The 288,358-nt window shown below is 40.9% G+C and overlaps 2 protein-coding genes, 4 long non-coding RNA genes and 1 other non-coding gene across 23 annotated transcripts; 2 read left to right on the top strand and 5 right to left on the bottom strand.

The window, feature by feature from the left end:
• Nucleotides 1-46,399: 46,399 nt before the first annotated feature.
• LOC129646663 (uncharacterized) lies at nucleotides 46,400-50,696 on the bottom strand. The gene is made up of 3 exons (XR_008712090.1): nucleotides 49,863-50,696; nucleotides 48,419-48,492; nucleotides 46,400-48,271 (listed from the first exon to the last, which is right to left on the bottom strand). It is a non-coding gene; the product is annotated as an uncharacterized LOC129646663 (long non-coding RNA).
• On the top strand, nucleotides 49,112-163,614 carry ICOS (inducible T cell costimulator). 9 transcript variants are annotated; one of them, XM_055573187.1, is made up of 8 exons: nucleotides 49,115-49,534; nucleotides 56,925-56,987; nucleotides 58,253-58,392; nucleotides 65,971-66,109; nucleotides 86,395-86,733; nucleotides 87,318-87,424; nucleotides 88,761-88,845; nucleotides 89,275-91,337. In XM_055573187.1, exons 4-8 carry the CDS (start codon nucleotides 66,052-66,054, stop codon nucleotides 89,313-89,315), a joined length of 630 nt encoding a protein of 209 aa, XP_055429162.1. In that variant the 5' UTR covers nucleotides 49,115-49,534; nucleotides 56,925-56,987; nucleotides 58,253-58,392; nucleotides 65,971-66,051; the 3' UTR covers nucleotides 89,316-91,337. The 9 variants fall into 9 exon arrangements, 6 of the variants coding, with proteins under 6 accessions (XP_055429163.1, XP_055429162.1, XP_055429166.1 ...); XM_055573188.1 differs by lacking the exon at nucleotides 56,925-56,987 and having other exon boundaries at nucleotides 49,112-49,443; XM_055573186.1 differs by lacking the exon at nucleotides 56,925-56,987 and having other exon boundaries at nucleotides 49,123-49,534.
• A 57,658-nt stretch (nucleotides 163,615-221,272) lies between these two features.
• Nucleotides 221,273-241,479, bottom strand: LOC129646664 (translation machinery-associated protein 7-like). Of its 4 annotated transcripts, XM_055573196.1 has the most exons (5): nucleotides 239,449-240,939; nucleotides 238,491-238,530; nucleotides 234,109-234,347; nucleotides 223,392-223,465; nucleotides 221,273-221,662 (listed from the first exon to the last, which is right to left on the bottom strand). In XM_055573196.1, exon 5 carries the CDS (start codon nucleotides 221,605-221,607, stop codon nucleotides 221,413-221,415), a length of 195 nt encoding a protein of 64 aa, XP_055429171.1. In that variant the 5' UTR covers nucleotides 221,608-221,662; nucleotides 223,392-223,465; nucleotides 234,109-234,347; nucleotides 238,491-238,530; nucleotides 239,449-240,939; the 3' UTR covers nucleotides 221,273-221,412. The 4 variants fall into 4 exon arrangements, with proteins under 4 accessions (XP_055429171.1, XP_055429169.1, XP_055429168.1 ...); XM_055573194.1 differs by lacking the exons at nucleotides 223,392-223,465; nucleotides 239,449-240,939 and adding an exon at nucleotides 241,353-241,371; XM_055573193.1 differs by lacking the exon at nucleotides 223,392-223,465 and having other exon boundaries at nucleotides 239,449-240,863.
• Nucleotides 241,480-247,400: 5,921 nt separating this feature from the next.
• On the bottom strand, nucleotides 247,401-249,181 carry LOC129646667 (uncharacterized). The gene is made up of 2 exons (XR_008712097.1): nucleotides 248,840-249,181; nucleotides 247,401-248,196 (listed from the first exon to the last, which is right to left on the bottom strand). It is a non-coding gene; the product is annotated as an uncharacterized LOC129646667 (long non-coding RNA).
• Nucleotides 249,182-249,446: 265 nt separating this feature from the next.
• Nucleotides 249,447-264,793, top strand: LOC129646665 (uncharacterized). 6 transcript variants are annotated; one of them, XR_008712094.1, is made up of 4 exons: nucleotides 249,447-250,048; nucleotides 250,445-251,062; nucleotides 253,874-255,974; nucleotides 264,625-264,793. It is a non-coding gene; the product is annotated as an uncharacterized LOC129646665 (long non-coding RNA). The 6 variants fall into 6 exon arrangements; XR_008712096.1 differs by lacking the exon at nucleotides 253,874-255,974; XR_008712092.1 differs by lacking the exons at nucleotides 253,874-255,974; nucleotides 264,625-264,793 and adding an exon at nucleotides 252,706-253,482.
• Nucleotides 255,975-259,635, bottom strand: LOC129646668 (uncharacterized). Its single transcript, XR_008712098.1, has 2 exons — nucleotides 258,587-259,635; nucleotides 255,975-257,036 (listed from the first exon to the last, which is right to left on the bottom strand). It is a non-coding gene; the product is annotated as an uncharacterized LOC129646668 (long non-coding RNA).
• Nucleotides 264,794-276,864: 12,071 nt separating the features above from the next.
• Nucleotides 276,865-276,937, bottom strand: TRNAS-GGA (transfer RNA serine (anticodon GGA)). The gene has a single exon. It is a non-coding gene; the product is annotated as a tRNA-Ser (tRNA).
• Nucleotides 276,938-288,358: the final 11,421 nt, after the last annotated feature.

A 288,358-nucleotide genomic window follows, 5' to 3' on the forward strand; every position in this document is an offset into this window, starting at 1 on the left:
CTATGACAGAACAAATGGGCAAGAAAAGGATCAAGGTCCTGGGGAAGCCCAAAGACTCCACTCATCTCATTGAGACTCGGTCCACCATGGAGGGAGAGCCTGGGCACTGTGCCCCTCCTCCTGGAACCACTAGTCTCAGGTAGGAATCTGGAGATGAGGGGAACAGGATACAGCTACCAGGTGTTGCCTGGGTCAACCCCAACTCTTACCAGTTTCTAGCACATACCTCTGCTCATCTCCCTTCTTCCAACATGGTACTCTCATTTCTGCCATTTCCCATTTCCCTATTGCTAAGTCGCTTCAGTTGTGTCTGACTCTGTGCGACCCCAGAGACAGCAGCCTACCACGCTCCTCCGTCCCTGGGATTCTCCAGGCAAGAACACTGGAGTGGGTTGCCATTTCCTTCTCCAATTGCTCACCCCTAAATATCTCTATCCCTCATTTTTGCATCTATAAAGATTCATCTCAGATTCTGCTCCCTCCATCAGCTGTGCTGACACTTGAAGCATACGTGAATTTTTCCCCTTCTGTTTTGTAGCTACACTCAGTTTCATCTCTAATCATTTCAAATGTGAATGTCTTTCCTGGGTGGGAACTTCTCCAAAATAGGCATCATCACAGCCTCAGGCACACAGTAGTTGCTCAAATAAATGTACTGGAGAGTTGAGGACATCTGGGATGATGAGAGGGACATGTCTTCTATGTGGAACCTGGCTGTGTTTCTGAAGGTGGCTTCAGCATAATCTGTTTCCTCTTTGACCAACAGAATTATGTGTAGGTCAATCTAATAATATTTCTCAGTTTAAACCTTTAAGGCTTGCAACGTGAGCCCCTGTTGGCTTCTCTGCCCCACATATTCTACTTTTATCTCAATCTAATCGTCCAATGTTTTTTGGTGTGTGTGGGGGGATGGGGAAGATGAATTCTCAATTTTAGTCTCTATTTTTTGAACTGTGGGTTCAAAATTGCTGCTAAAATTGACTGTATTTTTACACAGAGTCTGAACCCTCTTCTATATCCATAGTTAATACACATTTAATTTACTTGGGATCCAAACTTAGCAAACTTGCAGAGTACATCATGTAAAATTCTGGGCTGGATGAAGCACAAGCTGGAATCAAGATTTCTGGGAGAAATATCAATAGCCTCCGATATGCAGATGATACCACGCTAACATCAGAAATTGAAGAGAAACTAAAAGCTTCCTGATGAGGGTAAAAGGGGAGAGTGGAAAAGCTGTTTAAACTCAGCATTCAAAATAAGAAAATCATGGCATCTGGTCCCATCACTTTGTGGTAAACAGAAGAGGAAAAAGTGGAAGCAGTGACAGATTTTATTTTCTTGGGCTCCAAAATCACTGCAGGCAGTAACTGGAGCCATGAAATTAAAAGATACTTGCTCCTTGGAAGGAAAGCTATGACCAGCCTAGGAGGCATATTAAAATCCAGGGACATCACTTTGCTGACAAAGGTCCATATAGTCAAAGCTGTGGTTTTTCCAGCAGTCATGTATGGATGTGAGAGTTGGATCATAAAGGCTGAACACTGAAGAATCGATGCTTTTGAATTGTGGTGCTGAATAAGACTCTTGAGAGTCCCTTGGACTGCAAGGAGATCAAACCAGTCAATTCTAAAGGAAATGAATCCTAAATATTCATTGGAAGGACTGATGCTGAAACTGAAGCTCCAATGCTTTCACCACTTGATGCGAAGAGCTGACTCTTTGGAAAAGACCCTGATTCTGGGAATGATTGATGGCAAAAGGAGAACGGAGTGACAGACAATGAGATGGTTAGATAGTATCACCGACTCAATGAACATGCATGTGAGCAGAATCCGGGAGATAGTGGAGGACAGAGGAGCCTGCCGAAAAGTAGGACACAACTTAGTGATTGAACAACTAACTTGCAAATCGTTGATGTCACTGTGCTGTTAATTGGAGAAAAGCCAATTAGGAAGGTGGAGAATTTATACATTTAAGTTATTGCCTGGGGGAGGTCTCAAAGGTAAGGAGAACTTGGTTTTCTCAGGAAAGCTACTCTGTTGTTTGACTTCTCTTTTGCACCTGGTTAGAGCGATGTCTCAGGTGCTGTAGAGGCCTTGTTTTATTGTACACATTTGTTTTCCTCAGCACAGGTCAGTTTTCTCTGTTCAGACTAGAAGGATGACATGACCTAATAATGGTGGAGAGGGAGGAAACATTCTTTCCTTCCTCTCTTGCGTGTCCTTGTCGACAGCCTGGGGTAGGAGTTTGTAAGTAGGTTTGCCAGATTCAGCCAAAAGAAAAAAAAAAAACAAACAAAAAAAACCCTCAAAACCCAAAAACAGGATGCCCTGTGTTTGATCTGACAACCCTATCAGCAGGAAAGTTTGTACCTTAATGTGGTGTGAATAAAAAGTGTTTTGCTGACCCCTCCCCAGGAGTTTGTGGGCAGGAAGACCCTGAGACCATGACTGCTGTTTCAGAACTAACACGATCTCCTGTTCTCACTCCCGGGCACATGTTGGATGATGCTCAGTTTCGCTGGAGGCTAATGGGTCCTGCAAACGGGGCAGTTCTTTATCTTCTAAAGTTTTTTTTTTTAGAGGTCACCTCCATTTGTTCTGTATGGTGCGGAGTCTGACGTTCAGACCCTTCTTGGAAATCTTTGCTTTTGTGGTGGACTTGTTACAGCTGTTCTTACATTGATTGTGCACAATAATTAACTGAAATGTTTGGGAAAAATGTAGATCAAGGTGCCATAGACTCAGAGCTTCTCATTTATAAGGTCTGAGGCAGGGTTTGGGTTTTTTTCATTCTTCAGTGGGTCTTTGCGATCTTACTTTCAGATGCCCTGGTCTAGGTCAGCATCCTACCATCACAGATGGTTAGGACTTAGAGAAGGGACCTTGGAAATTATTTTCACATTTTAGAAGAAAATTAGGGCTTCCCAAGTGGCTTAGTGGTAAAGAATCCACCTGCCAATGCAGGCGACGAAAGAGATGCAGGAGACATAGGTTCAATCCCTGACTCAGGAATATTCCCTGGAGGAGGAAATGGCAACCTGCTCCAGTATTCCTGCCTGGAAAAACCCATAGACAGAGGAGCCTGCTGGGCTTCAGTCCACAGAACTGCAAAGAATCAGACATGACTGAGCAACTGAGCATGCATTGGAAGAAAGTTAGACTCAGAGACATTAGGAAATTTGGCCAAGGTCACAGTCTGAGAAGACAGGTCTATAGATTTTCACATCAGGGCTCTGCTGTGGGTGACACTTTGAACCTTTCTGCCCAGGAACTGTCCTTTTTAGGCTGCTTTAGTAATGTCACTGCCACAACCCCAGACTTTTTCCAGAAAGCCTGTTTTTCCTCTCACCTCTACCCCAGCTGCTCTTCTGAGCCTCAGTGTGACCGTTATCACTCTTTCCTGCCTGATGTTGGCTCCATTTTTCTTTCTCTCCCTTAACCGTCCAGGGCCCTAGCCAGAGGGTCTTGGGTGATCCTCAGCAATCCAGCAGACGGATGCAGCAGAAGAGAAGGCCAAACAACCGTTGCCAACAGTGTTCCAGAAAGGTCTCCAGGGCTCTGAGAAAGCTTCTTAATTCTGCTGGAAGTCATAGAACAACCCAGTGAAATGAAATGCCTTTTTTTTTTTTTAAACCCATGCCATCAGGTTACCATGGCAACCAACTGTGATTTAAAAACATGATATTAGTCACCCAAGGTGATATTGTCTTTTTGAACAAAAAGAGGAGGATCTCTCTGGGAAAAACTGTAAGGAATATATTTCAGGAGGCAACTTCAAATTTTAGAAAGCAGCACAAACTATACTTTTATGAGGATATTGCCTTTTCTCTTCTGGCTTCATCTTGACATCGTTTTAGTTCTTGTGGCAGGCATCCCATTATTACCTTATTGGGTTGTCCAAAGAGAGTTTTCTGTAACATCGTATGAAAAAAGCAGAGCAAACTTTTTGGCCATCCCAATATTTTATTCAATGAGTTGAAAATGAGCCTTGCTTTCCTTCCTTATAGTTAACTTGCAACTCTGTAACAGTCTTTGGTCTCCTGTGAGCATCTGTTTGGTCCTGGAACATCAGAGTTATCATTAACTATGACTTTAAGGACAGAAAGATTGGATCTGTGAATGAAGACTAATGTTCTCTGGTTGCTTTCCTGTTGAGGAAGCCGCCATACTGGATGCAGTTCATGAGTTCCTTATTTGGAATGAAGAGAGGAAAGAAACCAATCTGTGAAGCAGTCAACACTGCAGAGGTATAAATTAGCTAAAGTCATTCTCACAAGATCCCTGCAGAAGAGATACTGACATCAGCCATATTTTACAGATGAGGAAACTGAGGTTTCAGGGGGATTTATTTCTTGCCCAATGCCATGCAGCTCGTAAGAGGCAGAGTCAGGATTAGAACCAATGTTGAATTCCAAAGTCCACTCTCTTTTCAAATGATCATATCTGAATTCTGAGGGTCTACCTGAAAAAGGAAAAGGGAAAATGGAAAGTAAGTGGAGATCGAAGTGCTAGAGAAGCAAAGTGTGTTTCTGAGAGTTACACATGGGTTGTGGAATAAGCAAATATTCTTACTTTGAATAACTGTTTCAAAACAAATGTTTTAAGAGGCTTTTGGAAGATGTGATGAGACTAGCTCCAACAGCTGAGAATTGTCCCTAGAGAGCAAAGAAAACAGGAAGTTGAAGACATTTAAACATAGACTACGTGTTTTATACACAATTTAAGCAGTATCTACTTTCCTAGTCACTGGAGCTGAAGTGCATGCATTGCTGGCTGGCCTGGGGTATTAGAACTTGTCACTCAGAGATGGGCAAATGGAAACCATTAATACAGCCCAGTGGGAAGATATGATTTTCACATAACCATAGCATGCTCCCTTTATACATGGGGTCAAATCCCATTCAAAACAGGCTGGAGGTAAAAGAAAGTAATGACTGTTGGAAGTCAGTGTGAGTGACCTTGCAAGTATACCTGTGACCCCTGGAATGGGGCTAGTTTCTAAAAGGATAATAATCAGCTTGGAATAGAAGGTGGGCTTGGGAGATGGGGGTAAAGAGAAGGGAGAACCTCTAAGCTGGGGTTCAGGGGTGCTGGAAAACAGCAATGAGTCTCTTTGGAAAAAAAAAAAAGAATGAAGCAAAAGACTGAAGCCTGAAGTTCCCCCGACCCCAAATGGCAAATGAAGTAGACCAGCACTCCGTGGGAAAAAAAATTGTCAAGTAAGACCCAATGCCACAGGCCACATAGAAGACTGAGAGAAGTCCAGGTGAGAAGTGGGGGACCATCCTTTTGAGACTGTGATGGAGATAGCCATAAAGAAGTAAGTCTACCAGAAGTCAAAGTGTGGGACCTACTGGGGCTAAAGTAGAAAAAACCAACCTACTCTGCCAGAATGTACATGAAAGGTAATGGCTCCATTCTGGACGGATAGTGTTGGAGGAGGTGTGTGTGTGGTGCGGGGGAAGGCACCATGCAGGGCTGAGAGCTGATGATGGGGGAGCGTCATGAAAGAACTGCTGAATGGAGAACCTTAAGCCTGTGTGAAGCTGAGCAGCGTGCACCGTGCTTGTGCCCATCTGAGTGTTCGTGGTGTTTGTCATTTGTGCTTGAGTAGATCATTCAAGGATGAGATAGTTGGAAGGCATCACTGACTCAGTGGATATGAGTTTGAGTAAACTCCGGGAGTTGGTGATGGTCAGGGAGGTCTGGCGTGCTGCAGTCCATGGGGTTGCAAAGAGTTGGACATGACTGAGAAACTGAACTGAACTGAACTGAGATCATTCAAGAAGGACATGAAAACTGTGTTCATGATATGGAGAGCTGCCAGATGAAAGAGGAACTTGATATGCTCTGGGGGCTTCCTGGAGCACCAGCCTGAGTGTTCCAGGGAGCACATGATAGGAAGGAGGGTTGGCACGGTTTTCCTTCCTACGTGTAGATGTGGATTTGGAGCCAGGGAGAATGCATCACTGTGGGTCACACTGCATATTGGTTTGGGGCAGGCCTGCTGGATCCTCATCAGCATCAGCTGGTGGGGAAGGAAAAGAAGCAAGGGATTGGGTGGGATAGAGGCTGGGAAAGGGACCTGATTGAAGGACTGGCTCCTTCTGGGTGGGCAGCACTCCTGTGGGCTGCATTGGAGACTTGTGATGGGTTCAGGCTCCATTCAGGTGGGCAGCACTGTCTAATGCGGCAGGTGGGCAGCATAGCAGGAAATGAAATGGTAAGAAATACCCCAAAATAGATGGCCATTGGTGTTCTGGTGGGTCAGCTGGTAGGACTCTCACAGATATTTGAGGATACAGAGAATAGTATGTCCCACTTACAGGGAGGCTAGGAAGGGTATCCGTGAGGACTGGCCTGCTGGACAAGGAACTGAGGCCACAGTCCAGTTCACTCCCTAAACTGGGGAAGAATACATTCTCCTGGAGAGCTTGCCTGGAGATATTGCCATACACTGGGTCTGAGATTGACCACAAGGCCACTGAAAATCCTGGACACAACCTTAGAACCTTTTCCAACACAGGTCTCTATGAATCAAAGATAGTTACCACAGATAGTATTCAAGATGTCATTGATAACCCCAGGAAAGTAGTCACTTTCTTTCTTTTCCAAGCCCCAGCTCAAATGTCCCTCCTCTGTAAACCTTCCTAAACCCTCACATGTGGTTACTCCACTGCCCTGGGTCCTTCTTTACCCCTCTGCTGTGTCAAAGTTTGTTGATAGCTTAATACCTTCTCTAGAGAGAACTCACTGCAGGGAAATGGGGAGTCCTTCTTGAATTTGTCACTCCAGCCACTACATGGGAAGATATTATTCTACTTTTGTTAAATAACTTGCATACAGTCTCATCATGGGACCATCTACACATAGATAGATTTGGGTTCAAGCTGGCCTGATATCAAACTCTGTGTTCTTCTTTTGAACTCTGCACTCAATGATGAGCCCCTCAGCTGTTGGCCTGGGTTCAGTGAAAAGGAGGATAAGGCTGAACTTGTCAGCATTGACAGATGTGTGAGGAATTTTATGGCTGCTCATGGAATCCTTGGCTCCACCCTCAGAAACTTTCCTTTCCTGTGGTGCTTTATACACACTGGGATCAAGATTCACTGGGTGAATCTGACTTTTAACCACTGTGCTAACATTTTTTGCCTTCATCAGTCACAGCTGAACTGTTGCTGTCTAACTTGGCTGCCTAATCTACAATTTTTTTTTTTTTTTCAAATCAGATGTCACTATGCCTAGTGAAACGGAGAGAATTATTTTATAATCATACTCTCCGGAAACCAAATCGTTGATGGAAATTTTTGATAAAGAATGTGGTAGAAACACAAATTTAAGTCACGAATTGAAAACGTGGCAAAATCTTTATCCACTAGACTCTACAATATTCTGCGACCATCTGTGGAAATTTATAGGTATTAAATTAGATACAGGCTGGTTTTTCTGTTTGCAGAACATAACAGAAACCTAATTGGAAAATCACACAGCAATAACATAAAACCAAATGTGATGTCTAGTCCCTTCAAGGTCAAAATACATGTGCAAATGAAAAGAAAATTGCATGCTTTGTCCTTGAACAAAAGACCTTAGTTAGTATTCTTATTAAATACTTCATGTGTCTAAGAGATGGTTAAGAAAGCAAATGGAAAAAAAAAAAAAAGAAAGCAAATGGAGCATCTTCTTTGAGCCTAAATTATATTTAAAACTGGCAATAATAGAGACTAATGTGTGATGGACAAGGTTAGTCTTACTTTGCTTATATTCCATTGTTTAAATGTTTTCCTGTGCATATATTTATAAGCCTGTGTTCAGTTCTTTAAAAATACTGGTCATTGGCTTTCCCACAGAATCAAGAAAATGAATGCAGAAGAATTGCTCCATTTGACAAAAAAGCGTATCAGTATTTTCTGGCCTGAGGGCAGGAGGCTGGCCAAGGCAAGATCCTAAGTTCCTGTGGAGGGAAATACTAGATTTATCCTTTGAAACCCTGTCTCCAAGGAAACGTCTATGGAGCCCTGAAAGCGAATTTTCAAGGACAAAGGGATGGGGAATCCCTGTTTGGAGCCTGGCAACCTGGCTCTGCTCTTGGCTCTGCCTCAGCAAGTTTGCAGTCTCCTGAAGCCATTTCTGGGTTGCCCACCTTTTAAGAGCCACCCTGGTCTGTTTGTTTACGGCTCCAGCCCCACCGAACTCTCATTCCTGAACTCCTCCTTACACTGTCTTGTACTGATATAATTTGTTATTGTTTAATGCTCATAACTAAGTACCCATGCATTAATATTGTGTGCTAAGTTGCTTCAGTCGTGTCTGACTCTGTGAGACCCTATGGACTCTAGCCTGCCAGGCTCCTTTGTCCATAGAATTCTCCAGCAAGAATACTGGAGTGGGTTGCTGTACCCTCCTCCAGGGAATCTTCTAACCTAGGGATCAAACCTGTTTCTCTTGCATCTCCTGCATTGGCAGGTGGGTTCTTTACCACTAGTGCCACCTGGGAAGCCCATTAATATTTCCGGGATCCCAAATACATAATGAATTCCCCAAGGGACTTTCCCTTTGTGGAGGCAAAGGGGAGTAATAGCTACAGCATGACCTCTGCTGCAGGGAGCTGGGACTAATTCTACTCCATACTCTATGCTTCTGTTTCCTCCTCTGATGGGTGAGGTTGCAAATTGAATGAATTGGTGTTTCTAAGTGCTCAGCATGGGCCTGGCAGGGGCTGAACACTATGTCATGTAGTAATTCACACAGTAACCATATTACTAAAATATAGTTTAGTAGTTACTAAATAGTTACTAAATATAGTAACTATATTACTAAAATACTTGTGTTATTTCTTCATGACTCTTTATAGCATTTGGCCCAGGGCCTGGCACAGGTCAGGTCTACATTTTTCCTGTTTGCCTTCCTTTCTTTCACTTTTCCTTCATTTCCTCTTCAGCAAATATTTGCTAGGCAAATAGGGCCTTTGAAATAAGACTGTGTGTGTGCATGCTAAGTTGTTTCAGTTGTGTCTGACTCTTTGGGACCCTATGGACTGTAGTTCTCCAGGCTTCTCTGTCTGTGGGAGTCTCCAGGCAAGAATACTGGAGTGGGTTGCCATACCTCCAGGGGATCTTCCCATCCCAGGGATCAAACCTGTGTCTCCTATGTCTCCTGAATTGGCAGGTGGGTTCTTAATTACTAGCCACCTGGGAAGCCCTGAAATAAGACTGATGCTGGTTAAAATGGAGATGTGCATTAAAGCTGGATGATTGAATTCACTGTAAGAAAGAAAGAAAGAAAGGAAGAGAGTAAGAAAGTGAAGTTGCTCAGTTGTGTCTGTCTCTTTGCGACCCCATGGACTGTAGCCTACCAGGCTTCTCCGTCCATGGGATTTTCCAGGCAAGAGTACCAGAGTGGATTGCCATTTCCTTCTCCAGGGGATCTTCCCGACACATGGATCGATACCCAGGTCTCCTGATTGCAGGCAGATGCTTTACCCTCTGAGCTACCAGGGAAGCCCACTGTAGTTATTCTCCTCCCAGTCTGCTCTCCTGGCTCTGCTGCTCTGCTCTCTGTGGGAAAAGCTGGCCTGAATGAACCACACATCTGCCTTCCTTGGTCTCTGGCAATCATGGTGGATGGAAAACACCAGACTGACATGGGTGTGGGGAGTCAGTGATCAGGGTATTTTCTCCAATCATCACTGCTTTGACAGAGCATCCAGGATGGTAGTTGTGTTCTTCCCTGAGTATAGCCCTGGTTGAGGGCTTTTTCTCATTTCCAGCCCCACTGAGCTCTGCTCACTGTATCTTTGCACTTCTCCTTAAACTCTAGGGAAAGCAAAGAATTTCTGCGAAGAATTTCTGTTGCTGGGGATCTCATCACTCACTGTTTACTCTTAATCCTGTCCACACTTCTGTAAAAAGTCCCTTTATTCAAGTTTCTTCAGTTGAACCATCTGAGATGAACTCTGTTTTGTGCTGAATGTAAATCATACATTCTTGAAAATGTGCTCTATGCCCCCGGATCCCCACTGCCTTCTCTATAGCAGAAGAGGAGTGATCAGACTCGCTACATCCAAGATTTCTTCTAGGTCTGAAAGCCTACAGAGCTTTCATTAGAGTTCAGAGCAACCTTGAGAAGCTGTAGAGATTTTCAAATATTATCAAGATGAATTTCCATTAAGAACAATTGTAGAGGGCTGTGCTTGGGGAAGAAAAACAAAACTATAGAAATTTCATGTGATAAATGCCTAGCTGTGTGCAAGTATATTAGCAAAAAAAAAAAAAAAAGTCAGGGATGAGTAAGCTGTGCTGATCCTGCTCAAATTGAGTAAATCTGGGGGATAGACACAGAGTGTGATTTGCAGGAAGTATTACTACAAAGCCATCTCTCCCCTGGAGTTGCTTGTCACTGCATATACTAGTCCAGGGTGTTAGGATTTGATTTGGCTGAGTAACTTAGAAGTGGGGAACTTAAGAGAAAAGAAACACATTAGATTGAAAATGGAAAATGAGTTCTACTAAGATAAATTTCTTCTTTCCTTCCTCCCTTCCTCTCCTTGTTAAGAGCTTGGAGCTAGAATCAAGGAGCAGTCCTCATTTGTAGGAAGGGACATCTCATATCCCTGTGTCTTGGAAATGAACAGGGACTTGACATGTTGAATAAGTTGAATCTTGGCCAGTTATGAGTGTGATCCTGGACATAAAATACAGTGGATAGGTATTGATATGTTGTCATTGATGGTGTCAGGGTCTGGAAAATGTATTCTTTTCCCTCTTCCCATTTTTTCCACTTTAATGGCTTGGACACTGAGCAGTGATTGGTACAGAGTAGGTTTTCAGTAAACATGTTGAGTAGAATGAATGCCTGATTGAATATGAAAAAGGGGCTATGGTCACTGTTGAATGAAATTAAGAACAACATAAGGAGAAACCTCGAAGGCTTGTAGGGCCTTTACTTACCGGATGTAGACCTGCAACCTACTCCCCAGGAAATGATACAAGATAAGTTGTAATCTAGAATTCTGCACATTTTCAGAACAAATCTCAAGCATAAGACTTCATTAATGGAGTTCCTTTAGTGGCTGGAAGCAGACCTAGCTTGTGGTCAATGCCAGAGAAGAACTTGGTAGCAGGTATAAATTCATATGCCTCTTTGGTGGATGATTTGAGAAAGAGTGTGTCACCCAGAGAAGGACCACCTAGGACTGTATCCATAAGTTTCCCAAACATTAGTTTCAAAGCAGAATATTGAGTCATTTTAGTTAAAAGAGGACCTTTCAAATAGATCTGTTCCACATTTTGATGTTAAACTCTTTTCATTCCTTCTGGGTGGTAAAGGCCTCAGTGTAGTGCTTATTTCTAAAGCATGTCTTTTCAAATTGTTATTTTGGTCTCCAAGTTGGTTCGCAAGGAGAAATTGGAAAGAGGACAGAGTCTCCTGAGGAAATACTGCTAGATTGTAAATAAAGACAACTAGCTCTGTGTCTCAGACCCATAGCTAATTAACTCCCAGTTTCACACAGCACACAACTTTTCTGGGCTTGAATTTTCTCAATACTTTTCATTTGAGGAACATATTTCTGTTTTAAAAGCACTTTCATGTACATTGCTGAAATGTAAGTAGTCAAAGGAAATGGTAGTTCCTTTGATCATCCCCACTCCTCTAAGAAGTAGGCAGTGCCAAGCTGGTCATGGCTTGTAAACGAGAAGGTCAAGGTTTAGGGTTGTTAATTAACTTGATTCAGAAACAAGGTCATATTACCCAAGATCTTATAGGATGTATTTACTTGATCTATCATTTTCAGCTTTATTTTATTGTGGTACTGACTCTATGATGTATGTGATAAGGAACATAAAGTTAATATAGTTATTGTCCTATAAGTTTTAAAATGAGCAGATAAAATTTATTCAACATGGACTGTGTTCCTAGTTTCTTCTTGCTAGAACACATTTATTGTTGAATGAAAAGAAAGTCATGTGATTTTTTTAATAGATATCCTTCTCTCCTCCCTCCCCACCCTCCCCTAAACCTCAGATCTTTGCTTTCTGGAAATAACTCAGTACATAAGCCCCACAACAAATTAGACTTGAGACCACACACTTGAAACAGTCAGAATGGGTTTGGTAATCAAGAGAGGAAAGGAGCACAATTCATTTCTGAATTGGTTATCAAATTCTTCTTGTAAGTGACACGATTGAAACTGCCAATTGGCTTTGTAAACTGCTGAGTCCATATTTCTACATTTGTGAAAGCTCAGCAAATGAGCCCTTCTAAGCAAAGCAAGAGGGTTTTGCCAGCAAGAAATGTGATGAGGTGTTGCACCCTGTGGCCAACCATTTCTCAAGAGACCTCTTTCTATTTCACCTATTGAATTCCTTTATGATTGACAGACGGCGTCACTCTTTACTCAGATTTTCCTTCAGGTTATCTCCTTGGCCAATCTCATTATCTCAATACTTTACAAAGCAGTCACATTATTATTATGGAATCATTCAACCCTAGAGCTTGGAGGGACTCAAGAAGTCATAAAGGCTCTTCTCCCAAGAGCAAGCTTTCAGTTTTTGCATGTTTAATCCTTATCAAGTGGATACCATAGTCTTTCTTTTCATTTTTGGTGACATATTCCATCAGGAAGTCCTTTTCATACTGCCATTCAAAATCTTAGGCTCCCTGCACCACAAAATGGTGCCTTGAGTAATTTATTTTACTAAAAATTATGATACTAAAGATTCATTTTATTTGAGCTAGATGGGTTTTTTGGGCCATTTTTGGAATCATACAATAAGCAGAAGCACTTTCATGAGGGCCAAGGCATCCTGACAAGGCCTATTAATGTTTGAACAATAGGGAATAGAAGCTAATCTACTTAGATTCAATGTCAGGATAGTCTACTACCTTTTAGGTAACTACATCTTTCAGAAAGATGTTCCGAGGAGTAGGATGTGCTTAATATTTAGGTAGGGGGAAAAGAACATTAAGAAAAAAAATGATATGCTTGATTGCTTTCTTCTAGGTGTTTTTCTTCCTTCCAGACATTATAAGTCTGTTTCAAAGACACACTTATAATAACAGAACAGCTATAGCTAAATGAATAAACACATTGTCCATCTGAGAGAACACCATTCAGACCACTGGAAACAGAGCCAAGTTAAACAATAGGTGCACAGAATCAGGAGAGTGGTGTTTTGCCACTTAATGAATTACAAGAAACAGATGTGAGTTTTTAAAAAAGAACACATAACCTGAACTTGGCCAACTTTATCAAGAATTAGCAAATGACTTTAGATTCACGGTTTAGAGAAAAGCCATTAATTCATTTGTGTATACACATGCCTTTGATGATTTCATCACGTGATTTGATGGCTTTTCTCATTCAAAGACTCACTTATTATTGGAGATATTTAAGGCTTTTGCTGGGCTGGGGTTGAGAAAACGGGGAATTTATTTAGCATCCATTTACTGTCATTGTATTATGCCATAACATTATTTTCTACACATGGAATTTACTAACCATTTTCTTAGAGTCTAGCAGAGAGGGAGATGTTGTTCATTAGAAGAGGTTAATAATTATCTGCTTCCTGAGGTAAAGTCTGTGCCTTAAATTTCTGCTGCATCTCCTATGCAATGTTACTAGAGCAAGAATGAATCATGCTTAATAAGAACACATTGCACAAACATATTCTTGGTAGCATCTCTCACTTAAGAATCTTGCACAGAATATGATCATTTATTTCCACATAGCTAGTAAGTTAAGACAGGTTTGGGACTGGGAAGGATAGAGGCCTGAGATTTTGTGAGATGGAAGAAAGAATGAAGATGTGGGCTGGTGGGTGAGGACTATTGAGGGGAGTGAGCAGGAAGAGATCATTTGGTAATTGTGGCTATTTAAGAAGTCAAAATTAAGTAAGTGTTTTCAGCCCTATAGTAGTGTATCTAGTCCAAGTCCAGAGCTATAAGGTGAACTGCTATCATTTCCGGATCAGGAAAGGCTGAGGGATAGGTTACACAAAAAGAATACTATTGAACATTTGTTGGAAATGAATTGGGCTGCCCATTGGTTGGAACCCTTGGAAGCCTATGAAAAGCTGGATTGGGAACCTATGGGGGGGGGGGGAGGGGAGGGTCCTATCAATGTCTTGGCCACCATTTTTGAGTAGGGACAAGCTTGCTTTTGTAGCCACTCTGGAGCTGTGATATCCGCCTCAATTTTACAGATTTTCTATTTGTCCTAACAACTACTTTTGGCTGGGAATTATAGCCTCCTTGCTATAGAAATGTACTCATAAGCCTTGGTAGTCTGTTTGGTCTAGGGAAAAGGGCAAAGAGGAAGGACAGGAGATTAGCTGGTCAGTGTTGTTGAGATTTAGCCATGCTCTAAGATTCCGTGGGGTGGCTTCTCTAACAGAGCCACACTTGAAAAATCTTGTTCAGCCACTGTCTCCTTGATTATGCACATAGTTGAAGAACCTCGAGCTGTCTTTGTCCAGCTGCAGGCTCAACATTCTCTCCCATTGTTGGTAGGTTGGCAGAAAGTACTTTCTCAGACAGAGAATGGAGGGATGGCTTCTGGGTCAATCAATGGGGCTAAGTTTAGATTTAACTGAGATGCCTCTGAGTGTCATATTGATTGTGTGATAAGGAAACTCTAAGTGAGGTGGGTGATCATAAAGGATGCCCTGTCCAAGGAATTTCAGGTAAAATGATTGTGGACTCAGCACTCTAAGGGAAGACCCTAACAAAGAATATGTAATTAACCTGCAGGTTTTAGAATAATCATGACATATCCATTGAAAATAGTATTTCTGTAACATTGATAAGTGATAACTTTGTGTATTTACATACACAAACCTGTGTATGCACATACCCTGAGGGGTAATAATCACAAATATTTGGTGCTGGCCATGTACTCTGTTTTAAACCCTTAAAATTGAATTATTTAGTTTTTCTTCCTGAGATGAGTTAGGAACTATTATTATTATTACATTCATCTGTATGATTAGAATTGGGGAGCAGACATCACACAGACAGTGAAGACATGTGTGACTGTATGGTGTTCAGGGAAAGAGGAGTATTTCAAGGGACCTAACTAAACTTGTGGAAGAGTATCTAGGGTAGTGTCTCGCTGATCGCTGAACACAATGTAGGCAAGGCACAAGCAGGGAAGGTGGAAGAAAATGTGAGGAGCCGTAGCAACTGCAGACATACTTTATTCCCAGTAGCTGATACAGCAGCAAGGCAAAAATGCTTTATTTTCTCATGGCTGATGCAGTCGTAAGGGCTATTTCAGGTGGTGCTTATACAGGTATACAGAACAAAGGTGCCATGTGGATAAGCATGTGCATTGCTATAAATTATCTCCGCTGTTACATAACCATGCTAAGTCATCGTTGCAGAATGTGGGGTGAGAGAGCTTGACCACTGCCATCTTGGCTAATTGCTATACCTCTACAGCTAGATAGGCTGAGAATGTTTCTATCCTTGTCTATAACCTAACTTCAGATTTCTAACTTTTTAGAATATCTTGGGTCCGTGGCTTTTCCTTTTATAGCTGCTATCTTGAAAACTTAGAGACAAGAGATTCTTGTCAGTTTTGTAGTGTCTGCAGAGAGTCCTTGGCATTCTTCTAGGTGTGGATAGTAAAAGATTAATCTTACCTGTTTATCCTTTTTGCTTTGGGTTGAATGTCTAGAATACCCAGTAAAATCACTTGGACAGTGAACTAAACATAGCTATGACTGAAAATGTCAGTAAAGAAAGCATTCTTAGCAGGCATAGGTTTGACAATGAAATAAGACCCAGGATCACAACATTTGTGATGGGGTTTTAAAAATCATACCTCTTCCCTGTTTCCTTGCTTAAATACTTAAATACTAAGCCCCACTTAAAAAAAAAAAAATCTTTTTAAGGAAAAGAAAGCAACAAAACAGGATTCGTGGGTGGTAAGTTAGTACTTTTGAACAGTGACTGTTAAAGTGAAATGTGAAATCCTGTCACTTTCAGATGAGAAGAGATGCAGAAACTGTTGTTTGAAGTGTGTCTTAGCCTCTGCAGCAACGGACAGAATCCAACATGGCCGCCCCTCAGAGGGATCTTGATGCCTTCACTGGCGTTTATTCTGAACTTCCAGTAGGGAGGGGTTATTATCCATCTATTTCTTAATATAATACCTCCCCTTCCAAATTATCCATAGGGAGAGATTTAGGAATATTTTTAGCAACATGAACTATGATGTTAAAAATAATGAGGACCTAGGACTGTTGAAAGGCTATTTTCAATTTCAGCTAACACCTGGCTATGTCTGGTTACAGCACAGCTGCCAAAGGTGAATGTCACACTTCAGAACATAGCATCCCAAATTTCACAATGCTCCTGGAGCTTCAATACTGTTAATGCCTTTACAGTTCTTGTAAAAACACTTAGAGCAGCTGTCTGCCTTCCAGGGTCAGCTCCCTGGTGAAAAGGATGGAATTCTTGCAGGCTAAAGCTTTGGAATAATCTGAGGAAATGGATCTGGTAAAAGCTATTATTAAGGGCCCAGTCTCTGCTGACATTTTACCAGTTCAAATAGCTTTCTGTCTGTATCAAACTGGCATGCTAAGATAAAGGAAGGGAGTCATTTCAGTGTTTCATTAAATATGCGGGTTGCTCAGACAACCAGTCAGCCAGCAAACAGTATTCACGGAGACGGCTATATATGTGTGTGGCATCACTGACTCAATGGACGTGAGTCTGAGTGAACTCCGGGAATTGGTGATGGACAGGGAGGCCTGGCATGCTGCGATTCATGGGGTCGCAGAGTCGGACACGACTGAGCGACTGATCTGATCTGATCTGATCTGATCCAGGTACTTCAAGGATGCTTAGCTAGCAAGGAATACTTAATGAATAGTATCTTGGATTCCCTAGTATTCTGAAGTGTTGATTCCTACCAGAGTTGATCACACAAGGCAATGCAATACAGCATCCTATGGATGGAGAGCAGTTATGAATTTTAGAAAGGGATAATGTATATTTCAGTTCATTGTCTTCATTTTAGTAACTCAGTTTCAGATTTTGATTTCTGACTGCAAGCTTCATTCCGCTAGGCTAGTGGAAAGATATCTTAACCTCAGTCCTTCCTGGGGTTTCCCCATTTCTCCCCAGGATTGTGTCATACTTCTGGATCTTGTGCAATTTTAAGATATTGGGGTAGTCTGATATCAGGTCTTCTCACACCTGTCCAGTTTCCTTTTTTTTCTTTTTGTCTTTTTCATCCTTCAGGTACAGAAGGTTTCAGCCACATCCATGCTCTGTTTGGGTAGGGGCTTCTTGAGAGACATTATCTCTGGTCTCATTGGCCTATATGTACCCTACAGCCATTCCCTTCTTTCTCTGTGGTCTTGATGTCTTGACACCAGGTGGTGTCACCAGGGAGACAGGCATAGGTATCCTCTGCTTCCTGACCTCTCTCTCTGCCCCCAGGAACTTTGGTGGAGTCTCTTTAGGGGCTGAGAGAAATCCTCAGTTCAGCTTCTTTGAGAGCCTCCCTTACCTTGGGGACTTTTGTTAAAGAAAAGGCAGAAAGACCAACAGGAGTAGCTCTTTTTCTTTAGCACATTCTTTCCTTGAGGCCAAGAAGAGCAGAGGTAAATTCTGAGAACATGGGGGTGGGGCATGGAGAGAGTAGAGAGAAGTAAAAGGGAATAAATGATTATTATTTCAAAATACTATTCTTTAGCAACTCTATGCATGTAAATTTACAATCATCAAATTGCAGGGGATTAAAAGGAGAGACAAAGGGGGCTAGGAAAAAATAATTCAACTCACAGGGGACTGAGGGGAGGTATCTGTGTGTTAAGACATAGCTGCACACACTCAATGGTGCCTTTTTTTAATTTTTAAAAATCTATTCATTTCTTTAATTGAAGAACAGTTGCTTTACAGAATTTTGCTGTTTCCTATCAAACATCAACAAGAATCTATACGTATAGATCATCAACAATGAGCTATAGGTATACATTTGCCCCCTCCCTCTTGAACCTCCCTCTATTTCCCTCCCCATCCCATCCCCTCTAGGGTGATACAGCACCCCTGTTTGAGTTCCCTGAGTCATACAGCAAATTCCCATTGGCTATCTATTTTACATATGGTAATGTAGGTTTCCATGTTACTCTCTCCATATACGCCTTTTAAAACTGGATGATACACAATGGTATGGATGACATACAACGGGTAGTCCTTAATAATGATTGTTTAATATGGGATAACTCTATGGTATAGCGGACAATGATCAAATGGCCTGTGTGGCAATTGAAGTGTAGGATAACTTTGGGAAAGGGGAATGACTAAGTAGAAAGAAGAGAGAGAAAATTTCTCTAAAATCTTTTCTTGTACTACTTCATGAAGATAGAACCACTGTCTCAGAAAATATTAAGGCTAAGAAAGATTGTTGGAGAGCTTATGTAAAACCATTTAATTTTCTAAAGAATGAAATGCTAATCACATTTGCTCCAAGTCCATGGCAAGAATAATCCTACATCTTTGGGTCCTTGTTCTTTGTGCTTTCCAGGACCTTCTTACATAGCGCTAAGGTATGTAACTATTAAGTTATTTTAAAGATAAGAACACACTGAAAAAGAACATGCCAATATGACATTACTTGAATGGATTTCAAGACAAAACCCTTTGTCAACTTAACTGTTTCTGGTAGTTTATTTCCAGGAACGGAAGATGTCATCTGAGGACTTAGACTGCACACAGTGAATCACCATTGTGTTCTGGGATTCAGAAGCCCAGGCCAGCTGCATGGCCAGATGGCTCTCTGGCCCCAGTGGGCCTATCCTGCTGGTCTAAGAACTAGAAGCAGAGTTGGAGAGTCGGGGAGGGGGGAGAAATTATAGCCAATGGCTGCTGTAACTCCAGCTATTGATCCGGTTCCAGACATGAGCACTATGTTAATTTGGCTGCCAAAAGAATAAGACATATTCTAGCCAGAGAAAGAACTGCCAAGGATCGGGATGAAGTGCTTCAATAAATGTGTCTTGTCTCATGAGCATCCAGTAGAGGAGTGAAGCTCAGTTTTCTTCAGTATTATTTGAAGGGATGTCTGTCGTGATTTTGTAATGACTTTGCTACTCAAAGTATGTATGGTTCCCAGCAGAGTTGGTGCCCACAAAGAGCAGATTAGAAACACAAAATCCTAGTCCCCACCCTGAACCCAGTGACTCAGATTCTGCATTTTTAACAAGATCCTCAAGTGATTCGCAGGCACCTTGGGAATGAGAAGCCCTTTAAGTGACAAATAAGGGCAGGTCATAATACGGGGCCAATAGGGTTGGGTTGCAAATTAGACTGTAGGCAGATTTAGGGATGTGAAGAAGACTAGATTGAGATATGAGACCTTGTTCTAGACACGATTCTTCCATTTTCCTTTGGTGTGATTCTGGGGTAATCACACTCTCTCTTTAGGTATTGGTTTTCTCTTCTTTAAAATGGGAGAATAACATCTGACCTTTTTACCCTAGGACTGTGGTGAGGATGGAGTGAGATACTGCGTCAAGACAGTGATCTGTAGAGTAGAATGCACTTTTCAAATGTGAGAGCACGAAGACTGTTGTAATTGTTCAGATCTACCTAAAATGGAATTTGGGCTTTTTTGACTTTTGAAATGAGTCATAGCATGTCTAAGTCAATTATGAAGAAAATGTACGTGACAGGCAAGAGCAACTCATGAATCAAGGAAATATCTCCTCTGAGCCACTTGCCTCTGAGAGGAACATAGAATTCTGACCTGTAGAAAATGGATATAGTCAGACACTCTTTATGAAGTTAGCAGTGGTTCTCAGCTTGAGCTGTTCATTGTAATCATCATCTCAGGGGATCTTTTAAAAATGGCTGTTGAGGAGTTCTGGTGCCCAGAGCTCAGCTAGGCAAACAGAACAGCCTCTGTCTGGAACATTGCTTGATCTAGTGGCAGAAGAAAAATGGAGAATGCAGCAAACCATGTGCTGACTCTGGACATTTCTGCCTGAGAATGACACACATCACTTTCACCAATATTTCACCAGCCAAAGAAATTCCATCAAAAACAGGTGTTATTTCATCAGGAGTTGTCACAGTGACTATAATTGTGTATGAGCATATCAGAGAATCATCCTCTTTTCATGTTTTCTCAGCAAAATAGAGTGGTTGAGAGGTCTAGCCCTATAGTCAGACTTTGTGGATTCAAAGCTCATTTTCTTGACATAAAGGAAAAGCATTCCTGCCATTCAGGTCACAGGGACATGAGCCTCAACCTCGTCTCTGCACTGGTCTGTGGATTTCAGCTTGTTTGGGATCAAGCCCTGAGCCTTTGGGGTGGGAGCACTGACTCCAAGACCCTAGACTACCAGAGAAATAGCCCTGCTGCTGCTGCTGCTAAGTCGCTTCAGTCATGTCTCTGTGTGACCCCATAGACAGCAGCCCACCCTAGAGGGTATCAAATAGTGAGAACTCACACAAAGAAAACCACTTGAATACAAGACCTGGCATCACTCAACCACCAGTAGCACCCTGTGTAGGATGCCTCATCTAAACAACAAACAAAACAAAAATACAAACCCAATCATCAGCAGACAGGATTACCTCCTCACTCAACCTTGCCCATCAGAGGAAAAACAAACAGACAAACAAAAACTCAGCACAAATCTCACCCTATAAGAAGATTACATCAGCTTCTGCCCTTAGGAGGGCAGAAGCCAAAAAGAAGAAGGAATTCAACCCTGAAGTCTGGGAAAAAGAGACCTCAAACACAATAAGTTAAAAACAATAGTGAAAAGGCAGAGAAATACTATACAAATGAAGGAACAAACTAGAAACACAGAAGTCCAATAAATGAAGAGGAAAGAGGTAAACTACCTGAAAAAGAATACAGAATAATGATAGTAAAGATGATCAAAAACCTCAAAAACAAAATGGAGAAAATGTGAGAATAACAAAGGCCTAGAAAAATTAAAGAATAAATACACAGAGACAAACAACACAATTACTGAAATTAAAAATACTCTACAAAGAATCAAAAACTACTGTTGCCTGGGTTCCAACTCAGACCATCTGAATCAGAACCACAAGGGCTGGGACACTGGCATTTGTTTATTAAAAACTCCCCCCAGGTGATTTTAATGTGTAGCCAGGGTTGCAAACCACAGGAAGATCAATCAGAACAAGTCACTGTATACAACTGAATATTACTTATCATGGCCAATTATGGACTAGAGCTGCTGCTGCTGCTAAGTCACTTCAGTTGTGTCCAACTCTGTGCAACCCCATAGATGGCAGCCCACCAGGCTCCCCCATCCCTGGGATTCTCCAGGCAAGAACACTGGAGTGGGTTGCCATTTCCTTCTCCAATGCATGAAAGTGAAGTCGCTCAGTCGCATCCGACTCGTAGTGACCCCATGGACTGCAGCCTACCAGGCTCCTCCATCCATGGGATTTGCCAGGCAAGAGTACTGGAGTGGGGTGTCATCGCCTTCTCTGATGGACTAGAGCTAGGGCAGGGAAATACTTCTCTGCTTTTCCCTCCTATTTCCAGAATTTCTCTTAAAGGAATTCATTTTCAAATGTGAACTTGGATGTCTGAGGAAGACAATAATCTCATTTCATGGCACCAGAAACTCTGAACATAAAGAATTCTTCCAGAGGTCTGTTGTGATGTGATGGGATCAAGTGGGAGCACCACTGTTCTGGTTTAATGTGGGTGGATGGGTGAAGTCGCTCAGTCATGTCTGACTCTTTGTGACTGTGTGGACTGTAACCCACCAGGCTCCTATGTCCATGGGATTCTCCAGGCAAGAATACTGGAGTGGGTTGCCATTTCCTTCTCCAGGGGATCTTCCCAACCCAGGGATCGAACTTGGGTCTCCTGCATTGTAGACAGATGCTTTATCCTCTGAGCCACCAGGGAAGCCTAAGTTCTGGTTTAATAGGCTTTATAAATAGGAGTCATCCTGAAATGGATGCTAAGAATGAAGGAATGAACACTTAGAAGTCAGAGGAAATCCAGGCAGAGAAAGCAAGCATATTGGTCAGGGAAATGGTGATGATTATGAATCAGGAAGACTCAGGAGCTTGAAGATTACTTAGCAAAAACTGGGATGGGCATGGTGAGTCACTTTGGAGCCAAGTGAGCCTTTGAGCCCCTGTGTCTTTACTCTGAGTCACTGAGGATGGGGACTCTCATATTGCATTCTGGTCTCTTCTCTCCAGAGGACACCTCTTTTCTGCTCAGGACTCCAGCTTAGCTGAGGATGTGATCCACCCTTCTCGCAACCATTTCTGAGGAATGTGGTCAGAAAGCCTCCATCTTTCTGGTATAAGCAAGTTCCCTAAAATGAGAGTGATCTGCCAAGAGGAGGAGCCCAAGAGCAATGGTTATACTCTCCCTACTGCCCAGAATGCTTTGTGTTCTGAACCATGAGACATGAGGATGTTGACTGTGGGAAGTGCGCATCTCCGTTTCATGTGGACGCAGGGACTTAACCACCTTCGATTTCCTTTTCCTGAACAATCTTTGCCCATATCCCTTCAAATACCCTATGACTCGAGATCCTCTTGGCCACCCTTGTTGATTACCATTAGTTTGCCTTTCTGAGAGAAAACCCCATACAGTCACCCGTCATCTGAACTTCGCTGCTCAAGAATCAGACACTTCCTCTTGTCCCTTTCAGAACTGGCGTGGACTCAGGAACCGAACATCCTAGACGTAGACAGTCCAAAGCAGGGGCAGTACATAACGCCCTTCCTGCAAAGGGCTACGGACTCAGCCTCCTCTATGAATCTTTCCTCGTCAGACCGTCTCTCCCAGGCTACCGTGAAAACCCGGGGATTTGGGACCAACACTTTTTTAGCAAAACAAAGAGGACTATGACTTTATTTTCTCTGTACTTTTTATCTTGGGGGAAAAAAAAAACTTGATAGATCAGCAGCTATTTTAAGGGTTTAAAAAAATGTAGGATAGCATTAGCACAAGATTGCTTACAAATGTGCACATTATCTGTTATTATTTACAAAACGTCTGGCACTTTCTTAGTGTCTAGGAGATTTAAAAAACTGTAGGAATAAAAGAAAAGAAACAAGTGTCTCCTTAAGTGTCCTATATTCTTTTCTCCCTCTCCTGTCCCCTGTCTCAATTCTGAAGACATGGTAACTGGAAGGGATGAATCCTCTGGAGTCAGAAGGCCAGCCTTACCTCCCAATCAGGTCTCAAACTTACTGCTTCATAGTTTGATTCATTTCTTTGTGTCTCACTTTTTTTGTGTCTGAGCTTTCCATGTAGTAATGTCTTTGGCCTTGTTCATAGTTTAAAGTATTTTAAGCAGTCTGAACACAACAGAAGTTTTTTTCTTTCCTCACAATTTATACAATTATGTCTCCAAACACCACAGCATTTAATTCTTGTTGAAAAAAAGAAAGGGAAAAAAAACCCTCCTTATTCCTTGAGGTTAAATATATAGTATGTCTATTTTAACGGAACAATCTGGATTAAAAACCATCAGCCATGATTTCTTCTGTGCTGCCTCCCACCATTCTCTTCTCTTTACTTAGGGCCTGTGGCCCACTCCTGTGGGTTCAGGAGGCATGTGCCAGTCAAGGTGTTGGCAAGATTGCTCCGGAGGAGGGAATCTTTAGAAGCTAACTCTGCTCAGCTGATGATAACTCCGTTCCTGGACAGTGAGCAGACACTGGACATTTTTACTTCTGTCTCTTTCATTTAATGTATTGTTGTTGTTCCATCACTATGTTGTGCTGGGCTCTTTGCTGCCCCATGGACTGCAGCATGTCAGGGGAGCCTGCCCTTCACTGTGTCCTAGAGTTTGCTCAGACTCATGTTCATTGAGTCGGTGATGCCATCCAACCATCTCATCCTCTGTCGCCTTCCTTCTCTTGCCCTCAGTCTTTCCCAGCATCAGGGTCTTTTCCAATGACTCAGCTTTTCACATCAGGTGGCCAAAGTATTGGAGTTTCAACGTCAGTCCTTCTAATGAATATTCAGGATCATTTAATTTCTAGCTCTGTTCCAGATATGCTGCTTCCAATCTTTGACCCTTTGCCATGGTTCTGAAGGAGGTCAGGGAAAAAAGAGGCCATTTCTAGGGCCTTGAAAATCAGATACCCTTAGAAGATGAAGAGATGAATTCTCAGGTGGGATAGGGTCACAAGCACATTTTGGGGAAGTTTCCAGGTGCATTTATTTCGGTAGGAAGAAGATTGTCAGTCTAGAAGGGTGTAACCAGATTTGATCTCCAAAGTATGGTAATTAACCAACCTCTCTTTAATTTTTTAAAAACAGGATATTGCTGTCAGCTGTGTGGCACTTGTGGTCTGACCGGGTGTTCTCCCGAACACCAGTTGTGGCACAAGCCATAGAATTACATCCTTCAACAATGGCCAAGTCTCCTTCCTGCCTCTGGACTCTCTATGCTGTGTAATCTATTTGATGGCCTGAAAATCCACCAAATATGCAGCCCAAGCAATGAAATTGCAAATGTACTTTACCTAAAAATAATTCCTTTTCATCACTCAAAAGGTTCAGAGGAAATTTTACTGAAGGCCATGAATAGAATCTTCATTTTCATGGGGCCTCTCTTGATTTCTTTAAATAGTTAAGTTCTTCATCTGTCTTTCACTTCCCATTAGAAACTGCTGACACTGCTTCCAATTTTTTGTAAACTTATTACTCTACGTGGCTTCTATAGAGCTCCTTCTTATTTTTTCTTCCTGTTATTTTGATTTTTGAACATTTACAGGGTGTTAGGTGTCAATGCTAATTAACCCCAATCAGAAGCTTTTAATCTTTTCTTAATGGGGCCCCAAGATCTTTATATTAACAACTACAGAGAGCTCTGTAGTTGACCAAAATTCCAATCAGTAAGGGAGAGCCCCTTCCTCTACTCTGTTTTCTATTATGGCTTTTTTCCCTCCCTGCAACACTGCACTCATGAGCACAAGACTGAAAAAATGATAAATGGATCTTCTTATCAAAACTGGGGTACCCCTGGCTTTCTAGAAAAACCACAGAGACAAAACTATTCTTATAAAACTCTCTGCCTTTCCAAAATCCCCTCTATTTGAGTAAATTTCTCTAAGATACTCATACCTTTTATTCTTTTTTCCATTTTATTCTTAAATGTCAGGATTGACATTTCAAATTCTAGTGTACATAGGGTTATTTTAGCTGTAGTTTATCCACTCTTTGCTGCAAATCCAAAAGAATGGGCTCAGACAGGAGGCCTTGGTACCTCTTCTTCTCCTGGCACCACAGTTCTCCACAGCTTCAAAGCCAGGGACTTGTCAAAGATAGATGTGTTGGGGGCTGTATGTTCAACTCTGCCTCCCTTTTACCCAGACCCAGAAATCCAGTGCTTACAGATTGTGATGGTTAGTTTTGTGTCAATTTGACTGGGCCTTGCTGTGCTTAGTTATTTGGTCAAACATTATTCTGGGTGTATGTGAGGGTGTTTCTGGGAGTAACTAACTTTTAAATTAGTAGGCTCAGGACTTCGCTGGTGGTCCAGTGGTTAAGACTCTGCACTTCCAAAGTAGGAAGCAGGGGTTCAATCCCTGGTTTAGGAACTAAGATCTCACATGCCATGTGATTTGGTTGAAAAAAAAAAAAAAAAGAAAAAAGAAGAGAAAGAGGAAAAAAAAAAAGAAATTGGTAATCTGAGTAAAGCATATTTCCCTCTCTAATGTGGGTGGGCCTCATTCAATCAATTGAAGACTTGAATAAAAGGCTGACCCTCCTATGAAGAAGTAACTACTTCTGCTTAATTGCCTTTGAAGTCAATTGTTGGCTTTTTTCCCACCTTCAGACTCGAAATGAAATACTGGTTCTTCCTGGGTCTCGAGCCTGCCCATATTTGGGCTGGAATCACACACTGACTCTTATGCATCTACAGCTTGCTGATGGCAGACCTCGGGACTTGTCAGCCTCCGTGCTGTTGTTGTTGTTCAGTTGCTCAGTCGTGTCTGACCCTTTGTGACTCCATGGATTCCAGCATGCCAGGCTTCCCTGTCCTTCATCATCTCCCAGAGCTGGCTCAAACTCATGTCCATCGAGTTGGTGATGCCATCCAACCATCTCATCCTCTGTCATCCCCTTCTCCTCCTGCCTTCAGTCTTTCCCAGCATCAGGGTCTTTTCTAATGAATTGGCTATACATCAGGTGGCCAAAGGATTGGAGCTTCAGCCTCAGAATCTTTCTCTCTCAGCCTATTGCTTATATTTATCTGAAGAACACTGACTAATATACAGATATAATGATTATATGCCTGGATATAACAAAATTTCTTTATGTTCAAAGGGAAATCTTGATTTCTAGGTTTTCATGATATGCACCGTTGGGAGACCCTGTATCCTGGTGTGTAGACTTTGGGTTACTTGTTTCAGTACGTAGACCTGGATTTGAGACCCATATCTAATTCCATCCCTACCGCCAAGTAGCTGTGTAATTAGGGACAAATTCCTTCTCTCTGAGCTCCATGTTCTCATCCACTGAATGAAGGAGTTATGGTAGATTATCCCTAATGTCTCTTTTTTCTCTAAAATCCTAGGGTTTTTAAAACTAAAATAGTTTTTAATACTCATTCAGACATCTTTATTTTTGAAATCAGAGAGGGAGTTGAAGAGGATCAAGAGAAGGACAGGGTATTCAGGGAACTGAGAAAACATCTTCTGCTATCTTATATTCCCAACTATTCTTTTCCCTCCTATCATCTGCTCTGAACGCATTACCATCTGGATCAATTAGAATTTGGACTTTGGGTTATAGTAGCTGAAAATACTGATTCAGATGAGCTCAGTGGTGATGGAAGTCATTATCATGCATAGCAATAAGTCCAGAGGCAGGATGGGCTTTAGGCAGGGTGCAATTAAGGGTCTGGTTTCACTTCCCTGTGACCCTTCTGGCTCTGCTCCCTCTTTGTGTTGATCCACATGGCAAGATGGCTGCAGTAGTTTCTGGGGGGGCAGAGAGATGGGGAGGCATCTCTCCAGAGTCTTCAACAGATTTTCCCATATATCTCATTGGCTAGAATTGGGTCACACGTCCTCTTCTAAAGCAGTGACTGGCAAGGGGAATGAAGCTATTATGACAGGCTAGACAGGAGCTGGCAAACTATAGTCTATGAGTCAAATCCAGCCTGCAGCCTATGTTTGAATGACGCATGACCTAAAAAAAGGTTTTTACATTTGTAAAGAGTTTTAAAAAACAAAACCAAAAACCAAAGACTATGTGACAGACATTTATGTAGCTGAATCCCTAAAATATTTACTACCTAGCTCTTATAATAAAAGTTTGCTCAATTCTCTGAAGAGAATTTAGGTTCCAATCTAGGTTCTTGAAGTGAAATTAAGTGAAAGTCACGCAGTCTATACAGTCCATGGAATTCTCTGGGCCAGAATACTGAAGTGGGTAGCCTATGCCTTCTCCAGGAGATTTTCCCAACCCAGGAATCAAATCAGGGTCTCCTGCATTACAGGCAGATTCTTTACCAACTGAGCTATCAGGGAAGCCCATCTAGGTTCCTAGATGGAAAGTATTTTCTCTCCTGAATGTTCTGTTTAGCAACTGATTTTCAGGTAATAGTCAGCTCTTCTTTTTCCTCCTGAGATCTGCACAGAGTATTTTCAGACCATAGACAGACATGTAGTCTCAGATACATACTCACACACAGAAAGACATACATAGAGACACCCACCTTGAGATGCTCACTCGGAGGACATTCAACAAACATCCAGGAAGTTAAACATGTACAGAATTGATGCTTTCAAATTATGGTGCTGGAGAAGACTCTTGAGCGTCCCTTGGACAGCAAGGAGATCAAACCAGTCAATCCGAAAGGAAATCAACCTAGAATATTTATTGGAAGGACTGGTGCTGAGGCTCAAGCTCCAATACTTTGGCCGCCTGATGTGAAGAGATGACTCATTGGAAAAGACCCTGATGCTGGGAATGATAGAGGGCAGGAAGAAAAGGAAGCAATAGGGCGTGAGATGGTTGGATGGCATCACCAACTCAATGAACATGAGTTTGAACAAACTCCGGGAGATGGTGAAGGACAGGGAAACCTTGCATGCTGCAGTTCATGGGGTCACAAAGAGTTGGACACAACTTAGGAATTGAACAACAGCAACACCAATAGGATGCTTTTTTTAAGAGAAAGCTAATTGCAGTTCCTAATTCAGTTTTGGATAAACACAGGTCATATTAGGACTAAGTGAGCCTGTATATAACTGATATTTCTAATTAGACACTGGTGCTCTTTTCTGATTGCCCAAGAATCCCACTGAGTGTAATTGGTTGTTAAATATACACAGAAGCCGAGAGAATCCTGTAAGCACCATTTGAAAGTGCTGGTCTTTGAGCATTGTTTATGACCCTAGAAGAGTTTGTATTGGGGACTAGCATTCACAGACATGAAGAGCTGAATACTAATGAGTACTCATTTTCTTTAAGCCTATTATTGACTTTGTCATATCAGCTCATGTTCTGCAGTGCTATAAATTCTTAAGGCCAACTGAGGACACTGGCATTACAACCTCTATATAGCTGGCCAAGAACGGTGAGGGTGGAAGAGCCTGGCTGTGCCACCCGAAAATTCATAGTTGAACTTTATTCTGCATATGCTCAGTATGCTGAGTTAGGGTAGGGTTTTCTTGGCCCTCTACTAAGACTTTCAATGTGAAAATAAATTTAAGTGCTTTAAAGAGATCTTTGATAAAGCAAAGAAGCTTCCAGTTATTTATTTATTCACTCAACAACTATGTATTTGGTGCACTGATATGAGCCTGGTCCAGTTCTAGGCTCTGAAGAGGCACCAGGAAAGAAGCAGACAAGAATTCCTGACATCGTAGGGCTTATAGGCTGGAAAGAGAGTTTAGGAGTTGCAATATCTATATGGTTTTAAAGTTATACGTTTAACTTTGACTGTGTGGATCACAACAAACTGTGGAATATACTTTTCCACTACTATTTGTGTTAATGAAACAATACTGTTTCATTAAACAGGACTACCACACCACATTACCTGCCTCCTGAGAAACCCATATGCAGGACAAGAAGCAACAGTTAGAACTTGATATGGAACAACGGATTGGTTCAAAATTGGGAAGGAAGTATGTCAAGGTTGTATATTGCCATCCTGCTTATTTAACTTATATGCAGAGTACGTCACATGAACTATTGGGCTGGGTGAAGCACTAGCTGGAATCAAGATTGCCAGGTGAAATATAAACAACCTCAGATATGCAGATGATACCACTTTAATGGCAGAAAGTGAAGAGGATCTAAAGAGCCTCTTGATTAAGGTGAAAGAGGAGAGTGAAAAAGATGGTTTAAAACTCAACATTCAAAAAGCTAAGATCATGGCATCTGGTCGTATCACTTCATGGCAAACAGATGGGGAAAAGATGGAAACTCTGGAATTTCATTTTCTTGGGCTTCAAAATCACTATGGATGGTGACTGCAGCCATGAAATTAAAAGACACTTGCTCCTTGGAAGAATAGCTATGACAAACCTAGACACTGTATTAAAAAGCAGAGACATAATTTTGCCTGCAAAGGTCCATATAGTGAAAGCTGTGGTTTTTCCAGTACTCATGTATGGATGTGAGAGTTGGACTATAAAGAAGGCTGAGGGCTGAAGGATTGATGCTTTTGAACTGTGGTGTTGGAGGACTCTTGAGAGCCCCTTGGACTACAGAGAGATCAAACCAGTCCATTCTAAAGGAAATCAACCCTGAATATTCATTGGAAGGACTGAAGCTGAAGCTCCAGTCCTTTGGCCACCTGATGCAAAGAGTTGACTCATTGGAAAAGACCCTGATGCTGGAAAAGATTGAGGGCAAGTGGAGAAGGGGATGACAGAAGATGAGATGATTGGATGGCATCACCGACTCAACAGACATGAGTTTGAGCAAACTCCAGGAGATAGTGAAGGACAGGGAAGCCTGGTGTGCTACAGTTCATGGGGTTACAAAGAGTCAGACATGACTTAATGACTGAACAACAACAAAGTTATGAGATTAGATAAGATCACCAAGGAAGTGAATGTAGATAGAAAAGAGATTTCTGAAGACTGAGGAGCACTCTAATAATATAAGGTGAGAGTTGGACTGTAAAGAGAGTTGAGCGCCAAAGAATTGATGCTTTTGAACTGTGGTGTTAGAGAAGACTCTTGAGAGTCCCTTGGACTGCAAGGAGATCCAACCAGTCCATTCTGAAGGAGATCAGCCCTGGGATTTCTTTGGAAGGAATGATGCTAAAGCTGAAACTCCAGTACTTTGGCCACCTCATGGGAAGACTTGACTCATTGGAAAAGACTCTGATGCTGGGAGGGATTGGGGGCAGGAGGAGAAGGGGACGACAGAGGATGAGATGGCTGGATGGCATCACTGACTCCATGGACGTGAGTCTGAGTGAACTCCAGGAGTTGGTGATGGACAGGAAGGCCTGGCATGCTGTGATTCATGGGACCGCAAAGAGTCGGACACGACTGAGCGACTGAACTGAACTGAACTGAACTGAAGAGCAATGAAGATGAGACTGACACAGAGCAGCTGGTGAGGTTGGGGGAAGTCCAGGGGAGTGAGCTGTTCTGTAAACTCAGTGAAGTCTTTCAAAGAGGGAAATATGTACTGATATTCTGATGCTGAGAATTAAGCATAGAATTTCATTATGTGGAGGTCATTGTTGATCCCAATCACTCACCAAGTGATTTTGGTGGAGGAGAAGGAGAAAGAACTTGACTGAATTGTGTTCAAGAGAGAGTGAAAAGAGAGAAACAAATGGCTTGAGGAGAAGCCCTATTAAGATAATGTTCTGTAAAGGATATTATTTATCTGGTCTTTTTGTTCATTTATTTTGTAATACCAAAATTGTGATTAAAATTCAAAGCTGCAGCCAGTTAGATAAAAATATGTCTAGCAATGTCTTGAGGTTTTTTATTATAAACCTGAAATTTTAGGCAAAGATTGTATGACTTAGGATACTAATTTGGCTTCTGTAACAAAGGCCAAAATAGCAGTGGGTCAAATAAGATGGAAATTCATTTCTCTCTTACTTAATAGTCTGAATGGAACAATTCAAGAATACCAAGGGATGGTGGGGATTCTCTGTTGTGCTCAACTCATGACTTCCATATTGTGATCTGTAAAGGATTCTCTAACTTCCACCATGACTTTTACATTCCAGTGAACAAGAATAAGGAAGGGGGAAGAAGACGTCCCTGTATTTTTAAGGGTATGACCTATAAATTGCACATCACTTTCTCTCGTTTCCTATTGGTCAAAACCTGGTCACATGATACATCTAGGTGAAAAGGTTGTTGAAAGATGTCAGCTTTGGTGGTGGAGTTACGTATCCAGCTAAAATTTTCTATTATGAAAAAAGAAAAAAGGACAAGATGCTGGGGGACAATTAGCAATGTCTGCCACAAAGATTAATTGAAAACAACTAAACTGTGGTTAGGAGAAGGCAATGGCACCGCACTCCAGTACTCTTGCCTGGAAAATCCCATGGATGGAGGAGCCTGGTAGGCTGCAGTCCATGGGGTCTCTAGGAGTCGGACACAACTGAGCGACTTCTTTCACTTTTCACTTTCATGCACTAGAGAAGGAAATGGCAACTCACTCCAGTATTCTTGCCTGGAGAATCCCAGGGACTGGGGAGCCTGGTGGGCTGCCGTCTATGGGGTCGCACAGAATTGGACACGATTGAAGTGACTTAGCAGCAGCAGCAAACTGTGGTTATGGACTGAAACTTTATAAATGCTATTTTCCTGTACAGTTAGCTCAATCATAATTATGATCAGTGAATAAATTAATATTAAACTTAAGTTTTGCCCCTTAAGAATTAGCTATCAGGTCATGCTGGCCATTTTTGGTGCTACAATGTATCTTGTCTAGCTTGTATCTTGCATCTATCAATTGTGTAAGAATCTTATTTTCTGAAAATAAGCTTGTATCTGGCATCTACCACCATCATGTTGTATAATCATCATTTCTTTTTTTGTGGTAAGAGTGTTTAAGATCTGTTCTCTTAGCATCTTTCAAGTATTATAATACAGTATTATTAACTATAAACACCCTACTGTACATTAGAAACTCAGAATTTATTTATCTTATAACTAGAAGTTTGTCCTTTTTTGACTAGCATCTCTCTGTGTGAGTGTCTGATTTTTTGCAACGCTATGGACTGTAGCCTGTCAGGCTCCTCTGTCCATGGAATTCTCCAGGCAAGAATACTGGAGTAGGTTGCCATTCCTTCCTCCAGGGGTCTTCCTGACCCAGGGATTGAACCCACTTTCCTGTGTCTCCTGAAGGCAGATTCTTTACCTCTGAGCCACCAGGGAAGCCCAGCTAACATCATACTTACTAGTGAAAAACTGAAAGCTTTTCCTCTGAGAAGGGGAATAAGACAGGGCTGTCTCTTTTTACCACTTCTAATCAACACTGTAGTGGAGGTTTTAGCTAGAGTTTTTTTTTAGCACAAAAAAGAAATAGAACCCCCCAGGTTGAAAAACAAGAAATACAACTCTCTCATTTGTGTATGAAATGATCATATACATAGAACAACCTAAATAGTTCACCAAAAAACTTTCAGCACTAATACACAAAGTCAGCAAGGTTGCAGGATACAAGATCAACAGTTGTATCTTAAGCATGATGAAGGTTAGTGGTTTGCTTCTTTTGGATAATACAATCACTTTCTGATGGAGGTTCAAACTAAGAACTCTGTATAGTTTCACATGCCAGATGCTCCCTCGGCAGCACTGTGAAACCATCCCCTGCCTGCTGCATCTTGGGCTCTGCTTTTTAATTTCATTCTCATGATGGAGAAGTTGGGAGGTTTTCAGATGCCAGACCTAGTAGGAGGAGTATTTTTCTTTGATAAACTTTCACTTGTCTGTAGTAAAATGAGAAAAATGTGATTGATATAGTACACTTTTGATTTCGTTCAAAGAATTGTCATTATCTGAAGACTGTTTACTTCCCAGTTTTTTGGTTTCAGGTATGTCCTTTCAATGAATTTGTCATGTTAGTTTATACTAGGAACTTTATTGTTTTTCAGATTTTATTTACTAAATGCCATGACTTGGAAAGGTGAAAAGCAAACAAGGTCCTCCCCTTTTTATTTTGAAAATTTACTTTGTGAAATTTGAGAATCTGGGAAAATCAGGTGGAAGTACATTGGCAGTTTTATTTTTTGTACTAGGTTTTTAGGGTTCTGACTTCACACCAGGCTTCCCAGGTAGCTCAGTGGTAAAGAATCTGCCTGCCAATGCAAGAGTCACAGGGGACGCAGGTTTGATCCCTGGGTTGGGAAGATGCCCTGGAGGAGGAAATGGCAACCCACTCCAGTATTCTTCCTGGAGAATCCCATGGACAGAGGAGCCTGGCGGGCTACAGTCCATGGAGTTGCCAAGAGTCGGGCACGAATGAGCACGAGCGCAAGCAAGCAAGCTGGCTTCGTGTTAACTACATGTCTGCTCTTTTCGAATCCCATCTCTTTCTCTCCCTATTTTTAATTGATCTAATAAGCTTATCCCCTCAACTTTCTTGTCTCTTATGAACTAGAAAAATGCTGAGGTGGGGAAGAACTAGAAAATGCTTGAAGGATTTGAGATTGCTTTGAGTCTTAACATCATCCTTCCTCAGAAACAGAGAAGTTGTGATGTGAAGGGCATGAGCCTTAAATATTTTTAGTAGTTAAAATGGGAAAGACTGAGTTAAATTAGCTGAGCATTTGGTTGAGCAGCAAGAAGGAATTCTTGAAATGGAGCTGTTATTAGCTTTGGAACAGCTACTAAGATCCAGCTTGGAGTTTTTGTCCAGCTCATTTCACATCTGCCCAAGTTTCAGAGGCATGCTGAGCCTAGTAACCTCCAGAGAAGCATGCAGACTATCTGACTGCAAAACATTTTGAAGACCTGCCCAAATTATTCGTACATGATTCTTACCGCACTGTGTGTACGCTTGAACTTTTGAAGTTCTTTAAGTAAGTTCTATAAATAGTCAATGACCCATGGGCTTTAAAAAATGTACTTTGACCAAAAAAGAAATGAAAAAGAACAGAACCATAGTCTGAATGACATCATTTTTAATGTTCTATTGATTTCAATTATTTTATGATTATCTTATTCATGATGATAAAAGCTGGTCAGTCTTCTGCAGGAAAGCCTACAAAAGTTTTGGAGAGTCTATGTTTTTTTTTCCTTGTCTTCAGTTTAGTAAAATAAGTTATCACTTTTTAAAAAGTTATGTATTTTTACAATATTGTGGTATTGGACTTTAAATCATAGCAATGGTTCTTTTGTTCTGAATGACACTCTCTTTTGTTCTTGTTGAACTAAAAACTGTTTCCAACTCTCTATTTATGTGATGATAGGAGTAAAGATCCACAAAAGTTAACCATCTTGCTCAAGGTAATGTAATTAGGACTAGAAGACAGATTTCCTGATTCCTGCCTGTTGTTCTTTGAATAACATCAGACTGTCTTCCTCAGGATCTCTGCTCTGAGAAACTAAACTGCGAGCAGAAATGTTCAAACATGGTGAGAGAAATATCGGAAAGACTTAAAAAGAAAATTGGCTGTGCTGGGCCTTCATTGAGTTTTACTTCCAGAAGTTCTACCAGGTCTCACAGTTAAACCTAGAGAAAAATCTTCTTGTGCTTCCAGAACAAGAGGAAAAGGAATCATTTTGAAATATACAAGAGCATCCTATTCTTCTGTTCTCAGAAGAAAGTATTTTACTAGAGAAATTTATCACAACATAACCTACCTGAGGGAAAAGAAATACCCAACCTCAGTCTGCTCTGGCCTTCCATGTAGTCCCAAACCTCCCCCTCTCCACCATCCTGTCCCACCTAAGGGGAGAAAATAATGAGAAGTACTGGAAAAATTCATATTGCAGAGGAACACATTAATACTTAAGTTAGTACCTCCAGAAATTAAATATGTAATACAGAACTAATAAAATATGTGTGAGATCTATATGAAGAAAACTAAAAAACTATATGATGAAAACACCAAAGAAGAACAAAATAAATGAAGAGGTATTTCATATTCATATATAGAAAGACTCAATATTATCAAGATATGAGTTCTTCAATATAGCCAATATTTTGTAACAGCTATGAATGGAGTATAATCTTTAAAAATTGTGAATCATTATGTTGTATACCTGTAACTTACATAATATAGTACAGCAACTATACTTCAATTTAAAAAAAGATACCAGTTCTTCCCAATTTGATATATAGATTCAATGCAATTCCAATCAGCATCTGAGAAAGTTATTTTGTGGATGAAACAAACTGATTTTAAAATCTATGTGGGGAGTCTAAAGACCTATAATAGCTAACTGAACATTGAAGAACAGAGTTGGAAGATCAAGATGACCTGATTTAAAGACATTATAAGGCTACTGTAATCAAAACACTGTGGTGTCAGTGAAATAATACACAAATAGATCAGCGGAACAGAATAGAAAGCCCAGAAATAGGCCCACATAAATATAGTTAACTGGTCTTTGACAAAGGAGCAAAGGCAACACAATGGAATTTTAGTGGTCATTCTCATTTAAGTATGAATTAGTTTGTGTGTGTGTGTGTGTGCGCGCGCGCGCGCGCGTGTGTGTGTGTGTGTGTAGGGAGGCTTTCTTCTACTAAGGAGGAGAGGAAGAAGTGGGTAATTTTAAGACTTAGAGAAACATAATGGCACCAAGATTTGGAGGAGTAGAAACTAGTAAGTGATAAGTAGTAAAGGAGATAAAATGTCACCAATGTTAATTTTTGTCACTTGAAAAGTGGCATCTAGGATTGGCCTTATGTTGTGTGAAGGCAGTATTGTGTTGATGTATATATATTGTTTTCTTTTATAACAGAATCATTTGCACATATCATTTTGTGTCTTCCATTATAATGCTTTCGCCTTCTTAATTATTTTTCTTATTGCATGAACTAGAACTTCTAAAACAATGTTGAATAATAGAGAATAATAATTGGATTTCTAGCCTTTTTCCTGACTCGATACATCCAGAATTTTAAACCTAAATATGTTTACTTGGACTTCTGTTAACATTTCCAGTGTTAGAAAGATACATCCTTAACAATAAAGTGTTCTAAGACCTTTAATTAAAAATGGATATTGAGTTTCATCAAATATGTGTTGTTATTTAACTTTATTTATATTTATTATAACTTTTATATAAATTGTATAATTATATGTACATAAACACACATGCACAATTTTCACATATAGGAAAAATGTATGATGTATATACTTTTTACATCCTTATCACACCTTCTCCTATAACCCAGATTAACAGCTTAAGATGCTTCCTCCTATATTTTCTCCATGTTGATATTAATAATTCTTTACATATGTACATTGTGCATACTTTTTTGGATTTGGCTTTTCTTATTCAACAATACTTCATGGAAATCCCTCGAAGTTACAATTTTAGTCTTGCCAACTGCTATTTATTGGAAGAAAAGCTATGACCAACCTAGACAGCATATTAAAAAGCAGAGACATTACTTTGCCGACAAAGGTCCATCTAGTCAAAGCTATGGTTTTTCCAGTAGTCATGTATGGATGTGAGAGTTGGACTATAAAGAAAGATGAGCGCTGAAAAATTGACACTTTTGAACTGTGGTGTTGGAGAAGACTCTTGAAAGTCCCTTGGAGTGCAATAAGATCCAACCCACTCCAGTACTCTTGCCTGGAAAATCCTATGGATGGAGGAGCCTGGAAGGCTGTAGTCCATGCGGTCGCTGAGGGTCGGATGCGACTGAGCATCTTCACTTTCACTTTTCACTTGCATGCATTGGAGAAGGAAATGGCAGCCCACTCCGGTGTTCTTGCCTGGAGAATCCCAGGGACGGGGGAGCCTGGTGGGCTGCTGTCTGTGGGGTCGCACAGAGTCGGAAACGACTGAAGTGACTTAGCAGCAGTAGCAGTAGTAGTCCATCCTAAAGGAAATCAGTCCTGAATATTCATTGGAAGGACTGATGCTGAAGCTGAAACTCCAATACTTTGGCCACCTGATGTGAAAAGACCCTAATGCTGGGAAAGATTGAGGGCAGAAGGAGAACGGGACGACAGAGGAATGAGATGGTTGTATGGCATCACCAACTGGATCGACATGAACATGAGCAAGCTCTGGGAGTTGATGATGGACAGGAAATCCTGGTGTGCTGCAGTCCATGGGGTTGCAAAGAGTTGGACACGAGTGAGCGACTGAACTGAACTGCTGATTATTAATTGCGTGTCCTTGGGTAAGTTAAGAAACATTTCTTGCCCAAGTATTCCCATCTAAACATGAGAATAATTATCCTTTTCTCCCAGGACTACTATGAGAACCAAATGATATCATAAATATAAAGCACTGAACATGGAGCCTGGCAAATAATAAACTCTAAACAAGTGTTACCTTACCCAGTATGGGGAGAGAATCCAGCGTGGGGAGAGAACCCCCTTTCTTTCCCTTTTGGCAATCATGGCCTCTGGCCCATGGATTTGTAACTCAGCCAGTGCCTGAGTACTTCCTGAGGGTCCCTAGGTGGTGGTTTATTTCACAGCAGGAGTTCTGGAGCCCCATGGCCTGGCTTGGAATCCAGGCCCTGTTACCTTGTAGCTACTTTGCCTCTTCTTAGCCTCTCTGTACTTCAGTTGCCTCACCTTTAAAATGAAAATAACAGCAACAGTACCTGTTACACCCATTGTGGGTTTAAATGACATGATGTGTGACGCACTTGGAAGACAGCCTGGTACACGGAAAGCATGTGATAGGTACAGGGGTGTTAAGTGAAAGGGCACAGGCTTTGAAGTCAATTGGTTTATCTCTGACTTTACTGACTGTGGGATTTTGATGGGGGTTATTATAAACTGTCTAATCCCAATCATCTACAAAACAGTATCTTAATACCCACCTCAAAGTTACTTTGAGAGTAAAAGGAAGTAAGGTATGGTTGTTGGTGGTGGTATACAGTAAGCGCTCAGTGCAGGTAGCTTCTCTCTGCTCCTGATACAGCCTAGCCTAGGGACTGCATGTGCTCTGATTGGCAGCCTAAGGACTCTAACTCTCCATACTTTTCTCAGTTCCAAACATGGCCTGACAATGAACTTCCAGAATGTATGCTCTCAGGGAGTTGAGGCATGCCTGTGTTGTGATTGTCCATTCTCTTCAAGTGTGTGCTAAGTCGCTTCAGTCATGTCTGACTCTTTATGACTCTATGGACTGTAGCCTGCCAGGCTCCTCTGTCCATGGGATTCCTCAGGCAAGAATACTGGAGTGGGTTGCCATTTGCTCCTCCAGGGGATCTTCCTGACGTGTCCCCTGCATTGGCAGGCAGGTTCTTTAGGACAAGTTCTACCTGAGAAACCCTTTCTCTCCAAGTATATGTGTGTGTGTTAGTCACTCAGTCGTGTCCAACTCTTTGCGACCCCACGAATTGTAGCCCACCAGGCTCTCTGTCCGTGGAATTCTCCAGGCAAGAATACTGGAGTGGATTGCCATTCCCTTCTCCAGGGGATCTTCAGTGGTTAAAGGGAACAATCAAGAACAACCATTTATGGAGGGAGGGAAAGGCAGTATTGCTGTGTTAGCGTAGGTCAGAAGTAGGGTTCTCTAAAAACTCTGCAGCCATTTATTTATAGACATTCTAAACAGTTATATTTAAATTTTTTTAAACTGTTAATACACTAAAAATATAAACTGAACTGCTTAGGATATTAAAAACTGTTTATGACACAAGATATTTTAAAAAGCAAAACCGGAAATTCAATTCCCTTTGACTCCAGCGATCAATTGCTTGAGACCATGATGTCTGGGAAAGCGGTCAATCTTTCACAAGGAACTGGCTTCTGCTCAGCTTTCTCCTCTCCCTGAGGTACGTGAACAGGCGTTGTCACCTCCTCCACCTGACCTTTATCCAGTACTTCTCCTCGGGGGTGTCTTTAACCAGATGACATACCCCCGTGGGTGGTGGGGTCATGTTCTGTTCTCAGCCTTTGCCCTCTCCTTTTGTCTCTTCCCTGCATGTGAGAATATGAATTTTGTTTCAAGTTACCTTGCTTTGTGGGTTACACATCTAATGCTGCTCAGGCAAGTACTATGAAGTGCATTTACAGTTAGAGAGGGTGGAAATAGGACTAAGACGAGTCTGATGGGATGCATGGCAATTTCAGCTGGTTTTCTTGCCTTCACTGGGATGTCACATTCCTTCAAGAACAAATCTCAAATCTCTGTATGGAAGCACCCCCGCTATCTTCCTCTCTACCCCCTCTCCAAGGCAGATCATGACAAAAAATGCACAGGTTTTCAAGCAATCATCTCCTTGAATGAAAATAAAAAATTCTTTTAAGAAAACAATTCCAATGAAGGTATCACTGCATCAAGATAATCCATCATTTCCTGCTGGGATTTACCTGCATTGTGTTTGCTCTATGGGCTTGTACTGCAGACTGTTAAAAACAAAACAAAACAACCCTTGCCCTTACTCTGAATTGCACTGTATATCTATGGAAATTGTGCTTTTTCTTTTCTTTGATTGCAGCGGAAGAACGAAAGCATTTATGATGTGGGTTTTGTGTGTCAAGTATGATCCATCAGCACCTCCTAGTGGCTATATTTTGGAATTGAAAACGCCTCTGAGATGGGACGTCAAATTAGAACACCCTTAGAAATATTTTCTTTTTAATATCTAATAATACCAGCCACCCCTACAACTTACCCAAGGATGTTTAATTATTCAGGAATTTAAAAATCACCTAACTAAACTTTTTAAAAGACAACCCAGTTGAACAAATAGAAAGAATTACGTCTCTGTGCTCTGGTCTCAGGAATCTGTGGACTATTCCATCTGGACCCATATTCTGCCTGTCTCCACTTAAGCAGCACAAGCCCAGGAAGTGGTGATCAGTTCTACTCTTTTATTAAAGAATATTCTGCCATTCAGCCCCTGGAGTGGGTATTGATGAACACAATGGATTCTGTATTAAACTATAGGCAGATTCATTGTGAACATTCGGGTCATTATCGATTATTGTAAAACCTGAGGATGGATAGAATCCTTATAGTAGAGGACCAATTTTTCAAAATTATTAAAACATTAAAAAAGGTGATAAAATGAAACCCCTATTCAGTTGAGCCAGTTGAAGCATACATGAATATAATGGGTAAATAGTAGTCAAACATGTGACTCCAGTCTCTGCCAGTTGCTATTTTCTTGCGCCTCAGTTTTCTTATTTGTAAAATAGAACTGCTCTGAGCATTTAATGAGATAATATGTGTTAAATTCGTAGCAAAATGTATGAAAGCTTAAATAAATGTCAATTCTCCCATTCTATGTTGTGCAGAAAAAAAGTTAAAACAGAGGGTTTACAATTGGTAAATCTTGAGTTGTGGAGTATGAATTAACTGATGTCATGGCTCCAGGTGGTGGTAGTGATAAAGAAACTGCCTGCCAATGCAGGAGATAAAAGAGACTTGAGTTTGGTCCCTGGATAGTATTCATGTGTGGAAAATCCCATGGACAGAGGAGCCTGGCAGGCTAGAGTCCATACGGTCACAAAGAGTCGGACATGACTGAAGCGACTTTAGCATGCACACACGTGGCTTTAATAAGTGTGGCCGTTTTAAGTCCAGGTGCTGGAATTCAATCCCTGTGTTCAAATTCTGGATCTGGACAAGAAGAACCAGGGAACTGTCCTAGACTGGAGGACCTAAGGGAACTAAACTTGATGCTGTATCTTGGGTTGGATTCTGGGACAACAACAAAAAAAAGGGTATCAGTGGAAAAAAGTGAAATTTGAACACAGTTTTCAGTTTAGTTTATGGTATTATGGCAACACTAATTTATTGCTTTTGATAATTGTAGTTACAGAAGATACTGAGTTGAAAGGAAGCTAGGTGAAGAATATTTGGGAACACTGTACAATTGTGCAACTTTTCTATAAGTCTGAAAGTGGTTCAAAATATAATAATATAAAAATTAAAAAGAAACAAGTCAGTTTAGTATTGTAACATATTTTATTTAACCTAATACATCCAAAAAGTTATTATTTCAACATGTATTCGTTTTAGAATTATTTTAATGAGATTTTAACTTTTTTGGTTACTGTCTTAAAATAATTTGGTGTGTATTTTACACTGATAGTGCATGTCTATTTGGACTAGCAATTTTCAAGTACTCAGTAACCACGTGGTCTGGAGGCTGCCATATTGGACAGTGCAAGAGTGGATGCAGGGATGGGATGTCATCCAGCGCCCAGTGGCTACTTCGCAGTGGTTCTCTGGGGTGGTACATCTCCCAGCTCTCATCCTGGATTTCCTCCTATCATATATTCTTAGAACTCCCAGAGGTGATTAACTCCTAGAAGAGGGGCTAAAGTTAACTAAAGTCTGGTGATACTGATGGCTCTTCGAGGAGAAAATGTATCAATTTATAAAGAGCAAGGTCCCTTCTAGAAAACAAAATACAGCATTTTGTAAGCTTTTCAAGGTGTGTGATGGATACCACTAGTTTTGGAGAGTATGAGAAAAAATTAGTTCAGATAGAACTTGAACAATGACATAAAATCACATTGACTCACAAAGTGAGAATATAATTTTTTCCCCATTTCAATTCTCTTTCATTCCTTTTGATTACATCAAAGGACAAGTCTCATTCAGTAGCCTTATATCTTCACCGCTTCCCTAACATTCGCTAATCTCAAACTCTCTCACTCTCTAGTTAGAATTTAATGCATTGTGTTTCTATTTTATTTATCTCATCACCTTTTACTTACGGCAAATAATATTATCTTTCCATTTAATTACTGGTACGAAATTTCTTTAACTTTTAAACAAAAATATAAACAAAAGGGCAAATTTTGTAAAAATATAAATGTCAAGGTAATTACAGTCCAAGTGGCACTGGGAAATAATGAAAGCAGAAACAAAAACCCAAAGCAAAAACAAAACCAAAAAATAAAATGATGACTACAAGAAGGTTTGAAATTTGGGGATCAATGCTTCATTTCAGAGGTGCTACCGTATCCAAGCCTTTAAGAAGCCAGTTAAGCCTGCAGAGGTGGAATGGGTTGTTCTCAATAAATGTTTCCTTGTTAAAATCTTTCCCTAGAAACATCGCTTTCCATCTCACAGTTCTCTCTTCCTCTAACTGTTGTGTCTCCCTTCCCCTTCCTTTTTATTTCTTATCCCTCAAGTCCTTTCTCTGCTCCCTCTCATACTTTCCTGTCTTATCTCCCTTCAAACTTCTGGCTGTCCTTATCCTCCAGTCACTGCCCACCTCTGATCGGGCGTGTACTGCCAGCTGACCAATCAGGGTGCAACATCAGGCATCTTGTGCTTTCAGCATCCTCTGATATCTCCAAAAGAGGACCTTCCCCGGTGGCTTCCTTCATGGCTCAGACGGTAAAGAATTCGCCCGCAATACGGGCGATCGGGTTGATCCCTGGGTTGGGAAGATCCCCTAGAGAAGGCAATGGCAACCTACTCTGGTATGCTTGCCTGGAGAATCCCCATGGACAGAGAAGCCTGGTGGACTACAGTCCATGGGGTCACACAGAGTTGGATAGGACTGAGCGACTAAAGCACATACATGCAAGAACTTCCCTGGATGTTTTCAATCCCTTTAAGGTTACTTTAACCATTTCTGGGTTCCAGTTCTGGCCAACTGGAAGGGACTATCCTTCATAGAGAGAAGCATTGCTCATGATGCTCTTAAACATTCTGGGGAAGACAGGTGGGTTTTCCAGGTTGTCGTGCACACTGCTTTATCTATTTTAGGCACAAATTGAACATCAAAATGAATCTGGCTTGGATAATTGATGTCCTTAAAGAATTGGTATTATTTCATTAAATTCTGGGGATATTTAGGGAAAACTCTGTCAACGTGAAGTTAAATATATCAAACTGAACAGCCAACTTGGAAACTATTTGGGGGAAAAGTGATTTTTGTTTCGTTCTCTTCTATCATTATGGATGAAGTTTGGGAGGGAAGCTTCAAGGGACTTTTTCCCACTAGATAATATAAGAAAATATAAGACTTTTTCCCACGAGATGATATAAGAAAACTTTCCACCTCGGACTTGAAAATAACATCAAATTCTGCACTTAGCTTTCTTCACACCCCTCCTCCTTTCTCACATTTCACCTTAGTTGTCTTCTTTCTGTATTCAGCTTGGAGCACACATAATATGGGAATTGCTTTAGTTTTGGCTGAATTTTACAGGTCAAGCAAGAGAAAGTTTCAAGTGGTTCTTTTTAGAGGTAATTAGGCACCCCACTCCAGTACTCTTGCCTGGAAAATCCCATGGGCGGAGGAGCCTGGTAGGCTGCAGTCCATGGGGTCGCTAAGAGTCGGACACGACTGAGCCACTTCACTTTCACTTTTTACTTTCATGCATTGGAGAAGGAACTGGCAACCCACTCCAGTGTTCTTGCCTGGAGAATCCCAGGGACGGGGAAGCCTGGTGGGCTGCCGTCTATGGGGTCGCACAGAGTCGGACATGACTGAAGTTATTTAGCAGCAGCAAGCAACCTCTGCATCTTCAAAACAAAACCCACCAAGAAAGCTGGAGTCACAAAGCCTCACCACTGTGACCACAGACAGCTTGATGTGTTTACCAGCTAACCACGGGGTCACCGTGCAAGTCATACAGATACCCTTGGTCCTTCCATTGGCCATTTGACTGAAATAGGAGGCTGAGCAGAGCAGTGTGGCGAATAGGTGAGAAATCACGAGCTGTTTCTGTGACTTTAAACGCCAGCGGCAGCTAAAATTGAACAAATAAAACATTATAGGTGGAAATAGATTATTTGGGTTAATTTATTTAATTACAGAACAAACTAACGAGGCAGATATTATTATTATTTTCATTTTACAGATGAGAAAGTTGAACTCAGAAGTTTAGGCACTTGCCTGCTGAGCCTACAGCTATTAAGGTGGGAACATGTGTGTTAGTTACTCAGTTGTGTCCGACTCTTTGTGACCCCATGGACTGTAGCCCACCAGGATCCTCTGTCCCTGGGATTCATTCTCCAGGCAAGAATACGGGAGTGGGTTCAGTTCAGTTCAGCGCAGTCGCTCAGTCGTGTCCGACTCTTTGCTACCCCATGAATCGCAGCACGACAGCCCTCCCTGACTATCACATACTCCCAGAGTTCACCCAAACTCATGTCTGTCAAGTTGGTGATGCCATATAGCCATCTCATCCTTTGTTGTCCCCTTCTCCTCCTGCCTCCAGTCCCTTCAGGATCAGAGTCTTTTCCAATGAGTCAACTCTTCACATGAGATGGCCAAAATATTGGAGTTTCAGCTTTAGCATCATTCCTTCCAAAGAACACCCAGGACTGATCTCCTGTAGAATGGACTGGTTGGATCTCCTTGCAGTCCAAGGGACTCTCAAGAGTCTTCTCAACACCACAGTTCAAAAGCATCAATTCTTTGGCTCTCAGCTTTCTTCACAGTCCAACTCTCACATCCATACATGACCACTGGAAAAAACCATAGCCTTGACTAGACAGACCTTCGTTGGCAAAGTAATGTCTCTGCTTTTGAATATGCTATCTAGGTTGGTCATAACTTTCTTTCCAAGGAGTAAGTGCCTTTTAATTTCATGGCTTCAATCATCATCTGCATTGATTTTAGAGCCCCCAAAAATAAAGTCTGACACTGTTTCCCCTGTTTCCCCATCTATTTCCCATGAAGTGATGGGACCAGATGCCATGAATGTTAGTTTTCTGAATGTTGAGCTTTAAGCCAACTTTTTCACTCTCCTCTTTCACTTTCATCAAGAGGTTTTTTAGTTCCTCTTCACTTTCTGCCATAAGGGTGGTGTCATCTGCATAGCTGAGGTTATTGATATTTCTCCCAGCAATCTTGATTCCAGCTTGTGCTTCTTCCAGCCCAGCGTTTCTCATGATGTACTCTGCATATAAGTTAAATAAGCAGGGTGACAATATACAGCCTTGACGTACTCCTTTTCCTATTTGGAACCAGTCTGGTGTTCCATGTCCAGTTTTAACTGTTGCTTCCTGACCTGCATACAGGTTTCTCAAGAGGCAGGTCAGGTGGTCTGGTATGCCCATCTCTTTCAGAATTTTCCACGGTTTATTGTGATCCACACAGTCAAAGGCTTTGGCATAGTCAATAAAGCAGAAATAGATGTTTTTCTGGAACTCTCTTGCCTTTTCCATGATCCAGCAGATGTTGGCAATTTGATCTCTGCCTTTTCTAAAACTAGCTTGAACATCTGGAAGTTCACAGTTCACGTATTGCTGAAGCCTGGCTTGGAGAATTTTGAGCATTACTTTACTAGCGTGTGAGATGAGTGCAATTGTGTGGTATTGTGAGTATTCTTTGGCATTGCCTTTCTTTGGGATTAGAATGAAAACTGACCTTTTCCAGTCCTGTGGCCACTGCTGAGTTTTCCAAATTTGCTGGCATATTGAGTGCAGCACTTTCACAGCATCATCTTCCAGGATTTGAAACAGCTCAACTGGAATTCCATCACCTCCACTAGCTTTGTTCATAGTGATGCTTCCTAAGGCCCACTTGACTTCACATTCCAGGATGTCTGTCTCTAGGTGAGTGATCACACCATTGTGATTATCTGGGTCGTGAAGCTCTTTTTTGTACAGTTCTTCTGTGTATTCTTGCCACCTCTTCTTAATATCTTCTGCTTCTGTTAGGTCCATACCATTTCTGTCCTTTATCGAGCCCATCTTTGCATGAAATGTTCCCTTTGTATCTCTAATTTTCTTGAAGAGATCTCTAGTCTTTCCCATTCTGTTGTTTTCTTCTATTTCTTTGCACTGATCACTGAGGAAGCCTTTCTTATCTCTCCTTGCTAATCTTTGGAACCCTGCATTCAGATGCTTATATTGTTCCTTTTCTCCATTGCTTTTCGCTTCTCTTCTTTCACAGCTATTTATAAGGCCTCCTCAGACAACCATTTTGCTTTTTTGCATTTCTTTTCCATGGGGATGGTCTTGATCCCTGTCTCCTCTACAGTGTCACGAACCTCCATCCATAGTTTATCAGGCACTCTATCTATCAGATCTAGTCCCTTAAATCTATTTCTCACTTCCACTGTATAATCATAAGGAATTTGATTTAGGTCATACCTGACTGGTCTAGTGGTTTTCCCTACTTTCTTCAATGTAAGTCTGAATTTGGCAATAAGGAGTTCACGATCTGAGCCACAGTCAGCCCCTGGTCTTGTTTTTGCTGACTGTATAGAACTTCTCCATCTTTTACTGCAAAGAATCTAATCAATTTGATTTTGGTGTTGACCATTTGGTGATGTCCATGTGTAGAGTCTTCTCTTGTGTTGTTGGAAGAGGGTGTTTGCTATGACCAGTGTGTTCTCTTGGCAAAGCTCTATTAGCCTTTGCCCTGCTTCATTCCATATTCCAAGGCCAAATTTGCCTGTTACTCCAGGTGTTTCTTGACTTCCTACTTTTGCATTCCAGTCCCCTATAATGAAAAGGACATCTTTTTTTGGGTGTTAGTTCTAAAAGACCTTGTAGGTCTTCATAGAACCGTTCAACTTCAGCTTCTTCAGTGTTAGTGGTTGGGGTGTAGACTTGGATTACTGTGATATTGAATGGTTTGCCTTGGAAATGAACAGAGATCATTCTGTCATTTTTGAGATTGCATCCAGGTACTGCATTTCGGACTCTTTTTTTGACCATGATGGCTATTCCATTTCTTCTGAGGGATTCCTTCTCTTTTAGAATCCACCCATTCCAGTCCATTTTAGTTCACTGATTCCTAGAATGTCGACGTTCACTTTTGCCATCTCTTGTTTGACCACTTCCAATTTGCCTTGATTCGTGGACCTGACATTCCAGGTTCCTATGCAATATTGCTCTTTAAAGCATCAGACCTTGCTTCTATCACCAGTCATGTCCACAGCTGGGTATTGTTTTTGCTTTGGCTCCATCCCTTCATTCTTTCTGGAGTTATTTCTTCACTGATCTCTAGTAGCATATTGGGCACCTACTGACCTGGGGAGTTCCTCTTTCAGTATCCTATCATTTTGCCTTTTCATACTGTTCCTGAGGTTTTCAAGGCAAGAATATTGAAGTGGTTTGCCATTCCCTTTCCCAGTGAAGCACATTCTGATGGTCCATTCAATGTGGTCCACTGGAGAAGGGAATGGAAAACCTGGAGTGGGTAGCCATTCTCTTTTCCAGGGATCTTCCTGACCCAGGGATCAAACTGAGGTCTCCTGTACTGCAAGAAGATTTTTTACCATCTGAGCCATCAGGGAAGCCCACCTAAGGTGGGAAGCTTGAGTTCAAAGGCAGAAGACCTGGCTTCAGAAGCTCAGCTCTTCATCCCTGTACCAGGCCCTAGGCACTCTGGATTAAACACTGTTTCTCCAGAGTTTGGAGCCAATAAGAATCTGTGAAGGAAATCCAGTTTTTCTGTTTTGAAATCAAGTTGTATTCCACTGGAAAAATTCCTGGGCACCAGGGTATAATAAACATCACATTTAAGAATTCAACAGAAATTCGAATTTTATATATTTGGAAGGAATAAAAAAACTCACTCATATAAACTATTGTTAAGAAGAGGAAGCCTTACTAAATTAAATAAAAATGAACAGCTCTGGAGCTTGAAACTAAATAGACGGTATAGGACAAATGACTCCATTATTAAGGCTTCCGTCACAAATGACATTCCATTTTTGACGCTGAGATCTCTAACATTTCAGCAATTTGGTTTTGATTTTCTTTGAGTTTGTTTTTCCTCGGCCCAAACCTACTTAATGTTTTTACATTCATTTCTAATGAGATGGGTTTCTGAGCACACATTTGAAAAGAGAATTCTATTACTTCTTAATAATTGCAATAGAAGCAGGGGGCATCCTGGCAGTATTTATTCCTATGGAGAGAGAGAAAAAAAAAATGTGATTGCCTGGGGCTCTTTCTCAGCTTTGCTCTCCATTGCTGTTTAGACTTTTTGTTGTTTATGTAGGGCAGTGGCCCAAACCCAACTAAGTAAATAAGTGAAAGTCGCTCAGTCATGTCCAGCTCTTTGCGACCCCATGGACTATACAGTCCATGGAATTCTCCAGTCCAGAATACCGAAGTGGGTAGCCGTTCTCTTCTCCAGGATATCTTCCCAGCCCAGGGGTTGAACCCAGGTCTCCAGCATTGCAGGTAAATTCTTTAACAGCTGAGCCACCAGGGACACCCTGATAAATAGATTACTAATCCTTAGCAAGCATATCCTGTAAAGTAATGGGGTAGGGATAGGTCAAGGTATGGCCTCAAGGAGACCCAGCAGTCTTAGAAAAAGCATTATAAATATACTTTGTTGGAGGAGCAACACCTAGTGGGTTGGGTAGGGAACTGATCTCGCAATACAGTGCTCTTACCTTATTTTAATCTTTTATTTCTTACTCTTCATATCAATCGAATTTCCACACATCTTTATCCGAAATATTTTTGTCTAATATCATTGTGGGAGAAGAGATAACACATTAAGTCCTAGCATGCCAAGTCCTCGCTTAGAAGTGGAGGTTTATCCCAACATTTGGTAGGATGGGCGGTAGTCCAACCATTGTCTAATTCCCCAAAACATCTGACAAATAAATGCACTGACAATTCTGTTGCCCCAAATGATGGATCTGGTGGCATATATTAATGGTTAGATAGGCAAGAAAATGGCTAAGTCACCTGAGGATTTATATATATATAAATTTCAGCTTCATTATACTAGCATAATGGATTGATTTGGTTTTCTTGGTCTGATGGAGGAGACTTTTTTCCCTAGAAATCTTTACTTTAGGAGTCTTGGAGGTGAGTGTGTTAGTTTGCTAGGGCTGCTATAACAAAGTGCCATAGATTGAGTGGCTTAAGCAATAGAAATTTCTCACAATTCTGGAGGCTAGAAGTATAAGATTAAGGTGTTGGCAGAATTGGATTGATCTGAAGGCTATGAAGGAGGAATCTGCTCCAGGTTTCTCTCCTTGGCTTATAGATGGCTGTTTTTTCCTCTGTGTCTTCACAGGTTCTTTACTCTGTGCTCTAATCTCCTCTTCTTATAAGGATGCTGGTTATACTGGATTAGGGCCCACCCATTTGACCTCAGTTTACCTTAACTACCTCTTTAAAAGCCCTGTCTCCAAATACAGTCTTGTTCCGAAGTGTTGGGAGGTAGTAGAGAAGAGACGCTTAGCTTTAGAGCTAGCTTTATAAATTACAAGTTGGAGAAGTCTGTCTTTGGTATACCCACAGTCTTTTTATTCTTGAGTCCTTTCTCCACTATGTTGTCATCATCTTGTTTATACTAATCAGACTTTCTGCCTCACTGTTCTATCTCCCTTCATTTAATGCTATACTATCTCTGAAGAAAGAATCTGATATAATGAAGCAATTTTAACTCAGAGCAATTTGCATGGTATGTCATCTCCAGATAGTGTAATGAAAGGCTTTGTCTCCACTTAAAGGAAATTCACCCGTCAATGAGTACATCAACAGCTGTGTGTGTGGTGAGTTTGTGAGATTTTTTTTTCCTTGTCTCACCCCGAAATAACAATAGGTAGTGAGGCACCTACTAAATTCATCTCTTTACAAGATTGGTTTTCAGATCAATGGGGGCATCACCCCACCCCACCAAATCCCCCAACAGACACACAAGGGAAATAGGCAATGAACTCAAGCAAGAGTAATTGAGGAAAGTTTAATAAAGAGACTATTTGCAAAGGTGTAAGCAGGGTTAAAGAAAACCATTAGAGATGGAGAAATATCCCAGGGCAAGCAACAGCAGGAAGCCATTACCACCTCTAGATCTGAAGGTCAAGGGGAAGGAGTGCTCACCAGAACCCAGCAGAGCTAGGGTAGCCAGGGGTAGCTGTGGGAGGGCTCCCAGACAGAAGCTATGGGTTTGAAGGGAGGTAGTCTAGGGAATAAGTACTAAGCTTCACTTTCCTCCCACCCTCCTGTTACCCCCAGCTGCAAGCAATTGGAAGCCAGAAGTTGAGGAAGTTGATGTGGTCTGTAGGGTCGGCCTCCCAAAGTTCAGAGCAGGGTGAAAAAGGTCATTCTCACTCCACATGTTTCATTTCTTATTGCATATGAAGTAACTGGGACTTTCCTGGTGGTTCAGTGGTAAAGAATCCACCTGAAATTCAGGAGACATGGGTTCAATCCCTAGGTCGGGAAGATCCCCGGAGGAGGGCATGGTAACCCACTCCAGTGTTCTTGCCTGGGGAATCCCATGGACAAACAGCCTGATGGGCTATAGTCCATAGAGTTGCAAAGAGTCGGACACAACTGAAACGGTTGAGCACACACACACACGAGGCAAACTATTCAAGGCCTCGGAACAGTCAAAGGATGAGTGCTAATCCTACACCCCCATTTTTCTCCTTCTCTATTTTGACTGATGAAATGACTTAAGAAAAAGCTTCTCTTAATCACTGTCAATTATTTAGTCTAAAAGTTTTGTCATATATCCCACCACAGTGAGTTTTCATACTGTGTCTTGGGCATTTACTTTATTCCCAGCATCAAGATGTAGGAAGAATGTTCCTGTTTGTGTCTGAGCAGACTTCAGCTGTTTTTATCTGACCTACATTCCTTTTCCTCTTTCCTGCTAACAGTACCTTGATTTGCCTTTGAAAGTGAAAGTGAAAGTCACTCAGTCGTGTCCAACTCTGCAACCCCATGGACTATACAGTCCATGGAATTCTCCAGGCCAGAATACTGGAGCGGGTAGCTTATCCCTTCTCCAGGGCATCTTCCCAATCCAGGGATCGAACCCAGGTCTCCCGCATTGCAGGCGGATTCTTTACCAGCTGAGCCACAAGGGAAGCCCTTGTGATGAGCCTTTAGGGGCTGCTGCTGCTGCTAAGTCGCTTCAGTCGTGTCCGACTCTGTGCGACCCCATAGACAGAAGCCCACTAGGCTTCTCTGTCCCTGGGATTCTCCAGGCAAGAACATTGGAGTGGGTTGCCATTTCCTTCTCCAATGCATGGAAGTGAAGAGTGAAAGTGAAGTCGCTCAGTCGTGCCCGACTCTTAGCGACCCCATGGACTGCAGCCTACCAGGCTCCTCCGTCCATGGATTTTCTAGGCAAGAGTACTGGAGTGGGGTGCCATTGCCTTTTCCAGGGGCTATTTTTCCCTAACTCTCGGTTTAAGTGGTGGGGATGGGGCTGACCTTGTCCCTGGGCTCCAGGAATAGGCACATGACTAAGCTTAGCCAAACAGAGCTCTGCATCTCCTTTGCTAAAGGGATTATGTCAAAAACATTCTTGTGTTCCATAACAGCCTCATGCATAAGATGTAGGGCTTCTGCTAGTACAATACAACCTTTATAAGCTGTCAGGTTTGCAAGGTTTACAAACACAGGTTTGTAAGCTCAGTGTTCCTTGGAATAACTCCTTCATAGTGAAGCCAACACAGGAAACAGCAGAAAGGGGATACAAATAAAGATAGATTCTTGGATCTAGCTGTACCTAAAGTTCCCTTGAACTTAGTTTTAGTTTCATTATGGCTTATAATTTTCATATAAGCCACAATTCCTTTTGTTAAGTCAGTTTGAGTTTCTGTCACTTATAATGGAAATTCCTGGCAAACATATTTGTTTACGTTGAGTTCTACACATCTTGTTTATCATCAAGTGGCATGGATTCAATTCCACGTTGCACTGCAGGCGTGGGTAGATTAGCATCGTTGAAAATATGTTTGTTAGCAGAAAAATAAGATATTTTACAGGCTGCGAGCTGGCACTTTTTTCTTGAGAATAGATGTCACCTATCAGTTATAAAGAATATCACTTATTTGCTAAAATAATGCAAAATTCAGTTATGGGCCATCCAGAGAAATATGTAACAAATAATTTTTAGTTTTTTTTTTTTTTTTAATAGAATAGCAACAAGGCTACTGGAGTGATGAACGATACAGTGTACTTAGAAATTGCTCTTGTTTCCTATAAATCTTTAAGCTACATTAACTGTATTCCAGAGCCTCATTCACTCAGTCTGGGAAGGATACACAGAATAGTTCCTGTTACATTTTCTATTTGTTTTGCTATTATCTTCTTTCAGGCCATAAATGTGTTTCCAAGGTTATTTCCAGAGCAGATTTTCAAAGATGAAGTAGGTATATATTGTGCCACATTATTGTTCAGGATTTTTCCACCCAACACTAAATAATTAAAGAATAAAATTCATCCAATCATTTGGCTGACTATATTGATACATGGCTATGAAGACATAATTTATAATGTAGATGCACATCTGTATATGGATCTGGAGTCCACTGTAGCTTCACTTGAGGGTCCTGACCTGTTGGGAAAGGTCTCATAAAATGGAAGAGGAGGCTTCCTGGAAAGATGCTGGTTGAGCCATGGGATTGTGCGATGCACTTTAAGACCTGATTTTTATGATCAAATTGCCCTTCAGAAGGTTGTGTCAATGCTCACTTCCACCAGCTGTGGAAAAAGTGCCCATTTTCTTACCAAAACTGAACATTAGATTTTATTTAGTACCTTCAACATATTACTCATATCTTTTAAAAATTATTTAAATACTTTTTGAAAGTATTTTGTACTACTGGATAGAACAAAAGAGTATGTCATGGTTTCATGTATCTTGTTTTTCTTTGCTTACTAGTAAAAGAACTGACAAATTGGAAAAGACCCTGATGCTGGGAAAGATTGAAGGCAGGAGGAGAAGGGGATGACAGAGGATGAGATGGTTGGATGGCATCACCAACTGAGTGGACATGAGTTTGAGCAAACTCTGGGAGATAGCAAAGGACAGGGAAGCCTGGTGTGCTGTAGTCCATGGGGTCACAAAGAACTGGACACAACTTAGTGACTGAACAACAACAATAAATTAATTCGGAGGGAATTCCTATTTTTATCACATTGAGTCTTCCCAGTCAGAAGGATTGTGTGCTGTTCCATTTATTCAAATGTTTTGTTATGTTTTAGTAAGTTTCATAGCTTTCTTGATATAGACTGTATGTACTTATTGTTATTTTTCCCTTGAAGTTTTCAAACATTCGTTTTTTTCTCATAACATATAGAAAGCTATATGTTTTTCTTTGTTCATTTTGTTCTTGGCTGCCTTACTAAACTTTCTTATTAATCATAACACCTTTATAGTTTATTCTCTTGGATTTTCTTAGTAATCAATTATATTGAACATATATCTGATGATTGTTTCTCCTCTTTTAAAAAATATATAGCACTTGTTTCTTTCAAATGTCTTACTGAACATTGAAAACCCATGGGCATATTGCTTTCCTCCAAACTTTAGGAAATTCCTTCAGCTTTTTTGTAATTAAGATGATAATGTCTAGTGATATGAGGTAGAAACTTTTCATCTGGTTAAGAAGCATCCTTCTAGTTTTGCTTTAATAACAGATTTTTCTTTTTAAAAACATGACCATTGAAGTTCTTTACAGCATCTATTGGGATGATTGTATATGTCCCCCCTTTTAGTTAATGAGATTTAGATTTCTTAATATTAAGAAATTCTTGCATTTAGGGAGTAAATCCCAATTGGTGAGTTATTCCTTTAATAAACCACTGGGTTAGATTTTTTTTAGTATTTAGCTTGGAGCATTTGTATCGATACTCATAAATGAGATTTGGTCTGTGGACCTTGTTTGAGTTGATTTTGTTACCAGCATTATCTCAGTTTCACAAAATAAACTGAAAATCTTCAGTCTGTATCTCTAGTGGTCCAGAGCTTGAGCGTTATCTACTTTTTTAAAGTCATTGAACAACTTGCTTGTACAACAGATGGGGTTCGGCCCTTTTGTACAGGCTAGTCCCCTGGTTTCATTTTCATTTTCTTCCAAGTTTAAAAATCTATTCAGTTTTCTATTTGTTCCAATTTCCTGAATCCCAGAAAATTGGCCATTTGAACCATATTTTAAAAAGGTACATGTCTTAGATGAATTTTCTTTAAAATTAAAAAAAAATCTCATCTCTGCCTTTTCTTCTAACATTGTGTACATATGTTTTCTTTTCCTCATGCTAAGATAGTCTTGCTCAAGTTAATGTTTTTTAAAGAATAAAAATAGAACTTCTATGAATTATTTATAATTTGTTTGTCTCTTAATTCAGCACTTTTTCTGCTTTAAAATATGTATTAAATTTTTATATTCACAAGTGCCTAGTTCTGGATATGTACTCTTTTCCATTGAATTGTCTACCTTTGTACCTGTGCCAGTATAAAATGATCTAATTGTTATAACTTAATAGTATGTTTTAATATATGGCAGGTCTAGTCTAAAAACATTTCTTCTTTTGGATGAACTTGAGTATCACTCTGACAACTTCCTCATAGTCCTCACCCCTGCTTCCTGAAGATTTTGATTCAGTGTGCCATTTGAGGAAACTGCTCATCTTCTGGCTGAGGGAGGGTTCAGGCTAGGTTCACAGTGTCTGGGTAATAAACCTAGTGTAACTGTCATGACACAATTCTAATAATTTAAGTTGGGAGTTTTGATAATAAAATGTAACATTAATTTTTATGGCTTTATAACCACCCATCAAAACTTTGCTTTTATTTTTACATCAAATTGCTTATGAGAAGGTAACATCAAATACGTCTGGACATGCCAGTGAATCTATAATCTGGCAAATAACCAGTGGTTTTGTGGGGGTCTGGTGGCTCAGACAGTAAAGAATCTGCCTGCAATGCAGGAGACCTGGATTTGATCCCTGGGTCAGGAAGATACTCTGAGAAGGGAATGACTCCCCACTCCAGTATTCTGGCCTGGAGAATTCCATGGACAGAGGAGTCTGGCAGGCTACAGCCCTGGGGTCACAAAGAGTCGGACACGACTGAGTGACTAACTCTTGTGAGATGAGGCTGAGACCAAGATTATTTATAACTGCATTCCTTAGGCATCAGAAAACATAAAGTCTGAGAGACTGAAATAGAATGAAGATTCCAGAATAATCTTCTGTAAGGCCTATACTTTTGTTTCTCTCTTTCTTTCTAAACACAAGAACACTAATCTAATTATATGATTAATTATATGACTTGGGTTTTGACTCTGGCTTAGAGAATTTGGACAAAGCATTTAACTTCTCTGAGACTCAGGTTTCCATTCCTACAACACGGGAATGATAACGACTATTCTCAGCAAGTCATTGGTTTTTAACATATAAAGCGTGTGTAGGTATCAATATTGGGCTTCCCAGGTGGCACTAGTGGTAAAGAACTCGCCTGCCAATGCAGTAGACATAAGAGACACAGGTTCAATCCCTGGGTTGGTAAGATCCCCTGGATGAGGTCATGGCAACCCACTCTAGTATTCTTGCCTGGAGAATCTCATGGACGGAGGCTGGCGGGCTGCAGTCCATAGGGTCGCAGAGAGTCAGATACAAGTGAAGTGACTTACCTTGCATGCAAACTGTACCATACAAATGTGAATTAACATATTTTCTGTCTCTTATCATCTCCTTTACCTACTTTAATCATCAAGGTATTCACTTTATCTTATCCATCAAACGTTTTTTGCCATCTCTGATTTTTCTTGATTTATCCTGAGTCCAAAACAGCTACTCATTTGCCTATCTTAGTTATTGTTGCTCTTTTAATTTTCTGTTGACCCAACTAGCCTTTGCAATATCTTTGCCCCTCTTCTCAAGTAGTTCAACTCTTAAGAATGGGGAAAACTCTTGTCACAAATTAATTTCTTATAGTCACCGAGGTCTACTCAAAACATGAAACAGTAAATTAAGAAATAAAGATGAATATTGATAAGAAATTTGGGATTAGTTTTATATCTGTCAAACTTTCTTTTGACTTTTAAAATAAAATGGTTTATGAAAGCTTTGAGTTGCTAGGCTATAGGATGCTCCCAAGCTCAGAATGAGGAACACGGAAGTCTGAATACCCAATCCTGTATGAAGTCAAAATTCCAAAGGAATTTGAGAGGTGGGAAGGTTAGACAGGGAGAACTTGTAAAAATTTGACAATGACCCTCAGCTTCACTTGGAAAATCACTTGGGATATTTTAAAAAAAGAAACAAATCAGAGGCCTTGCCTGGCCAACATTTACAGCTTTTTATTAAGCTTTTTAATCACTTTAATCCTTTTTGTCTTAGGCATTCTGTTTTCTCATACATGAAGTAATTTCATAAAACTTTTAGGAAAGAAACAATTATACACATACACACGCACACATATATACACACACACTGTGCTTGTTTATTCCTGTTATGTGAATGATATATGGTCATAGGAGAAATTTGCAAAAGTGCAGAAAAACACAAAGGAAAACTAATCATTTTTAATACAAGCAAATTAACATTCTAGTGCCTATCCTTTCAACTTTTAATGTATAGTTTTTATTTATTTCTTTGTAAATTTTTATATAAAAATGTAAACATTAACTTTGTACTCCTGTAATACATATATCTTGCTTTTTTCACTTACTCTAAAAACATTTTCTCATGATTCTATGGAATCCTTGACTTGTACTTCTGGTAATTACATTTTGAAAGTGTTGAACTCTAATGGATGTAGTTTTCTTTTCATTTCTTTTCTTCATTTTGGCTTAAATGGTGAACATTTATTTTAGTTCTTAAAAAGAAAAAGCAAATTTTCAGTTTATACCAGTAGGTGTCATCCATTCACACAAAGCCCAACCAAGGAAAACTAATGTAATTTGACTTCTTTGTAGTGTCCGTTAATATCAAGCTCCAATGTTGTATTCTGGCTTAGCTGAGCCCCTTGTGTGAAGGGTATTTAGGTTTTAAATAGAAACTGGAGAAGAGGTGACCTTTGCCCTTAAGTGAAAGTGAAAGTCACTCAGTTGAGTCGGACTCCTTGTGACCCCATGGACTATACAGTCCATGGAATTCTCCAGGCCAGAATACTGGAGTGATAACCTTTCCCTTCTCCAGGTTATTTTCCCAACCCAGGGATCGGAGCCAGGTCTCCCGCATTGCAGGTGGATTCTTTACCAGGTGAGCCTCCAGGGAAGACCTGGTGCTTACAAAGAAAGCTCTCAAGGTGCTTACAAGGAAAAAAAAAAAAGAACCGTTTTGAAATGGAATGAATTTTGTAAGCTTATACTTTAATATTCTAAAAATATATAAATTACTGGGAAGAGGTTATTAAAATCTTACTCTGAATTAGCCATTCAAAGAAGGTCAATCATGCTATTTATTTTTTTGAAAGAGGGTCAACAATCCAGATCCTATGTATAAGAATTCAAGATGAGTCGAAATATGATATATTTTAAAAATATCAAACACTTAGGAAAAAGTTATGCAATTTAAAAATTATAATAACTAGATTTTTTGGTATCATGTAACAGTAGCAGCAGCAACAGTTCTTAAGAGCATTTATATCCATTATCTTTTTCTCACAAGAATCCTCTGAGGTTATAAATTAGTAAACTTGTGTTAAAAAAGATTAGGCCTGTTGCTCAGGGCCACATAGTTATTGAGTGACACATCCAGGTCTAGAACAAGTCTTCTGACTTGGTATGCCTGGGTTTGTAGTGTGAACTGAGTGTTATCCTTTAGAGGAGGAGTTAAACCAAACTGGATCTTCTGATACGTATTGTTTGCCCCCTCACCCTGCCCCCAGAGTGCTCACTGATAATGGATTTTAAATTTTTTGAATAAGTTGCAAAATTTTAAAATTGGGACGTTTCCCACAAAGACTGGAGTTTCATACATGTATTTGGAAAAAAGCAGAAGATATGGCTACTGGAGTTGTATTTCCTTGTAGCAATGGATCTGATTGGCTGCTTCTCCCATGTCCTCTCCTGTGTCCCCCAGTTTCCATCACTCCCTATTGCCTTCTACCAGGCCCACTTCATTCATTTCTTTTATCTGCTGGCCTCCTTGTATACACATGAGCTTGCAAATCTTTTGAATTTCAGTCTTTCAGGAAAGATGATGTACTCCTTTCAACAATGCTAGCCATGTGAGGACAAGGGGCAGAGACAGGGGTGATGGAACTGTGAGTCAAGAACACCAAGGATACATGCAACTGCCAGAAGCCAGGAAGAGGCAAAGAAAGGTTCTACTCAGAGCCTCAGAGGGAGCATGGCCTTGCTGACACCATGATTTTAGACTCTTAGCCTCTGTAACTGGAAGCCAATAAGTTTCTATTGTGTCAAGCCACTCAAAGAAAAAAAGTCACACAAGAAAAATGGTGCTGGTATGTTAGCCCATTTAATTTTTAAATTAACAGTGACATTATCTGCTTGGTCACTTAGGTGGAGTATTTAGAATGAAGACAGCAGAGGATGAAGCTCAAATTCTGGGGACTGTCAACATCAACATCAACATTGAGAAGGAAAGAGGAATTAGAAGGACTGGCACTGGAAAAAAGGGTCTGAGAGATGGAAGTTAAAAAGTAAGGAGCAATGATCTGACCAATCACTTTGAGGCAGACCACAGATAGGCTGTGATGACCTGTTTGAAATTAGGAAGGTAAAAGTTTCCTTCTGAGAGTTAGACCTGATTCAACACAGAATATATCAGAATACTTTTAGTTCTGATAATTCCATCAGGACCAGGTGGTACCATTTTCAACATAAAGTAAGTGTAACATCAACACAAAGTAAGTATAGCATCAAATGATTCAGAGAGGTCAAGGAAAGGAAGGAGGGAGAGTGCTGTTTGGAGCCGGCAATGTGGAGGTCATGGGTAGGCTTAGGGACAGCAGTTCCAATGACATGATAGAGACAGAAACCAACAAACAGTGGATTGAGGAAAATCTAGGAATTAGTGAAGGACAGGGACTGAGTGAGTCTGAGTGAGGTCTTTTTACTAAGAAAGAAGAGAGAGAAGTCAATGGCTGGGGCTGTATGGTCAGAAGAAATATGCACATATATGTTAATGGTTGAAGCGATTCTAGCACACTTATAAACAGAAGGGAAGGAGCTATAGAAGGCCACCCAAGAGTGAAAGGTGGGACTGAGAGAAATATAAGCTGGAGATTCTGGAGGAAATGGGATCTAGAGAAGTGCTTTGTGATGTTTGGGACAATGGCACCATTATCAGAATGGAGGCCAAAGTGACTAAGTGGGGTTTTTTTTTTGTTGTCAAAAATATTAATTATTTCACATTATAGTCACATCTTGGGCTTGCCTTGTGGCTCAGCTGGTAAAGAATCCGCTTGCAATGGGGGAGACCTGGGTTCAATCCCTGGGTTGGGAAAATACCCTGGAGAAGGGAAAGGCTACCCAATCCAGTATTCTGGCCTGGAGAATTCCATGGACTGTATAATCCATAGGGTGCAAAGAGTTGGACATGGCTGAGTGACTTTCACTTTCACTAGAGTTGGATATGGCTGAGTGACTTTCACTTTCATAGTCACATCTTACACTGATTTTTTTCACCACTAACTGAAATATACTTTTAGTTTTCAGGGCTTTAGGGATGAATTAGTAACTTTTAAATGAGAAACTATTATTTTGCTATTAAAATGGAATGTTTATTTGTTTAATGATTAGGGATGGACAAATGATCAGTTAAAAGAGATAAATCAAGATGATTATTATATGACTGAGTTAATTTCAATGTGAAATACAAACACATCTTGCTAACTTCCTGCTCTCAGATAATCATTCTAAGAGCAGTATTGCTGATGGTTCCTGAGGTAATATAGTTTCTTCAAAAGTCGAGGATTCTTCAAACTCTCACCCATTCAATAAATAGTTATGGAGCATCTAGTCAGCTCCAGGCACTGTGTGAGACCATGAGGATATGGCTGAAGACAGTGTATCTTCCGTCCTTGCTCTGATGCTGCTCACAGTCCAGCAGGGAAGCAAACAGGCCACCACACTTGTGTAATGAGTCTTGGGATGAGGGATACAGAGGGAATTTAGGCAGATGCAGAAAAGCCACCCAGTGGCCTCTAACTATGGAGTAAATGGGTCAGGAAAGGCTTCTTTGATAAATTGATGGACATGTAAGCAAAGACTTGAAGTTTGGTAGGATTTTGGCAGAAGAAGGGAGGCTGGGGTGGGAACGAAGGAAGTGAGGACAAGAAGAGGCTCCTGGTGGTTGGAGAAAGAGTTTGCTGGGGAACTTGGAGAATGATATGCCATTCAATGTGGCTGAAGCACTGAGTGCAGGAGGAAGAAAGAAGACATGTGGCAAGAGATGGCGCTGCACTGGAACCCTGTTGTAAAGGGTCTTGTAAGGAGTCTGGGCCTTATCTAAGGCTGGCAGGAGGCTGGGGGGAGTGAGAATCAGGGAAGCAGCTGTATCAGATTTACATTTTACAAAGATGGCTTACTCTGGGTATAGTGTGGAGACAGATTGAAACCAGGCAAGAGTGGGACAGAAAGATCCAGAGAGAGATGCTGGAGACAAGAGAGGAGGAAGAACAATGTGGAAGAGAGCAAGAAAGTAGAATAACAGGGCTCGTTGGTGAAATAGTGGAGCAGAGAGGGCTGACATGCAGGTTCCCAGCTGACTGTACGATGGCGTTGCCCAACAAATGGAGACACAGGAGGAGAAATAATTTCGATTAGGAAGAATGCTTCTGTTCCAGTGCTTTTCTGTTTCAGATGAGCAAGCCAAGCTCAAATGAAGCAGAGATAGTTTGGGGGTCCTTTTCAGCCCCACTGTTCGGATTCACTGGCCTTGGTGTGTGGGCTGTCTTACACCTGTGATTGTTGCTTTCAATAAGTTTCAAGCAAAGCAAAAGAAAGGTATTCACCTGCAGAACTTCAAACAAGCAAGCACATAGTCTCCCCAACCCCAGTGCTCGCAAGGCAAGTAATAATAAACACGGCACCTTTAATGTAACAGACTTTCCATTCCCACCCGCATGCTAGGCATCTGCACACACAAATCAAAACCCTCTTAAGTCATGGAATGAAAAAGTGAAAAAAGTAAAAGCAAACAAAGAGTGCTTCCTGTGGGGTGAATGGAAATTTCTGCCCAGTTTGTTTTCCAGGCACTTGAAAAGTAGTTCTGAATAATTAAAACCACAAGTAATTATTTTCTGAACTGAGATTTTTTGAGATGAGGAGGTGAGGGAAAGAGCCCTTGGAGGGGTCTTTGATATGAGTACCGTCTACATTGTTGATGCAGCGCCTGCTTTGCTTCAAGCTCAGTTTCAACCAAGAATCTTAAAACAGAGAAGTCTTTTGGTTGGGAAAAAGCAAACAGATTCCTATCAAATGAAAACATGTATATTCAGTTGAACTAAAGCAGAACCCAACCATAGTTTGGGTAACTTTTCTCCCCTTGAGATAGAAACATTGCATCTCAATTTTTATAGGAAATCTCTTTTGCATTCAGATATTTGGGAACTTCATCAAGGACCTAAGTGTCTTTCTTCCACCAAAATCTGAGGCCAAAAATTCATGTTACCAGTAATTTCTGGCCAGATAAATGAAGACCAGCATGTGAGCCTATTGTGGTAATTAAGAGTATAGAATTCAGAATTTTGTTGTCTGTGTTTGACCTGACTCTATTACTTATCAGCTGTGTGATCCTGGACTACTTATTTAATCTTTCTAAATCTCAGTTTCCTTATCTGGGAAATGGGAATAATAATGAGATATACTTTAGAGAATGGTTGTGAGATAATTCATGTGGCACACAGTGTCTGGTACATAGCATTGGATTGGCTAAAAGATTCATTTGGGGGTTTCCCATAAGATTTTACGCAAAAACCCAATGAACCTTTTGAACCCAATGAACTGAATACTTGCTATTTGTGCACATGTTCAATCATGTCCGACTCTTTGTGACCCCATGGACTGTAGCCTGCCAGCCTCCTCTGTCCAGGAGATTCTCCAGGCAAGAATACTGGAGTGGGTTGCCATTTGCTTCTCCAGGGGATCTTCCCAACCTAGGGATCGAACTCATGTCTCCTACATCTCCTGTATTGGCAGACAGATTCTTTACCACTGAGCCACCTGGGAATCCCCAGCTATTCAATAAATGTTCGTTATCAGATCCCCCACCCCCATTTTCCTCTGTGCAACTGCAGCTGAGCTCTCGAATTTGTAGCAGCTTTTATCAAATGAAGTAAAGTCTCTCCATTCTTAGTTCCAGAGCAAGGCCACAACTAGGTTGGAAAAGAAAGTGAAAGTGTTAGTTGCTCAGTCCTATCCAACTCTGTCGGAGAAGGCAATGGCACCCGACTCCAGTACTCTTGCCTGGAAAATCCCATGGACAGAGGAGCCTGGTGGGCTGCAGTCCATGGGGTCGCTAAGAGTCGGACACAACTGAGCGACTTCACTTTCACTTTCATGCATTGGAGAAGGAAATGGCAGCCCACTCCGGTGTTCTTGCCTGGAGAATCCCAGGGATGGCGGAGCCTGGTGGGCTGCCGTCTATGGCGTCGCTAAGAGTCAGACACGACTGAAGCGACTTAGCAGCAGTAGCAGCAGCATCCAACTCTGTGCGACCCCATGGACTATATATAGCCCACCAAGCTTCTCCGTCCATGGAATCCTCCAGGGAAGATTACTGGAGTGGGTTGCCATTCCGTTTCCCAGGGGATCGTCCCAACCCAGGAATCAAACCTGTGTCTTTTGTGTTCTCTGCATTGACAGGAGGATTCTTTACCACTGTGCTACCTGCGAAGCCCCAGTAAACCGTATCTCCTTCCTTTCCTTTCTGTCTGTCCCTGACAGCATCAAGAGTCCCACTGACATTGTACTGGAGTCCTTGCCCTCAGAGACAGCGGGGAAGAATAACTGACTTTTTCTAACTTAGTTGTGGTCTTGCTCTGTGGCTCAGACAGTGAAGAATCTGCCCGCAATGCTGTCTGGGATAGAGAGAAGGGAAAGGAAGGAAACAGGGGTAGCAGATTCCCAAGATACCTGTGGCCCCGTTGGTGCTAATCAGCTTCAAATAGCATCTTTCATACCCACTATGGAGGCTCAGGGGCCCTGAAAAAGGTATCTGGGAAGCCTCAGCAGCTTGGAAATCACTATAGGAACAGCCTCCTACCTTACCTTTAGAACCCCTTGACTCTGGTCCAGTATCCTTAATTGCTTTCTTATAGTCTATCCTGGATTCTGCTTCAGAGCCTGGACATTTGGATTGACCCCTTTGTTGCCCTGCCCAGCGGATTCCAGCACCTCACTTGGGTGTCAACTCTGTAGACTGAGGGTTGATCCTGCCCTGTTACTCCCTAGAAACCCAGCCTGAATCCAGCATTCTGGAAGCTGGTTCAGACCTCTGACTGATAAGCTTGGTAGGCCTTGGCATGACTGGGTTCACCTGCTTGGTTAAGAGTGAGAATTCTGGAGCCACAAGCTCCAAATCCTAGCACTGCCACTTACTAACTAAATGACTTGGGCCAGGTATTTTACCACTCTGTGTCTCAGTTTTCTTCATCTGTACAATGGGAGGATTAGTGTGAATGTGAATGTGAATGTGAAGTTGTGTCCGACTGTTTGCGACCCCACGGACTGTAGCCTACCAGGGTCCTCTGTCCATGGGATTTTCCAGGCAATAGTACTGGAGTGGATTGCCATTTCCTTCTCCAAATAGTAGTCCCCATCTAATCGGATGGTTAAGAGGATTAAATGAATTAATACATGTGTAAAACATTATATAAATATATAGCAAATAATCCACATAAATAAATGTGAAAAAACATAATATTAGCTGTATTTACATATTTTATGCATATTAAATACATATCATTTTACATTTAATTTTATATGTTTTGCATTAACATGCATTGTTTCAGACAAAGGGGTTTCCTGGATGACTCGGCAGGTAAAGAGTCCACCTACAATGCAGGAGACTAGAGAGATGCAGGTTTGATCCCTGGGTCGGAGAGGCCCCTGGAGGAGGTAAAGGCAATCCATTACAGAATTCTTGCCTGGAAAATCCCATGGACAGAGGAGCCTGGCAGGCTCCAGTCCTTGGGTCACAAAGAGCTGGACGTGACAGAGCACATGGCACATTTCATATAAATATTTATATACATATAAACATAATTCTTTATATTATTATTACTGTTGTCTACTCTATCTCCTTGCACAGAGAGACACTATGGGAAGGCTCTTCAGCTTTCTTGCCTTCATCTGAAGCCATAGATTCAGAATCCCTTTTCTCTACAGACTCTGCTGGGGCTTCCCAGGTGGCACTAGTGATAAAGAACCCACCTGCCAATGCAGGAGACATAAAAGATGTGAGTTTGATCCCTGGGTTGAGAAGATCCCCTGGAGAAGAGCATGGCAACCCACTCCAGTAATCTTGCCTGGAGAATCCCATGGACCGGGGATCCTGACAGGCTACGGTCCAAAGGAACACAAAGAGTCAGACACAACTGAAGTGGCTTAGCACAGACTCTGCTATATTCTGCAAAACAAGGTTTCAGTTCAGTTCAGTTCAGTCGCTCAGTCGTGTCCGACTCTTTGCGACCCCATGAATCGCGGCACGCCAGGCCTCCCTGTCCATCACCAGCTCCCGGAGTTCATCCAAACTCACACCCATCGAGTCGGTGATGCCATCCAGCCATCTCATCCTCTGTCGTCCCCTTCTCCTCCTGCCCCCAATCCCTCCCAGCATCAGAGTCTTTTCCAATGAGTCAACTCTTCACATGAGGTGGCCAAAGTACTGGAGTTTCAGCTTAACATCAGTCCTTCCAGTGAACACCCAGGACTGAGCTCCTTTAGGATGGACTGGTTGGATCTCCTTGCAGTCCAAGGGACTCTCAAGAGTCTTCTCCAACACCACAGTTCAAAAGCATCAATTCTTTGGCGCTCAGCTTTCTTCACAGTCCAACTCTCACATCCATACATGACCACTGGAAAAACCATAGCCTTGACTAGATGGACTTTTGTTGGCAAAGTAATGTGTCTGCTTTTGAATAGGCTATCTAGGTTGGTCATAACTTTCCTTCCAAGGAGAAAGCGTCTTTTAATTTCATGGCTGCAGTCACCATCTGCAGTGATTTTGGAGCCCCCAAAAATAAAGTCTGACACTGTTTCCACTGTTTCCCCATCTATTTCCCATGAAGTGATGGGACCAGATGCCATGATCTTAGTTTTCTGAATGTTGAGCTTTAAGCCAACTTTTTCACTCTCCTCTTTCACTTTCATCAAGAGGCAAGGTTTAAGTTAGATTAAAACTGACTCTATCACTTGGAAAATTACCATCTACAATGAATGCCATAAAAAAATTCTTTCTTAGACTTCTGTGTTGCTGCTCCTTCAGATATCATTATTTAAAGTTCTGTAGTGCATGCATGTGTGCTTAGTCGCTCAGTCATGTCTGACTCCTTGTGACCCTGTGGACTGTAGCCCACCAGGCTCCTCTGTCCATGGGATTCTCCAGGCAAGAATACTGGAATGGGTTGCCATGCCCTCCTCCAGGGAATCTTCTTGACCCAGAGACTGAACCCATGTCTCCTGCATTGCAGGAGGATTCTTTGCCATTGAGCAACCAAGGAAGCCCAAAGTTCTGTAGTAATTTTATGTATTTCTTGTCCTACTTCAAAGGCTTTCTATCTCTGGAGCAAATAGCATAAGATAGAAATGCATCAAAATACATGCTATTTATCATATGGTTAATTTTAGGTCATGCTATACCCAACAACTATTCATTCAGAGGGAATAGGTTGGTTCTAAAAAGAGCAGGTGTTGTCTCTTTCATTTGTTTTCTTGCAATTGAAATGAGGGTGAAGTTTTCCTTTGTCTTCCAAATCATCAGTAATCCATGGAGTAAGGGGCTTCTCAGGTGGTCCAGTGGCTAAGAAGCCATGCTGCTAATATAGGAGGTACCCAGGTTCAATCCCTGGTCAGGGAACTAGATCTTATATGCTGAAACTAAGATCCTGTGCAGCCAAATAAATAAATATAACAAATTATAATAATCCATGAATTAAACTTAACCTCCATGAGCAATAATGCCACTGACATTGACATCACTTCAGAGACACCTCCTTGCCTTGATGGTAAGTGTGACACGACATCAACCCCCACCAAACCCACTTCCTTTCCAGCAAATAGAAAACAGTTAAGGACGTGAATTCACTGTCAGGCTTAAACACTGAAGGAGAAAACTGCATTTGCTTCTGGCAAACATGAAGTCAGACCTCTGGTATTTCTTTCTCTTCTGCATCCAAGTTGAAATTCTAGCAGGTAAGTGACTTATTGAATATGCATTATTAAGTTATAATTCAAGTGAACATTAAGAAAAATCAAAGGTGGAAAAGTTAGGCACCAAATAGAAAGTTTTTGTTTGTTTTTTAGAAAGTAAGAACAATTACAGAAGAGCCCAAGGTCATGGCTAACAGCATTTATGTCACTGTTTTAAGATGAAAAATGTCTCATCAGATCATTAAAATTTTACATTACCTGCTTGAAGTTAACTTATAGTGGATAAAATAGAAGAGTGGCTTACTGTTCTCAGAGGAAGATGAAAGGCAAAATGACTTGTGTCAACAGAATGAAAATTAAGTAGGCCTGGCATTTGGCTGGGAGAAAATAAAATGGAAGGGCTTTGAAAAGAAGGAGTTTTATTTTAATCTTATCTGGGTGGTCTTTTGTCAGAAATGCCCTGGCTGCCACAGGGATTTTTTAGCACTAATGTCAAGGTCCTTGTGAAAGGCCAAGGATCAGTGGACAATGTAAAACAGTCCTTAGCCTCTGAAGACACTAAAAAAAAAATCATTCTGAAGTCCTCAATTCTTTCTCTTATATGGTGTATATCAGACTCTATTTGAATATTTTAAATAATGCTACCAACGATGAAATTAATATGTGTTTCTTCTACTTCTTACTGGGTATGTTTTCAATTATTTTCGTTTTATCTTTAAGTCTGGGCCATGTTCCCAAGGTTGGGAAAAAACAAAGTGAAATTATATTACTTTGGGAAGTTTTACTAACACTAAAAGTGCAGGCAGAACTTTGGTTGGTATACTCTTATTTAGAAATAAGTTTTGCAGTGGTACCAAAAGCAGACTTTATTTTTATCTTCAAAGAAAAAAAAAAGTGTATTAATCAAATATTTGAGCTTGTGGTGGCTCATGGTGGCTCCAAAGCTCTTAAGAGGAATGAGGAATTATTTATAGGTCCCAAGGGTAGTTTGGGGCCACTATACCTTTTCTACAGCCAGTGAAATCCTTTAGCTGCACAAGCAACAGGGAATAGCACGGGGATCGATATTCATTCATTCATTCACTCATGCATTCATTCATTCAGCACCAAGAACTTGCCATGTAGGCAGTCCTGTGCTGGCCTCTGTGTGTATAATGGTGAGCAAAACCAGGTTAGTCCCTGCTCTCATGAAACTAACTGAAAGGCTGGAGAGAGGCAAATCAGATAATTTTGTGAATGAAATGACAATTACAGACAGAACTCAGTTCTATCAGGGGATGTAACAAAAAAACTTGTGTAGACTGGGTGGATATGGAGGTGCAGGTAGTGGGTGGGGTTCATTCAAGTCTTTTAAGTGGTCCTTGAGCTGAGATTTGCAGGATAAATAAGAATAAATGGGGAGAATGGTGGGACATTCATATCATGGACATTTCATATCATGAGAAGAGTAAGTGCAAAGGTCCTGTGTCAGGAAGGAATGAAGTAAGTCAGAAAGCAGGAAGAAGATGGATGTGCCTGAGGACAGAGAGGGAAAGAGTTGGTGATGGTGCAAGATGAGGCTGGAAGGGAAAGCAGAAGCTAGACTATTCAGACCTTATGTGCCACATGAGGGATTGTGGATTTTCTCCCAAGAACTTTGGTTCAAGTCATTGAAGGGGTTGTTTGTACTGTTAGAAAGTGTCCCAGTACGCCAAACCCGACTGGGCACTTGTGGTGATATTATGCTCAGGAGATTCAAATTAACAGTGGTGTTACCACCGTGGAAGGATCGATCCAGCCTAGGTGGAATTATTTCCAGTTGTCAGACTAAGCTGATTAATACATTGTACTTCTGGAATGATATATATTTTAAATTTTGATGGAATCAAATCAACATTCCCTCTCATCACGCAGAAAACCACGCCACACGACAAGCTGTTTTCCTATTTGGTGGCAAAATTGGAGCATGAATGGCTAGATGGAGATAGTAAACTGCTTAACAATTTTTTTTTCTAGCTGTATTTTGCTCCTTTAATTTATATAATTGATTCAGCTGGTTCAGGGATTTATCATTGGTAAGGCATTCCTTATTAAATGAACTTGAGCATCTATGCTCCTAATTTAAGGCAATCTCTATGCTTTTCTTACAGTTAATTCTTGTTGGAGTATAGTGGCTTTACAATGTTGTGTTCATTTCGGCTGCACAGCAAAGTGAATCAGCTACATGTATGCATATATCCTCTCCCTCTGTTTTTGGATTTCCTTCCCATTTAGGTCATCATATTCAAAGTATCATCACAATCCATTTATTCAGCAACTACTGTTTTAAAGACTCTAAATGCAAAGTAAAGACCAAAACTGAAGTCAACTAAGTTCTTGCAGCTCCCTTCCTTTGGCATATTTTTAATCCTCCCAACTAGGTAGGCTTTCTCATCCCTCGAAGAGGTAGGCATTCTTAGATAATGTTTGAAGAATCTCAGGAAAGGCTAAGTGTTTGGTTACCTAGTATTTAGTGGCAGAACCAAGATTAGAATTCAAATACATCTGATTCCAATATCCACTACCTTTCTGTACCATGTTGAAGTAGTGGAGAAATAACATGAATCTCAAATAAGAGAAATTACCAGTTTTGTTATTTGGTGAATTAAGAGGGAAAGAAATCTTGGTGATTCTCAGTCTTCTATAGATCTCAATGTAAAATTTAACAAAATCATCTTTTAATGATTCTGGAACAATAGGAGGTTCTTTGTTGTAGAAGCATTTGGGAAAAGTGGGACCTTCTTTCTACATTTAGAAGACGTTCTTTCCAGAACTTATGGGCAATGGAGACCATGTGGGTGATCTGATGAATTCTGGTTTTGGAAAGACCACTTTGAAAGCAGTGAAGTGTGAATGGGCAAGATCAGGTGGTGTTTAATAAATGTGCATGTCTCATGGTGTGTTCTGGGTGGAAGCTGGAAGGGGAACCCTCAGGCTCATTTTGAGCCTTGATTTTGTCACCTAGGCATTGAAGCAGTGGTTCCTGAACTCCATCATCTGAGAGAAAAAACATCTCTTGGGTGTCTCCAGCATCTGCTCCTCCCCAGAGTTCAGGGGAGGAGTTGAGGCAACCTTTGAGCCTCCTCCTTCCAGTGTTTGTGCTACATTTAAAAAATCCAAAATGTCCATTTTTCTTTCAGTAGTTGAATTCAGGCCATTTTCTCACTCAGTACAATAACTGTATGTTGATTTAGTGTGTTTGTGCTCAGTTGTTCAGTCGTGTCCAACTCTCTCCGATCCCATGGACTGTAGCCAGCCAGGCTCCTTGGTCCATGGGATTTGCCAGGCAAGATACTGGAGTGGGTTACCATTTCCTTCTCCAGGGGATCATTCCAACCCAGGGATCAAACCTGAGTCTACTGTGTCTCCTGCATTGCAGGCAGATTCTTTACTGCTGAGCCACCAAGGAAGCCCTATATTGATTTTACTCCTTCAACATTATGTTTATTTTGATATTCCTTGGTTGTGGTATTTTCTTTTATTTTTGTTGAAATGAGGAAGTTTCTTTTACAGACTACAGAGGAAGTCTTCCCTCTGTAATTTGAAAGATCTGCTACACTTCGTGGTTGACTAAGTCACTGTCATATTCAGAGCATCTTAATTGAATATCTATTTATTATTGTAAATAATAAATCATAATTTAATAATGAAATGATAAAACCATAATAAAATCAATAATGACAATAGGCTTGCTTGACATGTTTATCCCCCACCCCCTGCAGTGACATGGGAACTTTACAATGTTCTCTTTTCACTCTTATATTTTCTGTTTATCGTACCCTTGCCCCTTACATGGGGCTTCCCAGGTGGCATTAGTGGTAAAGAATCCGCCTGAAAGTGTAGGAGACACAGGAGACTTGAGTTCAATCCCTGGACCAGGAAGGTTCCCCTGGAGGAGGACATGGCAACCCACTCCAATATTCTTGCCTGGAGAATCCCATGGACAGAGAAGCCTGGCAGGCTGCAGTCCATAGGCTCACAAAGAGTCAGACATAACTGAAGTGATTTAGCATGCACACCCCATATGTGGGTTTTGTTGAAATAAATGAAAGCTTGTAGTTGCAGATCATTGCTAAGTTTCCTCTAACAGTATTTCTCCTCTGATTGAAGGATTCTCTCCTTATACTCACATCACCTCTTTTCAATGGCAGCATCAGTCTTGCCATCTGCTCCTATCTTGTCATCCCTGTTCTTACCCAATGTTCAGAAGACTTCTATTATTTTCTTCAGATACCTTGAAGTCTCTGAATTCGAGCATGGGTAAAGATGTTTTCCTTTTACTCTGATGAATAACTAATATCTTTCCTGGAAATAAGATTCCTGATCTGTCCTCTTTTCTCTTAATTGTCTGTGGCTATTCATTCACTGTCTGCTGGCTTCTAGGGTTGTGGGTAAATAGTTCCATGCTAGTCTGACTCTCATTACTTTGCAAGTAGCTTAAAAAAATTTCTCTAGAGTCTTGTTGCTTCCCTGGTGGCTCAGACGGTAAAGTGTCTGCCTGCAATGCGGGAGACCCAGGTTCAATTCCTGGGTTGGGAAGGTCCCCTGGAGAAGGAAATGGCAATCCACTCCAGCACTCTTGCCTGGAAAATCCCATGGACAGAGGAGCCTGATAGGCTACAGTCCATGGGGTCGCAAAGAGTCAGACACGACTGAGCGACTTATTGGAATCAGGAATTCCACTAGGATATGCCTAAAATTCTGTGAGTGTTTTCATTAACATTGTTTGAGATTGAGTGAGTCTTTTCAAACTGAAGATTTCAGTTCTTTATTTTAAACTTTTGGGATATTTTTTTCTCCCCGTGGTTGTTTAGTCATATCTTTGTCTTTTTTTTCCTTCTTTCTAGAAATGCTTATTATTTTCATGAAGGTCTTGAGATCCTTGTTGTTTCATAATTAGTGAACAAAATGACTTTCATAACTTGCAATTGGTATTAACAACTTCCTCAGATGAAATGGAATATTTTGGTTTTTGAATTGCTAGCAGCATATTCCAATTTCTTAGTAGAAACAAAATGCGAGTGTGTAGGGAGGATTTCAGTTCTCATCTAAGCTTTGCTCACTGTAGTATCCATAGACTTGCTTGACAAAAAACATTGGCCTCAGTATTCACAGTTGTAAACTGAGCAAAACCTATAGCTTGTGCTGATTCCCTATCCTAACAGTGTGACTCTTATACATAAAAGATGCAAAAGATAAAATTTCAAAGCCCAGTATATATATAAACATATGTATACACATACATATACATATACACACATGTATATATACATACACTTACACATCATTTTGGAGAAGGCAATGGCACCCCACTCCAGTACTCTTGCCTGGAAAATCCCATGGACAGAGGAACCTGATAGGCTGCAGTCCATGGGGTCGCTAAAAGTCGGACACAACTGAGCAACTTCACTTTCACTTTTCATTTTCATGCATTGGAGAAGGAAATGGCAACCCACTCCAGTGTTCTTGCCTGGAGAATCCCAGCGACGGGGGACCCTGGTGGGCTGCCATCTATGGGGTCGCACAGATTTGGACACGACTGAAGCAACTTAGCAGCAGCAGCAGCACACATCATTTGCTGTTTTCAATGCCTGAATAAAAAGTCACATTTACTCCATAAATGGCATCTCTGTGCTACTTCTATTCTAATAAGTTGAGCTTATTAAATGACACATTTTGGTCATTCTAAGTAAAATAAGAATATGGCATTCAACACATTTTAAGGAAAATTCAAAATTACACTTTGGAGTTTGTAACTTAAGTATGCAAAAAATATGTAACACAAATGAGAGCTGTTAGTCAACAAGTGATTTTTTCCCATTAGTCCAGCCTGTATGGTTGATTAAAACAGGCAAGTTTAGAGAGAGGCAGAAATCGGGATATGAACCTCCTCTGACTCTGGCAGACATACTGGTGTCTGGATCTACTTTGCATGAAGAAAAGCCAAGAAGAATCAGGTTGTCTTTAAGGAAAGTAATGGACTCAAGAATTTTGAGTCAGTCAACCACTAGTTCTGATAGTGTCTTTTGTTTGTCTGAGTGTATTGCCATAGATGTGGCATTTCCAACAAGCAACAGAGGATCACTTAGAAGGAACTTCTTCAAATGTAAAACATCAAAGTTTTTACAGCCAGCAATTATACTCTCCTATGGCTTAGAGACAAAAAAATTCATTCATAAAAAACAAGAAACAGAAATAAACTTCTGCTGCTGCTGCTGCTAAGTCGCTTCAGTTGTGTCCAAATCTGTGCGACCCCATAGATGGCAGCCCACCAGGCTCCCCTGTCCCTGGGATTCTCCAGGCAAGAACACTGGAGTGCGTTGCCATTTCCTTCTCCAACGCATGAAAGTGAAAATTGAAAGTGAAGTTGCTCAGTCGTGTCCGACTCTTCGACTCTTCGTGACCCCATGGATTGCAGCCTACCATTCTAAATTCAAGCTTTGTTCATTTTGTACTATTTAGGACTGAAGCAAAATCTTCTTGGAGTTCCTGTTTGTACTTATTTAACTATGAGAGTTCTTATAGATGTGAATATATCTGTTTACTTTTCTACAGGCAAGTAAGTTACAATACTTAACAAGAATTTAGACCTCATCAGAGCAAGGACCCAGACTTTGTTGCAGGTTCAAGTACACAAGGCTGCTCAACACACAATGGTTTGAGGCTGTCTAGGGAAATGAGTGTATTAAACACAATGTAATTTCATATAAAATAAATAATTTTATGTATTTTTTGGTCTATAATAACCTTTTCAATCATATGAAACATATGTGGCACCAACATCAGTTCAGTTCAGTTCAGTCGCTCGGTCGTGTCCGACTCTTTGCGACCCCATGAATCACATCACGACAGGCCTCCCTGTCCATCACCAACTCCCAGAGTTCACCCAAACTCATGTGCATCGAGTCAGTGATGCCATCCAGCCATCTCATCCTCTGTCGTCCCCTTCTCCTCCCGCCCCCAATCCCTCCCAGCATCAGAGTCTTTTCCAATGAGTCAACTCTTCCCATGAGGTGGCTAAAGTATTGGAGTTTCAGCCTCAGCATCAGTCCATCCAATGAACACCCAGGACTGAGCTCCTTTAGGATGGACTGGTTGGATCTCCTTGCAGTCCAAGGGACTCTCAAGAGTATTCTCCAACACCACAGTTCAAAAGCATCAATTCTTCGGCACTCAGCCTTCTTCACAGTCCAACTCTCACATCCATACATGACCACTGGAAAAACCATAGCCTTGACTAGATGGACTTTTGTTGGCAAAGTAACGTGTCTGCTTTTGAATATGCTATCTAGGTTGGTCATAACTTTCCTTCCAAGGAGTAAGTGCCTTTTAATTTCATGGCTGCAGTCACCATCTGCAGTGATTTTGGAGCCCAAAAAAATAAAGTCTGACACTGTTTCCACTGTTTCCCCATATATTTCCCATGAAGTAATGGGACCAGATGCCATGAATGTTAGTTTTCTGAATGTTGAGCTTTAAGCCAACTTTTTCACTCTCCTCTTTCACTTTCATCAAGAGGCTTTTTAGTTCCTCTTCACTTTCTGCCATAAGGGTGGTGTCATCTGCATAGCTGAGGTTATTGATATTTCTCCCGGCAATCCTGATTCCAGCTTGTGCTTCTTCCAGCCCAGCGTTTCTCATGATGTACTCTGCATATAAGTTAAATAAGCACAGTGACAATATACAGCCTTGACGTACTCCTTTTTCTATTTGGAACCAGTCTGGTGTTCCATGTCCAGTTTTAACTGTTGCTTCCTGACCTGCATACAGGTTTCTCAAGAGGCAGGTCAGGTGGTCTGGTATGCCCATCTCTTTCAGAATTTTCCACAGTTTACTGTGATCCACACAGTCAAAGGCTTTGGCATAGTCAATAAAGCAGAAATAGATGTTTTTCTGGAACTCTCTTGCTTTTTCAAAGATCCAGCAGATGTTGGCAATTTGATCTTTGGTTCCTCTGCCTTTCCTAAAACCAGCTCGAACATCTGGAAGTTCATGGTTCACATATTGCTGAAGCCTGGCTTGGAGAATTTTGAGCATTACTTCACTAGCGTGTGAGATGAGCGCAATTGTGTGGTATTGTGAGCATTCTTTGGCATTGCCTTTCTTTGGGATTGGAATGAAAACTGAACTTTTCCAGTCCTGTGACCACTGCTGAGTTTTCCAAATTTGCTGGCGTATTGAGTGCAGCACTTTCACAGCATCATCTTCCAGGATTTGAAATAGCTCAACTGGAATTTCATCACCTCCACTAGCTTTGTTCATAGTCATGCTTCCTAAGGCCCACTTGACTTCACATTCTAGGATGTGCGGCTCTAGATCAGTGATCACACCATCGTGATTATCTTGGTCATGAGGATCTTTTTTGTACAGTTCTTCTGTGTATTCTTGCTATCTCTTCTTAATATCTTCTGCTCCTGTTAGATCCATACCATTTCTGTCCTTTATCGAGCCCATCTTTGCATGAAATGTCCCCTTGGCGCCAACATAAACACCACTTTAAGTATTTGGGACATTTATATACCTGATACATCTTGAAGGAAAAGAAATAATTGAAAATAACTTCTAAATCTAGGTTAATGTTAAGAACTTCTTTTTCTCAGCAAGTCTCTTTAGCTTCTGTGCTTCAGTTTCTATAAAATTAGGGAGTTGGGCTAGATTATTGGACTAAGGGGCTCTTTAGGAAGGGTGACTCTGGTTTCAGATTGTCTAGGTTCAAATCATGGCTCTATCTCATTTTGGGCCCATTTTTCACACCTCAGTTTCCTTATCTGTAAAATAGGAATAAATATAGAAAATCTGATGTCAAATACTGTTATAAACATCAAATGATATATTGATGTCATGTATCTAAAACCTTAATACATGAGAAACATGCAATGCTTATAAGTTGCAATTATTATTATTATTATTATTTGGAAGCTTTGGAAGGCTTAGATATTTGTATAACTCCAGAACCACTGGGCTTCAGAGAATTGGTTGGGTGTCATTCAGTCTGAGCCTTTGCCTTTGGACTTGGAAATAAGTGTTCTCCATTATCTAGTAAATAGGATCTTTTGCTCTGTTTTCCTTGTTCACCTCCTCACCCCAATGAAGGACATTTACCAATCATGCTCATTTTTCATATTCATCTGCTCATTCATTCATTATTATTGAGTATCTAATATACTCCAGGTCCTGGGATTATTTAAGTGACCATGATACAATCTTTATACTTGTAAAGCTATTGGTTAAATGAGAAAGATAGACAAAAATAATTATGATCTAAGCTTATACATATTATAAACATATCAATGTAAACAAAGATTAATTGAGAGCATAGAGATGGGGATCTTTGTCTAGGGGTCTCTGAGACCAGTTTAAACTTGTTCTTAAAGGATGAACAAGGATTCCTAAGCAAATAAAGTGGTAATAGGCTATTCTAGTCTCTGGGGATAGAGGTAACCAAGTTAAAGGAATGGCCAAAATGTATAGTGCAGCTTGAAGCTATATGGTCCTTAATATCATGAAAGGGTTTTGTATTATGCCAAGAAAATTGTTTTTTTTAACCTCATAAGCAAAAAGGTAATGGATATTTTTAACCTGGGGAGTGGCATGCTTTTTAGGAACACAATTTTGGAAGCAGGCATAGAGGCTAGATTTGGAGGGAGTGATGGCTGTTGAGAATGCCAGTCAAGAAGATGCTTCTACAGATGAGGGAAGTTGTGAAATAGTCCTGGATTGGTGATAGGAATACAGAAGAGCAACTGAATTTGAGAGCAACTGGACTTGGTGACTAATAGAATCAGGACAGTCAGAGAGACAGATCAGAGAGAGGGAGACCTGAGGAAGACTGAGGTCCTAACTCCTTAAAGGACAGGATTTGTTTGGGTTTGGTAAGTGAATGCTGAGTTCAGTCTGGAAATGCTACTCTTGATGTGTCAGGCACATCCTGAGAAAGATGTTGAAAGGAAGCCGGAAAGAAGGAACTAAGCCAAGGGAACGGTGGGCTGGAGATAAAGGTTACTGGAGTAGAGAGTAGAGTTAATTTTAATTACTTGTAAATATCACGACAAAGTTTATAACATCTCGGGGATTTTTCCATCAGTTTTTACTAGAAGAAAACCAATCTTTCATTTAAAAGCATTACACATTTGGGAACACCAAAGGTTGTTTTACCTCCTCTATAGAGTTCCTTGGAGAAAAAAGCAATTCACACAATCTATGCTTGTGTCAGTATGCACGTGCACACACACACACACACACACTTTTGGCTTTTTAACTTTCTCCTTATTTTTTTTTCTTAATTTTTTTTTACTTCCTTTTCTGCAAATGTTAAGACTTTGGATTGGGCTTATTTTGCCTACCCTTGCTACTGATTTAAATCTCTACTTTAGATTATGGATGCCTTTGAATAATAAGGTAAATATTGGAGAAGGCAATGGCACCCCACTCCAGTACTCTTGCCTGGAGAATCCCATGGACGGAGGAGCCTGGAAGGCTGCAGTCCACGGGGTTGCTGAGGGTCGGACACGACTGAGCAACTTTACTTTCACTTTTCACTTTAATGCATTGGAGAAGCAAATGGCGACCCACTCCAGTGTTCTTGCCTGGAGAATCCCAGGGACGGGAGAGCCTCGTAGGCTGCTGTCTATGGGGTCACACAGAGTCGGACATGACTGAAGTGACATAGCAGCAGCAGCAGCAGCAGCTGTTTTTCTGGAGAAGGCAATGGCAACCCACTCCAGTACTCTTGTCTGGAAAATCCCATGGACGGAGGAGTCTATTGGGCTGCCTTCTATGGGGTGGCACAGAGTCGGACACAACTGAAGTGACTTAGCAGCAGCAGCAGCAGCAGAAATAATGTATATATAATGTAAAATATCATGTATGAAACGAGTTGCCAGCCCAGGTTCAATGCATGATACTGGATGCTTGGGGCTAGTGCACTGGGACAACCCAGAGGGATGGTATGGGGAGGGAGGAGGGAGGAGGGTTCAGGATGGGGAACACATGTATACCTGTGGCGGTTTCATTTTGATATTTGGCAAAACTAATACAATTTTGTAAAGTTTAAAAATAAAATAAAATTTAAAAAAAATCTGCTAATCAGAAATTCTAAAAGTTTTAGCTGGTAGGTGTATAAGAAATGACAGTGTTTTTAAGAGTGGTTTAAAAAAAGTGGTAGTTTAAAAAAAGTGGTAGAAAGCATATATTTTAAATGCCAGAATTTCTTAGTAAAAGCCCAAATGTAACAAAACCCTAACATAAACATTGCCACTTTTAGCACTTTTCATCTTTTGTCACATTCGTGTGCTATGCTAAGCTAAAGATTATCATTATTGGATTACAGAAAATATTTTTAATAAGCCTATCAATAATTGCATACTCAGGAGTTCTTATCTTTCTATCACTCAGACCTTTGTGGAGGTTTGTGGTTAAAAGTCTGAGTTAAGGAGAGTTAAGTCAAATTGCTGATCTGTCTCGCACCCTCTGCACTGTGTGGGTTTTTAAAGTGTTTTTGCCAAAAGACTTTCAAACAAGCATAATATGACTGCTTATAAAGAGTCCTGGCAGAACGGGTTCTAACAAGACAATCTGACACTGAAGAAATGAAATAGTTCAGATATTAAAAGAATCAGTTTGCAAATAAACTTCTGAACCATAGTGCAATTCTCAGGTGAACTTTTTTTCAGAGCTTTTTCTTAATAGCTGCCCCTAAAAGAAGATGCAAATGCTTTTATCTTTTGAAATGTTTGAAGATCTAAAGAAATCATCTAATATAAAGATTTTGATTTTACTCTTAAAATCTTAGTCTACTAATATTAATGATAATGTTATAAAAATCATAGTTAGCAGCAGTGAACAGGTTTGAACCTCTGTTGGAAAGACTGAACCCTTTAGACATGGTGGTCAATGTGATTAAGTATAATATCTGTATTTTAGGGTACTGATAATCTAGGAGTAGCAACAAGAAATGAACAGATACGGTAGCAAAACAAAAACGAAGTCTTATTATCCAGATTTTAAAACTCATCACCAGAATTCAAGAGAGCATTATCCTATTTGTGTTTTTAACAATGCATTAAGTGCTAAATGTGATAGCATTGTGTTTCTATTACAAATATCTTCCCTGGTTGTTCAAATGGTAAAGCATCTGCCTATGATACGGGAGACCCAGGTTCAATCCCTGGGTTGGGAAGATCCTCTGGAGAAGGAAATGAAAACCCACTCTAGTACTCTCACCTGGAAAATCTCACGGACAGAGGAGCGTGGTAGGCTACAATCCATGGGGTAGCAAAGAGTCGGACAGGACTAAGTGACTTCACTTTCTATTACAAATCACTAACAGGCTCTGGTTATGAAACATCTGGGTGTATTAGAACAGTTATTGGTTCAGAAGCACCTATTATAGACATCCATTGGGCAAATTTAATGATTCTGCCCTCTGGAGGATACAAAAATAACCACGTTTAAATCTGTCTTCCTCTCTGTAGATACAAAAGAACCAAGAGAATAGTCAACCATCTAAACAAATCTTTGGGCTTCCCAAGTGGCGCTAGTGGTAAAGAATCCACCTGCCAATGCAGGAGTCTTAAGAGACTTGGGTTTGATCACTGGGTTGGGAAGATCTGCTAGAGGAGAGCATTGCAACCCATTCCAGAATTCTTGCCTGGAGAATCCAATGGACAGAGAAGCCTTGCAGGCTCAGTCCATAGGGTTGCACTGAGTTGGACATGACTGAAGCAACTTAGCATGCACACCTACAAACAAGTCTTTATGAACCTGGTAGATATTTATAGTAGTTAAAGAACATGCTTCTTTAATACTCAGGTAATATTCATTAGAATCTGACATCCCAGTTGAGGAGGTATCTTCTGTACTTGATTGTGTATTTGCATGTACTTGTCTGCAGAGGAAAGGCAACCCTAGGATCATGTCCTACCTATGAGGTGTGTAATCCTGGGTAATATACTCACTTATCTGACCCCAGTTTGGCTTGATAAATTTAAATTTAAAATGAAAGGGTTAACTGGATCATTTCTAAGAGCCTTTTTGGTTCTTATATTTTATATTCTATGCTTTATCTCCCTAGATTTATTATATCACTGAGCTCTACATATTCATCCATCCATCCATCCATCCAATAAATATTTATTGTGACTTACTACATACCAGGTACTATTGTAGATACTTGCGATGGATCACTGGATAAAATCAACAAGGTCTCTGATGTTAAAGCTTACATTATTGGGTAATAAACAAGTAAACAAACAAATCATATAATGATACTTTATCTCAGGTAATATGCTAGAACATGACTTGGAATGGGGCTTCCCTGGTAGCTCAGATGGCAAAGAATTTGCCTGCAATGTGGGAGACCTGGGTTCAGTCCCTGGGTTGAGAAGATCCCCTGGAGAAGGGAATGACCATCTACTTCAGTATTCTTGCCTGGAAAATTCCATGGACAGTGGAACCTGTAGGGCTACAGTTCATGGGGTCAAAAAGAGTCAGATATGATTGAGCGACTAACACTTTCACTTTCACTTGGATTGAGTGGTCAGTGGTTGTTGGAGAAGTAAGAAGCAGCCATATGAAAATAAGAGATAACATTCCAGACAAAGAAACAAGAAATTCAAAGCCCTGGAGTCCAACTTCTCATGTTTGAGGAATAGAAAGAAGATCAGTGTGATTGCTGTGTAGTGAGTGACTGGTATTAAATGGTGTTAGCAAGACAGGGTAGATCATGCAAGTCATGGAAACCAGTGTAAGGAGTTAGATTTTCTTCTAACTGAGATGGGAGGCCCTGAATGCTTTGTAAGCAGGGCAAGTGCTCTATCGGATTATGTACGTAAGAAGATTATTCTGGTTTCCCTGAGGAGCATGGATGGTGAATGTGCACGAGTGAGAACAGAAAGTTTGGAAGCTCTTGTCACGCCAGAGAGAGATGTTGCTAATTTGGACCAATAGCAGTTTAGATGGAGAAATGGGTAAATTCTACTGGATTTAAAACAGAGGTGCAGGAAATTAGACTTTCTTCCTGTAGACAGATTTCATCAGTGATCCTCTAAAACTCAATCTGAAGTGATCACTGTAAAGCTTCTTGTGGTTGCCTGCTTCCATTATACTTTCTCTGGTTGTCGCTAGTGGCACTTCAACCTCAGATTGTACCCCAAGTCTTTCATGTGCCCAAGAGGTTGTGTGACCTTAGACAGACAATCTAATCTGTCTGGGTCATCAGTTGACTGTAAACGGAAAAATTGGACTTGCTGTATGATTTGTATGTTTGCTAGGTTTGACTGTGTCTGATACTGGGCAGACGTTGAATCATGTTACAGGAAACACAAGTGTGAAGGTGGAGCTGTTTACAGGATGCCTGAAACATGTGCAGACAGTGAATATGAGAACTTATGCATACTGGGGAATGGAGATGGTGATTTAACGAGAGTGAGGAACATGTCAAAGATAGTGTAAGAGACTATTTTAGAGGATGATTTTATATTAAAATGTGGTATATGAGAAGAAAGACATTGATGAGGAAGACAGTCACAATTTTCCACCACTGGCATGGCAGGAGAACTGACCAAAGAGATGTAATGCCCAATCAAAGCAGACACTGACTATAAAAGTTGGTGCTATTGTGCCAGTGCTCTTGGTTGAATATCAGACTTGAAGATAACATCTGGGAAAGGTGGAGAAAAGATTCTAGCTGCTTCTATAGTTATAAGGAACTAAAATATTCAGATTTTCCTTAAACTGTCTGTATATCCATTAAATGCTTTAGTCATGATTATAGGGATGACCTCCTTTTGATATTGTTTTTCAAATGCCATCAAAGAATGAGGAGATTTTGTGATGAGAGATTTGAGGTTCTACAGGATCCAGAGTAATTGTGAAGCAATTGATTACATGCCCTATCTGATTCCTGTAGTGGAAAAAGTTCAAATAGCAGATTAAGAGTTACTAAATGGTTTTCCAGATGGAAAGTTTAAGCGTTGGGTGTGTCGGCACACTTAGTCACTCAATCATGTCCGACTCTTTGAGATCCCATGGACTGTAGCCCACCACGCTCCCCCATTTATGGAATTTCCCAGGCAAGAATACTGGAGTAGGTTGCAATTTCCTCCTCCAAGCATTGGGTATGTGGACACTTAAGTCAGGCTTCTTACCACCACGTTTAATAATAAAAAGGTGACAGGCAATTTATATATTAAAATTGATAAAATGAATAATTAAGAGTGTCTAGAAGAAGATTCCCTTGTCTTTACGCTGTATCCATTTATTGTCTGTAGATTTTTTTGGTGATGGTATTTTCCCCTCTGTGATAACCTAGATGGGTGAGATGGTGGGTGCCGAGTGGGGCGGGTGAGTGGGCAAGAGGTTCAAGAAGGAAGGGATATATAGATACATATACATATATACATACATATAGCTGATTCACTTTGTTGCACAGCAGAAACTAACACAACATTGTAAAGCAATTATACTCCAATAAAAAAAAGTGTCTCTAGATATGAGAATTTGGGATCTCCAGTTACTCCTTGCAGAGAAGGCAATGGCACCCCACTCCAGTACTCTTGCCTGGAAAATTCCATGGAGGAGCCTGGTAGGCTGCAGTCCATGGGGATGCTAGGAGTCGGACATGACTGAGTGACTTCACTTTCACTTTTCACTTGAATGCATTGGAGAAGGAAATGGCAACCCACTCCAGTGTTCTTGCCTGGAGAATCCCAGGTACAGGGGAGCCGGGTGGGCTGCCATCTCTGGGGTCGCACAGAGTTGGACACGACTGAAGCAACTTAGCAGCAGCAGCAGCAGCAGCAGTTACTCCCTGAGCTCACACCCTCAGCACTGTCACTCAAGAAAAACTTGAGTAGTCTTCCTCAGTTCAGTTCAGTTCAGTTCAGTCGCTCAGTCGTGTCCAACTCTTTGCGACCCCATGAATCGCAGCACGCCAGGCCTCCCTATCAGCAACTCCCTGAGTTCACTCAAACTCACGTCCATCGAGTCGGTGATGCCATCCAGCCATCTCATCTTCTGTCGTCCCCTTCTCCTCCTGCCCCCAATCCCTCCCAGCATTAGAGTCTTTTCCAATAAGTCAACTCTTCACATGAGGTGGCCAAAGTACTGGAGTTTCAGCTTTAGCATCATTCCTTCCAAAGGAAACCCAGGACTGATCTCCTTTAGAATGGACTGGTTGGATCTCCTTGCAGTCCAAGGGACTCTCAAGAGTCTTCCTAGCCATACCTAAATGCTTTTATAGGTCAGGAAGATAGTCTCATTAATTTTCATTTCTCCTGACTTCCTGGAATAGCCCAGTAAGATGCTGGGACAGACAGAGGATTATGGAAACATGGTTTCTCCTCTGAAGAATCCAATAGCAAAGTAATCTCTCTTGGTTGTTCATGGTCTCATCTGGTTATGTTCTCATCCTGAATCCACAGACAGTAAGTATTGGAAAGGACTTTAAGATGTCTTGGTCCCACTTCCTTATTTCACAGATGAAGAAACTACAGTCTAGAGAGGGATCCTTGTTACAGAGACTTGCTAATGGCAAAGCCAGAATTTTCCTCTGGTTTCCTTGGGAACCACTGCATTGTACTTCTCTCACTCTGCACCACCAACCATTATATTTCATGTCGTGTTGGGTTATAGGTCATAGTGTGGGTATAAAAGGAGGAAAAGATGCGGACAGAATCATCTTCAGAAATAAAAGTACATCTGTGTCTGGATGAGCACAAGGGTGGCTGCAGACACTTTTGTTCCAAGATTTTTTTGTGGTTTACACACTGCCATTCTAAAGTCCTTGGGAAATTTGCTGTGAACATTTCTAAAGAAACTGTGAACCAGCTCACTGATTTTATCTTCTGCATCAAAGCAAGAGTAGTGCAACATAATTTACTTTCAGACAAATAATTCCCCATGCAAATCATCTTTTATTTTAATCTAATGTAGATTGCACCTATTCTCATGTGATCAATTTTCCCCCTTTGCCTTTTGCTTATATTTACCCTCAATTTTTTAAATGAAACAAGCATTAGTTTTCTTTTTTGTACTTTAAAACCATTTTTTTCCCATAGAACAAAGCATCTATTCAGAAAAGTGAAAAAATAAAATGTGCAATTTAATGAATAACTACTAAGCATACTACCTTACTCCCACAATTACCACAGGTCCAGAAGTTAAACATTGTCAGCACACAGACACCTTTCCGCTCTGTATTTCTTTCCTGATTCCAACTCTTCTTCCCCTTTATACAGAAGCATCAGACTAAATTTTCTGACATTCATTTGGGTTTTATAGTCTGTTTCTATTCTTTTGGTCATTATCAAGAAATCACAACATGTGTACTTCATTTATCAAAGTCTCAAGTTACATATACCTTTTCTGTCTGCCTAGACAATCTATTTTAGGTTGACAGTTTCATTCAGTACTCTAAAGATATAAGATGTAATTCCACTGTATCATAACTTTTATTGTTGATCTTGAGATACCACCTGTCAGTCTAACAGTTGCTTTTTAGAAAAAAAGTCAGTCTCTTTCCCCTGGTTGTTTTCAAGATTTTTATTATAATATGTCAACTAAAGAGCCTCTTGATGAAAGTGAAAGAGGAGAGTGAAAAAGTTGGCTTAAAGCTCAACATTCAGAAAATGAAGATCATGGCATCTGGTCCCATCACCTCATGGCAAATAGATGGGGAAACAGTGGAAACAGTGGCTGACTTTATTTTTTTGGGCTTCAAAATCACTGCAGTTGATGACTGCAGCCATGAAATTAAAAGATGCTTTCTCCTTGGAAGAGAAGTTATGACCAACCTAGACAGCATATTTAAAAAAGAGACATTACTTTGCCAACAAAGGTCCATCTAGTTAAATCTATGGTTTTTCCAGTAGTCATGTACAGATGTGAGAGTTGGCCTATAAAGAAAGCTGAGCACTGAAGAATTGATGCTTTGAACTGTGGGGTTGGAAAAGACTCTTGAGAGTCCCTTGGACTGCAAGGAGATCCAACCAGTCCATCCTAAAGGAGATCAGTCCTGGGTGTTCATTGGAGGGACTGCTGAAACTCCAATACTTTGGCCACCTGATGCGAAGAGCTGACTCATTTGAAAAGACGGTGATGCTGGGAAAGATTGAGGGCAGGAGAGGGGGATGACAGAGGATGAGATGGTCGGATGGCATCACCAACTCGATGGACATGGGTTTAGGTGGACTCCAGGAGTTGGTGATGGATAGGGAGGCCTGGCATGCTGCGGTTCATGGGGTTGCAAAGAGTTGGACACGCCTGAGCGACTGAACTGAACTGAACTGAATAGTAATCCCAATCACCTTAAACAAAGTTCAGTTATTGAGGTTTTTCTGGACCATTGGAGTGATTTGAAGGTGGTGCATAATCTGGGTGAAAGCTGGTTTACTTCTGCTTTACCTGTATTCCAAGAACGCAAACCTTGGGGATTTCACCTTACTAAGGAGAAATCTGATAAAATGTCTTTTACCAGATATCTCACTTTCAGACTCTGGAAGTTGAGACATGAAAACAAAAATATAAATCTGAGAGAACAGCATACACTCTCAAAGTAAAAGCAAGTTCTAACCTTTGCTTTTCTCCTTGGATTCTGGTTCTTTAAGTTTAATCTAGTAATTTCTTCTTTATTTTCACCATTTAATCTTTTAAACTAATAATTTTAGGCATTTCATTAAGCATTTTTGGTTATTTCAGTGTGGGAGTTAGTTTGAAAAATCTGGACTGCCATAACTGAAAAATAGAACACTTGTGTATATTTTCACAATCAAATCCTCAAGTTGAAAATCTATCCCCTGACAATATGAGAGATAGAAAGCCTAGAGATATTTTAAAAAATAAGTAACTATTGTAAATCTTAAATAAAATTGACACACTAGTGTAAGCAGAGTTGTAGCAAGTGAATTCTCCTGCATAATGCTAGTCCTGTTAAAAAGTGGAACAGTTCCCAAAAGCAACATGGCCATGCAAAATGTCGTTAGAGTCTTTAAAGATTTTTACCACATGTTGAAATATTTACATGAAATCAAGATGCTGGAAATAACCCCAACCAGTCAACATGAGTGGAATGCTTTAACAAGTTATTCTAGATTGACATTCAGCCTTTTGTATAGGCATTAAAAAGGATAACTATTATGACTATGTAAAAAATAGAACATTTATAATATAATATTAAATGCCAATAGAAGAACATTAAGTAATATGTTTGCTATATAAAATAAGTATATGTCTGGAAGGTAAAGAGCAAAAAATGCACAAATAATATCTATTTCACTGGAATAGGAGCAAAAGGTAATTTTTTTCCTTAAAAATTCTCTGTACTTGTTACATAGTTTTCTCAAGAGTAAAACCAGGGATTTCAAAATTTAAACTAGCAATTGTCATGCTAATAATTTTTTCCAAACAATTTCAGTTTGAAGTTTCATCATATTAAAAAGAAAGAAGAAAAAAGGAAAAAGGAAGGCAGAGAGCTGTTTGAACTTATAACTCAGAATCTGCAACCGGCCCAAAACCATTTCAGCTTCTTTCTTCTGTGATCTCCTATGTAGCTCACAAAAACAACTTTAGCTTCCTATAAGCTTCAAATTTGTTTTTAAAAATGAGAAAGTAAATAGAAAATCTGGATCTTTATCTTTATCATCAGACTTTGATTCAGTTCTCAATGGATGAGGTTCAGAGAAGACATGTTTCTATCATTTGAAAGTAATTTTCATTTGTTCTTTCACTCTCTTAGAGCATATAGTGTAAATATATAGTTATACATAATCATTTATTTTAAGTTTAAGCTGTTTTGTGCTTTAAAAAGTTTTTTTTCCTAAACTATGTTTTTCCCCCGATTTCTTATTGTTTGACTAAAGTGCTAATCCTCCTTCAATTTTAATTGTCAAAGTCACTTTCTCCAAGTGGCATTATCTGAATTCTTCAATCAAAATTAGGACCCATGTACCTATATTTGAATAGTACTCCATTTCTAGCATAAATTATGGTGCATGACTACATATTTATTTGTCATCTGTCTCCAATATCAAATCTGCCAAAAGGCAGGAACCACTTCTGCTTGATTTATACTATGTAAATGTATTATTTAATATATTAAATATTATGTACTCATGTATGATGAACAAGTCTCTGGTCAGGTTTTTCCCTAATTCACAGTTCTACCTTCATATTCTATATTTTGGTTGTGAAGTTCTTTCATTTTGTTGCAATGATGGTGACTTTATGAAGAGAAGAGATGACTTTTGTGTTCAAATACAATGATTAGCGGAACAAAATCATAAAATTTTGCTTTCTTTTTTTTTTTTGCCCAGGAGAATTCAATGATTCTGCTGCATCTGAGATGTTCATATTTCACAATGGAGGTGTACAAATTTTATGCAAATACCCTGATACTGTTCGACAATTTAAAATGCAGTTGCTGAAAGGGGATAATGTACTCTGTGATCTCACTAAGACTAAGGGAAATGAAGACACGGTATCCATCAGGAATCTGAATGTCTGTAAATTTCAGTTATCCAATAATAGTGTCTCTTTTTTTCTATATAATTTGGACAGTTCTTATGCCAGCTATTACATCTGCAAATTGTCAATTTTTGATCCTCCTCCTTTTCAAGTAGATATTCTAAGCAGAGAATATTTGAATATTTATGGTAAGATATTGTTTTCATCTTCTAGACTTAAGAGTATATATGCATTTTAACATTTTTCTCACTAATGAAAACAGTTAAACAAACAAGTATCATATAAACTGCTGAGTTAGAAATAGGTCATATTGTCTTTAAAACAGACATGCTGTTGAAAATCAGGAAAAAAATTAGAACAAATGTCAAAACCCATGGCTTAAGAGCTATTACCTCTATCCACCTAAAGTTAAAGTTTGGGTTTTTTGTTGGGGTGTGTGGAATTAAGTGAGATGATTGAAAACAATAGTTTTCTACATTACTTTTCTTATTGTTTTGCAAGAACATAGACAGCAAATTCTTTTCCATTAACCACATTTGTAGATATATATGTACATAGGTCTTTTTGGTTTTATTTTTGGATCCTTGCTATCATACTGAGATGATGTTATTTATTTACTATTTACTGCATTTCATGGTTGTACTAAATAAAAACTTTATTCGATTAAATAGCTCTTTTAAATTTAGTAGATGAACTTATAATTCAGCAGTGAAAGGGGAGATTTGATTCTGAGACTTTTTCCTTATCTAACTAATCTTTTTTGTCAACCCAGAATCAGAGCTTTGTTGCCAGCTGAAGTTCTGGTTACCCATAGGATGTGCAGCTTTTGTTATAGTCTGCGTTTTTGGATGTGTCCTTATGTATTGGCTTACAAAAAAGGTGAGCAATATCGATCTTTTCTTGCACTAGCTTTACTGGGGGCTATCAGTAGTTCTTTACTCATCAGAGTATGTTTTGCTTTTGCCAGAATAATTTGATTAACAGACAGATAATGTCTTTTCTTTAAGATGTGCCTATTAATTAAACTACTAACTTGGAACAGAAGCTTATTTACTTTATAGCCACTTCATTCCAAGAAGAGTTCAGTGGCTTCCAGAGAGATATGTCATTATTATTATTCCAAAATGCTAAGGGAAAGGGGCCATGGAAAGACCAAAAGGGAAAAGGAAGTTTAAAAGATTTTTAAAAAAGATGCTTCCGACTTTAAAAAATATTATTCCATGTGGACTGCAAATTTGATTCTAAGTTTCCAAAGTCAGGGCAGATAAAACAGTTATAAGCTTTCCTCAACTTGTCAATTAAGAAACAATCAGTGAGAAAGTCTTGGAAGATGCCATCAGTAGTTGAGAAAGAAACTGCCAGTTTTTTTTACATGGTAAGTTATTAGGACTCTTTGCTTTTAAAGAAAATCACTGAAAAGCTATGCAGAAAGATAAAAGAACAATAACAACGAAAATCTCTCTGTGCTGGAGAATATTCTTTTTAATCTATCACAAAATGGGTTCTCAAAGAAATTATACCATTCTGAGTATTATGCAAGGATGTTAGCACCTTCAAGTACATCCACAGTGTGATCATTGGCCATACAGTATGTGTATTTGTTTCCAGAAGGGAATTTGAAAAGAGAGACAAACAAGGAAGAGAGTAAGATAAGTCCTGTGGTCTTAAGTCTACGGCGGAAGGAAAAGTAAAGGCATAAATGAGAAAAGATACCGAGCAGAAAGCCTTTTATTTAAAGTCCTTTACACATATGGTTCCCCTTGGAAGTAAAAGTCTCTCAGTTGTGTCCAACTCTTTGCGACCCCATGGACTACACAGTCCATGGAATTCTCCAGGCCAGAATACTGGAGTGGGTAGCCTTTCCCTTCTCCAGGGGATCTTCCCAACCCAGGGATTGAATCCAGGTCTTCCAAATTGCAGGCGGATTCTTTACCAGCTAAGCTACAAAGGAAGCCCAGGAATATTGGAGTGGGTAGCCTATCCCTTCTCCAGTGAATCTTCCTGACTCAGAAATCAAACTGGGGTCTCCTGCATTGCAGGCAGATTTTTTACCAACTGAGCTATCAGGGAATCCCAAAGTCAAGAGCCTAAGTCACATTTAATACTTTGTCACATACTGCTTCAACAAAGAATAGAAATCAGTAACACACACACACACACACAAGAATGGAGATGGGGAAGAGAAGACAAACCATGTTTCTGACTTTTCTTGCAGAAGTATCCCACCAGCGTGCATGACCCTAACAGTGAATATATGTTCATGGCAGCGGTGAACACTGCTAAAAAGCCTGCACCCACAGGTACAGTGACACACGGGGATTTGGGAAAGGAAGAGTGTTCTTTACATGAAGCCTATAATTTCAATTTTTTATTTTAAAAGAAGGGAAGATGTCTCTAAGACAGAATTTTAGTATTTTCTGTAAAATGCCAAAGTTTCATTTTCACTGAATTGATGCTTTGTCTCATTCACTGAAAATAAACAATATGGTAGAGCTCAAAGTTTGCAATAGGAGCCAAGTTTACAATACAGGTTGGGTCAAACTCCATGGAAAATGTAGAATTGGTGCTCAATCTTGAAACATAAAGAAGAGTTTGGAAGGGGTATGTGTTTCCCTGTGTGCGTGTATATGTGTGTGTGTTTATAAGAGGCAGAGGAAAGGAGAAGTTTTGTTGAATGGGCTTGGGACATAAAGAACTTTTAAAGAATTTATGCTATATTTCTGTTACAGATGTGACCCGTAATTTGGAACTCCCTGGCACCCAGGCATGAACCACCTTGGCCAGTTCTCTACAACTTGAAGGGCAAGATTCTCTGTTTCCTGGACCACAGAGAGTCTGACTTGATTTGACTACATACATCTTCTGCTAGAGTTTTATTCAGTCTGGACCACTGACGACGTCAGTCAATAGGGATTTTAACAGACTGCCTTAGTACTGTTGAGTTCTCTTAAAACAAATACCCTCTTGCAACTAGCTTTATAGAAAGCCCAGCTCATGTGTGTTCAACAAACAGACCTCACTGGGATGGAATCCCTGTTTTCACATCTGCTTCTAGCAAAGCACCAGCCAGGAGAACAAACACATCTACAAAAATGTTTTAAAGATGTCAGGGGTACCAAATCTGCAAAGCAAATGGGCAGCTGAGAGCCAGAGTCTATCTGCATTTCACTACAGACTACCGCTTCTTTCTGTAGGGATGACCATTCCTTTCATAATCAGGCAGTAGAGGAAGATGCTTGAAAACTGTAGTTATTTTATTTCTGAGGTGTGGATGTGTAACAATAACATACTTATACGTTTGTACACAGCACTCTTTTCCAACTTTTTAACCCCAGTTGACCACTGCCCCGACAATTTAGATGCTTTCTTCTGCCCTCAATTTTCCTTTTAAAAATGCTTCTACCTAACTACTTGACAGGCATACCGAGTTGGGAGCTACTGTCTACATTTTTTTCCTTCTGCTGCTCAGTTACATATATGTAGTTGCAGTCTAGTGAATATAACTTGCCTGTATTCTCCCTAAATAAGCATAATTTTTGCTCCAGAGAGATATCTTATTTTCCCAAATTTCCCCAAATTTTCCAGATGTCCTTATAATGTATTCTATGAAAAAGATTTACTTTGCCTTCAGTTTACTTTCCAAATGGTTTACTTTGCTGACATGTTGACATCAGTGGTAGGAAGCACTGCTCATAATCAAAAGTGACTTCATTTTTTGACACTTTTTTTCTACTATTTTTATGTTTTCACGGTGCTATTAATTACAAACCAGCCTATTTTTGGAGATCATGCTAAAATTTTGAACAAACTAAGAAAACCATCTTTCTTTGTCAAGCATTGTCCTGGAAGGTAAAGCCCATGATCCATTCAGCAGAAGGCTGCAGTTCTTAGAGGTCGCTGCCAAGCTTCAGCCATGATGCCGCTGTTCTTTACAGGTTGAAGTGGCCTCTACCAGCCTGGAGCAGCTATCCAGACCTGGATGGAATTCCCAGAATTGGGAGACTCTACTGACCAGGACAACCAGGTGGTCTTGCCCCTGGGGCTGAAGCCACCCTGGGAACCAGAGTGGGTCTGCTTGACTTTTCCTCCAGGATCTGTGATGAAACACAGATGTGTCAGGAAAACATCTGTATGATCCCCCCGACCCCTCCTAGTAACCATTCAGCCTGGAAACTGGCCCTGGCTCTTCAAGACAGTCTTCCTTTGCATTCAGTTTGGCTGTAGAGATTCTTAAGTACATGTAACATGTGATTATTCTTAGCTGAAATATTTTCTTCACTTCCTGTCTGCATGCCCAAGGCTTCTGAAGCAGCCAATGTGTATGTGATATTTTCAATTTAGGTAAAAAGGGATTATTTAGTAGTTTTAGAATGTGTAGTTGCCTGCTTATCATTACTTTAAAAATGAGACCTGATATGTCATTATGCATACTTATATTATTTTAAGCATGTGTGATGCTGGATATGTACAGTACAGTACTGAATGTGTAATTTGAATCAAGTACGATATTCTACTGAGTTGGACAACCTGGCTGGCTTTGCAGAGGTGTTCCCAGAATTGTTTGTAGCTTTCTGCGTGGGGTGTCAAGTGGGGAGGACAGCCCTCAGGTGGTCCACTTCTCCTGGTTGTCTGAGTTGTACTCTGAAACACCTGCATCCTTAGCCCTGTATGTTTCAAAGGGAATTATTAAAGGATACAATTTCTGTGAAATAAAAGCTGGTTTTAAGAGGAGCTAATTATGAAATAGATTTTAGTAGTATTAGGAAGCTGAAGAATAAACAATTGATACTCAGCAACTGAAAATATCTGTTTTCTTGGAGGAGGGAAATGATTACTGTAGCCAGCATGTGCAAATCTGACCTCGTTCTTAAAGATTGTCATACAGCTTGGAACAGTTGTTCTTTTGGTTCTCATTTTTTTTTTTTAATTGAGGCCATCACAAACATATAGTTGGAAGGCCACTAAAATGCCCTAATAGGGCATTAGTTCTAAGTTTTTGACCTAATAGCCTATCACCTCCAACTGGTATGTATTTCCTGTAACAAACAAGCCCCTTTTCTCCATAAACACAATACTATCGTCAACATCAGAAAATTTGCATGGTTACATTGCTGCCCCTAATTCTCAGACTACATTCAAGTTTTTCCAGATATCCTTGTAATAGGATAAGGATAGAATTATGCATTTAGTCGTCACACCTTTGTTGCGAACTTTGCTCTGGACAGTTCCTCAGCCTTGATTTCTATGGCCTTGGCTCTTTCGAAGATTATAAGCAGTTATTCTGTAGAAGGTCCTTTGATTTGGCTCAGTCTGCTGTTTTTTCATAATTAAAATCAGCTTTTATTGACCTTTAGCCAAAAGAACATGGAAGCGATGCTGCTGCTGCTGCTGCTAAGTCGCTTCAGTCGTGGCTGACTTTGTGCGACCCCATAGATGGCAGCCCACCAGGCTCCCCTGTCACTGGGATTCTCCAGGCAAGAACACTGGAATGAGTTGCCATTGCCTTCTCTGGGAAGCGATGCTACTTTCTTTTAATTGCATCTTGTCAGGTGGTTCGAAATCTCAACTTGTTATGTTACTGACAACAGGCATTTTGATCCCTTGACTAAGCTGCTATCTGTAAAGCTTCTCCTCTGTAAAGTTAGCTCTTTTCCTGTTTATAGTGACAGTTTATAGGGAGGTACTTTCAAGTTTTGTGAATCATCTGTTCCTCATTGAAGCGTCAATTTAGTCATTTGTCCATCTATTTAATATATATGTATGATTTCCTGTTTTATTCAGTGGCAAACATCTATTACTATCTTTAGTCTGTTTTGATGCTTGAATTGTCCCATCCTTGGCCAGTGGGCGCCTACTCAAACTGGCTCTGGTGTCTTTCAACCAGGTCTCCATCATTCTTTCAGCTCTTCCTTGCTTTCTGGCAGAACAAGATCCTTCAGGCTCAGCTCTTGTTTTCCCCAGTGCTGGAATCAGTTGTTTCCCCACGGATCCCTGATTTCTTTAAGTGGACAATGGTTTTTAGAAGCCAAGATTTAAGCATTAGTGAGTGTTCATTCCTATTGGGATATCCTTGCTCCAGGATCCTTACTGGACAGAAATGGGACACACATACCCACATATACACAAATGTAGATGTAAATATGTGTGTGTATATATGTGTGTGTGTATGTGTGTAGATACAAATTGAACATGCTAAGTCGCTTCAGTCATGTCTGACTCTTTGCAACCCTATGGACTGTAGCCCACCAGGCTCCTCTGACCATGGGATTCTCCAGGTAAGAATACTGGAGTGGGTTGCCATGCCCTCCTCCGGGGGATCATCCTGATCCAGGGATCGAACCCATGTCTCTTATGTCTCCTGCATGGGCAGGCATGTTCTTTACCACTAGCACCACCTAGGAAGCCTGGATGCAAATATACATGCATATATAACATGTATACCTAGGTATGGATAGAAATATGTGTATATATATATACACACACATTATATGCATACATATACACATTTACAATTGTGTTTATTTCTATACCCACATCTGCTGTTTTGAAATTCATGAGTTCACACCTTTGCCTTTGATTCTAATGCAACACAATAAAGTTCATTCTAGATTTATTCCTTTCTATTATTTGTTCCTCTTATGACATTGAGAAATATGACTCTTATTATCCTTAATATGTCACTTGTTTGATCAGTCCCCCAGAATGAAACCAATCTCCCATCTTGGTTGCACCTCCTTCCCCCACCACATGATAGCTTCCTCTTTCTGTCTAGGTTCTCACTCCCTATGCTGGGTGCTCCCACCCCCATGGATGCCCCTACCCCATGGAACCCCTTTAACTCTGTTTGGGCTCTAACACCCCAGTCTGGGTGGTTTCTCCATCTTCAACTGGGGGCCACAGTGTCTCCCTTGGCCTGGGATGTCTAACCTATGGCTTGTGCTTTATACTGGCTCCTAGAGCTTGCCCTTTGTGTTAAGTTCTGATTGCCTACAATGACTACTGGTTCAATTCGATATGCTTTATTGGCCACCATTCCTTCCCTGTCTACCTGCTTACATCCCTACTGGCATCTCCTTCACTTCTCACATAAACTTCCTGCCCTAGCATCCTTGTCTCAGCTTTGGCTTCTGGGGTAACTCCAGCTTAGATATCCTTTGATCCTCCAGGACTAGGGAAAGCCTATTTTCCCACTGTTGCTTGTAACTGGTGCTTCATCCTCTCCTGTTTGTTCCTTGACTCTGTGTACACCTTTAGAAAAATCTCTTTGTTGCCCTCCTCACTTAACCACTAAGTTGCCATCTGTTGCCCTTCCACTCCCCTCCGCTGTGTCCAGCGCCCTGGGACACAGAGTCCTCCTAGGATCTGACCTCCTTGCTTAGAAGTGTCATCTTGAATTCTGGTGAATACACTTCTCCACCTTGTAACATTCACATTCTTTATGTGAGGGGACCACTTGTTCTTTGGGTGCTCTAAATCCTCTTCCCATTTCCCACTCTGTTTTATAATTTTTCTCTTGTATTGGGTACATAAGATTTCTCTTCATGCCATGGAAGACAGGCTATGCTCATTCTACCTGCTTGTCAACCTTTGTTCTGTGACAATGAGAAACAGGGAATTTTGAATTTTCTAGGAGGGTGACTGCATCAATATCAACATTTAATTCCCCTCCCACAGTCTATATTTTCAGTGAGAAGACGCTGGTGAATTTAAAGGGAAGCTACCCTTGGATGTCGTTCACTCTATGCCACCTTTTATTTTTCTCTTGCTGATTAGTGTTTGTGGTTCAATGTGAGTCTAAGCTATTCTCCACTTTGCCATATAATCCATCTAAAGGCAATAAGAGTGTCTATCAACAAACCTGAAAATTATCCCTAAAACCAACACTTGTGGATTCTTACTTTTTTGTCTTCCAAGTCTATCCATTCTTTTCTCATTTCAGGGACTGCTCTAACCATGACTAAAAATCTTCCTTTCTTTCCAAGTCTCCTTAGCATAGAGCTTTTTATGAAAGTTTTCAATTTCAATTTCCTGATCTCTGCTGGATAAAAGCCTTCACCAAACCATGGATGTCTGTTACTGACCTCTGTCCTTAAGAAAGGGTGTCCACTGAGGCTGGGTTCAACAGAAGTGGAAAAATGACAGATACCGATATTACTGTGTTGGATAATTGTTTTTTATAATATAGAAAAGAATCTCTTCTCTACAATAATTTTAAAGTCTCAAAAAGGCTTGTGGAAAAGGGAGCTGCCTGGCTTAATATTTTTTTTAATGAAACAAAACTAAATACAATTGTAAACTAACAGAAACTGAATTCACAGCCCTGCAAGAGGAGAAGGGAGTGACGGAGGATGAGATGGTTGGAGGGCATCAGTGACTCCATGGGCATGAGTTTGAGCAAACTCTGGGAGATAGTGAAAGACAGGGAAGCCTTGCCTCCTTGGGGCCACTTCAGGGGACTGAAGAATCAGACATTACTTAGCCACTGACTAACATTTCAACAGCTTCTCCTTCTGCCATGACACATCTAGATACCTTTGTACTTCTCCATGCCAAGCACTCCTGGGCCAGCTAGTCTCTTTTCTCTCCTGTATATAATATCACTATCTACTCCCATTCCCTTTCTAGCAAGTCCTTTCAAAAGGACTCTGTAAACTTTAACATACAAAAATTATATTTAGCCATTTTGGAAAAAAAAACAAATCTCATTTTGTATGGGGGAGTTTTTAGTTTTCATGTACATGAAGATTATAATGGCATCTATGTATGGTTCTTTGCCAGAAACACTAAACCCTATTTGTAACTTCTCCTCAATACAGTCTCTCTCTACTCTGTCCTTTTGGCTTTAATTATGGGTCATGGTCCAAAATGACTACAGCTTGTCTAATGGACATGACACTATCTTGCATTATTATTCCCTTACTTTGGAAGTCATAATGAAATGCTCTCTTGAGCTACGCTAGGAAGACATAGTTGAATACTCCCCCCCGCCCCTCGGCCATTTTAGGTCCAAAACATCAGAAACATTCTCTAAAACCCCCAGGATAAAACCCAGATATCTCCGAGCTTACTCAGAATTACATTGAAAACCGTAACATTGCATCAGAAATAAACGTTAACTGAAAATATATCTTTCCAGTCTTTTGAGAACATGCCCAAATGGGGATGGGTTTCATTCACAAAGGACAGAAAAAAATGTCATTAAAAAAAACCCTGTCCTCCTCATCAGTGCCTCTTGCACGCCTGGGGGCAGCTCTGGAAGCAGTAGCCCCCTCCTTTCTTCTCCTAGAGCCTTCTCCAAGCAGCCTGCCCATCACTTCCTTTTCCTCTCTGCACTTTCCCATTCACAACACATGAAAAAATTGCTCTTTCTTCCTAGTTCACATTGTCCTTGTATTGGTTTCCTGAGGCTGCTGTAACAAATTATCATGAACTTGGGGGCTTACAACAACAGAAATTTATTCTCTTAGAGTTTTGGAGATCAGAAGTCCAAAATCAGCTTTGTTGGCCTACAGTCAATGGATGGCCCAAGGCTGGTCCTTCTGGAGCCTCCAGGGAAGAATCCATTTTATTGCTTTTCCAGTGCTTCCAGTGGCTGTCAGTGGTCTTTGGTTTGTCATCACTCCAATCTCCGCTTCTGTAGTCCCATCGTTGTGGAGTCTCCCTCTGCCTTTCTCTTATAAGGATTGCATTGAGGGTCCACCTGGATGATTTCTCATCTCAAGATCCTTACCAAATGGCATCTGCAAATGTCTGCAAAGTCCCCTTTGCCTTGGAAGGTCATCCACAGATTTCAGGGCTTAAGACTGGGATATCTTTCCTAGCCCATTATTCTGTCTTCCATAGTCCCCTAACCATCAGGGTGTTGGGGGTGGGGAATCCCTTATGAACTTTTCCTTCCACTCTCAACTTGAGTCTCTATACTTTGGATGCCCTACCCCTTTCTCTAATTCTCTCTTTCTGAAATTTCAAACCCTTCTTTGACAAAGCTCCAGTTATTGCCTCTTTAGATTCTTTCCCTGTCCAGTGGACAATATTCCTATTCTTGGCCCTAGTGTTGTGATTAGTTTTAGGCTTCAGCTAACTGGATGGCTGAAGTTCATTACTCTTTGCAGAGCAGGTGCTGAGATGGAAGGAGGATGGGCCAGAATCGGTTTCAGTCCAGTGGGCAACAGTGAATACAGTTTTGCCAAGTCCAATTTCCTTTCCACTACATCCACCAAAAGGAGCTGTAAACCCAATGGTTTGTTTACTAATTGGTCCACTAAAGTAAGCTGCTGCTACTGCTAAGTCACTTCAGTCATGTCCAACTCTGTGCGACCCCATAGACAGTAGCCCACCAGGCTCCCCTGTCCCTGGGATTCTCCAGGCAAGAACACTGGAGTGGGTTGCCATTTCCTTCTCCAATGCATGAAAGTGAAAAGTGAAAGTGAAATCGCTCAGTTGTGTCCGACTCTTAGCGTCTCCATGGACTGCAGCCTACCAGGCTCCTCCGACCATGGGATTTTCCAGGCAAGAGTACTGGAGTGGGGTGCCATTGCCTTCTCTGACTAAAATAAGCAAATCCCCCCAAAACAAACTATGCTTGGGAATCAGTATAGTTTAAGCTCAGATTAAGAAAAGACTCAATTGCCTCACTTAGCCAGGAGTCATTTGGTCCTCACCACTATGAAATAAGTTTTTATCTTGCATCCTCTGGAAGTGCCTGCCAGCATCCTAAAAGAAGCTGATGTTAATTTTTAATATCTGTTCACTTTATTAATGTGGGAAGTGGGCTAGACTTAATTAAATTATTTTGGGTCAGAGTTTCCACTCTAATGGAAACCAAGGTAGGGATCTTCTATTTTCCTCTATCCTATGATATATATTAAATGCTGTGGGGTTTGAATTTATTTCCTAGCAACAGTCAAGAAAAATGGCAATTTCTGGGAAGCATTCTTCTTTTAACGTAAAGAAATCCAAGTGAATGAACATGAGAAATATGGGAACCACTGACTGCCATCTAGTTGAAGCTTAAATTCAGCCTAACATTTCCCAAACAGTACTTTGAGATTAAACCCTCTTGGTATGTGAGGACCAAAGGAGTGATTTAAAATAACCAAAATGCCTCTCCATCCTTCTCGTCCCTGTCTAATACCACTCTGTCATCCTAAAGGAATTTTATGTTAACTTCTGAATTTTAAGCAAAATGCTATAGAAATCCCACTGTCCAGATTTTAAAATGTCTAGAATATTCAATTTTACATGTGTGAAGGTGAGGCCTGAGATATCAAATCTGATCACAAGAAAAGATATTTATAAAGCTCAACAGAATAACCACAGAAACTCCACAGGCTCTGCAACCACAGAATCTACAAGGATCCACAGTCCAACTTTGTTGATGGTCTAAAGAAGTAAAATAATTTTTCATGGTTAACATTCCTAGTATCATAAAGAGACTAGAAACTGTACCTTTTATTTCCTTTGCTTATCTGTTTTCCCACTTGCTTTATCTTACACAAGTCAATTTCACAGACCCTATATCCTCTCCCTAAACATTAACTCGAGTTACCCCTCTTATCTCCCAACTTCTCCACCGATGAAGGAAGACTGAAGAAGACAAAGAAAGAGGAAGTGTGGGGAGCATGTGGAGAGACTCTATTGGGGCCCTTTTGTCAATTTCACTTTCCTTTTCTTTCTTCTCCTTCATCACCAGGACTTGTCCCCACCTCCAAGCCCCCACCTCCCCTCCAGGGCCAGTGTTCTCTCAACACCCCTCTCTGCTCTTGACCCAGGAGACACTGGTGTAACCCTCTTATTCATCCAAGATCTCTCTTCCTTCTAACCACACATGAGAAGTCTGGCCCAAAACTGGTTTTGAGTGAAATGGTCAGTGGAAATGAAGGCTAGATCCCTGACTTCTGGGACTCAGCTCCTATCTTCTACTACCCCAAAACTCAAAAGGGAAATGGAAATAAGACCATCTGACTGGTACTCTAACCACTATAAATTTCTACCCTTTTTAAGATGGCTATTGCATCTTTAGCACCTCTCTCCAAGAAAAAAGAGAGTATGCTTTTGGATTTTTTCTCAGATGTAGTATTAATCTAAGAGAAATTTGTCCCAGGTGGGCTTAAGTTCATAGTCATGAACTACAGATAACTGACATCAGCTGATCGGCATCCTGGCATGACTAGAATTGAGAACTTCTCCACTCTGACTGCCCTTCATTACCACTGATTCATTGCCATGATCTTTGGCCAAATGAACATGCGTCTAGACTAAGTATTGTGTTCAGGGCACAGTTTTGCCTGAGATGAGATTTCTAGGGTCTCAGTTTTGTCCTGTTTTAAATTTCATGTGCAATGCTGCTGTAACAATCAAAGTAAGACTTCTTTAAATGTGAGGGAAAAACAAAATTGATGCCGACATCAGTGATAAAAATCCCAGGCAGTAGTAGTCAAAAGAACCTAGACTCCACTAGACATCTGAGCTTAAACCCTTTCAATTCAGTTCAGTTCAGTTGCTCAGTCGTGTCCAACTCTTTGTGACCCCATGGACTGCATCACGCCAGGCCTCCCTGTCCATCACCAACTCCAAGAGTTGACTCAAACTCATGTCCATTGAGTCGGTGATGCCATCCAACCACCTCATTCTCTGTCGTCCCCTTCTCCTCCTGCCTTCAATCTTTCCCAGCATCAGGGTCTTTTCAAATGAGTCAATTCTTCACATCAGGTGGCCAAAGTATTGGAGTTTCATCTTCAACATCAGTCCTTCCAATGAACACCCAAGACTGATCTCCTTTAGGATGGACTGGTTGGATCTCCTTGAAGTCCAAGGGACTCTCAAGAGTCTTCTCCAACACCACAGTTCAAAAGCATCAATTCTTCAGTGCTCAGTTTTCTTTATAGTTCAACTCTCACATCCGTACATGACTATTGGAAAAAACATAGCCTTGACTACACAGACCTTTGTTAGCAAAGTAATGTCTCTGCTTCTGAATATGGTGTTTAGGTTGGTCATAACTTTCCTTCCAAGGAGTAAGTGTCTTTTAATTTCATGGCTGCAATCACCATCTGCAGTGATTTTGGAGCCCTTCAAAATAAAGTCTGTCACTGTTTCCACTGTTTCCCCATGTATTTACCATGAAGTGATGGGACTAGATGCCATGATCTTAGTTTTCTGAATGTTGACCTTTAAGCCAACTTTTTCACTCTCCTCTTTCACTTTCATCAAGAGGCTCTTTAGTTCTTCTTTGCTTTGTGCCATAAGGGTGGTGTCATCTGCATATCTGAAGTTATTGATATTTCTCCCGGCAATCTTGATTCCAGCTTGTGCTTCATCCAGCCCAGTGTTTCTCATGATGTACTCTGCATATAAGCTAAATAAGCAGGGTGAAAATATACAACCTTGACGTCCTCCTTTTCCTATTTGGAACCAGTCTGTTGTTCCATGTCCAGTTCTAACTGTTGCTTCCTGACCTGCATACAGGTTTCTCAAGAGGCAGGTCAGGTGGTCTGGTATTCCCATCTCTTTAAGAATTTTCCACAGTTTATTGTGATCCACACAGTCAAAGGCTTTGGCATAGTCAATAAAGCAGAAATAGATGTTTTGCTGGAATTCTCTTGCTTTTTCCATGATCCAGAAGATGTTGGCATTTTGATCTCTGGTTCCTCTGCTTTTTCTAAAACCAGCTTGAACATCTGAAAGTTCACTGTTCACGTATTGTTGAAGCATGGCTTGCTTGGAGAATTTTGAGCATTACTTTGCTAGCCTGTGAAATGAGTTCAATTGTGTGGTAGTTTGAGCATTCTTTGGCATTGCCTTTCTTTGGGATTGGAATGAAAACACCTTTTCCAGTCCTGTGGCCACTGCTGGGTTTTCCCAATTTGCTGGCATATTGAGTGCAGCACTTTCACAGCATCATCTTCCAGGATTTGAAATAGCTCAACTGGAATTCCATCACCTCCACTAGCTTTGTTCGTAGTGATGCTCCCTAAGGCCCACTTGACTTCACATTCCAGGATGTCTGGCTCTAGGTGAGTGATCACACCATCATGATTATCTGGGTCATGAAGATCTTTTTTGTACAGTTCTTCTGTGTATTCTTGCCACATCTTCTGCTTCTGTTAGGTCCATACCATTTCTGTCCTGTATGGAGCCCATCTTTGCATGAAATGTTCCCTTTGTATCTATAATTTTCTTTAAGAGGTCTCTAGTCTTTCCCATTCTATTGTTCTCCTTGATTTCTTTGCACTGATCACTGAGGAAGACTTTCTTATCTCTCCTTGCTATTCTTTGGAATTCTGTATTCAAATGGGTATATCTTTTTTGCTTTTCGCTTCTCTTCTTTTCACAGCTATTTGTAAGGCCTCCTCACAGAGCCACTTTGCAATATGGAGAAGAAGAATTAAGGATGTTAATTCTTTTGCATGTTAAATTATTTGAACCTTAACTTGCAAGAGAATTTAATATTTGGACTTCAATTTCTTCTGGGAATTTCACAATGGGAAGGAGTTTCTATGCAAAGTTCTGTCATCTTTATTTTGTTGGAAATTTCTGTGTGGAATATGTTGGTGTAGCATTTTAGTTGTATTGCCTAACCTCTGGTAAGCTACAGTGGGCAGTGTAGTTGGACATCATTTGGGATGGGAAATAGAAGAGGAAGCAAAGTCTCAGCCTTGGATACAGTGTAGATTTGGAGTTAATCTCATTAGTATACTGTCTGGAGCATTTTTATGCTTCCCCAGAAGGTTACCAAAGGATCAATAGGTGATACTAAGGAAGCAACTCATGAAGGTGGAAATAAGACTGCCTTGATCAACAGCTGGTTTCCTCCCTTTCAGAGAATGATCACTGTTTTGGTTGACATAATTCATGATGAATCCCAAAGGAAGAGAGAAAAAATGGGGACTATTTGGGGGAACTAACTCTTCCCCTATTCTTGCTTTAAATTTTATATGGAAGTCCTTAATTAACACCCTCATCATTTACCTGTCTTCTTTCCTACTCCATCCTTTCTGATGGTAGGAGACATCCATTGGTACACACTGATCCATTTAGTGGAGCTGATCTATCACAAAGTTCCAAGCCCTGGGTGCTAATTTCTATCATGTCCTCTCTATCCTACATCAGTGGGAGGCAGAGGTCCTGGATATTGTTTTATTTTGAAGATCAAAGTTTTCTCCTTGAGTTGGCTTTCCTAAAGGTCTAATTCGTATGTGAATGAGAGATAGTAAAGAGTATCAGTAATCCATTTTTCTTGCATACACCACATACTGTACCTTAGCTTTCATTGTAATAAATCTAACATTTTGATCTTTTTCCTGTACTCAGTTGAGAGTTGGTTTTCTCAGTTGGATTTTAACTCAGGTGTGGAGCAGAGGTGTTTTTTATTTTTAATTATGTTAAACCAGAGATGTAAGTGCAAATCACAAAAATAGTTAAGAGTAGAGTTTGTTAGAGACAATTCATTGATCTGAGGGTGCATAAAAGTGGTGGAAAACAAGCCAGGAAATGTAGTTTGAGCCAAACATGAGAATGACTTTAGATTTTTTATTTTTAGCATAAAGGGGAAGCATTGGAGGTATTTGACCAGGGAAGAAACATTTCCAGAGACAAATTTTACGAAGAATAATCTAGTTGTTGTTCACTTGCTCAGTTGTGTCTTACTCTTTGCGACCTCATGAACTGCAGCACGCCAGGCTTCCCTGGCCATCATCAACTCCCGGAGTTTGCTAAAACTCATGTCCATTGAGTTGGTGATGCCATCAAACCATCTCATCCTCTGTTGTCCCCTTCTCCTCCTGCCTTCAGTCTTTCCCAGCATCAGGGTCTTTTCCAATGAGTCGGCTCTTTGCATCAGGTGGCCAAAGTATTGGAGTTTCAACTTCAGCATCAGTCCCTCCAGTGAATATTCAGGGTTGATTTCCTTTAGGATTTACTGGTTTGATCTCCTTGCAGCTCAAGCAACTCTCAAGAGTCATCTCCAACACCACATTTCAAAAGCATCAATTCTTCATCACTCAGCCTTCTCTATGGTCAAACTCTCACATTCATATACGACCACAGGAAAAACCATAGCCTTGGCTATACAGACCTTTGTCAGCAAAGTAATGTCTCTGCTTTTCAACATGCAGTCTAGGTTTGTCATAACTTGTCTTCCAAGGAGCAAGTACCTTTTAATTTCATGACTGCAGTCACCATCTGCAGAGCCCAAGGAAATAATCTTATAGCTGTATGTAAATAGACTGAAGGCAGATGAAAGATGATAACCAAGAAGAGAGATAATGGCTGAGGAAACAGTCAAGAAGGAGAAATAATATCATAGACATGTAGCTTGATAGATCTATTGAGGGTGAAAGAAGTGCAGTTAATTAAAAAAAGAATGCAGTTGTTCAGCTTTGGAAGTTTAGAGCAGAGGTTGGCAAACTTTTTCTATAAAGGACAAAATCATATTTTTGGCTGCTTGGGCCATACAGACTTCATGGCCATTTTCAACTCTCCACGGTTAGCATGAAAGCATCTACACACAATACATATTAATAAATGAACAATCAAGGCTGTATTCCAGTAAAGCTTTATTTACTAAGACTTTCAGCCAGTGGGCTGTGGTTTGCTGATCCTTGGCTTAGAAGACTATGGCACCAGAGCTGATATTAATTAAGCTGTCACCTCTGAGCTATAAACTTGTCCTCTTGGGATGCTGGGGCTGGGACTCTGCAAATCACAATTCTGCTTTCCCTCTGCTCCCTGTGAGATCTGGAGCAGGGAGAAGGCACATGCTCCTTCGTGTTTTGATTGCTGTTCCCATCAGGGTCATTACGATGGTTCTGTACCCTGGAAACTGCAGTGGGTTCTGATTTCCAGTTTCTTCCCATACTTCTAGAATCAGCCTCTAATAGAGCTGCCTTAGTGATGTGAGCACCAGCCCACGCAGCACCGTCTCCACGGGGGTTTGAGTCTTGTCATCCTGAGGATCTTCCTCTGATTTCCTCAGCCATCTGTGCCAGACAGGCAGAGACCTCTCCTCAGACCCAAGAGTCTAGGTTCTAATAACCCGAACTTTTCCCCTCTGTTCCAACAGCCCTACAAATGGTAGCTGCTCTGCCTCTTCAATCCTCCAAAGTCTATTTAAATTATTTCCTGTATTAAATTTTCTCTGTTGGAATAATTGGCATGGTGTTGTTTCCCTCACTGAATGCTGATCCACTCAGGACTGTATTTTGTATGTGCTCAGTCGCTAAGTCGTGTCCTACTCTTTGCAACCCCACGGACTGTAGCCTACCAGGCTCCAACTCTGTCCATGGGATTTCCTAGGCAAGAATACTGGAGTGGGTTGCCACTTTCTTCTCCAGTATTCTGTATAGAATAGGGATATATGGGAGGATATAGATAGGAAATATGAGAATTGTACTCTTGAAGGAGTATACATTAAGTCTGCTAATAGAAATGGTGAGTTTGGGGTGCTGACAAATGAATCACTTCTAGATTTCTAGTTGGCAACTAGATATTGAAGAAAAAAATATATTATTCACATGGAGGTGCTGTTCATATGAGTAGAGATCAACAACTAGGAAAGTATAGCTAGAGCAGAAAAGAGAGAGAAATGGGAACTATCTTTGTTTTTGAGACAGATAATGAAGAGAAAGAAAAACAAAAAACAAGACCAAGAAACGATTATGTCAGAGGCAGAAGGAAAAGTTGCAGAATGTGAAAAGCCAAGAGTGAGCTTTAAGAAGGTGGTCAATCTGAGCAAATCTTGTAAATATCAAGGGAGACTTACTAATGACTTCCCAATGGGTAGTTTTCATAGAGTAGTAAAGTAGAATTGGAAGGGTTGGTAAGAGAAATGAAGCCAGTAAGAACTATCTTTTATTTCTTTTTAAAGTGAATCCATTTGAGGATGAAAGGAAGATAGATGATTATATACAGATCTACAAGCCCAAATAAATCAAAATTAATTAATTAAGTTAACTTTTGGCAGAAAAGTTATCAGAGGTGAGGGGCAATGGGACACGCATAGGGTAAAATGATAACACATGTAATACAAGAGTGGAGAAAAGGGGGTGAGGATGGATGGATAGAGGACCCAACTGATATATAGAGGAAAAGCACCTCTTTCTCTGAGATCCAGACAAATTTCATGTGGGGAGAACAGAAATTGAACTTGTTTTGAAAACTGAAACTGTCCTAATTCCTTGTTCCTAGACTTTATTTTTCTGGGCTCTAAAATCACTACAGATGGTGACTGCAGCCATGAAATTAAAAGACGCTTACTCCTTGGAAGGAAAGCTATGACCAACCTAGATAGCATATTCAAAAGCAGAGATATTACTTTGCCAACAAAGGTTCATCTAGTCAAGGCTATGGTTTTTCCTGTGGTCATGTATGGATGTGAGAGTTGGACTGTGAAGAAGGCTGAGTGCCGAAGAATTGATGCTTTTGAACTGTGGTGTTGGAGAAGACTCTTGAGAGTCCCTTGGACTACAAGGAGATCCAATCAGTCCATTCTGAAGGAGATCAGCCCTGGGATTGCTTGGAAGGAATGATGCTAAAGCTGAAACTCCAGTACTTTGGCCACCTCATGCGAAGAGTTGACTCATTGGAAAAGACTGTGATGCTGGGAGGGATTGGGGGCAGGAGGACAAGGGGATGACAGAGGATGAGATGGCTGGATGGCATCACTGACTCGATGGACGTGAGTCTCAGTGAACTCCGGGAGTTGGTGATGGACAGGGAGGACTGGCGTGCTGTGATTCATGGAGTAGCAAAGAGTTGGACACGACTGAGCGACTGATCTGATCTGATCTGATGTTACACAATAATGAGATCAGACATATTTTCCTACTCCTATGCTAGACAGTATTCAGACCAAGCAATAATAATAGATACTTATTCAGGGAGTGTGATTAGGGAATATGATGAAACTGTGGACCACTCTGTCTAGATCCCTCTTTAAGACTTCTACCCCAGCTGCTAGGTTTGCTATTGGCTGAATGTCTTTTTCTGTCATTCCTTTCCAAGATCACCTCAGCTGCAGTTGAGCACTAATTACTTCATCAAAACTGCCTTGACCATAACTTCATTCCAGGGGTAGCCTATATCCAGTGACATGGCCCAATAAAGGACATTTCTGATGAGTCATTTTAAATATGTAGAACTCACTATGGGGGATTTTCTGAGATTATGGAGACTGTATCACAGGTTGACTTCCCTCCTGGCCATTCTGGCTTGCTCCTTCCCTCACCTCTATTGCACAGGTGTTGATCTCAAGGACACACCCTAATGACCATCTGAAATATTAAACTGTCCCATGATCAGCTTTATGAAGAACCTAACCTGTAATGTCAGCTCTATAACTTACTTCTAACAGCTTGCTCATCAAGACCTACTTTAAAAACCTTGCCTACTGTGCCTACTAAATCAACTTATTTTGTCATAAACTTTGCCCAGCCCCAACCAATTTCTTGCCTTGGAAGACCTACCTTAAAGTCATCTTGTCTAGGCCCTAAAACACTATGGATAACTTATCTCAATTTTCTATTTTGAGACTCTCAAAGTGGTGTCCTCCATTACTTCAATACATTTAGTAGTCTGAGCTTTGCTTGATTAATAGGTTTTTCTGGTGATCTTCTAGAGAACTGATAGCTGAGAGTTTTCGTCAGATATCATTATTCTTCCCTAGGTTTAGAAAGTCTGGTAGCTTCAGAGGAAAAGGAAAAGCTTAGAAAATATATCTTGGCCAATTTAATAAGAAATCAACTCTGAGAAGTTTGTTTCCTATCTTGACTTGGGATTTTGCAAGGAAGGATGATCTCCTAAGGGGTGACAGTGGTTCCAGAAACTTGGGATCAGATAATATGGTGTAGGACAGTCAGAGTTGGCAGCTGATATATTCACCTTGTAATTGGTGTTCCCAGAAGTCCTATGGAGCAGTTTGGGCTCTGGTGGAAGTGGGGTCACTGATATCTTCTTTGACTTGGCAGTCAAGTGCTTCCTTGGGTTTGAGATGGCCCTCTTTGATTCTGAGCACTCTCATCTCTCCTTTCCGCCCAGGCTTCTCATTTCAACTTCTCTGCTGTTTGTAGGCTCAGGAAGGAACGTTTGTAGCCACAGGAAGCTTTTCTCTCTTCCATGTGTAAAACTTATTGTAGGAATTTGGGAGCACATAGACAAATACATTAATTTCCCTTGAAATAATCCTAGAGATATTACAAGGCCATTTATTATGTTAAGATGAACTTTGATGAACTCAAATATGATATGATCTTGAGAAGAAGTGTGATCTATCTTCCTGCCTTCTCTATTCCTAAAATATTCAGAGGTGGATGTTTCCTATATATAGTTATTTTTCATTAGTTCTCACTAGACTGTCTTATTTGTTGAAATTTAAACTAACTTCTTCCTGCCGTTAATGAAAATGGCTCATTCAGTAACTATTACTGAACACCTCTAGGACAAGTCCACTAATCCTCTCATGAGGATTATATCCTTGAAAATGGTTAGTAAACCTTGTCTCCACCTTCTCTTCTTTAGGCCAAATGGACCTAATTTTTTCCTTTATCCAATTTCCAAGAGACAATTTCAATTTCCTTTCTTGAATGCATTATTGGTGAAGGTAGGGGCAGGGAATTAATTAAGTCAAGTTCAACCCACAAAAGATCTTTACCTCAAATTACCAGCTTCTAAGTCTTGAAACTTTTGAAGTTTAGGCTTATTTGAAGTCATCTGGGTTTTCCCCTCCTTTCATTATCTTTATTATCAACAGCAATCTCTGGTGCCCGGAGGCACTGAATATTACAATTTCAAATACCTCACCCAACTCACTTGAAAAGCACCTTGAGCCACAGCTGGCTGAGGGAGACATCTGGGAGCCCTATATACTTACAGGCATAACAAACTTAGGACACCATGCTTAGAGAGAAAATGAGACTGAGTTCTGGTGCCTACACCCTAGAAACTTTGCCACCCCCACAAAGAACAAAATATAAGCTCTTGCTAAGCACTTTTCCCATGGTATAATTTGCTTTTCTAAAGAAGTGGTACTTAGTGTTGCTGTAGAACAAATTAACATAAGAATCTTTAAAAAAGACAAACCTGAATTCAAAACTGACACTTAAAAATACGTTGGGACACACTTTTTAATTACATGCTTGAAAGAAAGTTTATAATGTGATTATACAATTTTCACCAATAATTTGTCTAAAATTAGTCAATTTTCTATTCTCATAATTATTGTGAGCTTTTTGGCTTTCACACCTCACACCTCTTCATTTTCTCACAGTTATCACTAGCTTTGAATTTTTAAGTTCCTTTATATTACCACTTTCATTGTTGCCAATTTCTTTGTACTCATGGGGGAGGAAGCTGGGAGTGTGCTGTAGGTGAGCTTGGATTGAAGCTTGGGGGTTTTCGCAGATGAACTGCTGCATCCCATCTCGTTTATACCCAATCGCATTTAACCTCCGCATATCATTTTTCTTATTTCTCAAAGCATGTTGCCTTTTGTCTGTGCCTTTATCTTCACAGTGACTGAGTAGTCATTTCACTGCCAGTCAAACACACTCAAGGTCTCATTTTCCTCATTTACAAAATAGTTTCTAAAGTCGCTTCTATTATTACCCTTCTAGCATTTTAGAATCTTTAGCTCCATTCCCAGCACTTGAATTTCAGTGTTTTTTTAAAGACCATACATGGTGAACATTTTGTAGATTATCAGAGCCTATCAGTTCACTGTTGAAAACATGTACTTCAGCTCTTCATTTTCCCAGGTGGGTGAGATGACCATCCTTGTATGTAAAATTTCATAAATTTCATCAGCAAGATACATTTCTATTTTTTGGTAAGGTCTGTACTTCTTAAAACTGCATCGTCAGGCGCTCTGTCGCTTACTTCTCTAATTTCTGGGAAACTCTGAAAGCTCCCAAGCTTTCAAAAATCACCCAAGTCACAAGAGATTCTCTACTTCCATCTTCTACACTTTGACAGCTTTCTAAGGGAAAAGGTAGTCTGTTTTCTTCAATCATAAAGTGCCAATTTCCCCATTTTTTAGTATTTTATATTGTAACTTTTTTCCATCTTGAAAGTTAGATGGAGAGAAAGGGACTGACCCAATTAGAATGAGTTAAAAGGAATGACTTTGGAAACTAAAACAAGCAGTTTTACTTATGGCAGTTCTACATGGGTAATATGTTTGAATTAGCAGCCACTTAATTCTTAGGTTTGCAGAATATGAATATATGTGGTACAAACATCTTTTAAGTGATTTCAAAGTAAAACAAACAAGCAACCTTTAAAAATGTTATAGATGGCAGTTTCAATGCTTCTTGGACTTAAATAGCAATTATAAGTGAGCAATTTCAAAATCAGAAAAATTGGGATGAAATTTTCCACAAAACATGGCACAGATTTTTATACAGAGTATTTCATTGTAATCACTGTCTTTTGTTACAAGCTGTCAGTCTTTTAACAATTTATAGTGATTTTAAGTAAAGCTATATTGGAAAATAAAAAAGCTACATAGTCTTCTTTTCTAGTATCTTCAAAAACTTACTCCAAGAGACAAAGAGCATTTTAATCTCTGAAGTCTGTCAGGGCCAAAAGAGGTCAAGGGTGGGAATGGGGAAGAAAATGAGAATGAAGAAGATGAGCCAGGTCACTGCCTAGGTTGGCATATACACATTTGCAGAGTTAGATGAGATTTTCCAGGACTACATAGGAAGCCCCATGTGTTACATACATGCCAGGGCATGAGGAAGTCTAGAACACCTAAACAGATGTGAAATCAACTAACGTCTGGAAGGAATGCCTATTCTCCAGAGTTAACAACCAGAGTGGGTAAATGTAGATAAAAAGCTGTGTGTCCAACAGCTCTAGAGTTTGAGGAAAAGGTAGCCAGAAGTGGTTAAAATTGATATAAACAAAAATACAGCAAATAGTATGGTGTGTTCACATGGGGGCACAAACTAAATCTGAGGACAAGGAAGTCATTTACCCTGCTGGGCTTCTGACTTGGGACTTGAAAGTTTCCCACTGTCCAACTTCTGACATGACTATGTTTATTTAGTACCGAATTTATAGTGGGCCCCTGGAGTAGGAAATGGCAACCCACTCCAGTATTGTTGCCTGGAGAATCCCATGGACAGAGAAGACTGGTGGACTGAAGTGACTTAGCACATATAGTGGGCAGAGTGAATGCAAAATGTATCAGGCTCAACAAGAGCTAGCTGAGCCTGAAAGTTCATAGCTATTGACCCATCACTGGCCCTGTCTTCCCTGCCCCCTACTGCTCCTTCCTTTTTGACTCTCTGTTTTTCTCCTTCACTGGCTCTTTTTCCAAGTTTTCTTTCTTGATATTCAATACATTTCCCCAAATTTATCTATTTTCCCTGAAGAGGATGGCCATATTCCATGTGCTTGGAAATTTCTTTTTGAATTTGCTCCATTTTATGCATTATGTATAAATTATTCAGTCCTGGGAGGGAATATAAAGATGAGTATGATAGCCACTGAAATGTTCATTTACTCATTTTCCAATAACCATTTATTGAGTACTTAACAAGTGCTAGACATTGAGAAACTGAAAATAGAGAAATAAGATGAATTTCTTTTCCTCAAGGAATCACAGTCTAGGAAAGAAGGAAGACACATAAAGACCCCCAAAGACCTCCCAGAGACTAAAGTGAACAACTGAGGGGCTATCAGACATGCAGGATTGTTTGACAACATCTTGTGGCCTAACATGACTCCTGTCTTTGTGTTACTTCCAGATCATTTGCTAAATTTTAGACTATATTTCACTTTGCTCTATAGTGTGTATCTCTGTATGTGACGTTTATTGTTGTTCAGTCAAGTCGTGTCTGACTCCTTGTGACACTGTGGACACCAGTTGCCTTTGTCCATGGGATTTCCCAGGCAAGAATGCTGGAGTGGGTTGCCTTTCCCTTCTCCAGGGGATCTTTCTGACCCAGGGATCAAACCTGTGTTTTCTGCATAGGCAGGAAGACTCTTTACCACTGAGCCACCAGGGAGGCTAAGATCAGATTTATATCCTCTTTTTTGTTGTTGTTATGGTGTTTTGTTACGGTGTTATAAATTAAAAAAAAATAAAAGAAGTGTGTATTTAAGGGAGGTGATTTTTGAGTTAGGAATTGAAACACGGAGTTCAATTTTCCTAATACTGAGAAGGAGAAAAAGCAGCAGAATATGTGCGGGACTTCCCTGGTGATTCGGCAATAAAGAATCCACCTGCCAATGCAGGAGACACAGGTTTGATCCCTGGGTCGGGAAGATCCCCTGGAGAAGGAAATGGCAACCCACTCCAGTATTCTTGCCAGGGAAATCCTATGGACAGAGGACCCTGGTGGGCTACAGCCCATGGAGATGCAAAGAGTTGGATACGACTTAGTCACTAAACCACTACCGCTATACAGTATGTGCAAATGCATAAGGGGATGAAATTCTTGGGGTGTTCAGATAAAACACCCCAAGGGATCATAGAGCACTTGGTGTGGTAGGTGTGGCCAGGGACTTCTGGAAGGAAAAGAACTGCTGGTCATACTGAGGAGACTGGACTTTATTCTGTAGTCAGTGAAGAAGCATTGGTGGTTTTTAAGGAGAGGAGTGACATGCGATGGGAGACTGGAAAAGATGGGATTGTAGTGAGGGAGGCAGAAACTTTGGAGACAGCTGCAGTGGAGACTTGGACTGAGGCAATAGTGGCAGTGATGTAAGTGAAATAACCACTTTGAGTAATATTGAAGAATCAAAGTGCCGTCACTTCAAGAACAGTTTTTGTATAGCCAGTGAGGGAGAGAGAAGAGACAGGCTTTCATGTGGATAGTAGATGATGTCCTCATTCTCACAGACGTTGAATGTATGGTCGTTGGAAGTTTAGACTCTTTGGGGAGCAAAAAAGTCACCAGCACATGAGAAGTGAGGTAGCAATAGCTTACCTTCCCCCTCACAGTTCACAGATTGCCATGGATCACATTCCCTTGTTTGAAACCTTGTGAATGATGTCACAAGGCAATGCATGATTGAATGTCAAGGATGTGGTCTTGATGGTGAGGACTTTGTGGTGGAACAGTAGGACAAAGGGTTCTGGGCTAGCAACAAGAAGACATAACATTAGTAGCTATTTATGTATCTAACACAGTAAAACATAAATATATAAAGCAAATATTGGCAGACCTAAGAGAGACATAAACAGCCATATGATAAAAGTAGGGGATTACTAATGGACAGATAATTCAGATAGAAAATCTATAAGGAAACATTGGACTTAAGTGACACCTCAGACCAGGTGGACTTAGACATTTATAGGACATTCCATCCAAAAGCAACAGAATATACCATTCTCAAGTGTACATGGAACATTCTCCAGATAGATATGTTAGACCACAAAGCAAGTCATAATACATTTAAGATTAAAAATCATACCAAGCATCTTTTCCTGTCAGAATGGTATAAAACTAGAAATCAATTACCAGAAGAAAACTCAAAATTCACAAATATGTGGAGATTAAACAGCATGCTACCAATGAAAGATCAATGGGTCAAAGAAAAATCAGAAGAGACATTTTAAAAATCTCAAGACAAATAAAAATGGAAATACAACAAAATGTTTGGGATACAGGAAAAATAGTTTTAAGAAGGAAGTTCAGTGATAAATATGTACATTAAGAAACAAGAAAGGTATAAAATAAACACTTAATTTTTTACCTCAAGGAATTAGAAAAAGAACATACAAAGACCAAAGGTAGTAGAAGGAAGGAAGTAACAAAGATAAGAGTGGAAATGAATAAAAACAGAGGCTAAAAGATAATAGAAAAGATCAACAAAACCAAGACTGTTTTTTTTTTAAAAAAGATTAAAAAATAGACAAACTTTCACCTAGACTTACCAAAAAAGAGAGGACTCAAAAATGTAAAATTGGAAATGAAAGAGGAGACATTAAATTGATACCACAGAAATACCAAGAATCTTAAGAGACTGCTATGAACAATCATGTACCAACAAATTGGATAATTTAGAAGAAATGGATAAATTCATAGAAATATATAACCTACCAAGAATAAATTATTAAGATGTAAAAATTTGAGCCAACTGATTACTGGTAAGGAGATTGAATCAGTTATCAAAAACCCCACAACAAATAAAAGCCCAGGACCAGAGGGCCTCACTGGTGAATTCTGCCAAGCATAGTAGAGGAGGGGACACTTTCAAACTCATTGTATGAGGCCAGCATTATCCTGATACCAAAATTGAATAAGGACATTATAAGAAAAGAAAATTACAGGACCATGTCCCTAATGAATATAGATGCAAAAACCTTCAACAAAATATTAGCAAACCGAATTCAACAATACATTAAAAGGATCACACAACATGATCAAGTGGAATTTATTCCATGAATGGAAAGATGATTCAAAATTCACAAAATCAATATGAGACACTACATTAACAAAATAAAAGATACAAATCATATGGTCATCTCAACAGAGACAGAAAAAGCATTTGACAAAGTTCAACATCCATCATGATAAAAACTCTCAAAAAAGTGGGTATAGAAGGAACATAACTCAATATATTAAAGGACACATATGACAAGCCCACAGGAAACATTATACTCAATGCTGAAAAACTGAAAGCTCTTGCCCTAACACCAGGAATAAGACAAGGATACCTACTTTTGCCACTTTTATCCAACATAGTAATGAAAATTCTAGCTACAGCAAGTAGGCAAGAAAAAGAGATAAAAAACATCCAAATCAGAAATAGAGAAGTAAAACTGTCTTTATTTTCAGATGACATGATGCTATATTTAGAAAATCCTAGAGACTCCATTAACAAAGCCTATTAGAACTAATGAACAAGTTCAGTAAAGTTGCAGGCTACAAAATCAATATACAACAATCAATTACATTTATATACATGAATATTGACCTATCAGAAAGAAATTAAGAAAACAATCCCATTTACAGTTGTATCAAAAAAACAGCAACAAATTAAAATACCTAGGAATAAATTTAACCAATGAGGTAAAAGACCTGTACACTGAAAACTATGAGATATTGGTGAAAACAACTGATGCTACAAATAAATTGAAAGATATCCCATGTTTATGGATTAGAGGAGTTAATATTATTAAAATGTCTATACTGTCCAAAGCAAAGGCCAAATTCCAAAGGCGCTTTTCACAGAAGGAGAACAAACAACCCGAAATTTGTATGAACTACAAAAGACCCTGAATAGTCAAAGCAGTCTTGAGAAGAATAAAGTGGGCAACATCACACTTTCTGATTTAAAACTATATTAAAAAGCTATGGTAACCAAAACATGCGGTATTGACGTAAAAACAGACTCATAGATCAAAGGGAGAGAATGCAGAGCCCAAAAATAAACCCATGAACATATGGGCAATCAATTTACGACAGCGGAGCCAAGAATGTACAATGGAGTCTCTTCAGTAAATGGTGCTGGGAGAACTGGACAGCCACATGCAGAAGAATGGGCCACCATCCTATACCACACACAAAAACTAACTCAAAATGGCCTAAAGGCCTGAACATAAAACCCAAAGCTACCAAACTCCTAGAAAAAAAACAGAGTAAGCTCCTTAACATAGGCCTTTGTGATGATTTTTTTGGATTTGATACCAAAAGCAAAGGCAATAAAAGCAAAAGCAAATAAAAGGAACCACATCAAGCTAAAAATCATCTATCTGTCTGGCAAAGGAAACTGTCAGCAAAATGAACAGGCAGCAAACAGAATGGGGGAAAATATGTGCAAATCATGTGTCTGGTAAGGGGCTGATATTCAAAATATATAAAGAAGTCATACAACACAATAGAGAAACAAAGAAAGTTGCCTAAAAAAATGGGCAAGGAACCTGAATAAACATTTTACCAGAGAAGACATATCAACAGTCATCAGGTACATAAAACGTTTCTGAACATCAATAATCACCATGGAACTGCAAATCAAAACCGCAATGAGCTATTGCCTCAGACCTGCAAACATTTGCCTTCTCTATACTGGGAGTGTGGAGCTAGAAAAGAGGATCCCACGTGTTCCTCTCCTCCCTCTCAACATATCCTTTGAGATTTCCTCATTCAAGGTCTAACACTTCCACAGGTCAAGCTCAAGACCAAATCAAGGTCCAGCTGTCCTTTGGAATCAAATGAGCAAGAAAGTCAATTGTTGGATTATAACCCCACTTTCCCACTTTTGTTCACCAACAACTTCCCCTCCAAAAAAACAGAATTCTGGGCTCACATTCTGGAGTGGCTCTGACAGTAGCTAGAATTGTACATTTTACCCTGTTTGGACTTCAGTGTTCTTCTCTACAGTTTGCTTCAGGTAAGGAGTGCTCTAGGTGACATACATGTTTTCTCAGCTCTGTCACCTTATGCGTAAACATTTATATTTCTTCCCCAAGTTAGTTTCCCTTTCTGACTAGTCTGTTATTTCCTGGAAGGCAACGACTGCCCTGTTCATCTCTGAATCCCAGTGACCTGGCACAGGATCTGACACAGAGAGCACAGAATTAATATTATTGAAAAAAATGACTGAATGTGTGATTCATCTTTGGCTAATGATACTATGCCCCATTCTGCTGCCTGCCTCCTGGAATGAAAACCTCCGAGTACTCTGTGATTCCCTTGTCCTTGCATAACACCCCTACTCCATGTTGCCCTTGCCTGTTCAATTAGGACCCAATTCTTCCCTTTGGGTGTCTGTCTTTCAGATCTGGCTTTCCTTTCCATGGGGTGCTGGACAGCCACCCAAATCTCTGCACTTCACCTTAAATTTAGATGACCTTAACATTATACACATTCTGCTCTCATCTCTCCTTCCCAAACCCACCACACCTACCACCGCCACATTAAGCTTCCATGGTTTTGTGGCTTAAAACTTCAGATGTCTGCAATGGACATTTAACAATGCTTGTTTGAGTCTGATTCCAACCCACATTGGCACAAATGCTCTAATAACCTGTTATTCATAATCTTCTAAACATGTCCTGTCTCAGAAGGTTGCTTATTACTGTTTGTCCTATTCTGATACTCTCCCCACTCACTATCTGAGTGCACCTCATCCATCAACACCTAGCTTGTTACTCCTCCAACAACCTGAAGTCTTTCCAGGTTATATTCTAGCTCACAGTAGTGCTCTGTCCCTCACTCACCTGACAAATAATAGCATCACATTTCTTATTAGGATTTTGCTAATGCTTTTGCCGGAGAAGGCAATGGCACCCCACTCCAGTACTTTTGCCTAGAAAATCCCATGGATAGAGGAGCCTGGTAGGCTGCAGTCCATGGGGTCGCTAGAGTCGGACAGGACTGAGCGATTTCACTTTCACTTTTCACTTTCATGCATTGGAGAAGGAAATGGTAACCCACTCCAGTGTTCTTGCCTGGAGAATCCCAGGGACGGGGGAGCCTGGTGGGCTGCCGTCTATGGGGTCGCACAGAGTCAGACACGACTGAAGCGACTTAGCAGCAGCAATGCTTTTGTCTTGTCATGAGATCAAGTCTTGTCACATGATCATGTCTTGTCATCTCAAGTATCCTGTGAGCTCTTTAAAGGTAGAGGATAGGTTTCATATATCATCATATTCTCTTTTGTCTGATGACCTGAACAACAATATTAAGGGCCAATATTCAGCTCAGTTCAGTTCAGTCACTCAGTCATGTCCAACTCTTTGTGACCCCATGAACTGCAGCATGCCAGACCTTCCTGTCCATCACCAACCCCCGGAGTCTACCCAAACCAATGTCCATTGAGTCGGTGATGCCATCCAACCATCTCATCCTCTGTTGTGCCCTTCTCCTCCTGCTCTCAATCTTTCCCAGAATCAGGGTCTTTTCAAATGAGTCAGCTCTTCGCATTAGGTGGCCAAAGTACTGGAGTTTCAGCTTCAGCATCAGTCCCTCCAATGAATACCCAGGACTGATCTCCTTTAGGATGGACTGGTTGGATCTCCTTGCAGTCCAAGGGACTCTCAAGAGTCTTCTCCAACACCACAGTTCAAAAGCATCAATTCTTCAGCGCTCAGCTTTCTTTATCAGTTGTTTGCTTATGTGTGCTAGCTGCTGCTGCTGCTGCTGCTAAGTCGCTTCAGTCGTGTCGAGTCTGTGCGACCCCATAGACGGCAGCCCACCAGGCTCCCCCGTCCCTGGGATTCTCCAGGCAAGAACACTGGAGTGGGTTGCCATTTCCTTCTCCAGTGCATCAAAGTGAAAAGTGAAAGTGAAGTCGCTCAGTCGTGTCCGACTCTTCACGACCCCGTGGACTACAGCCTACCAGGCTCCTCTGTCCATGGGATTTTCCAGGCAAGAGTACTGGAGTGGGGTGCCATTGCCTTCTCCCTATGTGTGCTAGACACTACATCAAATGCTTTATATTAATTTTCTGTCTTATTACTCAAAACCACCTATATGATGGATGCTATTCATCAGAAGGGGAAACTGAAGCTTTGAAATGTTAAGTAGTTCACATTAGGTCAGCCCTAAAATGACAGAACTTTGCTCAGCTTTTACATATAGTATGCTCCTCCAAAAGTTAATTAATTCAACATTTGTTTTCTGTCTTTCCTCCAAGTGGCTGAAGCAGAAATGATGAGAAGGCAGAGTTTTGGAGTGGGCTCTGAAACAGCCTTGAGGAAATTTAGGGGGAGTTTGTAATCTAACAGTAGGCCTGCCAGGGCCAGGCCTGTAAAAGATTGTAAGGTGAGGAAAACATGTTTCAGAAACCAGTTAGACCAGTATCTGGGAAAGTAACAAAATGTGAAAATACCCTGGTCGATAACCTGTGGAAAAGGAAAATGTTTGAAACAACTATTACTGCAAGCTTACATGTTTGTTTAACTAGGACATTTGGGTATCATGGGAAGTTCTCAGTTAGGTTTTGAGGAGTAAGCATGCTAGTTAAAATTAAGACAATATTTTGTAGTGGGAAAACTGTGACTACCATAGGATTCAATTACATGCAGCAGTTTGCATTTGAGAATGTAAGGTGTTTAGGGCCAAAAAGGGAGTTCAGACTACATTCTGGGTTCATTCTCACCCTTGGGAACTACAAAGCAGGAACAATAAACTTTTACTTTCCATCCAAAATACTTTCCTGGGGCCTCCCAGAGCTTCTTAGGGCAGGACAACCATAACAGAGATTGACATGACAGCTGGCTTCAGGACTAAAGCCCAGCAAGGCACGGTCTGGCCTTGTAATAACTGATGCTCAGGTAAGCACATGGAAGGGAGCTGTAACCCTAGGCAGCCAAGTGACCTTGTGTGGAAGTAGAGGAGGCAATGGAAACCAATGAGTTTTGGTCAATTCCCTGGGAAAGAGCTCTCAAAAAGCTCTGAATCAAAAAGAAACCAAAAAGCTCTAACCTGAAAAGGATGGCAATTGACATTGATCAATACCTTCAACTATACAAGCGCAGTGTTCGGCACTTTATACATGTTGTCTTATTGAATAGTCATAGCTGCATGAGGAGATGGCTTGGGTAGGTTAAGTTACACAAGTTCCCATAGCCAAGGTGTGGCAGAATAGAGATTTACAGCTGGATCTTTTGATTCTGAAGTTCATCCATATTATCTTTTGTTCACCATGAAAACTACCTGCTCCCTGGGCTCTAAAATCAGATCTGTTGCTTCACTGGTTGTATGGCCTTCAGAGGCCTCTTAATAGAGGATGCCGAGGTTGCTTCCAATGCTATGAATCTCTCATATTATCTAATAAAGGAATGAAGAAAAATCAGTAGAAATGGTGTGTTCAATCCCATGGTGGTCACCTCACCTAAATTTTTGTACCATGAAGGTTAGATAATGGTACAAAAGAATCAGAAGTGGAATTCATAGGAAGCCCCAAACTTGGAGCAGATAGTTAGCATGGTGATAAACACACAAGGGCCAACAGACTTTAAACAACCTAATTTCTCCTGATCTGGCCTGTCTTCCCACAGGAGCTAGGACAAGCCTGGGATCTTTGGGTCCTTTAGCTTTTGTTCTACAAATGAGTGATATATTCCCAAGTCAACTGGACTGAGAGATCAAAAAGAAGCTTATGGAGAACGTATAACGCTATGTGTCTCCTACAAAATATAATATTGGTTGTCTTCACATGAAGGCTGCTTTGATTGTGTGAAAATCATTTTCAAAGAAAGGCTATTCAATGGACACAGAAGTTATCTTTCACAAGTTTGAATTCGTTTTATTTTAAGATAATACAACAAAGAATGAAGTGCTGATATATGTTACAAGATAGATGAATCTTGGAGACCTTGAAAATGAGGTGACCTGAATAAAAGGCTTAGCACTCATTGACACACAGAAGTTCTCAGTCAGTGGTGGCTATGCCAGCAGAATTCTGAAATTATCATCACTGTTTCTAAAAGTGAGAATGAATACGAAAGAAACTTTCTCGCAGTGTCTAGCCCATGGAAGACTCAATAAAATTTGAGTCCCCTTTCCACTTGTGAGAATTGTGTTTTTTTCTTTTTTGTTAGAAAGATATAACAAGTAAAAGCCATTTATACTAGCAAAGCAAGCAATTCAAAGCTCACCTCCCTCTCTTCTATTCACCCAACTTGAAAATGGAGACATTATTAAAATAAACTGGAGGGCTCAGTTTCAAGAGAGAATTTTTCTCTTTCCATGAAGTCTCCAAGAACACATTTTACCCCCTTGTCCTGGAGTGGCCTCAGTTCAGGGACTTTATCCAGAACTGAAAGCAAGTGGAGTTCTTGTCTTGGTTATACAGTTACACGAGTCATATTGTTGCTTCATCTGGAAATTTATGTTGTTTTTCTTTAGAAGGCGTTCTGTTATGGACCACACGGTTTCTGACTTAGTCAAGTTCTAGTTTCTTAATCATTCAGAAAACTCTCAATTCAACCAGATAAAGTTAATCATGTATGAAGCCTCCTCCCCTTTCCTCAGTAAAATACCAAAAAAGCCACCAGCTTTTGTTGATTTCACTGTAGATAATGCATCCTACCACTTAATGGAAGAAATCTACAAACGACTTCATCTGAGAATCACAATTGTGAATACTTTCACTTTCCCAGTTTAGATTTCAGAATTTTCTTGTATTTCTAACCTGGAAATCATGTATTAAGTACTTTTAGATGGGAGAGACCTGCTTTCATATGTTTTTGTATAGAAGTTCAGACAAGTTAGACAAAAACATGTGACATATTTAAATACTCAGGGATGAAAAGTAAAATAAACATTTGTATACAATAGGGTATGGGGACTGACTGCCGTATCAACACTTATTTTTTATTGCTGCCAGAACTCTGATTTCAGTAGCCGTGGCTATTTGAGGTCTTGGAGTTAATTTGAAAGCAAGCAAGCAAGCAAAGACTTGTGCGACTTGCAGAATCTTTGGAGATTTTATTGATTTCTAGATATTTGGCTAAATAGCTGGGTACAAGGGTCATGGAGTACTGCATCCTAACTCTAAGTAGACAAAATGAACAGAGACGAATCCTTTTCCCCATCTTACCACGCCCGCCTACATCTATCACTAGGATGCTGGTTCTGTGAAATGCTCCTTTTCGCCCGTGATTTCTTGGCATCTTGTGTCATTCAGCTTGTTTCCTCCCCCGTGTCTAGCCTTAGAAGATTGAAGACATCAGATAAGGAAACATGCATCTTTATTCTCCCTTATCTACATCCTTCCCCTTCCTACTCCTTACTATCAGGGTTGTGACTGGCAGCACTCAAAGTCAGTTTCTAGAATTCAGCAGCCAAAGAGGGGAGGGGGGAGAAAACCCACAGTTAAGTTGTTTTGCTCCAACAGACCCATTTAGCCATTTCATTTCCAGGAAAGCATCTTACACAAAGAAGTCTCAGTGAGGGAAAATTTCTGAACATCTCCCATTTTTGAAGCTGGTTACTTAGTTCATCCCTATTGTGATGACTTTAATCTTCTGGACACTGTTGCTTCTTCTTCGTGACTTTGAACTTCCTATTCTTTCTTCCTATTTCTAATGACAATAACACCGTTCAGAATCTTATCTTAGGACAATGAATAGCTAAGTGTCATAGATAAGGCACACATGGAGTGAATGAATCTCCAGAGAGGCAGAAATTGGTGACAAAAAGCTTTATCTCAGGATGGGGAACAGTGTATAGAGGAGACAATTCTTGAACTGACTCTGAATATGAGTCAGTGTTTGTTTGAGGGTTAAGAGAAGGACAGTCTAGCTGGAGTGGATGTGAGGGCCAACAGGGAGTTATTAGAGATGAAATTGTTAGGCAATGACTCAGTGATTCACAGACTTTCCTTATAAGTTGTTCTAAGAAACTTGGATTTAATTTTGGGAGCAGTGGGGAAGCACTCATGGACTGATCCAGAAACTCCCAATGATAATGTTATTCACAGAGGGAAAAACATGAGTGGGGAGGTCATTTAAGTGGAAGAATAGCTCTGTTTGGGGTCTGTGGAGTTTGAAGAGCTGTGAAAATTCAGAAGGCATTTGACAGGTAATTAGGAGCTCAGGAGAAGGATCTCCACCAAGGACTTAGCATGAGTGTTAACAGCCTGTGAGTAGTTGACAAAGTGGTGGCTTGACTTTGATTTCCCAGAAGAACTGCAGTATGAGATGAGAAGATGACAGCAACCTGGAACTTCAACTATGGGTACTGGGAAGGGATGATCAGAGTGGTGGGGTGAACCAGGGGAGACCCACTGCATTAGAAGCCAAGGGAGGAAAGAGCTTCAAGAAAAAAAAAATGTCAGCCATTCCAAATGCTACCAAGAAGTGGTCAAGTTATGTAACTCTTGAATTTTGTTATGAATGGCCTTGGCAAAAGCCATTTTGGAGCAGGGGTTTCAGAGGGTTGGAGAGAGCATGCAGATTGGAAGAAGACTAGCAAGGCAAGACACTGAGGAGTTGGTCCTCCTCTGAGCCTTCCATAGTGGAAGTGGCTGGGAAGGTTATGTGACATGGGGATGCTGAGTTCCTGGCAAAAAAGCTAGGGAAGAGTAGAGCAGAACAAAGTTTCTGTCTGGAGGATCAGAAATTTCTTCTGGGGGGTCAGTGAGAGGAGCATTGTATATCCTCACTTATGACATGTCCGATCTCCATTTGTGGTCAAGCACTCAATTATGTTGGATCCCCCCTCTGAAAGCAAGTGCCTTGGGAGTTCCAGTTGAATTGAGGAGTAGGCAGAGGGCTGGCCCTTGTACTGTGAGCATAAAACTAAGAATGATGCAAGCCACTGTTTGCAGAAAGAGAAGTGCACTGGATTTTCTCTGAGGCCTCTTTCAGCTCTAAAATGTTATGATTCTGTGATTAATTTGCTAAACAAATTAATAGTGCAAACAGTATTTCAAGGGGAATGTTTAAATTACTTATGAGAACAAACTTTTCAAGTACCCTCAAGCATCATAAAAACATCCAGTCCCATAGAAATAATTGATGCACCAATTATAAATCTTTCTTAGCTATTCATTCAAGCAGATTTCCTAAGAACTATGCTTGGCTACATTCTATTTACCTAGTTCAAGTTCTTGTTTGTATTTCAAAGCCACTGAACCATATTTCTTTAAACAACATGTTTCAGCCTGGCCAGCCCCCTAGTAGAGCTGAATTATTAAAGTTTTATTTTATGAGCAAGATGGGTTCTTGATGAATTGATCCATCTCTGGAGAAATGCCCATCTTCATTTTAATTTAGGACACAGCTGCTAGAATTGCAGACTTCATCAAAAATGGCCACAGAGAACTCAGACAACTCACAGAAACATTTCCTTTAGATTGGCATGGTCTTTGAGGACAAACCACACTCTAAAATGTTTGTGTAACAGGAAAATGTGGTGTCAAGATGATCAAAACAAGATAGTCAATGATATATTTTCACAAAATTTGCATACATTATTAAAAAAAAATAGCCAATAGTGAATGTTAAAAATGAGAACACCACATTTAAAGGAGATAGCATGATAAAAATGCAGACAGATTAAATATGCTTGTGATCAATAGACCCAAAATTAACAACAATGTATTTATTTCTTTTCTTCAAATTTGGGAGAACATCAGCAGTGCTCCTTATTGCAGCAAAAGTAGATGAACCCTCTCAGTCTTTGGTTATTTTATACTTGGATGAAATGTGTGAGCTATTTAACAATTCTGAGCATTAATCTTCATTTTACAGCTAAGGAAACTATCAGACAAGGTCCTGGCAGAAATCAGATGGCACATACAATCTGGGTAATTTAAGGCGTGTTTAATGAAAAGCTATTTACAGAAGTGTGAACAAGATTCAGGAAAAGCAAGAAGTGATGGGCTAATTCCCACAGTAGCAAGAGCAAGGACCCGAAAAATAAACTCTCTGTAGAAGTTACTTGTCATGACCTGTGATCTTAGGAAAGGGATACAGTCAACCTGTAATAACCTGGGAAAGAGAGAAAGTTGGAGACCTTATTGTCAACCCACCCTCCACATTTCCTGCTGTTGCCTCTGACAGGCCAAACCCAAGTAGAAGCCAGAGATCAAGGGAGCCAACTGAATCAGTCTCTACGGACCACCTTCCAGGATGGAGAAAGGAGGAGGGGCCTCTGGAGCATCATAGGATGATATTCATCATGATGGATAGTAGAGGTAACAACCTTATAAGGTTGTTTTAGGGAAGAATAGAGAATAATTTGTTGACACAGAATCTGACTCACAACATGTAGTTGACTTAATAAATATTAGCAGCTACTATTATTTTTATTAAAAGCATCATTGAATTGTATTACTTTCAAAAGAGGTAGACTGTTAGTTTTCTATGACTACAATAACAAATTACCACAAACGTAGTTGCTTAAAACAAGTTTATTTTCTTAGAGTATGGAGATGAGAAGCCCAAAGCCAGTTTTACTGGGTTAAAATCAAATTTCCTTCTTTAGGCCTCAGGGTAAAGTTCATCTTCTTGCTTTTTCCACCTTCTGGTGGCTGCCAGCATTTCTTGGCTTCTGGTGCCTTCCTCCATCTTCAAAGTCATCATTCCACTCTCTGCTTCCAACACCACATGGTCTTCTCTTTGACTCTGACCTCCCAGACTCTCTCTTATAAGGATTTGTGATTACCTTTAGGCACCACCCGAATAATCCCAGATAAACTCACTACTTCAAGATCTTAATCTCAATCATATCTGCAAAGTCCTTTTTATCATGTCAAGGTAACATACTCATGGGTTCTGGAGATTAGGACATGGATATAGATTTGGGATACCATCATTTAGTTTACCACAGATGGATCCTAGATTTCTGGAGCTAAGTGGAATTCACTTACTGTGCAATTAAATAGCTGTTACTACCTGACTCCCAGAACATCCAATGTCATTGTCTTGTACTGGATTCTCCACAAAAATGAGAGCCCAAGAGAAGTGTTTATATATAGATTGTTTTGGAAGTGGTCCTAAAGAGCATGAGTGTTACTCAGCCATTAAAAAGAATACATTTGAATCAGTTCTAATGAGGTGGATGAAACTGGAACCTATTATACAGAGTGAAGTAAGCCAGAAAGAAAAACAACAATACAGTATACTAACGCATATATATGGAATTTAGAAAGATGGTAACAATAACCCTGTGTACGAGACAGCAAAAGAGACACTGATGTATAGATCAGTCTTATGGACTCTGTGGGAGAGGGAGAGGGTGGGGAGATTTGGGAGAATGGCATTGAAACATGTATAATATCATGTATGAAACGAGTCGCCAGTCCAGGTTCGATGCACGATACTGGATGCTTGGGGCTGGTGCACTGGGACGACCCAGAGGGAGGGTATGGGGAGGGAGGAGGGAGGAGGGAGGAGGGTTTAAGATGGGGAACACAGGTATACCTGTGGCGGATTCATTTCGATATTTGGCAAAACTAATACAATATTGTAAAGTTTAAAAATAAAATAAAATTAAAAAAAAAGAAAAAAAAAGAAAAAGAGCATGAGTGATGGATTGAGGAAAGAGTGAAGATAGGAAATCCAATTTAAGGATGCATTATTGGCTTGACCATCTCTGTAGGCTGCTAGGACTTTATCCAGCCAAGACCTTCTGAAGAAGATTTAGAATATGTTCCAGAATGGTCTGCCCCAGGCAATAGGACTGGTGGGAGAACACTAGTCCTGTCAACTACTGACCAAGAGTTTCCCCACAGGGTGCTAAATCCCTAGTACTTCCAAGCTGCACATGCATGAGTCCAGGCAGCTTCCCCAAGGTGTCCTGTGATGCATCAGTCCCAGGGCTGAAAGTTAGAGATATGTGAGCAACTAAGGTGAAGGTACGCCAACTGGTTGGCTGTCATAAAGCCTAAAGTTAAGAGTGGTCCAGAAGAACGTAAGATGGGGCATAAAAGATATCCTAGTAAATGGCTCTGTGTTAAGATGGATAATTTTGACTTTCTGTGCTACAGTGAGATGTCAGGATTATTTTACCCAAGTCCACTATTTTCTTAGAGGAAACATTAGGTCTATGACATGTGGTTACAGATAAAAGATCAGAAGTCTTTGAAATAGTAAAAAATACAATATTCTTTTTGAACACCCACTCATGGTTTTCTTTACAGTCTGATGGAGAAGATCAACACTAACAAAAGATAACACATAAATTAATATTCTTGAGTGTTCTGATGCTTTTTACCTAGTGTGGGAATCAGAGGTTTCCTTGAAAAATTATGATTAAGTTGGAACTTGAAAATTAAGGAGGGATTATTTAACTAAATAAAGGGAACAGCATTCCATACAGGGAAGAGCCTGTGAAGTAGACCAGAACATAGCATATGCAAAGCTAAGAGAGTCCAACATGGCTAGAGTGAGTGGTGGGAGATGAATCTGGAAAGTGGGAAGTGGTGGGGCAGAGAGGGATTATTCAGGGTCTCAGAGGCCAATAAAGCTTTTGATCTTCCCCTTGGGAAGTCGGCGAATTTTTTTTTTTAATAAAGAGAAGATTGGCAAGATTAAATTGCATGTTTAAAAGGCTGTATGGTGGAGGAGAGGGGCTAGGAATGGATGCAAGGGGATGAGTGAGTCCTAGCGAGATAATGATTGACAAACTGAAGACACAAGTCACTATGAAAAGAAACTGGGTCAAACCGGGTCAATCATGTGTGGATCTCAAGCTACTCCCTGGGGTGGAGGTGATATGCATCCATAAGGTTGTTTATGACTTCTGCAAAAGCTGAGGATTCTCATTTCAGATTACAGACACCAGGTGGGTTAGCAAAGACGGTGACAATGATGATGAAGAAAGAGAAGGAGGAGGAGGAGAAGGAGGAGGAGGGGGAGAGAGAAGAGGTGGGAGATGAGGGGAAAGAAGAGAGGGAGAGGAGGGGAAGAAAAGGAAGGGGGAAGGAAGAAACGAAAAAGAAAGAAAAGTAGAAAATAAAAGAGAAAAGAAAGAAAAAAGACAAAAAAAAAAAAAAAAGAAAGATTCATAGCATTACCTGGAACAAACAGAATTGAAGGAAGTTAGTGGGTTCATATTCTTCTAGACTAGTGTTTCTCCACCCTATTCTCAACTGTTAACACTTCGGTTCAAAAAGCTCTGCTGTGGGGAGATCTGCCCTGTGTGTTGAAGGATGTTTAGCAGCATCTCTGGACTCTCCACACTATAGGTTAGTAGCAACCTCCCTCCCTTCCAAGCCGTGACATCCCAAAATACCTCCAAACATAGTCAAATGTGCCCTAGGCGGGGAAAACCACCACCAGCTGAGAACTACTCTACTAGACCTTGTAAGTTTTTGGTGCCATTAGAAGGAATATGAATAATTTAAGAAGCCTAAAAACATGATTTCTTTTGTTTTTAACCTCATTTTATGGGTATTAGTTTTTAATCTTTGAAAATACTTGATTTACTTCTCAATTGTTTTGATTAATGATATTTTAGTTCAATCAAGAGGTGCACTTTATTGCAACCTGTCTGCTGTCTGAGCCAAAATGTTTCACGTGTGGAAAATAAGTCAAGTTGAAAAACAAGTTGAGTCAGTAGGTCCCCAGAACTGTGTGTGAGTAAACTTTTATGCAAATTCATTGGTTCTTTGCTGCTGAAAGAGAAACACTGAGAAGATAAAAAGGTTGGCACTGATGAAATAAAATTTTTCATTTTTTTCTTCATTTTCCACACACCAGAAAAAGTTTAAAAGATTTTTCCATGATGCAGAGAAGCAATTATACTTGCAAATCATCAAACCACCCATTCTCCCTCTTTAAAGAGAATAATTCGGCCATAACTGGAAATTTCTCTCATTGCAATGTTATATGTCCCCCTCCACTCCATTTTTCAGTGCCTCAACTGAAGGGATATTTTTTTCCAATATGCGAATCCAATCGTGCATTAAAGCTGGTTATTCGCTTGCCATTGCTTTTGGATTAAAGATCACAGTCCTCAGCAAGGCTCCCTAGTCACATCTTAACCCAAGTATCCCTATGTTACGTGTGCTTTGGCCATACCACTCTTGTCCCAATTCTTTAGATATTCCATGGTTCCCCCCAGCACAGCGCTTTGCACACATTTGGCCCTTTGCCTGGGAAACCCTTCCACTACATCTTCAATCCAGCTAACTTATTCTCACCCTTCAGAGAGCAGCTCAAGCAACACTTCCTTAGAGTAATTTCTTTAACCAACCCCCACCAAACACACAAGTAAATAAATGCCTCTTTGATAGTCTGATAGCTCCATGTGTCTTTTCTTTATACTTCTAATTACACTCGTCACTTTACGTGTGCTCAGTTGTTTAGTTGCATCCGACTCTTTGCAACCCTATGGACAGTAGCCCTCCAGGCTCCTCTGTCCATGGGATTTCCCAGGCAAGAGTTTTGGAGTATGTTGCCATTTCCTTCTCTAGGGGATCTTCCTGACCCGGGATCGAACCCAGGTCACCTGCATCTTCTTTACTGGCAGGCAGATTAAGCGCACTTTATTTTTTTTAATTGTTTATTAATTTATTTATTTTAATTAGAGGCTAATTACTTTACAATATTGTGGTGTTTTTTGTGATAACCATGGTGGTTTTTGTTGACATAAATCAGCCATGGGTGTTCATGTGTCCCACCATCCTGAACTCCCACTCCCATGTCCCCACCCCATCCCTCTGGGTTGTCCCAGAGCACCAGCTTTGAGTGCCCTGCTTCATGCATCAAACTTGCCCTGGTCTTCTATTTTACATATAGTAATATACATGTTGCAATGCTATTCTCTCATATCATCCCACCCTCGCCTTCTCCCACATAGTCCAAAAGTCTGTTCTTTACATCTGTGTCTCTTTTGCTATCTTGCATATAGGGTCATTGTTACCATCTTTCTAAATTCCATATGTATGTGCTAATATACTGTATTTGTGTTTCTCTTTCTGGCTTACTTCACTTTGTATAACAGGCTCCAGTTTCATTCACCTCATTAGAACTGACTCGACTGCATTTTTTAAATAACTGAGTAATATTCCACTGTGTATATATACCACAACTTCCTTATCCATTCATCTGCCAATGGACATCTATGTTGCTTCCATGTCCTAGCTATTGTAAACAGTTAAGCCCACTTTCTATTTATACGTGTGCTTATTTGATTAACATCCATCTCCTCCACTTAGCTGTCATCTCTATGGAGCCGGAAATATGTTTGTCTTACCGTCGTGTGCCTAGCACCCAACATAGTAGGTCCTCAATAACTATCATTAAATAAATAAATTCATGAATTCATTAGTCAATATTGTAATACTGGCCACCACATACTTCAGAGACCAGAAAACTCTTGCTACTGTCTTGTCACCTGTTTTTGTAAATAATGTTTTATCAGAACACACCTATTGGAACACACACCCATTCATTTACTATTTGGGTGGTGCTAGTGGAGAAGGCAATGGCACCCCACTCCAGTACTCTTGCCTGGAAAATCCCATGGGTGGAGGAGCCTGGTAGGCTGTAGTCCATGGGGTTGCGAAGAGTCGGACATGACTGAACGACTTCACTTTCACTTTTCCCTTTCATGCATTGGAGAAGGAAATGGCAACCCACTCCAGTGTTCTTGCCTGGAGAATCCCAGGGACGGGGGAGCCTGGTGGGCCGCCGTCTATGGGGTTGCACAGAGTTGGACACGACTGAAGCACTTAGCAGCAGCAGCAGCAGCAGTGGTAAAGAACCAGCCTGCCAATGCAGAAGACATAAGAGACATGGGTTGGATCCATAGGTCAGGAAAATCTCCTGGAGGAGGCCATGGCAACCCTCTCCAGTATTCTTGCCTGGAAAATCCCATGGAGAGAGGAGCCTTGTGGGCTACAGTCCATGAGGTCACAGAGAGGCAGACCTGACTGAATCAACTTCGTATGCACACAGGCTGATTACTCTACAGAGGCAGCAAGTAGTAGTTGTGACGGATAGCACATTGCCCACAAAACCTAAAATACTTTCTGGCTCTGTATAGGAAGTTTGCTGACTTCTGATCTAAGTCATTTACTTCATGTTTGACTTATAAGCCAGTGTGGCCTTATAATCTAATCACAGGAAAATATGAAATAAAATAATGTGATATATATTTTTGCTGCCAAAATATTTAATAGTAGTAATCCTTAAATGAATGTGTCCTGTGTGATAGCCAGTGAAATGAGCACATTACTTACATTGTTTCATGAGACCCAAACAGAGCCCCATTTTATTTTAAAAAGAAAGTGCTCAACTTAACTCAGCTTCTCAGAATCAGGAAGCTGATGTGGAGCCAAGTATGTTAGTATCAGCTTTCTGTTTCTTCGATTTAGTCATTAACTGAATGCTGGGGACACTGGTGCATGGTGGCAATTCACATCTGAAATGTTTCAAGTGCCAAATGTCCTTGGACTGTTCAAAGAGTGGAAGTGAATGGGTTAAAATAGGACAGGATGGTGTAGCAGTAGGATCCCTGGGAAGTAGTAAGAACTCGTGACAGCTCTTATTTTAGGTGGGTTCAAGCATGGCACCACATGGCTGGTTCCTTGGTGGCAAAAGGGAAAAATTGACTAGGAAGGACTGAATTGGGCAATTGATAGGGAAAGTAGTGGAGAAGGCATTGAAAAACTCCATGGGGTACTGACTGGTCCCGAGAGTCTAAAGAGGTCAGATGTGGCCGTGAGAAAATGACAGGCCAGGAATGTGAGAAGTCAAGGGGAAGGATCAAATACCAGGAACAAGAAGCTTGAAAGTAAGAAGGCAGAATCCATATGACATAAGATCAAGAGAACCCTAGATTAAAATCCTGGGCAATCAGGCACTGGGATCAAGGAGAAGGGTCAGAGACTAACTACAGGGTACACAAATGAGAACGAAGCTTGCTGGGAATTTGACTTTCTGAGGACAACCCTACCCACAGCCAGATTCTCAGACACCTAATCTGATGGTGGAGGCAATTTTGTCTACCTGGCTACCTAGAAAGGGGAGAGAAGATAATTCTTGGCAGGAATAAGAAAAGACCAGGTCAATATTTCTTTGAGCCAGCTGGCTTGGCTTGTCCCTTCAGGCCCGTTCTTCCTTCTCTTCTCCATATTCTGACAAATGCTTTCACTTCTGAAAAATGCCTCAACTGACCAAGTTCAGTTTATTGCTTCCTAACTCTCCCTTCAGTAACCCTCAAGCCCAGCCCCCACCACCAACAAACCAGAATATCATGTGCCTTGCCCCGTGTTTCTCAAATGTCACCAGTTCCCTATTCCACTTTTCCTTTTCTCAGTGGCATTGTCTGGGATGGCTTTATCCAGTTATATTACCTAGAAAAATACCTACTCATCTGACACGTTCCAACCCAAATGTCACATTTTCTTGGTAGCTTTTCCAGACCTCCCCACCTATCAGGAAGAATTAATTCCATCCTCTCCGTAGCCTCAGTGCTTCTTACATAGAACTTTCATAAAGGATTTATATGACTCCTCATTTACACTTAGGATAAGGACAAAACTTCTCTGTATGGCTTTCAGGTTTTCTGGTGACTCAGTTGGCAAAGAATTTGCCTTCAATGCAAGAGACCCGGGTTTAATCCCTGGGTCAAGAATATCCCCTGGAGAAGGAAATGGCAACCCACTCCAGTAGTCTTGCCTGGGAAATCCCATGAACAGAGGACAGAGGAAACTCTCAGACTACAGTCCATGGGGTTGCAAGAGTTGGACACAACTTGACTAAACCACCACCAGCAAAGGATTTATGACTCCCCATTTAGCTTAGAATAAGGATAAAACTTCTCTGTATGGCTTTCAAGTTCTTGTATAGGTCCCATCCCCCTCAGCAATCTTGTACCCCACTGCCTCCCATGGCTCCCTGACCTTGATAGGGCTATTTTTTCTGCTTAGAAGGCTCTTTTCACCTCTCTTTGCCTAGTCAACCCCCAGTATTCTTTTAGATCTCACCTGGGGAGAGCCTTCCCTGACTTCTGACTCAATCAAATGCCCCACGGCAGGTTCTGAGAGCTCCCAGGCCTCACTTTCATTGCCCTGTAACAGAGGCAGTTCTAGAATTGCTTCTGTAATTATGTTGATCAGCTTCCTCCCCCATGTACCACATATATCAGGACTTGAAGAAATGTATCTGTTGTTGTAGGCCTGTATTTCCTGGTGTCCAGCCCAATGCCTGGCTCAGAGTTAGCTGAGTGCAAAGTGGTCGATTAACACACTCAGGTCATATTTTTTGGCTTGTGGGTCTTCCCTCTGCAGATACACAGCTCCTGGGAGTCAGGGCTGTAACTCTCAGTCCCTCAGACCCTCAGTGTATGTCACAGTACCTGCCACAAGGGAGATGCTCAGTTAATGTGTTTTGTTATTATATTGTATTCCATTTCAATGTCAAATCTGACCAGCAATTGTGGTTCTTTGATCATAAAGGTGGCAAGACAAGAGACCACCCACGAAGAAAGCATCTTCCCATAGACATGTCTTTATTTATATAAATTTCTTTCAGTCACCCCGCAGCCACAGTCAATCCCAAAGGAAATCAACCCTGATATTCATTGGAAGGACTGATGCTGAAGCTGAAGCTCCAATACTTTGGCCACTTGATGTGAAGAGCCAACTCATTGGAAAAGACCCTGATGCTGGGAAAGGTTGAGGGCAGGAAGAAAAGGGGGTAACAGAAAATGAGATGGTTGGATGGCATCACTGACTCAGTGAACATGAGTTTGAGCCAACTTTGAGAGATAGTGAAGGACAGGGAAGCCTGGCATGCTGCTGTTCATGAGGTCAAAAAGAGTTGGACATGACTGAGCTACTGAGCAACAACAACAGCCACCATAGCTTCCCCTCAATGACAGCACTCTTCCATTCCTGATGCCCTGGTTATCCATGCACAATTCTCAGTGGGTGGCTTTTTCTTCTTTTCTTGAACTCCAACTCTTAGACTTTCTTTCCTAGTAATTTTATTATAATCCCATTTCTGCATCTTGTACTCTTGCACCCCAGTCTTGTGCTATACCACAGGGACCATGATTTGCTTTCTTCATTCTGCCAACTTAACTCTGCTCTCATCCTCCCACACAGATTTTCTTCCAGAAGCAAGGTAACAGTGTGAAGAGAGTACCAGGAAAGTAAAAATAAAGATAGTGTGCCTCCACTCAAAGCAACAGAATTATGAAGGCAGGTGTAGGAGGAATCATTTTTTTGAAAAGAGGAAGGTGGGAAACTTGTGATTTTATTTCTGGTCTAAAGCAAGAGGAAAGAAATGGGTGCAATTGAACTTTCTGATACTTAAGTGGTAAAAGGCTACATGAATGGTTTGCCTTCTGATCTTGGTGACCTAGTTCTGAATGAAGGAGTGGGCTGAGACCAGGGATCAGCTCAAGGAAAACCAAGGCTGTGGCAGGAGATGACAGGCTCAGCAGAGGAGTTGGGAGGGGCTCCTGAAATACTCTTGGTTTCACCAGGGACAGAGTTTGAGTGATCTCTACCCATTATTCAGTGCTTAACCCAACATCTGGAATGTAGATATTTGGTGAATAAATGACACTGTCTTACAGGTTGGAATTTCTTGTGATACTTTTAAGGACAAAAAGGAATTTCAGAGGTTAAAAAAAGAGTGTAAAAATCATTGGATTAAGGGCTTTGTAAAGCTCACTGTGCTTTGAAGACAATTTCCTCTATGAAATTTAGTGTCAGTTATTTGTGTGCTTGTGTGCTCAGTCATGTGTGATTCTGCGACTCTGGACTGTAGCCTGCCAGGCTCCTCTGTTCATGGGTTTCTTCAGGCAAGAATACAGAAGTGGGTTGCCATGCCCTTCTCCAGGGGGATCTTCCTGACCCAGGCGACAAACCCATGCTTTTACATCTCCTGCATTGGAAGCAGGTTCTTTACTGCTTGAGCCATCCTCAGGGAAGCTGTCAGTTATTTAAAAACAAGCAATATAACAGCCTTAAGGACAAAATATCCTATCCCATTATACAAGATACATTTTCTCCATTTGAAAAATCATATTCTATAAAATATTCATAAAAAACCTTAAAGTGTAAAATCACTGGCACTTAACTTTGCTACATAATCCATTGTCCTGCTTTTGCCTTCAATTCCTTTTGACTTTAACCTCTCAAGAGGCTTCAGGAACCTCGTGAACTTCATAGCTGCTCTACCTGAGAAACATTTGCAAGTTCAGCATTTTGTGCTAAATCAACAGCATCTTGCTCATGCAACTCTAGAAATCTCTCTTCAGAACTTTCCGTGATGAACCAGTTTAGATTGCTGAGGTCAGCAATCTAGGTTTTCAGGTTTCTTTTTAAGCACAGTTGAATTACACAATTGTTTTAACTTCTGCTGTATAGCAAAGTGATTCAAATATATATATAAAATGTATATATGTGTATGTGTATATATATATTCTTTTTCATATTCGTTTCCATTATGGTTTATTACAGAATATTGGATATAGTTGCCCATGCTGTATAGTACACCTCATTGTTTATACATTTTATATATAATAGTTTGCATCTACTAACCCCAAACTTCCAATCCATTCTTCCCCTACTCCCCTCACCCTGGCAATCACAGATCTGTTCCCTTTGTGCATGAGTCTGATTCTGTTTTGTAGATAGGTTCATTTGTTTCATACTTTAGATTCCACTTATAAATGATATATGGTATTTGCCTTTTTCTTTCTGATTTCTTTCACTTAATATGATAATCTCTAGTTGCATCCATGTTGGTGCAAATGGCAGTATTTCATTCTTTTTATGTCTGAGTTGTTGTTGTTATTTAGTAGCTCAATCGTGTCCAACTCTTTGTGACCCCACGACTCTTTGTGACTCCATGGACTGCAGCACACCAGGCTTCCCTGTCCTTCGTCATCTTCTGGAGCTTGCTCAAACTCACTTCCATTGAGTCTGTGATGCCATCCAACCATTTTGTCCTCTGTTGTCCACTTCTCCTGCCTTCAATCTCTCCCAGCATCAGGGTCTTTCCTAATGAGTTAGCTCTTCGCATCAGGTGGCCAAAGTATTGGAGCTTCAGCTTCAGCAACAGTCCTTCCAATGAATAATCAGCCTTCCAATGACTGGGTAGTAGTATTCCATTATATATACAGCATTTCTTCATATGTATATATTCCATATATGTAATTCCATTATATATATATAACATTCCATAATATATATATGGGCTTCCCTGGTGGCTCAGATGGTAAAGAATCTGCCTGCAATGCAGGAGACCCAAGTTCAGTTCCTGGGTTAAAAAGAAAGATCCCCTGGAGAAGTGAATAGCTACCCACACCAGTATTCTTATATGGAGAATTCTATGGACAGAGAAGCCTGGGGAGCTACATATAGTCCATGGGGTCACAAAGACTTGGACATGACTTACTGACTAAACACACATATACACATGTGTGTATATATATACGTATACATATATATCTCACATCTTTATCCATTCATCTGTCAATCGACAGATTGCTTCCATGTCCTGCAGATTTATTGTGAATAGTGCTGCTGTGAACATAGGGGTGTGTGCATATTTTGAACTGTAGTTTTGTCTGGATATATGCCCAGGATTGGGGTTACTGGGCGTATATGACAACACTATTTTTAGTTTTTTGAGGAATCCCCATACTTTTTTCCATAGGGGCTGCATCAATTTACATTCCCACCAACAGTGTAGGAGGGTTTCCTCTTCTCCACACCTTTTCCAGCATTTGTAATCTGTGGACTTTTAAATGACAGGCATTCTGGCCAGGGTAAGGTAGTATCTGGTTGTTTTGATTTGCATTTTTCTAGTCGGAGAAGGCAATGGCAACCCACTCCAGTACTCTTGCCTGGAAAATCCCATGGACGGAGGAGCCTGGTGGGCTGCAGTCCATGGGATCGCTAGGAGTTGGACACGACTGAGCGACTTCACTTTCACTTTTCACTTTCATGCATTGGAGAAGGCAATGGCAACCCACTCCAGTGTTCTTGCCTGGAGAATCCCAGGGACGGGGGAGCCTGGTGGGCTGCTGTCTTTGGGGCCTCATAGAGTCGGACACGACTGAAGCGACTTAGCAGCAGCAGCCGCAGCAGTTGTTAGCTATGTTGAGCATCTTTTCATGTGCCAGTTGGCCATCTGTATGTCTCTTTTGGAGAAATTTCTGTTTAGTCCTTCTGCCCATTTTTTGATTGGGTTTTTTGGTTTTTATTGTTGAGTTGTACTAGCTGTTTGTATATTTTGGAAATTAAGCCCTTGTTGGTTGCATCATTTGCAAACATTTTCTCTCAGTCCATAGGTTATTTTTTCTTCATGGTTTCCTTTGTCATACAGAAGCTTGTAAGTTTGATTATGTCCATTTGTTTATTTCTGCTTTATTTCTATTACCTTGGAAGACTGTCTAGGTCATCAGTGGAATCATATATATGACCAAAAGTGCAGTTAATCTTATAGGCTTCTCCTGAGACAATCAATGAGCTATGGCAAGCAGGGCAAGAAATTTCTTCAGTGACTCATCTAAGCCAGTCCACTAATACCCCAGAAAGCTCCATCAGTGACATAAGACAGCCACCAACTTTGTGCCTGAAATTCTTTGTATCAGAGAACTGCAGGCCCATTTCTAAGAGACGAGGAATAGGCAAGATTGTCCATGTCTGCTTTCCCTCTCTGTCTATCATGACTTGTTGCAGTGGTATATTCTGTTGTCAGATCCTCTACAGAACCACATGATTGTAGATTCCACAGGACCATGGTGTTCTGTTTGCCAACAAGACCAGTAATCAACCTTCTCCAAGTCTGGATAGAGATCCACAAGCCTCTCTGCTGCTGTGACAGGACTCAGGCTCTATGAGACCACAAACCTTTTTAAGATTCCAAAGTGCTCCTCTTCAGAAAGAATCTGTGTCTCACAGCTCTTTCAGCTGTTGTAATACTAGAGTGGTAGCAAGATGAGGACAACAGGGTGTATTCTATATTCTTCTAATCAAATCTCCCTGGTGGCTCAGATGGTAAAGCGTCTGCCTGCAATGTGGGAGACCCAGGTTCGATTCCTGGGTCGGGAAGATCCCCTGGAGAAGGAAATGGCAATCCACTCCAGCACTCTTACCTGGAAAATCCCATGGATGGAGGAGCCTGATAGGGGTCCCAAAGAGTTGGACACGACTGAGCGACTTCATTTCACTTCAATCAAATCTCAGTCTTTCAGTGAGTTTGTGTCTTAAAATTGTGACTCACAAGTGTTTCTGCAGAGGTCTAGTTTTTATTTCCTGGCATCCCCCTCCTTTCCAATCCAGTGCCTTGGAGCTCTGACCCCTTTGACTTTGTGTTTTTCTTTCTTTCTTTTTTTTTTATTTTATTTTATTTTTAAACTTTACATAACTGTATTAGTTTTGCCAAATATCAAAATGAATCCGCCACAGGTATACATGTGCTCCCCATCCTGAACCCTCCTCACTCCTCCCTCCCCATTCCATCCCTCTGGGTCGTCCCAGTGCACCAGCCCCAAGCATCCAGTATCGTGCATCAAACCTGGACTGGCAACTCATTTCATACATGATATTTTACATGTATCAATGCCATTCTCCCAAATCTTCCCACCCTCTCCCTCTCCCACAGAGTCCATAAGACTGTTCTATACATCAGTGTCTCTTTTGCTGTCTCGTACACAGGGTTATTGTTACCATCTTTCTAAATTCCATATATATGCGTTAGTATACTGTATTGGTGTTTTTCTTTCTGGCTTACTTCACTCTGTATAATAGGCTCCAGTTTCATCCACCTCATTAGAACTGATTCAAATGTATTCTTTTTAATGGCTGAATAATACTCCATTGTGTATATGTACCACAGCTTTCTTATCCATTCATCTGCTGATGGACATCTAGGTTGCTTCCATGTCCTGGCTATTATAAACAGTGCTGCGATGAACATTGGGGTACTCGTGTCTCTTTCCCTTCTGGTTTTCTCAGTGTGTATGCCCAGCAGTGGGATTGCTGGATCATAAGGCATGTCTATTTCCAGTTTTTTAAGGAATCTCCACACTGTTCTCCATAGTGGCTGTACTAGTTTGCATTCCCACCAACAGTGTAAGAGGGTTCCCTTTTCTCCACACCCTCTCCAGCATTTATTACTTGTAGACTTTTGGATCGCAGCCATTCTGACTGGTGTGAAATGGTACCTCATAGTGGTTTTGATTTGCATTTCTCTGATAATGAGTGATGTTGAGCATCTTTTCATGTGTTTGTTAGCCATCTGTATGTCTTCTTTGGAGAAATGTCTATTTAGTTCTTTGGCCCATTTTTTGATTGGGTCATTTATTTTTCTGGAGTTGAGCTGTAGGAGTTGCTTGTATATTCTCGAGATTAGTTGTTTGTCAGTTGCTTCATTTGCTATTATCTTCTCCCATTCTGAAGGCTGTCTTTTCACCTTGCTAATAGTTTCCTTTGATGTGCAGAAGCTTTTAAGGTTAATTAGGTCCCATTTGTTTATTTTTGCTTTTATTTCCAATATTCTGGGAGGTGGGTCATAGAGGATCCTGCTGTGATGTATGTCAGAGAGTGTTTTGCCTATGTTCTCCTCTAGGAGTTTTATAGTTTCTGGTCTTGCGTTTAGATCTTTAATCCATTTTGAGTTTATTTTTGTGTATGGTGTTAGAAAGTGTTCTAGTTTCATTCTTTTACAAGTGGTTGACCAGAGTTCCCAGCACCACTTGTTAAAGAGATTGTCTTTAATCCATTGTATATTCTTGCCTCCTTTGTCAAAGATAAGGTGTCCATATGTGCGTGGAGACAGGAAGGCTCCAGGGGATTGGGAGGGGAGGAATGCTTTTCCCTCGGGGGTAGGGGAGTTGGGGATAAGGCTCTGGCACAGTCTTTCCCTTAGAGAGTAGGCCTCTGCTATGGAGAAGCTTCTGGTATGTTTCATAATGACTCTTCCCCTCCCCAAAGCCTAGAGGGTATCTTTCTCAGATTTTCATTATGAGGATCTAGTGGGGTTCCTGGAAGGAAAACTCATCAAGGTGCAGGGCCCCCCTCTAAGACCATGACTCCTGGGAATTTCTCACTCTCACATTACTCCACACTCAGCCTCTAGCAATCCGTCATTTAAGTGTTCTACCAGTTTATGGAGGCTTCCCAGCTGGCTCAGTGGTAAAGAATCCACCTGCCAAGCAGGAGATACAGGTTCAAGCCCTGGGTCGGGAAGATACCCTGAAGAAGGAAATGGCACCCTATTCTAGTATTCTTGCCTGGAAAATCCCATGGACAGAAGAGCCTGGCAGGTTACAATCCATGGGGTTGCAAAAGAGTCAGACATGACTCAACAACTAAAAACAACAACAACCAGTTTATGGCTCCAGGAGCTTCTGTTCTTGGCTGATAGGAAAGATCATGACTGTATGTCTCTGAATGCCCCCCTCTCTCCAGATTTCAGGATGGCAGTTTCCCTGCAACCTAAGCTCCCTGTAACAGCCAAGAAAAGTCACTGGTTTTTAATTTGTAGAGATATTTGTCATAAGAGTAGTAGTAATGACTTCCAAACTTTGTACATGTTATAGTTGGGGCCAGAAGTCACAAGTGAATTCCTGTTGCAAGTTCCTTCTTGCCCCCCCCACTCAACCCTTTGCTCCTTTCATGTTACCAAGCAGCAGGAAGAAAAAGTATATGGCCAGAGCCTTCACACCCTATGATAGTGACTTATTGGGTCATGGAAGGCTGAACTTTGGGGAGGCAGTCAAATGTTGCTTCTCAGCTCAACATTCTGTCCTCACCAGACATAAACGAACTCATCAATCTCTGAAGTTCCCTTCAGCACTTGCTAAGTCACATCACTTATTAATGAGTCAAAACATTTTTTACTGTAGCACCAGTTCTGTCTGATGATAGTTTACCTCCAAATCACTCCTCTCTCTCCCCTTCCACCATAATCTTCAGTTTGGTAAATTTCTCTGCCATTTTTGTTAATACACAGTTCTAGGCTTATAAAGAAATACAGCAGCACAGACCACAGAGGGGCCAAATCTGAATGTTTTACCTTCATAATTGATCAGCGAGGTATATATGACTTGAGAGCATTTGGAAAGGATGATGTTTGGGGTGCTCTGAAATGATATGAAAGATATGCCAATCATACTCAAAGGTTTATTCAGTCCTTAGACTGTATGCAGGTGCCCTCACTCATGTTTCATTCAAATGCTTTATTAGGATGTGCAGTTTTTGAAGGAGCAATCTATTGGCAATGTATTGGTGGAAAGGAAAGGTAAAGTCAGATTTCAATTTACTGCAGATGAAACGCACTCTTAATCATGTAGACTTATCAGTTAACTACAGCAGTTGAAGTGAAACTGTGTGTGTGTGTGTGATTTGAGCATTATCCTATTGATATGTTCAAAGATCATTTGCTTGGGTGCATGGGACTTAATTTTTTTCAAATATTTGAGGTCATATAATTTGATGGCTAATATAGTTTTCAACTTCTCTGAATGCTGGAAGAATGTGAAAAGAAGTGGAAAAAACCTTTTTTTTTTTTTTTTTTTTTAGTATTTTTAAGCCTTGATTCTTCCTGCTTCCCTCTTTTTTATTTAAAGGGTTAATTTTAATAATTTTCAAGGATTTTTTGAGTGTCTGGGTAAGAATGAAGTTTGAAATGCTAAACTATCGTGAGCATAGGAAAAGGTTAAAATTATTGTGGCTGTTTCATGTTAGTATATTTCATATGGAGAAGCAAACACTGGTCAGGTTTCTTTATTTGCCACAAAGTGAAAAGTTGAATTATATACATGCTGATAATAATTTGAACTAACATACAGCTTACACAGTGTATAATTAGAAGCCCTATTCTAGCTTACTATATGAGAAGTAGTTATATCTTAAACTAGGATGTGAGGGTTGCCAGCTGTCCTCCTTCAAACACACGCTATAAAGTGACAGACGTAGTAGAACTTTTGGATTCCCCACTGCAAGCCATTGGATGGCCTGTGAGTTATAGTGTGCTCTCTCAGTCACGTCTGATTCTTTGCAGCCACACGGACTGTAGCCCACCAGGATCCTCTGCCCGTGGAATTTTCCAGGCAAGAATACTGGAGTGGGGTGCTATTTCATACTCCAGGGAATCTTCTCACCCAGGGATCAAACCTGTATCTCTTGATCTCTTGCATTGGCAGGTGGATTCTTTACCACTAGTGCCACCTGGGAAACCTCTGTGAGCTATAGTGTGGCTTATGAATAAATTGTATTATATGGATAATGCTTTTTAATTGTACCCATATCTAACCATTGAGTTTTCTGCCTTCCTATGAGTGTCTGCCTCTTTCATTAGATCACGAAAGTGGTTTGGGCTCAAGGATGAGCAAGAACAATGGCTTGTATAGAGTTGAAATCTTCTTTCTCATAAATGTTCTTGGCAAAACAAGGGAAAGATAGAGGTGATTGGATGTGATGCTCCATGTTACTCATGTTTATCATGAAAACATGAGGTTCCAGGGCAGAGAAGATAGACTCTACCAAGTTTGCACCCAGAAACTACCTGTCATGATAGAAAGCATTAATTCTGATATTCAGGACTAATACAGTCTAAGTTTTAAAATTCTTGTTGTGCTTGAACTGGGGTAAATTGCTCCTTAACTGCAGCCATACTGGAGAAGCTTTGAATTTCCCATATATATCCACTTGGAGGCATCCCACAAATGCCATAACCATTCACAGGAGACAGGCAGTGGTCTCAAGTTAGGGCTTTCCTGGTGGCTTGGTGGTTAAGAAGCCACCTGCCAATGCAGGAGACACAGCTTAGATCCCTGGGTAGGGAAGATTCCCTGGAGAAGGAAATGGCAACCCACTTCAGTATTCTTGCCTGGAGAATCCCATGGATGGAGGAGCCTAGCCAGCTTGCAGTCCATGAGTTCACAAGCTTAGGTCTCAAATTGGAGGTCAGCCTGTCTCCTCTCAACTAAGTAGGCTCCTCCCAAGCATATTCTGTTCTTGAGAGTGTCTGACTTCTAGCTGCTGCCAACTGTGGCAATTCCTCCAGTGACCTCATCTGAGAAAGGACATGTTTCCTCAAAAGCATTAGCTTCTGACTGTCTTTGTTAATGTCTTGCATGTCTCTGGGTAAACATGTATCTCATCTCCATGCAGAAGTAGACTGGCCTTCCACTGGGTGTGGGAGACAACTTGGTCACCCCTTCAAAATCCTCTTGGTTTCAACCAGTGCTGTGGAGGCTTTGACCACCTTCAAGGAGTCAAGACTGGACAGCCCTGCCCTTTGGGCCTATGCCAAGTACTTCTCTCATTTTTTTTTTTCCCCCTTGAGGCCTCTCTGATTTTGCAGCATGGAAATCTCAGAGACTGGCTCTGCATTCCTGAATATTTATACTGGAAATGCAGGGCATGCATGAGGTCAGTCTTGGCAACTGAGGAACAGGTGCTTTGATAGATGTTTCTCCCTTGAGCCCCTGGATAGAGTCTGTCACATTCATGAGGAACTTCATATGGTCTTGGCACGATCAAACACCAATTATCCTTAGCCAATTTAATGGCACGTCCTCACATTGGCTTTCTTTCCCTGTTTCACTCTCTCTGCTTTGCACTTCTGCTTCCTGAGGTTACATTCAGAAAGACTTACCTGCAAGCAAGCCTTTGATTCAGACTTTGCATGCGTGCATGCTAAGACACTTCAGTTGTGTCTGACTCTTTGTGACACTATGGACTATGGCCCCTCAAGGCTTCTCTGTCCATGGGATTCTCTAGGCAAGAAGGCTGGAGTGGATTGCCGTGCCCTCCCCCAGGGGAGACTCTACTTTCAGGGAAAGCCAAGCTCAGATGCATTGATACAAGGATTTAAATAGGGGTTTTGAAGTCTCATAACAAAATGTCAGCATTGCCACTTTTGCATCATCTATTTTCCGGAGGATAAAGATCTCCTTTCAATCTCACTGGGTTGTCTGTCATAGAACCCTTGTGAAAATCTTCTGAAAGAAATAACCTACAAGAGGTGGTTGAGAGAAAATAACCTTGACAGGGAGAAACTAAGGGGTATGATGACTGTATCAGGATCCTGAGGGAAAACAGATGGCACACTCACATCTCAATAACATGAATAACTCAAGGATGGCTTATAGACAAAGGGACTCATTCCAAAGGCGTGGTTAGGATGGAGCAAAATCAGCAGGAACCTGGGCTTAGCAGCTGACATTATCCTTGGGGTAGGGTTGCCAGATAAAATACAGGATGCTCTGTTAAATGTGAAATTCAGATAAACAATAAATCATCTCTTAGTGTAGGTATGACGCCCAATATTGCACATATTGCAGTATATATTTGTTTATCTGACATTCACATTTAACTGACCAACCTATATTTGTCTTTGTTAAATATAGCATCCTTATCTTGGACTCAAGGGAAGAGAGAACATTTGAGAACCTGCAAGAGTCATGTAGAACAGACTATTCTGGGAGGAGGACTAAGCTTTGATTTAGGGATTCAGGCAACTCAAGCAAGCTCACAGGAAGGCAACTGGAGAATAAACACTATGGTCTTAATCTTTCATCTTCCTCTGATCTTTTGCCAGGGCTCACCACTGGCTGAACCCAACCAGTGAACCAGATAACTGGGGAGACTGAGCATGGTCAAGCAGGTCAACCTCTGCAGGCATGGGACTGGGTGAAAAGGGTGGCTTGAATGTCTGGAGGGGCAAGTGGGAGAGATCCAGCTCCGTGGCCATTCCTCCTGCTCTCAGTGGACCTTCTTCAAGCCTTACCTCTCATCCAAGTGAAATCTCAGAAAGTGACTTCCCTAGACTGGGAACCAAGCTGATTATAACTATTCCTTCCTCTCAGCTACTCTTTTTCATGATTCTTCTCCCTTTGTCTCAGTAGTGATAGTTTCATGAATTCTGTGCTTTTTATTATAAAAAGACAAGTCTTTTTGAAGATTATGTGTATGGATGCATGCTAAGTCGCTTCAGTCGTGTCCTATCTTTGTGACCTTATAGACTGTAGCCCGCCAGGCTATTCTGTCCATGGGATTCTCCAGGCAAAAATACTGGAGTGGGTTTCCATGCCCTCCTCCAGGGGATCTTCCCGACCCAGGGATTGAACCTACATCTCTAAAGTTTACTGCATTGACAGGCAGATTCTATAACCTAGTGCCACCTGGGAAGCCTGAGTATGTGGTATGAATACAATAAAAATAGTTTCTTCACTCTTGGAACTCTTCTAACCCAAAGGATCTGCCCTGTGTCATCATTCTGCAGGTTCTATTTCCCTTTAATTCTTTAGCTTTAATCCTTGTGTTGCCTGTATATTTTGGTTGCAGATCATATGCAAGACCAGGTCTTTAACATTTGTAAATGATACATTGAGAGCCATCTGAAAATGCTCATGTTTGAAATGACCTTTCTAATCTATAGCTTCCTCTGCATGGAGCATGTGGTGGTTCTACTCACGGCACGATTCAGAACCATTAGCATAAAGTTAATTTTCTAACTAGGAAATTTCATTTTGCTCCCTTATTATGCTTCTTAATATTTTCTTTATTACTGTCTCAAGCACTGATATTTGCCTTTTTTTCAGAGTTGTTTTCATGAAAAAACAATGTTTTAGTCATACTGTGAGGGAGTTTACTGTCTGAGCAGAGGGCAGCAAAGTGGTATGGAGGCAGATGCCAGAGTCCCCACCTAGACAGATGACTCATTCCTCTTCAGAAGACATGATTCGAAATTTACACTTTAGCACATTTAAAAATAATAACAGGCTGAGGAACTTCCCAGGGCACTTTTCATTTGTTGAAATTGACTGTTAGATACTAAAATGTCAGGTATCCTTAACAAGATCGACAGTTTGTGAAGTACTTACTATGTACAGGTTCATAGTCTAAGTACTTTGCATGTCATTTCATTTGGCGCCCACAGCAACCCCCTGAGTTAGGTGGCATTCTGACCCCCATTTCATAAGTATGCAAACTAAGATATTGAGAAGTTAAGTAACTTGCCAAAGACCCACAGCCAGTATAATAAGAACATTGCTCCTTGTTCCTTTTGCACATACAAGAAGCCTAACAGGAGGTAGACATGAGTTGTCACGGTAGATCCTCAGTGATTTCAGAGACTACAGATGTAAAATTTCTGTACATCATCTAAGCATAGCACTTCTATTTCATGGTCCAAAATGGCTGCTGAAGTTCTAGCCATCACATACACATACAAGACAATCCAGAAGTAGGACAAAAGCCATAGGGCAAAAAATAAGCCACCTACCTTACTTAAATCTTGGCTAAAATTTAGCCCCAGGCCACATACTATTCCTATGGCTTCGCATAGCTACTAAGGTGGCTTGAAGAATTAATCTTTTATTCTAGATGATGATATGCCTAGATAAAAATTTGTAGTGTTCTATACACGGAGAAATAGAACAGATATGGGGGTGAGCAACCACTCTCTTTGCCATAGCGGTTGACTGGGTATAAACCCTGATGATCTGAATGTAGAGGAGTCCCATTCCTTACTGTGCTACTTATAATATGCCAAAACCCCTTGCCCTGGTGTTTCCCTCATTAAAGCATTCTTCTCTGCTTTCAGTGTCTCGTATCAATCATAAAGACTAACTTCTCAGCTGAATAAGAGTTCTGGCAGATGACCAGTGAGGGCTTGGGATAGGGGCTGGGAGAATAAGAAGCTGGAAGCCTAAGCACATGGATTAACCACAGCCCTGAAAGAGCTGCCTAGATATCTTTGTACGAAAATACCCTTACATCCCAGCCCCAGTAGACCTTAAAGAAACCACACATATTAAGGTCTATCATCTTTCCATCTTCATTTATATTAATCGTTTCCTTAAATAAACAAATTCTCAAAAGAAAATATAACATGCAGACATTTCACAAAACCCATGCTGGTAACAGTAATGAAAATTCTATCAGCAAAAGCACATTTGATTAATCATATACATGCATGATTTTTCTCTTATACCATCTGTTTAGAAGATGAAAAATGTATTCTGCTGGTAGTTTGGCATGAAGTGTATTTATAGAAAGATTTTATTTATAGTCTGCCAGTGGATTCTGAGCCTGCCATGACATAGCTTTCAGAACTAGGTATGCTGAAATGTTCAAATATTAATGCCAACAACATTCTTATCATTAAAACATGAAAGTTAAAATGTTTTCATATTTGGTTCATATTTTGGAGTCTGTGGCTACAGACTGAGCAATCTATTTGAGACTCAGTTTAAAAAGTATTAAAATAGCATTCTTTAGCCTTGGTTAGTCTCTGTGATTGATGGTATCTAAATGATTCTGATTAACCAATTTTATTTTCTGGCTATCCAGCATTAAGAAACATAAGGCTTAGCTCAAAAAATATTTCCATGGAATGGAATATATACATGTAATCAGCAATTTTGAGCGATGAAGATACCACATTATAGGGACTGCAAAGTAATCAATCAAGTCAATGGAGAGAATGTTGAGATGTTGAAAACTGTTGAAAATTGAGATGTTGGATTTTTGTCTTTAACATGTGAGAAGCAGAGAGATGATTAAAATGTAATACTGGAATCTCTTAAAAAAAAAAAAACCCAAGTCTTAACCCATTGTCACATCCTCATTCACACACATATTCTTAAGTTAAAACTGCAATTGCACTTGATTGTACTTGAAATTTCAAGGGTGCCTTTGTAAGCTAATGAACCCACTGAAGGCAAAAGAAAACTGTTGATTTTGTGGGTTATAATTATAAGAAACAGGCAGGGCAGGTAGAGGTGGGAAACGTCCACTTTTGCTATGCTTGACCTCTCACATCTCAGTGTACACTCATCTGCTGCACATCTGACTCATCCTGTGAGTTAGTATACCAATGGGAGGTGGTTGTCCTGTTGTCTTGGGCACCTGCCTCAAGTGTCACTGATAGATGGCAAAACTACCACCAAGTAGGCTTTTTGTGATCTATCTTCTTTTGGAACATTTTTATACTAACCCACAGCACATTTCTTATTATCAATAAAACCTGGTCTTTTCAAGCAATAAGTCTAAGGGACAAAAAATACATTCACAAATAATAGTATGAGGGAAATATGTTTTATTTATTTATTTTGACCAAGTAATTTATTTTCAGGACGCTAATGTAAATGTAATACACTGAACAATGAGGCAACATCATCTAAGTTCATCGTAAACAGGATTCAATCAAGTTTGGCTTCAATCAAAATAGATTTTAGGTCTGTCTGTCTTTTCCTATCTCTTTATTTTTTTAAATTGAGGGAAATAAGCTTTAAGCCATATTCAAACTCAACCAATTTCAACTTCTAGAAGATTTAAGGCAGATCCACATGGGCGTCTAGAAATAATAATAATAATAATAAATTTTGTCTTATTTAAAATGGGGGAAAAGATCTGATTCATGGAAAGACACTTCTCTAAGAATTCTGAATTGCATTAATAAAATAATCAACATCCTGTGCCATTTGAACGGAACAACGTGTACAGTTCTCCAGGTTATTTATCTCTATAATCGGTAGGAAAGGAAATTCTGATAGATTTAAAGAGGGATTTCTTCTGGCCCTGTTAGGAAAAGAGCCTAATGATAGATAGAGACAAGCATAGGAGGCATGGCCAAGGGCAATGTCAAGGACTCCTCTAGGAATCTCAGTAGCAGGACCGCGGAGCCCATGTTGCCACAGGTCCTGCCAGGACAGAGGTGGATTTGTCTTGGTGAGTACTGTGGGAAACACTTGATCCTCTCGTCTAATCTTGCTCAGATTTAAAGGAATAAACATTTTGTCCCTGCAGGATCCTTCCCTGGACAAATATCTCCCCATGAGCACAGTGCCCAGGAGGTCAGTTTAGGCTAAAAATTTAGTTCTTTGTTTTACTTGCTAAGATATTTGCAAAAGAGCCAGAGATGAGATGATCAATAGAGACAGTGACAGATATCTACTGAATACAGTCATATCTGGGACCCCAGGCTGAGCACTTCATAACGTTACCTCATTTAATCCTCACAACCACTCTCCGTGGGAAGTTTGAGGGGAATTTTTGGTCCAAAATAGGGGCAGATGCCTTTCAGTTTCCAAGTGATAATAAGTTCTTTTTATGTGACAGTGAGCAGGAGGTTCAGAATTTTGAGACAAATAATAGAGTCACAAGGGTTTTTCAGAGCAAGCTTCCTTTATTTTGACTTGAGGTCATATTACATAATAATCAGACACTCCATGACCTGGGTTTTCAGCTTTCTGATACAGATATCTTTCCTTAAATGATGAAGATTTCCAAGTCTCTGATTGAGATATATGTCTGTCACTACCTCCTCTACCCCCAAAACCTGTTCCCTCTTAGGTAGGCAAAAATATGTTTGTCCACAAAAAAGTACAGTGTGTAACACACAGTCACAGTTTCTCTTGGGGTGACCTGCTTCCCTGTGACATCTAAGAAGACTCACACTGATGAAATCAAGCTGTAATTTCTCACTTGGGGCAAACTGAGAGGTTGTCACAGAGCAGCAAGGATGCAAAAACTTGGCAATTTAGAACAAAGCTAAAGAACGCCCTATGCCACTCCATGGTCTATGCCAATTCCCTTATTTTATTTTAATATTGTTTTACTGAAATGGAATGGTTCAAGCTCTGCTTTTCTCAAGATCGTTTTGTAAATTTGATGTGTCCCAGGATGTCGAAATAATTATTACATAGCAAATGACCAAAAAGGAGCCTTGGTCTGTGTTGGGAATCTTGACCCAGGTTCCTTAGCATAGGAAGATCCTCTGACCATGCCTGTTTTACAGATGAGGAGATGGGGCCAGAAAGCTTAAAGCAACCTGGCTGAAATGTAAGTAATTAGAAAGTGGCAGAGGAGGAAATTAGAACTCAGATTACATAATTTTAAAGCAGGTTCTTTGATCTACTAGAATATGTGGTCTCTTGGAAGCCAACATGCTTGCATCTTTGTCTTGACCAGTCCTAACGTAATACAAAATTAGTGACAAGAAATAGGTACAGGTGGCTCTAAGCCCGCAATTGTGCTAAGGATTGGGGTAGAGGCAAGATCCATTCTACAGAATTAGACTAGAACCCCAGAGAGTTTGTTGCTAACACACTATTGAAACAGATCAGGTAAATGCTCTGAATCTCTTCAATTGTCTGGAATGGTTCATTAGCCAGTTAATTTTCTTTCAAGAAAACTCTTAAAAGGATTTTTTTTTTTTTAATTTGGAGCTTGAGGGTGGAAATGGTAACTAAACATATTATTTGTCCTCTATAAAAAATATTCTCAAAGCTCATACTCCTGGAATCAAAATTAGGCAGAAAAGTTGACTGTGTTCAAAGAGTTGTGAGACAAAGGATTAGGAACTTGTCAAAAGTGAGTAGCAAGGAAAGAGTAACATTACTGAATTTTCATGGTTAGATTAAACCAGAGTATGAACCAGGGAAGGAGGGCAAAATAGATGGAGACTTTTGAGATTTGTGATTCACAAGTTAGTGTAGAAGGGGATTGATGGCCAATATTCTGTCAGAGTGACAGTGTGGATTTAATCATATAAAATTGTTCTTGACCATGAACCATATGAAAGTCAGGGAAGCACTGCTTCATCAAAATGGCATTACCTTGGAAAACACACTGTAAATAAAAAAGCAGCAGCAAAGCAGGCTATATTTATAAATATCAAGATATGTGAATTTGTGCTGAGAAAAACTGCAAAAGTTCATTGGCCACCTTCTTGGCCAAAACCCAATTGTCCTTTGAGGTAGATTCGACTTGAAGCACCAAGCTATCTAAATATTCTTTTCTGTTTCCCCACCATTCCCTTCCCTTCTTTATCCTCTGCCTTTTCCCTTCTTCCTCAAGAGGGCACCAACATCCCGTCCTTGGAAAAGGAGCCGCTACCTGTGGGTTTCACATTGAACCTTAAAAACATCTCTCTACAGGAAAGAACCTGGTTACAGACCAATAAAGCGATAACGAGACTTCCTATTTTAGTTTCAAATATCTCTAAAAACACATTGCATTTTGTTTAAATCCAGACTGATCATTAAACACAAAAAGCTAGCGTGTTTGGGAGAGGAAATCTGTGGGACCATTCATGGTCTCAAAATGAAAGAGACAAAGTTCAGCTGAACCCCAACAGTTACACAGGGCTGTGCATTCACAGTTGCAGGATATTTTTCTTATGTCTTGGTGGGAGCATGAAAAGAGACCTTATTTTGTATGTGAGACTGGGGTACACACAAGCAAGCACACAGCAGCGACAAGCAGTCTTTGTTAAAATTCAGGCAGTGGACATGCCAGAGGTTTGCCAGAGAAAGCTTAATGTTCCTCGGTTAAACACATAACAGGCATTTTTATCTCCGTCAAGGAATATTCTGTACAGTGTATCACACCTGTAAACTTGGTAAATTCTTTCAATAAGCACTTTGACACATAATAACACGCTTCTTTTTTTTTCCTAATGCTTATTAAATCTAGGGATGGGTGGTAAAATCCATAAGTAGCACAATATTGTATCCTGTTTTCTGTACTTATCTGAGTCATGTGAAGCATTGTTACCTATTGTTTTTTTTTTAAGGTTGTGGAGCTAGTGACCATGTGGTAGGAATCACTATTTATAAGGCCTATTTGCATAGAGTTTACTGCTTTGATCAAATAAAATTTACAATAATTTAAATCTAACATCTAACAATACACATAATTGTTATTGTGCTACAAGTTCATTAGGCATAAATGGTAAGCAGTTTGCATAATTAATGTTCTTTTATGCAGGTTTTGTATCTTTGGATTTTGGTAGAGTCAAATTTTGATGTTTTGCTCCTCGTTCTACTTTGACTCTGGTTATTGATATAAAGTCACTACCAATGTTATCACTTTTCTCTAAAATCCTGCCTTTCTCCATATCTCTTTTCTTTTGTCTTTTTCCTCTTCAGCTTGTTCTCTTTTTCTTTATCACAGTAACAGTCAGGGTCTTTAGTGTTCCCATCATCTTTCCTTGCACACTGTCATACTCTGATATCACTCGTAGAAGAGCAAGGCTTTGGATTTGACTCTGAATATTGAGGATCCTTGGTCCCAGATCCTCCATCCTCCTGTGCCCAGAGGTGAGGTTCTCAGGAATTTGTTTGTCTGCCAGTACTTAGTCACTGGGATAATCTGTATTAATTCCCTGGGCGTACCATAATTATCACAATCTTAGCAGCTTAAAACAATATAAATTTATTCTCTTGTAGTTTCACAGGCTAGAGGTCCCAAAACTGAAGTGACAGCAGGGCCATTCTCTCTCCGAAGGCACTAGAACAGCTTCTTCCTAGCTTGCACAAGACTGCCAGCAATCCTGACCCCACCTTGGCTCTCCTCACTCCAGTCTCCCCTCCATTGTCACATGGTGTTTTCCCTGTGTGTCTCTGTCTGACACCAGTCCTATTGGATTTAGAACCCCCTAACCCAGGATGCCCCTTCATGGATCACTGCCTTGTCATGGTGAAGGGGCTTGCATAACTCAATGAAGCTATGAGCCATGCCATGTAGGGCCACCCAAGAAGATCAAACCAGTCAATCTTAAGGGAGATCAACCCTGAATTTCACTGGAAGAACTGATGCTGAAGCTCCAGTATTTTGGTCGCTGATGTGAATAGACAACTCATTGGAAAAGCCCCTGATGCTGGGAAAGATCAAAGACAGGAAAAGAGGTCATCAGAGCCTGAGATGGCTGGACGGCATCACCGATGCAATGAACATGAACTTGTGCAAACTCTGGGAGTTGGTAAGGGACAGGGAGGCCTGGTGTGCTGCAGTTCAGGGGGTTGCAAAGAGTTAGACACAACTGGGTGACTGAACAACAACAACAGCAACCCAGGATGACCTCATCTTAACTTGATTACATTGGCAAAGCCTCAGTTGCCAAATAAGGTCATATTCAGAGGTTCTGGGTAGACTTGAACTTTGTGGGGGGACACTGGTTTAGCACATCACATGCCCCCATCCTGTTCCACACCCTCCTGAAGGGTCTTTGATCTGCTTTTCCTCTCCTACTCCCCATTTGATTTGCTGCCATGTTTCTACACCCAATCAGTATTTCATATTTATTAATAAAATAACTATTTATTAAAAGACTAATCTTCCAGAAGCATGCTCTCCAGGAGGCTTGAAGCTATGATAGTTTTAAGGTCTGAGACTGTTGATTCCCTGAACAGGTGAGTGGATCGTGATATTACCACTGTGTGGACAGAGCAGAACCTAAGCCAACGAGGAACCCCAGGAGAATGGGGGAAACGTGGGGATGGGGGATGAATAGTTGGGCATCTTAGAGCAGAAAGTTGAAAGGAAAACAGTTGACTTCAAGGAGGTGGGGAGAGAAGAGAAGTCAGGGTCACAGGAACACAATTCTTGATCCAGAGTTGATGGAAAGTGTGCGGTAGGAGACAGCATGAGACAGAGACCTAAAACCATCATTATGTTCTTACCCATTTCTTCATACTCACTGTTTTCCCACTGAGGAAAATCTCAACTAAATTAAAAGCAACTAACTTCTTGTTTCTTTTAATAGGAAAGAAAAAAATATTAAAAATCAAATATGACCAGGACAATTAAATTAGATAGAACTGGGTAGAAGGACATGTCCTAATAGTGGTTCCTTTGCATTTCTATCTAGGAATACAATAAAAGGTGCAGTGGCTAGAATAGATGGCAGACCCTGATGGAAGAAAGGGAGAATGAAGAGGAAGCTGGGGGCTTTGAGGTTTCTTGAGAGTCTGCCCTGCTTATCTCTATTTCTGCAGGGACAGGAACAGAAGAAGTGTTTCATATTCAGAGCAGCTGAGCTGACCTACACCTCAGCAGGTGTTTCCTGTGAAAGGGTCTTGCAGATAATTATTACCAAATCATATAGCCAATGTGGCAAAACTCATGGGTGACATACTGATGATGTCACTGAATAATTATCATTTTTGTTTTTAAGGGCTTGAAACTGCATTCATTCTGGTGGTCACAGATGACCTTCAAATGATATAAGTCAGGTGATGAAAAGAAAATCCTACTAAGTCATATTTTAAGACCAGAGCATAAATTTTAGCCAACCGGATATTCTGGTCAGGGCTCAAGGTGATATTCAGCCAGCTTGCATAGACTCAGAGGTTGTTAGAGCAGAATAAGCCTGAGATTTCTCCTGATCCAGCCCCCTCTTTAACCGCTGAGGAAACAGAGGCTTAGAGAGAGGAAGTAATTTGTCCAAAAGTCCCACAGGTACTACAAGGCAAAGCCTGGACTCAGACCTGGTCTCCTGAGACAAATGCTTCTTCCACTCCACTGTGCTGCAGAATGTTCACAGCCATCTGAAGATCAGGTTAGCTTCCATTCTGCCGGAATGATAGAGGCCTTTGGATATTTTCAAACCAAGGCAACATATAAACTCAAAAAGAAAATGAAAATATGAAAATTAGCTTATTTCTTTATCACACATTTATTGTGCTCTGATTCTGTGGCAGATATTACATCCAGCACTCAATCATTATTGGAGCATCTGATCCAAAGACATACAGTGCACTATTGAGGACCACCATTTCAATTTTGATCACCATTCTTGCTTTTAGCATTATTTTATTAATTCAACAAAATGTTTTCTACAGGTCCAATTGTCCTCAAATAAATATTCTCCTATTTGATAGCAATGAGTAAAAAGAAGGCAAGAGTGGTTGGTGTTGGTAAGGACACTGATGTTAGGTTATAAAGCCCAAGGTTGATGTGACAGATTCTGGAAGTCAAAAGTGGGATGAAAGTTACACTAACATTTGATCACTTATTGATATGGGCACATATGGGTACATAATCTCTGCAACACAATCCACCCTAGCCTCATGTTCCCTTAGAGAAAGATACATATATGGGCTAAAAGGTAAATGCTACTCATCATTCCTTCAGCTGTCTATTTCTTCTTCCTGCCTCCAGCTCTGAGTTATGGGTTTGTTGTTGAACAGGAGAACAAGTCGATCAGTTAAACATTGACACTGGCCTAGCATAGTAGAGCTGAATTTTATGTGTTTTCTTCTCAACTTATGGCTACATTGCTTAGAGGTTCTATCTTTCCCCAACAAGATATCTGGGAGTCATTTTTACATTTTTCTCTCTGCCATCTCCTGTCTATCACAAAGTCCTGTACATTCTTTCATTAAATTAACTGAAAAGTTTTTCTTAGTCTCTGTGTCTACTGTTGCAACCATAGATCAAGCCATTGTCTCCACGATGAAAGGGAATTTAGTGATCTCCCTGTTCCAGATTTTGTTTATGCATGAATCTTTGGACACAGTGATGTCTTCCTAAAACATCACTGTAATGATATCATTGTCTAGGCAGTCATGTCCTGAATGCCACCCCAAATTGGATTGCCTCCATGATTAGAAATGAGCTCATAATGGGTTGAATATTTGAACCATAGTATCATTTGGTCTCAAGATCCTACAGTGGCCTTCCCTTGTTCTTTGGATCAACCAGAATCTAAGCATTCATCTAAGCATACTTCTACATAATTTTATTCTACTGTGCTCTCCTTGGAAGAAAAGCTATGACAAACCTAGACAGCATATTAAAAAGCAGAGACATTACCAACAAAAGTCCATCTAGTCAAAGCAATGGCTTTTCCAGTAGTTATGTATGGATGTGAGATTTGGACCATAAAGAAGGCTGAATGCCAAAGAATTGATGTTTTTGAACTGTGGTGTTGGAGAAGACTCTTGAGAGTCCCTTGGACAGCAAGGAGATCAAACCAGTCAATCCTAAAGGAAATCAACCCTGAATATTCATTGGAAGGACTGACACTAAAACTGAAGCTCCAATACCTGTGGCCACTTGATGCAAAGAGCCAGCTCATTAGAAGAGACCCTGATGCTGGGAAAGATTGAAGGCAGGAGGAGAAGGGGATGACAGAGGATGAGATGGTTGGATGGCATCACCAACTCAATGGACATGAATTTGAGCAAGCTCTGGGAGACGATGAAGGACAGGGAAGTCTGGCATGCTACATAGAGTTGCAGAATTGGACACGACTTAGTGACTGAACAACAACAATGCTTTCCTTAATCTTCTCTTTCTATCAGATTGACCACCAAGTTGATTCACCTCCACCTATACGCTATTTTTTTTTAATGGATTTTTGCTTTTGATTATATGGTTCTTGCCCCTCATAATACCCTGGAGAAGGAAATGGCAAACCACTCCAGTATTCTTGCCTGGAAAATCCCATGGACAGAGGAGCCTGGTGGGCTGCAGTCTATGGGGTCTCAAAGAGTCAGGCACAACTGAGCAACTAACACTTTCCCTAATTCCCAACCTCTTCCCATCCAGACATTTTTTCATCTATTCCAATCTGACCTTTACTTTAAAATACATTCTAAGCACCAGCTCCTTCATCATGTCATTTGTAGTCACTTTAGTAAATAATTATTTCATCTTTTCTGGATGTTCCATACTATTTCCAATGAATCATAAACTATAGAACCTCATGATATTCAACATAAGACTTAATTATATGCTATATTATATCATTTTCCAGTTATTTTCATGCACAATTAATTCATAAAATAGAAATTCTAGTACCTCCCTTAAAGGGTTGTCTCATTAGAACTGTGCTTGGCATATAGCTGACTTGAGTTTCCATCTTATTTCCTTCCTCCTTATCAATGGGTTGGAGTTACAGCTGATAATACCACATCTTTCATCAGATCAGATCAGTCACTCAGTTGTGTCTGACTCTTTGCGACCCCATGAATCGCAGCACGCCAGGCCTCCCTGTCCATCACCAACTCCCAGAGTTCACTGAGACTCACGTCCATCGAGTCAGTGATGCCATCCAGCCATCTCATCCTCTGTCGTCCCCTTCTCCTCCTGTCCCCAATCCCTTCCAGCATCAGAGTCTTTTCCAATGAGTCAACTCTTTGCATGAGGTGGCCAAAGTACTGGAGTTTCAGCTTCAGCATCATTCCTTCCCCAAGCATACAATAATTCTTGAGCTTCCTCAGTGCCTCAGTGATAAAGAATCTGCCTGTGATGCAGAAGACACAGGAGACTTGGGTTCGATCCCTAGAAATGGGAAGATCCCCTGGAGGAGGGCATGACAACTCACTCCAGTATTCTTGCCTGGAGAATCCCATGGACAGAGGAGCCTGGTGGGCTACAGTCCATAGGGTCACAGTGAGTTGGACATGACTGAAGTGACTGGGCATGCATGCACGTGCATATAATAATTCTTGATCAATATTTACTGACTAGAGCATGGCTGACCTGGAGACCCATTCCTATGAATTCTGACATTAAGTATGTATATTTATGTACTCTTGGTTTATAATACTGTCAATTTCTAAAATCGATACTTTAAAATTATATCTAATAATCCATTGCTGCAAACTTTCATCATATCCCACTTATGTACTTAAAGTTAAAAATTATTCTGAAACATGTACAGACTACAATTCTCTCTCTTGATGATATAGCATTGCCATCACCATTATGACCTTTTCTCTGAAACATGTGAACACTGCAAGCTGGCAAGCCTTGCTGAGAAGTGCACATTTCCTATTTTTATGTATGCCTTGCTTTTCTGTTGGCAGGGGGAAACCAGAGCTCTAGAAATGAGGAAGCTTGTCTGAATTGAGTCCAACTTTCCAATTCTCAAAACCCTTGTCTGGACAGCTGCCCTTTTGAGGGAGTGGTCAGTTTTCACTCTTGATTTCAAGAGCAGCCTTGTTCTCTTCAGATAGTCTTTCACAAACTTTTTTTAGTCACTAAAATTTAAGACATTTGTTTCTGTCTTTCCAGACATTGTTTATAGTTCTCCATTGCTGGCCAGGGTGCACAAATACTCCCTGGAATAAAAGTGCTCTAAATCATATTTATGTCACCTTCAGCTACTATCCAGGAAAGCTTCTTTGAGCTTTCTGTGTAGTGATAAGATTCATATGATACACAATTATCCTCAGCCATGTACATTCTGCAAATAATCCCCAGTTTGGCAATCGTTGTCTCCTCAAGTGGTATTTCTTTGCTGGGAGGTATTGTATAATAAAGCAGATCTTTTCAAAGAATTCTAATCATCTGAATCTAAAACAACATTTTATTTATTTCAAGTGGTCAGTGGTGTCCCAAATGCCCCTGCAAATTAGATTAAAAATTATCCAGTTGATGTGTAAACATCCCACTAATTTACCTAGTGTCTGGGTCTTTTATTTGATGTTCAGGAATTTAAATAATTTAAGGTTGTTTAGCTCTCAGTTCAACTTTTGCTTTCTGGATATTTACTTGGAACTTCATAGTATTTATTTAAGGCTATTAGAAATGCTGGGGGAGGACATTTTTTTTTAACTGCCCGGGAGGCTGGTATAGCCTTGGTTCAGCATTTGTAAAGATAATGTGGCTGCGGGCTTACAGCAGTCTTGTCTGCTCAGTGTTTCTCGAAATTTCTCCTGTCATGAACCCACCTGAACTGCTCAGCTCTGTTGAGATTCCCACCTGTGCAATGGAACAGGCAGCTCTGAACAAAACTAAGAAGACAGCCAAATCTTTACAGCATTCCCTGTCTGTCATTTTTAAATTTAATTTTTTCTTCCATTGTTAGAAGCTGTGGAGCCAAATACAGATATATTCTTCCACTTTCTCACTGTTAGGTCTTCAGGAAATTGTTCAATTTGAGTCTCAGTTTCCTATCTGCCAAATGTAAATAAGAAATGTCTTTCTGGAAAGATGATTGTGGGGATCAAATAATATGACTTGGGAGAGCATCTGGCAAGATTTTGGGTTAATTTACTGTCAAAACAATCCCATCTTCTTGTATATTTACCAAGACCCTCTTCTTAATTCAAGATATGATGGACGCTTTGTATACCCCAAAACATTCTCCCTTTCTCTGCTTTTAGTTAAGTTAGTTAAGTCGCTCAGTGGTGTCTGACTCTTTGCGACCCCGTGGACTGTAGCCCACCAGGCTCCTCTGTCCATGGGATTCTTCAGGCAAGAATACTGGAGTGGGTTGCCATTTCCTTCTTCAGGAGATCTTCCTGACCCAGGGATTGAACCCAGGTCTCCCGCATTAGAGGCAGACGCTTTAACCTCTGAGCCACCAGGGAAGCCAAATCCCTTCTCTGCTTTTAAGTGCCCCGAAACCATTCTTGAACTCCCTTGCCCTGTCATAACCCATTCCAAAGTTATTGAAACTCATCAGATTAAAGTATAAATTACTGATATCAACTTAAGGTTTTTAATCTATAAATGGGAATTTTGACTCAATTAGGTCTCCCAGAGCTTTACGCTAAAGGAGTGCATGAAAGTTACAGAATTATAGACATTGGATTGTTGATTATTTTGATCAGTAGTTGTTTGAGTGCCCACTACGTGCCAGGGGTTGTTTTAGTCACTGGGAACATTGCAAGGAACAAAAGGAAGAAATTCCTGCTAGTCCTTTGGCTGATCTCTTGAAGGTAAGCACCATGATGGTTAATTTGACCTATTCAAGGTCACCAATCAAGAACTACCAACACAATAGATTGAGGGGAAAATTTAGAACAAAGAATTCCAGTCCTGCCCGAAGATAACTTTACATTTTCTCATGAACCACCCTTCCCACCACCCCCTCACCTCCCCACTGCACTCCTCGCAGTTTTACAAATAGTGCTTCTGCAGCCAGATGGGGTTAAGAACTACATTTACAGTTAAAATGCTCAAAATATAGCTGGTGGTGATGGGGGATTTGGTTTATTAGTTCATTTTTATGTATGAGAGAAACTGTAGTAAAAAAAAAAATCAGTGTTCATCTTTTTTCAATTTGTTCTAAGAGATTTTTGGCATTAAAGCTTTTTCACTTTCAAATGTTCCAACTCTAGCTGTATTTATGTGATGCCAAACCAACTAGTTGAAAAATTACAAGTATGGGAAATTAGCCAACCCTTTGTCTACAAACTGCCAACCAACCAGGTTGCCTGATATTTTTTTCTTCACTGAATTGTCCCATCATTCAACTGAATTGACTGACAATGGCCTGGGAGATCCAAAACAAAGCACAAATTCTGTTTTGTATAATTCAAAGTATTGATTCATTGTTCTCTGGCAGAATATGCTCATTGTAGAGCATACAGATAATACAGACAATATAAGAAAACAAAAATCACCAAAGCTTCATCATACACAAATATTGACCCTTGGAGGATTTTCCAATGCATATATACGTATATTAGAAAACTGGATGCTGCTCTAAGTACAATTTCTATCTGGATTTTTCTTTTCATTTAATGTGTATTATAAACATGACTAAATATTCTTAGAAGTCATAATTTTTTGCACACTCTTCCCATATATGGATGTAGCCATAATTTTCTTAACAATCGCCTAAGGGTAGGCTTTGGGGTTATTTCCAGTTTTGGCTACTATAAAAAATTCTGCAGTAAACTTTTAAAAACAAATCTTATGTGTCTCTGATTATTAATTTAGTTTAAAAATTTAGCAAGACTACCTATAAGCTCTTAATCTGCATTGCTAAGACTTCTCACCAGCAAAGTTATGTAGCAAAAGATTATAGCAAATGTACATTCCTACACATAAGCTGTTTTTAAGAATGCCCTGTTCATTCTCTTGTCAGTTTTTAAATCTTTACCAGTCTGATAGGTGACAAAAACACTAGTCCCTTGTTTTAATTTATATTTCTTATACTGTTGAATTAACAGTTAAAATTTTTCTTGACCATATGTATTTTTTTCATGATCATTCTTATTTCTAAAAGACTTCTCTTCAAAATGAGGAAAAGCAAATAGCAATAGACTAAAATAATGTTTTTATGTTTCCAACTTCAGAAAAGTAAAAAAAAAAAAGCACTTGTATCATATTTTTCTCTTCTTCAGGTGGACATGAAAAATTAAACCTCTGACTCTCTGCCCTTATAGCTATTATAATTGGATTTAATAGCTTAATTCTTGTTAAGAAACTTTAATAAAGTGCTAGAGTTGAGCAGAGGAAATTTGAACAGATGAATTTTCTGCCAAGTGGGTGCTGGTTTTGAGGTTCTCTTGAATGACATGTGGATTCAAATGGTATTCATATCTGACGGCCATGCTACTTTCTGTTGCCTTCCCAGAAAGGCTGGTGGAAAGCTATTGAACTTTGAAAATTCTCTTTGGCTGCCTCCTTGAAGTCATTAGCAGAAGTTCCATCTTCTGAAAGTGGTTATTCTAGAACTTATATAAGGCAAAATTAACAGTTATGCTTAATTACTTTCACTCATGTGTTCACTAACATTAAGTGTTGTCAGACCATTTATTATTATGGAGTCATAACCCTGATATGATCATTTCCTTCAATTCTGCCTGACTTTCCTTTCCTTTCTGCCAAAATAAGCAGATCCCATGCTCATCTATGAAAAGGAAAATCCTGTGACAGCTCTAAGAAACAAACTATATTGCTTTGATACAGCCTTTCTTGAGATTTCATCTTGTTTTCAAATAATATATTTTTCTACTTTGTTATAAATTTTAAACAAGAAGTATCAAAATCAGCACATGGCTACTTAGTCTGGACTGAGGCCTTATAAATAACCACTCCAGCCAGTCTTAATGTGGAAAAATGGAAAACCAGATTCTATTAACAAAAAGAAAATACCATTTTTTTATACATGGCTCTTACTCTGGCCCAGTGAGAAACAGCAGTTTTCCCTTCCTCAGTGTTTATTACACATGGATGTGTTTGCAATGTGGCACTAGTGGTAAGGAACCTCCCTGCCAACGTGGGAAGCATAAGAAATACGGGTTTGATCCCTGGGTCGAGAAGATCCCCCGGAGGAGGGCATTCAACCTACTCCTACTCCAGTATTCTTGCCTGGAGAATCCCATGGACAGAGGAGCGCAAAGAGTCAGACATGACTGAAGCGACTTAGCATACACACATATGTTTGCAATATAGCTGTTTCAATCTTTGTAGTAAGGGCACAAATCTGTCACCATGCTGATTTCACTTAAAGGTTTGTCTCTGCCAAAGCAAATTGGTACCATCTTCCAATTTCTCTCTCAAACCAATTTCATATTGAGATGGAGGTCTTTATTAACAGACAAAAAAGCAAGATCCTTCTTAGTCAATAGGCACCACCAGACCAGTAGGAAAATGAGAAGGAAATACGAAAGGGCAAAGGTGGTGAAAGGGCACCCAACCTTGGCTAGCTCTGGCTTTTTGAGGAGCTATCTTTGGTCCTCTCCCCTTACCTCTGAGCTAGTATACATTTTATATATTCTTCTTTTCATACACTATAGGAACAGTTTCCTTTAATAGAGCTGCTACTGCTGCTGCTAAGTCGCTTCAATCGTGTCCAACTCTGTGCGACCCCATAGACAGAAGCCCACCAGGTTCCCCTGTCCCTGGATTCTCCAGGCAAGAACACTGGAGTGGGTTGCCATTTCCTTTTCCAATGCATGAAAGTGAAAAGTGAAAGGGAAGTCGCTCAGTCATGTCCGACTCTTAGCAACCCCATGGACTACAGCCCACCAGGCTCCTCCATCCATGGGATTTTCCAGGCAAGAGTACTGGAGTGGGGTGCCATTGCTTTCTCTGTTTAATAGAGCAGGATCTTTTAATACAAAGGAAAGTTAAAGAAGTAGTCCTCTAGGTAGGCAAGAACTTTGCCCCCACTATATTTTCCCCAACATTTCAAATATTCAAAACTAGTCAAATATTCAAGAATTATTAACCATACATTAAAGTTGAATGAATTTTACAGTGAACTTTGTACACGTATCACCTAGTTTTCCCATTAATATTTACTCTACTTTATCACTATCCATCCATCTAAACCCCATCCATCTGTTAGTCATATTATTTTTTGATGATTTTTTGATGAACTTCAAAATAAATTGCAGATATCAGCATGTGTATCTCTCCCAAAATACTGAAGCCTGAATGTAATTAGGCTTTGGCATTTGTTTAGTTTTTTTATTTGATATAAAATGTACATACAATAAAACAAACCCATCTTAAAGTTACACTTGTGGAGTATTTCAAATGCATACACTTGTGCAGCCCTAATTTTTACCAAGACAGAAAATTACATTCCAGAACATTTCCTATTCTGCTCCTGTCCCTGACAACTACTGATTTGAGACTTTTTTTCTATTATAGATTGGTTTCATTTGTTATAAAATGTCATATTAAAGGACTAATAGCATATATTCTGCTTTGTACAAGGCTTTTTTCACTCAGCAGTATGTTTCAGATTTATTTAACAACTGGTAGTTGGCTCTATTTTATTGTTGAGTGGTAATTCATCATATGCCACAGTTTGTTTATCTGTTCTATTGATGGATATTTGGTCTGTTTCCAGTTTTTGGCCATTATGGGTAAAGTTGCTATGAACATTCTTGTCGTGTATTTTGTAAACATACGGTTTTGCTTCCTTTGGGTCGATACCTAGGGGTGGCCTTGTTGGGTTACAGGGAAGGTGTTTGTTTAAATGTGTAAAGAAACTGCCAGATTGTGTTCCAAAGTTGTTGTACCATTTTACATTTTCACCAGTGAAAGATGAGAGTTCCAGGTGCTCCACAACCTCTCCAAAATTTGGTGTCATCATTCTTTTGTTGTTCAGCCACTCAGTCGTGTCCAACTCTTTGTGACCCCATGGACTGCAGCATGCCAGGCTTCCCCGTCCTTCACTATCTCCCACAGTTTGCTCAAACTTATGTCCATCGTGTTGATGATGCCATCCAACCATCTCATCTTCTGTCACTCCCTTCTCCTCCTGCCCTCAATCTTTCCCAGCGTCAAGGTCTTTTCCAATGAGTTAGCTCTTCACATCGGGTGGCCAAAATATTGGAATTTTAGCATCAGTCATTCCAATGAATATTCACAGTTGACTTCCTTTAGGATCGACTGGTGTGACCTCCTTGCTGTCTAAGGGACTCTCAAGAGTCTTCTTGAGCACTGCAGTTCAAAAGTATCAATTCTTTGGTGCTCAGTCTTCTTTATGACCCAACTCTTGCATATATGACTACCGGAAAAGCCATGGCTTTGACTATACAGAGCTTCGTCGGCAAAGTGCTATCTCTGCTTTTTAATACACTCTCTAGGTTTGTCATAGCTTTCTTTTCAAGGAGCAAGTGTCTTAATTTCATGACTGCAGTCACTATCCACAGTGATTTTAGAGCCCAAGAAAATAAACTTTTTCACTATTTCCACTTTTCCCCCATCTATTTGCCACAAAGTGATGGGCCTGGATGCCATGATCTTAGCTTTTTGAATGTTCAGTTTTAAGCCAGCTTTTAAATTTTGGCTATTTTCTTGGGTGTGGGCACCACTGTATTTTAACAATGTCTTTCTCAGCTTATCATCAATACTGTTGATGGTCACAGTTTTTAGCTATCCTCTTATCACCTTGGGAAACCAGTGGCCCATTAGCTTTGGGGAAACTACCTTTTTCTTGCTTTTTGGTACTGAGGTGGTGAACACAGAGCAGAATGCAAAATGCAAAAACAAATGACAATGTATGGTAATATTAAAACATTGACAGAAGCCTGATAACCCTACTATCATCACATAGAAAGCATAATAGGCATTGTATACTCTGCTAAGCCACTTAAAGAAGCTTTTGTCATTTATTTTTTTATGATCTTGCGAGGTAAGTACACTATCCCCTATTACAAATGAAGAAACTGAAAATCAAAAGATTAAAATTAAGCAAACAAAAACGCAGTTGCCCATGGTCACACTGCTATCAAGAAGCTTGCCTAACTCATAAAGAAAGAAGAGACTTAAAAGGCCCACTAAAAATATTATTTAACTTACATAATATATTGGAAGTGTATGTTTCCACCACTGGAAAAGACATTCATAATCTCAATGACCCTCAAAAGGGCAAGCAGAGGAAAGAAGGTGTATTTCTCAGCATTATCTGTGGCATTCACACAATGAGTTAATCCACTATCAGACCTCAGTCTAACCCCCTTAATGGGTAATTCAGCTTTCATATAGTTCATTATCTTTTACTTTCTTTTGTTTGCTTCACAGATGGAATTCTTTAAAATGTCTATGAAGAATTTTCCATCTGGACTAGATCAACCTCAAACGCAAGTCAAAGAAGAGGTATATGTTCCTGTGCATCCACTGGGATCATCAGGATAGGAAGACTTTTCCAAAAACAACACAAGTTTGGTTTCATAAATTGGGCAGCAGGGAGAACAAATGCAATGAGTAATCACTTATGTGCTTTGCCTTTGGTAGCTTCAGGTCCGGTCTTCCTCAGCTTTGTAAGAGGAGACCTTCGTAGCTGGCTGTGGTGTCAGTCAATGGGCTGTCAGTTGGATTTGGCTTTAAAGTATTTTTTTCCTTTCATCTGCTCACATTCCATATTTATCTTGTTGTCATTCTCCTCTAAGTGATTTCTGGTGATACATTGCCTTTTAATGACACTTTTACTTACCTTCATTCATTTTATTCTCACAAGCACTCTTTAATGGGGAATAAGAAAGGAGATTGAGATGCAGAGGCTTCATTTATTCAACATTTTAAAATCCCTATTATGTCAGGCAGTTACTGAGCTGAAAAAAAAATGGTCCTTTTCTTTGGAAAACTTATGGTTATGGACAGAGACACAAGTATATTAAGAGATAATTAGCTACAGATGTAAAAATTACTGTATAAGATTTAGGTAAGGAGTATTAGGGAGACAGGAAAGAGAGGATGACCAAGGTTAGGTTACTTTCTATGAGTAGCAAGGTCTGAATAGAGATACCAGGTAGTCTGATTCTTTAACTAATACTTCTTTCATCTATAAAAATAAAGGTTACTTTTTATAAATTAATTTTTAAAAATATATATGATAGTCTAAAAAATATTTAAAGAGGCCTACAAAAATGTACAATAAGACAAACTATTTTTACGTTGATTTTCAACCTTTCCAAAGTGGATTCATGATACTGTCTTTAGACAAACTTGAAAAGTATTTTTCTTCTCTCCTTTTCTTATATTTTTCCCACACTAGACTGAACACAAGGATGACTAGATCTATCCCATAATGTCAAGATGCTTGGGAAAGTTTGGTACCAATCCTTACCCTCCTCCTAGCAGCTAACATGTGGAAATTGGGGGATTCCCTATAGGCCAACAGACATATATCCCATTGCCCTTCAACTTTTTCTAATCTTGATCCACACACCCCTCTCCTCAATTCCAAGATTCTTCATTTTTCAAAAGTTGTCATCAAATAGCCTTTACTGTTTACTTTATTTCTAATGTCTTTCCAGGGCAGGCTAGAGGGTAGACAGGGTGAGGGGAGAGGTGATGAAGAGCAATTCCTTGAAACAGTAGGACCCCAGGGACCATTTCGTATGCACTCATTTTCATAATCCTTCACTGGAATGGCTTCAGCTACTTGGAATTTTTCTTTAAAGTTTAGTAGCACTCTAGTTTCCATCACTTAGGATCTGGTATCCAGGAAAGGAGCAGAAGAGGGGCAGGAGGAGTGGGGAGAGGAAGACAAGGAGAGAGAGGCACACTCTGAAAAAGAGGAAACAAAAGTCGGGATTTGGTCTAGTAAAATCTCATGACAATTTTGTATGGGAGTTGGACATGATACTTAATCTAGTGGACTAAATTAAACCAAATGAGAACAAGCTGTTACTGAGCTTTTAAGTACAATGTTCAATTTTTGTTATCCTTTACCACTTTCCTTAGAAGATAAATGCATTAAAAATAGCTCCTCTTCTCTTAAAGGAGGTGACTGTTTTATTTTCCGGTTTGGTCTTTCATCCATCTTCACTTCCTATCTGTCTCAGAGCTTTGAGAAATATGTTGCTGCCTGGAAAAACCCATTTCTTCAGCTTGCCATCAGTTTTCCCATTCCATTCATTTAGGCTTCAGCCCCTTGAGTTATGGGAGGCTAGTGTAGCCTTTTAACTGTCGTATCAGACAAACTCCAATTCCAGTAATAAACTATGTGCTGGATTCACTTTTAACATTCATGGAAAATCATTAAAAAAAAAAATGGTGTTTGGAACACTCTGCTGGCACTTCAAGCTCCATTTCTGGTATGTTTCAACAAAAATCTATTTATGGATTCTTTTCCTCTTCTCACACCTCCCTTTTCCCTTCCCCTTAAGAAAGTTGGAGAACCTGTAAGTTAAATTAATGCTTGATGTAATTTCCTGTAATACAAGGCATAGGCTCCAGCACTAACTATCCTTTCATGGAAAAACAGTTCATGGCTCCTGGATGTGGAGTTACACCCTTGAATTATGAGTCGTGATCATTGCTGAGTGGATCACTTTGGAGCCAGAAAACAGGGTGGTAGCAGGGGAAAGGAGTTGGCAGCTGGAGGGGAGAGAGCAGGTTTGCTGGGAGTGAGTGCCAGAACAGTGTTTAAGAAAATAAAAAATGCAGTGGGGCCAAGGGAAGGACCAGTATGCTACGTGGACAGACGAGAGAAGCCAGGGGAAAGCTGGACTGTTCTGGGCTAGATTTTAGCCTGCCATGTGGTGGAATATTTAATTGAACATTTAATTTCTACTGTGATTGATAAATGAAAAATCTCAGGGTAATAATGCTTTTCAAGAGGTGATATAAACCAGTCTTTGAGATGTCAAGCGGGCAAATAAGCTGATGAGGCAAAGGAATTCTGTCGGCTGGCTTAAAAGCAATCTGTATATGTTTGTAGGTCTGTGCTTATACCTCTTTCTAAACTCACCTCTAATCTCTTAGGTCTGGAAATTAAGCCTACATGCCAGACTTTCCTGTACTGATTTACCTGTTTACCTTGACTTAGGTCAGGTCAGGTTGCTGTGTGAATGGGACTTATCTGGTGGTGGATTATTATAGTTTATATTGCTTCCTGACTCAGCCTAAATACACATCCAGAAACATCCATTTAAGTTACTGTGGTTAACTCTCCTAAATTTCCAGGGACTTTGGGTTTGAGTGGATCCAATATTTGAATAAAGGGTCAAACTGGTGGGCTAGGTTTCTTTAGAAATAACCTCAAACTCCATTCTTCTGCTCTATAAGGCAAGATACAGTCACGGAACGCCTACTGTGTCCCTGTTACCCAAACAGTAGAGAGTAATAAATCAGACCACACAGTGAGGTATGTGTATAGCTGCAAGACAGGGATAAGATAGTCATGGGGGATGCTTGGGATAGTAGCGGATCTTTAATCCATTTTCATTTATATTCTTCTCTAGAGATTGTTTGTATAATAAAGACAAAAGTGCTGCAATAAAGGGTAAGAAGAAGAAACCATGACTTTATCATTAAGGAAAAGAGAAACTTAGTTTCTCAAGTAATAAAGGATGGAGGAAAACTGGGAAAATAATGGATTTCTGTATAGCAAGCACAAGAACTGGTCTGCAGCATTTCAAGTATGGAGGGGCTGCATTCATGCATACCCCCAGAGCAGTCTTTCTCAACCTCAGCACTACCGACACTTTGGACTGGATACTTCTTTGCTGCGGTGGGGTAGGGGGAGGTTTATGTACTGCAGGATGTTGAGCAGCATCCTTGACTTCTGCCCACTAGTTGCTAGTAGTACCTCTTACCTTAGCTGTGACCACTCAGATTGTCTCCAGACATTGCCAGTTTTCCCTTGGAGAGGAAAAGGACTGCTGTTTGAGAACCAATGCATTAGGGCAATTACTAAAACTAGTCTAGAAATTCAATTAGACTTTTACTTGATGGTATTTCAAGTCAGATAAAATGACAGACAAAACATAGTGGAAAAGACGCAGGTTTTAAAGTCAAGCAAATAAGGATTCTAAGCTAAGTTTATTTTATCTAAGTCACAGAGTTTATTAAATGAGAGGCACTGGAGATTAAAGAATTGAGTAGGAGAAAAAAGGGACCATGACAAATGTTCAGTATTAAAAAGCAGATACTCTTTTAAAAAAGAGTTCCATTCTTGTGTTTCCAAAAGAATGTTTGTGTGTTTATGTATGTGTGTATGTGTGTGTATATATAGCTTACCTGAGCTTCTAGAATATAAACTCATTCATAAAGTGAATTGCTTAAGTCTCCTAGTTTATTTGGATTATGAATCAATTACCTACCATGTACCATGCACTGTGATAAGGCACTAGGGACTCAATGGTTGGAAAACAGATCTGGTCCTTACCTTCCTATTAACCCTAATAACCTTCCTGTGGGCTAGATATTGTTTAGCAAAATCTGGGAAGTTCATAGACTGGGTGTAGCACATATGGGTGTTGGGAAAGGCAATCTGCATGGGCTCTAAGTGTTCCTGCACATCCTTTTTAATTTTACCAAGAATGCAAGACCTTGATCCATCTTCACTAGGGCCATGTCTCAGGATTATGTCTTCAGCAAGCAGCCTTCACAGATGAGACAACATGTCCCTCTAGGACAAGGAATGGCCTTGCTTATTGTTTGCTATAAAACAAGTTCCTAGTCTCCCATAAAGCTATTCACTGTGTGCCTGGCATTCACCTGTGTGTCTACATGTTGCCTCCTTGGGATTTGGGACAAGGGGACCTGACACAACATGGGTGCTCACGCTGCTTGCTGCGCTATGATTAGTACAGTCCTTTGTTTCTGACCCAGGAGTCTTATTTCCTTCCAATAGTCATTAAACATTAGCAATAGGTCAACGTTAAGCATTAGTAAGGCTTACTTACTGCCTTATAAGGAGAGTAAAATCAGATCCCAGACCTTGATAATGGGGTCCAGTATACAGGGGCTTTAAAACATCAGCAAGAAAAAGAAGTTTCTGGAGTGAATATGAAGAGAGATCTCCATGCTTCCTTTGGTGCAACAAGACTAAGGAGTAACCAGTCCCAAATGAAGCAGTAAAGCATGGCTCCGGGTGTGAGCTCTTCAAGAAAAAACATGAAAAGAGGTTCCTTGATGTACTTACACATAAAGAAGATTTACATTTCTGATGGACTGTTTGAGGATGAAATATTCCTAGACTTTAAGAGGGTAAGAATTCTCAGTTCGCTGAAACAATTCAACCTTAGAACAAAGACCACATTAAAGATGTTACCATGCCATCTAAGTCTCTGGGTGCAGATGGCTTCCAGTTAGTTCCCGTGAGTTGAGAGAGACAGAAACAGGGGATATAATGAAGTCAGGATTAAGGACCATATCTAAAAAACAATTCTGAAAGTACAGGAAAATGACTGGCAGCAAATAGATTAGAAATCTAATACATTTTTAAGGGAGTTGTATTGTCAAAGACATCTAGATAAGATAGCTAGATAAACCTAGCCTCAAAAGGCCTATGACTGTTTAGTGAGTCTTGAAGCAACCCCCAAGCAGAAATTGTGGGTAAAACCTATGCAGCCCCCAAGGAAGACATCCATCCACACTTACTTCACGTGTGTCAATGAAAAATAATAGAATAAGGAAGAATTTCCCGGAGGACAGAATAAAGAGGCATGGAAAACAATGGACAAAGGAGTTCTTTCCGAAGAACAGAATCGGGGTCTAAGCAAAGAATATGCTAATACCAGGAGCTGAAATCCCACCCACCAGATTCCGTAATTGCTATATGCCAATGACTGCTCTGTGCATCCTACCCTTAGCTTTACTCCTCTTTCATTGTCTATTGAGTGTGTATATTGGGGGAGTGAGGGCAAAAAAACTACTTGCATTTTTAGGTCATGTGTTCTTAGACCTTGAGGAGTCATAACTGAACCCGACAGCAGACTGTGTATTATCTGAGGATCTTGTTCTTTGATGAGGAAATAAGGACTACTAGGGCTGCGTGGTTGTACCCTAGTAGAAGGACTGATGATGTTTTATCTGTGGGAAGAAGAGTAAAATACATATTGGGATGACAGAGACAGCAGTATGTTCACTGAAACCCAACTCACTTTTAAAGTGTATGCTTTGAATTCCGACAAATAGGCTATGGATGAAATTACGCATACTACCAACTTGTCTTATAGAAGTGTTTCTCTTAGTTGTTTAGGCTTATCTCAACCTAGCATGCCTGCAGATATAAAGAATCAGACAGGAAACTCTAAGACCCAGGAGATAGAGGAGCACCAAGGTGGAAGGAGCAGGAGTTCCTGATTCACCCCAGAAAGGGTCTCCCACCAATTAGGAATGCCTACACTGAATTTCTTACTGTTAAGAAATAAACTTCTGCTGTGTTAAACCACTGAGATTTGAAGTTTTCTTTGTTATGTGTGCTAAGTCGCTTCAGTTGTGTCTGACTCTTTGCCACACTATAGACTATAGCCCACAAGGCTCCTCGGTCCATGGGATACTCCAGGCAAGAATACTGGAGTGGGTTACCATTTCCTACTCCAGGGGATCTTCCTGACCCAGGGATGGAACCTGGGTCTCCTGCGGCTCCTGCACTGCAGACAGATTCTTTACTGCCGAGCTGCTAGTAAACTTAAAGGGGGAAAGTGCAGCAATTATTACTAATACCAGAGAAAACAAAAAAGTTGTACATAAAAGAAATTATAATCTTAGTATAATATAATTTAGCATGAATAATACTTGCATACTTGTAATAATGTAAATACTAATTATGGATTTAATCAAAATTTATGCTATAATTTCTTGAGGGAATAAGTGATAAAAGAGAAGGAAATAGGAGATGGAGAGAAGGAGTGAGAGTGTGGCAAGAGAAGAGTGAAGTAAAAATGAAAGGGTTAGTCACTCGCTCAGTCATGGCTGATTCTTTGGGACCCCGTGGACTGTAGCCCGCCAGGCTCCTCTGTCCATGGAATTCTCCAGGCAAGAATACTGGAGTATGTTGCCATTCCCTTCTCCAGAGGATCTGAGTACAAAAGAGTTAAATACTCATCTTCTGAGGTTGGAAATCTAAAATGGAAAGATCCAGAAATAGCATGCTATTTAGAAAGATGGAGACAAATATCAGAGCAAATATCTTTAAGAGTGGGGAGAGGAGAGCAGGGGAGAATCAGAGGCTGCATTTTGCACTAGAAGCTTTGTAGGCCTGTTTGTTAAAATTATGTATGATACAACTTTGATAAACATCAAAAGGATATAAAAGAAAAAGAGTAGAACCTGAAAAAAAAGTCAGTGTAAAGTAAAAGCCATTGAGGTTGGAGAAATGCTGTAGACTGTGGTATTCTAGAAACCAAAAAGAGAGCATGTTTTGAGAAGAGGATGTTAACAGAGCACGAAATGTTATTGAGATGTAAGAAGACTGAAAATTGCCCATTGGATTTAGCCTTAAAGATAACCTCAGTGAGAGAAGTTTTAGTGTGGTAGGGTGGGGGCACGGTGTCTGTTGCTTTTCCTGCACTGGCAGGCAGATTCCTTACCACTGAGCCACCTGGGAAGCCCCAAAGTGGGGGGCAAGAGGGAGGTAAAAAAAATGGGTGAGTGCCTTTGAAACTGCTTTAGAAAAAGCTAAGCTCTATGTATATAACATGATTTAGAGTATTCATTTTCTTAGATCCATGATCCATTTCTGCATTTAAACCTCACATAGATGTGTAAAAAGAGAAGATAAATGAGTTTACTTAACATTTACACAAAAACTTCTGCCATACTTCTGAAACACAGAATTAAGGAGTTTTCTACAGCCTTTAGGCAAAACCACAATTTGAGGCCCAAACTGCCTAGAAAACTAGGTTTGAATATCACATGGCTTCTGGTATGAATCCTTACTAGGTCTTTCCTTCAAGCAATTATTTCTTTTATTTTCTATTTAAAGGAAGGCAAGATAGAGTTACATGGAATGCGCTCAATAAAATATGACTAGATACCAAACACATCATCCATCTTCTCAGTAATTTGTCCTTATGAGTGCTCTGATTGCTTTTCTTAGTAAAAAAGATTTTCAAATCCCTTTCTAAATTTTACACATACATCTGGGAAAGAGAAACTTGGAAATGGCTGCTTGACATGGAAACAAATAAAATTAAAAAATTCAAAGAAGAAGATTTGCATATTTTCATAAAGAATAAAAAGTAGACCATAAGTCCTCTTAGTATTGTTATAAAATATGATGCATTTCTCATTGTTTTAAACACATTAAGGGGCACACTTTTTAAACTAAAATAGGGTTACTAACCATTTTCAAGGATAGAAAAGTATGAAGGATTTACTTTTTAAAGAAAGTAAAACACAGGTTTCTGTTAAGTGAGACTATAAAGGTAATTGCCCTGATTTAAAAGGTAAAATATTAAGAAGAGAGCTTTTTCAAAATGAACCTGGAGAAGTAAGACAAGCAATTTTGGAGACCTAACTGTGATGAATGTCTGTCTCTCCAGGTGGCCTGTTTCCTTAAGATAAATATTCAAAATATTCTTGCTTTGGGTAACTTGTCTTTACTTAGACACCCTGGGAATCACTTCCCCATATTTACCTTCAGGAAAAGTCCTACATTAGCTATGCTCCTGGGATAACTGTCCCATAAATTCTAGTGCAATCTGAATGAGCACACATGATGTTTCAGGAACAAAATAAGGTTCCTTACATTCATATTTTCATTAAATTTCATTAAATTACCCCAACTAATGAGATAGGTGCCACCATGCTCATTTTTGTTTTTCCAATGGTCATGTATGGATGTGAGAGTTGGACCGTGAAGAAGGCTGAGTGCCAAAGAATTGATGCTTTTGAACTGTGGTGTTGGAGAAGACTCTTGAGAGTCCCTTGGACTGCAAGGAGATCCAACCAGTCCATTCTGAAGGAGATCAGTCCTGGGTGCTGGGTGTTCATTGGAAGGAATGATGCTAAAGCTGAAACTCCAATATTTTGGCCACCTCATGTGAAGAGCTGACTCATTGGAAAAGACTCTGAGGCTGGGAGGGATTGGGGGCAGGAGGAGAAGGGGATGACAGAGGATGAGATGGTTGGATGGTGTCACCGACTCAATGGACATGAGTTTGGGTGAACTCTGGGAGCTGGTGATGGACAGGGAGGCCTGGCATGCTGCAATTCATGGGGTTGCAAACAGTCGGACACGACTGAGCGACTGAACTAACTAACAAGGTAAAAGAGTTTACAAGACTCTGTGCAAGTCAAAGTGTTTGTAAATGTTAGAGCCGGGATTCAAATCAGGCCTGGGGTTCTGAAGCCTTGTGGGCCAGAGCATCCTCAGTGCATCCAGGCGTTGAGCCTTCCCTTCACTCCCGTATGGTCCATGTGTCTACAATCTCCATCTTGGAACACGGCAACCACCAACAACCATGCTTCATGTCTTTTTCTCATCTCTACTCCAACACTTGTCTCTACATCCCAAAACTCCCTTGTGAACAGTTTAACATGAGTATATATTCTCCCTTCATCCACTGCCTAAAGGACAATGGAGGGGCCATGTTCTTCTGGAAATATGATCTTGCCCATTCAGGTGTATGGTGTCCAGCTCTTGCTTGTCATTGTCAGTTGGATTACATTCCTCTCAAAATTCATATGTTGAAGTTCTACCTTCCAGTACTTTTGATTGTGTTCTTATTTGGAGATAGTCTTTACAGAGATTACAACAAGATTAGTCTTTACAGAAGTGAAAACAATATTAGAGTGGGCCCCAATCAAATAGGACTCATGTCCTTATTCAGTTCAGTTCAGTTGCTCAGTCGTGTCTCACTCTTTGCAACCCCATGGACTGCAGCACATCAGGCTTCTCTGTCCATCACCAACTCCCGGACTTACTCAAACTCATGTCCATTGAGTTGGTGTGATGCCATCCAACCATCTCATCCTCTGCTGTCCCCTTCTCCTCCCGCCTTCAATCTTTCCCAGCATCAGGGTCTTTTCAAATGAGTCAGTTCTTCACATCAGATAGCCAAAGGATTGGAGTTTCAGCTTCAGCATCAGTTCTTCCAATGAATATTCAGGACTGATTTCCTTTAGGATGGACTGGTTGGATCTCCTTGCAGTCCAGGGGACTCCCAAGAGTCTTCTCCAACACCACAGTTCAAAAGTATCAATTCTTCAGCCCTCAGCTTTCTTTATGGTCCAGCTCTCACATCCATATGTAACTACTGGAAAAACCATAGCTTTGACTAGACGGACCTTTGTTAGCAAAGTAATGTCTCTGCTTTTTAATATGCTGCCTAGATTTGTCATAACTTTTCTTCTAAGGAGCAAGTGTCTTTTAATTTCATGGCTGCAGTCACCATCTGCAGTGATTTTGGAGCCCCCAAAACTAAAGTCTGACACTGTTTCCACTGTTTCCCCATCTATTTTGCATGAAATGATGGGACCAGATGCCATGATCTTAGTTTTATGAATGTTGAGCTTTAAGCCAACTTTTTCACGCTCCTATTTCACTTTCATCAAGAGTCTCTTTAGTTCTTCTTTGCTTTCTGCCATAAGGGTGGTGTCATCTGCATATCTGAGGTTGTTGATATTTCTCCTGGCAATCTTGATTCCAGCTTGTCCTTATAGAAAGGAATATTTGGACACAGGTATGGACACAAGCAAGACTGTGTCAAAATGAGGGCAGAGATCAAGGCAATGTGTCTCCCAGGCAAGGATGGTCAGAGATTGCCAGCAAACCACCAAATGGTAGGAGAGGATTATGAACAGATTTTTTTTTCAGAGTCTTCAGAAGGAACTAACCCTTGACACCTTGATCTCAGACTCAGTTCAGTTCAGTTCAGTTCAGTCGTTCAGTCGTGTCCGACTCTTTGTGACCCCATGAATCGCAGCACGCCAGGCCTCCCTGTCCATCACCAACTCCTGGAGTTCACTCAGACTCACGTCCATCGAATCAGTGATGCCATCCAACCATCTCATCCTCTGTCGTCCCCTTCTCCTCCTGCCCCCAATCCCTCCCAGCATCAGAGTCTTTTCCAATGAGTCAACTCTTCGCATGAGGTGGCCAAAGTACTGGAGTTTCAGCTTCAGCATCATTCCCTCCAAAGAAATCCCAGGGCTGATCTCCTTCAGAATGGACTGGTTGGATCTCCTTGCAGTCCAAGGGACTCTCAAGAGTCTTCTCCAACACCACAGTTCAAAAGCATCAATCTCAGACTAAGCCACCCAATTTACAGTATTTTGTTACTGTGTGTGTGTGCATGCTAAATCACTTCAATCGTGTCCAACTCTTTGTGACCCTATGAGTTGTAGCCCTCTAGGCCCCTCTTTCCATTGGATTCTCCAGGTGAGAATATTGGAATGTGTTGCCATGCCCTGTTCCAGGGGATCCTCGCAACCCAGGGATCGAACCTGCATCTCTTATATCTCTTGCATTGGCAGGTGAGTTCTTTACCACTGGTGCCACCTGGGGCCCTAGCAAATAAATATACCTGTCCAAATCACAGCCACCGTCGTTAAGTCCCTGACGTTGGGTGGAGACACTGACTCTTCATCCAAGAGTTCTCTGCTGGTCACACTCCCTGCCTTTCCCTCATCTCCTCCTCTGTACTTCTCCTTTAGACACAAGGCATTCAAGACCCTCTATGTCTTCCACCTTGCCTGGTGCCCTGGAGAAAATCTGTCTATGCAGTTCTGGCCTTTTCCCAGAGACTGTGTGTGTGTGTGTGTGTGTGTTGGGGGTGGAGGGTGGAAGGGCTAAGCAGGAAGTAGCTGAGTGCTCCCTGGAGTGCATTCCTCACTGTGTGTGTGGGTGCTAAGTCACTTCAGTTGTGTCTCTTCGTGCCCCCATGGACTATAGCCCGCCAGACTCCTCTGTCCATGGGATTCTCCAGGCAAGAATACTGGAGAGGGTTGGCATGCCCTCCTCCAGGGAAATCTTCCTGACCCAGGGTTAGAAGTTGCTTCTTTTATGTCTCCTGCATTGGCAGCGGGGTTCTTTACCACTAGCACTACTTGGGAACCTGGCATTCCCCATCACATTCTGTAATTTCAGTGGGACTGGAGTTTGGTCTTGAACCCTAGTCAGCTTCACTGAGGCTCTGACTATCAGTGCAGTATTAACAGATCTAGCAGGGATATGAGGGGTATTCCAGCCCAGGACCCTCATATGATAGATGAGAAAACTGAGAAAAGTAGGGCTGGGAGGAGGGATCAGACTTCCTAAGCCATAACCCTGCTCTGTTTTGGAGATTATGACTGTCTTTTGACTAGAAGCTGGGCCTAGTGCTTGCAGGGCTTTGTTCCACTAATTCTTGGTCTATTCCTTTATCAGGTTTAACAGCAGTTTGGAATATCTATCATCACTATCTCCAGGTTTCTGAAATATTGCTGCTCTTGCAAGCTGTGGCCCATTTCATAGCTTCTGAAGGGGGAGTCATACTGAAAACCACTACCTGTGAGTCAGGGGTCGGATCATGTCCGTGCCCCTGCTCTCCTGATCCATTCAGTTCATTATGTCATAAGTATTCAGAGGCTCCCCTTCATTTCAGTCCATCAAGAGTTTATGTTCTCTGAGAGAGTATGAGATGGACTACTTCCCTATTATACTTAATGTGAAAAAATGCCAGTGGAAATAAAAGAGCTCATACATCTAAATGATTTAAATTAAGTAAAATAAAATTTTCTACTCTTTTGAATTAGGCCATTAAAACCATAGCTTAGTCTAAGTACAGTATTAATGAGCAATATCACAAGGAGAGTATTAATTTTGCATTTCCTGACATAAAAATTTAAAACATGCAATTTTAGCTTTGCTTTAGGTAATATCTTATATCCTCTTGACTTTTATTTGGGGATACCAGAAATTAGGGTTAAAAAATGGGATAGTTCAAAATCAGATGTACTGAGTCCTTATTTTAAGATAGGCTACCCTCTCATGTCATGGTATATTGGAGTCTTAAAATGGATCTAGATCAAATAGCATTTCACATCAAAGCATCAGTGGAGGAGGTGTAAATGAAACATCTTTTAGAGCTGTTGGTTTAATAAATTCAACAATTTTAAGTTTAATGAAGAATGGCTTAATAAAAGATAGCCGAGGGTACCAAGATTGTGTGGCATCCTCAAGCAACTGGGACCTTAGCGGTTAGGTGGTGGTGGTTTAGTCTTTAAGTGTTACCCTACTCTTTTGCGACCCTATGGACTATAGCTGGCCCGGCTGCTCTGTCCATGGAATTTCCCAGGTAAGAATACTGGAGTGGGTTTCTATTTCCTCTTTGGGGGATCTTCCTGACCCAGGGATCAAACCTATGTCTCCTGCATTGTAGGCAGATTCTTTACCACTGAGCTACCAGGGAAGCTGGATAGCATATTGACATCCTAGCATTCAGTTCAGTTCAGTCACTCAGTCGTGTCCAACTCTTTGTGACCCCATGAATCGCAGCATGCCAGGCCTCCCTGTCCATCAGCAACTCCCAGAGTTCACTCAGACTCACGTCCATCGAGTCAGTGATGCCATCCAGCCATCTCATCCTCTGTCGTCCCCTTCTCCTCCTGCCCTCAATCCCTCCTAGCATCAGGGTCTTTTCCAATGAGTCAACTCTTCGCTTGAGGTGGCCAAAGTATTGGAGTTTCAGCCTCAGCATCAGTCCTTCCAATGAACACCCAGGACTGATCTCCTTCAGAATGGACTGGTTGGATCTCCTTGCAGTCCAAGGGACTTGCAACAGTCTTCTCCAACACCACAGTTCAAGAGCATCAATTCTTCAGTGCTCATTAATGGGGTCCTGAAGTTAGTACAGTGGGGCATGCCTGCACTAGGGCAGCTCTCCTGATCCAATAAGTTATTTGTCAGACTCTGAATCTAGGCTCCACAGAGCTCTGGAAAGTCCTTGATCCTGTGGGAAGACTGTCTGTACCAGTACAGCTGCTTTGAGAAGGCTCATGGTTTTCCTTTGGCTTTAGACACCACTAATCACATCAAATCAGAGGTGTATGATTACACACCAGAAGCCTTTCCAGCCACCAGAGGACCCCAGTCTGGCAATTGCCATCTTGGAACAATAGCCATGTCCTTTAATCAGGCAATCCAATTAGCCACACACAAATGAGGAAGTCGATGTACCTAAAGCAATTTGTCTGCAAAAAATTTAAAACCTCCCATATGAATTTGCAATCAAGGAAAACCTTCTTCCTTCTCATTTATTTCTTAAACTGAAAGTTGGACACAGGACAGAATAAGGCAAACCTTTTCAACTTTGAGAATTGCCTCAGAGATTCTAAAGTGTCAGCTAACGTTTTGTTTGACCAAGTTGTGAGTATGAGGGTAAGATTGGTAGTTTAATTGCATCATGTTCCCTAACAAGAGATGGCAAATATTGTATTTGATAAAAAATAGAGGATGTCTTATTTCTATTGTTATCTAGTCTTGCAATGAAAGAGTGCTTGTCATAGCCTGCAGCACTGTCAGTCACAAAGGAGCAAAGATAATCCTCATTTTCCTGATCTCTGCAGTACCCAGCTTCTCTGAGAGCAAAAGAGTAACCAAGACCCTGCAAAGCAGAGCACTGATACTTGCTTATTTTTCCGTTTAACCCATGCATCGTTCTTTACCACGCACAACTCCTTGAATTCTCCCATATCCTACTCTTTATCAGAAAGGAAATTCTACTGCCTTACAGAGTTTCCCTACTAGGTTTACATAGTTTTAGAGAGGGAAGAGTTCTGAGAGTCAAGTCCAGACTACTTTATAAATGAATATTCTGTAGCCCAGGAGGTAAAATAATTTAAGATTACATGGCTAGTTATTAGAAGACTAGGGATTAAGTTTCAGAATGCCTGTCTCCATAGCCTGTGAACCAGAAAATCAGAGATAGCAAAGGAACATTTCATGCAAAGATGGGCTCAATAAAGGACAGAAATGGTATGGACCTAACAGAAGCAGAAGATATTAAGAAGAGATGGCAAGAATACACAGAAGAACTGTACAAAAAAGAGCTTCACGACCCAGTTAATCACCATGGTGTGATCACTGACCTAGAGCCAGACATCCTGGAATGTGAAGTCAAGAGGGCCTTAGAAAGCATCACTATGAACAAAGCTAGTGGAGGTGATAGAATTCCAGTTGAGCTATTCCAAACCCTGAAAGATGATGCTGTGAAAGTGCTGCACTCAATATGCCAGCAATTTGGAAAACTCAGCAGTGGCCACAGAACTGGAAAAAGTCAGTTTTCATTCCAATCCCAAAGAAAGGCAATGCCAAAGAATGCTCAAACTACCGCACGTTGCACTCATCTCACACGTTAGTAAAGTAATGCTTAAAATTCTCCAAGCCAGGCTTCAGCAATATGTGAACCATGAACTTCCTGATGTTCAAGCTGGTTTTAGGAAAGGCAGAGGAACCAGAGATCAAATTGCCAACATCCGCTGGATCATGGAAAAAGCAAGAGAGTTCCAGAAAAACATCTATTTCTGCTTTATTGACTATGCCAAAGCCTTTGACTCTGTGGATCACAATAAATTGTGGAAAATTCTGAAAGAGATGGGAATACCAGACCACCTGATCTGCCCCTTGAGAAATTTGTATGCAGTCAGGAAGCAACAGTTAGAACTGGACATGGAACAACAGACTGGTTCCAAATAGGAAAAGGAGTATGTCAAGGCTGTATATTGTCACCCTGTTTATTTAACTTATATGCAGAGTACATCATGAGAAATGCTGGACTGGAAGAAACACAAGCTGGAATCAAGATTTCCGGGAGAAATATCAATCACCTCATATGCAGATGACACCACCCTTATGGCAGAAAGTGAAGAGGAACTAAAAAGCCTTTTGATGAAGGTGAAAGTGGAGAGTGAAAAAGTTGGCTTAAAGCTGAACATTCAGAAAATGAAGATCATGGCATCTGGTCCCATCACTTCATGGGAAATAGATGGGAAAACAGTGGCTGACTTTATTTTTCTGGGCTCCAAAATCACTGCAGATGGTGAATGCAGCCATGAAATTAAAACATGCTTACTCCTTGGAAGGAAACTTATGACCAACCTAGATAGCATATTCAAAAGCAGAGACATTACTTTGCCAACAAAGGTTCATCTAGTCAAGGCTATGGTTTTTCCTATGATCATGTATGGATGTGAGAGTTGGACTGTGAAGAAGGCTGAGTGCCAAAGAATTGATGTTTTTGAACTGTGGTGTTGGAGAAGACTCTTGAGAGTCCCTTGGACTGCAAGGAGATCCAACCAGTCCATTCTGAAGGAGATCAGCCCTGGGATGTCTTTGGAAGGACTGATGCTAAAGCTGAAACTCCAGTACTTTGGCCACCTCATGCAAAGAGTTAACTCATGGAAAAGACTCTGATGCTGGGAGGGATTGGGGGCAGGAGGAGAAGGGGACGACAGAGGATGAGATGGCTGGATGGCATCACTGACTCAATGGACATGAGTCTGAGTGAACTCTGGGAGTTGGTGATGGACAGGGAGGCCTGGCGTGCTGCGATTCATGGGGTCGCAAAGAGTCTGACACAACTGAGCGACTGATCTGATCTGATCTGATCTGGATAAGAAAATTCCAGGACCTGTTTTAATGGACATCTCTATGAAGTATAAAGAACGGTTTTGAAAGGTCCTAGGCAGGATGGCATCAAAACCTTAGGGAGATCTTTGGAAAGCAGAGAAAAAATGTGATTTCCTCACTTAGGTAATCAAGGTGTAGCTTTCATGTGTGTTCCAACAGGGAAGGGAACTGTGTTCAGAAGTGTCTGGCATGGAGAAGAGGGAAGGAGTGTGTGTAACTCTGGAAACTCTGCAAACCCATGTCAATCTTGGGATAAAAGTGTGAGACTCTTGGAGTAGATGCCATCTCCTGACAGGACTGAGCCACATATAGTGACCAGCAAGCTTTTCTGAGGCAAGCTGTGGTTTGTATGACATATCTACATACCAAACACCCCAAAATAAAAAGATATACACCCTATAATTATGTTGTATCAGATTTTATCAATTAGGCTAAAGCTGAGAACCATGTTTCTCACAGTTCCCATACCTGTATCATTCTAAGCTAGAGTTGATAAAGAGAAACTTGTGTGATATTGGGAAAGCAGAAATGAAACAGAAACTAATACTTTTGGAAGGTCATCATGGTCACATACTGTGACCATCAAGCAAAAGGTGCCCAGTAAGCCCCAAATTCTTTTTCTCAGGTATACATCCAGTTCATCATCTCAGTTCAGTTCAGTTCAGTCACTCAGTCGTGTCCGACTCTGTGACCCCATGAATCGCAGCACGCCAGGCCTCCCTGTCCATCACCAACTCCCGGAGTTCACTCAGACTCATGTCCATCGAGTCAGTGATGCCATCCAGCCATCTCATCCTCTGTCGTCCCCTTCTCCTCCTGCCCCCAATCCCTTCCAGCATCAGAGTCTTTTCCAATGAGTTAACTCTTTGCATGAGGTGGCCAAAGTACTGGAGTTTCAGCTTTAGCATCAGTCCTTCCAAAGACATCCCAGGGCTGATCTCCTTCAGAATGGACTGGTTGGATCTCCTTGCAGTCCAAGGGACTCTCAAGAGTCTTCTCCAACACCACAGTTCAAAAGCATCAATTCTTTGGCACTCAGCTTTCTTCACAGTCCAACTCTCACATCCATACACGACCACTGGAAAAACCATAGCCTTGACTAGATGGACCTTTGTTGGCAAAGTAATGTCTCTGCTTTTCAATATGCTATCTAGGTTGGTCATAAGTTTCCTTCCAAGGAGTAAGCATCTTTTAATTTCATGGCTGCATTCACCATCTGCAGTGATTTTGGAGCCCCAAAAAATAAAGTCTGACACTGACACCTGGCAATATTGACCAATAGTGACCCCAAGACTGCCATTAAGTAGTTAATTACAGACCCACAGAGGTGACCACTACACTGAGGCAGTGATTGTTTTCATGGTTCTATCCATGAGGTCTTCCATCAAGGTCACATTCTGCTGGCCAGATGTCCTTTCATCTCCTCCATCTCCTCTTCCTCTACCTTCCCCTCTCTAGTGCAGATGTTGGAGGCTGTGACTATATTGTGGAGATAATTATGCGAACAATCTGTACTTTCCATTCAATTTTGCTGTAAGCCTAAAACTGCTGTAAGAAATAATGTCTGTATATAAAAATAAGAAAAGTTGGTCATTATGTAGATTTTAAAGTTATAAAATAGAGAATAGAAATTAGGCAGAGATAATCATTGTTGATGCATGCTAAGTCGCTTCAGTCGTGTCCAACTCTTTGTGACTCTTTGGACTGTATCCCACCAGGCTCCTCTGTCCATGTGATTCTCCAGGCAAGATTACTGGAGTGGGTTGCCATGCCCTCCTCTAGGGGATTTGCTTGACCCAGGGATTGAGCCCAAATCTCCTATGGCTCCTGCATTGCAGGCTGGTCTTTACCACTGAGCCACTGGAAAAGGCCAACCGCTGTTGCTATCTTGGGATATTTCCATCAAGTCTTTTTTCTATCCCTCCCTACCCCTACTTTTGTTCATGGTGTTTTTGTTTTACTTTTCACAAATTGGGGTCAGACTGTATATTCTCTTTAACATCCTTCCTTTTTAAATTTAATACTGACTATTTTAATATCCTTAAACATACTTTAAAAGAGTGCTTGCTCATATGACATGGCATAATTCACTTAAGCAATTCCCTGTGGTTGGACATTTAGGCTGTTTCCTTTTCTCCTTTTGCTATTATAAACAACGTTATAATAAACATCCTTTTCCATAAATATGTCTTTTGTCATATCTTTGGATAAGTCCTGGGAAATGGAATTTCTGAGAAAAGATGTGATATTTTAAAGACTCTTCATATGTTGCTTCTACAAAGGTTGCATCTAGCTATACTTTAATCAGCAGTGTGTACAAGAGCCAGTTTTTAGCCAATTTATTGAAATTGTTTGAAATTACAAATTGTTAGTTAGTGGACTATATTTACCTTAACTTTATCATGGTGGTATAAAACACTGGAAAAACAAAGCAAAAATAATTTCTCAAACTCTAGAAGAAAGAAGAATCAGACATATACTAATAATGGCCACAATTATTGTAAAATACTTTCATAATGATCTTAAGTAGAGTATGTCATAGTAGGAAGATTGGCTATAACTTCAGAGGTTGGAGTTAAGGTGAGTAAGAAGGGAGGGGAATTACTGATGAGTGTTCAGAAAAATCTGGAGTATCACAAGCATTTCTGAATTCTAATTTCAGATGCAAAGGTGTCACACTAAGGAATCCCTGTGTACCTTGAGCCCGGAAAAGTGAAGATGGAACAGGGATGTTATATGATCCTTAGTCATCTAAGGAGCTTTAACATGGTAGAGATATTGGAAGAGATTCTGGCCAGACTACAGATCTAGGATCTGTGGAGAAAACACAAGGAGATGAATCAGTTCAAACCCAGGAGAGCCCTTTCTAACAAGCAGAGCCATTTCTGAATGGAACGAACTTCCTGTGTGACTCAGAGTTCTTCGTCAAAAGAGGCTTAGTGCAGAGGACAGGTGACTAAGGGGTCTCTGGTTAGCATGGAGATTGGGCTGGTTTGGTCTATGGGTTGTCTTAGCCAAAGAAGACTGGAATATTGGGAAGAAAAGAATATTTTATTTAGGAAAATGAACTTTGTCTCAAAGCATGAAAAGTTGGATCATCTGTACATATGAGAAAGCCTGAATTAATAATATGAACTGCTAATGGATGTGATGACAACTAGCATTAATATTTTATGCTTATTACTTTTGAGACACTGTTTTAAATTTACTATGAACACTGTCTCATTTTATTCTCAACCCTCGGCCATATGGCAAATAGAAATATTGCCCATTCCCCCTCCATGATGTCCATGTCCCAAATCCTGGAACCTGACAATATGTTCATTTATGTGGCAAAGGGAGCTTTATAGCTGTGGTTAAGTTAAAGGTCCTACATGGGGAGACTAACCTGGGTTATCTAGGTGAGCCAACATAATAACCAGGGACCTATAAATGAAAGAGGGAGGCAGGAGGGTCAGAGTCAGATTAAAAGATGCAACAACAAAAGTAGAGGTCGGAGTGACATGTTTGCAGTTTTGAAGATGGGAGAAGGCCATGAACTGAGGTATCAGGCAGCTTCTTGAACAGAAGTGAGGAAATGGCCTCTCCCCTCAAGCTTGCAGAGGAAATGCAGCCCTGCCGACTCTCTGTAGCCAAGTCAGACCTTTTTCTGACCTCTGACCTTGAGAACCATAAGATAATAAGTCACTAAGTTTGTGGTCATTCGTGACAGCAACAATAGAAATCTAATCCAGGTGGTTGCTATTACCTTCCAGTTTTCAGATGAAGAAAAAGAGGCACAGATAGGTTTTCAGGACCTTCCAACTAGTAAGCAGTGGTAAGCTGCTGCTGCTGCTGCTGCTAAGTTGCTTCAGTCGTGTCCGACTCTGTGTGACCCCATAGACGGCAGTCCACCAGGCTCCCCCGTCCCTGGGATTCTCCAGGCAAGAACACTGGAGTGGGTTACCATTTTCTTCTCCAATGCATGAAAGTGAAAAGTCAAAGTGAAGTGGCTCAGTCGTGTCTGACTCTTAGCAACCCCATGGACTGCAGCCTACCAGGCTCCTCCATCCATGGGATTTTCCAGGCAAGAGTACTGGAGTGGGTGGTAAGCTGGGTGCCTCTCAAAGTTTGCATGTCAGGATAGTAGCATTTCCATTTATGCCTTCATTTTGCTGAGTATTCTCAGAGCCTCAGCAACAAAGTCCTTGTTAGGTCTCTTGAATTTATTTTATAGTCAGATAAAGAATATAAACATAAGATTTTTTATGAGTCAGACCAAGATTAATCAAATCCAGCCTTCTGTCTCTCTGTGGAATATACCACAAATCACCATAGTTCCTCTTAATCCATTTATGGATCTCATATTCATGAAAAAAAAAAAAAACACCACACATTACTCTTGCTACATAAAATAGAACTTTCCTTTGCTGTACCTAATTGTGCCCCTTACAAAGTCAATATGTGTCTCCTGGTACCCTAGAATTTAATGATCAGTGTTCAGTTTATCCAGTATTATCTTTACAGACTGAGGCCCTAATATTTAAGTCTTTCTTCATATAGTGTCCTCCCATGGCCAAATCAGCATGGCTATTCTACACTGAGAGATTTCTAGCTCTGTTTCTCAAGGACATGGGGAAAAAAATAAAACTGAGTGAAATGATGGTTTTGTAAATTTTGCTGGAATTCTCTGGCAAAGCTGAGAACAAAATCTAAGGCTTCTGATTCTCTATAAATTCCCCCAACTCCCAGTTACAAGTGCTCTATTATAAAAATGTTCTTTTGGTTTAGTTGTTTGGCAATACGCTAGTAGAGGAATCCAAATCAAAAATACAAATGTCAATAAACTCAGGATTCAATGGCTGAGCAACGACTTCTGAAATGAATGGAAATTTATTTTGATCTTGTGGTAAAATACCAATGTGTGATGAGGAGGGGAGTGTTTCAGCTGGTGAAGACTGGACAAAAAAAATTCAAAGATGAGTGAAGACACTAAGTAACTGTTGTCCTATTCTTCAGGGTGGTGTCTTAGGCCTGTGGGGACTGAGAGTCCCCAATATTATGAGGAAATACAGTTTTCATTTCCCTCAATGTCTTGGCACTGCTTTTTCTTCCCTGCTGGCTGAAGGAATTGGATATCCTACAAATAAAGTGCTGAGTGAAGATGAGAAAGAACAGTTATGTTGCTGACAGGGATGTTTAAAAAACTGACACCATTTCATAAGTATTCATTGGTGCCAAATATGTGCCAAGTTATTTTTGGGGAAATGGAGTGAATAAACCACAGGAGTGGTGGTTGCATGACGCAGGAGAGGCCGAGAGGAGATACCCCCTGTCCAAGGTCAGGAGCAGTGGCTGTGCTTTGCTGGAGAGGCGTGAAGAGATACCCCACGTCCAAGCTAAGAAAAACCCAAGTTAGGTAGTAGGTGCTAAGAGAGGGCATCAGCGGGTAGGCAGACTGAAACCACAATCACAGAAAACTAGCCAATCTGATCACATGGACCACAGCCTTGTCCAATTCAATGAAACTAAGCCATGACGTGTGGGGCCACCCAAGACAGACGGGTCATGGTGGAGAGGTCTGACAAAATGTGGTCCAGTGGACAAGGGAATGGCAAACCACTTCAGTATTCTTGCCTTGAGAACGCCATGAACAGTATGAAAAGGCAAAAAGATAGGACACTGAAAGATGAACTCCCCAGGTCGGTAGGTACCCAATATTCTACTGGAGATCAGTGCAGAAATAAATCCAGAAAGAATGAAGGGATGGAGCCAAAGCAAAAACAACATCCAGCTGTGGTTGTGACTGATGATAGAAGAAAGGTCCAATGCTGTGAAGAGCAATATTACATAGGAACCTGGAATGTTAAGTCCATGAATCAAAGCAAATTGAAAGTGGTCAAACAGGAGATGGCAAGAGTGAACGTGGACATTCTACGAATCAGCGAAATAAAATGGACTGGAATGGGTGAATTTAACTCAGATGACCATTATATCTACTGTCATGGGCAGAAATCCCTTAGAAGAAATGGAGTAGCCATCATAGTCAACAAAAGAGTCCAAAATGCAGTACTTACTTGGATGCAATCTCCGAAATGATAGAATGATCTCTGTTCATTTCCAAGACAAACCATTCAATATCACAGTAATCCAAGTCTACGCCCCAACCAGTAATGCTGAAGAAGCTGAAGTTGAAGGGTCCTATAAAGACCTACAAGACCTTTTAGAACTAACACCCAAAAAAGATGGGTGTTAGTTATAGGGGACTGGAATGCAAAGGTAGGAAGTCAAAAAACTTATTTAACTTATATGCAGAGTACATCATGAGAAACGCTGGGCTGGAAGAAGCACAAGCTGGAATCAAGATTGTCAGGAGAAATATCAATAACCTCAGATATGCAGATGACTCTACCCTTATGGCAGAAAGTGAAGAGGAACTAAAAAGCCTCTTGATGAAGGTGTAAGAGGAGAGTGAAAAAGTTGGCTTAAAGCTCAACATTCAGAAAACTAAGATCATGGCATCTGGTCCCATCACTTCATGGGAAATAGATGGGGAAACAGTGGAAACAGTGTCAGACTTTAGTTTTGAGGGCTCCAAAATCACTACAGATGGTGATTCCAGCCGTGAAATTAAAAGACGCTTACTCCTTGGAAGGAAAGTTATGACCAACCTAGATAGCATATTCAAAAGCAGAGACATTACTTTGCCAACAAAGGTCCGTCTAGTCAAGGCTATGGTTTTTCCAGTGGTCATGTATGGATGTGAGAATTAGACTGTAAAGAAAGCTGAGCACCGAAGAATCGATGCTTTTGAAGTGTGGTGTTGGAGAAGACTCTTGAGAGTCCCTTGGACTGCAAGGAGATCCAACCAGTCCATTCTGAAGGAGATCAGCCCTGGGATTTCTTTGGAAGGAATGATGCTAAAGCTGAAACTCCAGTACTTTGGCCACCTCATGCGAAGAGTTGACTTATTGGAAAAGACTGATGCTGGGAGGGATTGGGGGCAGGAGGAGAAGGGGATGACAGAGGATGAGATGGCTGGATGACATCACTGACTCGATGGACGTGAGTCTGAGTGAACTCCGGGAGTTGGTGATGGACAGGGAGGCCTGGCATGCTGCGATTCATGGAGTTGCAAAGAGTCGGACACGACTGAGCGACTGAACTGAACTGAACTGAACAGGCAAATTTGGCCTTGGAGTACAGAATGAAGCAGGGCAAAGGCCGGTAGAGTTTTGCCAAGAGAACGCACTGGTCATAGCAAACACCCACTTCCAACAACACAGGAGAAGACTCTACACATGGACATCACCAATGGCAAACACCTAAATCAGATTGATTGTATTCTTTGCAGCCAAAGATGGTGAAGCTCTATACAGTCAGCAAAAACAAGACCAGGAGCTGACTTTGGCTCAGATCATGAACTCCTTATCACCAAAATCAGACTTAAATTGAAAAAAGTGGGGAAAACCACTAGACCATTCAGGTATGACCCAAATCAAATCCCTTATGATTATACAGTGGAAGTAAGAAATAGATTTAAGGGACTAGATCTGATAGAGTGCCTGATGAACCATGGACAGAGGTTTGTGATATTATACAGGAGATAGGGATAAAGACCATCCCTGACAAAAAGAAATGCAAAAGAGCAAAATGTCTGTCTGAGGAAGACCTACAAAGAGCTGTGAAAAGAAGAGAAGCAAAAAGCAAAGCAGAAAAGGAAAGATATACCCATTTGAATGTAGCATTCCAAAGAATAGCAAGGAGAGGTAAGAAAGCCTTCCTCAGCAATCAATGCAAAGAAATAGAGGAAAACAACAGAATGGGAAAGGCTAGAGATCTCTTCAAGAAAATTAGAGATACCAAGGGAACATTTCATGCAAAGATGGGCACAATAAAGGACAGAAATGGTATGGACCTAACAGAAGCAGAAGATATTAAACAGAATACATAGAACTGTACAAAAATGATCTTCACAACCCAGATAATCACAATGGTGTGATCACTCACCTAGAACCAGACATCCTGGAATGTGAAGTCAAGTGGGCCTTAGGAAGCATCAGTAAGAACAAAGCAAGTGGAGGTGATGGAATTCCAGTTGACCTATTTCAAATCCTGAAAGATGATGCTGTGAACGTGCTGCACTCAATATGCCAACAAATTGGGAAAACTCAGCCGTGGCCACAGGACTGGAAAAGGTCAGTTTTTATTCCAATCCCAAAGAAAGGCAATGCCAAAGAATGCTCAAACTCCCACACAATTGCACTCATCTCACACGCTAGTAAAGTAATGCTCAAAATTCTCCAAGCCAGGCTTCAGCAATACGTGAACCATGAACTTCCAGATGTTCAAGCTGGTTTTAGAAAGGGCAGAGGAACCAGAGATCAAATTGACAACATCTGCTGGATCATCAAAAAAGCAAGAAAGTTCCAGAAAAACATCTATTTCTGCTTTATTGACTATGCCATAGCCTTTGACTGCATGGATCACAATAAACTGTGGAAAATTCTGAAAGAGAAGGGAATACCAGACCACCTGACCTGCCTCTTGAGAAACCTGTATGCAGGTCAGGACACAATATTTAGAATTGGACATGGAACAACAGACTGGTTCCAAGTAGGAAAAGGAGTATGTCAAGGCTGTATATTGTCACTGTGCTTATTTAACTTATATGCAGAGTACATCATGAGAAACGCTGGGCTGGAAGAAGCACAAGCTGGAATCAAGATTGCCAGGAGAAATATCAATAACCTCAGATATGCAGATGACACCACCTTTATGGCAGAAAGTGAAGAAAACTGAAGAGCCTCTTGATGAAAGTGAAAGAGGAGAGTGAAAAAGTTGGCTTAGAGCTCAACATCCAGAAAACGAAGATCATGGCATCTGGTTCTGTCAGTTCATGGCAAATAGATGGGGAAACAGTGGAAACAGTGGCTGACTATTTCTGTGGGCTCCAAAATCACTGCAGATGGTGATTCCAGCCATGAAATTAAAAGATGCTTACTCCTTGGAAGGAAACTTACGACCAACCTAGATAGTATATTCAAAAGCAGAGACATTACTTTGCCAACAACGGTCCGTCTAGTCAAGGCTATGGTTTTTCCAGTGGTCGTGTATGGATGTGAGAGTTGGACTGTGAAGAAAGCTGAGTGCCAAAGAATTGATGCTTTTGAACTGTGGTGTTGGAGAAGACTCTTGAGAGTCCCTTGGACTGCAAGGAGATCCAACCAGTCCATCCTAAAGGAGATCAGTCCTGGGTGTTCATTGGAAGGACTGATGTTGAAGCTGAAACTCCAATACTTTGGCCACCTGATGTGAATAACTGATTCATTTCAAAAGACCCTGATGCTGGGAAAGATTGAGGGCAGGAGGAGAAGGGGACGACAGAGGTTGAGATGGTTGGATGGCATCACTGACTAAATGGACATGAGTTTGGGTAAACTCTGGGAGTTGGTGATGGACAGGGAGGCCTGGCATGCTGCGGTTCACGGGGTCACAAAGAGTTGGACATTACTGAGTGACTGAACTGAACTGAACTTTCTTTATATTAGATTGACTCTTTATGGTTCACGTAACAATATAAGACATTGGCTGACCTGTCTTCAGGTGATGTCAATCAGATCCCAGATTTTTTTTTTTTAAGTTCCCTGTCCCTGGATCAAATCACAGCCACCTGCAGTGGAAACATGGAGTCCTAATCACTGGACCTCCAGGGAATTCCCTCTAGCTTCTGTCTCTTAATTTTTTTTTTTTTTAATCTCTTACCTCTGCTTTCCAAAATGTTGACCATTCTTAAGGAAGAATCTTGTAGGGCATGATGCCTGCCACTGACCATAACCTCCAGGAAAGACGCAGAATCTCATGTTCTCATTGGCTGTCATCCGGACATATAGTCATTCCTGGGGAATGCAAAGCTTTGATGGATTTAGTTCTAGTCTCAGCCAAACAACACGGGCTCTACAGAAGGAAGTGGCTCTTTAGAATATTGAAATACTGTTACCATATGTATGGATATTGAATTCTATTCTACTTTCCTTGAGGAGAGTACATTCTAGTGGACATTTTGTCATTTCCAATGCCTTCCGACAGAAACTGTAAAGCATACAATTGGAGAGCAAGAGGACAGAAGGATTCCAGTGATTAACAGCAACTTAGACATCAACCAGTGGATCACCAGCGGATGATTGGAGATTCCCCCAAGTGGATACACGAAGAGCATGATGATACTGTAATTATTTGAATCATCCCACTAAAGCAGGATGTGCTCAGTCATGTCTGACTTTTTTGCCACCCATGGACTGAGGCCCACCAGGCTCCTCTGTCAATGGGATTTTCCCATTAAGAATACTGGAGAAGGTTGCCATTTCCTCCTCCAGGGGAATCCTCCTAACCCAGGGATTGAACTCATGTCTCCTGCCTTGCAGGTACATTGTTTACCACTGAGCTACCAGAGAAGCCCTGCAAAACAGCACAGTGTCCGCTAAATAATCATTGTCAGAAAACTGAAAGTGTTAGTCGCTCAGTTGTGTCTGACTCTTTGCCACCCTATGGACTGTATAGTCCACCAGGCTCCTCTGTCCATGGGATTCTCCAGGCAAGAATACTGGAGTGGGTAGCCATTTGTCTCTCCAGGGGATTTTCCTGACTCAGGGATCTAAATCTGGGTCTCCTGCACTGCCAATTCTTTACAGTCTGAGCCACCAGGGAAGACCAGTCATTGTCTAGGCTCTCTTTGTATGAATATCTCTGCCTGTCTTTTCCCTCACTGACTTTCCAGTCAGTTAATCCAGTCACTCAGTCGTATCTGACTCTTTGTGACCCCATGGACTGCAGCACACCAGGCCTCCCTGTCCATCACCTCTCCTGGAGTTTATTCAGACTCATGATCATTGAGTTAGTGATGACATCCAACTATCTCATCCTCTGTCGTCCCCTTCTCCTCCCACCTTCAATCTTTCCCAGCATCAGGGTCTTTTCAAATGAGTCAGTGCTTCACATCAGGTGGCCAAAGTATTGGAGTTTCAGCTTCAACATCAGTCCTTCCAATGAACACCCAGGACTGATTTCCTTTAGGATGGACTGGTTGGACCTCTTGCTGTCCAAGGGACTCTCAAGAGTCTTCTCCAACACCACAGTTCAAAAACATCAATTCTTTGGTGTTCAGCTTTCTTTATAGTCCAACTCTCACATCCATATGTGACTCCTGGAAAAATCAAAGCTTTGACTATATGGACCTTTGTGGACAAAGTAATGTCTCTGCTTTTTAATATGTTGTCTAGGTTGGTCATAACTTTCCTTTCAAGGAGTAAGTGTCTTTTAATTTCATGGCTGCAGTCACCATCTGCAATGATTTTGGAGCCCCCCAAAATAAAGTCTGTCACTGTTTCCATTGTTTCCCCATCTATTTGCCATGAAATGATGGGACCAGATGCTATCATCTTAGTTTTCTGAAATTTTAGTTTCAAGCCAACTTTTTCATTCTCCTCTTTCACTTTCATCAAGAGCCTCTTTAGTTCTTCTCTTTCTGCCATAAGCATGGTACCATCTGCTTATCTGAGGTTATTAATATTTCTCCTGGCAATCTTGATTCCAGCTTGTCCCTATAGAAAGGAATATTTGGACATAGGTATGGACACAGGCAAGACTGTGTCAATATGAGGGCAGAGATGAAGGTGATGTGTCTCTCAGGCAAGAATGGTTAGAGATTGCCAGCAAACCACCAAATGATAGGAGAGGATTATGAACAGATTTTTTTCAGAACCCTCAGAAGTAACAAATCCTTGACACCATGATCTCAGACTAAGCCACCCAATTTACAGTATTTTGTTACTGTGTGTGCATGCATGCTAAATCACTTCAATCATGTCCAACTCTTTATGATCCTATGGATTGCCTTCTAAGCTCCTCTGTCCATGTGATTCTCCAGGTGAGAATACTGGAGTAGGTTGCCATGCCCTCTTCCAGGGGATCCTTGCAACCCAGGGATCGAACCTGCATCTCTTATACCTCCTTTATTGGCAGGAGAGTTCTTTACCACTTTAGCATTGGCTGGAATCTTGATTCCAGCTTGTGCTTCATCCAGTCCACCATTTCTCATGATGTACTCTGCATATCAGTTAAATAAGCAAGGTGACGATGGACAGCCTTGACATACTCCTTTCCTGATTTGCAACCAGTCTATTGTTGCATGTCCAGTTCTAACTGTTGCTTCTTGACCTGCATACAGATTTCTCAGGAGGCAGGTCAGGTGGTCTGGTATTTCCATCCCTTTAAGAATTTTCCACAGTTTGTTGTGATCCACACAGTCAGTGGCTTTGGCATAGTCAATAAAGCAGAAGTAGATGCTTTTCTGGAACACTCTTGCTTTTTTGATGATCCAACGGATGGTGGCAATTTATCTCTGGCTCCTCTGCCGTTTCTAAATCCAGCTTAAACATCTGGATGTTCTCGGTACACGTACTGTTGAATCCTGGCTTGGAGAATTTTGAGCATTATTTTGCTAGCATGTGAGATGAGTGCAATTGTGTGGGAGTTTGAGCATTCTTTGGCATTGCCTTTCTTTGGGATTTGAATGAAAACTGACCTCTTCCAGTCCTGTGGCCACGGCTGAGTTTTCCCAATTTGTTGGCATATTGAGTGCAGCACTTTCACAGCATCATCTTTTAAGATTTGAAATAGCTCAACTGGAATTCCATCACCTCCACTATCTTTGTTCATAGTGATGCTTCCTAAGGTCCCCTTGACTTCGAATTCCAGGATGTCTGGTTCTAGGTGAGTGATCACACCATTGTGATTATCTATCTGGGTCATGAAGATCCTTTTTGTATAGTTCTTCTGTGTATTCTTGCCCCCTCTTCTTAATACCTTCTGCTTCTGTTAGGTCCACAATAAAGGACAGAAATGGTATGGACTAACAGAAACTGTCTTCCCAACTGTTTAAAAATATCCACATTTTATTTCTTCCCCCACAGTTCTGCCTCTCCCTCCCCTCCAGCTCTTAGTCAGATTGTTAGGGGAAGCACACTGATTGAAACCGCCCACCCTGGCCAGGCACCATAGTAACCATTTGCAGGAGTTGTTTTATGACAGGAGGTCCTGATAAGGAATACGGAACTAATAAGCCACCACCAACCAGAACAGGTCGGAAAAGGTAAAAAGGAGACACTGCATGTCTGTCCACTTCCCAGAATCCCTCTCACCAGCATCCATCTTGGCTGAGCGATGCGTGCGCCACCAGGAAAGACTCTGAATCAGAATGGTTGGCCAAAGACCACCCAGAAACTAATCCCATCACCATAAAACCTGAGACTGCGAGCCACACAGCAGAGCAGTTCTCCTGGGTTCCCTTACCCTGCTGCTCTCCACCCGGGTTTCCTTTCCCAATAAAATCTCTTGCTTTGTCAGCACATGTGTCTCCTCGGACAATTCATTTCTGAGTGTTAGACAAAAACCCAGTTTCGGGCCCTGGAAGGGGTCCCCCTTCCTGCAATAAGACTGCATGTCTTAATTTTGTAGAGCAGAATTTTTCAACAAATTAGAGTGCATTGTTTGCTCTCCTGTTTTAATTCTTGAGAACATTTTGGAAGACAGGCTGTACAAAAGATCTGATGTGCCTTAGAGCTGTAATATATTATCAGGCTTGAAATGCTAATAAGAGTCTAGGGAAAGAATAGTTAGTTAAAAGAAATAGTGAACTTAAGCAGGGGAAAAAAGGCAAATTTTAAAGAGATGTGAAAAGTTCTTCCTCCTGATGGTTGCAGTATAATAATACTGGGACAGTCCAGTATGGAAAAGAAAGAAGTATTTAAGATTCATGTGGGAGGCTAGAGTCAACATGATTTCCTATAATCAACAACCCCATAGGGCTGTTAAACTAGGCTTGAAGAAAAGTGTCAGTGGCCTGAAAAACAATACCAAACACAAATGTGTGAAAAGCACAGGTTGCTCACCTCAATGAGGCATTCACTTCAAAGTGGAGAAGGAGACTGGAAACATTATTAAACATGTCAGGATATAGATTGGAACTCATTTTAAGGTTAACATGAACCTTTTTTGGCTGCCTTACTGTTGTTGGGTGCTTTGTGGGTTTTGGCAGCAAGTTTCAATGTGTGGCTCATTAGAAGGAATGGAATGTTGGGATTTACTGGCTAATACTGGAGAGAAATCTCTCCTGGGAAACTTTGAGCTTTGTCCAGAAAGATGGTACTTTGATAAGAATCAAAATATTAACTTGTTTCAGCACCTTCTTTCATGAAAATAATATTACCTTGATTTAAGTTGTGCTCATTTCTTTCTAGGAGCTCAAACTGAGTTTTATGTGGAACATTATTTCTGTTTATCATCACAAATTCCCTTTGAGAAAAGTAAGGGGTAGGTATTACTGCTGCTATTTTAAAGTTGGGGAAACAGAAGCTCAGAGACTGACTTAAATAAATACCACTGTTTTCACATGCAGATAACAGCTTAATGCAAAGCCAAATACCTTCATCAATCTAAATAGGCTAAGCCAGACCCCCAAAGCTATGTGATCATTCTTGAGATTGCCCTCTAAATTTGTAAGAGAACTCAGAACCACCCCCTGCTTTAGAGGCAAGAAAGGAGAAATCTGTGCTAGCATCTTCCACAGCTAGATATGCTAAGATTTTAAAAAATATTTTATTTATTTGGCTACACTGAGTCTTAGTTGCATCATCCGGATCACCATTGCAGCACACAGGCTCAGTAGCTGTGGAGCACAGGCTTAGCTGCCCCTGCCAGCCCCTGGCACGTAGGATCTTATTTCCCAGATCAGAGATCAAACCCACATCCCCTGCATTGCAAGGCAGATTCTCAAGCACTGGACTACCAGGAAGTCCCTAGATATGCTGAATTTGTGTCCAATTTTTCAACTGCTTATTTACAATTTTGGTCTGATCTTACAGGTTGGCATCTCCTCTTTTCCCCAGGCCAGTTTGAGCATTAACTCAGAACTCTGAACGCTCAGCTTCCTGATACTTTGTTTCCTAAAGGAACAGGGGACCCTGAGAAAACACTTGAGAAGAGCTAAGCATTCCCTCCTATTTGCTACCACATTTTCTCAACCCTCAAGGAGCCTTGGTACCCTACTCTGTGACACTCCCACTGAGAAGCTCCCCACCTAAGATGGCAGTCAAGTGGAAAAGCGTTGTCAGGGAACTCTACCTGCATTTATATAGCCTGACAGACTTAGCAGAATCACGTGAGGCTCAGTGGCTGGTCATCACAAAGCAGCCGATTTCTATTAGGTCATAAATCACACTTGGACTGCAAGGAGATCAAAGCAGTCAATCCAAAGGAAATCAACCCTGAATATTCATTGGCAAGACTGATGCTGAAGCTGAAATGCCAATACTTTGATCACCTGATGCAAAGAACTGACTCACTGGAAAAGACCCTGATACTGGGAAAGATTAAGGACAGGAGCTGAAGTGGGTGGCAGAGGATGAGATGGTTAGATAGCATCAATGGCTCAACAGACATGAATTTGAGCAGACTCCTGGAGATGGTGGAGAATAGGGGAGCCTGACGTGCTGCAACCCATGGGGTCGCAAAGAGTTGGACATTACTTAGCAACAGAACAACAACACATAAGCCACAACCAGCAGAGTCTGAAAATCAGTAGTTCTCAGCCTTGACTACCCTTAAGAATCAACCCATGGAGCTTTAAAAACATATCACAGCCTGGGCTCTCTACTCTCCAATGACTGTAATTTAGCTGGTCCGAGGGAAGACCTAGCTCTTAGTAGTTTTTTTTTTTCCATTTTACTTTTTTATTACATTTTTAAGAGCAGTTTTAAGTTCACAGCAAAACTGAGAGGAAGTTGCAAATATTTCCCATATACTCCCCCAACATGCATAGCCTCCCCCATTATCAACATCCCCCATCAGAATGGTACATTTGTTGCAATCAGTTAACCTAAATTGACACAGCATAATCACTCAAAGTCCATACTTTACATTAGGGTACATTCTTAGTAGTGTTAGTTGCTCAGTTGTGTCTGACTCTTTGCAACCCCATGGACTGTAGCCAGCCAGGCTCCTCTGTCCATGGAATTCTAAAGGCAAGAGTACTGGAGCGGGTGGCCATTTCCTTCTCCAGAGGATCTTCCCAACCCACAGATCGAACCCATGTCTCCTGCAGTGCAGGCAGATTATTTACTGTCTGAGCCACCAGGGAAGCCCAAATATAATGTAAGTACTATGTAAATAGTTGAAGATGAGTGGCAAATTCAAGTTTTGTTCTTTGGAATTTCATGGATCTTTTTTTCAAATATTTTCCATCCTTCAATTGAATCAATGGATATGCAGATATGAAGGGGTGACTGTATTTCCTTCTCTCCAAATATCAAATTCCTAGAAAATATATAAATATTATATATCAAATATATAATTGATATAAACATACCAAATATATAATTTAGTTTCAAATTAAGTTCACCAGTTTTTTTATTTGTTGGATTTTGCTTTAACCTGTCATGTAACATACTGCCATGAGTCTTTGGATGTGGCATCCAACCAAAAAAGAGCTGCACATTGTCACTCTCTGTATGAGAGGTATAAATATGTAAGGTGACAACGTTTTTGTGGACTATTTTCACAACATGATAAATGGCATTATAAATATTATTTATGATTTAAATATTATGTATACATTATAGATCATCTCCATATCAACAATTACGTAAAAGGAACACTAGGAAATAAAAATTTTATAATGTTCTTATGCAGTGCTTAAGTGATTGAATGTTTTATCTGAAGAGCTATGATGTAAAAATTAGAATCAAAGTTTTGCTCTTTGACTGCATGGGTTGTAACCCATAGAAAATGAGGAGTAAATTGTTTGATCAGGATCTTGTTAGTTTAAGAAGCAAAAAATTTAAGAACCAAAATATGCACACCATTAAAAATACTAATTCTGAAAATTATGTAGCTAAAAATTAAATCACCCGGTCCAGGGTACATGCTTGGTGTTGTATATTCTACAAGTTTGGACAAATGTATATATTCACTTTTATAGTATCAGAATTTTCATTGTCCTAAAAATCCTCTGTGTTCTACCTATTCATGTCTCCCTCACCCCAGCCCCTGATCTTAGTATTTTTCAAATGCTTCCTGGAGTTGAGAGCAACAGTCCCTTATGCTCTGTAATAAAATTGATAACACCATGGACCTGGCTCTATGCTAAGCCCTCTGCATGCATTCTCTTACTGCAGTCTCTCCATATACCCTGAGACAGTTACTATCATTATTCCCATTTTATACATGAGAACCCTAAAACATATATAGTGAGGCTGAAAACGTTGCCTTTAGAAATGACCCTGGCTCCACAGCTGAAGCACATCAAGGTGACCGTGGGCTAGGTCATTGCCTAAGGTAGAATATCAAAGGGGATGGAATCTTAAACCAAGAGCCTTTGAATCTGTTTGCTTGCCAAGCTGTTCCTCTGGTCAATGTCAGGTAACTGCGTGCTGGGAAGTTCATGTAGGGTGAGTCCTAAAGCCACTTCCACTAGGTAAGGTTTAAGTCACCTGATGTACCTCCATCAACATTTGTATATGAGATTTAGTTTGAATAGACATTAAGACCAAGCTTACAGGAAACAAATGTAACCTAACACAGATAGATGAAGAATGGGGTAAGGGAACCTTCTTTTTTCCTTGGGATAAGGAGATGGCATGGCTGGAACACTGGGGTAGTTCATGTGCTGCTGCTGCTGCTGCTGCTGCTAAGTCGCTTCAATCATGTCCGACTCTGTGTGGACCCCATAGATGGCAGCCCACTAGGCTCCTTCATGTGCTGATTGTATTTAAATAGCCCTTTGGTTTCCCTGGTGGCTCAGAAGGTAAAGAATCTGCCTGGAATGCAGGAAACCTGGGTTCAGTCCCTGGGTTGGGAAGATCCCCTGGAGAAGGAAATGGGAACCCACTCTGGTATTCTTGCCTAGAGAATTCCATGGACAGAGGAGCCTGGTGGGCTACAGACCATGGGATCGCAGAGTCGGACATGACTGAGTGACTAACACTTTGAAAAAAAAAAAAAAGAACAAAAACTAGTGCTTACTCTTTCTTCTCCTGGAAATACTGACAATATTCTTTTTTTATCCCAGCAGATGAGGTTTCCGCTCCTAACTCCAATTCCCAAAAGTGGTATCTAAGAATGCTCTCACTTTCTGCACCAGAAGAGTTGCTTTGTGTCTAAAAAGCCCTAACTCACTGGACTCCAAAATACATGTAATCATAAATAGACAGTTTTTATCAGCAAATGCAGGGTGAGCAATCATCCTGGCTTGCACAAGGCTGCCAGGTTTGGCATTCTACATTCCACTTTTGGGGAAATACCTCAGTTCCAGGCAAACTGGTAGGGGTTGTGGATCATCCCACAATGAGTGTGTGCATGCTAAGTCTTTTCAGTTGTGTCTGACTCTTTGCAACCTTATGAACTGTAGCCCACCAGGCTTCTCTGTTCATGGGATTCTCCAGGCAAGAATACTTGAGTGGGTTGCCATACCCTACCTCCAGGGGATCTTCCTCACCCAGGATCGAACCTGTGTCTCCAGTGGCTCTTGCATTGCAGGCAGTTTCTTTACTGTTGAGCCACTGGGGAAGCCCTATCCCACAATGGCAACCTCCTTAATATTATTCTAGGGATGCCATCACAGAAGAGAATACTTCTGCAGTGTATTCACACATATTTGCTGCTCCCTTTTCCAGCTGTTGTATAAATGCTCATGGAAACTTCCCCTGGTCCTGAAGGATCTCAGGGCCTATACCTTTCTGACACGCCTATGAATTAGGTGAGGAGAGACTGATTTCCTGCAGGTAGTTTAGAGCTGGAGCCAATTTTCAGGATAACTCACTCTCTTGCCTCCTGAGACATTTATACAATGGTGTGATTCCCATGAATGCATTTGTGTTACCCATGGGTGTAAATACCTGTTGGTTCTTGGAAAATTTGAGTTCTCTCAGAAGGTTGTGAAAAACCTTAGCTGCATGGCGGTTGCAGGCAACTGCAATCTTTCCTAATGTAATATGGAAATTATTGTTGATATTTAATGACAAGGCTTTTCCTGAGGAAGAATGAAGAATGAGAAATTCTACTTTCCTCCCTAGCATCCTGCTTCCCTTTCCTTCCTAAATATGTAATTCCACAAAGGTAATTTTTTAATCTCATTTCTGAGGCAAAGAGCATTGTTATAGTTAAGAGTCAAAATGTAACCAGTTGAAATCTGATATTTTCCATCAGAGGAGAAAAAAAGTCTATGGATTGGCTAAGAAATGAAAATCCCATTTTAATAAAATTCTTTTAAAAAAATCAATGCCATTAAAGGCAATTACTGAGCATATTTCGTTTTAATGTAAATCCTTTCATTTATGGCTAATTTCCTCTTGTTTTTGTGGTAAGGTGTAATCAGGACTTAATACTTTTGCTTTCTTCTTATGGGACTAGACTAAGGCAACACTTTTAAGGAAAGCCATTATAAGCATCTCCACCTTGATCCTTGGTGCTCAAGTTGCTGGTGTGAAGTGTAGCTGAATGTTAAAAGCAGATGTAAGAGCACTAAACATTAAGTTAAGGGTAAATGATAGAGGAAAGAATAGCGAAGAGAGATAAGAAAACCTTCCTAAGTGATCAATGCAAAGAAATAGAGGAAAACAATAGACTAGAGATCTCTTCGAGAAAGAGATACCAAGGGAACATTTCATGCAAAGATGGGCTCAATAAAGGACAGAAACGGTATGGACCTAACAGAAGCAGAAGATATTAAGAAGAGGTGGCAAGAAAACACAGAAGAACTATACAAAAGAAGATCTTAATAACTCAGATAATCACAATGGTGTGATCCCCCAGCTAGAACCAGACACCCTGGAATGCAAAGTCAAGTGGGCCTTAGGAAGCATCACTACAAACAAAACTAGTGGAGGTGATGGAATTCCAGTTGAGCTATTTCAAATCCTAAAGGATGATTCTGTGAAAGTTCTGCATTCAGTATGCCAGCAAATTTGGAAAACTCAGCAGTGCCCACAGGACTGGAAAAGGTCAGTTTTTATTCCAATCTCAAAGAAAGGCAATGCCAAAGAATGTTTAAACTACCACATAATTGCATTCATCTCACATACTAGCAAAGTAATGCTCAAAATTCTCCAAGCTAGGCTACATCAGTATATGAACCAAGAACTTCCAGATGTTTAGGCTGGATTTAGAAAAGGCAGAGGAACAAGAGATAAATTGCCAACATCCGTTGGATCATCAAAAAAGCAAGAGTATTCCAGAAAAACATCTACTTCTGCTTCATTGACTAAGCCAAGCATTTGACTGTGTGGATTACAACAAACTGTGGAAAATTCTTCAAGAGACAGGAACACCAGACCACCTGACCTACCTCCTAAGAAATCTGTATGCAGGTCAAGAAGCAACAGTTAGAACTGGACATGGAACAACGGACCGGTTCTAAACTGGGAAAGGAGTATGTCAAGGCTGTCTATTGTCACTCTGCTTGTTTAATTTATATGCAGAGTACAATCATGTGAAAAAATTGGCTTAAAACTCAACATTCAAAAAACTAAGATCATGGCATCTGGTCCCATAAATTCATAGCAAATAGGTGGGGAAACAATGGTAACAGTGACAGACTTTATTGTCTGGGGGCTTCAAAATCACTGCAGATGGTGATTGCAGCCATGAAATTAAAAGACGTTTACTCCTTGGAAGAAAAGCTATTGAAAGGTTGTTGTTGCACGCAAAGACACTGGGATTCTTGGCCCCCAGAGGAGAAGAATTCAATCTGGGGCCAGAGATGAGGCTTGATTACTCAGAGCTTTTGTGTAATAAAGTTTTATTAAAGTATAAAGGAGATAGAGAAAGCTTCTGACATAGGTATCAGAAAGGGGCAGAAAGAGTACCCGCTTGCTAGTGTTAACAATGAAGTTATATACTCTCCAATGAATCCAAAGAATGTCTGGAGGTTGTAAAGACCTCACCAGACCTACTCCCATAATTTACATTTTAAGATAACAGAATTAGCCAGAAGGTTTAATCCAGAGACTGTCCTCAGGCAGGATACATCCTTGTAAAGACCAGGTCTACTCCCATAACTTACATTTTAAGATAACAGAAGGTTTAATCCAGAGACTGTCCTTAATCCAGAGACTGTCCTCAGGCAGGATACATTATTGTTATGTAATCCTAAGGAATGTAGAGAAAGAAAAAAGTTTGTCCTTTCTTCCTCCTTGAGAATTCCAGACCCCTCTCTCCTTGGGGACCCCTAGACTCCTTATCCAGAGAAGGCAATGGCACCCGACTCCAGTGTTGCTTGGAAAATCCCACGGATGGAGGAGCCTGGTGGGCTGCAATCCATGGGGTCGCTAAGAGTCGGACACGACTGAGCGACTTCCCTTTCACTTTTCACTTTCATGCATTGGAGAAGGAAATGGCAACCCACTCCAGTGTTCTTGCCTGGAGAATCCCAGGGACAGGGGAGCCTGGTGGGCTTCTGTCTATGGGGTCGCACAGAGTCGGACATGACTGAAGCGACTTAGCAGCAGCAGACTCCTTATCAACCTGCCTAAGAAATGACTCTCTCACTATGACCAACCTAGACAGCATATTAAAAAGCAGAGACATTACTTTGCCAACAAAGGTCCATATAATCAAAGCTATGGTTTTCCTAGTAGTCATGTATGGATATGAGAGTTGGACCATAAAGAAAACTGAGCACTGAAGAATTGATGCTTTTGAACTGTGGTATTGGAGAAGACTCTTGAGAGTCCTTTGAATCTCAAGGGGATCAAACCAGTCAATCCTAAAGCAAATCAGTCCTGAATATTCATTGGAAGGACTGGTGCTGAAGCTGAAGCTCCAATACTTGGGCCATCTGATGAGAAGAACTGACTCATTGGAAGACTCTGATGCTGGGCAAGATTGAAGGCAGGAGGAGAAGAGGATGACAGAGGATGAGATGGCTGGATGGCATCATGAACTCAATGGACATGAGTTTGAGCAAGCTCTCGGAGTTGGTTCATGGACAGGGACGCCCTGGCATGCTGCAGTCCATGGGGTCACAAAGAACTGGACACAACTGAACAACTGAACTGAAGTGATAGAGTGGGGTGATTCAGTTGAGTCATTCATTGGAGTTTGAGTCGTTGAGTATGTGCTGGGTGCTGTGTGCTGAGCTCAGACTACACGGGATTACAAAGCTGAACAAGACATAGCTTGGCTCCAAGAAACTTAGACCATCATGAGTACGTCCATGTTTATCTAATGCAGAAATGGAAATAATATGGCAGACTTTAAAATTAAAGCCAATATTTTCTTTTGGAGTATAACTGTTTTAAAATGTTGTGTTAGTCTCTGGTATACAATAAATTGAATCAGCTATATGGATACATGTATCTCCTCACTCTTGGACCTCCCTCCTACCCCTCTATCCCAAACATCTAGGTCAATCATGATTCAAAAGGACACACATATCCCAATGTTCATTGCAGCACTATTAACAGTAGTTAATGGAAGCAACCTAAATGTCCAATGGTAGATGAATGGATAAAGATGTGGTACATATGTACAATTACTCAACCATAAACAGGAATGAAATTGGGTCATTGGTAGAGATAGACCTAGAGTCTGTCATACAGCATGTCATAAGTCAGAAAGAGAAAAGCCAGCATTTTTGTTGTTGTAAAATGGTTTTATGTTTAGAATCAATTTTACTATTAGGTATATTTTAAAATCAAGTCCTTTGAAACATCTCCCCGTTGTGAAAGTTGGTTTGGTCTGGGCTGCTGGAGCGAAGGGCTCCGAGGATTCAGGGTGCGGAAACTGTTGGCATGCCACCTGACTCTGACTCACCTCCAATTAGGCAATTAGTCCCACATTATTTGAGTACCCAATTTACTTTTACATTTTAAAGTTGTAAAATGCATAATGATTTTTTTCACTTCCTAATTATGAGTAATAAAAATTTAAGGGAATATAAAGTTTAACTTGTCTGTTAATTGAGGGGAAAGAGCCATTCTAAATCAGTCAAGAACAGAATGGTCACCGAAGAAACACAGAAGAAACTGCCCGTGAGGATCCCGTTTGCTATTTTAATTAGCGTCTGTCAATTAGAAGCGAATGACAGTGGGGAAGGAATCCTGATTAATGAAATCATCATCCCAAATTGAAAGGGAAGGTCAAAAAGAACATGATGTCTCATTCGACTTCATCTTGAGGGTCTGACACACTGAAATTTTTCGAATCCTCTTTCAGACCTCAGGAGACTAGGCTGTTAATATGACCACTCAATTAACTCTGGGTATAATTAACTGCCTGCCTAGCCCTGCCTACCACCAAAACTCTCTGTCAGCAAGATTAGTGCAGCTGGTACACGTGAGGGGGCTGACATGGTTTTCTCTCCTGCACATTGATGGAGTGGGGACCAGGGAGAGGACATTACAAGTCACCACTGCATAGAGGACGTGGCTGTTCCTCTATGATTTGTCCAGAGCAGGCAGGGGACCTGTGAGCATATTAGCTGCTGTTTGAACAAATTTCGCAGTGCTCTAGGCCAATTTCAGCAGCTAGTTTGGCAGCTAAACTAGTCCAAGTCATAAAAGGGGAGGCTTCTAAAGCACATTCAGTCACTGAGAAACAGCCAACCCAGTTTCCAACCAATAACCCCTCCTGTGAAGTTAGTAAGCAGGGCATCTGTCCTCCGTCTTAACAAACAAGGCACAGATGCCAATCGGAGCTCAGCCAGGCTCCACTAAACACGGCTTGCAGGCCACTCTCAAGGCCCTCCTTTCTTCAAGCTCAGCACAAAGCAAAAAATCTTAATTTTTATCCATCAAAATTTTTGCTTATTGAAGTGATGCCCTGGTTGGAGGAATTGATGATTTCAGTGATAACATTTTTATGACAAGAGCCTCACTCTGTGTCTCGTGCCCCTCCATCCCCAAAATCTTTCTCTAAGAGTGTAACATCTAAGGAGAAGCATTCACTGTAAACAACATTAAAATGGGAATCATTTGGAAATATCTAGATGAACGATGAACACTTTTGAGGTCAGAAGTAAAACTGTTTGGAAAATGTTAAAAGAATCGTAAACATACAAGTGATTAGTATTTCTGTTTGTATTACTATCTTGGTCATTTACAGATGCAGTCAAGGCCTTTTAGTTATTGTCAGGATAACTGAAAATATTCTAAAACAAAAATGGTTCAATGGTCATCTCAGTGGAAATAAATATGAAAATTGTAATGTAGGAGTCCTATTCATTGAAATGATTTTGTTTTTAAATTAATAGGAGAGAGTAAGAAGAGAGAAAGGATGAAATGAGCAATCAAATGATAGAATAAATCTATTTTAAAACATGAAGATGTGGAGAAATTTACATCATTTATCAATACCCAAACTCCACTGAGACCAACTGCTAAGGAGAATTGGTGGGGTGATGTCTAGAAGTACGAATATGAAAAAATAAGAAAATTGAAAAGAAAACGCTTCCTCACAGACACAACAAATTCTATTTTTGACTAATTTTTTTTAATGTGTTGAAATTCAATTGACCTGTAGCATGGTATTAAGGCCAAGTTCTGGAGTGGGACTGTCTCACTGCCAGTCCCTATTCCATACTTATCAGCTCTGTGACTCCAGGCAAGTTACTGAACCTCTTCGTGCTTTGCTGTTCTCACCCATAGAATGTATATGATAGTAACAGTCCCTATTTCACAGGGTTGACTCTAGAATTCTACAGGCTAATGTGTGTGAAGCACTTAGCACAGTCCTCCATTAATGTTAGCTTTTTCTATTTTATTCAGTCTGGAACTGATGGAACCTTGTAAATCCTGAAACTCAGGACGAAAAACAAAGCATGTGGCTGCTGCTGCTGCTAAGTCGCTTCAGTCATGTCCGACTCTGTGCGACCCCCTAGATGGCAGCCCACCAGGCTTCCCCGTCCCTGGGATTCTCCAAGCAAGAACACTGGAGTGGGTTGCCATTTCCTTCTCCATACATGTGGCAGTAGCTATGCAACTCTGCGAATATAATAAAAACATTGACTTGTATACCCTGAATGTGTGAGTTGTATGGTATGTGAAATACATATCAGTACAGATCTTACAGAAGGAAAGTAAGGTAAGGAAAAGCTTTTCCTTCCTTTTTCTAGTAAGAGTTTTCTCATGTGAATGTAATGAAATGATGGAGTCCTTATTACTTTATAGAACAAATGTAATTTTCCTAAATCTGAATTTCAATGTCTCCTTCATCTGTGAGGGATAACTGAGGTTGAAGTATTTTGAACCAGTGTTTGAAATAATGAAAATAAAGACATGTACAATAGAATTGTGGAAATAAACAGAGGCTGTTTAGTCAGAGATCTCTATAATATGCCTGCAATGCAGGAGACCTGGGTTCAATTCCTGGGTCAGGAAGTTCCCCTGGAGAAGGAAGTGGCAACCCACTCCAGTATTCTTGCCTGGAGAATCCCATGGACAGAGGAGCCTGGCAGGCTACAGTCCATGGGGTCACAAAAAGTCGGACACAGCTTAGCACTCTCTTTCTTTCTCTGTAGTATAGCAAGGGAGTCAGTCACCATCAGCTGTGTTTTATTAGGGATCCAAAAAATGGGCAGGGACGTGGGAAAGCTTTATAGTGAAAAAAGTGGAAGGCGTCAAGTACATTCTGGTTGGAGGTCTTTGACATGGAGAAGCTGGAGGTGGGCTACCTGGAAATGGGACACGTTATGTGACTGGTTTAGGAGCATATTTGGTTTTCTCTGGTTGATTCTAAATTGGAATGGTGGGGGTAAGGGGGGGATGGACAAGAAATAGGGAACTGCTTGTTTTTGTTTAGTCGCTAAGTTGTGTCTGACTCTTGGTGACCCTGTGAACTATAGCCTGCCAGGCTCCTCTGTCCAAGGGATTTCCTGGGCAAGAATCCTGGAATGGGTTGCCATTTCCTTCTCCAGGGGATTTTCCTGACCCAGGAGTCGGAACCAAATCTCCTGTTTGGTAGATGGGGATTCTTTACCACTGGCAGATGGGAATTCTTTACCACTGGCTTTACCACTGAGCCACCTGGGAAGCCCAGGGAGCGGGTAGTAGTCACTGACTAGTCCTTGCTCTTCCCGGCCAGTTGCTACACAAGTTAATATTTAGCTTTCACAACTGATGGCTGCGGGGATTGTGGGCCAGAGTTCTCTCAGCAAATATGGTTTGGCCACTATCCAAATGGACACCTATTTGGACAACAGATCACATATTTGGCCAATGATTCCTGCTATAAAGGATGGGAAGTCTTACCAGAATTCTTTTAAGTGTAACAACTTACTGTAGCTCCAAAGAATGGCACTAGGGAGTATATAGAAAAAGTATAGGTAGAAGGGAGGAATAAAGTGGAAAAAGAGAGAAAAGCAAATCATCTAAGTTGCAATCAAAAGTTTTAGAATTGAGTATAACCACATGATTGCAAACTAAGAAATTCAGTGCTCTGTTGCCAGATGTTTTCCATCTGGCTTCAAATTGCCCCACGTGGCCCCCATTTCACCTTCTTTCCTCTTCCCTCTTGGACTCTATGACTGATGCTAACAGAAACCTCCAGAAGCTTGGGCCAGGAAGTGGACTTAGTGGTCTTTGAGGATATAGCTGTGAAATTTACCCAGAGGGAATAGGCTTTACTGGCTCCTGCTCAAAGAAATCGCTACAGAGATGTGATGCTGGAGGAAAATACTTTGAATCTGGCCTCAGTAGATTGTGTGATTCAACTTAAAGCCATGAGTCAGTTGTTTGGCAGAATATTCATGGAGAAAAAAGTCCAATAAACAGAAAACAGAAAGAATCACAAAGAATGATTAGTGAGTCTCCATTTTAAGAGAAAACTGAGAATATTATTATGTCCTTGTGTTGAATTCTCAGCACAAGTACAAGGAAGATATTCAAGAAGTCATAAGGTGGAGAGCTGCTGTGAATATAATGAATGTAATCTATGTGGAAAAAAACTTTAGCCACTTTCCAAATCTTGCTGTGTTAAAGTGTACCTCTGTTGGAGTAAAATCCTATAAATTCAGTAAGTATGGAAATGCCTTTATGGATCATTTTTCTCTTGAGAATCATGTCAGATCTCACCTGGGTACAAAAGCTGTCAGTTTAAGAATGGACAAACCTGCCATTGTCTCTCATATTTAAGGACTTTTCTGAGTATTCATAAGGAAGAGGTATGTTAAATGTGGAAAAGCCTTCTATTGTCCCTCATCCTTTTGGGGTACACGTCAGAGGTCACATGGAAAATTTCAATATATATGAAAATAAAGAATGTAGGGAAGTCATTAGTCATTCTTCATATGTGGCAGGCAGACTCTATGATGTCCCCCAAGGACCCCTGCTTCCTGGTATTCACATCTTTGGGTAATTCCCTCTCTTGAATTTGTTGTTTAGTCACAAAGTTTTGTCTAACTCTTTTGCGGCTCCATGGATTGTAGCCCACTGGCTCCTTTGTCCATGGGATTATCCCAGAAAAGAAATAAGAGTCATTTGCCATTTCCTTTTGCAGGAGATCTTCCCAACTGAGGGACTGAAACCGAGTCTCCTGCTTGGCAGGCAGATCCTTTATCAATGAGTCACCCTGTCTTGAATTTGGGCTGATCTAAAGATTTATCAATAGAACAGAGCAAAGATAATGGAATATCATCTTTGTGTCCTGTGTTTTAGTCTGTTTTGACTACTATAACAAAATACTATAGACTAGGTAGCTTATAAAAAGTTCATTTTTCATTGTTCTGGAGGCTGGAAGTCCAAGTTCAGGGTGCAGCATTGTTGGGTGAGGGCTCTCTTCTGGGTCACAGACTTCTTATTGTATCCTCACATGGTGGAAAGGGGAAGACAGAGAGCTACAGATCTCACTGGAGCCTTTCTTCTTATAAGGCATTAATCTCATTTATGAGGCTTTCACCTTCCTGACTTAAGCCTTCCAGACCCCATCTCCTAATACCATCACCTGTGGGGATTAGGATTTCAACATACAAATTTGGGGGGACAACGAACATTCAGACTATAGCATCTGGCTACATAAGGTTGTGACTTCTATCTTGCTAGCAGACTCCTTTGCTAACTTGAATGAAATAAGTTTACATGTTGAAGAGGCCAAGTTGGCCAGAAACTAAGGGCTGCCTCTAGTCAATAGTCAGCAAGAACAGAGATTTTTAGTCAGATACCCTGCAAGGAACCGAATCCTGACAACAGCCATGTGAGTTTGTTAGTAGATCCTCCCTCAGCTGAGCCTGAAGATAAGACCCCAGCCTGGCTGATACCTGATACCTGGCTGATTCTTTGCAGCTGTGAGAGACCCTGAGCAGAGGACCCAGTAAATCACACCCAGATTCTTGATTCAAAGAAAATGTGAAAAAATAAAAGTGTGTGGTTCTCAGATGCAAAGTTTGTGGTTATGTTTTTATACAGCAATAGAGAACTAATACATTGTTCCTCAATCAACATTTAAGAATGGGAAGAAGCCTCATGGATGGAAAAATTGAGGGAGAATAATGGGTTTTCAAAATTCATACATGAGAATATACATTGGAGGAAAATCATCCAACTGTAAGAAACAAAGGCATTGTTCTATACATTTTTTAAATACTTTAAAACTTTTATTTTTAATTGGAGTATAATTGCTTTACAATGTTGTATTGGTTTCTTCCATACAACAACTTGAATCAGCCATAATTATACATATATCCCCTCCCTCTTGAACCTCCCTCCCACCCACTGTCTTATATACTCTAAGACACATGAGGACTCACATCAGAGACAATGTATAGAGATATGAAGTAGGGGGAAGCCTTCACTAATGGTTTACATCTTACTGTGTATTTGAGAATTTATCCTATAGATAAACCATATGAATATAAGGAATTCAAGACTGTAGGAGAAAAACTTTTTTCCTATTACCATTTTGGGTTCCCTGGCATAGCTACTATACACTGGACTAACAAAGATAAATTAACAAAACAAAAACAAGCAGAAATGTATTAGCATGTGAATTGTGCTTAAGCTTGGGAGCAGTCAGAGACGAGTAACTCAAAAGGGTGGTTAGAACTTGAGCTGATGTAGCCTCTTAACAAAATAACACTGAGCTTTTAAAGGAGTGACTGAAAAGAGAACTTTGAGTTTCTTGGGGTGGTAAATTATGAGAAGATAAATGTACAGGGAAACTGGTAGGAGATAAGGGCTAGTTAGTCAAGGTTGTCATGTAGATTCCTCTGATGCCACCTCTGGGCTCATAAAGGTCTAAAGTGTCCAGTGATAAACTTCTGTCCTTCCTGGTAGAGAGGACAGGGGTCAAACCTTTGAAAATCTACATTCTGATTTTAAGTAAACAGGGGAGGGGAGGACAGAGAGATTGTCTTGTATCTGCTTCTTTTCAATTGCCTTTAGCTCAAAACAATCTTCATGCCAGAGTGACAAATTTTGGGATGGCATATTCTGCTACCTTACCAGACCATCTGTAAATCTTTTTCTAATCTTTGGCATTGTGTGAGATCTTCCACTATGGAGAGACCCTATAAATGTGGATGATGTAGGAAAGCCTCCAGCTGTCCCTTTTTCCTAGGACAGATGGGAGAACAACTTTGGAGAGAAAGCAGTGTGGGAAAAGCTTCATGCACAGCATTTTACCACTGTACAAGAAAATACTAGGAGGGAACTATTATAGAAGGAGATTCTTCTAAATAGGGATTTCCTTTATCAGTAACTCATCCTTTAAAAATGGATTGCTAACTCATTAATTTCCACATTTTATATTCAGACATATATTACAGTGATAAATCTAAGAATCTTTCCAGCTATAGCATATACATTTTGATATATATGGTTTTGGTTATGTATGGGTTATATGGAGATTATTTTATTGCTCTTAGAGAGTCTTTTGGACCCATAAGTGATTCAAAAAGTATCTTCCTCATTATCTCATTTTTCATGTTTAAAAGTTTTCAGATTATAAAAGAAGTACATATTCATTATAGAGAATTTTAATTTTACATTAAAATATAAAGTAAAATTCATACAGCATCCCTCATCATTAATATTTTGGGTTATTTATTTTCAAACTTTCTGTGCAGAAGTAAGGTTTTAAATGGGTTGTGGAGAGTGAATACAGGGAGAGTTCACTGAAAGGGAGAGAAAGTCTTTTCTTTTATGAGTAAAATAAATTATTCCTTGTAGATGATGGTAGTAAATGGCAATAGAGGGCAGACACTGCACATGTACAATGAGACAGACTACATTTCTAGAATACTAAAAACAATAACAGGTTTTTAGTTATGTATCACTTTGTGAAAGGAGGTTTGAATTTTTTACTTATTTTCTAGGCTGGAAATACCGTGTCATTTTTCTTTCTTGTCATTGTACTTCCTGCCTCAGGATAAACAATCTACCTTTGCTTAGCCCTTCAGAAACTATATTTCAGTCAAAGAAATTGGAGTTCCAATCCTAAGTGTAGCAAACGTCTCTTATTCCTGCTTTTCAGTAAGTTTAGGACCCATTTTAGATGAATAGGCCTCTCCATGCTTTATAATTTAAAATAGATTATTTTCTCTTCATATTATAATAATGACAGAAAAATGCTAGTCTGTTGGCAGTTACTATAGTAACCAGGAACAACTTACTTCTTTTAAACAGGAAATGGACACTTACCTCTAAGGTTTTGCTTCATTTTCGGAAGCCAAAATGCAGTCATATGCTTTGTAAAGATGATACTTTTCAACAGTATATACCATACATTATGTGTGTTTGTGTGTGTGTGTGTGTGGTTTGTGTATGTATATGTATTCTAAATATTAATTCAAATCCAAAGGAGACACCTATCATAGCTTTTTCTTTGAGTTAGTTTCTGACAGACATGTGAAATTAATTGAAATGCAAATAATATCCAAGAGATAGATTTAACACATGGCTTCTCTTTATTATAATTTTTTGAAACTTACAGGAAACGGTTGGTTCCTTTCCTTAGAGAACTAAAGGATGCTTAATAGCTCTAAGTCATGCAAACACATTTCTTTCAGTGAAAAAGAATGAACAGTCATTAGTGAGATGACTATCAATATTTACATTATTCAAGGCAGTCTGTACCAGAGCATGAAGGATGTAGATAGGTGGGGAAAAGTCAAGCATTTTTAATTAGGAACAAAATAAACATCAAGAGACAACCTGAAATATAAAATAATTCTGGTACCCACGTATGCCCAACCAGAACCTGGAGATGGACAGATTAGGTTCAGGAAAGTAAATTAGTTCTTGGAAAATACACTTTGAAATAGATAGCTTTATTATGCAGAATGATTGAAAGACTGAAATTCCAGGCAAATTCATAAAAATATCCCTGCTCTAAAAAAAATCATGCTCAAATCTATCATGGCATTTTAAGGAGTGCTGACTCCATAAATTCTGACTTTTATCAACAGCACTTCAATAATGTTCAGAAAATAAACTTCACAGGAAAACCTCGGGTGTTCAATTAGTGTTAAACGTTTTAGGGCAGAAACTGAGATAATGAAATTATGAGGACAATGGCAGCTTAACGTTTTGAGGCTCACAAGAGATTTATGCATTCCAATATAACCTCAAGCTACGCATATGGCATCATAAAAAAGAATGGATTCCTAACAGGGCAGGGAATTTGACTGTACTTGTCTTAATACTAGTTCTTTGTCTTAATGGAAAGACTAAAATGTCCCTCACTTATTCTCAGCACAAATTCAGTCTTCACTCCCCCACCTTCCAGATCCCCACCATCATTACTCAGAAACATTTAAATGGAATATAGCTTCTTTCTCAAGTATCATTTCCTCTCTAGTGCAAATTGCATGAGGCTCACTGGGGCTCCTATGGGAACTGCTGGTCTAAAAAAAGTCAGTGGAGAAATGCTGGCCCTCTTCCCAAGCTCTGCACTAACAAGAGTGAGTGGTCACCCTCACACCAGTTTTCCAGAATTTCAGCAGGAAGTAAAAGTGAAAATGACTTGTGGCACCAGTTTTCATGCCAGAGGCATTTGGCTGTCTCCTCTTCCTGCTTACTGGTCCTGGCATGAACACACATTTTTTTTTTGGCAGGTGGGGGGGCTGTGTGGGAGGGACCTTCTTGGAGTGTCCTTATGGACTTTTCAGTATTTTTCTCAAGGCTCATTAGGGTAGAGGACAGTTGGAAAAATTGGAAAGCCTCCTGAAACATGGCCATGTCTGACTCTCAGGTCATCCCCCAGCGGTCTGTAGAAATTCAAAGACTGAATGCTAAGAGGCTGCAGTGGGCTCAGTCCTCCCAGACTTTTCAAGCAATTCAACAGTTTCTAAAAAAAAATAATTTGGAAACATTGGGTAGCTTTTGTTTTGCCAGTTGAGGTTGACTCTTTCAAGATTAAGGGCTGAGACAATAAGGTAAGGGACCACTTGGATTTCAGAAGCCCATCCTTGGGTAGAAATGATCTCTTGGCTTCAGTGACCTTTTGAAGTTGACTCTTATCTTTTGAATAACTGTTACTCTTCAAGGTGAAGTACATATTTCATACACTGACATGATTATAGTCCATCATCCCAACACCAGCTCTTATGGGGCAGAGGAATTACAATTTACTGGTGATATATCCTCTGAAATTCCACAAGGAATGAAGTGTAAGGAAGTTTGGAGTCATGGAGTCCTGGGTCTGGGTCTGGCCCCACTACTTGATCTTGAGAATGTTATTTAAGTTTTCTGAGCTTGTGTTCTCCTCTATGAAAGCGATAATGCCTACTTCCCATGACTATCGTGAGGATGAAATAAAGCAGCATAAAGGAAATGGTTGGTACAATGCTTTGCACATAGTAAAAGCTCAGTAAATGGATCTTATTTTGTGAAACTATTGAAAGGTGTAATCAGCTTTTGGCAGGAAAAGAGCTCTCTGCAGGATGCCCCTTTGTCTTGCCACCAACTTTAAACCAGGCACCCCTATGCTCTACTATTTTTGGCTCTAACATATCTTTCAAATCTTTTGATCACACAACACCTCGCCTCCTCTCTTGGTTCTTTCCATAGATCGAAGAAGTAGAAATGAAAGTAATTAACAGATGACCAGCTCTCTTCCCTAGCTTCCCCTTCAGTAATCTCATGAACAAACTCACAAGAAGTTGACAAATCTGTACGTAGTGGGGGATAGTGATGGCTCTGACCCCCATCTCAACGACTAACTGAGATTAATTCCTAGTTTTCCTTTAAAAGCTTTCATGGTTGAGCAGAATCTTAGGAGATGATTTCTAGGGGACACTGAGTCCACCATCTCCCCAGATTGCTGGCATCTTGATTATAGGCAACTTGCCTTTCTACTAACTTTTGTGAGTATTGATTTTTTGCAAGTGGTGAGCAGCTAGGGCAATGCTCTCTCTTGAACAGTAGCTGGCAATTGCCTTTGATGATGCCCTCATCTTTAGAATCCTTCACCTTTACTGGGAAGTGATGGTGCTGCATCTTTCACAAGCTCTCCTGGGTTCTTTATCTTCCCAGCAGGGACGATGACTCAGAAGGTAAGGAATCAGCCTGCAATGCAGGAGACCCCTGGGTTGGGTTGGGAAGATACACTAGAGAAAGGAATGACAACCCACTCCAGTATTCTTGCCTGGAGAACCCCAAGGACAGAAGAGGCTGGCTGGCTACAGTCCTTGGGGTCACAAAGAGTCAGACACAACTGAGCAGCTAACACTTTCATACCTTCATATGGATGAACCTGGTATTCTACTTCCTGTGTCAGGCTTTGGGAAGGATGGGAAGGGGCATAAAATTATAGACTTGAAATAACTTCAAGGGGCCATTCTGCATCTAGAAATATAAAAATCAGTAATAATGGCTACCACTTATGGATTCCTTGTTATGCTTATCAACCTAAGTGCATTAAATCTCACCCAGTCTTCACAGCAATAAGGTGAGATGTCTCATTTTACTCCCACTTTATAGGTTAAGAAACTGAAAAACAGAGAAGGCTCATGGACTCAAACCCAGGTCCATATGAGAGCACAACTCATTCTCTCAATTGTGATATAAAATTGCTCTCTTAGCAATCTAGGTAGCTGTCCATTCCCTCTGGAAATGTCTTTAAGGATGAGAGAGACAGTTTCAGTGTTCAGTCACCTTTGTAATCAAGAAATCTTCTCTATATCTAGCTGTGATTTTCTTCCCAACTACTTCATTTATTTTGATTGGTAGTCTTTTGAGACTGAAAAAAAAAAATAGCATACTTCTGATATTTCAACTAAGATAAGGTTTAAGTCATCTGTTCTTTTTCTTACTGGTAAACTTCTCCCAGCTTCCCTGGTGGCTCGGTGGCAAAGAGTTGGCCTGCAATGCAGGAGATACAGGTTCAATCCCTGTGTCCGGATGATCCCCTGGAGAAGGAAATAGCAACCCTCTCCAGTATTTTTGCCTGGGAATTCTCATGGACAGAGGAGGCTGGTGGGCTAAGTCCATGGGGTCACAAAAGTCTGATACGACCTAGCAACTAAACAACAACAAACTCCTCCCCATACTTCAGTTGCACATGGAGAAATTCAGGAGACAAGGAGAGTGGGACTTGGAAGGAAAGGAGGCTAAACAAGGGTACACCAGTGATGAAAGTTTCACTGGGTGAGTGTGGCTCAATCCAGCAATGGGTCTGGATCAGTATAGATCACACACTGGTGTTTTATCAGAGACTGGCCAGCTGGCTATGGGTATCTTCAGACCCCTCAGTCATGGGTTAAGGGTTATCCTACTGAGGACGTGCATTTCCAAAAACTTCATGCTGTCCGTGGAAACAAAGCAGGCTCCTTCAACCTAAGGGCATCCTTCAGATAAAGAGTTGCAGGTGTTGGAGCTGGGATGTTGCAGGTGTTGGCAGCAACTTGTATGCTTATACATGGAATGAGGCCTGAGGGATTATGGGTAGAGCACAGACAGCACCTACAGAGGGTCCCCAACTTAAGCAGTCTGACTTCAAGATGATGCAAAAGCAATACACATTCAGTAGAAACCATACTTGGAATTTTGATTTTTTTCCCCAGACTTGTGATATGCAGCACATGATATAATCATATACTGTCTTGTGATCCTGGGCAGTGGCTACAGCCGCAGGATCACGAGGGTAAACAACTGATCCACTTACAACCACTCTGTACCCAGACAGCCATCTGTTTTTCACTTTCAGCACAGTCCTCAATACATTGCATGAGCTTACTCAACACTTTACTATAAAATAGGTAATATGTTAGATGATTCGCCAACTGCAGGCTTATATAAGTGTTCTGAGCATGGTTTAAGGCAAGCTAGGCTAAGCTATGGTGTTCAGTGAGTTCAATGTACTGAATTTATTTTTGATTTATCATCTTTTCAATTATTCAGGACTTTTAACTTAATCCGGGTGCAATCCATTGTTAAGGAGAATGAGTAATACTGAGGAAAGCAAAAGGATCTCTCCCTGGTGTGGGCATTTAACATTCTGTTAATGCTTCCAGGACCTAATTTACTTTCTCTCCTTGCAAGCAAAGAGAGGGAATCTTTCCTCTATTGGAGAAGCAGCAGAGCAGGATTGAAAGACATAGGTTTGTGGATGAACAGTTGGGTCCAAATCTGGCACTCCCTAGCTGTGCCATCTTGGGCAAGTTGCTCAAAGCCTCTTTAAACCTCACTCTCCTCATCTGTTAGATCACTTGCCTCACAGGTGGGTCTCTAAGGATGGGTCGAGGTAATGTCTGTCAGGTGCTTAGCTGAGCGCCTGGTATGCACGAAGTGCAGTGAACGTGTCAGTCATTCAGTCGTGTCCAATTCTTTGCGACCCCATAGACTGGGGCCCACGAGGCTCCTCTGTCCATGGAATTCTCCAGGCAAGAATACTGTAGTGGGTATTCCCTTTTCCAATAGAAATGGTAACAGTTGTATTATTGATATTTCTTTTCCCTTCTCCTCCCTATGTGACCACAAAAACAAGCTGATGGGATGCTTCCTTTTAATAACTGCCAACTTTACCAAATTAGAGAACACCATTATTGAGACTTCCCACGTGGCGCTAGTGGTAAAGAATCCGCCTGCAAATGCAGGTTAGGCGTAAGAGACAGGTTGGGAAGATCCCCTGGAGAAGGGAATGACAATCCACTCCAGTATTCTTTCCTGGAGATCCCTGTGGACAGAGAAGCCTGGCGGGCTATAGTCCATGGGGTCGCAAAGAGTTGGACACGAGTGAGTGACTATGCACAGCACATTGTTGAGTCAGCTCCTGCCTGTCCCTGTCAGAATGCATTTCATGACATGGAAACAGAAAGTAACTGTTGAGCACATCTGTGTAACTTTAAAACTATATTGTTCTCTTGAATTGTGTCAAGATTGATCATTGAGCTCAGAATTAAAAGCATTTCCAAAAGCTCACTTATATTCCTCAATACTGCAGACTGCTAATATTTGCAGAAGGGTACTTTCTGCAACTCGGGGCTGCAGACTTGTAAGGATGCTTGTCATCAGCTGAGTAACTGCACCCTGCCACGTGCCAGGACCTCCCATAACACAGGTCTGCGCTCATCATCCTCCAAACAGAAGCTGCTTTTTCTTTTCCTTGATAGAGCATGGATGTCAAGGCTGTTCACAAAGTGTTTTCTGATTTGTAAATTACAGCATGACCCTCCAATTGTTAGTAGCCTTATCGGTTAACATTGTGTAGAGAAAGCACAAATGAGAACGTTATTTGCAAGTGCCTGCCATTCTTAGAGGACCTCCCTGGTGGCTCAGATGGTAAAGAATCTGCCTGCAGTGCAGACTAAGGTTCAATCCTGGGCCAGGAAGATCTCTGGAGAAGGGAATGGCTACCCACTCCAGTATTCTTGCCTGGGAAATCCCATGGACAGAGTCCATGGGTTCACAAAGAACTGGACACGGCTGAGGGACTAGGCACACATGCGCACCATTAGAGACAAGGGAAGGGCTCCCACAGGCTATAGCCATCTTCAGTGCTGTCACTCAGTGCATCAAAGCTTGACCCAGGGATCCATGGGCCTACTTTGGGTAGAATCTAAAGTGCATCCTATATTCCAACTTACTCCTTCTGGAATCGGTAAATGAGCCTTGCAAGAACACCTCTGCTTGGTCAAATCCAGGATATTTGGATTAGAACATGTTAATTGCTGTCTTTACTTTTTGTACATATGATAAACTTATAATCCTGCAGTGTATGAGAACAAACACCACACACACACACACACACACACACACACACACACACTCTTTTTTTTCACCTCAATGCACATTCATTTTCTCCTTTCTATTTTATATGCGGGTCTTCCCCTGCATTTGTCATATAAGTACATGCACGTGGATAGCGTATAAAAGAGCCCTGTAGAGCAATCTTGGTTTCATTATTTCCTCCATGTACACAGCCAACAGACTAGCCCCATGTTCTCAGTCCATAAGTTTCCAAGATTATGCTCTGGTACGGCTCACTGTGAGGTCTCGGCATCTTCCTCCCTGTACACGTGTTTGTCTCATTGACACTAATGAAAGTTTTGCATGTGGGGAGAAAGAGCCCCCTGGATGCTCTCTCCCACATTCAGATTGAAAAGCTGGGCTGAAAAACAAAATATTGCTTTACTGTTTATTTTTATCACACCGGTTTTTATTAACCAGATCTCCTGTGATGAGGGCCAGGCATCTCGGCAGCATGATTCTGCTGATGGAGAACATGTGTAGTTAATCTCCACGTGCTCTGATCCATAGGCCAGGCTTGGGAAAGCCAGTGTGCCGACAAGGCTTCTAAGCCTTCCACCTCCGCCGTGGATCTGGAATTGTAAAAATCAGGTTTAGATTATTTGGATCACATTGGGATTTGTTCTATAACTGATGAGGATTGTAGAGACTTTTGGCTGGAAATCTGCAAAGGTCTCCAAATGTCCTCAAAAGGCCTCTGTTACTTTCACATCCTGAGAAGGATTGTTTCCAAAAGAAAAATGGTTAAGTAAATTAGTTAACCTTTCCCACTGATTGAATTTTTTAAACAAAAATTCTTTTCACTTTCTTCCCTTTTCTCTCCCTACCCAAAAGCTGAAGTGACTCTCAAACAAGCCAGACTTTTTGTAGTAGAAAATCTGATCCTCAAGATGATCTCAAGGGTATAGATTATTAGCTCATTCATCCAATTAGAGAAAATCAATAACTTCTTGATCTACCTCTAAGGCCCCTGAACACTTACATATCATAATTCTACTATTTATTACTCAAGCTACTAGAGACACTTTGTATATTGCTTTTTGAAGAAGACCTTTAAACAGCTACATATAATATGGAAAGAGATCCCATTATAGTCAGATGGGAGTTATTTGTTTTTCCGTCTCAATGTATGATTAAATATGATTAAAGATATTGCGTTGTAATAAGGTAACCTTGGAAAGCTGCCCTAGGGGAAACCATAGCTGATGGGTTCATTAGTTTAAAGTTGGGAAATGGATGCAGCTGCTAAGCTGAATTCAATGAGTGGAAAATGGAAACAGAGGGCAGGTGCCGGTCCCCATGGCAGGCTCTGCAGTTGTAGCTGAGCTGAGAGCTATTGGTATAGCAGCTTCTCAGGAAAACTAAGAAAATAGAGTCAAATGCCTAGACTTCATTGATTCAAAGTGATAAAATGGCATTAAGTTGACCCTATAGAAACTCAAGAAATAAGTTCTACATAGGAGCTTAGCACAAAGAGGCAGGGACAACATGGTTTCTTGAGTCTTAAAAGCATCTGCACATGGATGTGCTGAGAGAGAGGCAGCCGTGATGTACTAGGAGGCTGGCAGAGCTTGGGGGAGGTCAGGCTTTTTCATTCTTCAGCTTGCCCAGCAGAGTGATCGGCATTGGATGTTCTCATCGGCACTTCATATAGGACATTGTGAAGCAGAGTTATGGTCTCGTTAGGTAGGAAGTTGTTGAGTCAGACCTTGGGATATCTAATTATCCCAAGACACTAATTAGAGGGAGTCAGAAAACAGAGGAACAGGTTTTCTTGAGAACCAGATTCAGTAGCTAGGTTAAAGAAAGAGGTAGTGCGGAACCCACTGCAGAGTGGGTTGCAGAAAGGAAGTCACCATTCTCCTTTGCAGGCAAGGGATCGAGGCAAAGTAAAGGAGACCAGCAGATTCAGACAGCAGGTCGTGGCAAATTCTAAATCCTTAGAGTCCCCTCCTTCTCTTTTCTTGGGCTATACTCACTAGGTAGTTTCATCTTGTTTCATGGCTTTGATGCTATCTCTATACTAATGTCTACAAGTACATACATTGAAGTCAAAACTATAACCTTGACCTCTCCCTTGCCTGTGTGATCTTCACTTATACAAGGTATACAGTACAATGCCTAACAGGCATCTCAAGAATTTCCACATCCCAAACTGAACCTTTGATTCCAACAGCCCCCATCCCAAACCTATTCCTTACTAGGTCTTTCCAATTTTATTTAATAACACCAACATCCCCCCAAAGTGAAAGTGAAGTCACTCAATCGTGTCCGACTCTTTATGAAATTGTCAGTATCATTAATAATTCTCTTTGTGCATTTCAGTATCAGTGGTTCCTAAGCTTGTCTGCACATAGGAATCAGCTGGGGAGCACCAAAATTTGAGAGCTGTGTCCTACCCTCAGGATTGTGATCTAATTGATCTGGGGTGTGACCTGAGTTTTGAAGATGCTAAATGATCTGTACCCCAGGAGACTGTAATGTAGAGATCAGTTTGGAAAGCTTGATGTCCATCTCAAACCATGTATATTGCATTGCTTCCTTTCTACTGCTTGGACAATTGCAATACCTCCCAATTACTTACTCCATTTTTTTACTCTTTCCCTCCATCATCTACTTTATACAGAGTAACTAGAGTGATCTTTTAAAAGTATAGGTCATATCAAGTCACCTCCCTGTTTAAAAGATCCCCATGGCTTTCCCCTGCAGTTAAGAGTGAGATGAAAACTCTTTACTGAGTCTTCCAGCTCTTTTGTTCCCTTCTGATCACACCACTTTCCACCTTCCTTTCTTTATTCTGTGCTATAGCCACATTGGCTTTCTTTTTGGATTCTGTAACAGGCAAGCTTTTTCCCTTCTCAGAGCTTCCATATTTGTTGTTTCTCCCGCTTTCAGCCTCTTTTCCCAAATTTTTGCACTTCTGGCTTCTTTGTTATTCAGGGCAGAGCTTTAATTTCATTTCTTCAGGGAAAACCTAGTATCTTCCACTACAGTTATTCTCATATTGCCTTCAGCTTATTTTCTTTATAGAACCAAAATAATACACTTGTTTACTCACTATGTGTTTATGTATATGTGTATGTACAGGCATATTTCTCTCCCTCTCGATCAGAAGTTTCATGAAAGTGTAGCCCTTGTTTATTTTGCACTCCTGTATTGTCAGGATTTAGCTCCTTGACTGCCATGATTATTTATTAAATATATGTTGACTATCTGAATGAGTGAATATCTTATCCAGACAGAGGTGTGATTAGCAATAGATGGCTTTGTCCAGGAGCTTGTTTCATTCCAGATATGTGATTCAAACAACAGTGCTAGGACTTGAGTCCACCAGTAAAATGCACATTAAGGCCTAGAACCCAAATCTGGTTTCTATATTCTCTTTCCCTTAACTTCTTTTAAGAAATATATTTAAATCTTTCATGGGCCTCATGTGTGAAATCGAGTAGAAGACACAGTAACAGAGAGTAGTAGAATAAATTAGCCAGGAGAGTCTAGTTTATGCTGAGATAAGAAGCAGCACCAACATTTTTAGTGATTTAACATGGAGCAGTGACTTAAGAAGAAGGTTTATTACTCATGCAAAGTCTGCTTTGGGTCTGAGAAATTCATTTTCTTTCTGTGACAGCTCAGTATTTCAGACTCCATTGTTCTCAAGACCGCTCCCTATCAACATAGTCACAAAGGAGAAGACAGACAATTTTACACAAATTCTCGCATTAAGTTAGTCACTCAATTGTGTCCAACTCTTTGTGACCCATAGACTGTAGCCCACCAGACTGCCTCTGTCCATGGGATTTTCTAGGCAAGAATTCTGGAGTGAGTAGCTATTCCCTTCTCCAGGGGATCTTCCTGACCCAGGGATCAAACCTGGGTCTCCTGCATTGCATGCAGATTCTTTACTGTCTGAGCCACCTTCCAGTAGTCACATACTTATGTGAGAGTTGGACCATAAAGAAGGCTGAACGCTGAAGATTGATGCTTTTGATCTGTGGAACTGGAGATGACTCTTGAGAGTCCCTTGGACAGCAAAGAGATCAAATCAGTCAACCCTAAAGGAAATAAATTCTGAATATTCATTGGAAGAACTGATGCTGAAACTGAAGCTCCAGTACTTTGCCACCTGATGCAAACAGCTGACTCATTGGAAAAGACCCTGATACTGGGAAAGATTGATGCCACGAGGAAAAGGGGGTGACAGAGGATGAGATGCTTGGATGGCATCATTGAATCAATGAACATGAGTTTGAGCAAACCTTAGGAAATAATGAAGGACAGGGAGTCTTGGTGTGCTAAAGTCCATGGGTTCACAGAGAGTTGGACACGACTTAGGGACTGAACAACAACAAGACATCAAGTACTATTCTTAAGTTCACATCCACTGACCCAAACAAACCTCATGATGTTCTCAGAGGAGAGGAAAATTGTAAACCTTGGTGAGTAGAAGGAATGTCTACTACAGAAGATACAGGTCAGGGTGGTACAAAGAAAAGAAACAATGAGGAAACATTTTTAATGGATGAATCTGGTGTTAGGCTACTGTCTCCATTCTGATAAATTTTAAGAATATAATGGTGAAACTGGATTTCCAAAACCAGATAAATGTAACAGAAACAAGAAACTCCAGCAGAAATAATTTGGTTTGAGAAGAAACATCCTACTAATTTCCCCATTATTTATCATACTTTGTGGCAAGAAGAATTGAAACACTAAAGCACAGGGAACTGTATTCATTATCTTTAATAATCTATAATGGAAAAGAATTTAAAAGAAAATACATACGTATAAACATATATGTGTATATATCATCAAATCACTTTGCTACACACCTGAAACTAACACAAATATTGTAACTCAATTATACTTTTTTTTTTACTTTTTTTTTTTTTTTTACAAAAGTTTATTCTTAAATGTACAATAGGTTCCAAGACAACACTTCATTCTAGCTATAGATGGCAACAGATATTATGGCAGGGAATCCAGGGGTTTAAACAGGAATGGAACTAAGGGTCATCGTTGCCTCAGGCACAAGGAACAGCTTACTTTTTGCCAGATTTCTTAATTCCACCCGTGGCCAGGGGGCCTTTCCCTGCGGCCTTTGCTTTTAGCTCCTCGAGCTTCTTCTGCTCCTCCTTCTGCTTCTGCTTGAATGCCTTATCTTCCCCATCCATCTCCTTGGCTTGCTTCTTGGGCTGCTTCAGGGGCTGCTTCTTGCCACCTTCGTGGCCCGACATGGCACCTGCCACCCCTTCCCCAGACCCTGCCACTGGAAGCGGAGCCTCAATTATACTTTTAGAAGAAAGAAAAAAAAAGGAAGAATTAAGACACTAAGATCTTAAGTGCTCTGTCTTTAGGAGATCCAGTAAGTCATCCTTGTAATGGGAAGATATTGAAGGCTCCTGACTTAGAAACCCACTTTGTATCCACTGGGTTACTGTGCCAAGATTTCGCCATACTGTATAGTATACAAAGCAGAAGAGCAAACCACATGCGCTCCTGTTGGACCTCTCTAAAAAGTTCCAGAACTTTGTGGCCTCAAAATTGAATTATGACAATGTTTGTTATCAGGGCCTCTCTTGATCCGTCAGAGTGTAGTTTGACAGCCTCCTAATTGGTGTGTCTATAGAGGCTGTGTTTGAAGACTGTATTTCCTGTCATCTTGCTTTAGGTGCAGTTCAACTGAATAACTTTGATCTTTCAACTTACTCAATTTTGTGGGCTACTTTCTTCTTAGGGTTTCTCTTAAATATGGAAGTAAACAAAAAACCTTTCACTGCAAATGCTACCCTGGAAAACCTAGGATGTACTTTAATCCGAACAGATAATATTGGAGTCATGATTTTCAAAAAGAAGTCCAAATTTTAACCTTTCTCACGGATCAGTACAAATTTCTCTGTTCTCTTAGGCTTGTGTAATGACAATATCAGAAAAAAAATTCACTTGGTGACTTACTTTAAAGATACTTTGTAGTTCTAGACAAAAAGGGAAGAAAATAATGCCAGGAATGGTTTCCACTCTTTGATATTACTATTACTATTTGTGTTGTGTGCACAGGAATGCCATTTAGTGAATTAATTCAGCCATTCTGTCAATGTTGTCATGAGAAAGAGTGATTGCTAGCATTCAACTTTGTCCTATGAACACGTCCCTCACCCAGTAGGATGTGTTCCACCCAAAATTTGTGTTGTAACTATAAAAGGTGAGGTTGAGCTATGATGTCTAGAATATTCTGTTAGACGTCCATATCTACCTGAATGTCTCACAGTCACATCAAATGCTTCATATCTTATCACTTTTCTATTTCCTGTTGCAGTGAGCTGTGACTCATTCATCCTCAGTACCTCTTGTGCCCAGCACATTGCTCCATGCATGTTTATGGAGTGAATGAATACCTATTTGGATAATATAAAAAACTCTTTGATATGTATAAGTATTTACCTTGGTAATATTAACAGTATTCTTGTCATGTGCAGACTGGTAGATCAAGATGGTCAAAAGTTACTTTCCTGGACTGTTTCTCCCAACTCTTGAATATATTTCTATGTGCAATTGTTTGAGTGTATTCTGTCAATGCATAGTAAACATGTATTCCTGTATTTCTCTTACAGCTTCCTACCCTATGAGAAGAAATGTATTTTCTTGATAGAACAGATAAAATTCTCCTACTGGTGTTGTGTTGTGTAAACACAGTAAGCATCAGTGCCTGATACATGTTTTTCTGTTGAATGGTATATTTTGAAATGTATTTTTAAAAATACATGTATAAATATTTATAAATATATACTTTCCAAAGCCTGGTTTTTAGGCATATATTTATACATTTATTAATATAACTTACCTTATTTTAGAAAGTGTATAAGGTCATTGAACAAGATACATGTGTATATTATAATGTTCAATTCAATTTAAGAATAAATACTTGAGGAAATCAGGGTAATAGAAAAATAAGAGCAGTCATAAAAAAGGATATCCATCAAAGAATTTAGGATACAAAAATATATCATGAGTTCCTACTTACATGCTCTAAGCTCTTTAAATCAAAAAGATAAAACTAGGTCTCAGCTATGGCTCAAGTATTCTTGGTACTATAGCCTGAAAAAAAAAAAATTGTCACATAGGTCCTTATTGAGAGGACACTGGGTAATGCAGTTGATAACCTTAAACAATGATCTCATAGGAAATACAGTGAGTTCCACAGGAGTATTTCTGGTAATGTCCCTCAGTGTAGGCTGCTGATATTGAAGTCAACGTACAAGCAATTTTATAGAGAAACAGTGTGATGAGGTCCTGGAATACAGCTCTCTGCCATCTAACTGAGTTTCAAGACATAGTTTCAGAGGGTCAGGGTCATGGGTGGACATCCATAAATTGTTTCTTTCAATTAAGCCCCGGGTAACTATTGGAACTATATATGTGAGTTCATGATGATACAGTTATTGATAGGGGAATGCCCCAGGAGCCATGGATTTCTGAGGTCTCAGGAAATGTCATAGAAACTAATCACAGAGATTCTAGGAAACCCACTGGCTCTTGGAGATCCTCCAGCATTGAGTAAAAGCCAAGACTCAAATATAGCTCTAACTTGTTTATGTAAAAAAAAAAAAAATCAATATAGTTTCCACTTAAAAACTTTTAAACTTTTAAAAAAATTGTTTAGGGACATGCATATGTCCTAATATGTCCTGAAAATGAAAGGGTAGTAACAAAAAAAAAATCTAAAAATGGAAAACCTGCTTTTTAATAAATGATAACTACTTCTCATTAATTCTGGGATCAAAGTTTCTTACCTGAAAGGTGACTTCAGCATCTGTAGATTCAGAATAGAACCCCAAAGAGTCATAAACAGTTAATCTCATCTCTGAAGCAATGTCCCAGAAGAAAAGTGTGTTCTATCTTCAGTAAAAATATAGATTTAGAATATACTTACAGGGCAGGTTACATGCATAAGTAAGAGAGAAAAGAATTCTGGAACAGGTACTAGTGGTGTTTGGATGGCTACAAAAAGCATTCAGCCACTATGACCTGTCCATTTTGTAAGTGGTTGGCTGGGGAAGCAGAGAGAGCGGACGGACAGGGTTCATGTCATTTATATTGGCCTTGCTGAGTAGACACAAAGCTCTTCCTTAGTACTTGGGGTTTTAAAAACCATCAGATGGCACCACAGCAGGCTAATGTGGTGGCATGTTCTGGAGACATTCATTTGTTTTTTTCCCCCCCTTTTAAATAGTGGGAAAAAGTGAATTTTAGTAATTAATAGGCACTTACCCTTCTTTCGTCATACTGTCAGCTCCGGTTGGTTTCTGTCTTGCCATTAACATGTCTAATGCATATGTCAAGTGGAAGGTTGACATGCTAGTGGCAAACAGAATATTATGTGAAGGCGGCAATGTGTTAAAACAATTGAGCGAACAAGCACTAAAGTTTGCTGCTCAGGCCATATGTTGCAGTGTTTAATTTCCCGTAGTGGAGAAACATGGTTGTCAGAGAAAAAGATGATGAATACATTTACTTTGGGCAACTTATTACAATGAAGAATGACTTTCCAGAGGAAGAGAACAGAAGAATTAGGCTTGCATGGAGAGCATATGGGAGGCATTCAGACCTAGGCAAGGGTAACAGGACTGCGTGTTTTCAAATGAAAGACATTTAATCAATGCATGTGGCTGGTGTTGACATATGGAAGTGAGAAATGGGTTTTGATTTGGAAGACAGGAAGAAGGTTAACGGTAGTATAGGTGGTTACAGAATGATTGATAGCTTGAGTAACTACCAGAGAAAGACTGTGTGACTCTTTCAGTTGGGCAACAGACTCCAGAGAACAATGTAATTTAGAAAAATACAGAACATGGAATGATCCAGGGCAGGTCACTTGGCTACAAGAGGAGATGACAGACACAAGAAGCTGATGATCGAATGGTAATAAAAAGGGATGCACTGGGGAAGGAGCAGTTGGCGGAGGCTCCAAGGGGGCAAATCAGAAATGGCTAAGGCTGGGGATGAACCTTGTCCACACTCAGGAAGGAAGGAGGGAGAATAATCTTCCCAGGCTTAAGTTGGTGCTGCTCCAATTTGCTCCCTTATAGCTGACTTGGAGACTCAGAAATTCTGCTTAGAGAAAACCATCATCTGCCAATGTCAAGGTCTTGCTGTGGGGGCATGAAATAACCCCTAAATATTGCTTGTAATTTTTCTCTCCTGAAGCAAGATTTTCTGGGTGAGAAATCCATGTATTCACTTTCTTCTCTTGGTTCCAAAGTACATAGGAGAAAGCTCTTAAATGACCTTTATCCAAGTTGTATTTAATCCCATCCTTCCAGAGGTGAAAGGTTAGCGCGTGAACTTGGTGAAGCAACAGACAATTTAGTGTTTAATTCCTGCAATCTCCATTTGTTTTTTGTTACTTGGTTAGGGACATGGCCCTTAAAAGATAATCTTTCGAGAAAAGTCATTTTGAGTGCTGATGATTATTACAAAGAACACATAATGACCAAATCCTACACAAAATACCATGAATAACTGCACTCTAGAAATACTGTGTTTGCGAAGACATTATATAAATCAGTGCCTCATAATGGTTCATTTAAAGTGTGATTAGGGTAATGGATTTAACAGTCAAAGGCAGCGAGAGCCTTGTTCTTTTCTAAACTGAAAACACTTGCTAGACACTTGAAGTGTTGATCTGGCTAACAAGATCTTTCTTTTCTTAAAAACTTCCACTTTTCATGGGTCAAAAAAATTAGAAGTCTCCCTTCAGATGTTTCAAGAAGAAGACATTAAAATAAAGGCTGAATACAAGTAGCTGCTGTCACACTAGTTAGATGGAAGAGGGAGGACAAAAGGAATATTGAAAAAATGGAGGATGGGGATTTTGAAAATCAAAAATTTGAAATTTTCCTCTAAGTCAGAGAGTGACCTGATTCTGCATTTTGCCTGTTTATGCTCTTTTACTCCCTACATTTTTTTTGAAGATTAAGCTTTAGCCAAGGACAGCCTACAAGATGCAGATGGTATTGATTAAATTCTGAGAGGGAGTCTAAATTGATCTAACATAAATTACCCTTGAAACCAAAGAATAAGAATGAGTGATTAGGGATGGGGCCTGAAATGAAGATAATTAAATTGAACGACCAGTTAGTCCTCTCATAGAGAAGTCCTTACAGTAGTGAACAAATAATGCCTCAGTTCCCTCTATCAGAAATTGAACAAAACGCTTCCCCTTCTCATCAAGTGCTGTGAGGCTCAATTACTGCCTGAAATCTACTTGGAAATCTTCACACAAAAGGTGCTATGGTTGTGAAATGAAATGTTAGTATCCAACAGCACATGGGTCTCACTCTCTTTACGCCTTTTCAAGTGTCGACCACTTCTGCCGCCACCCCCAGTGCCTTGACTAATTGTCTCATGTCTAAAAATTGCAGGTAAGTTGACCACAGACATGGAGCCACCTTCATTACGGTCCTTCGAAATTACCTAAATCATATTTCTATCTGAGCATGTGCTGCACTCTTGGGAGTTTGATGAGTGATACAGAAAGTCAAAGGCCAAAACAATAACCAGTGAATCATCAGAACATGTATGATTTAAAAATTGGCAAGATGAGCTTCACCAATGACATGGGTGGATCATTGTCATTGTTAAAGGTGCATGGACTGTGCACATCCAATGCGAAGAAGGGAAAATAAGAAAGTCTAGTCCCTGCAGATCTGAGGCAGGGGATTAGCCAGGGACCTTGACAAAGTGGCAAATTTAGATTGGATTCTTTTTTTCAAGGAAGTCTAGAAACATGGATTTTTATGTAAACTCTCCAACATTTTAAATGTTGCTGACAATTAAAAAATAACATGGTGTGTCAAGCAAAGTATAGATGGAGGCCATATATGACCTCTAGGTCACCAGGGTGCCACTTTTGATTTGAAAAATATTCCATGGAACAATAATGTAGTTTTCAGATAAATGCTCATTTTTGGAGCAAAAGATTTCTTTTTTTAGTGACTATAGCTGAAATTTCTGCCAGGTATAGAACTATCCTGATCTAGTTCAAAAACAATAATTCCTGGAAATCAACCATGGGTCAAACACGATCAGCCATACAGAATGTGAGCCCCATCCTCAAAGTGCTCACAGAATAGGAGACAAAATCAGACAGACTCACTAATGCCCACCGCATAAGGAGGAGCAAAACAAGAGCCAAAACAGAAGCACCAACCCAGGGCCACAGGTTCCAAGGAGAAAGAAAGCAATGCAGTTGTGGATTCCAGGGAAGGGACTTCAGGAAATATGTGGCCTGAAATAAACCATGGACTGTGTAGCCCACCAGGCTCTTCCATCTGTGGGATTCTCCAGGCAAGAATTCTGGAGTGGGTTGCCATTCCCTTCTCCAGGAGATCTTCCCAACTCAGGGAATCAAACCTGTGTCTCCTGCACTACACACAGATTCTTTACCAACTGAGTCACCAGGGAAGCCCTGAAATAAACCATGAGAGTGAATGGGGTTTTGACAGATGGAGATGCTAGAGGAGAGCATTTCCAGCAACAGATTGAGGCTTGAGTGAGGGCATGGATGGGTGAGGCTGGGGAGTGGTTAAGGAAATATGCACAGCCAAGTTTGGCCACAGCATAGGAGAAGCAGGGGGAACTTGTGGAGACAAAGGTTGAGCACAGTGGTGGGCTCCATATTGTGGAGAGCATTGAATGTTCAGGTGGGGTATATACACCAATAGTGTGGGTAATAAGGAACAAATGAAGGATACTGGGGGCTTCCCAGGTAGTGCTAGTGGTAAAGAACCTGCCTGCCCATGCAGGAGATATAAGAGACATGGGTTAGATCCCTGGGCCGGGAAGATAACCTGCAGGAGGGCATGAAAACCCACATCAGTATTCTTGCTTGGAGAATCCTTTGGCCAGAGGAGCCTGGTGGGCTGTGGCCCATAAGGTCGCAAAGAGTCAGGTATGACTGGAGCGACTTAGCACACACACACTCATGAAGGAGACTGAGGACTTCCCAGGCGGCACAGTGGTAAAGGATCTGCTTGCTAATGCAGGAGACCCAGGAGACATGGGTTCAATCCCTGAGTAGGAAGAATCCCCTGGAGTAGGAAATGGCAACCCACTCCAGTATTCTTGCCTGGAAAATTTTATGTACAGAGAAGGCTGGCAGGCTACCATTTGTGGGGTCTCAAAGAGTCAGACATGACTGAGCATGCATACATAGATATAGAAGGAGATTGAACTGGTTAGACTTATAGCTTGTAAGTTTCTGCTTATCTGAGCCCATCTACCTGCAGATACTGAAAACTCTTTATCCACTGGCACAACTACATTCAAGTCTTGAGCTAATCCTTCCCAGTTGGGCTATGTGATATGAGCCCATTCCCACCAGTGAGTGAGGTCTAAAATTAGTTGACTTTCCTAACTCTAGCATTCCTGATGTCCCTTGGGTGTCCATCTTCCCCCAAACACAGATTGAGGTGCTCAGTCATCCATGAGATGGCATTTTCTCCCATGTTCCTGATGTGTACCAAGAACTAGAATTCAGCCTTGAACACTAATGAGCCTGCCTAGAGTTTTAACCAAATCTCTTGGATGTTTGCTGACTTCCATTTTATGATTGGGTGTGAGAAGAAGGCATTGTGCTCCATTTTATCTCAGTAATTACCTGGAGACCATCTCTAATCTGTGGGGACTATTCCTTACAAAGCAAAAAGCCTTCACCATCTGATTGGCATACCCAAGACTCAGAGATTCCCGTTATGGGGCCTTTCTGCTTTCAGTTCAATCAGTTCACTTGTTTAGTCGTGTCCAACTCTTTGTGACTCCATGGACTTCAGCATGCAAGGCTTCCCTGTCCATCACCAACTCCCGGAGCTTGCTCAAACTCATGTCCATCCAGTTGGTGATGCCATCCAACCGTCTCATCCTCTGTTGTCCCCTTCTCCTCCTGCCTTCAATCTTTCCCAGCATCAGGGTCTTTTCTAAGGAGCCACTTCTTTGAATCAGGTGACCAATTATTGGAGTTTCAGCTTCAGCGTCAGTCCTTCCAATGAATATTCAAGGTTGATTTTCTTTAGGATTGACTGGTTTGATTCTGCTGTTGGTGGCTGCAATTTGGATGGCTGGCTACTCTCTTTGGGGCTTTATACCTTGCATTCACATCTTATCTCTCTCCTGCCAGCTTTTCACATTCCAATTAATTTAAATAAAATCAAACTAAAAATACAATTCTCAGTTGCTCTAGTCACACTGGAAGTCCTCAGTAGCCATAGGTGGCTACCAGCTGCCGTATTGGACAGGACCACCAGAAAACCTTCCAGTCATCTCAGAAATTTCTATTGGACAGCCGTGAAGGCACTGCTTTGTATCACTAACCAAATGGGCTCAGTTCTGAACTATGCTGATGCAATTATAGATGCACACACATTTATGCACAAACACACACTGAGCTTAAATGAGCTTTACTATCATCAGCTCTTATCTGCCTGAATTGGAGTAGGAGAAAAGAAAAAAGAAGGGACTGCTGTTTAAGGGACTGGTATGAACACCCAGAAATAGATATTTGGCTTGAAAAATTAATCAAAATGGAATGTAAACTAATAAAACTAAGAAGAAAATAAAACAGAAAGGAAAGGAATGTAGTGATATGTGGTATAATACTAGAGCATTAATAAAAAGCCATCAATGTAAATCACAGGAAATGATTACAACCCTAGATAAGTTATAAGCAAGGCCCATTTTTGGAATAGAGTTTCAAATTATATTGTATTATACACAATAAAAGATATCATGGAACTTTAAAAAAAAAAGGTGCTGTTGAGAGAAACCAAAAATGCCTCCAGCCTGTATATATCTTGTTTGCTCATAAAAATCAAGGATATTGAATTTTTGAACTCTGTACCAATGGAGATTTAATGTGCTTGCACTTGAGAGGATATCATAATGAAGCAACACTTGTTGATATGGGTCCTAGAGTCTTTTATGCTAACTGGAGACCCCTTGCCCTGACCCCAAATGGAAGAGACCCTGGACGAGAATGCAGATTTCCTGAAACAGAGATCTAGCGGGTCCTGTTCTCATGCATCTCCAGGGCCTAGTATAGCACCTCTGACACAGTAGATTGTAAATAAACAATTGTTGAGTGAAAGACGGAAAGAAGGACGAGTGAGTGAAGACTCTGGGCAGCTGCATATTAATCTGGAAATCTTAGCTTTCATGCTAAAACAGAGACCTGTTAGCATCCTCAGAATCAAACAGGGGGCTTGCCTAATTTTTCTTTGATTTGAAAGTATAGCTTTTGAAAAATTTATATATTTGCATGGTTATAAAAATATAAAGAAACAAACTATTTTATACAGGATGGATAAACCATAAGGTCCTACAGTACAGCACAGGGAACTATATTCAGTACCATGTGATAAGCCATAATGGAAAAGAATATGAAAAAAGAATATATATATATGTGTGTGTGTGTGTATATATATATATATATATATATATATATATTGGGCTTCCCAGGTGGGGCTAGTGGTAAGGAACCCATCTGCAGGAGATGTAAGAGACTTGGGTTCAGTCCCTGGGTTGGGAAGACCCTCTGGAGGAGGGCATGGCAATCTACTCCAGTATTCTTGCCTAGAGAATGCCATGGAAAGAGATGCCTGATGAGCTACAGTTCATGGGGTCACAAAGAGTTGGACACAATTGAAGCAACTTATGCATACATATATATGTATAACTCAGTCACTTTGCTGTGTAGAAGAAATTAACACAATATTGTAAATAAATTATATGCTTCAATAAAAGTTTTAAAAAATAAATATAAACAGTGAGAAATTCTGCTGCTCCTGTACCCCATATTCCTAGTTCCCATGCTCACCTCTTGTTAGCAACTGCTATATTTAGTTTCTTATAAAATTTTCTAGTTACTTTATGTGTATAGTAACAAATTTAAATTTAGGTTCTTATTTCTCCTTTTTTAAATATCAAAAGCATCTTACCTTACACACTATTCTGCATTTTGCTGTTTTTTATTCAATAAGGTCTCAAAGATCTTTCCATGTTGATCTTTTTTTGTACACAGTCAGCTTCACTCATTTTTTTGCTTGTTTCATAGTATTCTATTTATTATTATTATTTTAAAATTTTATTTTTTAATTAGTTGAAAATTGCATCACAATTTTGTGTTGGTTTCAGCCATACAATAGCGTGAATCAGTCATAATTATATATGTATATATATATCCCTTCCCTCCTGAACCTCCCTCCCCTTCCCCGAATCCTACCCACCTAGGACATCACAGAGCACCAGGCTGGGATCCCTGTTGTTTAGCAACCTCCCACTATTTTACACATGATAGTGTATATATGTCAATGCTACTTCCTCAGTTCACCCCACCCTCACCTTCAATTGCTGTATCCACAAGTACGTTCTCTGCTAGTTTCATCAGTACCATTTTTCTAGAGTCCATATATATATATATATATATATATACACACACACGATAATACAATGTGTTATGACAAAGATAAGATACTTGTCTTTCTCTTTCTGACTTACTTCACTCTATATAAGAGGCTCTAGGTTCATTCACCTCACTACAACTGACTCAAATTTGTTCCTTTCTGTGGCCTGGTAATGTTTCATTTTATAAACGTACCACAGATCCTTTATCTATTCATCCGTCGATGGACATCTAGGTGGCTTCCATGTCCTAGTTATTGTAAATATTGCTGCAATGAACATTGGGGTACATGTGCCTTTTAGAATTGTGGTTTTCCCAGGGGATATGCCTAGTACTGGGATTGCTGGGTCATATGGTAGATTTATTCCTAGTTTTTTAACAAATCTTCATAATGTTTTCCATAATGGCCATATCAGTTTACCTTCCCACCAATAGTGCAGGTGGGTTCCCTTTTCTCCACATCCTCTCTAGCATTATTTGTTTGTATTAATAGATTTTTTGATGGCCATTCTGACAGATGTGAGGTGATACCTCTTTGTAGCTTTGATTTGTATTTCTCATGTGTTTATTGGTTATCTGTATGTTTTCTTTGGAGAAATGTCTGTTTAGGTCTTCTGCCCATTTTTTGGATTGGTTTGTTTGCTTTTCTGATATTGAGCTGTATGAGCTGCTTATATATTTTAGAGATTAACCCGCTGTCAGTTGCCTTATTTGTAATTATTTTTTCTCATTCTGAAGGTTGTCTTTTCATCTTGTTTATAGTTTCCTTTGGTATGCAAAAGCTTTTAAGTTTTATTAGATCCCATTTGTTTATTTTTGTTTTTATTTCCATTAATCTAGGAGGTGTGTCAGAGAATCTTGCTTCTATTGTATTTATACATCACGGTTTATTTAAACAATTTACTTGATTTAACAGTTTAGGTTATTTCATTTTTTTTTGGTCTTACAAATAATACTGTGATGAATATCTTAAACATATGTCCTTTCATTCATTTGCAAGTCCATTTGTAACAGAAATTTCCATAAGTGAAATTGATGAGGCAAAAGATAGATGCATTTGTGAACTTTGATAGATTTTGCTAAATTGCTCTCCATATGGGGTTATGCTAACATACACTCCCACAAGCAATGTATGGGAGGGTCTGTTTCCTACAGCCTCATCAATGGGGTGTGTTATCGAATCTTTGGATTTTTGCCAACCTGATAGAAGAAAAAACGGTATCTCAGTGTAGTTCTAATTTGCATATCTTTTATCATGAGTGAAGTCAAGCATATTTCCAAATGTTTAAGAGCTATTCATATTTCATTTTCTGTGAACTGTTTATATCTTTTGCCCAGATTTTCCTATCAGCTTGTTGGGCTTTTATTTCTCTATTTGTAGAAACTTTTTATCTATTGGAGAAATTAGCTCTTTGTTTATACATGAGTTGCAATTTTTTTTGTAGTTTGTAGATAGCTTTGGACTTAGTTTATCTATGTGTGTGTATTTGTCATATAGAAGCTTTTATTTTTGTATGTATTAAGATTCATCAATTTTTTTATGGCTTCTGGATTTTGGATTAGTTTTTTTAAAATCTTTCCATACCATGGATTAAAAATTTTCCATATTCTTTTAGTAATTTTAGTTTTATTTCTAACATAAAAATATCTGATCCACTTGGAATTTATCATCACACAGAGTAGGAGGTAAAGACTGAATTTTTTTTTTTCTAAATGCCTACCTTTTTGTACCAACACCATTTATTAAATATCCATCCTGTCTTTTATCTTTTCCCTGCTGGTCTGAAGTGTCAGTTGTAACATATACCAAATTGAGGAATGCTCATTGTTGGGTGGAATCCCAGAGACAGGGGAGCCTGGTGGGCTGCCGTCTATGGGGTCACACAGAGTCAGACACGACTGAAGTGACTTAGCAGCAGCAGCAGCAGCATTGTTGGGTGGAGATTCAAGAACACTTGAACATCTTATTTGCACATTGTGAAATCTGTTGGGTTTGACTTATGGGGCAAGGAGGAACTACTCCCAGGTCTCCTAGCCTTGTTACAGATCCCCAGTAGGCCCTCTAATGGCTCTAGGAACACCGACTAAGGATGGCAGAGTTTTGCTCTCTTGCCATATGAACCCTTAGGATTTCAGGTCTCTATAGTCAATGCTTCTGGGCTCCAGGCAGAAGCATAGGCTACACCTTCTTAAAGAGATTGCAGGGGCAGTCATTCAGGATGAGAGGAAAGAGGAAGGTGTATAACCTTCACAAAAATCACTTCACCTGAGTTTTTGTCTTTACCTGGGAAAGGATGGAGCTGAAGGAGGTTAACTCCAAGGTCCCTTTAAGCACTGAGATGCCTTGAATCACCAGTGAGTAAGAAGGGTCTGATGGGAGCATTTCAGCCGCCATGACAAGGGGTCTGGATCGTATTCCACACTCGGTCACTGGCTCCACCACATAAATTGTGCCCTCCAGTGAGGTCAGTTCCAGCCCTCTTTGTGTAAATCTGAGACCAAGACTGACCACTTGTGAAATGCCTGGAGAACAGGGGAAGGAACATAGAAAGATTTATGACGTAACAAAAGATTTGCAAGACTGAGGGAGTGAGAGAAGGCATACTTCTCTCTCGTTGTGATCTCTAAGCCTCGAATAATCCATCTACCTGCAAACTTTTGAACCTGTCCTATTGCCCTACAAGGGCTTATGTGCTTTGACATTTTCAAATATAGTATGAGCTCTTCTAGTGTGAAAGTAAAGATTCTTGCTCATTGCAAGGGCAAATTTCAAGATGACATGATCAAAGATGGAAGAAGGACCAAATGTTGGGAGTAGTTATTTACATCATCCTGGATAAAGAGCCCCGTGGGTACCATATCAAAGCTCTGTTTGTGACATTCAAAAACCCCAGCCAACTAGCAGCAGGAGGGTATTAGATGAGCTGGCAAACAGTCTTCTTTTTTATGTAGATCCTAAAAGCATCACATATTTAAATCATAGATCAGAATAACATATCTAAAATGGCTGGAAGGCAAACATATACGAGTTTAAACGACATGCATAAAAAATACGAATAACCATCTTCCTGTATTAATCATATCAAAATGATTTTGTTTTTCTACCATTTGCAGATGTCTCTCACTAAGCAAAGTAACACATTTCTATTTCAAGGCTATTAACAGTGGAGCAGCTGTACACTACCAGAGAATTTTTAGAAATCATAATGAAATTAAATAGCAGATAGAACAGAAAAAAAAAAGAAGATAGTGACTTTAGAGCTATGCTTGGCTGAGGATATTACCATATTAAATATATATTTCAAGTACATGATACATTTCCATAGAGTGATGCTAGATCAATATATTAGAGTTAATTGGAGCCTTGAGGTTTAAAAAAATCCCACATTTAAGAGAGCAAAATGCTTGTCTCTGGAGGAGACAACCTTTTATTTATATATTATAACTCTCTATTGAATGTGAAAAGTTGTTCTGTGGGTGAAACTGCAACTGATGCTCTGTGAAGTTCCTGATAGTGTCACCAATAAACAGCATTTGCTGAATAACCATTGTGCGCCAAATGGCATTCAGAATTCAACCCTGGATATTATTTCTGTTTTATCCATTACTTCTAGTAAGGGGGATGAAGCGTTCTTTGTTTTGTTTGGCTTTGTTTTCAGGAGAGAGAATCCTGAGTATAATTGTGTCTCATCGTCCTATGTTCTAAAGTGACTCACTAACCACTGAGTTCTTAAACATTTCCTCCATTTTTAGTTGCGCTTATTTTTCTCACCTCTGAGGAAACTCTTGAAGGAGTCAAAAAGTGCATCTGTGAAGCTATGTCATAACATGACAAGGGGAAAATATATCAGAGGATACGTTTTTATTAAAGTTTATATTTTTAATTAAATACTGTATAATAATAATGAGGGTATATGCTAGCAAAATAAATAAAAATGAAAATCGTATCACTATCACTACAATTTGTATACATATATATATGTGATATCTTAAGAAATAGTTGAATCTGTGAAACATATACATAGTTTTCATTTTTATTGATTATATAAATATAAACTCAATTCCACAGTTTCAATTATTTTTTAAATTAGAGTTGTATCAGGCACATAAAACCCAAATGAAATAATAGCAAATTTTGATTGTTTTGCCTTTGGAAAGCACTATTTTACGGAAAAAATAGTTTCTTACTGCTGCTGCTGCTGCTAAGTCGCTTCAGTCGTATCTGACTCTGTGCCGTAGATGGCAGCCCATCAGGCTCCCCTGTCCCTGGGATTCTCCAGGCAAGAACACTGGAGTGGGTTGCCATTTCCTTAGTTTCTTACTAATCATATGCTAATATCACTATCTTTAGTTTCAGAAAAGAAAGGCAATGAGTTGAACATTCAAATATTGCAGATGAATTAAAACAGACAAAAAACAGAAATAAAGAAAAAAAAGAATTAAAAAAAAATCGTGTTGGTAGCTATGAGGTTACAGGTTATTTCTGTTTGTAACGAAGAAAGATTTTTAACTCTCTTATCCATACTACCTGTATGTGCCACCATTTTGTTCTTACAAAGCACAGCTGAAAACCTGTTCAAAAGCGTTATGACATGTCATAGAATAATTCGTTATTGTTGGGTTGCTTATGAAAGTGACTTGGACTCCTACAGCAGGGATTTTATTTAAAAAAAAATATTAGTCTTCTGTTTCACGTATTTGAACTCATCTTAAAATGAACTACTGATTTACTTGTCTTTTGACTTTACAACATATTTTGAATATCACTAAAAATATCTCACTGGTGTTGTACACACTAATTTTACACAAAGCAAAAATAAGGTGTGTGTAATGGAATTGTGTGACAAAGCACACTGTTGGTGAGCTTCCTGGCTTTTCAAAGTTTTGATAAAGCCAACATAGAGTAGACAACTAATCAAAGGATCCAGTCGATAGCCGCTTTCTCTGGTAGGAGTAGAAGAGAACACGTCTATACATTACATGTCAGTTTATCCCCATTCATAAGTTATCCAAATTAAAAGCTAAGCACATAATTAATGGACTTCCCTGGTGTCTCCGTGGAAAAGAAACTGCCTACAATGCAGGAGACTCGGGTTCGATCTCTGGGTTGGTAAGAGCCCCTGGAGAAGGAAGTGGCAACTCACTCCAGTATTCTTGCCTCAGAAATCCCATGGACAGAGGAACCTGGCAGGGCTACAGTCCGTGGGGTTGCAAAGAGTCAGACATGACTGGATGACTAAACAACAACATAACTAATATGCTGGTAGACTGCATCCTTTTTATTTAGGAGGTGCTGGTGTTGCAGACAGGGCCAGTAGGAAATCATGTAAAGCCACCATTTCAATGTGGGCCCTCCAGGGAAATCAAAACAGGACAGTGTATTTCAATGGATTCCAGATTTGCAAAAGTGTTTTAATTCTCCCTGACATGGTTTTATATTTAAATAAAAAACCTCAGGTTCCAGTCTTCTTTTCCTGCCTAGTTCCAGAAAACTTCTAAAGAAGCAAAGCAAGAGAGTGTTCCAATTATCTCCAGTGCTCTCAGGGCACCTTTTTAAAGGCAAAATATAATTTGTTTTACAGCAAAGCACCTCCAACACATAGTCTGTAAGAGAACTTTGATGACGTATGGTGGGTTCTTTTTGCCTATCAGAAATATTCTCTCTTCCTTTTTTCCCCGCAGAGTCAACACACAATATTAAGTGACCCGTCTGCAGTATCTAATTAACAAACTGACTGCAGAAGATCACTTACAATGTAAAATATTAAATCATTGAAAAAACTAATATTCTCCACACCTCATAAATTAAAATAAGCAAGAGACTGGAATGAAATAAAACCCTGATGCATATCATGCTGGGCCTTTTCCCCCCAAAGAGGTTCTACTCCTTGAAGCATTTAACCATTTCAAAGGAAAAAAAAAAAATACACAGAGACACAAGCACACCAAGCAATTTTAAAATGCTTTCTACCCCCGGTCTATACTTCATCGTAGAAAGTCCAACTTGAGACCTCAGTCTGTATTTCTCTTGATCTTATGCTTCACAAATCATTTTAAGTTCGGATATGGAACTCATCAGTTATGTGTCTTTTCATTATAATTGCAACGCAGTCTTAGAGCCCAGTTCTGTTCCCATTGGCTCAATGGTCATCATTTATCTGCTTTGTATATTTAGGGCATTATTTAACAGAAGCAGTGATCTGTTTGAAGAATGCAAGGGCTGTTTGATATTAACACAGAGAATGATTAATCAAAGAGCCCTTTGTCCTAAAGCATCAAGAGAGAGCTGAGGTCATTAGCAGGGCAAAACTGAGAAGCAAGCTTTGACTAAGAAAATGAGACAAGCCAATACTTTGAGGATTTTAAAAAATAAATAAATAAGGGGGTTAGGTTTGTTCATTTCCAGAGCTTTCACTTTAAAGTATCACTGTGTTAGGAGATATGAAGTAATGTTATATTATTTCTAATGCTAGAAATAATTTCTTCTACAGTAAAATATGAAACTATTTGCATCTAGGTAATAGCTTGAACCCTCCAGTGTCTGCAGCAATAATTATTTCTAATTCTGGAATATTTAGATTATTTCATGTTTTAAATGAGAAATAGCAACAGATGCAAAACCAGGCTTTGGATAGGAGAGAGAGCTGGACTAATTAAAACTGTTACCCAATTGAGACTTCTTTGGCGCTCCAAGGTAAGGGTTCCTCTGCCAAAGAAACAGAGGTTCAATGTAATTAGCCAGACATTATTCCAAATTAGCTCAATTTTCTACATTGTTTTGGCAGTCAAATCCATGAAGCATTTACCCCCATCATATATCAGGGAAAGTGGGACTGAACACCCCAAGAACAATAAGAAAAGCAATTAACATCTTAAATTTGGGTTTTCCTCAAAGCAAATCCTGAGACAAGGTGTATTAGTTTTCTACTGCTTCTGTGACAAACTACCACACACTTAGTTGTTTAAACAACAATAATTTATTATCTTATAGTTTCATAGATCACAAGTTCTATATGGATTTCTCTGGGCTAAGACCAAATCACCATCAGGGTGCATTCCTTTGTGGAGATTTTAGGGAGAATCCATTTCCTTTCCTTTTCCAACTTCTACAAGCCATCTGAATTCCTTGGCTCATGACCCTCTTCCTGAAGCTTTAAATCTTCCAAGATCAAGCTAAGTCCTTCTCACAGTGCCATCTATTTCTTCCAATTGCCTCTTATGCTTTTAAGGACACTTGTGATTAAATTGAATCCACCTGGCTAATACAGGCTACTCTCCCTACAATGTGATCAGCTAACTAACAATCTTCATTCCACTTCCTTAGTTCCTGCTTGCCTTCTAATCGAACATGGTCACAGGTTATAAGGATTAGGAGGTAGCCATTTGGGGGGCAGTAGTAGTCTGCCTACTACACAACAATTTGTGTATAAGCATTTTGTTTGGGCATTATGAGGGAGAAAGGGAGACACAGAAGGGAGACAAGCAAATAGAAGGAATTTCTGAGCAAGTTACTATTGTGGGCAATTGAGGCTCAATCTACTGGGGACTCTTTAGAGAGAAGGTAGAACATGCCTTGGAATTATATCACTGAATGATGAGAAAGCTAAAGTATTTATTCACCTACTTCCACTGTTTATTGCTTGAGGGTTATTCCAGGGATATTATCCTCTTGTTGTATGTATCTTTCTCCATGGAGTTAGAAAAGATAGCTGCAGGTAGTTCTAATTTACAGTGTTCTCACAGTACTCAATCCCAGGAGACAGTATCTAACTATTTAAGTTCATTGGATACTCTTGCACAACTTGGGTCAGATGGCTCACCTTGAACCAATCCGTGCAGTTTAGGAGGGATAAAATGCTATGATTGGCTAGCCCTGAGTGATGCACTATGAAGGATAGGATTGCCAGTTCTACCAGAATTGCAGGGGCTGAAGGAGAAGTATTGCAATAGAAAGAGGGGTCTTGTGAAAAAAAAAAAAAAATCGTTGATAGTTTCTGGAAGAATGAAGAGAATATACAGGGTTCAGAGAGGCAAAAATCAAAGGACAGGCATCAGGATTGACCCTCTAGCATCCAGAGGTCCCAGCTCAGGACTCCATGTCTACAGAGACGAGGAGCATGGCTGCCAGGAAAGAAGAAATCAAAACACATCACAACACTCCTAGGGCTGAGAGTTTCTGCAGTACAAAAAGCAGGTTGTAGACTTGATGTGCACTATAGAGCTGAATCCTAGGAGTTTACAGAGAGAGGCTGCCCCAAAAGGTGGTGGTAGAAAAGAAAGACATGATAAAAAGCAACAAAGATTCATGGAAAAGGGAAAGGAGAATCACAAAAAAAGATGGATACGGAAATGAAAAGAGTTGAAAACCATGGAAATTTACAGCAAATGGGTTTGGAACAATTGTGTTTCTTTTAAGGGAGTAGAGCATGAAATTGGAGAAGGCAATGGCACCCCACTCCAGTACTCTTGCCTGGAAAATCCCATGGACGGAGGAGCCTGGTGGGCTGCAGTCCATGAGGTCGCTGAGAGTCGGACACGACTGAGCGACTTCACTTTCACTTTTCACTTTGATGCATTGGAGAAGGAAATGGCAACCCACTCCAGTGTTCTTGGCTGGAGAATCCCAGGGACGGGGGAGCCTGGTGGGCTGCTGTCTACAGGGTCGCACAGAGTCTGACACAACTGAAGCGATTTGGCAGGAGAGCATGAAATTAAGACAGGTGAAATGACTGTTTAGGAGTAAATTAGATAACTGGGCCCACATTTGCTAGGTCTCTTATCTATATCAATCTATCTTTTCCTTCTATCTAACCTAATGTCTACCTTCTAGGGTTAGGATTTGTCTCTGAAAGATAATGCATCTAAAAAAAGAAACGGACTCCTAAGTGCTCTAAAAAAACCTTTTATTTTAAAAACACTTTTTGAAACTTTAAATTGGAGGATAATTGCTTCACAGTATTGTGTTGGTTTCTGACATATATCAACATGGAATTAGCCACAGGTATACATGTCTTACTCCCCCCCATTCCCCCCACCCCCCCACCCCGCCCACTAAGTTGTCACAGAGCACTGGATTTGAGCTCCCATTGTCCTACAGCACATTTTCACTGGCTAATTTTACATATGATAATGCATATGTTTCAGTGCTACTCTCTTAATTCACCCCACCCTCTCCTTCCCTGGCCTGTGTCCACAGATCTGTTCTCTCTGTCCGTGTCTCCATTGTTGCCCTGCACATAGGTTCATCAGTACCATCTCTCTAGATTTCATACATATGTGTTAAAATGCAATATTTCGTTTTTCACTAAACATTGCAAAGGGACAATTTTAGGATCTAACATACTTAAAAGATTCCTAAACATCTTCTTTTTATCCTCAAACTGCCACACTGTCTCAATGTGTCTCTGCCACTTCCCCCTACCACCTGCCCCCCAATTTCCATCCCTTACTGGCCCCCTGGCTCAGGTTTCCCCTTGTTTTCCCATTTTTCAGATTTTTTTTTTTTTTCTCTTAAGGGCAGCCCCTTACCTTCACTTAGCTCAGTGAAGCCAGCAGCCAATCAGCAGCATAAAGCATCCTCTCAGGAAGGCAGGGGAGAAAGGCTCTGAATTCTGCACTTCTCCTGCATCATCTTGTTTAATTCTGACAATAGATTTAGGAGGTAGGACTGATTATCATCATTAGATAGATGGGAAAACTGAGATTTATACTAAGATCTGTCTGATCCTAAAGTTGATGCTCATGAATACTACACTACTATATATCAATGCTTCTCAGATTTTGGCATGAATTAAGCCACCTGGGGATATTAGTTAACTATAAGGATCCTAAGGCTATACCCCAAGAGATTGTAACTTAGTAAGTTTGCAATGAAGGTCAGGAATCTGCTTGTTTAACAAGCACTCAGGTGAATCTAATGCAGGTGATTCTAATACAAGTCAGACCCAGAACATACTTTGAGAAACACTGCTAATAAATCCTTCACTGGGGAGGATTGCTTGGGAAGTAATGTAAGACAGAGCTGTCATATACATACATGAGTGTATATTTCAAAAAAAAAAAAAAAAAAAATACAGCATGTGCTACTTCCCACAGATGTATGGACTTTTTGTTTGAATCCTACCTGACCATTTGCGGTCTCTCTTGGTTATGTGAACAGTGCACTAACATCATTTAAAACCTTGCACAATATAAGAAAAGAATTCAGTCTTTTTGCTATGATTCAGAAATAATGTGCAGACATACCCCGTGGTGTTTCAGGTTTAGAAACCATTCTAAAAAGGCATTTGTGGTCCCTGACAATGCCTTTAATTAAGAGTGCTGCTTCTCTAGTGGAAGCTTTGGGGGAAGGAAAAAAAGGAAAGGAAAGAAAGTTCAGCTAAATGACAACCCTCAGAGGTTAATAGCTCTGAAGAGTTTTGTCTCTAGATTGATATTCCTTTGTGGAAATTCTACATGCTTTGAAAGTAGAGTAGGGCCACCCTCCCTCAAAAGCAGAGTGTGCTGATTCAGTAGGTTCTGAGAAGCAGCTGAAGAGCCTGGGGGTAGGAAGATGCCCCACCACGGCAGAGGTGCAGATTGCTGGAGTAATGAGGCTCTAAAAGAAATGTCTCCCTATTCCAGTTTTGTCTTTTCTGGGCTTTGGGTGGGAGACAAGTAGGGCTGCCCACAGGGTCACCTTCCTTTACACCTGGGAGCAGTTCTGGTGGGAAGGTCAGGTTCTTTTTGCTTTCTCTCCAGTCTTTAGAGAATCTCCCCTCATCTCCAAGATGCTGACACTAGTGGAATGTGGTGGGGAGACTTTGATGCCAGACATATGGAATCCTGGCCATGCCCTTTACCTACCACGGGACTCGGCAAGCAGATTTCCCTTCGTCCTCTCTAAGCCTAGATGATCAGTCAGTATTTCAGTGTAGGGTGTTCAACATATAGCAAATGGCTCCATGAACATTAGCTCTCATCAGTTTTTATTTATAACATTGAACATTTACTCCATGTCATTAAATGCCACGAAACAGCCAAGTGTGCACTTTTCACCTCACTTGGCCCAACAGCGAGTTCATCAGATATGGCGCTGCCCTGGGAAATGACATTCTCAGTCAGCTCAGTTCAGTCACACAGTCATGTACGACTCTTTGTGACCCCATGGACTGCAGCACGCCAGGCCTCCCTATCCATCACCAACTCCCAGAGTTCACTCAAACTCATGTCCATCGAGTCGGTGATGCCATACAGCCATCTCATCCTCTGTCATCCCCTTCTCCTCCCGCCTTCAATCTTTCCCAGCATCAGGGTCTTTTCCAATGAGTCAGTTCTTCACAATAGGTGGCCAAAGTATTAGAGTTTCAGCTTCAACATCAGTTCTTCCAATGAACACCCAGGACTGATCTCCTTTAGGGTAGACTGGTTGGATCTCTTTGCAGTCCAAGGGACTCTCAAGAGTCTTCTCTAGAACCTCAGTTCAAAAACATCAATTCTTTGGCACTCAGGTTTCTTTATAGTTCAACTCTCACATCCATACATGACTTCGGGAAAAATCAAAGCTTAACTAGACGAATCTTTGTTGGCAAAGTAACGTCTCTGCTTTCTAATATGCTGTCTAGGTTGGTCATAACTTTCCTTCCAAGGAGTAAGCGTCTTTTAATTTCATGGCTGCAATCACCATTTGCAGTGATTTTGGAGCCCCCCAAAATAAAGTTTGACACTGTTTTCACTGTTTCCCCATCTATTTGCCATGAAGTGATGGGACCAGATGCCATGATCTTCATTTTCTGAATGTTGAGCTTCAAGCCAACTTTTTGACTCTCCTCTTTCACTTTCATCAAAAAGCTCTTTAGTTCCTCTTCACTTTCTGCCATAAGGGTGGTGTCATCTGCATAGCTGAGGTTATTGATATTTCTCCTGGCAATCTTGGTTCTAGCTTGTGCTTCATCCAGACCAGCATTTCTTATGATGTACTCTGCATATAAGTTAAATAAACAGGGTGACAATATACAGCCTTGATGTACTCCTTTCCCTATTTGGAACCAGTCAGTTGTTCCATGTCCAGTTCTAACTGTTGCTTCCTGACCTGCATACAGGTTTCTCAAGAGGCAGGTCAGGTGGTCTGGTATTCCCATCTCTTTCAGAATTTTCCACAGTTTATTGTGATCCACACAGTCAAAGGCTTTGGCAGAGTCAATAAAGCAGAAATAGATGTTTCTCTGGAACTCTCTTGCTTTTCTGATGATCCAACAGATGTTGGCAATTGATCTCTGGTTCCTCTGCCTTTTCTAAAACCAGCTTGAACATCTGTAAGTTCATGGTTCACGTATTACTGAATCCTGGCTTGGAGAATTTTGAGGATTACTTTACTAGCGTGTGAGATGCGTGCAATTGTGCAGTAGTTTGAGCGTTCTTTGGCATTGCCTTTCTTTGGGATTGGAATGAAAACTGACCTTTTCCAGTCCTGTGGCCACTGCTGAGTTTTCCCAGTTTGCTGACATATTGAGTCCAGCACTTACACAGCATCATCTTTTAGGATTCAAAATAGCTCAACTGGAATTCCATCATCTCCACTAGCTTTGTTTGTAGTGATGCTTCCTAAGGCCCACTTGACTTCACATTCTAGGATGTTTGGCTCTAGGTTACTGATAACATCATCGTGATTATCTGGGTCATGAAGATCTTTTTTGTATACTTTTCTGTTTTCTTGCCACCTCTTCTTAATATCTTCTGCTTCTGTTAGGTCCATACCATTTCTGTCCTTTATTGTGACCATCTTTGCATGAAATGTTCCCTTGGTATCTCTAATTTTCTTGAAGAGATCTCTAGTCTTTCCCATTCTATTCTTTTCCTCTATTTCTTTGCACTGATCACTGAGGAAGGCTTTCTTATCTTTCCTTGCTATTCTCTGGAACTCTGCATTCAAATGGGTATATCTTTCCTTTTCTCCTTTTCTTTTCACTTCTCCTCTTTTCACAGCTATTTGTAAGGCCTTCTCAGACAGCCATTTTGGTTTTTCGCATTTCTTTTTCTTGGGGATGGTCTTGATCCCTGTCTCCTGTACAGTGTCACAAACCTCCATCCATAGCTCATCAGGCACTCTATCAGATCTAGTCCCTTAAATTTATTTCTCACTTCCCCTGTAAAATCATAAGGGATTTGATTTAGGTCATATCTGAATGCTCTAGTGGTTTTCCCTACTTTCTTCAATTTAAGTCTGAATTTGGCAATAAGGAGTTCATGGTCTGAGCCAAAGGCAGCCCCTGGTCTTGTTTTTGCTGACTGTATAGAGCTTCTCCATCTTTGGCTACAAATAATATAATCAATCTGATTTCGGTATCAACCATCTGATGATGTCCATGTGTAGAGTCTTCTCTTGTGTTGTTGGAAGAGGGTGTTTGCTATGACCAGTGCATTCCTTTGGCAAAACTCTATTAGTCTTTTCCCTGCTTCATTCTGTACTCCAAGGCCAAATTTGCCTGTTACTTCAGATGTTTCTTGACTTCCTACTTTTGCATTCCAGTCCCCTATAATGAAAAGGATATCTTTTTGGGGTGTTAGTTCTAGAAGGTCTTGTAGGTCTTTATAGGACCATTCAACTTCAGCTTCTTCAGCATTACTGGTTGGGGCATAGACGTGGGTTACTGTGATATTGAATGGTTTGCCTTGGAAATGAACAGAGATCATTCTGTTGTTTTTGAGATGGCATCCAACTACTGCATTTTGGACTCTTTTGTTGACTATGATGGCTACTCCATTTCTTCTAAGGGATTCTTGACCACAATAGTAGATATAATGGTCATCTGAGTTAAATTCACCCATTCCAGTCCATTTTAGTTCACTGATTTCTAAAATGTCAAAGTTCACTCTTGCCATCTCCTGTTTGACCATTTCCAATTTGCCTTGATTCATGGACCTAACATTCCAGGTTCCCATGCAATATTGCTCTTTACAGCATTGGACCTTGCTTCCATCAACAGTCACATCCACAGCTGGGTGTTGTTTTTGCTTTGGCTCCATCCCTTCATTCTTTCTGGAGTGATTTCTCCACTGATCTCCAGTAGCATATTGGGCACCCACCGACCTGGGGAGTTCATCTTTCAGTGTCCTATCTTTTTGCCTTTTCATACAGTCCATGGGGTTCTCAAGGCAAGAATACTGAAGTGGTTTGCCATTCCCTTCTCCAGTGGACCACATTCTGCATTCAAATGGATATGTCTTTCCTTTTCTTCTTTGCCTTTCATGTCTCTTCTATTCATAGCTATTTGTAAGCCCTCCTCAGACAACCATTTTAGCTTTTTGCATTTCTTTTCCTTGGGGATGGTCTGGATCCCTGCCTTCTGTACTGTGTCACGAACCTCCATCCATAGTTCTTCAGGCACCCTGTCTATCTGATGTAATCCCTTGAATCTATTTGTCACTTCCACTGTATAATTGTAAGGGATTTGATTTAGGTCATACCTGAATGGTCTAGTGGTTTTCCCTACTTTCTTCAATTTAAGTCTGAATTTGGCACTAAGGAGTTCATGGTCTAGAATGACATTCTAGGGAGGAAAATAAGACATTGAATTCTGAGCACATTTGGATAATTCTTATATCTTAGATATGACATTTTGATAAGGTAATTCTTCCACCAACTGATAAGGAAACAGAAATTCAAAAGCAGTTAGAGAACTTGGCAAAAAGTCAAGACCTGCATGCACCATATTAGAAACTGGAATACAATTCTGCTTTACTTCCCAGTCCACATTCCACTCACTGCCATGTGGTTTCAGCATAGATGATTTATCTTTTGTCGATTTTTAACCACCTTCTCACTGAAGGGCCTGATTGCATTCTTCATGCTGTGTGTGTAAGCAATTTCTAACTGACAGGAAACTTGGATGATTATGATTTATTTAATGTTTGGGAAATGTAGAGGAGAGGAGAAACTTTTAATTCATGGGATTATTTTGTGTGTGACACCCTGAATAAACAAATCAGACTGGGGAAGAGCAAAGGACTTAAAACATGTATCAGTTATTATTGGTTATACCTCAGGAAGCAATTAGTAGAAAACTATAAATAAAGTGCTTGATTCTGAAAAGTACCCATCTCTGAATGACCATACTATATAAACATGGCCAAATGTCATAGAATAGATGGAAACGAGCTCTAATATATGTTATGGTTTATGGCTAGATCTGACAGAGCAAACTCCCACTGAATTGCTAAACCGATGAAAGAAAATATTTATTCAGTTTTCTTAATGTAAGCTTTATAATTGTTTCTGTGGCATGGATAACTTTTGCATATCTAAACAAAATCAGAGGAGAAGCTGACTTCAATATCCATCACAAATGTGGCTGTACAATGAAACCTAAAAATAATGGAAAGATTTTTAACCATACTATTGGTTCAACCTTTTTCAGCATCCAGTGCTTTCTAAGGAAGCTGAGGATTTCTTCTTTCTGCTCCCTATCATCCTCTAGTGATAACATAGAGACCAAAAGTAAGGCAGTAAAAAGGAAGTGAGAAGAGAGTAGGAAGAATAGAATCTAACTAGACCAAATGCACCAACTAGATTGAAGGGTAGGAATGAAAACACTTCCATTCACAAAGTCTTTGTGTTTTTATTTTTCTGCTGTCAACTACTATCACTGCAACAAAGAATTAGCAAAGAGGATCAGAATATAGTAGCCAAATCTATAATTATTTTTAAAAATACTAGTCATGAAAACAGAAGCTCATATTGGGGAAGACTTGGTAAAGGTCAGCGGGACCCATTGGAAGATGCGTTAATTCTTTCCAGGCACCAGAGCAGAGTTAATTAAATGTCACCCTAAAGGGTCACCCAGAGCTTTACCAGGCTCACACCCAGCTCCACACATCCCAGACATATGACAAACATCCTTTGATTAGTTAAAATAAATCATTTTAATTTTATATAGATTTTTCTACCTCAATAATAAACTCCTTTTGGCATTGTTGTTTGTGTGGATAGTGACCCTCTTCAGAAAGGGAGACCCCAAAGGTCATAGGTCTCCCCAGTGCCTGTCAGAGTCCCAGAGTAACTCACAGTCAAAAGGACATATTTTGAAGAGGCTATGTATTCTGCATAAATCTTGAGTGCTTTTGGTTTCAGCAGTTTTCTGTTTAAAAAAAAAAATCTTGACATCTAAATAGGCAATGGTACATTTTAAGTTTTATCTGAAGTCCTTCTCCTTCATCGTGGATGGATTGCAGATTTCTCAGCTTTTTTTTTTTTTCTTTAGAGAAGCAGTTCTCAATCTGGACTTTATAGATTGGCCTGAGGGATCTGTGAGCATCCACAACTGCGTGTGCACTTAGGTACCTTTTTTTCTTCCCCCGGAGAAGTGGATCCCATAACTTTATCAGATTCTTAGATCTGGGAACAAAACATGGTTAAGGAAGCTGGCTTCCCAATCTCTAATTCTTATCTGCTACCCAGAAGTCCACTTACTGTCATGATCCTTAACCCCTTGGCAGCTTCTTTGGTTCTTATAGATCAGTACAGGTCTTTTCTGGATTCCTGATCACCATTCAGAAAAATATTTATAAATTACAGGCTAAAAGATCTGCAGAATCTTGCAAGCTTCAGAAAGCTACAAATGAAAATGCTTGACTCTTGGGTTCTGTCCCCATTTCTGATTAAGATGTCTGTGTCATACGTTAAAAAAAAAAAGATCTAAAGTTGCAGATTTACATCAACCTAACCACATTCTCTGGTACAAACAAAACTTGTGTTGAAGTCAAATGCTCTTCTCAATGCACTTTTTTTAAACCTTACAGAGAATAAAGCACTGACTGAAGTCCTCCCATTTCTCCATAAAGCCTCTAGGAGCCTCACTATTGCCTAGGAGGACAGCCCAAATGCCCTCTCCTTCCCTGGATGTTGAGGGTGGCAGCCAACCCCCCGAGAAATTCCTTCCTCATCCTGCAGGTGTCAGTAGAGGCTCACACATCTTTCTTCCCTCCCCGCCCCCTCCCTGTCCATTGATAAAGTGGCGGGTGATTTGTGATTGCCTCACCGTGACTGTAGAGAGAAACAGCCATCTTTGCTTGTCTCCATCCTAGATTTGTTTTTCTAATTTCTTTTTACTTGAAGGTTTACCAGCTGCTTTATTACCAGAGTGCTGCTTCCTTGCAGTCTCTTTTCTTCTTCCTCTCCCCCTCTGTTCCCCTCCTTTTTGTTCCTAGAGACAATCAGTGTCTCTGGTCCCAGCTGCCACTGCTGATTTTTCATTACAGTTTAATTTAAAACTGGGATTGGAATGGAAATGTCTTTTTGCCATTTGGGGTTTGGGAGGCCTGTGGTTTTATTGCCAAAGGCACAAATGTTACTTACTACTGTTTTTCCAGAGTTTTCAGGGGAGGGTAAGGGGGAGGCTGGGAGGGAAAGACAGACAGACAGACTGAGCAGAGTGGGAGGGAAACAAGAGAAAATCCCTCTCAGGGGCAACATAATTCTGCATATTACTTTATTTGATGTTTTGAAGAATATGAGTTGGGTCAGGAGGCAGGGAAAATAGTGTCCCGTCTCCTTAAACGAATGTTTATGTGGGTCAAATATCTGTCAACATCACACACAGGATTTGGGACTTTACAGAAAGCTTTTTTTTTTTTTAAGAAATAGTAACATCTCCAGCCCTTCAGTTAACCACATCTTTAAATGGGAACACTTGTGAAGAGGGACTAAATTGTATACAACCTCAGAGGGAGCAAACTATTTATATACTCTCGCTTAAGAGGCAACATCAGCCATCTTTCTCCACCAGCTTCTGTTTTCTCTCTCCTGTTACACTCTTGGGCTCAAGTCCTAGGCTTTATTTATGAGTCTCCTTGCAGTCATGAAACCCAGTCCAGCTACACAATTAATGTTTCCCATAGTCTCTTGGCGACTTATGGTTTTGATCAGATTAAAGCCAAACAATCCTCTACAATTATGCTTTTACCTATCATAGTGTAAAATTAAGAAGGCAGAGTCTTCTTGTTTAAGAGTGATCTTGAAGGAGGAAGTGGAGAGAAGCTAGAAACTTTGCATGCCTTCATTTAAATATTTAGCTAGTTTCCCAGATGTTCGTGAGATGAGGGAAGCAGGAATGTCTTATCTGTCATGCTAAAAACAATTACTGTCTCCCCTCCCAGCAAGAATCCTGCTCCACCTGGAGACTCAAGGCTCAGATGTCAAGCTGAAGGCTCCATTATCTCTGCAGATCACGCGGCCTCGTCCTCCCCGGGTGAACCTTTCCTCGTCCTCCCCGGGTGAACCTTTCCACCTCCTCCCCAAGTGGCCCAGGCAGCCCCCCTCTTCCGTGAACCTGTCCTGGGGTAGCCCCCTCTCACTATCAGGGAGCAGCTCCAAGCCTCGCCAGCTGCTTGGGACCCTGCTGCCAGTGTGCTGTGTGTTGTGCACCCTTGGTTAACGGGGACATTATTTTACCCCAAAGCATAAATTTCTTGTGGCTGAACAGCTCAGCTAGGTGCCCTCTCTTCCTGATCTGCTCCCATCCACTCCTCTCCCACCTGTCCTATGGCTGTTATTTCCACTTGGAAGGGAGGAGGGACGTGGCAAGGGGGCCCCAGCCATACACTCCACAGACAAATTTCCAAGACTCTTGCGGTTGTCTTTGCAGCTCATGGAACATTCCAGTGGTTGGAATTTCCTCACAGAAGCCACTCCACTAACAAAAGTGGGGATCTCATTTCTGCTGTTCAGAGTTCAGGACACACAAAGGGAGAAAGAAAACAATAACAATGGAAACCGTGTTTAACCCCAGCAGCTGCCCTGCCTCAACTCCAGCAACGACAACAAAAACAATAAGAACAACAAGAAATCTTCTCCCTAACCCGGGCCCTAATGTGGTTAAGGCTAAGCTAACCATTATAGCCACAGCCACTGGGCCAGAAACCACACACTGCTGAACGAAAATATGTGCAGAGGAAATACCTCTGTGACCACTGAATGAAGCCTGAACAGACAAGGAGCCGATTGACACTTTGTTCTTTTTGCATTCGGGTGCAGTCTTGCTGGATGAAGAAAATTCCACAGTTACCACCTTTGGTTGATCGGCCCTCCCCTCTGAGATGAATTTGGTACCAGGCAGGAGGCTCGCAGGGCTGGTCCCCTCGTGCTGTGAGGAAGCAGACTCTATCTTGCGATGTTTTCCTGCTCTGGGGTACCTACCACACAAGGCCCTCAGCTCCTTGCGAAGCAGACACTGCCGCCAAAGTTTCTTCCCATGTTTACTGAGGTAAATGCAGGGGTAACTATGGATTGCACATTCCTTGTCCTGTTTGACAGGAAAAGTGGGTGTTTGATCTTGTTTTGTGCTCCAGGAATTTCTTCAGAAATCTCTTGGAAAATCTCATAAAGCTAGGTTAGTGACCACATATGGAATCCATTAACTCCTCATTTCTGCTTGTTCTTAGCAAATTTTTGTCTGGTGACAACACATGAACTTAGGGGGTGTTTTTGTTTTGCTTCACACCACGGAACTCTGACTTGCTTTAGTTTTGAGGAAAATTGGGGAAAAAAAGCAAGCTGTGGTTGGGGTGAAATAGCTAATTGCAAGTAAAACTGGGTGGGATGTTTGGTTTGTGAGAAAGCAGGACACTCTTCAGATTTCAGGGGGATTCCAGAGTTGCCAGTGTTCTGGGAAGAATGTTCCTTCAATTTCCTGATGAAATTGAATAAGAAATCTGGATTCTCTTGCTCTCTCCATTCATACCTCATGGTATAATGCTGGTTGAATGGATTGCTTGCCCTTACTTTCTAAATTTTTGTTTTCTAAATATAGGAGAAAACAGCAATGTGCCTTTGCAAGACAGCTACATATCTCCAGCTTAAAAGGCGTTACATAATTACATCACACCAGTATTTAGAACTAAAGTTACTGGTGTATGACTGAAAAAAAAACAAAAAAACACCGAAGATTGGAGAATGTTAAAGAAGGAAGACGGGCTGAGAAATTTATTTAGAAGATAATTATCTTTTATTTTTTCTGTTTAAAGTAATTAATAAGCTAAACATAACAATAAGCCCTTTCACCCACAGTCAGCATCAGGGGACTTCAAACATTGCCTTTGAAGTGGGCCCCCAGTTGGGAAGACCCCACTGTTCAGGCTACTTTATAGTGGTAATATACTGCCTGGAAAAAACAGATGCCAAGAAAATGCACAGATTGAATCTCGGAGCATCTGAAAACCTACAACTTCAGGGGGCCAAGGAAGGTCCTAGTCTTTTGATTTTTTATTTTTTTTTCTTTTAAAAAGGCCCAAAGTATTAAATTGAAACAGGCACTTCATTTCTTTCCTTCATTTCTCCCTTCACCTCAGGAGACCTATGTTAAATTCCACTTAGATCACAGCTAGACGTGGGTTTGATGGTCTCAAGCCACCTTTTAACTGTACGTTCATCCCATAAATAGAAGATGAATAAAGACGTCAAACTTCATCCATATAGTATTCTGACACACGTGGCTCCCTGTCCAAGAGGAGCCAGGATGAAGGTGGATTGCAGTGGCTTCTAGAGAGCAGAGAACTTCAGCATAACGTGGTGAATCTACACATGTAAACAAGAATGTGTGGGCTAGGAGCCCATAGCAGGTGGGGCTGCAGCTGCCAACATTGTCCTAAACGGACATTTGTGGAAGGACAGAGATTGTGCTGATACAGTATGAGTTCGATGTGGGCCACTCTCCCAAAGCTATCGTTGTCAAACTTTGTGCTTAAATGGCTCTTTTCTGGGCAAGCAAACTAAAACCTATGCTCAAAGCAAGGTGTCCTGAGACCAGATTCAGTTCTTTATCGTCTCAGTAAAAAAAAAAAAAAAAGAAAGATTGTGATATGGGGATTATACTACTAAGATTTATTCATCTCTCTGTGTCCTAAATAGGCAAGGAACCAAATCTAACAACCGGAAAGCAAGGAATACACGGCCAAATATTGATAATTCCTTCCCTGGAATACTCAGGGCTATTTTTAGTTTCTTAATGTAAAAAGCCAGTGAGATGAAAAGTGAAGTGATCCGTTTCCAGAAGAAAAACCATCGAATCTTCATTAATAATTCCTTGTAGAATGCTCCATGGGCCTTTATCTGACAGGCTGACAAGCTGAACTAAACAACAGAGACTGTAGGAATGTAAAAGACATAATCTTAACACCAAACCTTCTGAAGATGTGGCTGTCATTTTACATTAAAGGCGAGGAGTAAAAAACCTCCATTGAAAGAGAAAGAGCTTGCAGAATGATTACAGTGCCAGAATTTAGTGGGGAAAGAAAAGACAGGCATCAGAGTTAGCAAAGGGAGGTATGAAGGGTACTGAATAACAAGCTTCCTTCCCATGTTTGGTTTGGGAGTTTTGAGAGCAAAAGATGAGGCAGGTAATGATGAGATGCTATTTAACTGCTCCTAGGCCTAGTGGCAAATCTTCTTTATCAATAAAGACTAACAAGGATTGGGCTAACCATTGTATGAAAACTAACACAAATCTAGATTCTTCTTATGTTTCTATAGCAATGTACACTTTCCAGTGTCTCTTCATATGAAAGTCTCACTGGACTGTCATAACACCATGGGGTAGTCAGGATAAACATTGCTGTCCTGTTGTACACCTGAGAAACCCATCATTCAGAAATATTAAGGGACTTGTCCAGGGTTAAGTATTGGGGTTGAGACCAAATCCAGCTTTCCTTGCCTTTATGCCTGTGCTCACAGTACATTTTAAAAATAAGAAATAAGTGCACACAGCAAACCTTGGGTGATCTGCACAAATTACCAACTGAACAATAACAGCTACCGTCCATCAGAAGCCCAAGGTCTGCAGGAAAGAACTGAAATCAGTGAGAACAGAATAATGTCAGAGAGCAAGGGGCTATGGGAACATACAGATGTTGTTGCCTTTCTGCACTGAGGGTCTTATTGCCTATGAATCAAGCAAAATCAAAATGAGAAATTGTGTTATTGTGGTATGGTTTCTTTCCCCCAATCATGTTATAATTAGTATTCAGTTCAGTTCAGTCGCTCAGTCGTGTCTGAATCTTTGCAACCCCATGAATCGCAGCACGCCAGACCTCCCTGTCCATCACCAACTCCAGGAGTTCCCTCAGACTCACGTCCATCGAGTCGGTGATGCCATCCAGCCATCTCATCCTCTGTCGTCCCCTTCTCCTCCTGCCCCCAATCCCTCCCAGCATCAGAGTCTTTTCCAATGAGTCAACTCTTCGCATGAGGTGGCCAAAGTACTGGAGTTTCAGCTTTAGCATCATTCCTTCCAAAGACATCCCAGAGCTGATCTCCTTCAGAATGGACTGGTTGGATCTCCTTGCAGTCCAAGGGACTCTCAAGAGTCTTCTCCAACACCACAGTTCAAAAGCATCAATTCTTTGGCACTCAGCCTTCTTCACAGTCCAGCTCTCACATCCATACATGACCACTGGAAAAACCATAGCCTTGACTAGACGGACCTTTGTTGGCAAGGAAATGTCTTTGCTTTTCAATATGCTATCTAGGTTGGTCATAACTTTTCTTCCAAGGAGTAAGCGTCTTTTAATTTCATGGCTGCAGTCACCATCTGCAGTGATTTTGGACCCCCCAAAAATAAAGTCTGACAGTGTATTAAAATATAGTAATTCACTCCTATAAAGTACTTAATTTATGTCAGGCAGTATTCTAAGCTATTTTCATTGATTGGTTAATTTATTCCCTATGAAGGCAGTTTTAATGTTAACCCCATTCTTCAGGTAAGAAACACATGACTTTTTCAGATGGATTTTTTTTTTTAAGATTTTTTTTTTTCTTTTGGATATGGATTATTTTTTAAAGTCTTTATTGAATTTGTTACAATATTGCTTCTGTTTTATATTTTGGTTTTTTGGCCTCAAGGCATCTTAGCTCCCCAACCAAGGATTGAACCCATATTCCCTGCATTGGAAAGCAAAGTCTCAGCCATTGGGGCCTGTAGGGAAATCCCCAGAATTCATCCCTGGCAGCAATTCTGCAATTGGATAAGATGCATTTCAAAAGTCTGTTAGAGCCAGACTTTAAAAAATAAAAAAATAAAAAATAAAAGTACATTCAATTTAATATCTTAAGTAAAAAAAAAAAAAAAAAAGAACCCACATTCCTCAACCTACAGGAGAGTGTGCGCGTAGGTATCCACGGGGCTGGTTGTGGGGAGGTGTCTTTCTCTCTCTCCACATTCTCTCTCTCACTTTATCAATATTTCCTGAGCACACCCTGTCCTGTGCCCCCTTTTGTTAACCACTTTCCAGTGCTCCCGGAGCAAAGGTTGGCTTGCAGCTTTCTCCCCTTCCTGCTGCCTGTCAGGAGAGGAAATCACAACTTTCAGAGGGCCTTGCCCCAGGGAGACTGGATTGCACCAAAGGGTCAAGGGTAAGAATGCAGGGGAACAGTGAGAAACCCCTGAGAGCGTCCAGCCGGCGCTCAGCAGGAAGGCCTCCTTCCCATGCGTTTCTCCTGTTTTCTGTCTGGTTCCTGCAGGAAAGAAAACCACGGTGGATTTCACTGTGATGGTGCTCACACACAGCCGTCCACACTGCTGGAGAAATATTGAGGGCTTCAGAAGAGGTGTGACCCTAGACTGTGGGCTTGCCAATCTCCTGGTACAAATAAGCTGGGAAATTTAACTGAAATTATGTAGTATTGGTTAAGGAATGGGCTTCCCCGGTGGTTCAGCAGTTGAGAATCTGCCTGCATTGCAGGGGTCACAGGAGATGCAGGTTTGATCCCTAGGTTGGGAAGATCCCCTTGAGGTGGGCACAGCAACCCACTCCAGTATTCTTGCCTGAAGAATCCCATGGACAGGGAAACCTGGCAGGCTACAGTCCATAGAGCCTCAAAGAATTGGACATGAGTGAAGTGGCTTAGCATTCACAGCACGTGGCCAGTTGAACGTGTAATTCATCACCAAGTCCTATTGCTATAATAACCTAGATGGCTAATCACCCTGTGTGCTGGTAACAACGGTGCATGGTGAAAAGGCTTCATGGCAAGAGCACGTGGTGAAACCTTCTGTGAATTCATGAAAAGGATTTTCCCTTCCTTGCATCTGATTCCAGACCAGGCTACTGACACAGTTAAGGATGGGGTGCGAGTCTGCCATGAACACCTGGCCCAGATGAGAACACATCTTCCCCATAAAGGTCAGTGTGTCCTGACGTGATCTCCTCTGAGCCCATGCTGCTCAGGGTTAAAGCCTCCCTAGTTAGGAAAGACGACCAGATACAAGCAACGAAATGACACACCAAGAGGTCACGGGTTCAAGGTTTAGGCATCAATTGTTTGGCTAGTGATGTTTCTAATTCCCATTAACTTTCATTAAGAATTATGTGTGTGGAGCAGGAGGAGAAGGCACGCTTAATACCTGAGTCCTTCTCTCTGATGAGCAATAAATGCTGCTATTTATTAATGAAGCTGCGTGTTCCTAAGGCAGGGAATGGTATAAAGATCATAGAATTTTAAACCTAGAATGGGAGTTAGAGATCATTTAGTCTAACTCTTTCATTTTAAAGAAGAGGAAACAGGTCCTGCGAGGCTCATCACTTGCTTGAGGAAGGCCACTTAGTGAGAGAGTCAGGGCTACACACACTGTTTCTTACTCCCATCCCCACCTCTGCCACGCTAACAAATTAACAAGTATTAAATCGCTCCTAACACCTCAGGAACCAGAGGGTAATGTTAAATCTGTATGGCTTCCAGTGTGTGTGGAATTGAAGGCATATTTAGTGGCCAGAGGCTATGGGCAAGATATCTTTTTAAAATGCAAATTGCTATCCACTAAATAAAATGAGTGTAAGTTTGAGGAAGTTAGTTCAGCTGGAGCTAATAGGCAACAGTGTTAATTAGTCCAAGGGCATGGGTCCAATTTCCATAAGGGCCAATTAGCTTCACACAAAGGAAAAAAAAGACTATTTCCTAGAGTTGATCTAGACCCCAAACTCCACCAGCCAGGCCCCCGGGGGAAGCCAGGTGAGAGAGTGAGGATGACGCAGCACAATCCTCCGCCCCAGCTCCCTGACTGGAAAAGCAGCTCAGGGCATTTCTCAGTGGATCACCTCACTACCTTCAGGGCAGATGTTTTATAAAAAGTTTTATTGAGGTTGAAAGATGAGGATTCCTTGGAGCATATTTTCACATTCGTTCTCTTCACATCTTTGGATAATGATCACAAAAGGGATTTTTATTCTAGTTTTGTAGATTAGGACCTAAAACCCAGAGAGGTACATTTATCTTAAAAAATATATACATTTTTAAACCCAATATCAGGAAATGAGACCACATTGGATTCAAGACCTAAACCTAGGTCTCCTGGACTTTGCACTGCACTATATGTAGAGGCCACAGCTTCGTACAAGCCCAGAGCTATTGCTTTGATGACAAAAAGAGAAAAACAAAGGCATTTTGAGTTGCATCCGTGTGTTAGGTCATTACTCAGTTGGAAAGCCAGCTGCTCTCCATGATTGGGCCAAAGACCAAAAAGAAACATGTAGTTACAATTCAACTGCAATTTTCTTTGGCAAAATATAAACAGGCACCAATGAGAGGTCTCCTGTCATCCTACCTGAAAGGCCCCAGCCCTGTTTCACAAGTCAAAATCCAAGACAGGTGGATGAGGACAGAGACAAGGCAAGAGGGGCCTCAGCTGAGAAAAGAAGCAAGGGCAGGCACATCACGTAGCTCGTACGTGTCTGTGTGGCCCCTTTGGTCCTTTATTGTCTTATTTCAGGCCACGCAGGTTTGGGCAATGATGACCTAGTTAACCGGATAGACTTTGTCCTTTTTAGAAGTAACCAAGACGCTGGCCATATCAAGCACAGGCAGAGTCAGAAAGAGGCACTGGGGGGCTGCAGGTATGAAGTGGAGCCAAGCAATTCAAATAGTAACTTAGACCTCCCAAGGGAATACAGCCAGGCCTCCACACTATCCCCCTCAATAAAACAGATTTTAAGCCAACATAACAGAGATGGGATCTGATTTTTCACTCCAATGTCTTTTGACAATGTGGGCAAGTCAGCCATTGTTCAAAAAGATTTGTACGCATTACTGCTCAATTTAGCCAGCACTTAGATTAAATTTTGTTTAATCCAAGAATTCCTGATGATGATCCAGAGCTTTGGCAGCTACTCTTTTATTCCTACCTAAGGTATTTTATTAAGTGCTTATGGTTTCCTTGAGACTTATATTCGCAAGTGAACAGAAAGCAGCCAATACAAGTAGTAACAACTTCTTGGGGCTTCCCAGGTGGCTCAGTGATAAAGAATCTGCCTGACAATGCAGGAGATGCAGGAGACACAAGTTTGATCCCTAGGTCAGGAAGATCCCCTGGAGGAGGATATGGCAAACCACTCTAGTATCCTTGCCTGAAAAGTCCCTGGACAGAGGAGCCTGGCGGGCTACAGTCCATGGGGTCGCAGAGTCGGACACGACTGAACAACTGAGCATGCACGTGAGAGCTTCTCAACAGACAGAGCGAGACAACCTCATCCATTCTTTTTCCCAGTGCTGCACATCCATTTGGGTTGGGGTTGTTCTTAGATAGGCTAGCAAGTGTCTCTCTCTGTGCTCATACCAGAGGTCAGATCAGTGTTCATACCAGAGGCCTAGTTGTTCAAGTGCCGAGTTGGTTAAGGTCAGGAATTACAACAAAGAACCTATTGATAGTCAGGTTTCTGTGATCTGAGCTGAGGGGAAAACAGAAAGGTAAAAATGGTTGAGGGAACTGCAGGTGTCGCCTAGTCCAGGCCTTAGTTCTAACCTTCCAGTTTGTCTTCCACATCGCTGACCATGGGAAAGTTATTCCCTCCCAAGCAAGCCCATTCCAATTGGGTCAGTTCTAGTTGTGATCAAGTTGTTTCTGAAACTAGCGATACATCTGCTTCTCAGGTAACCTTGAAGCCCTGGTTGTGCCCTCTAGAGTCAAAAAGAATAAATTTACTCTCCCTCTTACCTATCAGATCAGATCAGATCAGATCAGTTGCTCAGTCGTGTCCGACTCTTTGCGACCCCATGAATCACAGCACGCCAGGCCAGCTGTCTTTAATTTACACATTTACTTCTTAATCCACTCACTTTGCATTTAGAGTCTCTATTGTATTGTACACAGATTTGAATAGACCTACATTCTCACTTAAGGAATCTTCAGCCCATTTGGGCACATCTTTCTTCTTTAATGGGGCTTCCCTTGTGGCTCAGCTGGTAAAGAAACCACATGCAATGCAGGAAACCTGGGTTCGATCCCTGGCTTGGGAAGATCCCCTGGAGAAGGGAAAGGCTACCCACTCCAGTATTCTGGCCTGGAGAATTCCATGGACTGCAGTCCATGGGGTCACACAGAATCAGACATGACTGAGCAACTTTCACTGCTTTAATCTAAAAATCACTCTGTTTTCTCAACTTTTCCTAAAACACAGAGGCTTCCACAATGGGTATTTCTTCCTCCAGACTTTACAGTGGAAACATTGTTACTGAGAATAGTTGTTGAGGATCTACAATGTCATAGGTTCTGGGATAGCTCCTATAATATTCTTAACTACCCTCAAGGTATTATCAATTCTCAATTAGCCGGGAGGATAAAGTAACTTACCTTGGTTCATATGGTGAGCTATTATATGGTAGGTAGTATGTTTGATAGAGACTAACTCCAAAGCCTCCAGTTTGAGGGTGTTCTTTTTATGAGTAGCTCCTAGAATTGAAGACTGTACTGATATGTACCTTGTCCATGGCAGAAAAAACCATATCTTCCCTTGTGTGATAGCAAACAGCATAGAGGTCTCCCTTTCCTTTGGAACTCCCTATGGTAAAGAATCCACCTGCAATGCCGGATACACAGGAGACACCAGTTCGATCCCTGGGGTGGGAAGAATCCCTGCAGGAGGGCATGGCAGCCCGCTCCAGCTTTCTGGCCTGGAAAATCCCATGGACAGAGGAGCCTGGTAGGCTACAGTCCATGGGGTCACAAAGAGTTGGACGTGACTGAGCACATGTGCACACACACACCATATAAAACATAATAAACTACGTTGCTAGCCCACATGAAATGTATTTTTTGTTGCAAAATTTCTGAAGGGATTTAAAAAATCATTTCCTTCCGAAATAAAAATTTTAATCCAGAGTAACTCATTTAATTTATGATTGGCAATGATTTCTTGGCAAGCATCAGGCATACTTAGGAATTCTTATAAAATGAGAGAATCTAACCTACAAATTGTTTTCAAATGTAATGAAATTTTTATGAACAATAAATGTAACAAATAATGAAGTTGACATCATGTTTCATTTTGTAGATGTTTAATTAAACATTTATTAATTTCAGTTTATCAATTTTGTATTTTGGAAGTAGTAAATCTCTTGAGATTTAGAGCATTTTTAAAGGTGTTTGAAAGAAACAAGGCTGAGTTCTGTGTTTTTAGTGACTAAATAATGCTGGGTCTTTTACATTTTTTGGCAAAGATAGAAGAGCCCATACTGCCATGTTTGTGGCAAAATGGCAAGAGCTTCTTTTGGAGACCCCATTGTTGGTTTTTCTAGTCCACTGTGGCTTCTTCTTCTTGTCCTATATGCCTACCTTTTAAATGCTAGAAACCAGATAATAAGGTATTCTTTGGGGCAGCTTTGTGTATCCTTCAATTTTCCTGGATCAACTTCATCTTTCTCGGTCTGCACCCTATCCACGGTGTGTTGGTCCTTTGCTCCCAATCTTAGATGAAAAGGGACACTGATGTATTTGGTTTCATGATCTAGTTTCAACTGAGGGGCCAGATAACACAATCTAAAAGTGAGGGGTGTTCACTTGGCACTTGCCCAGTAGGAAACAGGAGAAAGGAAGGAACCAGACGCTTCTCCCATCCTTTTCCCCTTTAGACATCCCTCCTAGGGATGTCCTCTTGGCCAAACAGACATGTCGGCTGTGCTTCAAGACCGGTGAAGCAAGGCCAGCATGCAGGTGTTGATCTGCATGTTTCTTTATCTTCTATCTCTTTTCCTTTCACTCCCAACATTCTGGGTTTGCTCTTTTCTTCTTGCCTCTGGTTTCACATTCTAGGGAACCCAGTCAAGGGAGTGCCAAGCCCCAAGTTGTCATCCATGGACCTAGCACCAAGCAACTTTACTTGATCTGTTCTTTAAACTGTATCCTAGATACCTTTCCAGCTTCTGACTGTTGCTTTTTGTTTTTCTCTTGGGTTTTACTCCCAGTTCAACCTTGAATATCACATTTTGTAGGGTAGATGAAGAAAATATTGAACTTCCTATTGACTAAATGTCAAAGCTAAGTCTCTCTTTTATCTTGCCTATATACAGTTTTTTTTTTTTTCAGCCCAGTTACAAGACCTTTTATTTTTCCCTGTTAAATCTGATCATTTTAGTCAGCTCATTATTGCTCTCATCTGTCAAAAACATTTAGAATCTTGATACAGTTAGGATATTCCATATTCCTCACGATTTTGTGTCATCTGTATTTGAATTTTTTTTTTTTTTTTTTTTTTTTGCCTTCAACATAGATTATACAATCCATGGTGGATGGAAAAACCTATAGATAGGACAACCTGTAGAAAACTTCCTAGCCCTAATCCTCACCATTTGAAGTGAAGTCTCTCAGAGACCCCGTGGACTGTAGCCCGCCAGGCTCCTCTGTCCATGGGATTCTCCAGGCAAGAATACTGGAGTGGGTAGCCATTTCTTTCTCCAGGGGATCTTCCCGACCCAGGGATAGAACCCTGGTCTCCTACATTGGAGGCAGACGCTTTAACCTCTGAGCCACCAAGGAAGCCCAATCCTCACCATTTAGGATTTGTTTATTCACTTACTAAGTTAATTATCCTTTGCCTTCAGGCAAAGTAACTCAATTCCATTTCACAAACATACATTCAATGATTGCCTAATTCAGGCAAACCACAGTGTGGAGTTTTCTTGCTGGGTCACAGAGATAAACAAGAAGCTAGAGAATTTTTATTGGTGGGAATTTCTCTTCTTTAAAGGAAGATAGGGGAATTCCCTAGAGGTCCAGTGGTAAGGACTCAGTACTTCTACTGTCAAGGGTGGGGGTTCAGTCCCTGGTTAGGGAACTAAGATTCCTTAAGCTGTGTGGCCAAAAGAAAAGAAAAAAAAAAAAAAAAAAAAGATAGGCCTGTGATAGAGATATTGCAGAAAGACCAGCCTTTTTTTGGACACCTCTCAAATCACACAGGATAGTTGCTACCTATTTCTTCTCCGTGAATACTGGCTCTGATGAAAGAGAAAAGAAATGCAGTTTAATAATGCTCTAAGAAACTAGATAAACTAGGAGAATCACTTTCTTTCACTGAAAATTCAGTTTACAAAGAAGGTGTGAATTTAGAAACTAAAATAGCCTCCTTCCTAAGCACCTACCCATGTCGATAAAAACTCTTTGCCAAGTCACAAAGTCCTATCACGGTTGTAAATTCCTCTGTCACAATAATTGTTGCCTGTTAACTTTTAAGGCAAGAGTGAGAGGTTTATTGAATGGCAAGACGAGCATCTGGCATTTCTGGTTTAGTATCTGGAATTTCAGTAAATGTCAAACACACATTTCTGAGAAGGAAAAGAGAAAAAGTCACTGGGAAAAGAAAACTAAGAGATAGCAAAAGTCTTGGAACATTGCATACAAAATTTCAAAAGTATATAAGAACTTAAACTCATTATTACCATTTAAAAATAAGCGTTCACTGTAGTTTGAGGAAGATGCTGCTTCAAAGTAATTAGTATAAATGGCCCTAAGGAGTAGAAACAGGAAACCATGGAAATCTCTGAAAATAACCTAATAAAAACCACAGATCGAATAATCTGGATGTTAGTAGTTACCACAGTGAAAGCCATGGAGGGAAACAGAAGCCAAAATAGAGTTCAATATATGAGTCTAAGACTTAAACCAGAATGTCAGCTAAACATGAGGGGAGTAGTACATTATCTTTTGTGATGTGAAGAGCTTGAAACTCAGACAATACCTTTCTCCCCTTTTACTTGCCTCTTTCTTTTTATTTTAATGGCTTGAAATAAGGCTATTTCATACGGCTAACTGATTCTCATCCTTGTTAGAGAAGGCAAGCAATAACTACATAAACACATACATCGATAATACACACACATTTGGAAAGGACAGTTCATTAACAATCTGTTAGATATTGAAAGCCAAGACTCCCCTGATGAGGTCTAGACCGTGATAGAACTGAGATGGAGAGACAAGCCTACGTCGGACATGGGGAAGGTGGTGGGCTATCTGGTCTCAGCAGCTGCCCCCATCACTTCCTGTCAGTGGCCTCATGGGTGGCAGCGAAGCATCGTGTTCCCCCACAGGGAACTGAAGAGGAGGAAAACAGGAAAAATCATGCTGTTTGCAACTCAAATAAATCCCTAAGGATTTATGACTTAATCTTCGTGCAGCATCGCTGAAAGAAACACAAGCCAGTTAACTGAAAGTAATTTAAAAAGCAATTTTAATCTTTTACTTGTTCTCTCAAGGAACATTAAAGGGGAGCCAATTCATAATCCCCAGCAATACATGGAAAAATCCCCTCTTTTCTCTTTTCCTTTTATACACGCAACACCCTACGCATGAGGTCTCTGGAACTTCTCTTTCCCTAAACCTCTCCCCCTCAGTCCTCTATCCTTTGGACTCCCAGACACACACCTGCACAGTCCTTCTCTTTTTCCCTGGGGCCACCCAGACACACCTGTCTGTGGTCTAAGAATGCTGGAAACTGCAATTCCTTGCTGAAGGGAGCTCAAAGACCACCCCACTTCACTGACTCCCCTTCATTGTTCTAGTTCCTTCTGTGGCATTGCCAGATAAAACACAGGACACCCAGTTAAATTAGAAGCTCAGGCCAACAACAAATAATCTTTCAGTGTAGGTCCCATGCAGTATGTGGGACATATTTATGCTGAAAAAAAAATGATTTTTCTCCCATCTGATACTCAAGTTTCTCCTATCTGATACCCTGTGCTTTTATTTTCTAAATCCTGCAATCATATAGTTTGGAGAGTGTGTTACTCATTCAGTCATATCCGACTCTTTGCAACCTGGTGAACTATAGCATGCCAGGCTCCTCTGTCCATGGGATTTTCCAGGCAAGAGTACTGGAGTGGATAGCCATTTCCTCCTCCAAAGGATCTTCCCCACCCAGGGATCGAACCTGGGTCTCCTGCATTGGCAGGTGGATTCTTTACCATTTGAGCCACCAGGGAAGCTTCACCAGAAATTCTTGTTCATGTGAGGGAAACAAACAAAACACCTTTTTAGACACTTTCAGAGCTAATTGAGAGGAAATTGGTCTCGAATTTCCACAGAATGAGACAGACAGAACACAATTTTGTTATCAGAAACATGAGTCACTTTGTCGAGCTTCACCCATAAGAAAATGCGTGGCCAAAATTAATTTACATGTACAAATTTTTTTTCCTACTCTCTATCTAGAAGCTTAGGATCTGCCTAGCATAGCACTTGGTATACGATAAATGATACAAAAGATCTTTTGAGCATAATTAAAAGATTCTTGTGCTACCTAAAAATATTGGGTCCAATGTACATATCAATAGTACTAAATGCATGTGAAATTCCATGAGACTGAATTTGATCTGCATATAAAAGCATTTGATTGCTGATTTGTGAACATAGACTCTCTTTTGCCAAGGAGTCACCTTGGAAGGCGAGGGATTTTCTCTAACAATGTTGCTTCAACATGTTGGATCCTCTGAGGCCACTCTTGGTGCCCGTTTCTGGTCCATGCAGAAGAATCACTCTTCTTGTTTTATGTTCTCCCTTTGTTTTGTCCTCAGACCGTATTTTCCCAGCTGGTCTCCTGCCTGACCCACTCTGCTTGGTTTTAAATGACGTCTGGCTATTTCCAAAAGGTCATAGCTAGCCTCTAAGGATGAAGATTCACAACCACTGGGAGCCCAGTGACACCTCAATTAACAAACCCCCTGGGAGCAAAGCTCTTCTATAATAAAGTGCACGTATTAAAAATGAGATTAACTCCTTGTAAATCAAACACAACAGAGCACCCTGTGTGTGTACCCTGGACAAAAATGCTTTCTCAAAGAGCTTCGGTTCGTCCCTGCCCTGTTCAAAGCAAAAAGATTGATTCCACTCCAAAAGGCAAGTCAGGGTGGGGGTCATTCTGCCCACTCACTCTTGCAGTTGGATGCCCTCCCCCTCACCCCCTACCCTAAAAGGGAATCTCCTCCTGCCTTCATAATCTCCCCATGCCCTAGTTCAGGTCCCCAGTACCCTCTCCACACTAACAAGTGTGGAGAATTTACACTGACTGATTCATTGGTTGGTTTTAGGTTTTAGTCACTAAGTCATGTCCAACTCTCTGTGACCTCATGGACTATAGCCTGCCAGGCTCCTCTGTCCATGGGATTCTCCAGGCAAGCATACTGGAGTGGGTTGCCATTTCCTTCTCCAGGGTATCTTCCCAAACCAGGAATTGAACTCTGGTCTCCTGCATTGCAGACAGATTCTTTACCAATTGATCTATTCATCACCTAATTATATTTCACTGGAAATTCACTTACTCAGAAATATTTATTAGAGTGAGTTTTAGTCAATGTGCATATTTTAACCAGCAACTTGAATGATAGTTGGCATTAAAGTCTTTGTCCCTGTTACAGGAGAGCCAAGAATCATCAGGTAGATGTGGGTATATTTTAGGAAATGAGAATGCATCTGAAATTACTGCCTGCTCCTGAGTGATCAGCCTGATAGGTGAGGGAGTGGAGAGAGGATTTTAAGTGTTATCTTTGCTAGTCACATGGATCCGTATCTTTTGTCTTAGAAGGAGGAAGACAGGCTGAGTTTAGGTTTCTAAAAGCCCTATTTCTCAGAGCACCCAGGAGTAGTGAGAGAGACTTTATAACTGTCTTTCCTGAGAAACTCCCTTGACACCCTATTGTGTATGAGGAAACAAATGCCCCAAAGTGGTGGAAGGAAAAATGAGAAAATTATATGGATTTTGGTGAAAGTGTCTTCTCATTGGTAAGAAGGACAAGACAGTAGATGGTCCATCCCAAACCCAGTGAAAGTTCCCTTTTTGCATCACCAGTGACATCCTTGTAATTAGGAAAAACTACATGACATCCTAATTTGCATCACTGACATCATTAAAACCAACCATGTCGTCAGCCTTAATATCCTCATAACATATTTACATTCTTAATATTTCTTAACCAAATTTTGGTCAACCATCTGTAAGATGTACATAATTGCCTTAATTCTTTGTCTTAAAGTAAACTTCTAACTTAGTACATCACTGAGAACATCTAGCTTTTAAAGGTTCAGGAAAGTGACATGTGGGAGTGATGATGAATACTTAATATCATTCATTCGTCTATATTCAGGGAGAAGTGGAGGTGTTCCTTACCTATTCATCTCTCTCTCTAGACCATAAAAGCGGGAATAAGCAAAATCATGATGCATCATTATGATGAGTAATAATAATGCAAAATAGAAATACCTGTCGTCAGATTGTGATGGCAATTTCTTAGCCTTTTTGTATGCAGATGAAAAGGTGGGTTTTTGCAGCAAATCTGCCTTCAGCCCAATGCCTTCCTACATATCACACCCACTCCCAAACACACACTCACACTTCACTTCAGGGTTGGAAAAGTGACTTTCAAATTAGGATGTCAGAAATGATACAAAATTGGTTTGTATTTCTCAAAAAGTTATCCTGCTCATTTTAGTTGGACATATTTATGTAATTAACAGGCATTTGTCAGCTGTCAAAAATGATCTACATTGACACTGAGGAAAATGTAGACCAAATGGTTGTGACTTATTTCCTGATTAATGTATCTTCCAAAAACTTAATAGAAATGGGAAAAAACACAAGAACAGAACCTATGATGACAATTTTTTTTCTATCTAAAGGCAAGAAAGAAATAAAAATGCTCAAATATATCATTATATACAATGGGTTTTCACAGAAACTTAAATTTAATCCCAAACCACTTGTTAATTCAAGTCTCTTCAGAACCTCTAAAAGATATATTCTGTACTGACTTCTCCAAAAGGTCTCTCAAATTAATGTGTTGAAGTAGTTTGAGGGAGGCTGAGAAAAATATCTTAACTTTTCTAGTCATTGGTTCAAAATTCTTTTCTCTGAGGGTCTTTTCTAAAGAGTTTCTAATTTTTGCCTCTCTGGAATTTGCAATCAACATAAACCATTTCCTTTATGATTTTTATGTTTAGTAAACAGAACACCCTGAAGATGACTAGGAAATCCCAGAATGTTTGAAAGTTATCATCAAGTAGACAGGATCCACTTTTTTTTTTTTGGCTGCCCCACTGGGCATGTGGGATCTTAGTTCCCCAACCGGGTTTCAAACCCATGCCCCCTGCAGTGAAAGCCTGGAGTCTTAACCACTCGACCACCAGGAGTCCCAGGATCCACTGTTTTGACTCTTAAATTGATGTCTGAGAAAATGAGGGAAAACAATTTATGAAGAGACCTATGATTTTTCCAGTAGTCATGAATGCATGTTGAGAGTTGGACCATAAAGAAGGCCAAATGATCAAGAATTGACGCTTTCATCTCTGGTACTGGCAAAGACTCTTGAGAGCCCCTTGGACAGCAAGGAGATCAAACCAGTCAGTCCTAAAGGAAATCAGCCTTGAATACTCATTGGAAGGACTGACACTGAAGTTCCAATACTTTGGCCACTTGATGTGAAGAATTGACTCATTGGAAAAGACCCTGATGCTGGGAAAGGTTGAGGGCAGGAGGAGAAGGGGTGACAGAGGATGAGATGGTTGAATGGCATCACTGACTCAATGGACATGAGTTTGAGCAAACTCGGAGATAGTGAAGGACAGGGAAGCCTGACGGTGCTGCAGTCCATAGGGTCACAAAGAGTCAGACATGACTGAACAACAACAACATTGGTCATAACAAGTTACATAGCCTGATCCAGAGTCAATGTGAGAAGGCACTTCCAAAGATACAGATCCAGGGAGATATGAGAACTGAGGCCATTGATACATCCGCTCTATCTTGGGAAATCATAAGTCTTAGATTCCAAAATGGCCAAATAAAGATGCAGAAATGAGGTTAGTCATTGATCAGAATATTTGATGGTGGCTTGTTTTATCAGAAAAGAAAAATTTCCAGAAAGCTTTTAAGCAGGTGACTGTAAGAATATGAAAGAAATTACTCTTCTAATGAACCAAAAAACTTTTATTTTTCTCTAAAGTGAAAAGTGAAAGTGTTAGTTGCTCAGTCAAGTCTGATTCTTTGGGACCCCATGGACTATAGCCTGCCAGGCTCCTCTGTCCATGGAATTCTCCAGGCAAGAATACTGGAGTGGGTAGCCATACCCTTCTCCAGGGGGTCTTCCCAAACTGGGTCTCCTACATGGCAGGTCAATTCTTTACCCATCTGACCCACCAGGGGAGATTTTCTTGATGTGACTTGTGAGATCACATCATTCATTTAGTGTTAAGAAATCAAATGTGCATGCAAAGCATAAAGTAAGTGAAGCATTTCAGTTGTTCAACAGAATACAGCCCCGTCTACTCATGGGTGCACTGTCTGAGCATGAGATGGGGCATTCTTAGTTGCTTTGTGTCCCTCAGAGTGTAAAATGGCAGCCAACAAAACACAAGCTCACTGAGTTAGCTTATACTAAACCAAAGAAATGGTGGCCTGTACTACTAAAGGGGAAAAAACTATGCATATTTGAATGGTAATTTCCATCATGCCCATTTTTGGCTTAACCTCCTGAATTTAGAATCTTGTTTAAAATAAAATTCTATAAAGCACCCTTTATAGAAAACAGCAAACTTTCTGGTTGTAGTTTGGAGGCCCTGTAGACTCATCACAGGCCATCCATCTGATGGGCTAGTCTGGAAGCACCAGCTCTCTGGGAACCCTGCCCCACCCATGGAGGAGAAGTCAGGACTTTCAAGCTGAACCTGCGTGTGGGTCTAGGCTGAGCCAGTGGGTCAGTGGGTGACACTGAATGACTTTTCATAAGACTAAAAAAAACAAAACCCTACACCAAACTGTTCACCTGGAGACTAATTCCAACCTGAATAATTGAACAAGTTCATTTGGGCTCATTGTCAGAAGTGGCTCAAGAGCAGTATCACAAAGTTCTTCAAACTCTTCTCTTCAAGAACGCGTGTACTGCTCAAGTATTGTTTAGGTGGTACATAAATAGGTCATTATTTCTCTAGATGGGTGTCTGTCAAGCTTTCTCCCCCAAAAGGTGTTATTCAGGGTGTCACATCCAATTTTAAGGCTGTCAGTTAACAGCCTGTAAAATGTTCCTGGGATAACCCCTCCCAGTACGAAAAGCATGTCCTGGGCACTGACAAGTGTGACCTTGACCTGGACACACACCCAGACAGCCACTCAAAGGACGGCAGCCGTTTCTGCTCCTCTCTAAGAGTTCTGAGTGACAGCTGTGGTCAGATGAAGGTGGGAAGGGAACAAAAACAGGAAACACAATGATTTCCAGTACATCCTGTTCCTTGTCTTCGGGCAAAAAAATTACACCATTATGTCATTTTCGTGATGTGCTCATCAATGAGCGTGAAAACCTCATTTGTCATCTTTTGGTCTGATAGACAATCAGAGTTTAGGGAATACAGCTGGGCTGTCAGCAGTCTTTGCTGTCAAGTAGAGCAACTGAAGGAAGGCAGCAAAAATCACAGGGCCAATGAGGCCGCTGGGCGCTGATGCCAAGGCTGATCGTAGAAATCCTCATGAAGATCTTCTTTTCCTCCGCATTCCCATCCAATTTGCTGGAGCTGTTTATCAAGTTCCCATGCAGACAGGATGTAAATATGCCACTTAAATCTGCAAATACAATAATGAAAACTGATATTTGTAATTGTATCTGTGTGGTCCCACTGCCTCAACAGTAAATGGATTTCCAACCTAATATTGCTAAATGAATCCTTGAAATATGTGAGCTCCATTACAGCGGAAGCATGGCATCACTTCTCACATCCTGACATGATGGGGACATCTCCTCATTTCACATGATTGAAATATTTTTTATCTGTCTCCTGAAATTGCCTTACCATAGTTTTAACCCCATCTTTTGTGCTGGAGAAGTAGGTGCCATGGAAGCATTCTCTCCTTTCGTTCTAGTCTATGGAATAGCTATGGTGCCATGACAAAGGAGAAAGTTCTAGATGCTGGAGAGAGACTTCTAGACACTCTATCTCCCATCTGCATTTCAATCATCCTCCCACGGGTGGCCTCCACAAAGTTCTTGTTGTAAAAGGTTTGAAGCCAGATTCTGTCCCTTACCATCAACGTGTGTAGAGAATGACGAATGTTTGTACCTCCCTGCGTCAACCCACTCCAGTACTCTTGCCTGGCAAATCCCATGGATGGAGGAGCCTGGTGGGCTGCAGTCCACGGGGTTGCTAGGAGTCAGACACTACTGACCGACTTCACTTTCACTTTTCACTCTCATGCATTGGAGAAGGAAATGGCAACCCACTCCAGTGTTCTTGCCTGGAGAATCCCAGGGACAGGGGGAGCCTGGTGGGCTGCCGTCTATGGGGTTGCAAAGAGTCGGACACGACTGAAGCGACTTAGCAGCAGCAGCAGCAGCGTTCTCCTAGCCTTTCAATCTCAGAAATGTTATTTCAGCAGTAAAAGTCATCAAAGGGTTAAATCTTTACTATGTACTCTCAAATAGGTAGAAGGGAGGATACTTTTTTTGTGTGTGATGTGAACCATTTTTAACATCTTTATTGAATTTGTTACAATATTGCTTCTGTTTTATATATATATATATATATATATATATATATATAGTTTTGTATTGTTTTGTTTTGCTTTTTGGCCATGAGGCATGTGGGATCTTAGCTTCCCAACCAGGGATGGAACCCACACTCCCTGCAATGGAAGGCAAAGTCCTAACCACTGGACCACCAAGGAAGTCTCGAGAATATGTTCTTAATGAATATCATCTTCATGTTTACCAGACAGCTTTTCCTTTCTTTCCCTTTCGATATTTCTATCACAAGATTTCTTTAGCCATTGCAAACTCCTCAGAACTCTTCCCGAGTCTCAGTCTCATGGGCTGAGACTGGGTCGAGACTCACCTTTTTATAGGCAAGTCTCCTATCTTCTTTCCTTTCACACTCTGCTCTTTATTTGGTAGAAGGTCTTGGCTTCTCACTCCCCAGTCCCCCAGTTCTGTGACACAGAAGACCCTGAATACCGGAGGAAGGCAGCTCCTTTCCCCTCAGGCTGAGAGGAGAGGAGGAATGGGAGAGTCACACACATTTTTGACTTCCTTTCTTTTTCTGAAATCTGTATTATACCACTGAGCCTCAGCTTCATCTGTTCAGTGGGTATAACAGCAGAAGGCCCCATAGTATGAAGCACCTACATAGCTGCTCAATAAAGGTTATCTTCTTCCCCTGCTGCCAGTGATGTTTCAAAAATGTTCACCTTTTATTACGAAGACTCTTCTTTTGTAGATGCTTTCTTTTTATAGCTGCACTCACTTAGGATTATTTTCTGATGTACTAACTGTTGTTAAAGCGTGGTACAGGCTATACTATTCCATATTTTTAACCTTTTGAGGGAAAGAATCATTTTGCTTATTTTGCTATCCCCTGTACCAGGCATGCTAAGTCACTTCAGTTGTGTCCGACTCTTTGTGACCCTATAGATAATAGCCCGCCAGGCTCCTCTGTCCATAGGATTCTCCAGGCAAGAATAATAGAATGGAACGCCATGCCCTCCTCCAGGGGATCATCCAGACCTAGGGATCGATCCTGCATCTCCGATGTCTCTTGCATGGGCAAGCGAGTTCTTTACCACTAGCACCACCTGGGAATCCCTATATCCATTAAAATGCTTTAAATATATTTAGTGCTCAATAAATATCAGACCCAACTTCACCACTGGGTTAGAGTGTAGACTGAATCTCAGCCCATTTCCAAGGCATACATGCCACATCTGGCCAGACACAGAGTCACTATAGAAACCCCAGGAAGTGACTAGGTGTAGACAGTGCGGAAACTGCCTGACATGACAGCGGTGGCTGTTGATTGAGACTTAGCATCATTCCTTTGAGGAAGAAAATTTCACTTTGGTTATTTTTCTGGCAACTAATGAACCTATTGTCTGGATTCTGTAGTGAACTTGGCAAAACCCTCTGTGAAAACTGATAAAATACAAATTACTCAGACAAGGGGAAACTTTTCATTCTTTTTAGAAGTTTCTATCCAGCACAGTTACGTGTTCCTTTTTGGGAAAGTTAAACTTGGACATTTATTTCACCCATACAGCTCTCTTCTCTCTTCCTGTTAAAGCCTCGTGGTCCCCAGGCAAAAAAGAATCTGATTCACAAGTCTTGTTTGAGAGTAGCATAGGCTTTCAGAATTTTGCGAAATGAATTGTTTTAGTGCCCCAATCTATGATGTGGTGGGTTTTCTTGTTTTTTTGTGAAAACCTGTGTGTGCTCTGGTAAACTTTATCAAAACTTCAATGTACAACTAGTCTGTACTGGTTCTTCTTGTGTCCTTCACCTTCTAACTTCCTCATAGAGGAAAAGTTTTCAATGTTCGGAATGTGCCCTACACTTCTCACTTCCTGTATTTGCAAGCAATTACTATATAGAGAGGGTTTACCAGGTGGTGCTAGTGGTAAAGAGCCTGCCTGCCAATGCAGGAGACGTAAGAGACACAGGTTCGATCCCTGAGTCAGGAAGATCCCCTGGAGGAGGGCATGGCAACCCACTCCAGTATTCTTGCCTAAAGAATCCCATGAACTGAGGTGCCTGGCAGGCCGCAGTCCACAGGGTTGCACAGAGTTGGACACGACTGAAGTGATTTCACACGCATGCATTGTATAGAGAAGATATGTATCTTAAAGGAATTAAATGGTGAATCCTTAGAACATGCAACACTGTCACATTTTGGGACTCATATGTAGCCAGCACAGGAAAATTCCATTTCCCTGGAGTGATTTTTGCCTCTCTTGTTAGAGAGAGTGCAAGTCTACCAGCAGACAGAGAAATGAGAGGGAAATGACTTGCCACCCCTCCATTCTCCATCTCAGTCTATGTCCCTGAAAGTGACTTTGAAATGGATCAATGGTAAGTCTCTAAAACAAGATGGCAGATGCTTCTAGAAATACAAGAACTAATATTCTCATGGACTGTCTCTGCTACTTCACTTACCTGTAGCAAAAATAGAAGATAATATTAATACTTCTTGTTTCTATGATAATCTTTCTCTACAAAAATGATTCATGTAAATGAAACATTATTTAACGTCATTGTATTTTTTGATTATATTAGTGATACATGATCAAGATAAAATGATATATGAATATGTATAACTAAATCACTTTGCTGTAACCTGAAACTAACACATTGTAAATTAACTTATATTCCAATCTAAAATAAATAGGGAGTACAGAAAAAAACTTTCAAATTATAGTATCTTTTAATAAAGTCAGTTATTAACTACAACATCTAGCCTGACAAATGGTGTGTGCATGTGTGTATACACATGCCTGTATTTTGCAATCATGCTAACTTACTTAAATGATCACTTTAATATAAACAAACGGGAAAACTGCTTGAAATTACATTGCCATTCTCCCCCTACTTCTCTTAACTGTGCTTTAAGAGAAACATTTTTATAAACTGGATGCAAAGTGAGCTTGGAAGGCATATTTTTGGAGAACTAGTAATTTTGGAGCTTCTAACAGCCAGATTTTTTGAATGGTAAGAACCAAAAAAAGCACAGAAGGCAGCAAAGGGTAGAGAAAATGGTTGAATAATCAGCTGTGTTGTTGAAACTGTCAGAGGAGGGAAAGTGTCAGCTTATCGCATCTCAGCCTTATTCAAAGAGAAGTGGGCTCCTCGCGATGGGCAGGATGCCAGAATGCGATAATAAAGGAGCTCTGTAGGACTGCAACATGGTACTCTAGAAATACATTTTCCAATTAGTCATAAGTGTTTATTCATCAAGGCATACCATAATGCTTTTGGTAACTGAGTTGTACAAGCAGCTGTAATTGGCAATTGAGAAACATCAATGCAAATGTTTTCATGTCTAATCCTGAAATTGTTCACGCTCCACATTGCCACTGAATGGTTCCTCTGTCCTGGAGTAGTGTGGATAGCGTGCCTGTGACGACAGGTTTAGGGCCTTTCTAATCATCAAGCACTAAATTAGGTCCTTCTTGCAGATTTAGTCTTTTTTCCTGATTGGTTTGAGGAAGAGAAGCTGAAGTGGACTGAAAAATGTTCTTTCAGCAACATTTGGGGAAATTTTTGTTGTTGTTCAGTGGCTCAGTTGTGTCCGACTCTGCAACCCCATGGACTGCAGCACACCAGGCTTCCCTGTCCTTTACCACCTCCCAGAGTTTGCTCAAACTCATGTCCATTGAGTTGATGCCATCCAACCATCTCATCCTCTGTCGCCCTCTTCTCCTCCTGTCCTCAATTTTTCCCAGCATCATTTTGGTTAAGCCTAAAGGGAAGCTTGAGAGGATGGTCAACTTAAAGATTTTTCCAGATCTTCAGAGGATAAGAGTCTATCCCAGAAAACTTCACTCCCTGTAAATTCCAACAAGGAATTCAGCTGGACTTGCCACAGACACCTGCCGACCCTTCTAAGTGACAGCTCCTGATACCTGTTTGGGCGACATCTCACTTTTGCCTTCTGGCTGTTAATCTGGAACAGTTTTTAAGCTAGATAAGAAGCCCTCGTGAAAAGAAGAATCCCACAGGATGTTTCTTGACCTTTAAAAAGAAAACCATCAGGACTGACAGGCTTTCAAATTTAAAAAAATTTCTTTTTGCACTCTTTAGTAGCAGAAAGCTGCAAATGATGACTTAAAAGGCTCTCCTTTGTTTTATTCTCCAAAGTTTTCAGATACTTAGTCTGAGAGGCTTGTGGCAATTAAATCAATTTCCACCGGAGTCCCCAGAGGCGGGCCTTATCCCAGCTCCTTCAAGGAGACTTACACTAGTAAGAAGCTGGCAACTTACCTGGAAGGAAGGTGCAAAGTAGAAAAATGGAATTTCAGGTCAAATAAAAACTTTGCCACAGAATACCAGTTCTTGCAGACTGAAAGATCAACCTTATAATAGAAGGTGAGTCTTATTTAAAATGAGGAGAAGAGTGTAACCAAAATTAGGCTTTGAAAATAGCTTTCTGATAATACTATTTGATTCTTGAAAAAAAGAGCCTGTTATTAAAAAATTTACTTCACTCTCCCTCCAAGTTTAAAATGTACTTTTCGTTTCCAGAGGTAAAATGTAACCCACTGATTTCGGTGCAAATAGCAATTTATAGGTACACTAGCCTGAATGTTCTGTTTACGGTTACAGAAACTGAGAAAATCACCACCTGATTGCCCTTTGCCTATGTTTAGTCCAGGTAATAAAGTATGAAACTGCTTCGAGACCACAAACCACTGTCCTCCTCCTCCTCTTTACACGGCTCAGGCACAGCCCAACCAAGGGCCCCAGTGCACACTTTCTTCACCAACAGGCTGCCTAATCTGACAGACAGCCATCCCACTCCTTCTTATGTGCCCAATACACATGCCTATGTGCTTTGCACACACAGCCAGGAAGATTGCCATGGAAGTAAATAACCAAAGGGTTAGAAAATGCAATGTACATTTTTCCTGGGCCACCTGACCATGGAGCTGATTAGGAAGTACTGCCCAGGTCCCCAGGCTACCCTCCCATGAAGCACCTGTGCAAAATGGGTCACAATGCAAGCTACTGGTTGACTGAGAGCAAGCAGGCATCAGAAGCTGTCTGAGCATCTAGGGTGGTAGAGGATCCACTGGGCACAGTTGGACTGTGTCAAGAATGGGTTTTAGAAAGCTGAGGACCACAGATGGTTCTCAGAGCCTGTTACTCTGAGGACCTCTGAAGATGTTGTAATGCCTTCTTGCTGTTTGCAGCATCTAGCTTTGTTTCCTCCCTCCATGCTGTCTCAGTTCAGTTCAGTCGCTCAGTCATGTCCGACTCTTTGCGACCCCATGAATCGCAGCATGCCAGGCCTCCCTGTCCATCACCAACTCCTGGAGATTACCCAAACTCATGTCCTTTGAGTCGGTGATGCCATCTAACAACATCCTCTGTTGTCCCCTTCTCTTCCTGCCTTCAATCTTTCCTAACATCAGGGTCTTTTCCAATGAGTCAACTCTTCGCTAGTCCCCTACAATTGTCCTTTCTTAAAGTCTCCCATTTGAATGCTGCTTGCTTTCACCTGCCACCAGGGAAGTATGGAGATTTTCTTCCTGTTGCACGTGGGCTTGTCCTCTCTCTCCCTCCCTCAGCTGCATACATGCACAGTTCTCAGATCTGCTCTACAATACCTGGGATCCTACCTGACCGGTGCCCCACATCTTCCCTGGCCACCACTTCACCTGCTTGAGCGCTCACACAGACGAATGAAGTTCCCTAAGCTTCTCTTCCCAACTCCAGGTCTTTCCCCTTTCATCCTATTCCTTTCCACATCTCAAGCAGCAAGTCCTAGAGTCAATCGTAGCATGTGGGGGTGAAGATAGGCATCAAGCCGGGAGCTATGTGATCTCAGGCTGGATCTGGGGGAGGAAGTAATGTCATCACTCCAGACCTTTCCATCCTTCATCTCCTGGGACCCAGCCTCTAGAACTTGCGTATAGAACAATCTTGTATTTTCTAGAGAGGATGCATAAAGATGGGGAAAGAGGAAGGTGGGATCTATGGTTTTCTTGGCCCCAGGATCTCTGACCAGACACTTCCTGTGTCCCTCTTTGCAATGATCACTGTTTGTGTTGACCTTTGTCTCTCCCATCACAAGGGACCTTCTTTGGCATAGGAACCCTGCCTTGTATTTCTGTATCCCAGCATCCAGCTACACTGCTTGGCTCACAGTGAAAGTGAAAGTGAAAGTGAAGTCGCTCAGTCCTTTCTGACTCTTTGCAACCCCATGGACTGTAGCCTACCAGGCTCCTCCCTCCATGGGATTCTCCAGGCAAGAGTACTGGAGTGGGTTGCCATTGTCTTCTCCAGGGGATCTTCTCTGATCCAGGGATCGAACTCGGGTCTCCTGCATTCCAGGCAGACGCTTTAACCTCTGAGCCATCAGAGAGCCCCTGGCTCACGTACTTGTGTTAATTGTTAAAACAAGCTTTCCTTCAAGACTTTGAATGATTAGTTTGGGAGAAGACAGGTGGCCGTATTCCTCAAGGGAGCGGGGAGGTCAAAACTGAGAAAGTTGAACAAAGAAAGCAAGGGAAGGAATCTAGGATCATGAAACACAGCCTGCTTCATTGTTTAGTCCACTTACCTTTGACTTATTCAAGCAAAAATGGGTAGGGAATTATTAGGCTTTTGACTAGCTCTCCATTTGCATGACATCAGAGAAGGCAATGGCACCCCACTCCAGTACTCTTGCCTGGAAACTCCCATGGACAGAGGAGCCTGGTAGGCTGCAGTCCATGGGGTCGCTACGAGTTGGACATGACTGAGCGACTTCAGTTTCACTTTTCACTTTCATGCATTGGAGAAGGAAATGGCAACCCACTCCAGTGTTCTTGCCTGGAGAATCCCAGGGACAAAGGAGCCTGATGGGCTGCCGTCTATGGGGTCGCACAGAGTCAGACACGACTGAAGAGACGCAGCAGCAGCAGCCATTTGCATGACATAGAGGGAATACTGCAGACAATGTGTGCTTGAGCCTTTCATCTGTCTGGAGGTCTATGGCTGGTGGCATGGAAACACAGCAGGAAAATTGCAAAGACCAGCCCATGGGTCAGAAACCCTAGGGCTTGCTTCTGGCCCTGCCACCCACCAGCCATTTGATTTGGGATGTCATTATCCAACTTTTTTCTCCTTTTTGAGGTTCGCCTATACAACAGAGATTGTAATACCCGCTTTGCACTCTGCCCAGACCAATTGGGACAGTCATATGAGATAATGCAGGGAACTTGACCAACTAAAAAGCATGAGACAAAGGTGAAGCCCCAGATCAGAGTCTACACCCCCAATTTGCTAAAGTCTGGGGAGGGCCAGGCCAGGAGACACATCATCCCCAAAAGATCATGTGTGCGGGGGAGGCAGGTGTGCTGAATTCATTCCAGGAGTTAATCGTGCAGACTCAGGGGGCCCCTGACATTTTCCAGCCCCACTCTGGGGGCAGTGGATTACTAGGGAATTTGTGTTCCTGCCCATGCAGATTCCCTCTTGATCCCCAGGGCTACTTCTCTCTGTTTTCCCCTCCAAGTAATTACTCACTAATTTCTTTCTCTTTTCACATTGACTTCTGACCAGACCCATGTGTTTGACTCTAGAATGACTCCTGTGGATGCAGGCTTGGACTCAATACATTTGGTTGGAAAGTCACTCAAAGGTTCAACCACGAGGGATTCTTATGATTTCCAAATACATCCTCTTGTAGCCATTACAATATCTTAGAACGTTTTCATACTGCAGGTGTGTGTGTGTGTGTGTGTGTGTGTGTGTGCCCAGTCACTGGTTGTGTTTAGGAAAAGAAGGCTCATGGGCCACAAATACCCATTTGGGTTTGTTTGGATGACTAAGAAATGATGGGAATTCAGAGTGTACAAGATTATAAATATTACAGAGGCTATTCAAAATCTCATTTACTTTAGTCTGACTGCCTCTTTACTCTACATATTTAAATTCCATTTGCAGCCACCAACCAGACCCTGATACTCTTAAAGAAAATAAAAACAAGCAAGCCACTGCTAAGGGAAATGTAAATTGGTTTGTTTGCTCCTTTACACTCCTGGGCAGTGAAAACACAAGCAATCATTATTCCAAGGGTCTCATTGAATATACAAAATTTTTGTCTTTCTTAGGAGTTGCTTTAAAGGTTAACCATTTTCTAAAGAGTTCTTTGTGTCTAGAAACCAATTTTGTGCTCCTTTTGTCCAGCCACCAAATTCTTACAAACTTGTTCAAGTTTCCCACACAAACACATTTGCGTTCATTTAGAAAATGGAGAAAAGTTTGCTTTGAAAAAGTCTGTCTGTTGTTCTCCTTGACATTTACAAAGTCCTCATCGTGCTTTGGGAGCTGTATTCAAGCTTCAAGAAGCCAACTGCCCCTGGAGATGTTTGTGCTTGGGGCCCAGGGGTCAGGATTCTGAAACACAGGCACCCTGGTCCCTGGCTGGAGCTGGTGCACACACGACAGTGATCAGCGCAGTAGGAATCTGTGCTCAAGATGTGAGCACATCCATGCTTATCCCACCGATTCCCAGGGGCCAAGGCCCTTCCTTCTTGGATAATTTTTTCCAGAAGCTTGTTGCCTGCATTCAGAAATGTCTCTCCCCATGTGAATTCCTCTTCACCTTCTATTCACTTTTTACTATAAAAGATTATCTCCAAGCCAAGGTGGGGTGTTCTATCTTCTAGTGCTGCCATCCAAGAGAGAAAGTATGATGTGCAATATCCTCAACCTACGCATGTTACCAAAAACAGGGTCTGGCCGCTCACTGCTCAAAAGCCATTAAAGAGGTCATGTTGGCGGAAGGGAAAGTTTGCTTTATGTTTTGATGCCAGCAAGCAGCAGGGGAGGGCAGACATCTGTCCAAAGGCCAACTCCCCCACCACCCCACAGCCAGTGGGCAAGAGCTCTTATAGGCTGAGGGAGGGGGATACGTGCAGAAACAGCACAGTCAGTGCTGATAGTCATCTTGAAATTGGTGATTGGTGGTCTGACCAGCATCATCTTGATTGTTTTAAGTACAGTTAATCTGTAGTTTCAGCATCGGCTTGTTTCCATTTCTTGAGGCCAATTTTCAGAATTCTGGCAGCTTATGTCGTGGCTACAGTCTGGTCATCATGCAGTTAACTTCTCCACCTGGTGGGGTTTCCAGTATCTATAAGACAGCTCACAGGATATGGCTCAGAATATTTCTATAGCCCTTGAGAAAGAACCAAAGGTCCTTGACTATGATTACTGAATACATCATTATTATTTGGTCTCCTTTGACAGTTTCCCTTTGTTACCACAGATTCTCACTTCTCTGATTAAACTTATTCTTTGGCTAAAGTTCTTCCACAGACAAAAGGCAGGCTGAGGACACGGGGAAGGGGCAAGGACCTTAGGATCCTGCTCTGTTTCACGTGGGGGCCATAAAGGAGCAACATCTTGGCAGTGGAGAGGTCCCCTGCTTGCCCCTAGCCTGAGACAATGTCACACCTAAAATCCAAAACCTAAACGACAAAAAAATTCAGTATTTTCATATACACAGATTACCCAGTTTTCAAAAGGATTCTTTTAGATGTGAAATCACTCAATGGGCATTTAAAATGGGATTTGATTTACAGAAATTTCATTCAAGAATGAGTGAAGGGAGGTACAACAGTACTGCAATATTTCAGATGGTACACAAATCTCATATGAAATAGTCACCAAGCATCTGCCAATCTCTGACAGTGGCTGGTAACTCAGTTGGATTTGCCTTCTTAAAATGTTTTCTCAACAATTCCAAAGGAACCCTCCTCTGCCTCACCATATGGAGACTTTTCTATTTAATCATAATTTAGGCACTTTTCTTTGCCCTAATTTATCAAACATTTTTTCTCAAGATCCAAAATTAGGATATTGGGGTTTCCTGCCCCCCCCCTTTTTTTATAACATACTGTATTTGTTAATTTCTCCTAGTTCAATGATAGACAGCAATTATAATTATAGCCCATATAGGCTATAATTGTTTAACAAAAAGGAATTCAGTGAGGTCAAAAGAGAATGTGAAACCCATTACAGCAAAGCAGGTTGGGCTGGTGGTGCAGTATGAGCTCATTGCCTTGCTAATTGGATGGTACAGATGTGGGTACAGACCCCACGAAGCCCCCTTGGCCTGGGTGAAAGACACCCTGCCATCATTAGCGAGGGATCAGCAAGCATGGGTGGGGCTGGTGCCAGAGTGCCACATGCCACGGCCAGGGAGGTGGCCTGACATCGGCTCCTGGCTCTGCCATGATCCTTGGTCCCATCTGGACTAAAAAGGAAAAAGAAAAAAAACAAACCTAAGTGTGAAAACCCAACCAAGGCTTTGGTTCCTAGTAAGGCTTTGGTTCAGTACATTCCTGAACGTGCTCTCTTTCCAAGAAAGGTAGGTGTGTGTCACAAATATTACATCACCAACGCAGTCACTGAAAGAGAAACTCGCCAACTGCACAATTTGTTGGCATCAGTGTGCATTGCCATGACAATATTCTAGCTGCAACTGTTGTGATTCATTTGGCTTCTTTTCAATTCTTAGAACCACAGTTCTAAGCCTCAAGTCCTCATGATCCTTTCCACAGGCAAGGAGAAAGGGGGTGTGAGACTCCAAGAACTCTTCACTGCAACTCTTTCCTCCCGATCTCAGTGACTAGCATAGGGGCAGATGCTTACCTTTAAACCCACTGCTGGGAAAGAGGAAGAACTTGGTGACAGGCGGCAATCAGCCATTGCTCATTCTGGGTGGTAGGAGAGGGAGAGAAGGGATTCCACTCTTCCAGAAAACATTGCCAGTGCTATCTGAATGCAATTAGGGTTCTAAGTTTTATCCAGTCCCCACAGTATATGAAAGAACGATCACAAGCTACTGAAAACATTGCCTCCTAAATGAAATTGAAGTGATACAGCCTGGTAGATAAATGCTAAATTGGAGAGCTGCTGCTCTGGGTTGCTTTGTCAAATGACTCACTCCCCGCTACGTGTCCTTGGGCAGCTCCCCATGGATCCAGGTCCCAGTGTGCACTTCTATCAAAAAAGAATAGTGCCATTTACCACCTCCTGGTCTCACAGTTGGGTTGTATGATGATTAAAAGGAACCTCACAAGACCTGTGAATTTCTCAGATTAAAATATAAAGTGCTGAGTTTTCTGAGGATGATGCAAATATCAAATCACTGAGCACAAAACCAGCCTCAACGGGCCTCTCATAGTGGCCTGGAAGGCACAGTCACGACCTGTGGCTGGGCTCCTCCCATGACAACTCTGATTTGAACCCCTCGGGCTCCCACTCTCAGCTTTTCTCTGCTACCTCAGACCCCACCTCCCCCAGAAGCTAGGAGCACAGGGTGTAGCGGGTGATGGTTAAGTGTGAGAGTGGAATGAAAGAGTTGGAGGAAGAGGAGAAAAGGAATGCTAAGAAGATCTACTCTGGTTTCCTTCCACTCATTTCAAATCCTGTTCAAGTCCACTATTTTAACACTTAAACTAGACCATTAAATACATTCATGGCGCCCAAGACTGGCATGGTTTGGTCCCTTGATGGCAGAGTTTCTTTGTGTGTTTAGGGCACAAGCCAGTAGGCACTGGTTTCCAAAGTCACCTTGACTGATGGTGGTGTGATGCCTGGTACACTGAGGTCCAGATAGGCTGTTCTGTGTATCTAGCACATGCTGGTCCTTGGGGTTTTCTTTGTTTGTTTGTTTGTTTTAATAATTCTGTTAAAGATGCACTCAGAGAAAACACATTTTTGCTTATATTTATTTTTTACCCTATTCCTCAAACAAATGGAAGTGGTTTACATTTTTAAAGTACAGGCAGTAAAAGTTTAAACAATAAGGAGAGCTTAGAAATAATTTAAAGATGCATCAGATGGTGATCCAAAATGAAATAGTATAAAATTTTGCTGCTTAAGCCAAAAAGAAAATCTAATGGGTTATGTACTCCTGATTCTCATTTGTTGTTATTCTTGTTTTCTCTCCTTCTCCTCCTCTGCCTCTTTCTCTGTCTCTCTCTCCTCACTTATCTCTATCTCCCTTTTTGAAAAAGAAAAACACTTTTTTGCCTGGAAAGTTAAACTGGTAGCTGTCATTAAATTTAAAAGGAGATTTAATCATGTATATTATCTTAAATTATTCTTGGAATTAGACATAGCAATTGCTTTACTAGTTGGTCAATCACGCTGCTTCTTAAAGAAGGGACATTGTAAAACAACCAAAAAGTTTTTTTAACTCTGGTTTGCAGAACATACGATGTTTTCCACATTGATGCTGCTTGAGACAATTTTTTAAAAAGCAGATGGTGCCTCTCTTTGTGACTGAATGAAAATATTTCCACAGGAAGCTGGGCTAAGAGAAAGAACCAACTACTACGTTTGAACACGAGGATTCATTTTGCGTTCCTGTTCCTAAATGCTTGTGATCCATCTGGAAAACTCTCTGCTCTGCCTTTGGACCTTCTGTTCCTCAGCTGAATTCTGTGCCTCTCCTTCCTTTGTAAAAGACACCTCTCAGGCCCATTTGGGCAGAAGGTATCCCCTTTAGTCGTGGGGGTGACAGGGCTTATTGTATAGACTGGAAGCTCTGGAATCAGATGGTGTGGGTTCAAAACCTGCTCCACCATTTAGAAGCAGGAACTTGGGCAGGCTGCTTCACTTCTCTCTGCTTAGGTTCTGTCTCTGATAAAACAGCGATCACGTCACTTCCCAGCTTGCCCTGGGGGCTCCGAGGTAAAGAATCTGCCTGCAATTCAGGAGCTGCAGGAGATGTGGGTCCAATCCCTGGGTCAGGAAGATCCGTTGGAGGGGAGGGTGTGGCAACCCACTCCAGTATTCTTGCCTGGAGAATCTGCATGGACAGAGAAGCCTGGTAGGCTACAGTCCATAGGATTGCAAAGAATCAGACACGACTTAGCAGCAGTAGCGGTCACTTTCCCAATACTTTACTGCCTCCTATTCCTCAGCCACCCTGCCAAGTCCTATTGATCAGGCCCCATCAGGAGCCACAGATCTGAGGATGTATATAACCTGTTCTTATCCTGCCTTACACTTTAAACCATCTCTGTGCTTACAGTAACTAGTACAATATAAATGCTATATAAATAGTTGTGAATACAATGTAAATACTATGTAAATACTCTCCAGTATGCAGCAAATTCAAGTTTGGCTTTCTGGAACTTTCCTTCATGCTTCTGTCTTAATTCCACCCATCATGGTCTCTCCCTCTCTCAAGCTTTCTCTCAGCTACCCCTGCCTTTCTCCTCCCCCTCCTCCACTGCATTCTCAAAGCGAACTTGCTAACACACAAACCAAATTGTGTCAAGTATCTACCTACTTGACTGGCCATTGCCCAGGACAAGTTTCAAACCCCTTCACTTGGATCTCAAGGCCCTTCTTAATCTGGCCCTGCCATCTCTCTCTGGCTTCACCCACTCATCCCCCCACTTGCTCCCTGACCTAGCCACAGTGAACTAGCTCCTATTCTGGGAATCGAATAGGAAGCTTTGTCTCCTAACCAAGCTTGCACAAATTTCTCTCTCTGCTTAAAACATCCCTTCTTCCTGATCCCTGCTGACCTCTCGCTAGTCCCTACCCCTGCCTAGATAGCCCTTTCTTTTGCAGAAGTCCCCTCCATTTGCCCACCCCCACGCCCGGCACTGCCCCAAAGCCCAAGGAGAAGGCTTCCCTGCTGTGAGCTTCCTAGGTACCCAGCACCCTCTTAAAATTGTTTGATTTTCTTCTCTCTCACTAGCCAGGAACTCCATGATTGAAGAGACCCTCTTTCCCCATCTTTATATCTTCAGGGCAACAACTGTGCTTCACAGAAGATACTTCATGAATATAAAATACATGAAAACAAGCTAATGAACAGGTTTTAAGGTTATCATGTGGATTGTGCTGTGCTCTGCTGCTGCTAAGTTGCTTCAGTCGTGTCCGACTCTGTGCAACCCTATGGACAGCAGCCCACCAGGCTCCTCTGTCCATGGGATTCTCCAGGCAAGAGTATTGGAGTGTGGTGCCATTTCGTTCTCCAGTGCTGTGCTCGGTTGTGTGCAACTCTTTGCAACCCATGGACTGTAGCCCACCAGGCTCCTCTGTCCATGGGATTTCCCAGGCAAGAATACTGGAGTGGGTTGTCATTTCCTTCTCGAGGGGATCTTCCCAACCCAGGGTTGGAATGCGCATCTCTTGCATCTCCTACTTTGGTAGGTGGATTCTCTACCATTGCACTACCTGTAGATTAAATGAGATAAAATAAGAAAGGCACTGGAAACATCACACGCACTCAATAAAGAGGAATCATTATTGTTATTGCAGTAATGCTGCCATTGCATGGAATTGTTCCGCTTTGTGTCCCTTGCCTGGAGAAACCCATGTGCAAATGTCTCAAAGGTTTTTAACATTTTCAACTCCAGAAATGTGATGAAAACTGCTGTAGCTGTTGGCCTTCATATCCATGGGTATTTTCAACCAACCAGGGATGACAAATATTTGGGGAAAAAATTCCAGAAAGTTCCAAAGAGCCAAACTTGAATTTGCTGCATATTGGCAAGTATTTACATAGAATTTGTATTGTAGTCACAACTATTTACATAGCATTTATATTGTACTAGTTACTGTGAGTACAGAGATGGTTTAAAGTAAAAGGCAGGATATGTGCAGATTATATGCAAATACTACACAATTTATACAAGGAACCTGAGTGGACATCTGCAAATTTTGGTTATCCTTTGGGGTCTTGGAACCAACCACTCATGGATACCCAGAGATGCCTGCAGTAGTTTTGTTGAGTCTTTGTTAAAATATATCCCTACCACCATCTTCTTTATTTTCTGGTTTGAGTGCCTCTTGCAACCTTTTACAAATAAGTGGGTTTATTCATTCGAACGTGCACTTTCGCCAGTTGGTTCACTTCTAAGTAACCCCTTGTGTCCCTATTCAACAGAGGCTAGTAATTACCATAGCAACCGCAGCATGTGGTGCCTACACACACTCTCAGAAACAAAGCATTTGCTTGGGGAAAAAAAAAATCACACGCACACATTAATTTGTAACACGAAATTCTACTTCATGGCATTTATGAAGGCAAATCATGCCTTCAAGTAAGCAGGCTTACCTGCCTCGCTGGTGGAGGGGCTCATGCTGCTATGCTCTTTCCCTCCCACTGCACTCGCCAGGCACACATTGATTCATTTTAAAGATGAAATTTTTGGTGCAACGGAAAAAAAAAAAAAAAAAGATGGAAAGGATTCGGTTTCAGCAGGAAGGTACAAAGGTCATCGAGAGGGTGCAGAGCCCCATAGAGCAGTTGTTCCTGTCTGAGTGATGACTCGACTACCAAGGGGATTTATTAAAATGGAGCCTATTGCTGTTACACCGAATAAGGCTCTCCATAAATTCTGCGTGAGCCTGTCAGTGGCTAAGCCCATATGTAACGCGTCAATACAGCGCCTGCGTCTGCCTGCTGGTGTCTCCAACGACCCAGCCTGTAGCCGCCTCTCCAAGCCCTGAAGCATGTGTATACACGCCCCAACCCAATCAAAAACCCAGGGCCTGAGATGCTGTGCGTGCCCAGAAACGGACACCTCCCATTCTCACGGAGGATGTGCGTGTGTATGGGTGTTTCCAGCAAGACATTATGTTTTTTAGACTGTGACGGAATCAAACGTGACGCAACCACGCGTTCTGGGTCTTGACGACCTGATGGGGGGATGGGAAGGGGATGAAAAGAGTATGGCCACAGCAATTTCAGGCCATGCGGCACTGTGACCTCCTCACTCTGTCCGCTTACAAAACAGAAGAGGGGAGATACGTGCCAGGCAGTGTTCAAGGTACAGAGAACTGTCAATGTCATTAGTTATAATCAAAGGGCAGGGGCCAGAGGGTGAATGCCTTCTGGTCTGCCTCCTTAAGTCACCTGAGGAGAGAACACAAACCTGGGGAGAGACTCTGCTTCCCTGAGACCTTTTTTTAGTTGTTGTTTAAACCCAGTCAGTTGGAAGCCTCTTTATGAGTTCTCTCGTTGAAACTCTGATTTTTTTTTTTTTTCCCTAAATTGCTTTGGTCTGAAGAAAAAATAATACATTCCAGTCAAAGGCTTTGCAGGGCCCCAGAACAATCTGAACCTTTCACTCTGTTCCGCAGGAATTCGGCTAGACAGGCTTCTATAATAACAGGAGGACGTTCTCTCTTAGAAAACCGAGCTCAAGAAGCGAGGGCAGAGCCATGGGGCGAGGGGCTGGCTGGGTGGAGGGGTAGGGGAAGGGTAGGCAGACATCCTCGCATCAGCTTTTATCAAACATCTGATCAAATGCTCTCAATTCGCTCTTTAAATGGGAATTTCTGATTGTTAACCATTATTTCCCTGCTCCAATGGAGATGATAATGACACAGGCAAAAGATAACTTACAGTCCTCTACTAACACCTTGGAGAGTCCACCGAAGATAAACAATTCCCTGGAGCCACTGCCTGTGGCCTTTATGTCCCGCTGTCTCCAAAACCAGGAAAGGGCTAGAAGGCTTCTGTGGGTTTGGGTGGTCAGCTTTGAACCTCAAACTCCTTTCCAGCGTCCTTGCCGAAGTCACCACTAGAGGGCGCCGGTCGCCCAGCGATCGCTTTGAGAGGAGGCCCTGTTTCTAAGGCGAGCACACTGAGCTGAAAAGCAGAGAAATCAGTGACGAGGGGAATTATCATGCACAGTTCATTTCCTTGTAATTTAACTCTCAGAGTAACAAAAGCATAATGTATAGCCTAGTTTTTGGGTCTGATTTACAACGATTTAAACTCAAAGATGATTTCCACCTCGCCCCACCCCCTTCCTAATCACTTCTGCTGATATCAGCAGCTGAGAATTTTGTATTTCATCCCGCCACCCTCCCCTCCCCAAAGCCACACATCCGAGAAGAGGAACATGTAAAACAGGATTCCTGTAAGCAAAGCCGGATGCACAGTTTCACTTTCTGCATCAGTCTTATTGTCCGTTTTAAATACGTCACGTTTTTATTGTGGCAGTTTGGTTTGCAGCCCCCACTACTTTTAAATATTGTGAAGTTCAAATGGACAAAGCACTTCGGTCCTTAAAGGGTTGTGATATCCATTTCAAACCCGGAGGTAAAAGTCTTGTGCCCCAGCCTCCCCAAGACTCCCAGCTCACCCATCCTCCCCCTTCCTGCGGTGATCCAGCTTCTTTGATCTCTCCTTTTCTCTGGCTCCTTGAGCTCTTACTGACTCCACCAGCGATTTAGCATTTTGTACCTATTGTCTTGTTCTCTAATTGCTTCATCTGTGTACATTTTCTCCCAAAGGAAAATGAAATAACTTTTTTTTTTTTCTTTTGAGTCCTCACTTTGTCTCAGGCTCTCTGTTAAGGGTTTCACATGTAATTTTCTTTAATACTTGCAACAACCTTCTGGCTTAGTTTCAATTGACTTCCTTTTACAGATGAGGAAACTGAGTCAGAGAGGTTAAATTACTTACACAAGGTTGTACTGGAAATGGGAGGATTCAGACACAGATAATTACATCATTCTGGGCCTGCCTCCATGATCAATGGAAATGACCATCTCAGTCCTCCAAACTTTCAGCAACATATAGTGGTAGACTCACATAGGCAGACACACACAGACGCACACATGCGCTTCTTACAAGATAATTTAAGATCTGTATGAGCTTGCCCTATACCTTGGTAAGGAAGTTAGAATTATCCCTATTTTAAAAATTAAACAACTTGTTGAATATTAGCCAAATTCCCAGCCTCCTTGGACAGAACTCTTTCCACCATACCCTTAATATGTGCATAATAAATACTTGTCACAGTTCCAT

Source organism: Bubalus kerabau, chromosome 3, assembly GCF_029407905.1.
Source record: "Bubalus kerabau isolate K-KA32 ecotype Philippines breed swamp buffalo chromosome 3, PCC_UOA_SB_1v2, whole genome shotgun sequence".
In the NCBI taxonomy this organism is placed as follows: domain Eukaryota; kingdom Metazoa; phylum Chordata; class Mammalia; order Artiodactyla; family Bovidae; genus Bubalus; species Bubalus kerabau.

Bases quoted from the DNA above. Each gene is read 5' to 3' on its own strand.
- LOC129646664 (XM_055573195.1), bottom strand. From the start codon at position 221,607: ATGTCGGGCCACGAAGGTGGCAAGAAGCAGCCCCTGAAGCAGCCCAAG.
- ICOS (XM_055573188.1), top strand. From the start codon at position 66,052: ATGAAGTCAGACCTCTGGTATTTCTTTCTCTTCTGCATCCAAGTTGAA. The intron at 86,734-87,317 runs GTAAGATATTGT...TTGTCAACCCAG, and splicing joins AGAATATTTGAATATTTATG to AATCAGAGCTTTGTTGCCAG. The intron at 87,425-88,760 runs GTGAGCAATATC...CTTTTCTTGCAG, and splicing joins TGTATTGGCTTACAAAAAAG to AAGTATCCCACCAGCGTGCA.